The sequence below is a fragment of the Chiloscyllium punctatum genome, chromosome 10 (assembly GCF_047496795.1).
Source record: "Chiloscyllium punctatum isolate Juve2018m chromosome 10, sChiPun1.3, whole genome shotgun sequence".
Taxonomy (NCBI): Eukaryota; Metazoa; Chordata; class Chondrichthyes; order Orectolobiformes; family Hemiscylliidae; genus Chiloscyllium; species Chiloscyllium punctatum.
The window spans coordinates 11,018,082-11,247,809 of NC_092748.1; the positions used below are offsets into that span (position 1 = coordinate 11,018,082).

The following is a 229,728-nucleotide window of genomic DNA, read 5'->3' on the forward strand; positions in this document are numbered from 1 at the left end:
CAAGGCCAGTACATCCTTCCTGCGATATGGGGGCCAAAACTGCGCACTACACTCTAAATGTGGTGTGACCAGAGCATTACAGAGCCTCAGAAGTACATCCCTGCTTTTATATTCAAGTCCTCTCAAAATAAATGCCATCAATGCATTTGCCTCCCTAGCTACTGATTTAACCTGCAAGTTTTCCTTGAGAGAATCTTGGACTCGAACTCCCAAGTCTCTTTGCACTCCAGACTTCTGAATTTTCTCCCTAGTTAGAAAACAGTCCATGCCCTCTTCAATGCCTCAATTGAAAGTGTTTCCATCTAATTTCCAAGCAGTGCATTCTATACCCTAACAACAAAAGTTTTTTCTCACATCCCCCTTAATTTGTTCGTATATCACGTTTAATCGATGGTCTTGTTTCTTTTATAAGTGGAAACAACTTCACTCTATCTGCTCTGTCTTATTTGCTCATAATTTTGAAAACTTCGATCAGATCTCTTCTCAGCTTTCTTTTTGCCAGAGACAATAGTGCCAAACTCTCCAATCTATCCTCACAGCCGAAGTTTCGCATTCCTAGAACCATTCTAGTAAATCATACCATCGGAGGCTTTCAGAATTTGACTGAAACACTATTAAATTTTCTCTTAGCTTTCTGCACTCTGGAGGAGCCCCAGTATTTCCTCATAAATACAGGATAGTGTTCCACCTCTGATACCTTCTGCATTTTCTCTCTGTTTAGAAACAGCTTATAATTGGGCAGTGAGCTTTACAGAGCTTTCAAAAGTAAGGCAGTTATGATGAGTCTCTTAAAAACAGTCTGGTTTGGGTCTCAGATGGAGAATTGTGTCTGATTCAGGAAAGAAATGGAGGCCTTACAAAGCATGGAGCCATGATTCAGGAGAATGGTTCCAGGGCGATAGACCTCTGTTGCGCGGATAAATGGGAGAAGTTGGACGAGTTCTCCTTAGAGAAGTGAAGGATGAGAGAGGATTTGATTCAAGTGTTTAAGTGGATGGAGAGAATCTATTACCATTGGTGGATGGATCAAGAAGCAGAAGGCATAAATTTAAGGTGAATGACAAAAGGACCAAACTAAAATGAAGAAGCCATTTTCATGCAGCAAATGGTCTGGATCCAGAATGTACATTCCTGAGAATGTGGTGGGAGCATATTGCATTGTGGTTTTCATAAGGAAATTGAATCTGAAGAGGAAAATAACGCAGTGCTACAGGGAAAACACAGGGAAGTGACATTAGGTAAGTTGCTCTTGCAGAGAGCCAGCAATGGACAGCACTTAGCCAGTGATGTGACTATCTATCATTATGCAATCACGTATCCGAAACCTGAGTCCAGTCTCCAGCCATTATCTTAAATCAATGCGTTCGCTTGTTAGTTTTGACCTGCAGAAGAGTGATTTATATTTAAACAGCACATTTGATGACTTCAGAGCATCCCAAATGCTTTACACCTATTGAAATCTAGTCATCATTGTCGTAAAAGAAAGTTAAAAATCACACAACACCAGGTTATAGTCCAACAGGTTTAATTGGAAGCACACTAGCTTTCAGAGCAACGCTCCTTCATCAGGTGGTTGTAGAGCAGCACTCAGAAAGCCAGTGTTTCCAATTAAACCTGTTGGACTATAACCTGGTGTTGTGTGATTTTTAACTTTGTACACCCCAGTTCAACACCAGTGTCTCCAAATCATAAAAGAAAGTGGCAGCTAATTTGCACAGAGTAAGTTCCAGTACTAAGTGACAGTATTGGTATCTTGGTATGATCATTCCTGGTTGGGCTTTGAGTGGGAAAGTGGGAAGACGTGGAGATATACCCTGCAGTTGAGTTTGGAGTAATTAGCTCTGTAACTATTAGCACTGTTATGTTTATTATCCCCAGGGTTCAAAACACCTTCTGACTCCCAGCTGAGTACTGCACACTTGATCTCAATCTTAAATAGCAAACAGGATGTGTTTCCATCTGGCTGGATTTGTCACATTACTAGTGATCATTGGTTAGTTAGCTGAATCTCGACCAATCCTAGAATCCAGATGATCCTTTGCCACCTCAAAGAAGAGAAGGGGAGTTCTTCCCAGTATCCTGTCCAATGTTTGGTTGTTAGGTCATCACCACTAGTAAGTGGCCCTCTAAGCCACTTGGCTACTGTGTTTCCTACAACAGAGATGACACTTCCAAATGTACAATCAATAAAGGTTCAATGGCAGCAGTTGAATGCACAGTTAATTTGAGAGCTGCCTGGATCATAAAGATCTACATGTACCTGTGACTAACTGTAATGGATGTATAAAAAGGACATCAGTTTTATTACTTTTTGTTTATTTTAACAATGTACTTTATTTACTTACAAAGTCATTAAAGCAGTTCAATTCTACACAGTAGCATATGAAGAAAATAAACATTGGAGTTTGACTCATTCCAACAAAACAAACCAATGCACCCTCTCACTCATGTACGATGACATTTATGAGGCACAGGAGGGCCTGATAACCGAATGGACTCCCATTTACCTTCAGCAGAAAGACCTCAGACAGTGGTCTTTCCCCCTGTGCCTTGGCAGCAGCTGCCCCAAGCTTTAGTGTGTCCCTCAGCATGTAGTCCTTGGAGCGTCCCAGTCTGCAACACTTGGTTGGGGTCAGCTCCTTGTTCCAGAAGACCAATATGTTTCAGGCAGACCAAAGGGCACCTTTCACCGAGTTGGTGCTCCTCCAGGCACAGTCGATGTTTGTCTCAGTGTATGTCCCAGGGAACAGACTGTGGAAGAGTACAGAGTTCTGTATTACAGAACTGCTCGGGACAAACCGCGACAAAAACCATTGTATCTTTCTCCAGGCTTCCTTCTTGTTAGTGCAAAGATATATGGAATGCTCTGCCCCAGAAGGCAGTGGAGGCCAAATCTCTGGATACTTTCAAGAAAGAGATGGATAGAGCTCTTAAAGATAGTGGAATCAAGGGTAATTGGATAAGGCAGGAACAGGATACTGATTGTGGATGATCAGCCATGATCATAATGAATGATGATGCTGGCTCAAAGGGCTGAATGGCCTACTCCTGCACCTATTGTCTATTGTCTAAAGCCCACTCCATTTTTCCCAATCCCCAAGACCCTCAGAGGTTTTTATTGTCAAATCAGTGCTCCTGCACTTTCCTATCAATGTCACTGCTGGAGACCCTCTTCCCATGATGTCTAATGATTTCCTTGAGTTTGGAATAGGATGCTGCTCTGCAGCTCTTTGACTGCATCAATGCTGAGTGCTTTTAAACAATATTCAGTTGCATTGATGCACACCTTTACTTTTCCTTGGATTTTCTCGCATATTTGAATATTCACAACTGTTATATTCACAGTTCCTCAGATATTGAGCCACTTTGTGCCTGACACAGGAAGGCTCTGGACAACACTCAAGTTTTGACTCAAGACTGCTCAGTGACAGTACATAGCACATCTATACTAGGCAATGACCATTTCCAACAAGAGAGAGCCTAATGATCTCCCCTCAATGTGTGAAGTTTTATTTATGCCTTTTTCATAGGTTTCCTTAATAGCACAGGTATCTCAGTGGAGGCTACAAAGAGGAGAAAGTGAAGACTGCAGATGTTGGAGATCAGAGTCAAAAAGAATGATGCTGGAAAAGCACAGTCAGTCAGGCAGCATCTGAGGAGCCAGAGAGTTGATGTTTCGAGCATAAGCATAATCAGGAACATTCTTAATGAAGGGCTTATGCTCAAAACATCAACTCTCCTGCTCCTCGGATGTTACCTGAGAGACTACAAAGAGCTTATAAGATGGTTTATTCCATTTTACATGGACTGATTACTCTCTTTTATGACTTCAGTGAATCACCAAGTCTAAAACAAATAGTACTTTTATATTCTCTCACTTTTCCCACTCTTAGTGAAACAAGGTAACATTTTAACCAATCTGTTCTACATGGGGAGTCCACTTTGATGGTATCCAGCCCTATTAAAGGAGTCCATGATTAATGCATTCAGCACAGGAGTTAAACTCTTTGTGATCAAATACAATTTATTCAGATTCATCAATGTCTTCATCCACTTTATCAGAGTTTTCTTCACCCTGTGTCGTTTGATGATCCTGATGTTGTGTTGGGCATTTCGGCCACACAATGGGACTTCAGATTAGGCTTGAATCACTATAAACTGCTCTAGCATTTAAATGCTGGTCTTATTTTGTCACTTGCTGCGACAGCCAGATCTGCAAAAGGTGCTTACCTGCTCACTCTGTCTGTTTCTCAATGTCCCATTGTAGTGACAACTGCAATGATCCGAATGATCTGAAACAGTTGCATCCATTGATGCTTCTGACAATGTCAGCTCTAGCTCAGTTAGTAGTATCTGAATTTTGAATATCCCGATTGAACTTCTATACCTGTGTGCACAGATTTAGGAGAAAGTGTGGACTGCAGATGCTGAAGATCAGAGTTGAGAGTGTGGTGCTGGAAAAGCACAGCAGGTCAGGCAGCATCTGAGGAGTAGGATTCCTGATGAAGGGATTACACCCGAAATGTTGACTTTCCTGCTCCTCGGATGCTGCCTGGCCTGCTGTGCTTTTCCAGCACCACAATCTTGTGCACAGATCAAGACCAATAAACCATCACAGCACTGATGCAGTGGTACACTCTCCAGGTACTGCACTTTGGATGTGCTAACCTAAGCTCTTATCTGTCTGTTTGTATTACTAAAGATTTCATGGCACTCTTTCATAGAGCAAAACAGTTATCTTTGGGTGTCTTGATTAATGTTTATCCCTTGTTCAACATCACAGGGAAAAAACAGAAACTATTGTGCTGTTGTTTATGGGAGCTTGCTGTGTGTAAATTGGCTTTCGTGTTTCCTACATTATAAAGCAATGACACATCAACAGTACTTCACTTTGAGACATCTGATGCTATAGGAGCTACAGAAATACAAGTCTTTTTTCTTTTAATTTGACATTCTATGACCATTGCAGAACCAACCACTGACAGCATTCTGGGAGTTACCACTGCCTAGCATCTTAATTGGACCAGCCACATGAACATTGTGGCTACAAGAGCAGGTCAGAGACTGGAAATCCTGGAACAAAATCAGAAATCACTGGAAAAACTCAGCAGATCTGGCAGAACCTGTGGAGAGAAAGCAGAGGTAACATTTTGGGTCCAGTCACTCTTATTCAGGACAGAAGAAAAGTAACCCACTTCCTGACTCCCCAAAACCTGTCTTAAACATTCACTTCCTTCACTACTGATGCAGCAGTACGTACCTCTACAAGATGTACTGCAGCACCTCAGCAAATAGCACCTATCAAATGAAACACATAGAACAACAAGAGTTATGGTGACTAGATTTTTAAACATAAATATGATAACACATGGAAAAGCCTTGGGAATGCAGGATGAATCCTATCATAGGAACAGGAATTGGACTGCTGTGCTATTCAGTTGGATTATGGCTGATCATCTCCATTTGTCTTGATGTCATTTGTCTCCAGAAATCCATTGATTTCTGTCTTGAATATATGATTAAATTTCCATGAGCTTCTGGAGTAGAGAATTCCGAAGATTCAAGGCTCTCTGAGTCAAGGAATTCCTCCTCGTCTCAGGTCTAAATGGCTTACTCCTCCTTCTGAGAATATGGCCCCTACGTCTGGAGTCGTTAGCCAATGGAACCATCCCATCTTCACAAACCTTTTCACATCGTGGAATAACTTGAGTCGTTTCAATGAGATCGCCTCTCATTCTTCCAGACTTGAGTGAATACAAGCCCAACTTCCTCACACTCTCCTCATGACTGAATCCCAGCATCCCAGGGATTAATTTGATGAACCTCTATTAGGCAAGTATATCTTTCTTTTCGTAAGGAGTCAAAAACTATACATAATCCTCTAAGCAAGATCTCACCAAGGTTCTATATCATTGTAGTAAGACATCTTTAATCATGTCGTCTTATCCCTTACAACAAAGGCCAACATACTTCTTACTTTCCCTACTGATTGTTGTATCTGCATACTAATTTTTAGTAACTCTTTAACAATCCTTTTGAGTATCTGTCACCATTGAAAAAATATTTTGTCCATCTATTTTTTCTCTATCAAACACAATACCTTCACATTTATTGACATTATACTCCATCTGTTATGTTCTTGGCTATTGGTTTCACCTGTTCTGTTGTATCGTCCTTACAAATTACAGATCCACATGGCTTCACTGGAGAAGGTATAGAAAATCTCCCAGAATTCCATGCTGTAGATCACTATGACACTAAATATTCAGCCACCAAAGGACATGTGAAACCGAGGAGCTGAAGGAAATTGATAACAGTGAAAGGTATTTGAAAACTGGGTGGAAAGTTGATGAAACTCCTGGACCAAAGAGCTATATAAACAGTGGATACATTGGTGATTGTGTTTCAAAATCTTTTAGATTCTGAAAATGTCCCTGCAGACTAGGAAATAACAATGTAATTTCACTTTTTAAGAAGGGAGAGAGTAGACAACAGTAGTTCTGTTAGTTTGATATCAGTAATGCAATCTATTGGAAAAGATATGGTAACTGGACACTTTGAAACCAGTGGTAAAATTGGCAGAGTCAACATGGATTTATGACGGGTAACTTATGTTTGACAAATATATTGGAGATTCATGTTACTTGTAGCATAAATAAAGAGGGACCAGTGGATGTAATCCTAGCAAGTGCACATCTTCTAACATCTATTGCTGTTTAGGCACTAAGCCACACATCTTATCCATCCTTAGACTCATGCCATCTTACAGCTCTGTCTAAGGGAGTGCTTGCCAGTCCTTCCCCAACATCCAGTGTGGCCCAGCATCTTCTCATTGTTCAATGTGGGGCCATTACAATACTGGAAAGCCTTCAAGTGGTTCAAAACATTCACTTTTATTCACCTATAGCAAAAGCAAACAAGAAAAAGCCTGAAGTTGCAATTGCCTCTGGGACAGAGAGGGACTGATTACTTTTCAAACACCAACATATTTGTGGACAATGAATGATCACTGGAACCGAATGCCAGTAAAGTCCAGTCTGCCTTGTTGTGCTTCGAGATGTACAGAAGGTGATGATCCCCTTGCTCAATATCCTTGTCTTCCTTTTTGGAAGACGGCTGCAAATCTCCCAGCTCTTCAGAGCCCATGATATCCCCTCAACATCTGCTCCATTTGTAAAGTGTACAGCTTGCTAGGATTATGTGGCATACTCTGTCTGCAAGGCCCACCCCACAGACTAGTTTAAGCATCAGAACCTCATCTTCAGCAGACCTAATGTCTCCATGATGATTCTGGTTGAAGAATGGGCTGCATTGTATCAATAGGCAAAAGTGAGGACTACAGATCCTGGAGATTAGAGTCGAGAGTATGGTGTTGGAAAAGCACAGCAGGTCGGGCAGCATCCGAGGAGCAGGAGAATTGATGTTTTGGGCAAAAGCTCTTCATCAGGAATCAGCCTGATGAAGGGCTTTTGCCTGAAACGTCAATTTTCCTGCTCCTCAGATGCTGCCTGACCTGCTGTGCTTTTCCAGCACCACACTCTCTACTGCATTGTCTCAATACTTAGCCTAAGTCAGGAGGTTATGTAACAAAGCCATCAGCTATGGTCACACAGGGCAGCCCTTGTCTTCCAATAACCATGACTGTAAGGCATCCAGACCTTGAAATGAAGAAGGAACTTGAGAGTTCTCAAGAATCGAGGCCTTATGGCAGCTCCCAGGGTACCTGCTGCAGATTTCTGAGATGTTGCTGATTACAGATGACTGGTACATTGATGGAATGGAATCCTTTTCTGTTCATGAAGTCAGCCACATTGCGATCTGGTCCTCTCAACACCATGTGTGTACTGTACAGTGCCCTACATCCAGGCAAAGCCAGCTATGTTGACAAAGCCTCCTGCCCAGACCGCAGCACTGCTCTTGTCATAGGGCGTCAAGAAGGAATGTGATCTGGCAGAAATTCCATCTCTGACAGACTTGATCCATAGCAGATCCATTGATCCATTTCTCTGATCCCTCACAGATCTTCAGTGGATCCTTGGAAGGAGCTTGTTGTGTACAGTCTGAGTACAACTGTCACCTTGACAACCACGGAGGTGGACTGGTCATCTGACCCTTCATGTCTCAGATCCCACTCCAGTAGTTGGTATATTTCTTTGACAGTGTCCTGGGACATCCTCAATTTGTGGCAACACTGTGCCTGATCCGGAGGATATGGCACTGAGGACAATAGATCCTGGACCTCCTGAACCTCCCACACATCCTGAGGGGACCTTCATGTAGAACTGGTTTGGCAGCTGCTGGAGGCTGCTGTAACAGTGAGGATACCCCCTGCTGTGGTTTGATCAATTGGTCACTATCCCAATGAACCTGTGGGGAATATCAGAAACAGAACAAATCCTTAGGAATGTGAGTGGTCAGTACTTATATCACGCACAAATGATGGTTTGGCATAATCCTCCTGACAGAGCGAAATGGAGGATTCCGACAGAGAGGGTCTTGGAAAGTCATTCCATGGCTCTTTGGCACAGGGACCTTATTCTAATGAATGCAGCAAAAGGCCAGGAGAGTAGGAGATTGTAAGGGTTCCATGAATGCTGAGACTTTATCCTTCTGCCATACCCTCCATGTTACCCAGGAAAAGCAGCATTGCATAGAGAATGTTCGAGAGCATGTTAGAAAATATTTACTGTTAAAGACAAGACAAAATCAGTCCTGTGTCCCTGTGTAGCCCATAAGAATTTGCATTACCTTTGTGAATTGTAACTTATGGGGGGCCTGTTTTAAAGTCTGTTTCACAGAGATGATAAGCGTCTGCCATCTGCTAGGGCCGAGATTGTGCTTGTGACCAGGACCAGGATTTCTTTCCCACGCAGTTGGACACTGCATACATTTCACATGCAGAGAGCTGTGATTAGAGGTGCCTGGGCTCAGCTGCTCCTGGGCACCATGGAGATGGCACCGTGAGTGGAGCCAGCTGTATCCACACGCTCTCACTGTAATGGCTTCACTGTCTTTCCTCTGTTTTCCACTACTTCAGTGAGCCTTGGGTGCAGGCTCCAGTTTGGACATGTTGTGGACAGGCCCTGCATGGCCCCAAGCCCCAGGGCTGGCTTCAGCTTGAACATGGCGGCAATGGCACCAAAAGATCTGTAACTGAGACTCTTAAACCCATAACCGAGACCCCAGGGTCCATAACCAAGATCCCAGGGTCTGTAACCGAGACACTAGTTGATTTCAGGCAGCATCTGGAGGAGCAACAGAGGAGGAACAAGAAGAGAGAAAGATGAACTCTATTGTATTCTATTCAAACTTTCAAGATGGCGCTGGAATGTGGAGACACTTTGCATATCACACGTGAAAAACACTTTTCAATGTTTTTATATACATGTGATAATAAATCTAAATGGATGTAGGTTTGCTCGCTGAGCTGGAAGGTTCATTTTCAGATGTTTCGTCACCATATTAGGTAACATCTTCAGTGAGCTTCCGAACAAAGCACTGCTGATGATTCCTGCTTTTTATTTATATGTTTGGTCACATCACCACAGGAAATGACATCACCAACCCAAAGAAACCCATACCATAGCCACATACCACATACCACAAGGGATGAACTCAGATTTCTCCAGGTTCCTCATTTCCCCTCCCCCCACCTTGTCTCAGTCAAATCCCTCGAATTCAGCACCGCCTTCCTAACCTGCAATCTTCTTCCTGACCTCTCCGCCCCCACCCCACTCCGGCCTATCACCCTCACCTTGACCTCCTTCCACCTAACGCATTTCCGACACCCCTCCCCCAAGTCCCTCCTCCCTACCTTTTATCTTAGCCTGCTGGACACACTTTCCTCATTCCTGAAGAAGGGCTTATGCCCAAAATGTCGATTCTCCTGTTCCTTGGAGGCTGCCTGACCTGCTGCGCTTTTCCAGCAACACATTATCAGCTCTGATCTCCAGCATCTGCAGTCCTCACTTTCTCCTCCACAGAGTGTCACAGGTTCAGTCTGGTAATCAAGGCACCCTCACCCCCTGAGCCTCCAAATTCCTTCCTTTCTGGCACTCCCTGTCAATTCTATTAACACTGAGCTTCCACACCTTCCTATGCACCACTTTCAATTACAACATCATCTTCTAACATCACTCCCTCAGCTCCAACTCTACAGCTTAGTCACACCCACAGTTGTGCTCCCCTAACCCCTCTTGAGGTCATGAGCATTGAGAGCTCTTTTGAGCAAATTGTTGAGCTACCAGGACATTTAATGAGAAACCAGCCTGCCCTGGCCAGGTCAGGATGTCAAGTCACCATGGACGAGGACTGGAAATGCATGGAAACACACACCCTGCAAGTTGCTTCCAAGCCACACACCATCCTGATGAAACCAAATTGCTGTTTCTTCCCTAAAGTTGGATCAGGTTCCTGGAATTCCTCCCTAACAGGACTGTGGGTATCCCTACACCACATGGGCTGTAGCGATTCATGAGGACAATTCTGAAGGGAAATTAGCAACAGTTCATAAACGCTGGCCTTGAAAGCAATGCCTACACTCCAGAAATGAAATCACATCCTGTTGGGGAAAGTTCAAACCAGGTTTCCTGCATGTGCAAACCAAGTGATTTTTCACTTTTCTTACAATCCTCCACTCAGAGCGAACATGAGTTAAAATAAAGTTGATAATGTCCAATTATTTAAGAACAGATAATAGAATTAAGCATTCAAAAGGCACAAGCAGTAATGATGAATTATGAGCTGTTTGTTTGTATTCAAAAATTTGCTCGTATTAATTTGTTCTTTCTATCTGCTCGCTGGGCTTATAACTACCATTGGTTCTGCATCAATGTTGTCCTTAATTCAGGAGGATGGGATAGTTAGGCTTGTGTATCTGGTATTCCAGTGCTGCAGAACGAGTGTGGACAGTCATCAAAATAAATCAGCGTTGTTTGGTTTCTAATTGGTATTCACAATAAAAACAATATTGTTGAAGTGGAGGAAACCAAGCAACATGTACACAGCAAGTTCTCACAAACACCAATTTAGTAATGACCAGGTAATCAGTTCCGAAGAAGAGCCTCAGTCATAGAGATGTACAGCATGGAAACAGACCCTTCGGTCCAATTCGTCTATGCCATACAATCCTGGGGTTGACACAGGTGCTGTATAAATGCACATTCTTTCCTTCAAAGCAGCCTTTGCAAAGAAAGGGTGTCATGGTGGCTCAGCGGGTAGCATCGCTGCTTCCCAGCCCTAGAGACTCTGGTTCGCCTCCAGCCTGGAGTAGCTGTCTGTGTGGAGTTTGCACGTTCTCCTTAAGTCTGCTTGGGTTCCCTCCCACAGTCCAAAGATGTGCAGGTTAGGTGGCCATGCTAAATTGCCCATAGTCTCCAGGGATGTGTATGGTGGATGGGTTATCCATGGGAAATGCAGGATTATAGAAAAGGCGATTGGGTAGGATGCTCTTCAGAGGGTCTGTTTGGTTTTGATGGGCTGAGTGGCCTGCTTTCACATTGTTGGGATTCTACGGATGAAAGAATTCGTACTTCACATTTTGCTCTGAGTGTCTTTGAAAAATTACATTTACAAGTCGTTTTCGTTTCCCCATTAAATGCTGTAACTGTTGTGATTTAACTGAAATTAGTCACAGCTACAGGTGAGGGCTTGATATTCTTTCAGAGAAGTTAAGGTCTATCATCTAAGTAAATCATTTCCACTGTTGCCTGGGGCACCAGCTACAAACAGTTAACAATGACAAGTGTTTGATCTTTGGACAGATACCATCTCTCATAGATAATTAATTAGGAAATGGAGAAGGTTGGTTTGTGACAGGCTGGCAGGAACTATGTCTGAAACCACTCTTTGTGTCTGCTGTGTGAGGACGTAGCGTTGCTAAGGATGTTGTTTACTGGACAACATTGCTTTGCAAATTGTTTTGATCATTACCTTATTTATGAATCCATGCTTTTTAAAAATTAGTTTCACAAAAGTACTAGATGAATATTCAGCTTTAAATGGTTTTACATATATATGAGGAAATTTATTTTAGCAAGACTGCCTATTTCCACTTACAATGTTATTTATCTCTCCTCAGCTACTCTGCTGTTTTATCCCTCATCCATGTGTCTTGTTACCTCCTGACTTCACTGTTCTAAGACTCTCCTGACCTGCTTTGCAGCCTTGCACTCATTGTGAAATCACCCACACCATCTGCTGCCTGTACTGGGTACACTAGACAATGTACCAGACAACATTCCAAGTAGTGTTCAACCATCACCTCTGTGCTTGATGACCTGCACTGACTCCCATTCCAGCAATGCCTGAAAAAGGCAAACTTCTTGTCCTTGTGGTTCAAAACTCCCCAGAGTTTTGCCCTTCCCTTTCTCTGTGACCTCCTGCAGCCCTACAGACACCTCTGCCTTTAGCCTCCAAGATACAAACATTTGAAATCTGCAGTCTAGCCCTCCCTGCCTCTGTCTCATCCTTTAAGACGTTCCTTAAAACCTATTTCTTTGACCAAGGTTAAGTCCCTCTCCTCAACACTTATGTCCCATTGTATCAACTTTCATCTGATTACAACCCAGTGAATTACTTTGGGATATTTAGAGTGTTATGGGAATAGAAGATGATATTGTTGTAAAGTTACTGCCAATCTTCTCTCTCATTACTATTGGTGTCAGGAAACATTTTTTTGCCAAAGCGCAGCACCCTTAGAATGTCATAGAAAATTCATCATTGTCCCTTGACAATTCTGAAACTGATGTCATAGAATCCCTACAGTGTGGAAGCAGGTCTTTTGGCCCATCAAGTCACAGCCAGCCCACCCACTACCTACCCTATAATCCTGCACATCCCTGGACACTACGGACAATTTAGTATGGCCAATCCATCTAACCTGCATATTTTTGGACTGTGGGAGGAAACCCAAGCCGAACGTGGGGAGAATGTGCAAACTCCACACAGTTGCCCAAGGGTGGAATTGAACCGGGGTGCCTGGTGCTATGAGGCAGCAGTGCTAGCCATCCTGCCCCGAGGGTGAGTCCACATTCTGAATGTAACTGGATCATTTTAAAATCCTACCAGTTGTTGTCTTCTGGGGGCCATTAAGTGATTGTATCAAATATCACTGACCAACGTTGTCATTGTAAAATAAGAATGGAAATTATGGCAGGTGGCCAATAACTCCAAAGAGCCGTATTGAAGTAACTGAGAGAAACATTTGTAGCAGAGTCATAGAGTCATAGGGATGTACAGCATGGAACCAGACCCTTCAGTCCAACTCGTCCATGCCGACCGATATCGCAACCCAACCTAGTCCCACCTGCCAGCACCCAGCCCATATCCCTCCAAACCCTTCCTATTCATATACCCATCCAGATGCCTTTTAAATGTTGCAATTGTACCAGCCTCCACCACTTCCTCTGGCAGCTCATTCCATACACGTATCACCCCCTGAGTGAAAAGGTTGTCCCTTAGGTCTCTTTAATATCTTTCCCCTCTCACCCTGAACCTATGCCCTCTACTTCTGGACTCCCCAACCCTAGGGAAAAGACTTTGTCTATTTATCCTATCCATGCCCCTCATGATTTTATAAATCTCTATTAAGGTCAAACCTCAACCTCCGATGCTCCAAGGAAAACAGCTCCAGCCGATTCAACCACTCACGATAGCTCAAATCCTCCAACCCTGGCAATGTTCTTATAAATCTTTTCTGAACCCTTTCAAGTTTTACAACATCTTTCTGATAGGAAGGAGACCAGAATTGCATGCAATATTCCAACAGTGGCCTAACCAATGTCCTGTACAGCCACAACATGACCTCCAACACCTGTACTCAGTACTCTGACCAATAAAGGAAAGCATACCAAATGCCTTCTTCACTATCCTATCTACCTGTGACTCCACTTTCAAGGAGCTATGAACCTGCACTCCAAGGTCTCTTTGTTCAGCCACACTCCCTAGGACCTTACCATTAAGCATATAAGTCCTGCTAAGATTTGCTTTCCCAAAATGCAGTACCGCACATTGATCTGAATTAAACTTCATCTGCCACTTCTCAGCCCATTGGCCCATCTGATCAAGATCCCGTTGTGCCAAGCTCATGGTCAACCCTCTTAATATTTCCTTCATGTGCTTGACATCATAACGTACTCTGGATCACTGTTATCGTCATCAAAGGTGCTATGTAAAGTTGAGTTTTGTGCGATGAGCTGTCTTTCTTTGTACATTTATATATTGCCCATTTTCAGGAATCAATTTTTCTGTTACAGTGATTTCTCTTTGCAAGACAAAGGGTTATTTTATTTCCCCATTATTGTGATTCAGGATATTGTTTTCTGATATGTCCAATAAAGATTAGTCTCTGACTCAGCATATACTTTGTAGGATTCTTTGCCTTGTAGGATAACATGGGATATAAAACCTGGAAATGGTCCAAATCCACCATTCAGTGCATGTTGATGTTTATGCTTCATTTCAGGCACCTTACACCTTTTTTTCACCTAAATCTATCATTGTAACCCTCTTGTCCCTTCTCCTTCACATACTTGTCTAACTTTCCCTAAGGTACCCTTCATTTCAACCATGTGTTATGGCAGTGAGTTCCACATCCTCACCAGCCCACAGTTGGATAAGTTTCTTTTGAATTTCTAAGTGGATTTCTTATGACAATGTTCTGTTGTTGGCCTCTAGTTAAGCCTTTCCCCACAAGAGGAAACATTATCTCTGCATTCACTCTAATGAAACCTTGCATAATTAAAAAAGACTATATTAGGTCACATCTCAGCGTTGTGATTCCTTTCCAAAAATGTATACTTGAGCATTTGTGATAACATCCTTATAAATCTTCTCTGTAGCATCTCTAGTGCTTCAAATTCTTTTGCTTTAACTGTACGCTGTACTCATAAGTGTCGATCTGATCAATGTCCAATACAGTTTGACAAAACCTCAATACTTTATAACTCTATCCCTCCAGAAATAAAGCTTCATGTTTGCTTTATTTATTATGGTCTTGCTAACCTGTGACACAACGTTTGTTGATTTTGCCTTTTGTGTATTTGTTCATGGGGGTCCATTGGGGCAGGATGTTTCCGGGCTGTGAGGCAGAGGGGTTACAAAATCTTGACTAGGAATTCCATTGGTTTGGATTATTATTCTTGAAGTGACGGGCTCTATTCAATTCTTGTGTTAGGGTGATCCTCTGATTTTGAGCATGCAATCAATACAAGTGCTGTTGGGAGTTAGCTTCTTGAACAGTTTTCAGAGCTTCAAAAAAATGTGATTGCTAGTCTTTGGATTGAATCTCCAGTGCGCAAGGTTTGAAATAAATGCCAAGTTTTTCTTCCTTATTGATTACAAAGGCTTTGGAACACAACAAAGCTGCAGTTGAGGCAAGGACATGTACCATGATGTAGAGCTCAGAAATGGTCTCATGGCTGCATGCTATTTACTGCAGTATAAGGAGCCTCTTAGTCTAATGTTAATGTTGTATTTTGTATCAACTCCCGATTCATTGTGAGCTGTTGTTCATGATGAAGATTGCTACCATCTTCCTGTTGAAGTGTAGAGCTCGACAGAGCCTTCTTGTTCTGGCGCATTTCCTGGTCTCACTGGAAGAGTCTTTGTAGTTGACATGATATAGTTTATTATGTTAGCAACTAGTTATAGGTTACATTGATATTGGCACAGAGATTTGGATGAGGACCAGATGTTAAGCTTCCCTTTGAGATCCTAAGTTGTTCTCTCTGCCAAGTCCATGTGACGTTGGAGTTGTGGGTAGTGATGATGGCACTACTTTGTGTTAATCCTTTCAAACCTTTTCAGACCCATGTATAATAGGTATATGCTCATATTAACCCGCATGTCCCTTTTATCCCTTTTATCCAGGCCTATACCTCCTCACACTGCAAGGTGTGTGCATCGTGCTGGTCAAATAATGTCCATGGTGCTTAGGTTCCATGCTTAGTGAGGGCACTTCACCTCTTGAGTTAAAAAGCAACATTCCAGAGATTTGAATACAAACTCTAAGCTGACAATCCCATGCAGAAGTGAAGGGGTGCTGAAGAGCTGGAAGTGTATTATTTCAAATGAAATATTAAACTGAAAACCTGTCTGCCCTTTCAGTTGGACATAAAAATCCTGCAGTATTATTACCAAGAAGAGCAGTTGAGTTATACCTATCCTTCAATCAATGCGGTCAGTATCTCATTGCTGGTTTTGGTAATATGTTGTTTGCAAATTGGACTGCATTAGTGATTTTGTACTTTAGCTTCTCCAGAAAATATGTAATGTATTCTATAATTGCACTTTTTTTTATAGTATTAGCTATCTGTGTGTGTGATGTTTAGGTTGAATCATAATCAAAGTGTTTGGGCAACTCACATATAAACTAATAGATATTGATGGAGTGATTTCGTTCTGTTCTCTTGCATGTCAGTGCCTATCAACATACTTCTTGCTTTTGGGGGATGTTGATATTGGAGTGTTAACATATTATCACCACCGTAAGATCATTACAACTGCACAGGACAGTGGTGAGACTGCACCCAGAGGACTATGAACAGTCTTGGTGTCCTTGGCTAAGGGATTTATTTGTTTTTGAGGCAGTTCAGAGAAGATAGGCTGTGCTGGTTCCTGATCGATATGGTTGGGCCTACAAGCATTGGAACTTAGAAAAGTGAGACACGATCTTATTGAAACATGTCAGATTCTGAGGAGGCTCGACAGGATAGATGCTGGGAGGATACTTCCTCTCGTGAGAAACCTACTGAGGGGCACAGTTTCCGAACGCAAGGATCGCACATGCAAGATGGAGATGGAAAGGAGTTCTTTCTCTCAGAGGGCTGTTAACGTTTGGAATTCTCATGCGCGGAGATCAGTGGAGGTGAGGTCATAGAATAAATTCAAGCATGAATTGGACAGATTCCTGAACAATAGGGGAGTTGAGGGTTATGGGGTAAGGAAGTGTGAGAAGATGGACAGGTAGGAAAATGGAGTTAAGGCCAAATCAGATCAGACTCAACCTTATTAAATGGGGCAGCAACTTGCTGGGCCAAGAGGCCTACTCCTGCATGTACACTCTTACTGAGAATTGAGTCACAGTTGATTCCTCCCCTAGTGATGCACCATAATAATCATTCTACAAATTGTTCATCAGTACCTGAAATGCTTTAAGCCAGGTGCCTGCCTTCATTTCCTTTTGTTACTTGTTATCTGGCTGGCCAGGATCACTTTACTGGGTTTTGCACAGTGACAGCTCCCATGTACACTTCTATTGCATCTTATTGTTGGAAAAACTGAGGCCGATTGTACTGTGATTACAGAGCAGGCTTGCCACCTCCCTGTGCGGTTGAATGGAGACAATTGAAAGTTTGCTTCAGTTGAAAGGAGCTTGTTGATAGGGGACAGCACGGATGGGTTTGATGGTTTAGATAGAATTTCAGTGAGAGGCATTTATTACCTGGGTGTAGCTCAGACTGATTCAGAGTTGCTCAGAGGCCCCAGTTGGGCTCACATTGTCCTGGAGACTCCAGGGAGTTGAAGATTAACCTCTAGGATGTTGCTGGAAGAAATTGGATGGAAAAATCATGTAAGGAATTATGGGTGGAATCTTACAGGGGCCTGAGCAATGTGAGTGATGGAGAGATTTGAGGCACAGTCACACAAGATATCCACCGAGGGCCATCTTGATGACGGGGCTGTACTTTTTGTGTATTTTCTGAGAGGAGAGATGAACCTCTCACCAGGCAGGAGAGAGTTGCCAATAAGGTGGGGGGCGGGGGGGGGGGGGGGGGAGCGGAAATGGTGATTGTGCTTTGTAAGATTCCTCAATATTGGCCCACCTCGTGGTGTTACTATTCAACTTCCTACATTACCAGCCACGGTGAACATTTCTGGATATGGGAGTCAAAGTGGTAACTAGCAACATCCATCTTAGAAACCGGGCACTAATATCTCAGGGCATGGTCCGTCGGCACCAGCCACATGCACTCCCTCATCCACTGACATCGGTATCCAAGATGTGCTGGCCACAAGTCATCGAGTTACGGAGATGTACAACATGGGAATGGGCCCTTCGGTCCAACTCATCCATGCCGACCAGATATCCTAAATTAATCTCGTCTCATTTGCCAGCAATTGGCTCATATCCCCCTAAACCCTTCCTATTCATCTTGAAGTCACTGACAGTAAGCTTCTGTACTTCAATGCTACAGCAGCAATTATGATTGTAATGCTGCAGTAAGAACACTATGTTGTCAGGGGCACACATGGAATAGACCAGGCTGCACAATGGACTCTTCACTCACTGTCATAGCACTCCCTCACTCTGAGTTGACCCACAGCATCCCTGCCTGCCATAGTCATACATAGTCATACAGCACAGAAACAGACCCTTCGGTCCAACCAGCCCATGCCGAACATAATCCCAAACTAAACTAGTCCCACCTGCCTGCTCCTGGCCTGCTCCAAACATTTCCTATTCATGTACTTATTTTGTAAACGTTGTAACTGTACCCATATCCACCACTTATTCAGGACGTTCGTACCACACGCAAACCACCATCTGTTTAAAAATGTTGCTTCTCATGCCTTTTTTAAAATGTCGCTCCTCTCACCTTAAAACTCTGCTCCCTTGTCTTGAAACCTTCAATCCTCGGGAAAAGGCACCTACCATTATTACTATTTATACCGCTCAGGATTTTATAAACTTCTATCAGGTCACCTCTCAAATTCTTATGCTCCCAGTGAAAAAATGTCTTAGCCGATCCAGCCTTTCTTTATAACTCAAACCTGGCAACATCCTGGTAAATCTGTTCTGAACCCTCTCCAGCTTAATGATATTCTTCCTATAACTGGACGGCCGGAACTGGACACAGTACTCCAGAACATTGCCTTTCTGAGCTTTTCCCCCTCAGCCAGAGTTACCAGGCTCACATTGCTTCTGTCTAGACTTGCCATTTGTTGTGCAGGCACAAAGGCAGGAAGCTTGTTGTGGTTATCAGCAGGTTTCGGTCAAGGCCAGGGAGATACCCTTTACTCAGGGAGTGCCAGCAAGTCATGGGGAGATCCCAGTAGCAATCCTGGGGGTTGGAAATGGTCGGTCAGTGGCTAGGGCAAGTCCGGAGTCAGGGCACTGTCCTCATTAGGGATAGGAGCTCATCGTTGAACAGCCCACACCCTGCCTTAACTCTTTCTGCCCTGGTGTGGGCTGTTTTCCTCCTGGAATGAGGGAGATGTGGGTATTAAGGGAGGTGACAGTGGCTGGCCTGGCTGTTTCCTTTGGTGCGTGTGAGTGGGCAGTGCACAGGGCATGCAGGGTTACTGATGTCAGAGCGTTGACAGGGGTCACAGCAAATGAGGGGAAGCTGGTGCAGGGAGTGGTCTCTCATGAGCCTTGATGGGGGGGGGGTGGGTACGGTAACGAGAGATAGAGTGAGTGCAAGGTTTCAGAGAGAAGATACTGAGATTTATGCTGATGACGTGGGGATAGGTGAAGACAGGTAGAGGGTACGATGCTACCTCATACCCGCTGCCTGTTTTCACCTATCCCCACATCACCACCCTGCCCCCACCACCCCCTTTATCTGCAGCTCCCCCTCACACCCATCCCCAGTCCTGAAGAAGGATTACACCCGAAACATCAACGTCTCCACCTCCTGATGCTGCCTGGCCTGCTGTGTTCACCCAGCCTCCTGCCTGTCTACCCAGGACCGACATTGCTGGTCCGGGTTCACACTGAGCTTTAGGGATGGTGAGTCAGCGGTGCCAGTCAATTCCATGATATCCAGTGAGTGGCGAGGTGTTCCGGGAATGAGGTGTGGTGAAAGGGGGCCGGAATGGGACAAGGAAGGATGTCATGAGAGTCGGGGAGGTGGTCAATGAGGTGGGTTTGGTAGGAAACAGCAAGGAATCTCACTCAGACACCTGGTGGAAATCCCTCTGCAACTCGGACTGAGCAGAAAAGTGTGAGATCAGCCTGTGTGATTATTGGTTTTCTTTGTGCCCTTTTAATTATTAGTCATAACATTTCAGAGAAGAGGAACGTAAAGGGTTAGTTGGTCAAACAAGAATCACCCAGGTGGTAGGGAGGGCAGTATGGCGTTAGAATGGACATGTTGGTTAATCAATTACCAGGCACAGGATCAACATTTTCAGGTTAAAGCTTACAGGTTCAAGACTGTAATTTTATTAAAGGGAAACAAAGAGAATTGTAATGAGAAATTTTATTACTCAAGACTGTGTGGAGAATGAGCTGAAGATTCGAAACTCTCAACAGAAATTTTTAAACAGGGATGAACAAAGACAGATATTTGTACAGAGCCATTGGTAACATCAGTTGGCCAAAGAATGAAAGAAGTAAGAAAACAAAAAGCCATTAAGTGTAGAAGTCCTGCCCTGATCTGCCTTTCCAAAATGCAGCACCACACATTTATCTAAATTAAATTCCATTGGCCACTCCTCAGCCCATTGGCCCATCTGATCAAGATCCCATTGTACTCTAAGGTAACCTTCTTCACCAATTTTGGTGTCATCTGCAAACTTACTAACTACATCTCCTACGTTCACATCCAAATCATTTGTATAAAAGATAAAAAGCAGTGGACTAAGCACCGATCCTTGTGGCACATCACTGGTCACAGGCCTCCAGCCTAAAAAGCAATCCTCCAGAACCACCCTCTGTCTTCTACCTTTGAGCCAGTTCTGTATCCAAATGGCTAGTTCTCCTTGTATTCCATGTGATCTAACCTTGCTAACTCTACCATGGGGAGCCTTGTCAAACACTTTACTGAAGTCCATATAGCTCATGCTTACCACTCTGCCCTCATCAATCCTCTTTGTTACTTTTTCAGAAAACTCATTCAATTCAAATGATTTCCCACGCACAAAGCCATGTTGACTATCCCTAATCAGTCATTGCCTTTCCAAATACATGTAAGTGCTGTCCCCCAGGATTTCCCCCCAACAACTTACTCCCCAGCGATGTCAGACTCACTAGAGTGTAGTCCCCTGGCTTTCCCTACCACTTTTCTTAAATAGTGGCACCACATTAGTCAACCTCCAGTCTTCTGGCACCTCACCTGTAACTATCAATTACCCAATATCTCAGCAAGGGGCCTAGCAATCTTTTCCCACAGAGTTCTAGGGTACACATGATCTTGTGCATTTTAAGACATCTGGCACCTCCTCCTTTCTCTCCTGCTCTGACAGATGGAATTTAAATAAAATGTGAAGTAATGCATTTTGGTAAGGCAAATCAGGGCAAGATTTATACACTTAATAGTAAGGTCCTGGGGAGTGTTGCTGAACAAAGAGATCTTGGAATGCAGGTTCATAGTTTCTTGAAAGTGGAGTTGCAGGTAGATAGGATAGTGAGGAAGGCATTTGGTATGGTTTCCTTCATTGGTCAGAGCATTGAGTGTAGGAGTTGGGAGGTCATGGTGTGGCTGTGCAGGACATCGGTTAGGGCACTTTTGGAATACTGCTTGCAATTCTGGTCTCCCTGCTATAGGAAGGATGTTGTAAAACTTGAAGGGGTTCAGAAAAGAGTTACAAGGATGTTGTCAGGGTTGGAGGGTTTCAGCAAAAGGAGAGGCTGAACAGGCTGGGGCTGTTTTCCCTGAAGCATCAGAGGTTGAGGGGTGACCTTATAGAGGTTTATAAAATCATGAGGGGCATGGATCGGGTAAGTAGATAAGGTCTTTTCCCTGGGGTGGAGGAGTTCAAAACTAGAGGGTATATAGGTTTAGGGTGAGAGTGGAAAGATTTAAAAGGGGCCTAAGGGGCAACTTTTTCACACAGAGGGTGGTGCCTGTGTGGAATGAGCTGCCAGAGGAAGTGATGGAGGCTGGTACAATGGCAACATTTAAAAAACATCTGGATGGGTATATGACTATGAAGGGTTTGGACCGATATGGGCCAGGGGCTGGTAAATGGGACTAGATTTATTTAGGATATCTGGTCAGCATGGAGAAGTTGGACCAAAGGGTCTGTTTCTGCGCTGTACATCTCAATGACTGTTCAACTCCAGGTGCTGGAAATCCAAAACAGTGACAGAAATTGCCAGAGGAAATTTGAAGAAAAAACCAGAGTTAATGTTTTGAGTCCGGTGACTTCTTCAGACCAGGATGAATCAAGTAATTTTGCGGTAGCCACTGGTGTAATGTGGTAAAGACAGCGCAGATTAAAATCCCACAAACATCAATGTGATCATGAGCAGAAAGTCCATTTTTGCACACAGCCTTTGAAGGATAAATAATGACCTGGACATGAGGGAGAATCCCCTGTTTTTCTGTGAAACAGTGCCATGGAATCTTTTTTATGATTTGTTCATGGGGATGTGCGTTGTCACTGCTTAGACCAGTGTTTAACTTCTGCTTCAAATTGCCCTGAGGCCACTCAATGACCAATTACATTGTTGCAGAGTCACCAGTATGCCAGACCAAGTAGGGATGGCAGATTTCCTTCCCTAAAGGACATTAGTGAGCCAAATGGGTTTTTACAGCAATCGATAATGATTACACAGTTAGCATTTCCTTACAGCAGATTTTTATTGCATTTGAACCATGTCCCCAGAACTTCAGCCTGAGGTTTAGAATTACTAATTCACTGATATCAGCATCCTCCAGTGAAGAGGTGCAATAGGGACCTCAGTTTAACATCTTAGGCCCTGATGTGCCCCTCTATCCTAGGCCCTGCCTCTAACAATGCAGCCCTCACTACTACAGCAGTAGTGTCAGTCCACATTATAGCTCTGGAATGGAACCAAACTTATTAGCCAGATGTAGTTAAAGGACAAATACTCAAAGATTGGCAATTAGATCCAAAATACTTGTTAAGCAAGTAAAAGGAACCCTGGAAATCTGAAATAAAATTAGAAAACGCTGAGTCTTCCTACTTCATTTAACATCTTTTAAGTAGATAAAGACTGGTTCATGGTGTCTAAAGGATCCGCATTCAAAGCATTAAACTGCTTTTCTTTTCTGATGCTACTCGTTGTGTTTTCCCAGCTCTTATTCACGAGAGATTGCAGAGTGAATGCAGGTTTCCAAAGAATGCTTGAGCTCTGAGTCAATCTAAACTAGAGGTGTTATGTTACTGTTGAACATATGTAACTTGTTTAATTGGCATTTGCAAAGGTGTAATGGCATTGGGCTCATGTTCACTCGAGTCTAATTATCCTGTCACAGCCAAGCCATTTGCAGGCCCTTCTTCGTGTCCTAAATTGCTAGGTTTAGCAGCACCAGCATTAGAGCTTTCAGTCAAAATCAGCTGCTGTGCTGATCCATTATCGACACGAAACTCCTCCAAAGTCTGTTGGGTGGCATCCTTGCCTTCCCCATTTGGAGTTCCTCCGCTCATCCTCTCCATTTCTACATTGACAGAACTGAAATTTATTAGGCTCTGATACCAAAGAGTATTGAAGACTTATTCAGAATCACACCCACTAGCAGTGCACAGGACTCATAGAATCCTAAGCTGCAGTCGGGAGATGTTTTTCCCCAAGCAACCTGTTCAGAGATGTTATAATACACCTCTGAAGCAAGTAGGACTTGATCTCAGGTCTCCCTGTGCCAGAGAATCCTTAAATCATAGTGGGGAATTCCTGATTTGTTATGGTATGGTATCTGCTCCGCAGAATGCTGATGTGACAGAATATCATGTTCCAGGACAAGGTTTCATAAGTTGTGATATGAGTCTTAAAAACACTCAGTGACAACTCTGGGCTGTTTTAGATTAGGTTGCTGTATATCTCTCATTTCATGTTGCGAGCCCTTTGAATATACGTGGCACTATGGAAAACGAAATAAGTTGCACTAATACACCTTGTATAGGACGTAGAGCTGTACAGCACAGGAACAGGCCCCTTTGCTCAGTGCTGTGCCAAACATTGCGCCAAATTAAGCTAATCCCTTCTGCCTGCCCTTGGTCTATACCCCTCCAAACCTTGCGTATTCATGTGCTTATCTAAAAGCCCTTTAAATGCATCTATTGCATTTGCCTCTCCCATTCCCCCTGACAGCACGTTCCAGACTCCTTCCATTCTCTGAGTAAAAAAAATGCCCCTCACATCACCTTTGAACTTTCCCCCTCTCACCTTAAATGCATTACCCCTAGGACAGGGCAACCTCGATTATCCGAACGACACGGGCGGGGAGTACAGTATTTTGGTTGGAAAATCGAATGTTTGGATTACACAGTTTACCCAAACATCAGGACCTTGAGATCTTCTTTGGATAATCCGAAATTTGGACAATTGATATTTGGATAATTGAGGTTGTACTGTATTAGACATTCCAACTAGAGGAAAAAAATTCTGACCGTCAACCCTATCAATGCATCTCATAATTTTATAGGCTTCTATCAAGTCTCCCCTCAGCCTCTGCTTCTCCAGAGAAAACAATCTGGGTTTTTCTAGTCTCTCCTTATCGAATATACCCTCTAATCCAGACAGCATTCTGGTAAACCTCTTCTACACCGTCTCCAAAGTCTCCACATCCTGCCTATCATGTGGCGACCAGAATTAAATGCAATACTCTAAGAGTGGCCTCACCAAAGTCTTATAAAACTACAACATGACATCTTGACTCTTGTACTCAATTCCCCGACCAATAAAGACAAGTATGCCATGCACCTTCTTTACCACCTTATCTACTTGCGTGGGCACTTTTAGGGAGCTATGAACCTGAACTCCATGATCCCTCTGTGCATCAAAACTGTTCAGGGTCCCGTCATTAACATTATATTTTTCCTTAACATTTGATCTCCCAAGTGCAGCACCTCACACTTACCCAGATTAAACTCCATCTGCCATTTCTCCGCCCATATGTGCATCTGATCTACATCTTATCACAGTTTAGAAATATATGAAACCACACCATGTGCACTGCATTACTTTGAAATGAAGTGAGCACTATCATATAGCCAGATGCAGCGGCCAACTTGCAGACATCAAAAATTACCAGCCAATTTACCACCAGCCAAGAAGTTGCGCTGCCTAGACCTGAAAGTGAGACCCAACCCCATGCCAATGAGTCATGCGACCCTGGTCATCATTTTATCAGTGGTGGCTAATTGTGAAGATGGTTATGAAATTAGAAAAGTTGGATTGAATGACCATTGTGAAGCATTAATTTGCAGTTCCTGTGAAACAGCCTTAGACTTTAATAGTGGAATAGGTACACATAATGAAAGGTTGGGGGATTAGCTTGATACTGAATGTAAAATATTACGGCAGGACAGCACAACTGGAAACACAATAAAGTAATGGTGAACTTAAGAGTTAAGACGTGCCCAGGTTTGTTGGAAATGCAACCTGAGATGATGATCTGAATAGCACTGGAAAGGCTATGTTTGCAGTTTAAGAAAGGCTTGGATGAGCTGGTTTAGAGATACTGGTGTTGGACTGGGGTGTACAAAATGAAAAATCACACAATACCAGGTTATAGTCCAACAGGTTTATTTGGAAGCACTAGCTTTCAGACCGCTGCTCCTTCATCAGGTGGTTGTTGAGAATAAGATTGTAAGACACAGAATTTATCGCAAAATTTACAGTGTGATGTAACTGAAATTATATATTGAAAAAGACCTGGATTGTTTGTTAAGTCTCTTATCTTTTAGAATGACCGTGCTGGTTTTAGTTCTTTCATATGTAAATCGCAAAACCTTTTTTAAAAGTTACATTCTCAAGTGAACTTTAACAATTGGTGTCATGTCGGCCCAGATAATGTATTGAAGGTGTGGGGTGCCCTGTGTGAGACTGTCTGTGCCACAATGGTCAGACTGATTCTAATCTAAAAAACAGGTTTACAGAAGCTTACATGGATCCATGCAGTTTTTGAGCAAAGTAAAATGTAATTCTGCAAGTACAAACTCCCCCCACAAACGTGTATGTGTATGTGAGCATGTGGGTGGTTAGGTGGGGGGGGTGGGGGCTGATGTTTATGAGTGTCTATGAGAGGGTGTGTGTATGTGTGTGAGGATGAGTGTATGGGAGAGGGTCTGCCTGAGTGTGTGTATGTGTGTGTGTCTATGTGTGTGTGTATGTGTGTGTCTGTCTGTCTGTGTGTATAGTGCAATGGGTTCACCAGTGGTGTGACATGAACCCAAGGCCCTGGTTGAGACCATCCCCATGGGTACCAAACTTGGCTAGCAGCCTCCACTCGACCACTGTTCGTTGTTGCCTGTCCCCAAGTCCACCTTGGAGGACAGTCACCCGAAGGTCCGAGGTTGAATGTCCTGGACTGCTGAAGTGTTCTCCAACTAAGGAGGGAACACACCTGCCTGTTGGTTGCTGTGTGGTGTCCAATTATCCATTGCCGTAGCATTGATGAGGATCTCGATAACATGTGAGTTCGGGCAAATATTGATGGCAATCCAACATACTGCATATTTGCTGGTTTCTTAGAATAAGAAAGAAGAAATATCTCCCAAAATGTGCTAAACCATACCGTAAATCATTTTCTGACAAATGTGGCTCTTTTTCCTTTGCTTGCCAATTCTGGGAATTCCGTGATTTAACTAACTCTCTGGAAGTCTCACAGCGATCATCTAGAAACACACCTGAGATTTCAAAAAGATCAATTGATAAAACCTTCAGAAAGGTTCTTTCTACCTGGCACTAAGTAAATAATTGAACAGAGACCAGATAATGCTTGCATTTGAATTGAGTTTCTTTGTACATGTTAAACTAGCCATAAATAAAATTGAATTGCATGAATATGAATACAGTGAGTGAAGTTAGATTTGACTCTTTGTATAATGTGACACTAATGAAGAAATCTTAGCAAGCTATTTATTATTTAAGAATTCTCTGTACCTTTAGAGTAGCACTATTTCAAAATATATCCACAATTTTGAAAAAGTGCATTGAAATACTTACCTTTGTTACTTGAAATGACAGGATTTACAGTACTCGTACAATTCGAGAATGCACCTGAACCACACAATGGTTTCAAAGTCTAAGAGCTTGTTTTAGTATCATTGTAAAATGTGCAGGAAATATATATTTAATGGACCTTGGAATGTCAGTTAATAGCACCCTTGAGGCCTCAATCTTCCTCTAGCTATTTTCATGTCTTTTTAGCAAAAATATAATGTATTGTTGTAAAGTATAATAGATGGCAATTTAACCTGCTGCATACAGTAGGGGGTATTTTATAGGTCTTAGGTCTTACTGACTGGCTACAGAATCAGTGAGAACCCTGCTTGCCTCCTTTAAGGAAGCCTGGCTGCGTTAAGTGCCAGTCTGTTATTGGTACTGAGGTGGACATTGATTACTGGACTCCTTCCCCTCCCATTTAATTGACTCTCCATCCTTAAGAAGTTATCTTTGACTCTGGCACTGGGCAGACAGCACAGCCTTTGGGACTCATACTTTCTGCTGTAGAAAACAGCATCCAATCCCCTTCCTACACTGCCCCCTACTATAGTGACCTTCCTTTTACTCTCCCTACTCGAATGGGGCGCTGCACCATTGTTCAATTCTCCCTTCACTCATTCCCAGTGCAGACTGTTCATTCACCCATGAAGGTTGCAAGAACCTCCAACCTGTCCGACTGTTACAAGGGTTGAGGCTCCTTCATTGCTACCTGTCTCACCTATCCCTGAACTACCTAGCTACAGGGAGTAACTCCTGGACAAAGTATGGAGGCAACTTTCTCCCTTCCTGATACCTATCCAAACCTTGACCTCAAACTAATCATTTTGAGCTGAGCTTCCCCAAGCTGTTTGTTTGAATAATATTGATCACAGGATGTTGGTGTTACTGGTTTGGCCAGCATTGATTGCTGATCCATAATACCCAGACAGAAGTTAGGAGGCAACCACATTTCTTTGTGTCTGTAGTCACCTGTGGGCCAGGCCATGTAAGGATGGCAGATTTCTTTCCCAAAAAGACCGTAACGAAGCAGATGGACAGTTACATGGCTGTTATTAGTTGATCAGATTTCACCGTCTGCCATGGTAGGATTTGAACCCATGCCTCAAGAACATTGGCCTGGAGTTTTGGATTGCTAGTTCAATGACATTACCACTTGACCACCATCTTCTCATCAGCCAGTCACTTAGATTAGATTACTTACAGTGTGGAAACAGGCCCTTCGGCCCAACAAGTCCACACCGCCCCGCCGAAGCGTAACCCACCCAAACCCCGACATCTACATCGACATCGACCCCTTACCTAACACTACGGGCAATTTAGCATGGCCAATTCACCTGCCCTGCCCATCTTTGGACTGTGGGAGGAAACCGGAGCACCCGGAGGAAACCCACGCAGACACAGGGAGAACGTGCAAACTCCACAGTCAGTCGCCTGAGGCGGGAATTGAACCCGGGTCTCCGGCATTGTGAGGCAGCAGTGCTAACCACTGTGCCACCGTGCCGCCCACTTATTGCAGCTGTAGTTGTAAGAGATCACACCATATCCACCAGCCTCTTTGTGCTACCTGACCTGCCATCTTTATTATATTTTTTTCCTTAATTCAGTTTGTAAGTACCATTCAAGGATTATTTGCCGTTAGATTAAGTGGTTTCGCTCTACAATATAACTTTTGTACAATACCTAAAGCTCCCTGGTACTTGTTTAAACAACTTTAGAGAAATAAAATCCTTAAAAATCACCAACTAATTGCTTTATTGTATTCCTACAGTGGTTAGCACTGCTGCCTCACAGCACCAGAGTCCCAGGTTCGATTCCAGCCTTGGGTGACTCTCTGTGTGCAGTTTGCACATTCTCCCTGTGTCTGCATGGGTTTCCTCTGGGTGCTCTGGTTTCCTCCCACAGTCCAAAGAAGTGAATTGGCCACGCTAAATTGCCCATAGTGTTAGGTGCATTAGTCAGAGGGAAATGGGTCTGGGTGGGTTACTCTTCGGCGGGTCGGTGTGGAGTTTTTGGGCTGAAGGGCCTGTTTCCACACTGTAGAGAATCTAATCTAATCTACTCTACTAGTTAATACCTTTGGACCACAGTTCTCAGGTCTCACTGTCATGTGCCTTCTTATCTTAAACCATTCCTTGAAAGACTGTACCTTTTCCCTCAGTGCACCAAATTCCCTCACTCACCAAATTTCCCAAATTAAGTGAGCAAGATTCCATAGAGATGAACTTCGTACGGTCATGCAGAATATCATGGCAAGGGAACAAGCAGGCTACACACAACAAAGGCAAGTTAGTGGGAACTTTGGTCAGACATTGTGTTGTCAAGTCCTACTCCAGAGGCTTGAGATGACAGAATTCCAGGTTAATGCTCCCTGTGCAGTGCGGAAGCATTGCTGCACTTGAAGGTGCCATTTTTGTCAAGGACAGTTTAGACTGAGAGCCCATCCACCCGGTCAGATGGAAATAAACGATCTGACAGCACTACTTGAAGAGGAACAAGGGAGTTATCTCAGGGTCCTGTGTGCTAATTGACAGCTGCATTTATTGTATTATAACAGTGACAGCATTTGTAAAGCACTTAATTGAGTAAAAACGCTTTGGGTTGTTCTGAGGCTGTGAAAGGACTTCTTAAAAATGCAAATCTTTCTGTCTTTACAATCTTTGGATCAAGCTATCACACATTGCTTTGTAGGAAGAGATATATTTCAGTATTGACATACACTTATGATCAAACTTTATTGTTTTAATTTAGAAGATACAGAGACAAAATTCAGAATAAATGTTAACAATCCTGCTACACATGAAAATATGTGGAAAAGAGCAAGGTTTCCAATTTAATGATGTTTGTCCAAAACTAATTGTGACATTTTACACAGAATTTAATTGGCTCAGTAGTTTGAAATCACTTGGAGCCTCTCAGAATCTATGTAGCTCCAGGGACATGGGATGCAAAATTCTTGAATTTGGCAGGGAAATGGTAGTGAACACAGTAAATGAGAAATCGCACAGGCATTCTGACACAACAAATCTTGGCTACTCATACTGCTCCAGAATTGGAAACCAATGTTTTCAAAAGTATCAAGGCCACACTCAGCATTGAAAGAGTTAATGAGTTAAGCTCATAACAATCAGTGCCAGTAGTTGAATTGCTGTTGTCCTTAACAACCTGTCTCAAAATATAACATCAATCTCCTCTTGGAGCAGTTCCTAGCCTGTGGAGCCACTTTTTAACTAAATGGGTTCCGTACAGTATTTAGCGACAAACTCTGTTGACAGCTAAATTCATGCTAATGGCTTAGAATGGGACCAATCTGCTCCTAATAGCATCATGTTGGTTTATAAGTCTGTCTTCAAATGTAAAGTTAAGTAACTTACTTAGCCCAAGGCAAGCTCAAAGGCCCTGCACAACCACAAAGTATTTTAATAGCCAGCATATTGGCACCTCTCCCAGTGAAGCTCTGCCACTGTGGTGCTTTCTTTAGGCTAAGACAAACGTGAATCCTTATGTTTTTATTTTTTATTTTGATCATTATCACACTTTAAAGGCAGCATGTGGGCGATGTGCAGAGTTTAATTCCTGCTTTATTTCTCTTGACTGCATTTCAAAGTTGCTGTTATAAATAGTCTTGGTACTTGATATCCCCTGCAGATACGGAGCTCTTTATACTCGTCTAATGTGCGTTCCTTCCCCACCTCGAAAAGGCACTGCAGGAGTTTCCGTGCCCTTTAATAGAAAGATGAACTTGCGTTTACACAGATTTCCTGACCACAAGATGTTCCAAAGTGCTTTACAGCCAGCCTCGTTCTCTTTGAAGTTTAGTCACAGTTGTAATGTAGGAAACTTGATGACCAACTTGTGCACAGCAAGCTCCTACAGATCGCAATGAGCTTGTCTTCCAGTGATACTGCACGGATAAATCATTTGGCCCACTATACAATTGCCAGCTTTCTAAAATAAAGAGGGATCAAATCATTCCTTTTCCCCTCCTGAATTTGAGTTTGAATTACTCAATCGTTGGCTTAGGATGTAATGCTGTATCCATTTGACCACTGATGTAGTGATCACTGAACCATCTGATTTTAAGAGATAAGCAAAAGCAAACATAGGTAGAAAAGCTCAGCAGGTCTGGCAATGTCTGTGGAGAGAAATCAGACTCAACGTTTCTGGTCAAGTGACCCTTCCTCAGAACTGACTTATACCATCTGTAGTTCTTCCTGTTTTGATTTTTAGTGATGGAGGGATGAGTATTGGCCTTGGAAATATTTTCTTTTAAGAAAAGCGCCAAGGGATCTCTTGCATTCACCTGAGGGGTCAGACAGGGCCTTTAACCTCTCAACTGATAGAAGGCACCTCCGGCAGTGCAACCTTCCCTCGGAGGAGTGTGCCATCAGTTAAACTGTGACGGATCATGCAAGTTGCAATTAATAGTCACCCAATCCGTGAGGCAAGTCAAAGAAATAAGCTGTCAATCTGGGGCCAAGTTCACTGTTTAATGCAGTTGTCAACCTAGAGTTTCAAAATGAAACAAAATGATGCTGAAAAAGCTCAGCATGTGAGGGCTTTCCAGTTGGCTCTTCCAGACTCTTCACCTTCTTTAACTTTGTAATTTCCTCCTCATTTTAACTCTCCAGTTCGTTTCCACGCTGACCTTTTAGCCCAGTGTTTTAGTGAGGCTCAACATAAGCTTGAGTGACAGCCCCTTGTCTTAACTGCTTCTCTCCACAGATGTTGTCAAACTCATAGAGTCCCGACAGTGCAGATAGAGGCATTCAGCCCAGTGAGTTTGCACCAACCCTCCAAAAACCCACCCCATTGTCATAGACCTGCATTTCCCACAGCCAATCCACCTGACCTGTACATCTTCAGACTGTGGTAGGGAACCAGAGCACCTGGCAGAAACTCACACAGACATAGGGGAGAACACACAAACTCCAAACAGGCAGTCACTCAAGGCTGGAATCAAACCCATGTCCCTGGCTGTGTAAGGCAGCAGTGCTAACAACCGTGCCAACATGCCATTCACAGTGAGCAGTTACAGTCCTGGGATATGGTTAAATGGGAAAGTGCTCCACCTCTGTGGATTTGGAGCCTCGTTAACTGATGTAGAGCTTAGTTTATGTGTTAGAGAGCTGTACGTAATAATAAAGCCACAGAGTCATAGAGTCCTACAGCACAGAGACAAGCCCTTTGACCCAAACTGGTCCATGCCGACCAAAATGTCCTTTCACCCTAATCCCATTTCCCTGCACTTGGGCCCATATCCTTCTAAACCTTTCCTATCCATGTATTTGTCTAAATGCCTTTTAAATGTTGTTAATGTCCCTGCCCCAACCACTCTTGCTGGCAGCTTATTCCATTCGTGTACCACCCTTTGTGTAAAAACGTTGCTCCTCAGGTTCCCTTTTATTCTTTCCCCTCTAAACTTAAACTGATGCCCAACGGTCCTCGATTCCCCAACTCTGGGAAAAGGATTCGGTCCATCCAATCCATGCCTCTCGTGATCTTATACACCTCAATAAGAACTCTCCTCAGTCTCCTAGGCTCTAAAGAAAGAAGTCCCAGCTTGTCCAATCTCTCCCTATAACTCAGACCGTTTAGTCTAGGCAACATCCTTGTAAATTTCTTCAGTACTCTTTTCCAGTTTAATAACATCCTTCCTATGGCAAGGTGACCAAAACTGAACACAATACTCCAAGTGCAGCCTCACTAACGTCCTGTATAACTGTAATATAACTTCCTAACTTCTATACTCAATGCCCTGATTGATGAAGGCCAGTGTGCCAAAAGCCTTCTTCACTGCCCTGTCTACCTGTGACTCCACTTTCAGAGAACTGTGAACCTGACCTCCAAGGTCCCTCTGTTCCACTACACTCCTTAAGGCCCTACCATTCACCATGAAACTCCTACCTTGATTTGACTTTCCAAGACCTCGCACGTATCTGTGTTAAACTCCATTTGCTACTTCTTGGCCCACTTCCTCAGCTGATTAACATACTGCTGCAATTTCTGATAACCTTCTTCACTGTCCACGTTACCACCTAATTTACTGTCATCTGCAAACTTAGGAATCATGCCTTGGACATTCTCATCCAAATCATTGATATTGGTAACAGACACTAATGGGCCCAGCACTGACCCCTGAGGCACTCCACTAGTCACAGGCCTCCAGTCAGACACTATTACCCTCTGCTTTCTACCATGACAAGCTTGATGCTGGAATCTATTTGAGATATTCTTGAAATCTAAGATTCTGAGGGTACTTGTTAGAGTAGTTGCTGAAAGGGTATTTCCATCCAGGGGGGAGTGGAGAACTAGGGGCATAGTTTCAAAATAACCTGCTTTGTTCTGGATGGTGTTCAGATTCTAAAGTGTTGTTAGAGCTGCGGCCCTCCAGGCAAATGGGAAATATTCCATCACACTTGTGACTTGTGTCTTGTGGATCGTGAATAGGCTTTGGGGACCCAAGGGGTGAATCGCCAAGAATATTGATCCAATGACCTATTCCTGTAGCCACAGTATTTATATGGCTAGTCCAATCCAATTTCTGGTCATTGGCAATCCCCAGGATGTTGATAGTGAGGGAGTTCATTGATGGTTAGTTGGGGATTCATTGATGGTTAGATTCTCTCTTGTGAGAGATGGTCATTACTTAGCACTTGGATGGCATGAGTGTCATGTGCCACTTGTCAACTCAAACTTGGATGCTGTGCGGATCTTGCTGCTTTTGGACTCAGGCCGCTTTAGTATTTGAGGAATGGTACATTGCAGCGAGCATAACGTTGAGCATTCATCAGCAAACATCCTCCTTTCTGACTTGAAGGTGACTGCATGGTTTTAGCTGCTGCGCATATTGCATGGCAACAGTCTACTGCTGGGTTAATCTCAGCAATGGCTGGGATGGTGAGGGGGGTGGGGGGGGAGGTGGGAGCATCAAGGCCCTTACTCGGTTATGGATTGGCCTGCTTAAGGGCCTCAATTAGAAGTGGGGTGGGGAGGTCAAGCAAGGGCTTTCATAATCTGAACTTCATTCTGGTGGAGGGAGGAAGGCGGCAAGCTATACTTACGCCACCACATCACCGATCTAATTAAACAGCTTCCCAGCAGCGAGAGTAGAACATTCACATTGCCCCTGTGCCGGCTCTGTTGACGAACAAATAATTCAGTTAGTCCCACTCCTCATGTTTACCCATTTCCCTGCAATTTTGTCTTTTCTCCTTCAAGGTTGAAGGTTACTATTTTGAAGGTTACTATTGAGTCTGTGCGCGTCAGCTCATTGGGCCATGAATTCCAAACCCCAATAACGTTTCCTCATACTACCTCTGCTTTTCATGCCAATCACCTTAAATCTGTGTCTTCTGGAGATTGGCCCTTCATTCACAGGAGAGAGTTCCTCTTTATTCACTCTTTCAAAACCCGTCATGGTTCTTAATAACCCCATCAGATCCTCTCTTAGTCTTCACTGCTCTGAGGGAAACCCAACTTCACTAGTCCATCCATGCCACTGTCATCCCTTCTAATGAGAACCATTCCAGTAAATCTTTTCTCTACCCTCTCTGAAGTCTTCACCTCCTCTCCAAAATGTCTAGGATTGAATACAGTACTCCAATCCTGACTGATGAACTACTTAGCAATACGTCCTTGCTTATGTCCTCACTGCCTCTATTTATACAGCCCAGGTTTCCATATGCTTTACAAGCTGCTTAGCTAACCTAGCCTGCAAACATCAAAAAGGTTTGCCTAAACACCACCTCCCCAGGTCTCTCTGTTCTTGCAGCCATTTTGAAATTGTACCATTTTAGTAGGGATTGTCTCTCCCTATGCCTCCTGCAGAAATGTGTTACCTCACACTTCTCTGCATTGAATTTTGCCTGTCATCTGTCTACCCTTTCAATCGACCGATATCCTCTTAATGTCAATTACGAGCTTTCTCAATGCTTAGTGCGCTCTCAATTTTCGTGCCATCTGCAAGTTTCAAAATTTTACTGAGAGTTGTGAAGGTTTTATTTACAAAGCCCCAGGGTGGGCCAAAGGATTGTGATAAGCTCCTACGACAAAGCAATAAAGAAAAATCCCACCTGGTTTTAATCCCTTGTATTACACGATCCAGACATTTTGTGAAAACGTGACAACGTGAGAAGGATAAAGCAGCATATGGCCATGGAAGGGAACAATGTCCTGTCAAACATCTCTACAGTGAATGGTAAAGAACACTGTAACACATTGTGCAGAAGATGACATAGATTGGGAGCACTTCAAACTGTGGCAATGATGCAAAGATTTTGTCTGGAGAATCGTTTTGTCTCTTGCCAGGTTTCCTTTCTGTTGGGATCACGCGATTCACAGTAAGATGGGGTTTCACAGGTGCTGGCACCTCGCCAGTTTCTGATCCAATTGACACCTATCATAAAGGTTCAATGATCATAGACTCACACAGCGTGCAGGGAGGCCATTGAGCCCATAGTTCCTGCGCTGGTTCATTGCAAGAACTATTCAATTAGCCTCACCTCCACACACCTTTGACCCTTAGTCTTTTCAAATATATATGCAATATCTTTTGAAAGTTATGATTGAATCTGCTTCCACCATGCTTTTGGGCAGTGCAGTCCTACCTGTCATAACTCTCCCCTCTGGTCTTTTTGCCAATTATCTATCATCTTTGTTCTCTAGTTACTGGCCCACCTGCCAATTTCTACCAAACAGTCATAGTTTTGAATACCTCTATTTAATTTCCCCCTAACCTCCTTTTCTCTAAGCAAGAACATTACAGCTTCTCCGAGCTCTTCATCTGAGCAATGTCCTTCTCATCCCTGGTGCTATTTAAGTAAATGAGAAATTGGGTCGACTGGGCCTGAATTCACTGGAGTTTGGAGGAATGGGAGGGACCTTCATTAAAACATAAAAATTCGGGACAACTGGTTGAGGAATGATATTTCTCTGACACACAGAGGTCCAGAATAAGGGCTTACGGTGATATGACATGGGATAGGCCATTTCAGACTGAAATGAGGGGAAACGTCTTTGCTCAGAGGTTGGTGAACCTGTGGAATTCTCTACTGCAGCAGGCACTGGCGGTAAAGTCACTGAATATATTTATGAAAGAAAGAAATAGGTTTCCAGAGACGAGAGGTGTCATGAGGTCTGGGAAGAGAGTAGAAGTATGGCATTGAGACAGAGGGTGAACCAAGTTCATGTTGAATGGCAGTATAGGCTTGGTGGGTCAAATGGTCTACTCCTGCTCTGATCTTCTATGCTCCTTCATGTTTCTAAATCTCCTCTGTACTCTGTGTAAGGCCCTGCCGTCCTCCGTAAAACATGGGATCCTAAACAGAACCAAGGAACAAACGGTGATTGAAAAGATTTTGCATGACCTTCCCTGCTTGAACAGAAATGTTCAACGCCTTAGAGTGAATTGGATTTCACTGATTTCACATAAAATTAGAAACAGATTGAGGTAGGAATAACCTGCTCCTGGTTTGCCCTTAATAGCTGTTCTTGTGCGAATGGAGACAGGAGCTGATGTGGTTCTGGACTGATGTGGTCTGACTACAAAATTGGCCCGTTACTACTCCAGATTTCTCTCCTCCTTCCTGCTCTGAAATATTGATTCAGCACTTTACATTTCTCATGGTTTTCATAATCTCACTGTTGAATCCCAGCATTTCCATCACTCACTAGTGTTTGAATCCAGACAATGGTGGCGGTGAGTGGGGTGGGGGTTGGGGGGAGGATGGGGGAATGACTGCCATCCACAGTGTGAGGATTTGAGGCAGCAAGTACACCACTTTCACTGAGACCCAACTCAAACATAACTGCCAGCAAATTCAATTTCACAATCTGCTCTAAGTTGAATGCAAATGTTTTTTGGAATTTATTTAACAAACCAACAGATAACCAGTGATAGTAGCTGGCTATGTAAAATTTTGTATGCTATATTTCATTTGGTGTAGTCACAGGTCTGGTCTTATGTTGCAATGGGTGATCCCTACCTCCCAATTGGAACCTATAGGTTCGAGTCCCACCTCAGGACCTGTTGACTATGTGTGTTTGTAATGTGGTCAAACAGCTTGATTATTGGTTTATCTATAAATTGTTCCAACACACTGGAAGGCAGGTAGTAAGTGTGGGAGAGTTCTGGCAAGCTTTGTCACATAAGTCATTATAAATTTTAAAGTCACAACATCCACCAATTGGTCACAGCCTTTATTAAGTGTTCATTTTTTTTTCAAGCTGAAACCAATATTTTTACCGAAACTCAGGTTGCAACTTTTCTTCGGTAAGTTTCATGATGCCAACAGAGGCAGAACTTAAAAAAAATCTTTACAATCTTTGTCTTCACTTGTCACAATCTTTGGAACCTTCAAAACAAAAACTGAAATATCTTGCGTGTGTTAAAAAGGCACGTTTGAATTGACATTTTCCGAAGCAGTACAATGTTGAACGAGCGATAAAGGGAGGAGGTGAGAAAGAGAATACGCAGAGAATAGCAATGACCTGGAACTCACTGCATACAAGGGTGGCACGAGAGGCAGCAATAATGATTGCAGAAATAAATTAACCAGGCTCTCGAATAAGGTGGACAAGGAGGATCAGGCTGCCGGGATTGCTCTGCAGTGAGCCTGCATGAATTCAGTACATCAAATGGCCAAATTTTATGCCTGGATGTTATGAGACGTTGTGGCTCCTGCCCTCCTGGACGGCATCCGGTATGGTGACTTGGTGGTTAGTACAACTACCTCACAGTGCCAGGGAACCAGGTTCGATTCCACCCTTGGATGACTGTCTGTTTGGAGTCTGCACATTCTTCCCGTGTCTATGTGGGTTTCCTCCCACAGTACATGGATGTACAGGTTAGGTGGATTGGCTATGGGAAATGCAGGGTTGTAGGGTGGGGCGGAGGTGTAGGGTGGGTCTGGGTGGGATGCTGTTCAGAAGGTTGGCATGGACCCAATGTGCTGATTGGCCTGCTTCCACACTGTAGGGACTCTCTGATTCATATGATATGTTCATGTGATTCCAATGCTTATCTGAGCCAACTTAATGCTGGGAACTGTGTTAGTTGCTTTAAGGTGAGATTTCTAATCCCTTTCTTATGAGGACATTCCACCTTAGAGTGTCTTGGGCCAATCTGATCTCCTTCCAAATGGCCTGGGAAGGGAATGCCTCCTAGAGGAGTCACATAGGACATTCGCCCACTCTTGCCCCACTGCAGATAAACTGCCTGGCTTTCTGGCTGCCGTAGATTGACCCTGCCACAGGTAGCATACCAGGAAAAAAGCTAGTAATTGGTCTCCTGAAGAGGGCACCACCCCTTCCCTGCCCAAAAAAGCTTCAGAGGTGGGTGAGGAGATGGTCTCTACACCCTCAACTCCACCTTAAATCCACTAAAATCCAATGGTATGGCTGTAAGCTCATGGGCAATCAGTGAAATGCCAAAAAAAACTGTTAAGGTGACTGTAAATTTACATTGAAGGGTGATGATGTCTGCACCAACAATCCAGAGGCCCAGACTAATGCTGTAGGGATATGGGTTTGAATCCCATGATACCAGCGGTTGAACTGAGTTCATAAATCCAGGGTTGATAGCTATTCTCAATAATGGTAACCATGGCAACCACCATCAAACCCCGTCTGATTCACTAATGCCACTTCAGGAGAGGAGATTTGCCATCCTTACCCAGTAAGGCCTACACTTAACTCCAGGCCTACCGCAGTATGGATGACCGCCCTCTGAAATGGTTGCACGAGCCGCAAGAGGAATGAGCGCTGATGGCGAAGGAAATAGTTTTTGTTTTGTAATCGTCATTTTTGATCTGCCACCCAATTTGATTTTTCCCACTCTAAGCATTTACATTCCCGGTGATAAATGGTCAGGTTTTAAAACAGGTGTTTGCCATCAGATATTGATTTTGTGGAAGCCATTAGCTCCCACATGACTGTCTGACTGGAAGTTTATCTGACTATGGCCCACCAACTCAGTAGAGATGTTGGCAAGGTTTTCTGCTGAGAGGCGTACAAGGGATATAATGAACAAACATTAGGTAGGCTGGGGTGAGATTCGGTGAGGGGGAAGATCAGTGACATTGGATGACTAACAGCAGCAGCACTGGAGAGGTGAGAAGGATTCACCAGAATGGTAGAAGAACTGAGAGAGTAGAACTTTCTGGAAAGATTGAACAGGCTGGGGCTCTTTTCTTGACCTGACTGAGCTCTTTGAAATTCTGAAAGGATTCAATAGCATAGACCTGGAGACAATGCTTTCACATTGTAGAGAAGTCGAAACCAAGGGGTAATAAACTTAATATCCAAAATAACTAATAGATGCGATATGGAATTCAGGAGCAACCTCTTTATTCAGCAAGTAGTGGGAATATGAAAATACTACCACATAATGTGGTTGAGATAAATAGCATAAATGCATTTACAAATGAAACTGATAAACACGAGAGAGAAAGCTATATTGACAGGGTGAGATGAAGTAAAATAGGAGGAGAATCATATGGAGCAGAGACTAATTACAATGAATGGCGTATTCAATGTTGTGAATTCAAAGAAATTCTATATGTTATTAATTTTAGATAATTAAGTTTCTACCTAGATCCCTGAGGTGTGAGCAATTACACACAAATTGAACACGTCATAGATCTTGTTAAACATTTTAATTTGAAGGAATGGAAAATTAGTAAAAGATTGACTGATAATTACAGTTATTATTAACTTTGACATAGCAGAATTAAAATAATTGGTAATTTTAAGTGTTCTGCTAATCCAGTATACTTGAAATAATATTCATAGTTGGATTTTGTAGGTGGGTTCCTTCCCATAACCTTACTTTTTGACAAATTACTGCACATTGATTTTGGGACATGTCAAGCTGATTTGCAACATTTTCGCTTATTATGCTGGAATGAAATCAATATTTAATTGAAGGCAGATTATTGCAGATGCTGCAAACCTGAAATAAGAACATTAAATGCTACTCTTAAATCGTCAGTGAAGTGATGGGCGGGATCATCAATAGTGCTATCAAGCAGCACCTGCTCAATGACGCCCCATTTGTCTTCCGTTAGGACCAATCATCTCCTGAGCTCATTGCAGCCTTGGTTCAAACAGAGACTAAAGAGCTGAATTCCAGAGATGAGGTGAGAGTGACGGCCCTGATATCATGGCTGCATTTGATCAAGTCTGGTATCGAGGAGCCCCAGCAAAACTGGAATCAATGGGAATCGGGGGGGAAAACTCTCTGCTGGTCAGAGTCACATGGAGTCAAAGATGGTTGTGGTTGTTGGAGATCAGTCATATCAGCTCCAGGACAACTCTACTGGAGTTCCCCAGGACGTGTCCCAGGCCTTACCATCTTCAACTGCTTCATCAGTGATCTTCCCTCCAACATAAGCTGAGAAATGAAGATGTTCGCTGGTGATTGCACAATGTTCAGCATTGTTCACATCTCCTCAGATACTGAAGCAGTCCATGTCCAACTGCAACAAGATCTGGACGATATCTAGGCTTGGTCTGACAAGTGGCAAACAACACTTGTGCTGCAAAAGTGTCAGAAAATGGCCATCAGCAACGAGAGAGAATCTATCACTATTTGACATTCAATGGTAACACAATCACTGAATATTCCACTTGGGGGTCACCATTGACCAGAAACTGAACTGGGCTATACATATAGATGCTGTGTCTATGAGAGCAGGTCAGATGCTAGGAATACAGCAGTGAATAACTCAATTCCTGACTCCCCAGATCCAGTTCACCATCTCCAAGACACACGTCAGGAGTGTGATGGAATACTCCCCATTTGCCTGGATAGGTGCAGCCCTAACAACACTCAAGCAGCTTGGCACCATCCAGGAAACACAACTGACTTGACTGGCACCACGTTCACAAGCATCCACTTCCTCCATCACCAGCGGTGTGCACTATCTACAAGATGCACTATACAAATTCACCAAAGCTGCTTAGACAGTACCTCCAAACCCACAATTACTTTCCCCTAGAAGGACAAGGGCAGTAGGTATATGGAAACACCACCACCTTAAAATTCCCCTCCAAGCTACTCACCATCCTGACTTGGAAATATATATTGCCGTTCCTTCACTGCTGTTGGATCAAAATCCTGGAATTCTCTCCCTATTGGCATTGACTGCAACAGGTCAAGAAGAAAACTCATCACCACCTTCTCCATGGCAACTGGGGATGGGCAATAAATGCTGACCAGCCAGTAATGTCCATATTCCATGAATGAATAAAAACAAAACTCTCAACAGGTCTGGCACAATCTATGAGGAGAGTTTACGGGGTTAACGTTTTTGAGTCAAATTAAGAATTCACTTATGTTGCTGATGATTAAATGTTATGAAATTCTTGCTTTCACAATAAACATGTTTTGTTTTCTTCATGTCATAACTAGTTACGTTGCAACGTGTTGATGGTATTTCTGGTTGACACTGTTTATGGCTCTTCATTCTTCACAGAATATGATTTGATTTGTAAGACTGGGCCAATCGCTTTTATTGAAGAATTCTGTAAATTGAAAATGCGCTCAAAATCTTTTTAATGACTTGGGCACAATTTGTATCTGATTTTGGAAAAGGACTCAGCAGGAGTAACCAGTTGGAAACTCTGCTGTCTGCAGTCTCACCCAACCACGGCTCTCCTTCCAGACCACAATCCTCCCTCTGACCACAATCTCTCTCTCTCTACTCCCAAGTTACGGCCATGCACTGCATGCTAGCCGACCCAACCAGTAGGGATCCTGTCAATGAGCCTGTCAGTCACCTTGTTAATTAGTCTGTCAATTAGCCTGTCAGTCAGCCATTTGATCAGCCTTTCAGACAACTGGTCAGTCAGCCTCGCAATCAGACTGTCATTTGTCTGTCAATCAGACTCTCAGTCAGCCAATCAATCTGTCAGCTAGCCTATCAATTAACCTATTATACCACCTATCAAATCAGCCTGTCTGGTGGGCATGAGACCCAGTGAGAAATGTAACAGGCAGCCTGATAATTTTCACAGGACATCAGGAAATTCATACTTACAGGTTCTCAGCCTAGAACCCTTTCCCATTAACCTCCTACCTCCATCAATACCAGGAATGGTGACCCAGTGTGTTGATAGCCTTACCTGGATTTAGGTTCTTAATAACAGAAGAATCGTGACGAAAGCGAAGAACTAATGACCTCTGTGATTATTAAAAATCTTATCAGTTCTTTTCCCCTTTCTCTTCTGACTTAGTAATGTAAGGCATTGAACCTAAGTTTATTTGGTCTTTAAAGTCCCACTTCAGGTAATTTGGTGCAGAAGAAGCTAACATGGTATCACTGTAAAATAGACGGTCTCAGACTGTGGCTTAATATCAAATGTGTAAGTCCTGTAGATGGTTTCACTGATGTGGATGGCATGATGAAAATGTCACAGAGGGATGGCGGTATAGAAACCTTGCTCTAAGCCTTGATAACTATATATTTAGAAAGTGATGTCAAATAGAAGAGAATATTTACTAACAGTCTTCCCTCACACAATCTCTATTTGTCCTAACCAAGCATACAACCCATTCTAAAACCCACAACAATGGTTAAAGATAAACCACACAGAGAGAAAATAAATGAACCTGGAACTAAATCAGGATTGAGAGTAATGGCAAAGAGAAAGGAAAGTTAGATGACTTTAGCTGGGATTGTGATTCTAATCACACAATTTGTGCTGCCGTTGGTGGGATAATGGTTGCAACAGAGGTGAAGGATCATGGAGGTTTTGGAGAGTTGTAGGGCTGGCGGACGTTACAGAGATGGAGAATACAGTGAAGCCATGGATTTGAAAACAAAGGTAAGAATTCAAAATTTGAGGTGTGTTCAGACTGAGTCAATGAACCTGGCCATATGCCTTGGAATTTAATTCCTTAATCTTTCAGTATCTCCACTTCTGCTGTTTTAGATCCTCCTTATGGAGAGACTGGAAAAGCTGGGATTGTTCTCCTCAGAACAGAGAAGATTAACAAACAACTTAACAGGCACAGTTCAAGACTATGAGGGCTTTTGATACAGTAACCAGTTAGGGAGAATCTATTTCTGCAAGCAGGCAAGTGGATAACCAAAGATGGTTGGCAAAGGTGATTGACAAAAACATTGTGGGGGGCATGCAGATAAAATAATTCTTATGGGCGGCACAGTGGCTCAGTGGTTAGCACTGCTGCCTTATAGTGTCAGGGACCCGGGTTTGATTCCCACCTCGGGCGACTGTCTGTGTGGAGTTTGCACATTCTCCCCGTGTCTGCGTGGTTTCCTCTGAGTGCTCGAGTTTCCTCCCACAGTCCAACAATGTGCAGGTCGAGTGGACCGGCCATGCTAAATTGCCCATAGTGTTGGGTGCATTAGTCAGGGTAAGTGTAGAGTAGGGGAAGAGGTCTGGGTGGGTTACTCTTCAGAGGGTTGGTGTGGCCCTGTTGGGCCTGTTTCCATACTGTAGGTAATCTAATCTGCTGTGAGCTTTGAGAACCTGGAACTCAGTGTTTGAAAAGGTGTTTCGAAGAGACTTAATAATTACTTTCAATGGGGGAATTGAGCTGGGGAGTGGGGATGAACTTGATAGCTCTTGCAATGAATAAGCACAAGCTCAATGGGCTGAATGGTCGCCACCTGCGCTGGTGGTCCAGTGAAATAATTCACTTTGATCTTCCCACTTACTTTAATGTGTTGTCTTAACCCCTTGGACCAAGATTGTGATGGAGAATTGCTTCTTGTTAAAAATGTCTCGGGAAGCATGAATTGTTTGCATTTCTGAAGCTCTTTAGCAGATCACACACACACACACACACACACACCAGCATAAAGGAAACTCTCCGATGTTGGTCAGCAAAGCAGCCCCAGCTGATAGATGTGAGTTGCCTAGATGTGGGTATGTCTGAGTAGAGGAGCTGAGCACTTTAAGTTTACTCTGTACTCCTTATGGGTTTCAGATCAAAGGGAATATTAATATAATTGGAACTATGGGACTGTAAAATAGCTGCTTTCTTCCTAAAGACTGCTAGATAAATAGAGAGGCTCATTTAATGAGGCTCCTTGATCACACCCAATGCAGAGGTTTCAGGCTCAGGGTTTAATTATAGGTCTTTGTGTTCCTGTTGAATTCGGCACTTTGAAAGAGCACACTTCAAACATTACAATCAGTTTACCTTCTGTGGTACTGTTCAGACCTGCGCTTTTAATTGTAGTTTGTCCTTTTCTGCATCTCAGGATATTGCTTCTGCTCTCTGACTTTGATTGTAATTGGGGTCTCTCATTCCACTGGTCCCCTTGTGTGAACCGAGGCCCTGAAAAGTAATGGCTCAAAAGCCAAGCATAAAGACAACGTTTGGAGGCGGTAACTTCCATTGTCAGTTCTCCTAATGTTGTAGGTTGGGTTTCAAGACTGACCTCTTCATGTTCAATGCAATATGAGCACCTGGCAACAGTACACACATTACAGTGGAAACCTTCAGGAAAAGGGGTGGATCGTGAATCACAGTTTCATTTTATTAATATAAGCTTTTTAATTAGTCATAATGAGTCTCTTTGATATGTACAGTGATTACAAAATTATTTACATTGCATTACATCTCCTCCGCCCATGTTGTGTGGATTATCTCTCCCGCAGAGCCAAGTTTCCTTTTGCCTCTCCCCCCAGTGTTAAACACTGTTGCCCAGATTTTGTATAAGAAGTAACAGCAAGTTTTATGTGCACACTTTTTAAAATTTCACTTTGGGGAACAACTGGAGGCAAGGAAGATCGACCCCCCCCCCCCCCCCCCCCCGAGCTCCAAGTTGTTAGAGAGTTCATGCTGCTTTACCTTTAGCTTTGCAGGAACTCCCCCATGGCTTTCGGAAAATTAGTGCAATTGCAGGTTAATTGGCAATTAAACTCACCACAGAACATTAGGGCGAGTACTTAGCAAACGGAGTTTTGATAGGCATTTGGTACACTCACCTTTACTGGTCGGTTCATTGAGTATAGGAGTTGGAAGGTCATGTTGTGGCTGCACAGGACTTGGGTGAGGCCACTTTAGGAATACTATGTTCAATTTGCATCTCCCTGCTTTAGAAAAGTTGTTGTGAAATGTGAAAGGGTGCAGAAAAAAATTACTATTGCGGGGATTGGAGGATTTGAGCTATAGGGAGAGGCTGAACAGGCTAGGGCTGTTTTCCCTGGAGAGTTGGAGCATGTGGGGTGACCTTATAGAGGTTCATAAAATCAGGAGGGGCATGGATAGAGTAAGTAGCCAAGGTCTTTTTTCCAGGGTAAGGGAGTCCAGAACTAGAGAGCATAGGTTTTCAGTGAGACATGACCTAAGGGGCAACTTTTTCCTGCAGAGGGTGGTGCGTGTATGGAAGAGCTGCCAGAGGAAGTGATGGAGGCTGGTACAATGACAACATTTAAAAGGCATCTGATTAGGTACATAAATAGGAAGGGTTTAGAGGGCTATGGGCAAATGCTGGCAAATGGGGCAAGCTGGACTGAACAGTCTGTTACTGCAATGTATACCTCTATGTTTCTTTTCAAGAAAAGATTCATGATCCCGCAACGTCATTTAATCACTCCAGTCCAGAGGTGGAACAATTCAAAGCCATGGAGCCTCATTTCCACCAGTAGTCAATAGTGAACAACTCATTGAGTGCAAAATTTGGTTTGAAATGGAAGCTTGAGATTTCCTTCTGGAATGAAGGTGCATAAAGCATGGGCTCTAATGTAGGTGTCAGCTCCTTCCAATGCCACCTGGCATAATGAACCATCTCATGCAGCTAAATTGATGGCACCATGGTGTTAAACTGTCCTACCAGCTAAAGCAATGCCCACTTTCCAAGTTTTGATTGTGCAGCTCCATTTGACGGATTTGCAAGGGTCAGGTGTTCAACCGCAAGGAGGCCTTGCACCCGTACTGTTTAAAGTGGCAGGCTCTCAGAAAGTCTAAAAGATGTCTGCTTCGGACAAGTGTCCGGGAGGTACCCTGGAGTGTTTCTGCAGAGGGGGGAGTTTGGCGATAAGCATCGCCACATCCTTGCAGAGACAGGACCTGTCTGTACAAAGGATGCAACAAGTAAGGAGACAGCAGAGCAATGTCTCTAGGTCTAGAGGATGATGGAACAGAGGCTGCAGAGAGGGGAAAGTTCGATCTGATGATCTCTGTCAAGTTGGAATAGGACTCCTCCATGATCCTTGAGAGTGACTGCACAGAGTGCCGCGGTAGCTCAGTGGTTAACAGTGCTGCCTCACAGCACCAGGGACCTGGGTTCAACTCCAGCCTTGGTTGTCTGTCTGTGTGAAGTTTGCACATTCTCCCCTTTTCTGATGGGTTTCCTCTGGGTGCTCTGGTTTCCTCCCACGGTCCAAAGATGTGCAGCTTAGTTGGAGTGTGGGGTTACAGAAATAAGTTGGGGAGCTTGGTTTGGATGGAATGCTCTTCAGCGGATCAGTGCAGATGGGCCAAACAGCCTCATTCCATACTGTAGGGATTCTATGGCTGAAAGTTGTCTGGCTGACCAGCTAATCCTCTCAATGTTTCAGGTACTTTGCCTTCAGCATTATCCCATTGAGACCCAGTGCTTCTTTGTGTGGTCGCTAGGTATACGGGTGCATTCCAGGATATCTGGCTGTTCTGGGAATGGCCCATGGTACAACGGGGCCAGAGTTGGATGAGAGGGAAGCCCTGGTCCTGGATGTAGCTCATGAGGCAAGCTTAGTAAGACACAACAACAAATCTCTTCAGGCCTTGCAGTGAAAAAACCCTGCCACAAAAAGTGAACACATTTAGCCAAAAAGGATTAAGACAAACCAAAGATGTGCAGGTTAGGTGGATTGGCCCTGCCAAATTGCCCATAGTGTCCAGGGATGTGCAGGCTGTGTGAATTAGATATGGGCAATGCAGGGTTACAGTAGGGGCTCAGAAAGCATTCCCTCAATTTCCATGGAGGTGCCAGGCTTCTCTTCTTAAAATCGGCCCATCTCTCTTAAAAGGCAACAATGGGAGGCTAAAAACAATTGCTGCAAGACTAACCAAAGATGTTGGGACTCCAGGACAGAGTGAGGGCTCCCACTGTCACAAATGCAGTGCTGAAGGCCTTAATGGTGGACAGAAGGCAGATGCTATGGTGTTGCAGGGACTAGGAGCACTCAGAAGGGATTGTCAGCTGCTGGCCAGGGAGCTCAAATCTCCAATTCTGGACTCAAGGAGCAGGGCAGCAAGGCCAGAAGAATTTGAATAACATCCCACGTGTTGTCACATTCGATGAATTCATCTTGTCTTCCTGCCCATTGCACCACCAACATCTCCTAATGTACCACTTTCCCAGCACAGATTCCAGACCATCCTCCTCTTTGCATCTTCCCCAAGGATTAACACACAGACACTCCACTCCAGGACTGTACTTGCTTTTCACTCCTCTCAATGACTGTGATGCACAGCTCCCAGACATGACTGACCAGAGTCAACAGTGTGGTGCTGGAAAAGCACAGCAGGTCAGGCAACATCCGAGGAGCAGGGGAGTCGACGTTTTGGGCATGAGCCCGAGCAGATCCCTGACAAGTGTCTTTCCAATTCCCTGACTGACAATATGCAATTCCTCAAACTGGAATGGGACTGACCATTGACTCGACTGTATTTGGACATAAGAGCAAAAGTGAGGACTGCAGATGCTGGAGACCAGAGTTTAGATCAGAGTGGTGCTGGAAAAGCACAGCAGGTCAGGCAGCATCCGAGGAGCAGGACAATCGACGTTTCGGGCAAAAGCCCTTCATCAGGATTTGGACATAACCCTTGACTCTGGGGAACCCGAGTAGATGATTGGCCATTGTCAAACCCAGAGACTGTGCAGACTGTGCCTGTGAGTGATGGTACCAGGACCCCCTCACTGACAGTGCCCCTTCCCCCATCCCCTTACGTGGGCTGAAGATTAGTTGACCCTGCCAGCTTCTGACATGACATTTGGTTGAATGAACATGCAGTGTACTTGCACATACTGTAGGTGTTACATTGATGGCTTTGGGTGTTGTAAAGCAAGATAGATCCCCCCCAGCCCAGAGGTATCCATATTGATGAACATAACAAAGCACTGTCCGTGTGTCTGTGCAAAACGGACTGCTAGCCTTTTGACTCTAGCCAACATACCAATGCCACAAGCACACAGTAGACACTGAATAAACAAGTAAGACAGCAAGTGAGCAATCCTGTGATGCATCCAGGTCCTGCCAGTGAACTGGGAACCTGTCATAGAATCAAGGAATCTCGCCAAAGCAGACAGTAACTATTGGTCCATTGGGCCTGCTCTGCTCTGGCAAAGAGCATCCCACTGGGACCCAAACCTGTACCTCCCAGTCCCACGTGAGATTTTAACTCTGGCTAATCCACCCAGCCCGCACATCCCTGGACACAATGGGGCAATTTTCTACCATGGCCAATCCATCTAACCTGCACATCTTTGGACTGTGGGGAGAAACCACAGCACCTAGAGGAAACCCACGCAGACACAGGGAGAATGTGCGAACCCCACACAGACAGTCACCCGAGGGTGGATTCGAACCCAGGTCCCTGGCACTGTGAGGCAACAGTGCTAACCACTGATCCACCATGCCGCCCCGTGTCCCTGTGCACAAAGTGTCCTAACTGCAGCCTTTTTATACTGCTGTGCCCTTCCATACAGCTCTCTGCTTCCTAGAGTCCAGCAAATGAATAGTGAGGTGCCATGACAATAGTGAGGAGATGGTGGATGTCAACTGCCAATGTCCATGGATGAAGGGTGCCCTGCAGCTGGTGCCTGTGGGTCATGGCTTGACATGCTATTTGGCATTGACCAACATGGAGGCTTCTCATAATGGTGAGCTGAAATAACGGGCTCTGAGTTCCATGTGGAGAATTCCCAATGTCAAGTTTGTTCAGTGCGTTGGGCAGGAGAGGAAGCTGAATTTTAATGGAGTGAGTTGTGCTGTCAATAAGATGTTTAACAAATAATAATGCTCCCCATTCCTTAAATGGCAACTCACCGCTGCTAGTGAGAAACCCACCTTGCCAAAAAAAGATGAGATAGGCCTCACTGGATTTCTTGGCACGATTCTGTCACAAATCTCACCACGGATCATGTCATTCATGCCCTTATAAAATTCCATCCTTCATTCCTTATGACTACAGGTTATTCTGATTAGATTTGCTAGAATCGGCTAAGTGTTGTAAGGCTGCTGGATGGAGATGTTTTTACCTGAAGATTTTTTTTTTCACAGCCTGACATCATTGATAAGTGACTGCTTGGCTCTCTGTCTGTGCCCTTGAGCTACAGTATTTGACAATCAGAACTTGTGACTCTCTGGGCTCACCGTCAGAACCGCACCCATTTGAGGTAAGGTGCTACCTGTGCCTGGATTCGCTCAGAGTTTGATGTCTGTCAGGTGTCAGGTGTTTACTGAAGATTTGAGAATGGGCTACGTCTGATTCATGCTGAAATTGTGCTGGCTCATCAAGTATCTGGGGCTGGATTTCAGCTGCTGTAAGTCCTGTTTGATGTTGACTTCCATCTGAGTGTTTTTGGCCTCAGCCCCACGACCAGCACCGCCCCCCCCCCTTCCCTCTGAGTAATCCCATCACCCTCTGCTATCCCACAATTCTCTCACATGTTGTTTTGAACATTTTATCTGAGGTTTATCCTTCCTCCACTGAATGCTGTGCAGGGTTTCTATTGTACTGAGCACACGGGGACCCCCAACCTAGCCCCCCTCAATTGACCAATCAGGCACTCCCTTTAGACTGAGAGCTGACTTGAGATTTCACTTTAACTCTTTGCACTCCTGAAGGAGGAAGGATGCCAAGGGATGTGCCCCCATTGCCAGTGTCAAATTTGTTGATGACACCAGAAAGAAAGCCTTAAATCAACATAGTGCCCTTTGTGGACTCAGAAAGCCATAAAATACTATAAAATTTAGTATTTTACAGCATACTAAATTAGTTTTGAAGTTTATTCACTGTTGCGTTGTAGGAGGTGCTACTTACAACTTGTACACAGCAACCGCCTACAAATATTATGACTTGGTAATGACTCATTTGATGAAATTAAAGCAAGATACTGCAGATGCTTGAGATCTGAAATAAAAGCAGAACGTGCTGGAGGAACTCGACAGACCTGTCAGTTCTCATGGAGAGAGAAACAAAGTTAACATTTCCAGGGTGTAGGTTTGCTCGCTGAGCTGTAGATTTGATATCCAGATGTTTCATTACCTGGTTCGGTAACATCATCAGTGGCGACCTCCAAGTGAAGTGAAGCTGTTGTCTCCTGCTTTGTATTTATATCTTTCATAGAAAGCAGGAGATAACAGCTTCACTTCACTTGGAGGTTGCCACTGATGATGTTACCTAGCCAGGTAATGAAACGTCTGGATATCAAACCTACAGCTCAGCGAGCAAGCCTACACCCTAAACCTCAACCTGAGCTACAAACCTTCACAAACCTTGCGTTAACATTTCCAGTCTGACCTGACTCTTCTTTGAATCTTCATTATCAGGTTTGAAAATTGCACTCTCAGCAGCCAGATCTGCTGATTTCTTTCCAACACTTTCTCTCTCTTTTCTTACAGATCTCCACAGCCCCAGAATTTCACTTTGACTGGAGTGTTTATTTCCCCGCCATTTGCCTTGCAGGTTAGGGGTTGCAACTTTGAGGAGGTTCTGCTCTTTGACCTGACTTCACTTTGAACCTTCCAGCTTGTTCACCCTCATTGCTTTCTATTTCTTTCTGAACATTGGGTAAGGTGTTTACTAAAAGTCGCTTTTCTGGTCCCAAGTCCTTCCTTAGTGACTGCCTCTGGCTCCAACTTATCCCAAGCACTTACTCCTTCGTATTGCAAATCCCCCCGGGTTTACAGGTATCATTGTGACAAAACAATGCTCCTTAGTTAGCTGTACCTGCTCTATTCTGAGTTCCTATGGATTGCCATTTGTACACTCTCAGTTTCCCTCTCCATTAGCACCATCTCCCATTTTCTTAAAGCTGTCCTGGACCCCAGTTCCATTTCATTCTTTGTTTAACTCAATGCCTTAACAAGAAACATTTTCCCTTCCATTCAGTGATATTGCTTGAGTGACTAATTTTGGCCAGGTTATTTGGCAGAACTCCCCTGTCCTTCTTCAGTAGCACCTGAGAAGGCAGGTTAATTCAGGACTGCAGCTCTCGGTTTCCTGTTACAAATTAACACTTAGATTAGATTACTTACAGCGTGGAAACAGGCCCTTCAGTCCAACAAGTCCACACCGACCCACCGAAGCGCAACCCACCCAGACACATTCCCCTACGTTTATCCCTTCACCGAACACTATGGGCAATTTAGCATGGTCAATTCACCTGACCTGCACATTTTTGGACTGTGGGAGGAAACCGGAGCACCCGGAGGAAACTCATGCAAACTCCACACAGTCAGTCGCCTGAGGCGGGAATTGAACCCGGGTCTCTGGCGCTGTGAGGCAGCAGTGCTAACCACTGTGCCACCAGGCCGCCCACTCTCAGCATGTGGACATGATAGGGAAGGTTTACATCGAGTGTCCACTTCTGTCCAAGGGGAGGTGTTCCATGGTTTTGTTCTTGTACCAATGCATTTCTGATTCAACTGCAGAATTTCCTAGGCCATGTGAAAGAGCAGCCAGGCTGGTGAGGCCTGAAGCCACACAAAGGCCAGACCACATAAGGATGACAGATTTCCTCCCCTCAATGACATTGGTGAACACGGTGAGTTTTTACAACTAACCAGCAGCCCCCGAGTTGCCCTTACTACCATAGAATCCCTACAGTGTGAGGGCAGGCCATTTGGCCCAACAAGTCCACACCAAGTTGCCGAAGATCATCCCACTCAGACTCAACCCCCTACCCTTATCTCTGTTACCCTGCATTTCCCATGGTTAATCCATCTGACCTACACATTTCTGGACACTGTGGGATTTGAGCCCAGGACTCTAGCACTGTGAGGCAGCATTGCTAACTACTGAGCCACTGTACCACCCTAACACTAACTTCTGAATCCAATGGTATATAGGATTTTGATTAGGTTACATTTGTAGACTGTTTAATAAAAGGTTAGAGAAGCACAGCAGCAAGTGTAAGCAAGATTTACAAAGACGATACCAGAACAGATAGGTTATAACTATTGGGAAAGATTGAACACACTGAAAAGGAGATGACTAAAGGGTAATCTAATACAGCAGCCCTTTGATTACAAAGGGGTTTGATCAGATGGATATGTGTTGGGAGGTCAAAATATAAGAGATTCACTAATAAATCCAATAAAGAATTCAGGAGAAACTTTTTTATCCAGACAGTGGTATGAATATTGAGCTCACAACTACATGAAGCAGTTGGGGAAAATAGCATAGATCAATTAAGAGGAAGCCAAATAAGTATATAATGTAAAAGCAAGGCTTTTGTGGTACAGTGGCAGTGCCCTTACCTCTGAGCCAGGAGGCTCAGTTCTAATCCCAGGTGCTTCAGAGGTTATAGAGCCATAGAGATGTACAGCATGAAAACAAACCCTTTGGTCCAACTTGTCCATGTGTCATAACATATCTGAACAGGGGCTATTTTTCCTGGAGCATCTGTGGCTGAGGAATGACTTTATAGAGGTTTATAAAATGATGAGAGGCTTGGAGTGGATGACCCAGTGCAGAGTGGGGGTAGTGACTCAGTGTGGAGTGGGGGTAGTGACCCAGTGTGGAGAGGGGTAGTGACCCAGTGTGGAGTAGGGGTAGTGGCCCAGTGCGGAGCGGAGGTAGTGACCCAGTGCGGAGGTGGGTTAGTGACCCAGTGTGGAGCGGGATTAGTGACCCAGTGCGGAGTGGGTTAGTGACCCAGTGTGGAGCGGGATTAGTGACCCAGTGCGGAGTGGGTTAGTGACCCAGTGTGGAGCGGGATTAGTGACCCAGTGCGGAGTGGGTTAGTGACCCAGTGTGGAGCGGGATTTGGGACCCTGTGCGGAGCGGAGGTAGTGACCCAGTGTGGAACGGGGTAGTGACCCAGTGTGGAGTGGGGTAGTGACCCAGTGTGGAGTGGGGTAGTGACCCAGTGTGGAGTGGGGTAGTGACCCTGTGTGGAACGGGGTAGTGACCCAGTGTGGAGTGGGGTAGTGACCCAGTGTGGAGTGGGGTAGTGACCCAGTGTGGAGTGGGGTAGTGACCCTGTGCGGAGGTGGGTTAGTGACCCAGTGTGGAGCGGGATTTGGGACCCTGTGCGGAGCGGAGTAGTGACCCAGTGTGGAGCGGGGTAGTGCCCATTGTGGAGCGGGATTAGTGACCCAATGCACAGTGGGATTAGTGACCCAGTGTGGAGTGGAGGGTAGTGACCCAATGCGGAGCGGGATTAGTGACCCAGTGTGGAGCGGGGGCGGGGGTGGGGGGGTGGGGGGAAATAGTGACCCAGTGTGACGCAGGATTAGTGACCCAGTGCAGAGTGGGATTAGTGACCCAGTGCGGAGTGGGATTAGTGACCCAGTGCAGAGCGTGGGTTAGTGACCCAGTGTGGAGCGGGTATAGTGACCCAGTGTAGTGTGGGGGTAGTTGCCCAGTGCAGAGCGGGGTTAGTGGACCAGTGCGGTGCAGGATAGTGACCCAGTGTGGAGCGGGGTAGTGACCCAGTGTGGAGCAGGGTAGTGACCCAGTGTGGAGCAGGGTAGTGATCCAGTGCGGAGCGGAGTAGTGACCCAGTGTGGTGTGGGGTAGTGACCCAGTGCAGAATGGGCTAGTGACCCAGTGTGGAGCGGGGTAGTGATCCAGTGTGGGTCAGGATTAGTGACCCAGTGCGGAGCGGGATTAGTGACCTAGTGCAGAGCGGGGTAGTGGCCCAGTGCGGAGTGGGGGTCGTGACCCAGTGCAGAGCGGGATTAGTGAGCCAGTGCGGAGCAGGATTAGTGACCCAGTACGGGGCGGGGTAGTGACCCAGTGCGGAGCGAGATTAGTGACCCAGTGCGGAGTGGGGTAGTGACCCAGTGTGGAGTGGGGTAGTGACCCAGTGCGGAGCGGGATTAGTGGCCCAGTGCGGAGTGGGGTAGTGACCCAGTGTGGAGTGGGGTAGTGGCCCAGTGCAGAGCGGGGGTAGTGGACCAGTGCCGTGCAGGATAGTGACCCAGTGTGGAGCGGGAGTAATGACCCAGTACAGAGTGGGGTAGTGACCCAGTGCGGAGTGGGGTAGTGACCCAGTGTGGAGTGGGGTAGTGACCCAGTGCGGAGCGGGATTAGTGGCCCAGTGCGGAGTGGGGTAGTGACCCAGTGTGGAGTGGGGTAGTGGCCCAGTGCAGAGCGGGGGTAGTGGACCAGTGCCGTGCAGGATAGTGACCCAGTGTGGAGCGGGAGTAATGACCCAGTACAGAGTGGGGTAGTGACCCATTGCGGAGCGGGGTAGTGACCAGTGCGGAGCGGGGTAGTGACCTAGTGCAGAGCGGGGTAGTGACCAGTGCAGAGCGGGGTAGTGACCAGTGCAGAGCGGGGTAGTGACCCAGTGCAGAGCGGGACTAATGACCCAGTGCGGAGCAGGGGTAGGTAGTGACCCAGTGCGGAGAGCAATTAGTGGCACAGTGCGGACTGGGACTAGTGACCCAGTGTGTAGCAAGGTAGTGACCCAGTGCAGAGCGGGACTAATGACCCAGTGCGGAGCAGGGGTAGGTAGTGACCCAGTGCGGAGAGCAATTAGTGGCACAGTGCGGACTGGGACTAGTGACCCAGTGTGTAGCGAGGTAGTGACCCAGTGCAGAGCGGGGTAGTGACCCAGTGAGGGGCGGGGTAGTGGCCCAGTGCAGAGCGGGATTAGTGACCAGTGCAGAGCAGGACTAGTGACCCAGTGTGGAGCAGGGTAGTGGCCCAGTGTGGAGCCGGGTAGTGACCCAGTGCAGAGCGGGATTAGTGACCCAGTGTGGAGCAGGGTAGTGACCCAGTGCAGAGTGGGATTAATGACCCAGTGCGGACCGGGGTAGTGACCCAGTGCAGAGCGGAATTAGTGACCCAGTGTGGAGCGGGGTAGTGACCTAGTGCGGAGCAGGGTAGTGGCCCAGTGCGGAGCCAGGTAGTGACCCAGTGCAGAGCGGGATTAGTGACCCAGTGTGGAGCAGGGTAGTGACCCAGTGCAGAGCGGGATTAGTGACCCAGTGCAGTGCGGGATTAGTGACCCAGTACTGAGCGGGATTAGTGACCCAGTGCAGGCGGGATTAGTGACCCAGTGTGGAGTGGGATAAGTGACCCAGTGCAGAGCGGGATTAGTGACCCAGTGCAGGCGGGATTTGTGACCCAGTGCAGTGCGGGATTAGTGACCCAGTGCAGAGTGGGATAAGTGAGCCAGTGTGGAACGGGATTAGTGGCCCATTGTAGTGCGGGTTTAGGGACCCAGTGCGGTGTGGGGGAGTGACCCAGTGCAGTGTGGGGTAGTGACCAATTGTGGAGCGGGATTAGTGACCCAGTGTGGAGCGGGACTAGTGACCCAGTGTGGAGCGGAGGGTAGTGACCCAGTGCGGAGCGGGGTAGTGGCCCAGTGCAAAGTTGGGGTAGTGACCCAGTGCGGAGCAGGATTAGTGACCCAGTACAGTGCGGGGTAGTGACCCAGTGCGCACCGGGTTTGGAGACCCAATGCTGTGTGGGGATGTGACCCAGTGTAGAACGGGATTAGTGACCCAGTGCCGGCGGGATTAGTGACCCAGTGTGGAGCGGAGGGTAGTGACCCAGTGCGGAGTGGGGGTAGTGACCCAGTGCGGAGCGGGGTAGTGGCCCAGTGTGGAGCGGAGGGTAGTGACCCAGTGCGGAGTGGGGGTAGTGACCCAGTGCGGAGCGGGGTAGTGGCCCAGTGCGAAGTGGGGTAGTGCCCCAGTGCGGAGTGGGGGTAGTGACTCAATGTGGAGTGGGGTAGTGACCCAGTGTGGAGTGGGGGGTTAATGACCCAGTGCGGAGCGAGGGGGTTGTGACCCAGTGCGGAGCGGAGGGTAGTGACCCAGTGCGGAACGGGGTAGTGACCCAATGCAGAGCGGGGTGGTGACCCAGTGCAGAGCGGGGTAGTGGCCCAGTGCAGAGCGGGGTAGTGGCCCAATGCGGAGCGGGGTAGTGGCCCAATGCGGAGCGGGAGAGTGACCCAGTGTGGAGCGGGATTAGTGACCCAGTGCGGAACGGGGTAGTGACCCAGTGCAGAGCGGGGTGGTGACCCAGTGCGGAACGGGGTAGTGACCCAGTGCAGAGCGGGGTGGTGACCCAGTGCGGAACGGGGTAGTGGCCCAGTGCAGAGCGGGGTAGTGGCCCAGTGCAGAGCAGGATTAGTGACCCAGTGCGGAGCGGGGTAGTGACCCAGTGTGGAGCGGGATTAGTGACCCAGTGCGGACCGGGGTAGTGACCCAGTGTGGAGCAGGGTAGTGGCCCAGTGTGGAGCAGGGTAGTGACCCAGTGTGGAGTGGGGTAGTGACCCAGTGCGGACCGGGGTAGTGACCCAGTGTGGAGCAGGGTAGTGACCCAGTGCAGTGTGGAGTAGTGACCGATTGCAGTGTGGGATTAGTCGCCGAGAGAAGAACGGGATTAGTGACCCAGTGCAGTGCGGGATTAGTGACCCAGTGCAGTGCGGGATTAGTGACTCAGTGCAGTGCGGGATTAGTGACCCAGTGCAGTGCGGGATTAGTGACTCAGTGCAGTGCGGGATTAGTGACTCAGTGCGGAATGGGGTAGTGACCCAGTGCAGAGCGGGGAGGTGACCCAGTGTGGAGCGGGCAAGTGGCCAAGTACAGAGCGGGATTAGTGATCCAGTGCAGAACGGGATTAGTGATCCAGTGCAGTGCGGGATTAGTAACTCAGTGCAGTGTGGGATTAGTGACCCAGTGCAGTGTGGGATTAGTGACCCAGTGCAGTGCAGGATTAGTGACCCCGTGCGGAGTGGGGGGTAGTGGCTCTGTGCGGAGTGGGATTAGTGACCTAGTGCAGAGCGGGGTAGTGACCCAGTGCAGTACGGGATTAGTGGCCCAGTGCGGACCGGGATAGTGGCCCAGTGTGGAGCGGGGTTAGTGACCCAGTGTGGAGCGGGATAGTGGCCCAGTGCGGACCGGGATAGTGGCCCAGTGTGGAGCGGGGGTAGTGACCCAGTGTGGAGTGGGGTAGTCACCCAGTGCAGAGTGGGGTTTGTGATCCAGTGCGGAGCAGGATTAGTGACATAGCGCAGAGTGGAATTAGTGACCCAGTGCGGAGCGGGGTAGTGACCCAGTGCGGACTGGGTTAGCAACCCAGTGCGGAGCGGGGGTAGTGACCCAGTGCAGTGCGGGATAGTGGCCCAGTGCAGACTGGGATAGTGACCCAGTGCGAACCAGGATTAGTGACCCAGTGTGGAGTGGAGGGTAGTGACCCAGTTCGGAACCGGATTAGTGACCTAGTGCAGAGCGGGGTTAGTGACCCAGTGCGGAGCGGGGTTAGTGACCTAGTGCGGAGCGGGATTTGGGACCTAGTGCGGAGCTGGATTAGTGACCTAGTGCGGAGCAGGGGGTAGTGACCCAGTGTGGAACGGGATTAGCGACCCAGTGCGGAGCGGGATTAGGGACCCAGTGCAGAGTGGGATTCGTGACCCAGTGCACAGCGGGATTATTGACCCCGTGCACAGCGGGTTTAGTGACCTTGTGGAGGGGCAGAGTGTAGTGACCCAGTGCGAACCAGGATTAGTGACCCAGTGTGGAGTGGAGGGTAGTGACCCAGTTCGGAGCCAGATTAGTGACCCAGTGCGGAGCGGGATTAGTGGCCCAGAGCGGAGCGGGATTAGTGATCCAGTGTGGAGTGGGGTAGTGACCCAGTGTGCAGTGGGGTAGTGACCCAGTGCGGAGTGGGGTAGTGACCCAGTGCGGAGCGGGATTAGTGACCCAGTGCGGAGTGGGGTAGTGACCCAGTGCGGAGTGGTGTAGTGACCCAGTGCGGAGTGGTGTAGTGACCCAGTGCGGAGTGGGGTAGTGACCCAGTGCGGAGTGTTGTAGTGACCCGGTGCAGAGTGGGGTAGCGACCCAGTGCGGAGTGGGGTAGTGACCCAGTGCAGAGTGGGGTAGTGACCCAATGCAGAGCGGGATTAGTGACCCAGTGCAGAGCGGGACTAAGTGACCCATTGCGGAGCGGGATTACTGACCCAGTGCGGAGCGGGGGGGTAGTGGCCCAGTGCAGAGCGGGGTAATGACCCAGTGCGGAGTGGGGTAGTGATCCAGTGTGGAGTGAGGTTAGTGACCCAGTGTGGGGCGGGGATAGTGACCCAGTGCGGAGCGGGATTAGGGACCCAGTGCAGAGCGGGATTAGTGACCCAGTGTAGAGCGGGACTAGTGACCCATTGCGGAGCGGGATTACTGACCCAGAGTGGAGTGGGGCTAGTGACCCAATGCGGAGCGGAGTGGTAGCCCAGTGCGAGCCGGGTAGTGACCCAGTGCAGAGCGGGATTAGTGACCCAGTGCGGAGTGGGGATAGTGACCCAGTGTGGAGTGGGGATAGTGACCCAGAGTGGAGTGGGGATAGTGACCCAGTGTGGGGCGGGGGGGGGGGGTTAGTGACCCAGTGTGGGGCGGGGATAGTGACCCAGTGTGGGGCGGGGGGGTTAGTGACCCAGTGTGGAGTGGGGTTAGTGACCCAGTGTGGAGCGGGGGGTGTTAGTGACCCAGTGTGGGGCGGGGTTAGTGACCCAGTGTGGAGCGGGGGGGGGGTTAGTGACCCAGAGTGGAGTGGGGATAGTGACCCAGTGTGGAGCGGGGGGGGGGTTAGTGACCCAGTGTGGGGCGGGGGGGGGGGGTTAGTGACCCAGTGTGGAGCGGGGGGTTAGTGACCCAGAGTGGAGTGGGGATAGTGACCCAGTGTGGGGCGCGGGGGGGTTAGTGACCCAGTGTGGGGCGGGGTTAGTGACCCAGTGTGGAGCGGGGTTAGTGACCCAGTGTGGAGCGGGGTTAGTGACCCAGTGTGGAGCGGGGGGTTAGTGACCCAGTGTGGAGTGGGGTTAGTGACCCAGTGTGGAGTGGGGATAGTGACCCAGTGTGGAGCGGGGGGGGGGTTAGTGACCCAGTGTGGGGCGGGGGGGGGGGGTTAGTGACCCAGTGTGGAGCGGGGGGTTAGTGACCCAGAGTGGAGTGGGGATAGTGACCCAGTGTGGGGCGCGGGGGGGTTAGTGACCCAGTGTGGGGCGGGGTTAGTGACCCAGTGTGGAGCGGGGTTAGTGACCCAGTGTGGAGCGGGGTTAGTGACCCAGTGTGGAGCGGGGGGTTAGTGACCCAGTGTGGACTGGGGTTAGTGACCCAGTGTGGAGTGGGGTTAGTGACCCAGTGTGGAGCGGGGTTAGTGACCCAGTGTGGAGTGGGGATAGTGACCCAGTGTGTGGCGGGGGGGGTTAGTGACCCAGAGTGGAGTGGGGATAGTGACCCAGTGTGGAGCGGGGGGTTAGTGACCCACTGTGGAGCGGGGTTAGTGACCCAGTGTGGAGCGGGGGGTTAGTGACCCAGTGTGGAGCGGGGTTAGAGACCCAGTGTGGAGCGGGGGGTTAGTGACCCAGTGTGGAGCGGGGGGTTAGTGACCCAGTGTGGAGTGGGGTTAGTGACCCAGTGTGGAGTGGGGTAGTGACCCAGTGCAGAGTGGGGTAGTGACCCAATGCAGAGCGGGATTAGTGACCCAGTGCAGAGCGGGACTAAGTGACCATTGCGGAGCGGGATTACTGACCCAGTGCGGAGCGGGGGGGTAGTGGCCCAGTGCAGGGCGGGGTAATGACCCAGTGCGGAGTGGGGTAGTGATCCAGTGTGGAGTGAGGTTAGTGACCCAGTGTGGGGCGGGGATAGTGACCCAGTGCGGAGCGGGATTAGGGACCCAGTGCAGAGCGAGATTAGTGACCCAGTGTAGAGCGGGACTAGTGACCCATTGCGGAGCGGGATTACTGACCCAGAGTGGAGTGGGGCTAGTGACCCAATGCGGAGCGGAGTGGTAGCCCAGTGCGAGCCGGGTAGTGACCCAGTGCAGAGCGGGATTAGTGACCCAGTGCGGAGTGGGGATAGTGATCCAGTGTGGAGCGGGGGGTTAGTGACCCAGTGTGGAGCGGGGTTAGTGACCCAGAGTGGAGTGGGGATAGTGACCCAGTGTGGAGCGGGGGGTTAGTGACCCAGTGTGGAGCTGGGTTAGTGACCCAGTGTGGAGCGGGGGGTTAGTGACCCAGTGTGGAGCGGGGTTAGAGACCCAGTGTGGAGCGGGGGGTTAGTGACCCAGTATGGAGCGGGGGGTTAGTGACCCAGTGTGGAGTGGTGTTAGTGACCCAGTGTGGAGTGGGGGGTTAGTGACCCAGTGTGGAGCGGGGTTAGTGACCCAGTGTGGAGTGGGGTTAGTGACCCAGTGTGGAGCGGGGTTAGTGACCCAGTGTGGAGCGGGGTTAGTGACCCAGTGTGGAGCGGGGGGTTAGTGACCCAGTGTGGAGTGGGGTTAGTGACCCAGTGTGGAGTGGGGTTAGTGACCCAGTGTGGAGCGGGGGGTTAGTGACCCAGTGTGGAGTGGGGTTAGTGACCCAGTGTGGAGCGGGGGATTAGTGACCCAGTGTGGAGCGGGGTTAGTGACCCAGTGTGGGGCGGGGATAGTGACCCAGTGTGGAGTGGGGTTAGTGACCCAGTGTGGAGTGGGGTTAGTGACCCAGTGTGGAGTGGGGATAGTGACCCAGTGTGGGGCGGGGATAGTGACCCAGTGTGGAGCGGGGTAGTGACCCAGTGCGGAGCGGGAGTAGTGATCCAGTGTGGAGTGGGGAGTTAGTGACCCAGTGCGGAGCGGGATTAGTAACCCAGTGCGGAGTGGGATTAGTGACCCAGTGTGGAGTGGGATTAATGGCCCAGTGCGGAGGGGGAGTAGTGACCCAGTGCGGAGTGGGGGTAGTGATCCAGTGTGGAGTGGGATTAGTGACCCAGTGTGGAGTGGGATTAGTGACCCAGTGCGGAGTGGGGGTAGTGACCCAGTGCGGAGTGGGGGTAGTATCCCAGTGCGGAGTGGGGGTAGTGACCCAGTGCAGAGCGGGACTAAGTGACCCATTGCGGAGCGGGATTACTGACCCAGTGCGGAGCGGGGGGGTAGTGGCCCAGTGCAGAGCGGGACTAGTGACCCATTGCGGAGCGGGATTACTGACCCAGAGTGGAGTGGGGGTAGTGACCCAGTGCGGAGTGGGATTAGTGACCCAGTGCGGAGTGGGGGTAGTGACCCAGTGCGGAGTGGGATTAGTGACCCAGTGCGGAGTGGGATTAGTGACCCAGTGCGGAGTGGGGGTAGTGACCCAGTGCGGAGTGGGGGTAGTGACCCAGTGCGGAGTGGGATTAGTGACCCAGTGCGGAGTGGGATTAGTGACCCAGTGCGGAGTGGGGGTAGTGACCCAGTGCGGAGTGGGGGTAGTGACCCAGTGCGGATTGGGCTAGTGACCCAGTGCGGAGTGGGATTAGTGACCCAGTGTGGAGCAGAGGTAGTGACCCAGTGTGGAGCGGGGTAGTGACCCAGTGTGGAGCGGGGTAGTGACCCAGTGCAGAGCGGGGTAGTGACCCAGTGTGGAGCGGGCAAGTGGCCAAGTACAGAGCGGGATTAGTGATCCAGTGCAGAACGGGATTAGTGATCCAGTGCAGTGCGGGATTAGTAACTTAGTGCAGTGTGGGATTAGTGACCCAGTGCAGTGTGGGATTAGTGACCCAGTGCAGTGCAGGATTAGTGACCCCGTGCGGAGTGGGGGGTAGTGGCTCTGTGCGGAGTGGGATTAGTGACCTAGTGCAGAGCGGGGTAGTGACCCAGTGCAGTACGGGATTAGTGGCCCAGTGCGGACCGGGATAGTGGCCCAGTGTGGAGCGGGGTTAGTGACCCAGTGTGGAGCGGGATAGTGGCCCAGTGCGGACCGGGATAGTGGCCCAGTGTGGAGCGGGGGTAGTGACCCAGTGTGGAGTGGGGTAGTCACCCAGTGCAGAGTGGGGTTTGTGATCCAGTGCGGAGCAGGATTAGTGACATAGCGCAGAGTGGAATTAGTGACCCAGTGCGGAGCGGGGTAGTGACCCAGTGCGGACTGGGTTAGCAACCCAGTGCGGAGCGGGGGTAGTGACCCAGTGCAGTGCGGGATAGTGGCCCAGTGCAGACTGGGATAGTGACCCAGTGCGAACCAGGATTAGTGACCCAGTGTGGAGTGGAGGGTAGTGACCCAGTTCGGAACCGGATTAGTGACCTAGTGCAGAGCGGGGTTCGTGACCTAGTGCGGAGCGGGATTTGGGACCTAGTGCGGAGCTGGATTAGTGACCTAGTGCGGAGCAGGGGGTAGTGACCCAGTGTGGAACGGGATTAGCGACCCAGTGCGGAGCGGGATTAGGGACCCAGTGCAGAGTGGGATTCGTGACCCAGTGCGGAGCGGGATTATTGACCCCGTGCACAGCGGGTTTAGTGACCTTGTGGAGGGGCAGAGTGTAGTGACCCAGTGCGAACCAGGATTAGTGACCCAGTGTGGAGTGGAGGGTAGTGACCCAGTGCGGAGCGGGATTATTGACCCCGTGCACAGCGGGTTTAGTGACCTTGTGGAGGGGCAGAGTGTAGTGACCCAGTGCGAACCAGGATTAGTGACCCAGTGTGGAGTGGAGGGTAGTGACCCAGTGCGAACCAGGATTAGTGACCCAGTGTGGAGTGGAGGGTAGTGACCCAGTGCGAACCAGGATTAGTGACCCAGTGCGGAGCGGGATTAGTGGCCCAGAGCGGAGCGGGATTAGTGATCCAGTGTGGAGTGGGGTAGTGACCCAGTGTGCAGTGGGGTAGTGACCCAGTGCGGAGCGGGATTAGTGACCCAGTGCGGAGTGGGGTAGTGACCCAGTGCGGAGTGGTGTAGTGACCCAGTGCGGAGTGGTGTAGTGACCCAGTGCGGAGTGGGGTAGTGACCCGGTGCAGAGTGGGGTGGCGACCCAGTGCGGAGTGGGGTAGTGACCCAGTGCAGAGTGGGGTAGTGACCCAATGCAGAGCGGGATTAGTGACCCAGTGCAGAGCGGGACTAAGTGACCCATTGCGGAGCGGGATTACTGACCCAGTGCGGAGCGGGGGGGTAGTGGCCCAGTGCAGAGCGGGGTAATGACCCAGTGCGGAGTGGGGTAGTGATCCAGTGTGGAGTGAGGTTAGTGACCCAGTGTGGGGCGGGGATAGTGACCCAGTGCGGAGCGGGATTAGGGACCCAGTGCAGAGCGGGATTAGTGACCCAGTGTAGAGCGGGACTAGTGACCCATTGCGGAGCGGGATTACTGACCCAGAGTGGAGTGGGGATAGTGACCCAGTGTGGAGCGGGGGGTTAGTGACCCAGTGTGGGGCGGGGATAGTGACCCAGTGCGGAGCGGGATTAGGGACCCAGTGCAGAGCGGGATTAGTGACCCAGTGTAGAGCGGGACTAGTGACCCATTGCGGAGCGGGATTACTGACCCAGAGTGGAGTGGGGATAGTGACCCAGTGTGGAGTGGGGGGTTAGTGACCCAGTGTGGAGCGGGGTTAGTGACCCAGTGTGGAGTGGGGTTAGTGACCCAGTGTGGAGTGGGGTTAGTGACCCAGTGTGGAGCGGGGTTAGTGACCCAGTGTGGAGCGGGGGGTTAGTGACCCAGTGTGGAGTGGGGTTAGTGACCCAGTGTGGAGTGGGGTTAGTGACCCAGTGTGGAGCGGGGGGTTAGTGACCCAGTGTGGAGTGGGGTTAGTGACCCAGTGTGGAGCGGGGTTAGTGACCCAGTGTGGAGTGTGGTTAGTGACCCAGTGTGGAGTGGGGATAGTGACCCAGTGTGGGGCGGGGATAGTGACCCAGTGTGGAGCGGGGTTAGTGACCCAGTGTGGGGCGGGGTTAGTGACCCAGTGTGGGGCGGGGATAGTGACCCAGTGTGGAGTGGGGTTAGTGACCCAGTGTGGAGTGGGGCTAGTGACCCAGTGTGGAGCGCGGGGTTAGTGACCCAGTGTGGAGTGGGGTGTAGAGACCCAGTGCGGAGTGGGGTGGTGACCCAGTGCGGAGTGGGGTAGTGACCCAGTGTGGAGTGGGGCTAGTGACCCAATGCGGAGCGGGGGGTTAGTGACCCAGTGTGGAGTGGGGCTAGTGACCCAATGTGGAGCGGGGGGTTAGTGACCCAGTGTGGAGTGGGGTGTAGAGTCCCAGTGCGGAGTGGGGTAGTGACCCAATGCGGAGCGGGGGGTTAGTGACCCAGTGTGGAGTGGGGTGTAGAGACCCATTGTGGAGCGGGGCTAGTGACTCAGTGTGGAGTGGGGTGTAGAGACCCAGTGCGGAGTGGGGTAGTGACCCAGTGCGGAGTCGATCTAGTGACCCAGTGCAGAGCGGGATTAGTGACGCAGTGCGGAGAGCAATTAGTGGCACAGTCCGGAGTGGGACTAGTGACTCAGTGCGGGGTGGTGTAGTGACCCATTGTGGAGCGGGGGTAGTGACCCAGTGTGGAGGGGGATTAGTGACCCAGTGCAGAGCGGGGTGGTGGCCCAGTGCGGAGCCGAGTAGTGACCCAGTGCGGAGCAGGATTAGTGACCCAGTGTGGAGCGGGGTAGTGACCCAGTGCGGAGTGGATCTAGTGACTCAGCGCAGAGCGGGATTAGTGACCCAGTGTGGAGCGGTGTAGTGACCCAGTGCGGAGCGGGAGTAGTGACCCAGTGTGGAGTGTGGAGTTAGTGACCCAGTGCGGAGCGGGATTAGTAACCCAGTGCGGAGTGGGAGTAGTGACCCAGTGCGGAGTGGGGGTAGTGACCCAGTGCGGAGTGGGGGTAGTATCCCAGTGCGGAGTGGGGGTAGTGACCCAGTGCGGAGTGGGATTAGTGACTCAGTGCGGAGTGGGGGTAGTGACCCAGTGCGGAGTGGGGGTAGTGACCCAGTGCGGAGTGGGGGTAGTATCCCAGTGCGGAGTGGGGGTAGTGACCCAGTGCGGAGTGGGATTAGTGACTCAGTGCGGAGTGGGGGTAGTGACCCAGTGCGGAGTGGGAGTAGTGACCCAGTGCGGAGTGGGGGTAGTGACCCAGTGCGGAGTGGGATTAGTGACTCAGTGCGGAGTGGGGGTAGTGACCCAGTGCGGAGTGGGGGTAGTGACCCAGTGCGGAGTGGGATTAGTGACTCAGTGCGGAGTGGGGGTAGTGACCCAGTGCGGAGTGGGGGTAGTGACCCAGTGTGGAGCAGAGGTAGTGACCCAGTGTGGAGCGGGGTAGTGACCCAGTGTGGAGTGGGGTAGTGACCCAGTGTGGAGCGGGCAAGTGGCCAAGTACAGAGCGGGATTAGTGATCCAGTGCAGAACGGGATTAGTGATCCAGTGCAGTGCGGGATTAGTAACTCAGTGCAGTGTGGGATTAGTGACCCAGTGCAGTGTGGGATTAGTGACCCAGTGCAGTGCAGGATTAGTGACCCCGTGCGGAGTGGGGGGTAGTGGCTCTGTGCGGAGTGGGATTAGTGACCTAGTGCAGAGCGGGGTAGTGACCCAGTGCAGTACGGGATTAGTGGCCCAGTGCGGACCGGGATAGTGGCCCAGTGTGGAGCGGGGGTAGTGACCCAGTGTGGAGGGGGATTAGTGACCCAGTGCAGAGCGGGGTGGTGGCCCAGTGCCGAGCCGAGTAGTGACCCAGTGCGGAGCAGGATTAGTGACCCAGTGTGGAGCGGGGTAGTGACCCAGTGCGGAGTGGATCTAGTGACTCAGCGCAGAGCGGGATTAGTGACCCAGTGTGGAGCGGTGTAGTGACCCAGTGTGGAGCGGGGAGTTAGTGACCCAGTGCGGAGCGGGATTAGTAACCCAGTGCGGAGCGGGATTAGTAACCCAGTGTGGAGTGGGATTAATGGCCCAGTGCGGAGCGGGAGTAGTGACCCAGTGCGGAGTGGGGTAGTGACCCAGTGCGGAGTGGGGGTAGTGACCCAGTGCGGAGTGGGGGTAGTGACCCAGTGCGGAGTGGGATTAGTGACCCAGTGCGGAGTGGGGGTAGTGACCCAGTGCGGAGTGGGATTAGTGACCCAGTGCGGAGTGGGATTAGTGACCCAGTGCGGAGTGGGGGTAGTGACCCAGTGCGGAGTGGGGGTAGTGACCCAGTGCGGAGTGGGATTAGTGACCCAGTGCGGAGTGGGATTAGTGACCCAGTGCGGAGTGGGGGTAGTGACCCAGTGCGGAGTGGGGGTAGTGACCCAGTGCGGATTGGGCTAGTGACCCAGTGCGGAGTGGGATTAGTGACTCAGTGCGGAGTGGGGGTAGTAACCCAGTGCGGAGTGGGGGTAGTGACCCAGTGCGGAGTGGGATTAGTGACCCAGTGTGGAGCAGAGGTAGTGACCCAGTGTGGAGCGGGGTAGTGACCCAGTGTGGAGCGGGGTAGTGACCCAGTGCAGAGCGGGGTAGTGACCCAGTGTGGAGCGGGCAAGTGGCCAAGTACAGAGCGGGATTAGTGATCCAGTGCAGAACGGGATTAGTGATCCAGTGCAGTGCGGGATTAGTAACTCAGTGCAGTGTGGGATTAGTGACCCAGTGCAGTGTGGGATTAGTGACCCAGTGCAGTGCAGGATTAGTGACCCCGTGCGGAGTGGGGGGTAGTGGCTCTGTGCGGAGTGGGATTAGTGACCTAGTGCAGAGCGGGGTAGTGACCCAGTGCAGTACGGGATTAGTGGCCCAGTGCGGACCGGGATAGTGGCCCAGTGTGGAGCGGGGTTAGTGACCCAGTGTGGAGCGGGATAGTGGCCCAGTGCGGACCGGGATAGTGGCCCAGTGTGGAGCGGGGGTAGTGACCCAGTGTGGAGTGGGGTAGTCACCCAGTGCAGAGTGGGGTTTGTGATCCAGTGCGGAGCAGGATTAGTGACATAGCGCAGAGTGGAATTAGTGACCCAGTGCGGAGCGGGGTAGTGACCCAGTGCGGACTGGGTTAGCAACCCAGTGCAGAGCGGGGGTAGTGACCCAGTGCAGTGCGGGATAGTGGCCCAGTGCAGACTGGGATAGTGACCCAGTGCGAACCAGGATTAGTGACCCAGTGTGGAGTGGAGGGTAGTGACCCAGTTCGGAACCGGATTAGTGACCTAGTGCAGAGCGGGGTTAGTGACCTAGTGCGGAGCGGGATTTGGGACCTAGTGCGGAGCTGGATTAGTGACCTAGTGCGGAGCAGGGGGTAGTGACCCAGTGTGGAACGGGATTAGCGACCCAGTGCGGAGCGAGATTAGGGACCCAGTGCAGAGTGGGATTCGTGACCCAGTGCGGAGCGGGATTATTGACCCCGTGCACAGCGGGTTTAGTGACCTTGTGGAGGGGCAGAGTGTAGTGACCCAGTGCGAACCAGGATTAGTGACCCAGTGTGGAGTGGAGGGTAGTGACCCAGTGCGAACCAGGATTAGTGACCCAGTGTGGAGTGGAGGGTAGTGACCCAGTGCGAACCAGGATTAGTGACCCAGTGCGGAGCGGGATTAGTGGCCCAGAGCGGAGCGGGATTAGTGATCCAGTGTGGAGTGGGGTAGTGACCCAGTGTGCAGTGGGGTAGTGACCCAGTGCGGAGCGGGATTAGTGACCCAGTGCGGAGTGGGGTAGTGACCCAGTGCGGAGTGGTGTAGTGACCCAGTGCGGAGTGGTGTAGTGACCCAGTGCGGAGTGGGGTAGTGACCCGGTGCAGAGTGGGGTAGCGACCCAGTGCGGAGTGGGGTAGTGACCCAGTGCAGAGTGGGGTAGTGACCCAATGCAGAGCGGGATTAGTGACCCAGTGCAGAGCGGGACTAAGTGACCCATTGCGGAGCGGGATTACTGACCCAGTGCGGAGCGGGGGGGTAGTGGCCCAGTGCAGAGCGGGGTAATGACCCAGTGCGGAGTGGGGTAGTGATCCAGTGTGGAGTGAGGTTAGTGACCCAGTGTGGGGCGGGGATAGTGACCCAGTGCGGAGCGGGATTAGGGACCCAGTGCAGAGCGGGATTAGTGACCCAGTGTAGAGCGGGACTAGTGACCCATTGCGGAGCGGGATTACTGACCCAGAGTGGAGTGGGGATAGTGACCCAGTGTGGAGCGGGGGGTTAGTGACCCAGTGTGGGGCGGGGATAGTGACCCAGTGCGGAGCGGGATTAGGGACCCAGTGCAGAGCGGGATTAGTGACCCAGTGTAGAGCGGGACTAGTGACCCATTGCGGAGCGGGATTACTGACCCAGAGTGGAGTGGGGATAGTGACCCAGTGTGGAGTGGGGGGTTAGTGACCCAGTGTGGAGCGGGGTTAGTGACCCAGTGTGGAGTGGGGTTAGTGACCCAGTGTGGAGTGGGGTTAGTGACCCAGTGTGGAGCGGGGTTAGTGACCCAGTGTGGAGCGGGGGGTTAGTGACCCAGTGTGGAGTGGGGTTAGTGACCCAGTGTGGAGTGGGGTTAGTGACCCAGTGTGGAGCGGGGGGTTAGTGACCCAGTGTGGAGTGGGGTTAGTGACCCAGTGTGGAGCGGGGTTAGTGACCCAGTGTGGAGTGTGGTTAGTGACCCAGTGTGGAGTGGGGATAGTGACCCAGTGTGGGGCGGGGATAGTGACCCAGTGTGGAGCGGGGATAGTGACCCAGTGTGGAGTGTGGTTAGTGACCCAGTGTGGAGTGGGGATAGTGACCCAGTGTGGGGCGGGGTTAGTGACCCAGTGTGGGGCGGGGATAGTGACCCAGTGTGGAGTGGGGTTAGTGACCCAGTGTGGAGCGGGGGGTTAGTGACCCAGTGTGGAGTGGGGTGTAGAGACCCAGTGCGGAGTGGGGTGGTGACCCAGTGCGGAGTGGGGTAGTGACCCAGTGTGGAGTGGGGCTAGTGACCCAATGCGGAGCGGGGGGTTAGTGACCCAGTGTGGAGTGGGGCTAGTGACCCAATGTGGAGCGGGGGGTTAGTGACCCAGTGTGGAGTGGGGTGTAGAGACCCAGTGCGGAGTGGGGTAGTGACCCAATGCGGAGCGGGGGGTTAGTGACCCAGTGTGGAGTGGGGTGTAGAGACCCAGTGTGGAGCGGGGCTAGTGACTCAGTGTGGAGTGGGGTGTAGAGACCCAGTGCGGAGTGGGGTAGTGACCCAGTGCGGAGTCGATCTAGTGACCCAGTGCAGAGCGGGATTAGTGACGCAGTGCGGAGAGCAATTAGTGGCACAGTCCGGAGTGGGACTAGTGACTCAGTGCGGGGTGGTGTAGTGACCCATTGTGGAGCGGGGGTAGTGACCCAGTGTGGAGGGGGATTAGTGACCCAGTGCAGAGCGGGGTGGTGGCCCAGTGCGGAGCCGAGTAGTGACCCAGTGCGGAGCAGGATTAGTGACCCAGTGTGGAGCGGGGTAGTGACCCAGTGCGGAGTGGATCTAGTGACTCAGCGCAGAGCGGGATTAGTGACCCAGTGTGGAGCGGTGTAGTGACCCAGTGCGGAGCGGGAGTAGTGACCCAGTGTGGAGTGTGGAGTTAGTGACCCAGTGCGGAGCGGGATTAGTAACCCAGTGCGGAGTGGGAGTAGTGACCCAGTGCGGAGTGGGGATAGTGACCCAGTGTGGGGCGGGGATAGTGACCCAGTGTGGAGCGGGATTTGGGACCTAGTGCGGAGCTGGATTAGTGACCTAGTGCGGAGCGGGAGTAGTGACCCAGTGTGGAGTGTGGAGTTAGTGACCCAGTGCGGAGCGGGATTAGTAACCCAGTGCGGAGTGGGAGTAGTGACCCAGTGCGGAGTGGGGGTAGTGACCCAGTGCGGAGTGGGGGTAGTATCCCAGTGCGGAGTGGGGGTAGTGACCCAGTGCGGAGTGGGATTAGTGACTCAGTGCGGAGTGGGGGTAGTGACCCAGTGCGGAGTGGGAGTAGTGACCCAGTGCGGAGTGGGGGTAGTGACCCAGTGCGGAGTGGGATTAGTGACTCAGTGCGGAGTGGGGGTAGTGACCCAGTGCGGAGTGGGGGTAGTGACCCAGTGCGGAGTGGGATTAGTGACTCAGTGTGGAGTGGGGGTAGTGACCCAGTGCGGAGTGGGGGTAGTGACCCAGTGTGGAGCAGAGGTAGTGACCCAGTGTGGAGCGGGGTAGTGACCCAGTGTGGAGTGGGGTAGTGACCCAGTGTGGAGCGGGCAAGTGGCCAAGTACAGAGCGGGATTAGTGATCCAGTGCAGAACGGGATTAGTGATCCAGTGCAGTGCGGGATTAGTAACTCAGTGCAGTGTGGGATTAGTGACCCAGTGCAGTGTGGGATTAGTGACCCAGTGCAGTGCAGGATTAGTGACCCCGTGCGGAGTGGGGGGTAGTGGCTCTGTGCGGAGTGGGATTAGTGACCTAGTGCAGAGCGGGGTAGTGACCCAGTGCAGTACGGGATTAGTGGCCCAGTGCGGACCGGGATAGTGGCCCAGTGTGGAGCGGGGGTAGTGACCCAGTGTGGAGGGGGATTAGTGACCCAGTGCAGAGCGGGGTGGTGGCCCAGTGCCGAGCCGAGTAGTGACCCAGTGCGGAGCAGGATTAGTGACCCAGTGTGGAGCGGGGTAGTGACCCAGTGCGGAGTGGATCTAGTGACTCAGTGCGGAGTGGGGGTAGTAACCCAGTGCGGAGTGGGGGTAGTGACCCAGTGCGGAGTGGGATTAGTGACCCAGTGTGGAGCAGAGGTAGTGACCCAGTGTGGAGCGGGGTAGTGACCCAGTGTGGAGCCGGGTAGTGACCCAGTGCAGAGCGGGGTAGTGACCCAGTGTGGAGCGGGCAAGTGGCCAAGTACAGAGCGGGATTAGTGATCCAGTGCAGAACGGGATTAGTGATCCAGTGCAGTGCGGGATTAGTAACTCAGTGCAGTGTGGGATTAGTGACCCAGTGCAGTGTGGGATTAGTGACCCAGTGCAGTGCAGGATTAGTGACCCCGTGCGGAGTGGGGGGTAGTGGCTCTGTGCGGAGTGGGATTAGTGACCTAGTGCAGAGCGGGGTAGTGACCCAGTGCAGTACGGGATTAGTGGCCCAGTGCGGACCGGGATAGTGGCCCAGTGTGGAGCGGGGGTAGTGACCCAGTGTGGAGCGGGATAGTGGCCCAGTGCGGACCGGGATAGTGGCCCAGTGTGGAGCGGGGGTAGTGACCCAGTGTGGAGTGGGGTAGTCACCCAGTGCAGAGTGGGGTTTGTGATCCAGTGCGGAGCAGGATTAGTGACATAGCGCAGAGTGGAATTAGTGACCCAGTGCGGAGCGGGGTAGTGACCCAGTGCGGACTGGGTTAGCAACCCAGTGCGGAGCGGGGGTAGTGACCCAGTGCAGTGCGGGATAGTGGCCCAGTGCAGACTGGGATAGTGACCCAGTGCGAACCAGGATTAGTGACCCAGTGTGGAGTGGAGGGTAGTGACCCAGTTCGGAACCGGATTAGTGACCTAGTGCAGAGCGGGGTTAGTGACCTAGTGCGGAGCGGGATTTGGGACCTAGTGCGGAGCTGGATTAGTGACCTAGTGCGGAGCAGGGGGTAGTGACCCAGTGTGGAGTGTGGAGTTAGTGACCCAGTGCGGAGCGGGATTAGTAACCCAGTGCGGAGTGGGAGTAGTGACCCAGTGCGGAGTGGGGATAGTGACCCAGTGTGGGGCGGGGATAGTGACCCAGTGTGGAGCGGGATTTGGGACCTAGTGCGGAGCTGGATTAGTGACCTAGTGCGGAGCGGGAGTAGTGACCCAGTGTGGAGTGTGGAGTTAGTGACCCAGTGCGGAGCGGGATTAGTAACCCAGTGCGGAGTGGGAGTAGTGACCCAGTGCGGAGTGGGGGTAGTGACCCAGTGCGGAGTGGGGGTAGTATCCCAGTGCGGAGTGGGGGTAGTGACCCAGTGCGGAGTGGGATTAGTGACTCAGTGCGGAGTGGGGGTAGTGACCCAGTGCGGAGTGGGAGTAGTGACCCAGTGCGGAGTGGGGGTAGTGACCCAGTGCGGAGTGGGATTAGTGACTCAGTGCGGAGTGGGGGTAGTGACCCAGTGCGGAGTGGGGGTAGTGACCCAGTGCGGAGTGGGATTAGTGACTCAGTGTGGAGTGGGGGTAGTGACCCAGTGCGGAGTGGGGGTAGTGACCCAGTGTGGAGCAGAGGTAGTGACCCAGTGTGGAGCGGGGTAGTGACCCAGTGTGGAGTGGGGTAGTGACCCAGTGTGGAGCGGGCAAGTGGCCAAGTACAGAGCGGGATTAGTGATCCAGTGCAGAACGGGATTAGTGATCCAGTGCAGTGCGGGATTAGTAACTCAGTGCAGTGTGGGATTAGTGACCCAGTGCAGTGTGGGATTAGTGACCCAGTGCAGTGCAGGATTAGTGACCCCGTGCGGAGTGGGGGGTAGTGGCTCTGTGCGGAGTGGGATTAGTGACCTAGTGCAGAGCGGGGTAGTGACCCAGTGCAGTACGGGATTAGTGGCCCAGTGCGGACCGGGATAGTGGCCCAGTGTGGAGCGGGGGTAGTGACCCAGTGTGGAGGGGGATTAGTGACCCAGTGCAGAGCGGGGTGGTGGCCCAGTGCCGAGCCGAGTAGTGACCCAGTGCGGAGCAGGATTAGTGACCCAGTGTGGAGCGGGGTAGTGACCCAGTGCGGAGTGGATCTAGTGACTCAGTGCGGAGTGGGGGTAGTAACCCAGTGCGGAGTGGGGGTAGTGACCCAGTGCGGAGTGGGATTAGTGACCCAGTGTGGAGCAGAGGTAGTGACCCAGTGTGGAGCGGGGTAGTGACCCAGTGTGGAGCGGGGTAGTGACCCAGTGCAGAGCGGGGTAGTGACCCAGTGTGGAGCGGGCAAGTGGCCAAGTACAGAGCGGGATTAGTGATCCAGTGCAGAACGGGATTAGTGATCCAGTGCAGTGCGGGATTAGTAACTCAGTGCAGTGTGGGATTAGTGACCCAGTGCAGTGTGGGATTAGTGACCCAGTGCAGTGCAGGATTAGTGACCCCGTGCGGAGTGGGGGGTAGTGGCTCTGTGCGGAGTGGGATTAGTGACCTAGTGCAGAGCGGGGTAGTGACCCAGTGCAGTACGGGATTAGTGGCCCAGTGCGGACCGGGATAGTGGCCCAGTGTGGAGCGGGGGTAGTGACCCAGTGTGGAGCGGGATAGTGGCCCAGTGCGGACCGGGATAGTGGCCCAGTGTGGAGCGGGGGTAGTGACCCAGTGTGGAGTGGGGTAGTCACCCAGTGCAGAGTGGGGTTTGTGATCCAGTGCGGAGCAGGATTAGTGACATAGCGCAGAGTGGAATTAGTGACCCAGTGCGGAGCGGGGTAGTGACCCAGTGCGGACTGGGTTAGCAACCCAGTGCGGAGCGGGGGTAGTGACCCAGTGCAGTGCGGGATAGTGGCCCAGTGCAGACTGGGATAGTGACCCAGTGCGAACCAGGATTAGTGACCCAGTGTGGAGTGGAGGGTAGTGACCCAGTTCGGAACCGGATTAGTGACCTAGTGCAGAGCGGGGTTAGTGACCTAGTGCGGAGCGGGATTTGGGACCTAGTGCGGAGCTGGATTAGTGACCTAGTGCGGAGCAGGGGGTAGTGACCCAGTGTGGAACGGGATTAGCGACCCAGTGCGGAGCGGGATTAGGGACCCAGTGCAGAGTGGGATTCGTGACCCAGTGCGGAGCGGGATTATTGACCCCGTGCACAGCGGGTTTAGTGACCTTGTGGAGGGGCAGAGTGTAGTGACCCAGTGCGAACCAGGATTAGTGACCCAGTGTGGAGTGGAGGGTAGTGACCCAGTGCGAACCAGGATTAGTGACCCAGTGCGGAGCGGGATTAGTGGCCCAGAGCGGAGCGGGATTAGTGATCCAGTGTGGAGTGGGGTAGTGACCCAGTGTGCAGTGGGGTAGTGACCCAGTGCGGAGTGGGGTAGTGACCCAGTGCGGAGCGGGATTAGTGACCCAGTGCGGAGTGGGGTAGTGACCCAGTGCGGAGTGGTGTAGTGACCCAGTGCGGAGTGGGGTAGTGACCCGGTGCAGAGTGGGGTAGCGACCCAGTGCGGAGTGGGGTAGTGACCCAGTGCAGAGTGGGGTAGTGACCCAATGCAGAGCGGGATTAGTGACCCAGTGCAGAGCGGGACTAAGTGACCCATTGCGGAGCGGGATTACTGACCCAGTGCGGAGCGGGGGGGTAGTGGCCCAGTGCAGAGAGGGGTAATGACCCAGTGCGGAGTGGGGTAGTGATCCAGTGTGGAGTGAGGTTAGTGACCCAGTGTGGGGCGGGGTTTGTGACCCAGTGCGGAGCGGGATTAGGGACCCAGTGCAGAGCGGGATTAGTGACCCAGTGTAGAGCGGGACTAGTGACCCATTGCGGAGGGGGATTACTGACCCAGAGTGGAGTGGGGCTAGTGACCCAATGCGGAGCGGAGTGGTAGCCCAGTGCGAGCCGGGTAGTGACCCAGTGCAGAGCGGGATTAGTGACCCAGTGCGGAGTGGGGATAGTGACCCAGTGTGGAGCGGGGGGTTAGTGACCCAGAGTGGAGTGGGGATAGTGACCCAGTGTGGGGCGGGGGGGGGGTTAATGACCCAGTGTGGGGCGGGGATAGTGACCCAGTGTGGGGCGGGGGGGTTAGTGACCCAGTGTGGGGCGGGGATAGTGACCCAGTGTGGAGCGGGGGGTTAGTGACCCAGTGTGGACCGGGGGTTAGTGACCCAGAGTGGAGTGGGGATAGTGACCCAGTGTGGGGCGGGGGGGGTTAGTGACCCAGTGTGGGGCGGGGATAGTGACCCAGTGTGGGGCGGGGGGGGGTTAGTGACCCAGTGTGGGGCGGGGATAGTGACCCAGTGTGGGGCGGGGGGGGTTAGTGACCCAGTGTGGGGCGGGGATAGTGACCCAGTGTGGGGCGGGGGGGGTTAGTGACCCAGTGTGGGGCGGGGATAGTGACCCAGTGTGGGGCGGGGATAGTGACCCAGTGCAGAGCGGATCTAGTGACCCAGTGCGCAGCTGGGGGTTAGTGACCCAGTGTGGAGTGGGGATAGTGACCCTGTGTGGAGTGGGGTTAGTGACCCAGTGTGGAGTGGGGTTAGTGACCCAGTGTGGAGCGGGGTTAGTGACCCAGTGCGGAGCGGGGGGTTAGTGACCCAGAGTGGAGTGGGGTTAGTGACCCAATGCGGAGTGGAGTGGTGGCCCAGTGCGGAGCGGGATTAGTGACCCAGTGTGGAGTGGGGTTAGTGACCCAGTGTGGAGCGGGGTTAGTGACCCAGTGTGGAGTGGGGTTAGTGACCCAGTGTGGAGCGGGGGGTTAGTGACCCAGTGTGGAGTGGGGTTAGTGACCCAGTGTGGAGTGGGGTTAGTGACCCAGTGTGGAGTGGGGATAGTGACCCAGTATGGAGCGGGGGGTTAGTGACCCAGTGTGGAGTGGGGCTAGTGACCGAATGCGGAGCGGGGGGTTAGTGACCCAGTGTGGAGTGGGGTGTAGAGACCCAGGGCGGAGTGGGGTAGTGACCCAGTGCGGAGTCGATCTAGTGACCCAGTGCAGAGCGGGATTAGTGACGCAGGGCGGAGAGCAATTAGTGGCACAGTCCGGAGTGGGACTAGTGACTCAGTGCCGGGTGGTGTAGAGACCCATTGTGGAGCGGGGGTAGTGACCCAGTGTGGAGGGGGATTAGTGACCCAGTGCAGAGCGGGGTGGTGGCCCAGTGCGGAGCCGAGTAGTGACCCAGTGCGGAGCAGGATTAGTGACCCAGTGTGGAGCGGGGTAGTGACCCAGTGCGGAGTGGATCTAGTGACTCAGCGCAGAGCGGGATTAGTGACCCAGTGTGGAGCGGTGTAGTGACCCAGTGTGGAGCGGGGGTTGTGACGCAGTGTGGAGTGGGGAGTTAGTGACCCAGTGCGGAGCGGGGTAGTGACCCAGTGCGGAGTGGGGTAGTGACCCAGTGCAGCGCGGGATTAGTGACCCAGTGCAGAGCGGGATTAGTGACCCAGTGTGGAACGGGGGTTGTGACCCAGTGTGGAGTGGGGGTTGTGACCCAGTGTGGAGTGGGGAGTTAGTGACCCAGTGTGGAGTGGGATAGAGACCAAGTATGGAGCGGGTGTAGTGACCCAGTGCGGAGTGGGGTAGTGACCCAGTGTGGAGTTTGATTAGTGACCCAGTGTGGAGCGGGGTAGGGACCCAGTGCAGAGTGGGATAAATGACCCAGTGCAGACCGGGGTAGTAACCTAGTGCAGAGTGGGGTAGTGATCCAGTGCGGAGTGGATCTAGTGACCCAGTGTAGAATGGGATTAGTGACCCAGTGTGGAACGGGATTAGTGACCCAGTGCAGAGCGGGACTAATGACCCAGTGTGGAGTGGTGTAGTGACCCAGTGTGGAGTGGTGTAGTGACCCAGTGTGGAGTGGGGTAGAGACCCAGTATGGAATGGGGATAGTGACCCAGTGTGGAGTGGTGTAGTGACCCAGTGCGGAGTGGGGTAGAGACCCAGTATGGAATGGGGGTAGTGACCCAGTGCGGAGCAGGATTAGTGACCCGGTGCGGAGCGTGATTTGTGACCCAGTGCGGAGTGAGATTAGTGACCTAGTGTGGAGCAGGGGTAGTGGCCCAGTCCAGAGCGGGACTAGTGACCCAGTGTGGAGCGAGGTAGTGACCCAGTGTGGAGTGGGGTAGTGACCCAGGGCCGTGTGGGGTAGTGACCCAGTGTGGAGTGGGGTAGTGACCCAGGGCCGTGTGGTGTAGTGACCCAGTGCGGAGTGGGGTAGTCACCCAGTGTGGAGCGAGGTAGTGACCCAGTGTGGAGCAGGGGTAGTGACCCAGTGCGGAGAGCAATTAGTGGCACAGTGCGGAGCAGGACTAGTGACCCAGTGTGGAGCGGGGTTTGTGACCCAGTGTGGGGCGGGGATAGTGACCCAGTGCAGAGTGGTTGTAGTGTCCCAGTGTGGAGTGGGGCTAGTGACCCAGTGCGGAGCGGGATTAGTGGCTCAATGTGGAGCGGGGGGGGGGGTGGGTTAGTGACCCAATGTGGGGCGGGGATAGTGAGCAAGTGCGGAGTGATTGTAGTGTCCCAGTGTGGAGTGGGTGTAGTGTCCCAGTGTGGAGTGGGTGTATTGTCCCAGTGTGGAGTGGAAGGTAGTGACCCAGTGCGGAGCTGGGGGTTAGTGACCCAGTGGGGAGTGGGGATAGTGACCCAGTGTGGAGTGGGGATAGTGACCCAGTCTGGAGCGAGGGGTAATGGCCCAGTGTGGAGTGAGGGGTTAGTGACCCAGTGCGGAGCGGGATTAGTGATCCAGTGCAGAGTGGGATTAGTGACCCAGTGCAGAGCAGGACTAGTGACGCAGTGCGGAGCAGGGGTAGTGACCCAGTGTGGAGTGAGGGGTTAGTGACCCAGTGCGGAGCGGGATTAGTGATCCAGTGCAGAGTGGGATTAGTGACCCAGTGCAGAGCAGGACTAGTGACGCAGTGCGGAGCAGGGGTAGTGACCCAGTGCGGAGAGCAATTAGTGGCACAGTACGGAGCGGAACTAGTGACCCAGTGTGGAGCATTGTAGTGACCCAGTGTGGAGTGGGGGTAGTGGCCCAGTGCGGAGCGAGGGGGTAGTGACCCTGTGTGGAGCGGAGGGTAGTGACCCAGTGCGGAGTGGGGTAGTGGCCCAGTGCGGAGCGAGGTAGTGACCCAGTGCAGAGCGAGGTAGTGACCCAGTGTGGAGCGGGACTTGTCACCCAGTGTGGAGCAGGGGTAGTGACTCAGTGCGGAGTGGGATAGTGATCCAGTGCGGAGTGGTTGTAGTGTCCCAGTGTGGAGTGGGGGTAGTGTCCCAGTGTGGGGCGGGGATAGTGACCCAGTGCGGAGTGGTTGTAGTGTCCCAGTGTGGAGTGGGTGTAGTGTCCCAGTGTGGAGTGAGGGGGTAGTGACCCAGTGTGGAGTGGGGATAGTAACCCAGTGTGGAGTAGGATTAGTGACCCAGTGCGAAACGGGATTTGTGACCCAGTGTGGAGTGGGATTAGTGACCTAGTGCAGAGCAGGGGTAGTGACCCAGTGTGGAGTGGGGATAGTGACCCAGTGTGGAGCGGGGGGGTTAGTGACCCAGTGTGGAGTGGGGCTAGTGACCCAGTGTGGAGTGGGGATAGTGACCCAGTGTGGAGCGGGGGGGTTAGTGACCCAGTGTGGAGTGGGGCTAGTGACCCAGTATGGAGTGGGGATAGTGACCCAGTGTGGAGCGGGGGGGTTAGTGACCCAGTGTGGAGTGGGGCTAGTGACCCAGTGTGGAGCGGGGGGTTAGTGACCCAGTGTGGAGTGGGGCTAGTGACCCAGTGTGGAGCTGGGTAGAGGCCCAGTGTGGAGCGGGGGTTAGTGGAGCGGGACGAGTGACCCAGTGTGGAGCGGGGTAGTGACCCAGTGCAGAGTGGGATTAGTGACCCAGTGTGGAGCAGAGGTAGTGGCCCAGTGTGGAGCAGGGTAGTGACCCAGTGTGGAGTGGGTTAGTGACCCAGTGTGGAGCGGGGTAGTGACCCAGTGTGGAGCAGAGGTAGTGGCCCAGTGTGGAGCGGGGTAGTGACCCAGTGTGGATCAGGGGTTGTGACGCAGTGTGGAGTGGGGAGTTAGTGACCCAGTGTGGAGTGGGATTAATGACCCAGTGCGGAGCAGAATTAGGAACCCAGTGTGGAGTGGGATTAATGACCCAGTGCGGAGTGGGGTAGTGACCCAATGAGGAGTGGATCTAGTGACCCAGAGTGGAGTGGGGTAGTGACCCAGAGTGGAGTGGGGTAGTGACCCAGAGTGGAGTGGGGTAGTGACCCAGTGCGGAGTGGGGTAGTGACCCAGTGCAGCGCGGGATTAGTGACCCAGTGCAGAGCGGGATTAGTGACCCAGTGTGGAACGGGGGTTGTGACCCAGTGTGGAGTGGGGGTTGTGACCCAGTGTGGAGTGGGGAGTTAGTGACCCAGTGTGGAGTGGGATAGAGACCAAGTATGGAGCGGGTGTAGTGACCCAGTGCGGAGTGGGGTAGTGACCCAGTGTGGAGTTTGATTAGTGACCCAGTGTGGAGCGGGTTAGGGACCCAGTGCAGAGTGGGATAAATGACCCAGTGCAGACCGGGGTAGTAACCTAGTGCAGAGTGGGGTAGTGATCCAGTGCGGAGTGGATCTAGTGACCCAGTGTAGAATGGGATTAGTGACCCAGTGTGGAACGGGATTAGTGACCCAGTGCAGAGCGGGACTAATGACCCAGTGTGGAGTGGTGTAGTGACCCAGTGTAGTGGTGTAGTGACCCAGTGTGGAGTGGGGTAGAGACCCAGTATGGAATGGGGATAGTGACCCAGTGTGGAGTGGTGTAGTGACCCAGTGCGGAGTGGGGTAGAGACCCAGTATGGAATGGGGGTAGTGACCCAGTGCGGAGCAGGATTAGTGACCCGGTGCGGAGCGTGATTTGTGACCCAGTGCGGAGTGAGATTAGTGACCTAGTGTGGAGCAGGGGTAGTGGCCCAGTCCAGAGCGGGACTAGTGACCCAGTGTGGAGCGAGGTAGTGACCCAGTGTGGAGTGGGGTAGTGACCCAGGGCCGTGTGGGGTAGTGACCCAGTGTGGAGTGGGGTAGTGACCCAGGGCCGTGTGGTGTAGTGACCCAGTGCGGAGTGGGGTAGTCACCCAGTGTGGAGCGAGGTAGTGACCCAGTGTGGAGCAGGGGTAGTGACCCAGTGCGGAGAGCAATTAGTGGCACAGTGCGGAGCAGGACTAGTGACCCAGTGTGGAGCGGGGTTTGTGACCCAGTGTGGGGCGGGGATAGTGACCCAGTGCAGAGTGGTTGTAGTGTCCCAGTGTGGAGTGGGGCTAGTGACCCAGTGCGGAGCGGGATTAGTGGCTCAATGTGGAGCGGGGGGGGGGGGGGTGGGTTAGTGACCCAATGTGGGGCGGGGATAGTGAGCAAGTGCGGAGTGATTGTAGTGTCCCAGTGTGGAGTGGGTGTAGTGTCCCAGTGTGGAGTGGGTGTAGTGTCCCAGTGTGGAGTGGAAGGTAGTGACCCAGTGCGGAGCTGGGGGTTAGTGACCCAGTGGGGAGTGGGGATAGTGACCCAGTGTGGAGTGGGGATAGTGACCCAGTCTGGAGCGAGGGGTAATGGCCCAGTGTGGAGTGAGGGGTTAGTGACCCAGTGCGGAGCGGGATTAGTGATCCAGTGCAGAGTGGGATTAGTGACCCAGTGCAGAGCAGGACTAGTGACGCAGTGCGGAGCAGGGGTAGTGACCCAGTGTGGAGTGAGGGGTTAGTGACCCAGTGCGGAGCGGGATTAGTGATCCAGTGCAGAGTGGGATTAGTGACCCAGTGCAGAGCAGGACTAGTGACGCAGTGCGGAGCAGGGGTAGTGACCCAGTGCGGAGAGCAATTAGTGGCACAGTACGGAGCGGAACTAGTGACCCAGTGTGGAGCATTGTAGTGACCCAGTGTGGAGTGGGGGTAGTGGCCCAGTGCGGAGCGAGGGGGTAGTGACCCTGTGTGGAGCGGAGGGTAGTGACCCAGTGCGGAGTGGGGTAGTGGCCCAGTGCGGAGCGAGGTAGTGACCCAGTGCAGAGCGAGGTAGTGACCCAGTGTGGAGCGGGACTTGTCACCCAGTGTGGAGCAGGGGTAGTGACTCAGTGCGGAGTGGGATAGTGATCCAGTGCGGAGTGGTTGTAGTGTCCCAGTGTGGAGTGGGGGTAGTGTCCCAGTGTGGGGCGGGGATAGTGACCCAGTGCGGAGTGGTTGTAGTGTCCCAGTGTGGAGTGGGTGTAGTGTCCCAGTGTGGAGTGAGGGGGTAGTGACCCAGTGTGGAGTGGGGATAGTAACCCAGTGTGGAGTAGGATTAGTGACCCAGTGCGAAACGGGATTTGTGACCCAGTGTGGAGTGGGATTAGTGACCTAGTGCAGAGCAGGGGTAGTGACCCAGTGTGGAGTGGGGATAGTGACCCAGTGTGGAGCGGGGGGGTTAGTGACCCAGTGTGGAGTGGGGCTAGTGACCCAGTGTGGAGTGGGGATAGTGACCCAGTGTGGAGCGGGGGGGTTAGTGACCCAGTGTGGAGTGGGGCTAGTGACCCAGTGTGGAGTGGGGATAGTGACCCAGTGTGGAGCGGGGGGGTTAGTGACCCAGTGTGGAGTGGGGCTAGTGACCCAGTGTGGAGCGGGGGGTTAGTGACCCAGTGTGGAGTGGGGCTAGTGACCCAGTGTGGAGCTGGGTAGAGGCCCAGTGTGGAGCGGGGGTTAGTGGAGCGGGACGAGTGACCCAGTGTGGAGCGGGGTAGTGACCCAGTGCAGAGTGGATCTAGTGACCCAGTGCGGAGCGGGGTAGAGGCCCAGTGTGGAGCGGGGGGGTAGTGGAGCGGGACTAGTGTCCCAGTGTGGAGCGGGGTAGTGACCCAGTGCGGAGTGGGGGTTAGTGACCCAGTACAGAGTGGATCTAGTGACCCAGTGCGGAGCGGGATTAGTGGCTCAATGTGGAGCGGGGGGGGGGGGGGTTAGTGACCCAGTGTGGGGCGGGGATAGTGAGCAAGTGCGGAGTGGGTGTAGTGTCCCAGTGTGGAGTGGGGCTAGTGACCCGGTGTGGAGCGGGGTAGTGACCTAGTGCAGAGCGGGAGTTAGTGACCCAGTGTGGACTGGGGATAGTGACCCAGTGGGAGTGGGATAGTGACCCAGTGTGGAGCGGGGGGTAGTGGAGCGGGACTAGTGACCCAGTGTGGAGCGGGGTAGTGACCTAGTGCAGAGCGGGAGTTAGTGACCCAGTGTGGACTGGGGATAGTGACCCAGTGGGAGCGGGATAGTGACCCAGTGTGGAGCGGGGGGTAGTGGAGCGGGACTAGTGACCTAGTGCAGAGCGGGAGTTAGTGACCCAGTGTGGACTGGGGATAGTGACCCAGTGGGAGCGGGATAGTGACCCAGTGTGGAGCGGGGGGTAGTGGAGCGGGACTAGTGACCTAGTGCAGAGCGGGAGTTAGTGACCCAGTGTGGACTGGGGATAGTGACCCAGTGGGAGCGGGATAGTGACCCAGTGTGGAGCGGGGTAGTGACCTAGTGCAGAGCGGGAGTTAGTGACCCAGTGTGGACTGGGGATAGTGACCCAGTGTGGACTGGGGATAGTGACCCAGTGGGAGCGGGATAGTGACCCAGTGTGGAGCGGGGTAGTGACCTAGTGCAGAGCGGGAGTTAGTGACCCAGTGTGGACTGGGGATAGTGACCCAGTGTGGACTGGGGATAGTGACCCAGTGGGAGCGGGATAGTGACCCAGTGTGGAGCGGGGGGTAGTGGAGCGGGACTAGTGACCTAGTGCAGAGCGGGAGTTAGTGACCCAGTGTGGACTGGGGATAGTGACCCAGTGGGAGCGGGATAGTGACCCAGTGTGGAGCGGGGGGTAGTGGAGCGGGACTAGTGACCTAGTGCAGAGCGGGAGTTAGTGACCCAGTGTGGACTGGGGATAGTGACCCAGTGGGAGCGGGATAGTGACCCAGTGTGGAGCGGGGTAGTGACCTAGTGCAGAGCGGGAGTTAGTGACCCAGTGTGGACTGGGGATAGTGACCCAGTGTGGACTGGGGATAGTGACCCAGTGGGAGCGGGATAGTGACCCAGTGTGGAGCGGGGTAGTGACCTAGTGCAGAGCGGGAGTTAGTGACCCAGTGTGGACTGGGGATAGTGACCCAGTGTGGACTGGGGATAGTGACCCAGTGGGAGCGGGATAGTGACCCAGTGTGGAGCGGGGGGTAGTGGAGCGGGACTAGTGACCCAGTGTGGAGCGGGGTAGTGACCTAGTGCAGAGCGGGAGTTAGTGACCCAGTGTGGACTGGGGATAGTGACCCAGTGGGAGCGGGATAGTGACCCAGTGTGGAGCGGGGGTTAGTGACCCAGTGTGGAGCAGGGGTTAGTGAGCCAGTGTGGACTGGGGATAGTGACCCAGTGTGGAGTGGAGGTAGTGACCCAGTGCGGAGCGGGATTAGTGACCCAGTGCAGAGCAGGACCAGTGACCCAGTGTGGAGCGGGAGTAGTGACCCAGTGCGGAGTGGGATTAGTGACCCAGTGTGGAGTGGGATTAGTGACCCAGTGCAGAGCAGGACTAGTGGCCCAGTGTGGAGCGGGGGGTAGTGACCCAGTGCAGAGCGGGGTAGTGACCCAGTGTGGAGTGGGGTAGTGACCCAGTGTGGAGTGGGGGGGTTAGTGACCCAGTGTGGAGTGGGGCTAGTGACCCAATGCGGAGTGGGGTAGAGGCCCAGTGTGGAGCGGGGGGTAGTGGAGCGGGACTAGTGACCCAGTGTGGGGCAGGGATAGTGAGCAAGTGCGGAGTGATTGTAGTGTCCCAGTGTGGAGTGGGTGTAGTGTCCCAGTGTGGAGTGGGTGTAGTGTCCCAGTGTGGAGTGGGTGTAGTGTCCCAGTGTGGAGTGGAAGGTAGTGACCCAGTGTGGACTGGGGATAGTAACCCAGTGTGGAGTGGTGTAGTGACCAAGTGCGGAGTGGTGTAGTGACCCAGTGTGGAGTGGGGTAGTGACCCAGTGTGGAGTTTGATTAGTGACCCAGTGTGGAGTGGGTTAGTGACCCAGTGTGGAGTGGGGTAGTGACCCAGTGTGGAGTTTGATTAGTGACCCAGTGTGGAGTGGAGTAGTGACCCAGTGTGGAGTTTGATTAGTGACCCAGTGCGGAGTGGTGTAGTGACCCAGTGTGGAGTTTGATTAGTGACCCAGTGCGGAGTGGTGTAGTGACCCAGTGCGGAGTGGTGTAGTGACCCAGTGTGGAGTGGGGTAGTGACCCTGTGTGGAGTTTGATTAGTGACCCAGTGTGGAGTTTGATTAGTGACCCAGTGCGGAGTGGTGTAGTGACCCAGTGTGGAGTGGGGTAGTGACCCAGTGTGGAGTGGGGTAGTGACCCAGTGTGGAGTTTGATTAGTGACCCAGTGCGGAGTGGGGTAGTGACCCAGTGTGGAGTTTGATTAGTGACCCAGTGTGGAGTGGAGTAGTGACCCAGTGTGGAGTGGTGTAGTGACCCAGTGTGGAGTGGAGTAGTGACCCAGTGTGGAGCGAGGGGGTAGTGACCCAGTGCGGAATGAGGGGGTAGTGACCCAGAGCAGAGCGGGGGTAGTGACCCAGTGTGGAACAAGGGGGTAGTGACCCAGTGCGGAATGAGGGGGTAGTGACACAGTGCAGAGCAGGGGTAGTGACCCAGTGTGGAACAAGGGGGTAGTGACCCAGTGCGGAATGAGGGGGTAGTGACCCAGTGCAGAGCGGGGGTAGTGACCCAGTGTGGAGTGAGGGGTTAGTGACCCAGTGCGGAGTGAGGTAGTGACACAGTGCGGAGCGGGGTAGTGACCCAGTGTGGAGTGAGGGGTTAGTGACCCAGTGTGGAGCGGGGGTAGTGACCCAGTGCGGAGTGGGGTAGTGACACAGTGTGGAGCGAGGGAGTAGTGACCCAGTGTGGAGTGAGGGGGTAGTGACCCAGTGTGGAGTGAGGGGTTAGTGACCCAGTGTGGAGCGAGGGACTAGTGACCCAGTGTGGAGTGAGGGGGTAGTGAGCCAGTGCAGAGCGGGGGTAGTGACCCAGTGTGGAGCGAGGGACTAGTGACCCAGTGTGGAGTGAGGGGGTAGTGAGCCAGTGCAGAGCGGGGGTAGTGACCCAGTGTGGAGCGAGGGGGTAGTGACCCAGTGCGGAATGAGGGGGTAGTGACCCAGAGCAGAGCGGGGGTAGTGACCCAGTGTGGAACAAGGGGGTAGTGACCCAGTGCGGAATGAGGGGGTAGTGACACAGTGCAGAGCAGGGGTAGTGACCCAGTGTGGAACAAGGGGGTAGTGACCCAGTGCGGAATGAGGGGGTAGTGACCCAGTGCAGAGCGGGGGTAGTGACCCAGTGTGGAGTGAGGGGTTAGTGACCCAGTGCGGAGTGAGGTAGTGACACAGTGCGGAGCGGGGTAGTGACCCAGTGTGGAGTGAGGGGTTAGTGACCCAGTGTGGAGCGGGGGTAGTGACCCAGTGCGGAGTGGGGTAGTGACACAGTGTGGAGCGAGGGAGTAGTGACCCAGTGTGGAGTGAGGGGGTAGTGACCCAGTGTGGAGTGAGGGGTTAGTGACCCAGTGTGGAGCGAGGGACTAGTGACCCAGTGTGGAGTGAGGGGGTAGTGAGCCAGTGCAGAGCGGGGGTAGTGACCCAGTGTGGAGCGAGGGACTAGTGACCCAGTGTGGAGTGAGGGGGTAGTGAGCCAGTGCAGAGCGGGGGTAGTGACCCAGTGTGGAGCGAGTGGGTAGTGACCCAGTGCAGAGCGGGGGTAGTGACCCAGTGTGGAGTGAGGGGGTAGTGACCCAGTGTGGAGCGAGTGGGTAGTGACCCAGTGCAGAGCGGGGGTAGTGACCCAGTGTGGAGTGAGGGGGTAGTGACCCAGTGTGGAGTGAGGGAGTAGTGACCCAGTGCGGAGCGGGGGTAGTGACCCAGTGTGGAGTGAGGGGGTAGTGACCCAGTGTGGAGTGAGGGAGTAGTGACCCAGTGGGAGCGGGGGTAGTGACCCAGTGTGGAGTGAGGGGGTAGTGACCCAGTGCGGAGCGGGGGAGTAGTGACCCAGTGGGAGCGGGGGTAGTGACCCAGTGTGGAGTGAGGGGGTAGTGACCCAGTGCGGAGCGGGGGTAGTGACCCAGTGGGAGCGGGGGTAGTGACCCAGTGCGGAGCGGGGGTAGTGACCCAGTGTGGAGTGAGGGGGTAGTGACCCAGTGCGGAGCGGGGGAGTAGTGACCCAGTGGGAGCGGGGGTAGTGACCCAGTGTGGAGTGAGGGGGTAGTGACCCAGTGCGGAGCGGGGGTAGTGACCCAGTGTGGAGTGAGGGGGTAGTGACCCAGTGCAGAGGCGGGGGTTAGTGATCCAGTGTGGAGTGGGGCAGCAGCCAGTGGTCAGACCACATGGAGGCCCCCTGTGTTAGTCTGCTGTGGAGAGCCTTTGGAGAGACACTGTAATGTTTGTCTTTTTAACTTTGCTTCTTGTTTTTTTCTGACCAATGGTCACACTGTGTATAGCTGTACTGTAAGTGTTTTTCTTCATTTCTCTATTCTGTAGCTAAGGTTTGCACCAATGCACATTTGTACCTAAAATAGCATTGTAAATGGTGACTTATTAACCTTTCACTCTATTCTTTAGAGTACATGAGTCAATAAAGCTAATTCAATTCAATTCGAGGATTCAATGAAAAAATTTACTATCAAAGCCAGGCAAGGAAAGAATTACTGACGCAGGTAATTTTTTTTGGGGGGGGGGAGGTTTGTGCATTTTGATCAAGGGTTCCCCAGTGGTTTGCCTCTTCTGTCAAAACAGGCCCAACTCCATCAAAATAATTGGTGGTGCAGGGGTGGTTTTGAAACGCTCAGCTCTGCAAATTGTCTCAACCAGTGTTGCATTGCTGAGTGTGGGTTCGCCATAGCTCCCCCTTGGCCTGGGGAAATATGAACATTGTACATAACAGGAATAAGGGTGGGAATCCCAAAATCAGGCCCTGCCCACCATTTTGAAATGCCCCTTGGCACTGTTTCAACATGGACAGAGGCATCAAAAATCCATGGCCTAAAACCTGAGCAAATGTTATACTTCTGATTACCCTCAAATCAGAATGACGAGATTTGGTGAGAAAGAGAATTTTGTTCCCAATGACAATTTTAAGTAAGTAGACAAGTGAAACACATTTATCTGTTTTGTGCACAAGACTTTTTTGTTGTTACAGGATGTGGTAAATGTGGCCAAAATAGTTTAGTTAAAGCCACCAGTCCAGTGTGTGCTATTAGCGAAAAACACAGTGGAGGTGGTTCAAAAGACACTATGTCCATTTTCAGAAAAACAAATCTGCTGACAGATCCATCTCCAGCTCTGAGGCCAGCTAGCAAATTCAGGAATTCAGAGTTGCTCATGTGACCACACAAGAAGATTTAATCTAATCCACCCAATGACCTAAAACAAGCACCAACAAAATACTGAAGGAACTCAGTGGGTCAGGTAGCATCTGTGGTGAGAGAAACAGAGCATGTTTCTCTTCTGGAACCTGACGGCGTACTCCCTCGGGCTCAAGGCAAACCACTTCCTGATGAAACCTTGCATCTTCACTGACAACATCACCTTCTCAATATATAAGCAATATATAAATCTAAATTGCTGTGGCTGATAACTACTATCTCCACTCAAGCTCCAACCAACTCTTGCACACCCTACCTACTTCTTAACTAACTATGGAATCCACACTGATACCTACACCTCTTCTCAGGGAAAGAAATCCAGGCTGGCATTCCGGTATAGTAGTAGGAGAAAGTGAGGGCTGCAGATGCTGGAGATCAGAGCTGAAAATGTGTTGCTGGAAAAGTGCAGCAGGTCAGGCAGCATCCAAGGAGCAGGAGAATCGACATTTCGGGCATGAGCCCTTCTTCAGGAATGCATTCCAGTATAGTACTAATCGAGTGCTGGACATTAGGAGGTGCCATCTTTTGTGTGAAATGTCTAACTGAGGCCTTAGCTGGCCTTTTAAGGTAGATGTAAAAGCTCTCACAACGTCGCTTCTGAGAAGAACAGGGCAGTTCTCGTCCACATTCTGGACCGATATTCATCCTCAACCAAGTTCACTACACCAGATTATTTTCTCATTATCAGACTCCCTTGTAGGGGGAGCTTGCTTTGCAGAACTCTTCCTGCGTGACAAACTACTTTTCAAAAATATATCATTGGCTTTAGGGTAGTTTGTGATATCCCAAAGTTGGGGGTAGGTGGTGTATACTTGCAGTCTTTCTTTTTACTTTGAATTAATGAACGCGACACGAACTGGCCACTTTAATGAATCATTGTATGGGCAATAGAATATAACATTCTTTTAACAGAAAGCTTGGCTCCATGGGCAGAGAACCATATGACCATGTGACGTTTGAGCAGAAATTAGGCCATTTGACCAATAGGGTCTGCTCCAACATTCAATCATGGCTGATAAGATTCTCAACCCCAGTCTCCTGCTTTGTCCTCATAACCTTTGATCCCCTAATAATCAAGAACCGATCTCAATAACCTGGCCTCCACACTCTTCTGTGGCAATGAATTCCATAGATTCCCCACCCTCTGGCTGAAGATGTTTCTCCTCTTCTTTGTTCTAAAGGGTCTTCATTTTACTCGAAGTCTATACCCTCAGGTCCTAGTCTGTCCTACCAATGGAACCATCTTCCCAACATCCACTCTGTCCGGGTCATTCAGTATTCTGGAAGTTTCAATTAGAGCCGTCCTCATCCTTGTGAACTCCATCAAGAATAGTCCCAGAGTCCTCAAACCTCCCTCATGTGTTAAGCCTTTCATTCCTGGGATCATTCCCGTGAACATCCTCTGGACCCACTATGGGGCCAACCTTCCTGTGGCCCAAAATACTCACAATATTCCAAATGTGGTCTGACCAGTGCTTTATAAAGCCTTAGAAATACATCCTTGCTTTTATATTCTAGTCCTCTCGAAATAAATGCCAACATTACATTTGCCTTCCTGACTACTGACTGAACCTGCAAGTTAGCCTCAAGGGAATCCTGGACTAAAACTCCCAAGTAGCTTATCACTTTAGATTTCTGAATTTTTTTCCCCATTTAGAAAATAGTCATGTCCCTATTTTTCCTCCCAAAGTGCATGACCTCCCACTTTCCCACACTGTACTCCATCTGTCAGCTCTTTGCCCATTCTCTTAAACCATCCAAATCCTTCTGCAGCCTCCCCACTTCCTCAATGCTACCTGTGCCTTTACCTACCTTTGTATCATCTGCAAACTTAGCCAGAATGCCCTCAGTTCCTTCATCTAGGTCATTAATGTATAAAGTGAAATGTTGCGGTCGCAACACTGAAGCTTGTGGAACTCCACTCGTCACCAGCTGCCATCCTGAGAAGGACCCTTTTATCACCACTCTCTGCTTCCTGCCAGACAGCCAATCCTCCCTCCATGCTAGTACCTTGCCTCGAACACCATGGGCCCTTATCGCACTCAGCAGCTTCCTGTGTGACACCTTGTGAAAAGCCTTCTGGAGGTCCAAATATATAACATCTGGTAGCTCTCCTTTGTCTAACTTCCTCAAAGAATTCTAATGACCTCCCCTTGATGAAACCATGCTGACTTTGCTCTGTTTTACCATCCATTTCTAAGTCATCAGAAATCTCATCCTTCACAATGGACTCCAAAATCTTTCCAACAACAGAGGTCAGGCTAATCGACCTGCAATTGCCTGTCTTTTGCCTCCTTCCCTTCTTAAACAGGGAGGGTTACGTTAGTGATTTTCCAGTCCTCTGGGATTGTCCCTGACTCCAGTGATTCCTGAAAGATCACCACTAACGACTCCACTATCTCTTCAGCTGTCTCCCTCAGACTTTCTTCGGAAGCCGAGGATAGAGATCATTTACAAACCATGAAACATTTGGGAGCGATGTATGAGGAGTGTTGCTAGTTAAAGTAGACCATATGGATGTTGCACGTTCACCCCGTGTCTGCGTGGGTTTCCTGCGGGTGCTCTGGTTTCCTGCCACAGTCCAAAGATATGCAGCTTAGGTAGATTGGCTGTGCTAATTTGCCCATAGCGTCCAGAGATGTGCAGGCTGGGTGGATTAGACATGGGAAATGTGGGGGTACAGGGATCGGGTAGCGGGGCGTGGGTCTGGATGGGATGTTCTTTGGAGGGTTGGCATGGATTCGATGGGCTGCATGGCCTGCTTCCACACTGTAAGGATTCTCTGATTCCTTATGATCTGGAACGCACAACCTGGAAGGTGCAAAAGGAGACTGACTAACCAATTGTTGTGAGGAAAGAGCAAGGATATGTCACCACTCTGCAGGTGACCCTTGTCTGAGATATAGCCATTCCCCAGGAGCAGAGGGCAACTTGCTTTGAAATCTTAAATCAAACGCAGAACTTGATGGAGAAACTCAGCAGGTCTGGCAGCCTCTGGGGGGAGAGAGAGAGAGAAATTAACAGTCAGTTCACCTCTCTACACAATGTCTGCGTTTGTTTCAGACTCCCAGCAGGGCTCCGATTTGATTTTCAGTCAAGTTTCCCACAAGAGTTCACCCCTCTCCACAAGAGATACTCTCTGGATTTATTTCCAGAACTCTTTCGCTTTGATTGTTCACTTGGGAGTGAAAATCGGTGACTCCAGAGCGAACAGGAGCACACAGTCTGTTTGTTTTGGGGTTTGACCGTGTGCTGCTGTTGTTGCTGTACAACCCCACCGTTTAGCACGCATTCCTGGAGCGCCCCTGGTCGTGAGAGGCGGTACAGCGAGAGCAGTCTGTCAAAGGGAGGAATGAGAGTACAGCAGAGTGCTGCTCGGACAGGAAATGTTCCCACACACTCTGCCGGGCTACGGGAGGGAAATCCCTCTGCCTTTCTAGTCGCACACTTGGCAATTAGGTGAAAAGCTGCAGAGAACGGGTAATCTCTCTCTCTCTCTCTCTCACTCACACACCAGCTGGTGCCTGGTGATCCAAGAGGAGTCTCAGCCCGTTTTTGGGTTGAAGGTCTTGCCCTTCAAGGCAAGGTGCAGGGGGATCCAAATAGACCCGAGGGACTTCCCGAGGACCAGTTACTGACAAGGTTACAGGACCGCTCATTTCGCTAGGACCAGACCGGGACACTGGAGCCTGCCTGACCTGCCCCCTGGCCCTGTCCCCCAGGGGGTGGTGCTGGGGGGGGGGTAGGTGACAGGGGCTTCCTGAGATGAAGGAGAGCCGCTCCAGCTCAGGAACCGCTCAGGGCGGTGGTGGCAGGACGCGGGGCGATCAGGAGGAGGCTTCCTGCTTAGGGAAGTGACTGCGGCGTCTCCAATGTCTACGTTCCTGCTGCTGTGTGCACTCCTGCACCTGGGATCCCACTGCAGTTCGGCCACATCGCACAGTCCGTGCACAGGTAAGGGCCCCGGGTCAGAGGGCGTCGAGGGACAGCTCCAATGCGCAGGGGCGACCAGTGGAGAATGGGACAAGGGGGAGACTGAGGAACGCAGAGAGTGACAGCTGAGAATGGAGAGTATACACAGAGTGCTAAAGGGGAAAGAGAAAATAGTGTGACAAGAGAGACTGAGAAGTGTATAGAGTGACAAAGGAACTGAGAAATTGCTGAGAGTGGAAAATATACACAAAGTGACAAAGGGGAAAGAGAAAATAGGAAAACTGAGAAATGTATAGATCAACAAGAGAGATTGAGATAATATACAGTGTGTCAGGTAGAAAGTAGTAACGTACATTACAAGTGAGAATGGGAAAATATAAAGTGTAACAGCCGTTAATAGGATAATATTAAACGCCAAAACAGAAGTAGACACAGAAACTGCTGAAAAAGCTCAACAGGTCTGACAGCATCTGTGGAGAGAGGGCAGAGTTTTGGGTCCAGTGACCCTTCGTCAGAACAGATGATGCACAGTGCAGCAAGTGAGGAGGGCTCAGTGTGGAGCACTGTGACAGGTGAGCAAGGGAAAATGTGCAGTGCAACAAGTTCAAATCTGACAGCTTCAGTGAGAACCAGGAGCGGGACAATAAACAGTGAGACAGCAAAGAATGTGATAATAAACAGTGTGAGTGCTGCAAATGGGACAATCTGTCAGCCAAGTGCTCCCCGAAGCAACCTGTCAGTTTATTTCTGCATTGAATGGGTTCTAATTGTAAACCGTTGTTGGAAATGTGAGGAAGGGTTAGTGGAGATTAAGGTGCTGTCCGACAGCAGAAGAATGAAAAATATAGGGAAAACAAAGGCAGAGTTTGTAGGCTTGAGGATACATTAGATTAATCAGGTGAAGGTAAGAGTTAGACTTTGACATACTCTCAGAGTAAAGAACACATTTAAAGGAGTAATTGTGTGTGAATAAATATCAATTGATTGAGGATTATACAGAGTGCAATGAAGGAATGAAGTGAAAAACAAGTGCATTTTAGAGACAGAATAATAAAATAGGAAAATAATCTAGTATAACAATAGGGGAATGAAGAAGGTTAAAACTTAGGGTAAGTTGAGTTACACCAAGAGGTTTGTTTTTTACACTGTTCTTAACCTAAACACGATTACTGCTAACTCAAAGAATTATTTTAAAACTATTAAAAGGATTATTTTAAAATTATAAAAGCAAATCACTTGTACTGGCTGAAGGTCTATGGTTATTGTCTGCTCCATTTTAGCAGCCTTTAGGCAAACTGCTTTATCTCCTGTAAAACCATAGATAAAGGATGTTACAAGTAAAAATGCAAGAATAGCAACAACTTACAGAGCATATGAGACAGTTTAGTCAGATTTGCAGGAGCATTAGAAGGTAAAATTTGGCACTGAAATGTTTGTTCTTTTCTGAAGAAGGGTCGCTGGACCCAAAACATTAACTCTGCTTTCTTTTCACAGGTGTTGCCAGACCTGCTATGTTTTTCCATCAATTTCTGATGTTGTCACTGAAATATTGGAATGGATAGCCATAAGCTTTATCAGAGAGATAATTTTTAAAACAAGTATCTTTGAGAGAAGCAAAAATGCAGAATGGTTTAGAAAAGGAATTGCAAAACATAGGCCCTGGACAACTGAAGGAACATCTGCAAATAGTGGAGTTACTAATGTGATAATAAACAGTGTGAGTGGTGCAAATGGGACAATCGGTCAGCCAAGTGCTCCCCGAAGCAACCTGTCAGTTTATTTCTGCATTGAATGGGTTCTAATTGTAAACCATTGTTGGAAATGTGAGAAAGGGTTAGTGGAGATTAAGGTGCTCTCCGACAGCAGAAGAATGAAAAATATAGGGAAAACAAAGGCATAGTTTGTAGGCCTGGGGATGTTCAAGAGATCTCGGAGGGCTGCAGATGCTGGGGGAAGTTAAAGAAAGAGGCTACTGAGACATTTGAGCACAAGGGTGAGAGTTTTACAATGGAGTCAATGAAAGTCAACAACAACTTGATGGGTGAGCAGGAGTTGGTACAAGTTCGGGGCATCAAAGGTTTGGATTAACCCAAGTTTACAGATGGTACAAGGGTGGACAATAGTCAGAAGACCTTTTTGATCAGTCAAGTTCAAAGGAACAAAGGCGGATGAGGGTTTCAGCTGTAGATGATTTGCATCCGGGTGAAGATGGGCAACCTACAGAAATAGATGTGAGTGGTCTGGGGTCAGAAATGCGGCTCAGCATCAGATAGAATGTCTATGGTCTGAATGGTTTTGTCGTAAAGCCACATACAACAGAAGGGGAATATTAACTTGATACGTAAAATATCCTCTCACTCCTTAGGGATTGTGTAAATTTTCTATTGACACTTCTGCAGGTTTCCAATGGATTATTATTCATCACAGACTTTTGGTCAAATTGACCACAAACCTTTAAGGATCAAGCCAATTGAAGTGAATTAATGAGTATTTACACTGAAAAACCAAAATAGTAATGTGTCTTATGGAAGATCTTGTGGTGAAGTGGCAGTGCACTTACCTCTGAACCAGAAGTTCCATGTTCTAGTTGAGATATTCTGGTCATAAAAATGGTCAAACAGTTGAAGTGTGTTCTAAACCTGAAAATCAGTCCGACTGAAAACAGGTATAAAAGTGGGATTCTCTCCTGATCAGCCAGAAGGCAACAGCAAATCAAACTTTGTCAAACATAACCATGTACCAACATATGAAGTCTACAATTACCATAGCCCTCATAGGCCCTAGTATCTGTAGCGAGAGATTGTGTCCTGTAATTGCATTATCGATGAGGAAAGGACACCAATACAGACCACAGTCTAAAGCAGGGTTTCAGCTGGTTAATCACTTGGGTAATATCTAAAGTAAAGTGATAGAGCTGTAACTGCGATGAGCATCAATTCAGTGGAATAAAAGGTGATATTTTGCATTTAAAATATGCTACAGGAAGCTTCCAACTGCGTGAATGTCAAGTGGTAATACCGGAAAGCACATGACAATGACAGGTTAGATGTGTAGGAATGCCCTAACCCTATTTGAAGGGGAAGAGACATCAATCTACTGTCTGGTTCAAGAAATACTGAAGTATTTCTGAGCACCTCCTTTTTTGCTTTGAGCTGTGGTGATGACCAGTCCACTTCAACAGAGAAGTCTGGGAAAGCTGGTTATGTAAATCTTCTCATTATTCTTTTCCAAAGTGTCTTTTTGTTGCTTCTTACAAGAAGAGGAACTTTGTTGAGAGCCAGAGAAATGGAGAAAAGGCAATTAATTGTACCTCTTTATCACATGAGCAAAATTATCTTCAGCTGCTGGTAAATGCAGAATGCTGCAAAAAAATGTGAACATGATTTTTGAATATTTTAACTTCTGTGCTTTAACAGAGGAGAGGAAAATAAATACCATTGAGTCAGACTTAATAGCTGAATATTGCTGATTGTTGGCTGTGGGATAATCAAGTGTTGTAATTATCCCCAAGCCCTTGCTTGGGTTTTACAAATGATCAATGAGGATTTTAAACACAGTTAAATATAGTTGGTCAATAGGTTTTGATGTTTTTTATGGGTAGAACACAGTTTATTGTTGGGTTGTTATGGTGCAGTGGTAGTATCTGTCCCTCTGAGTCAGGAGTCCTGAGTTCAAGTTCCTACACAGAGTCACAGAGATGTACAACATAGAAACAGACCCTTCAGTCCAACCCATCTATCCCAACCCAATCTAGTCCCACTTGCCAGCACCTGGCCCATATCCCTCCAAACCCTTCCTATTCATATACCCATCCAAGTGCCTTTTAAATGTTGCAATTGTACCAGCCTCCACCACTTCCTCTGGTAGCTCATTCCATACCCGTACCACCCTCTGCGTGAAAAAGTTGCTCCTTAGGTCTCTTTAGTACCTTTCCCCTCTCATCCTAAACCTATGCCCTCTAGTTCCGAACTCCCCTGCTCCAGAGGTGCATCATGACACATCAGAATCGGTTGATTGGAAACTATCTCTAATTTATTGTGTGTCAGAGTGGTGTGTTTATGATGGTAGTGTGTGATGGATGTATATAGTCATCAGAATGTTCTGGTTACCGTTTTTAATACTAATGCCTTGTTTCAGATTTGCAACCACAGGATCTCCTGTCTGAAGTTATTAAAGCCCCTTGGCCACAGATGAACGGGTTCAGGATGGTCCAGGAACGTGGAGCCCGTGGACTGCGACTCAGTCAGAATGTGAAAGCAGCCAGCTTCCCAGCCGCTCACATCTTCAAAATCTGTAGCTACTTCCCAGCTGAATTCTCCATTGTCATCACACTGAAAGTGAACTACCTGCCACCGAAGGTACTGTCAAAATTGGCCATAATTGATGAGGTATTAATGAGTTACTTTGGTGTGACACTTCTGTGGTTCTTGTTAGTCTTCTATTAAAAGAGATGATAATGACCATTGTCTAAGGATGCGGCATTGATGACATTAAGGAGACATTTGGGAGCATCATTTCATAGCTCAGTGATAGCCCTCACCTCTGAGTCAGAAGATCAAGTCCCATTTTGTGAACTGTGGTTGATGCTGCACAGTCAGGTGGAGCTGCCTTTTGGTTCACACATCAAATAAAAGTTCTATCTGCCCTTTCTGGTGACAGCTGGGCACAACACGAAAGAAGAATTGGAGAGTTCTCTCTGGCTTCCTTGCCAAAATCTCTCTGCCAAGCGCCATAACTAACAAAAGATTTTCTGGTCATTATCACCTTGCTGTGGGAGCTTGCTGTCCATAATGTGGTTTGTGAATGTGCTTCAAAACACATAATTAGCTGCAAGATGCTTGTGGTGTGATAGAAATGCCACACTCTTTTGTTTACCAAAGATTCCTCTCAATATGTTTGGTGGACAGTGGAGCTACAATTTCTAAAATCATTTCAAAATGGAATATCTGGTGGATGATTCACCTTTAAGCTCGGAGGACCTGGGTTTGGGAGGGGTAGGTCTGACCCTTTTAGTTCCCTTGTTGAGCAGTCGCTAAGTGTCACTCCTATATCTTCCATTTCCACATTTTCTTTTGTTCTCTCAGGGAATGTGGTGATCACTGGCTTGGTCAACATTTATTGCCCCTCCCTAATTGTCGTGAAGAATTGGGTTGAGAACTGCCTTCTTAAATTGCTACAGTCAATTGGGTGAACTTATGGTTTCGAGTCTTGCCTTTAGTGACCGAGTGGCAGGAGGCATTTATGAATGCCAGGCTACATCAAGCAAAGGAGAAGAATTGGTACAAGGTTCCAAGTTGAGAAAACCTTGTGTCACTAAAATAAAATTCCATCTCAAGTATTGAGTAACATTCTGATTGTGGGAAGAATTTAACTGCCCTTGAAAGAAGTGTATAACACCGGTAAAACTTAGTCACCTAAAAGATCAACTGATTGTGATGGAGACCGGTGAGTACAGTCAGTGTGAATGGACTCTTCAAACGTTGAGTGTTTGGATACAATGGGAGTTAATAGCAGAAGGTGGATTTGCATTTGTATACCGCCGTTCATGACATTAGAGGACCCCCATGAAGTGTAGGAACATTTTGGAAATGGGGCACCCAAACTAAGTTTAGGTGTGCAAGGTAAGCTTTTAATAGATACACATGGCATAAACTTGTAAGGATTGTGAACTACGTAAAGAAAAGTGATAGATATTTTTTATAGTGTCACAGGAAGTAAGAGGGAAATAATGTAAAGCAAAGGATACAAATTTAAAGAGTGCAGATGAAGAGAGACCCTGGGATATGTTAGTCACAAATTGTTCAAGTTTGCAGGTTCAATCTGAGAAAGACTTCATAAATGCAGGCAGACACAGAGGCAAGGAGATTATGGTTGACATTTATAAAACCCTGGTTTGGCATCAACTGAAGTGCTGTGTGCAATTTTGGATACCACAAATTAGGAAGGATGTGAAGGCTTTAAAGTGGGCTACAGAGAGAAAAAAAAAAGTGAATTTATTCAAGAATGGAGTCTGTGGGTTATGTGGATAGATTGGAAAAACTGATAGTGCTCTCCTCATCGAAGTGAAGGTTGAGAGGAGATTCGAGTATTCGAAGGCTCGTGTATTCAATATTGTGAGGAAACTGGGCAGAGTAGTAACAGAGAAACTGTTCTAGTTAGCAAGAAGCAAAAGATAATGATTTATAGTGATTGCCTTTGGTTCCTTTGTCAATGTGAGGACAATCTTGTTTATATGATTTAGTGGTTATGCATGGCTTGACAATATGATGAAGGCACATTTAATTATAGTTTTCAAAAGGAATTGTCTAATTATGTGAAATGATAGGAATTGCAGGGTTATTATGAACAGGCAATGGAGAGGACGAAGTGAGTTGCTCTTGTAGTGAGCTGCTGGGACAAATAATCAATTTTAGGAATGGTCATTTAACCTTGTTGTAGTGATATTGGTTGAGAGCTAAATATTGGCCTGGACACGAGGGAAAACACCTATGAATTGTAGAATTTCTACAGTGCAGAAAGAGCTGAAAAATGTGTTGCTGGAAAAGCGCAGCAGGTCAGGCTGCATCCAAGGAGCAGGAGATGCTGCCTGACCTGCTGCGCTTTTCCAGCAATACATTTTTCAGCTCTGATCTCCAGCATCTGCAGTCCTCACTTTCTCACAGTGCAGAAAGAGGCCATTTAGCCCATCGAGTCTTCACTAAGCCCTCAAAGAGCATCCCACCCAGACCCAGGTTCCCACCCTAACCCCATATTGCCCATGGCTAACCCACCTAGCCTGCACATCCCTGGACATTATGGGCAATTTAGCATAGCCATTCCACCTAACATACACATCTTTGTACTGTGGGAGGAAACTGGAGCAGACCCACACAGATAGGGGGAGAATGTGCGAACTCCACACAGACAGTGACCCAAGACTGGGATCAAAATCAGGTCCCTGGTGCTGTGAGGAAGCAGTGCTAACCACTGAGCCACCATGTCACATGTCATTCTTCAAAATTCCAAGGATCTTTTATAAACACTGGAAAAGCCAGATGAGGGCATCCTTCAATGATTCATCCAAAAGCCAGCAGCTCAGACCTTCTCAAGAACTGTACTGGAGGAGTAGAGTTTCAAAATTTGCTGATGGCACAAAATAGGAGGATATCGTTAATGCAAAAGAGGCCTCCAGCAAAATGCAGGAATAAATTAATAAATTGTAAAATGGGTATGGGATTTATAAAGTATAGAGTGAGTAAAGTGAGAGAATATCATTGGAATGAATGCTTCCCCTGGCTCTGGGCTCCAGAACAAATGGCCACAGTCTCAGGGTCCAGGGTGGGCCATTTCAGACTGCGATGAGGAGCAATTTCTTCACTCAGTGGGTAAGAAGCCTGTGGAATTCTCTACCACATAAAGCGAAGGAGGCCAAATCACTGCGTGTGTTTAAGACTGAAATAGATTCTTGAGGGTAAATGTGTTGAGGGGTTTGGGGAGAGAGTGGGAATATGGCAGGGGATCAACCATGATCGTGTGGTTGGGCTCAATTGATCCAATGGTCTACTCATGCTCCAATTTTTCTCTGCTTCTCTGTTTTAATCAATGACTGGCAGATTAATTTGTATAGTTAAATGTGAAATAGTATATGAACACAAGTTGTGGTGTTATAATTTGATGGAAGAATAGATACTGCCTGGGATTTAAGTGTATGAATGAAGATGAAGGTCTCTGTGTAGGGGAACGCAAATTGATTAAAAATAGAGACAGTGATTAAATTTTTAAAAATCAGGAAGCACTTTGGTTTAGTTTTGAGTGGGGTAGAAGTGAAAGCAGAGATACTTATAAAAAAGGTTGAGTTAGCTAAATTCTTGACTAACAAGGGTGTCAGTTCAGCGGAGGCAGGAATATGGGGGTTAGGAACGCAGTCAGATCAACCATGATCTTATTGGATGGAAAAGCAGACTCTAGGGGCCAAATAGCCAACTCCTAATCCTAATTTGCATGCTCTGTAGACTTTGGTTAGTTCTTGGATCCACACTTTGGATTACTGTGCACATCTCCAGGCCCATCTTGATATTATGGAAAAAAATTAAGAAAGGTGCAAAATACCAGGAAAGTCATACCTATCAGGGAAAATTGAATAGACTGGAGTTGTTCTCTCTCTTGAGAAGAGAAAACTGAGGGGCTATATGTTTTTCAGGTCAAGAAAGGGTTAGCAAGTCTCTTCACCTACACTTTCCACTTTGGAGAATAGCAGAAAAATGTAAGAATTGCTATCAACTGATTGATGGATACTCTTTCCATGGTCAACAGGTTCGAGAGTGAGAGTTGAACCAAGAGTTCTGGCTCAGAGGCACATACACATCTATCAAGCTACAAAACCCTTTCTTTGACAATATAGATGTAGAGCAGATGTTTTCACTTGTGAGAGAGTATAGAACTAAAGATCATAAATATAAGCTAGTCACTAATAAATCAGGTAGGGAATTCAGGGGATACCTTGTCACTCAGACAGTGGTGATACTGTAGCTCATTACCACAAGGAGCAATTAGGACAAACAGAACTGATTAACTTAAAGGGAAGCTCGCCCAATATGAGGGTGGAAAGGAGTTGATGAATATGTTGATGAGGTTGGATGAAGTGAGGATGGAAGAGGCTCGTGTAGAGCAGGATCACTAACACGGCTCTTTTGGGCTGAATGGCCTGTTTCTGTGGTATCCATATTCTTTGGAGTGAGTTTTGAACTTAGAGCGAGGGAGTGAGAATGATCTCTGTGCTACAGCGAGGGCAGTGGTGCGATGGTCAGTAGGCAGCTGGGATTGACTGATCATAATGGCCACACGGGCTAACTTTGCTCTTCCCTTCTCATCGAGCGAACTCCATTTCCGTTCCAGAAAAACGAGTACATCTTCACATTGCTCCAGGAGAGTTCAAGCCACATGCTGCTGGGGCTGAGGCTCTCGTCTGACAAGCTCCACCTTGAGTTCTCCCAGAGCGACCATCTTTACAGCCACAGGAAGAGGGCCACCTTCCGAGACCTCCATCTAGCTGATCGACACTGGCACACTCTGGTGCTGGCTGTAACAGCCAACATTGTGTCTCTCACCATCGACTGTTGCCCACCTATAGACATGTGAGTACTTTTGCAACATCTCTTCTTCCCACAGAGGTACAGTTGGCACTGGGGCTAGTTGGGAGCGTGTTGCTGGAAAAGCACAGCAGGTCAGGCAGCATCTTAGGAGCAGAAGAGTCGATATTTCGGGCAAAAGCCCTTCATCTGGGGCTAGTTGGGTGTTCTATCAATCACCAGCCAAAGTCATAGAAGAGTTTTTGTTGTTAAAGGGTCTAAATTGCTTTGACTGAAGCTGCGGTGACTCCCCTTGATGCTGAGGATGAGGGTGGGCTTATTTAAAAGCATGAAAGGTTTTGTTACAGTGCATAAAGAACGATCATATCCAGTGTTGGATGGGTTGGTAACCAGCGGGCACAGATTTAAGAAGAAATCAGAGTTTCAATGAGCAGTGATGTTCTGAATGTGCTGCCTGAGAGCCTGGTGGAATTCGATAATTATTTTCAAATGGAATTTGGACAAGTGCTTGTAATAGGAAAAGTATTTTGGGGCTATACGATAAAAGGCAAGAGTCTGGCAGTGAAGGGACAGCTCTTCCAAAGATCTGGCATGGGTATGGTGGACAAAATAGCATCCTCCTCTGCATGTCTTTTACTTGAAGACACGCTGTAGACAGATTCCTTGATTATGGAGGATTGCTCTTCATTGACTTTGTGTCATTGTCGATGATTCACATCCAGAATCTTCAGGCAGACAGTGTTGTCTAATTGAAGAGAAGCACTGCCGGCTACGTCGGGGTCATTGGAAGGCCATGGTTCGCTGATACAGGAATTACTGCTGTGTGCTCCTTCCTGCCATGGCTCTTTTCTTTGGCATTGCAAAGATATATTTCTTCAAATTTCTGTGCTTAGTATGGAGACTTCAGCGTCAAGTTCTTTGCTCATGTGCAAACTGTTCCTCGTCAATCTGGTATGAAAAGATGTGTCGCTTGCTTCCTAATCTTGGCTAAGCCCCCGGCACTATCAGGCTCTACATACAATGCACCTTTTGGTAAGCTACCACCACTCATTCTGATAGCACGGTCTAGCCATCATAGTCAGATTCACTTTAGCGTGGCCAGCACACCTTCTGAGTTAGAGAGCTGCAGAACATCTGTGTCTGGGCCGACCCTTGGATCCGAAACATCTTTCTCAAATTACACATTCGAACTTATTTCAACCTGCTTCCCTAATTCTGATTTGTGATCAAAACTGAGCCAACAGATTTTTTTGTTTGGTTGCTGAAGTGTAGGAGGTTGAGAGGTGACTGTACAGAAGTTTATAAATGTGTATAGATAAGGTGAATGACAGGTGTCATTTCCTTAGGGCAGGGGATTTCAAAGCTGGAGGGGGGCATGTTTTTAAGGTGGGAAGAGAATGATTTAAAAAAGACATGAGGGGCAACTTTTTTTACAGAGAATGGTTTGTGCATAGAAGGAACCTTCAGAAAGAGTGGTGGATACGGGTACACTTACAACATTTAAAAGATGTTTGGATAAATACGCGAATAAGAAATATTTGGAGGCCAAGCGCAGGAAGGTGGGACTAGTTTAGTTTGGGATTATGGTCGGCATGGACTGGTTGGACCGAAGGGTCTGTTTCCATCCTGTATGACTCTATGAGTTAGTTCCACTATAGAGTGCATTTCTTCAACACGAATTGGCTATGGTGCAATTAAAGAATTTAGACCATTATTTGTAGAACACAAACTTTCCTGACCTGTATTGGCTATGAGGCAATCCCGATCCCATTGGTTTAAATGGTGCTGCTATGACACGATATTCTTATAACACGGGATTGAACGGGAATGGAACTATCTCTTTATACCAGAACAGACTGTATGTCTCTGACATGTCACTTCAGTTTGCCTGTCTGCTGCTCTGTGAAATATTGCTACCTTTGTACGTCTGCAGTCTCTATCTATCTCTCGCTCCTTCTCTAAGCCTCTCTTGTTTCATCTCTTCCTCTCTATTCCTCCCTCATCCTTCCTCACCCTTTCCTTTCTACTCCTCCTTGCTCTCTCTCCTTTCCTCTCTCCCTTCCTCATGTCTCTCCTTCTCTAATTCTCTCTCCCTCCTCTCTCTCTTTCTCATCCTTCCTCTCAAGTTCCTCTCTTGCCCTTCCTCTCTCCATTCCTCTCTTGTTTTCTCTGTCCCTCTCTCTCTCTCTCTCCCTTTGCCCCCCCCCCCCCCCCACCAACTCGTCTCTCTTTGTCTTTCCTCTTTCTCTCTCTTTTTCTTGCTATTCTCCCAAGATATTGCTCAGATTTTGCCATGTGTCTAAAACAGAACTATACTTTCCACAGGTTCCTGGACGTTTTATTCCCTGAACAGTTGAACACTGCCAATTCTCGATTCTACGTCGGGAGCAGGAGGAGGCGGAAAGGATTGTTTTCAGTAAGTGCATGGGGCCTTTGTACTGATCAAAGTCAAAGTGCAGAAACCTTTCTGACTGTGAATTGCAAAAATCAAACGAGAGAAATATTGAAAATTAGGTGTAAAAACAAATGCTATACTGATGGAGAGAATAGAGAGTCCTGTTTGAGGTTACAAAGTCCACCTTCATTCAATCATTACATTACAAAGATGTTGAATAATGTTGTGCATTTCAAACAGTTTCTGTCTTTCAGTCTGACTATGATTTGGATAAGATATCTCAATCTCCTCTCAAATAAGACACCTCCCTTTGCAAACTGCCAGGAGGAGAAATCTTTCTCTCAAACGATCATCCTTTCAGAGCAGCTACCCAGAAGGAAAATCCAGTAAAACTTGTGAATGAGGCAAATTGATGTGGCTCATCTTTTATTGGTCAGAGGATTGAGTACAGGAATTGGGAGGTCATGTTGCAGCTGTACAGGACATTGGTTAGGCCACTGTTGGAATATTGCGTGCAATTCTGGTCTCCTTCCTATCGGAAAGATGCTGTGAAACTTGAAAGGGTTCAGAAAAGATTTACAAGGATGTTGCCAGGGTTGGAGGATTTGAGCTATAGGGAGAGGCTGAACAGGCTGGGGCTGTTTTCCCTGGAGCATCAGAGGCTGAGGGGTGACCTTATAGAGGTTAATAAAATTATGAGGGGCATGGATAGGATAAATAGGCAAAGTCTTTTCCCTGGGGTCAGGAGTCCAGAACTAGAGGGCATAGGTTTAGGGTGAGAGGGGAAAGATATAAAAGAGACCTAAGGGGCAACTTTTTCACACAGAGGAATGGAATGAGCTGCCAGAGGAAGTGGTGGAGGCTGATACAATTGCAACATTTAAGAGGCATTTGGATGGGTATATGAATAGGAAGGGTTTGGAGGGACATGGGCAGGGTGCTGGCAGGTGGGACTAGATTGGGTTGGGATATCTGGTCGGCATGGACGGGTTGGACCGAAGGGTCTGTTTCCATGCTGTACGTGTCTATGATTCTATGACTCCACCTTGTATACCTCAGAATGGAATTCCAGTGCAACCAACTTCATTTCTAAGCATTACTGGCTTTTTAAACAAAAACATGGTTTTGTCCTCCGAGTGTTGATGGCCAGTTCTTTAAATTTACTCAAGGCAGATTTGAAATAGAATTTTGATAAGCAAAGTCACCAAGGGCAGAGTCTGACAGGGGAGTGGAGCTTTAGCCACAGTCATGATCTTATCGGACGGCAGAGCATGTTCCAAGGGCTGAGTGGCCTACTCCTGTTCCCATGTTCCTTGGCCCTCCCTCCCTGCTTGGGGGGGCAACAGCTCCTTGTAGAGAGGTCCTCCTGCCTACCATCTCCCCAACAGCACCCAAAAACAGTGGTCTCACTGGAAGAAACACTTCTTCCTTAAAGTTTTGAAAAGACAATTGGTAAGACAAGCCCTCCATGTTGAAGTGCATCTCTGTTACTCTGTGTCGGTCCACGCCATACAGCTCTCACATCAAACCATTCTCTGTGTTGTCTGTGTATTTTCCCACTAAAATTCAGGCTGAGTTCCATTATGAACAGGGTCAAAGGTGATTTTGTCCACTTTGTGTGATGGCAGAAACTTTTCCACCTAGGCTGAGTTTGAACTGGTACCCCAGAGAAAACTGGACACAACTTTACAAGATAAAACCTTACACGCCAAATAACTCTACGGAGCAATGCTTCCTGCAAACAAGATTTTCTGTGAAAACCCGTCTCCCAAATGAAAACATAATTAATCAAAAAGAAAATTACGGATGTCACAGCAAAGCTGAAAAGTTGTAATGCTCCCTTTTTCTATGAAGTCTGCGCATTCAAGAATTTCCTGCAATCTGATGTCTTGCCAATTACCGAACCAGACTTGCTGGTGCCAGTCCTGGCCTAGTGTTTAGAGTTTTAAAATATCTTCGAGATGTATGCACTATTTCCCTGTGGTGAATTGATCCTGAGAGGACGGTGGTGAGGCACTTTCTTGAACCGCAACAGTCCCCGAAGTGTATGCATCCTCCTTGCAGTGAGGGAAGGAGTTCTAAGATTTTAACCCGACGACAGGGAAGGAACAGCAACATTGGGCAGAATTTTCATCTGCGTGGCATGAGTAACGGAGAAGGTGGGAAAATATGGTATGATTAAAAAAATCTGATTCTTGGTGTCGAGAAACACTTTCCCAGTCTCCCCTGCAAGCCATAAACATCAAATTCAGAATCCCATCATTGAGCAGTGGCCACCTTGTGTCCATGCATTTGCATCTCATTTAAACCCCAATTTGTGTTGTTTATTTATCACTTCCAAGACTCCTCTCCCTCACCAAGGTAATTACAGCAGAGTAGCTGCAATTTGCAGAATGCCTGTCCCAGCCAAAGAGTAGTGCTTCTTCTGCGCAAAGTCCTTGCGCGCTCCGAGGTCACTATCCTCCCTGACCCCTTCATCCACCAAGTTGTTATCGGCAAACCATCAACCTCACTGCACCATCGTTCATGCTCTCTGACTGACTTAGACACCAGCTCAGGCCTTCAGCACTTTCAAACATCTCTAACCTGCAGGCTTCTGCCAGATTGCTTTGTGTTTAGGAACACCTACGCCTGCACAGCATGCATCCTGTGAATCTTAAGCTGGCTTTTTGTCATGTTCACCGACCTCATTGCAAACTTGGAGGCTTCTTGCCTCTGCACATCTCACACTGCTTTCTTAGCACACAGTCACTGAGCTCAGCACTGACTTGCAGAGACAGCCCATCCCTGTGTGCATCACATTGCTTGCTTGGTTGCACAGGGACTTTGATGATCTGTAACAAGCTGCCAGCCTCTGTGGCTTGCATTGCATTTTAGTACCAAAGGAGAAGCAGGCAACACGTCATTGTTCAGATCACTTAACAGTCAAAGGGCTGGACACATCGTTGTAAGGCACCATGCTATGTCAATGTCTCACCTTCAATATGTGTCAGCAGCTTACATCACAACACAAGTTGATCAGCCAAATGGCCATGTCATAGAGTCATAGAGAAGTACAGCATGGAAACAGACCCTTCGGTCCAACCTGTCCATGCCGACCAGATATCCCAACCCAATCTAGTCCCACCTGCCAGCACCTGGCCCATATCCCTCCAAACCCTTCCAATTCATAGACCCATCCAAATGCCTCTTAAATGTTGCAATTGTATCAGCCTCCACCACATCCTCTGGCAGCTCATTCCATACACGTACCACCCTCTGAGTGAAAACGTTGCCCCTTAGGTCTCTTTTATATCTTTCCCCTCTCACCCTAAACCTATGCCCCTCTAGTTCTGGACTCCCCGACCCCAGGGAAAAGACTTTGTCTATTTATCCTATCCATGCCCCTCATAATTTTGTAAACCTCTATAAGGACACCCCTCAGCCTCCGACGCTCCAGGGAAAACAACCCCAGCCCCTCAGCCTCTCCCTGTAGCTCAGATCCTCCAATCCTGGCAACATCCTTGTAAATCTTTTCTGAACCCTTTCAACTTTCACAACATCTTTCTGATAGGAAGGAGACCAGAATTGCACGCAATATTCCAACAGTGGCCTAACCAATGTTTTATACAGCTACAACATTGACTCCTGTACTCAATCCTCTGACCAATAAAGGAAAGCATACCAAACACCTTCTTCACTATCCTATCTACCTGTGATTCCACTTTCTGAATGTTAAAGGGGCACAGTCTTGAGTCAGTTGAAGTGAGACTCCCAGTAGTTGGGTGCACCATCACAGTCGGTCAAGGACCTCGCCTAATCTCACAACAGGAGGTTGGCTGCAGTCAGTCAGACACTTGGCCTTTGCAGAGTCCAGGAATCCATGCTCTTGCAGTCTAGTGAGCAGGCGCTGGTCAGAGCTCCAGGTCATGCACACTGTCCACAGATAACAGGTAGGACTGGTGAGATGTTGTTGAGACATGGGTCTGAGAGGTGAGCCACATTTCCCTGCAATAAGGCAATGGGAGGGATTGAGTCTGATGCAAGTGGATGGAAGAGTAGTTTGTGGTCATGCACCAGAGGTGGTGAGGTGTCCCCAGTGTATGAGTGGGAAGTGCAGAGGTCAGGAAGAGTAAATAGTTTGAAGTGGTTGACAACCATTGAATGGACGTGCTGCTGAAATAGTGAGAATTACATTCCATGAAACCTGAAAAAGGTGTTTGCAGTGCCAGAGTGAGTGCTAGCCTTTAAATGTGAGGTCGCAGAGAAAAGATCATAGAATCCCTACTGTGTGGAAGCAGACAATTTAGCCCATTGCGTCCACACCAACCTTCTGAAGGGCAACCCACCCAGACCTAGTCCCTTACCCTGTCCCTGTAACCCTGCATTTCCCACAGGTAACCCACCTAGCCTGCACATCCCTGGACACTATAGACACTTCAGAATGGCCAATCCACCTAACCTGCCCATCTTTGGACTGTGGGAGGAAACCAGAGCAACCCAGAGGAAACCCAGACAGGCACGGGGAGAATGTGCAAATTCCAGTTGCCCGAAGCTGGAATCAAACACAGGTCCCTGGTGCTGTGAGGTGGCAGTACTAACCACTGAGCTCCAGTGCCACCCTCATGAAGACAGTAGCAGTTACCTTGCACGGCACCGAAAATGATTGACTTCCGAAAGTGGACTGGTCACCACTCCACCAAGACTTACAGGTCCCTGTCATGAAGTGGGGAGTGACCTTTTCCTTTCCTCTCCACCAAATGTTGAGTAATCATGAAGAGCACCATGGAGTAAGGGCCAATTCCTGGTTTGCAGCTGGGTTTTAAACATGGCACCAGCGGTGAGCGAGTGGAGGCAAATGCTTCTGCTTCTCTGGGCCCTGCAATTCCCCAAGAAATGTGCCCAATAGCCTGGTTTCATAATTCATGATGTAAGGAGCAGGAGACTGCATGAGAAAAGGCACTGCAAAATATGACAGACTGTGCGCCATGACCTGTTGCAACCAAACACTTTAACCATAATCAGAAAATGCTACCCATGCCTCCACATCAGGATAGTGTATGGATTGGTGGCGAACATACAGGTGGTGACATTTCTGCACGTCCCCTCCCCTTGTCCTCACACGTGGTAGAGGTCACGTGTTTGGAAGATAACTCCGTGAATTGCTGTAATGGGTGGCACATTGGGGGTGGAGGGAGGGGGTGGAGGGGTGGACTGCCGATACAGGTCGTTTTGCCATAACGCGGCAGTTACGTTCCTCTGCAACCTCGCGCTATAGAAAATCACGTTACGTAAAGCCCATATAGAAAAACACACTGTGGAAGGTCACTGTAGAAAATTGCTATACCTGTTCAGTACAAGGTTTGAATTGTCCAAACATCGCCCACAGCTTGTCAATCATGTCATAGTCAGTCCACACTGACGAATCGCGCATTATGCCAGAACAACCTGCAATCCAGAAATATTCAACATCAATGATAAGTATGCAGGCACATGCTGGAAGAGCTTTGATGCTTTTGATCCATGGGAATTTAGTTCAGACTTGAAGACGTAAATGTTTTGTCTTTCTTGCATGATTGATATTCCTTTATAGAACTTGCCCAGTTTTACTCCTTTGAGGACAACTAGGGAGTTTTCACTGGGTTATCTGTTTCTCCATATCATCACATGTTGACAGAGGTGAAAATAGGTGACCATACAATTTTGTGGCTTTGAAACAGGTAGTTTGGCCAAAATGCTGCTGCCAGTGTCTATGCACCGCACAAGCCCCATCCATGGTAGAATCCCTACAGTGTGGAAGCAGCCCAGTGGGTTCATGTCCAAAGAGCATCCGCCTAGACCCACCCCACTACCCCATCCCTGTAACCCTGCATTTGCCATGGCTAGTCCACCTAGCCTGCAGACTATGGAAAACTTTGCATGCCACTCCACCTAACCTGTACATCTTTGCATTGCGGGAAGAAACCCACACAGACACAGGGAGAATATGTACACTCCACACAGACTGTTGCCTAAGGGTGGAATTGAACCCAGGTCCCTGGTGCTGTGAGGCAGCAGTGCTGAGACACTGAGCCACCCCACATAGAAAACTGGTCAATGTGTTCTGTTCACCTCGGTCTATCAGACAGATGAATTGGGGATTTTGCATCATGTCCTATCAACATTACCTTCTATTCCTTTCTCCTTCATGCACACATCTAGCTCCCTTTTCAGTGGCAATACCATCGTCTCTCCTATCTTTTCCCACCCACCCCCCACTTGGTTAGCTGTCCATGACAGCTCTGATCAGGGAGCAGTTCCCAATTCTTTTTCATATATCCATCCTGTCTATAAATGAACATAGAACATAGAACATAGAAAAATACAGTGCAGTCCAGGCCCTTCGGCCCTCGATGTTGCGCCGACCAAAGCCTGCCTAACCTACACTAGCCCAATAACCTCCATATGCTTGTCCAATGCCCGCTTAAATGACCATAAAGAGGGAGAGTCCACCACTGCTACTGGCAGGGCATTCCATGAACTCACAACCCGCTGAGTAAAAAATCTACCCCTAACATCTGTCCTATACCTACCACCCCTTAATTTAAAGCTGTGTCCCCTAGTAACAGCTGACTTCATTAGCGGAAAAAGGTTCTCACTGTCAACCCTATCTAAACCCCTAATCATCTTGTACACCTCTATCAAATCTCCCCTAAACCTTCTTTTCTCCAATGAGAAAAGCCCCAAGTGCCTCAGCCTTTCCTCATACAATCTTCCTACCATACCAGGCAACATCCTGGTAAACCTCCTCTGCACTCGTTCCAATGCCTCCACATCCTTCCTATAATATGGCGACCAAAACTGCACACAATACTCCAGATGAGGCCGCACCAGAGTCTTATGCAACTGCAACATGACCTCAGGACTCCGGAACTCAATTCCTCTACCAATAAAGCCCAGTACACCATATGCCTTCTTCACAGCACTATTTACCTGGGTGGCAACTTTCAAAGATCTGTGTACATGGACACCAAGATCCCTCTGCTCATCCACACTACCAAGTAGTCTACCATTAGCCCAGTAATCCATCTTCTTGTTACTCCTACCAAAGTGAATGACTTCACACTTAGCTACATTGAATTCCATTTGCTACCTTACTGCCCAGCTCTGCAACTTATCTATATCCCGCTGTAACCTGCCACATCCTTCTTCGCTGTCCACAACTCCACCGACTTTCGTGTCATCCGCAAACTTGCTCACCCAGCCTTGAAGCCCCTCCTCCAGGTCATTTATAAAAATGACAAACAGCAATGGTCCCAAAACAGATCCTTGTGGAACACCGCTAGTAACTGCGCTCCAAGATGAACCTATACCATCAACTACTACCCTCTGTGTCCTTCCAGCCAGCCAATTCCTAATCCAAATCTCGAATGCACCCTCAATGCCATACCTCCGTAGTTTTTGCATTAGCCTGCCATGGGGTACCTTATCGAATGCCTTGCTAAAATCCATATATACCACATCTACTGCTTTACCCTCGTCCACTTCCTTGGTCACCTTCTCAAGGAATTCAATAAGGTTTGTGAGGCACGACCTGCCCTTCACAAAACCATGCTGACTATCCTTGATCACATTATTCCTATCCAGATGTTCATAAATCCTATCCCTTACAATTCTCTCTCAGACTTTACCCACAACAGAAGTGAGACTCACTGGCCTATAGTTACTTGGGCTATCCCTGCTCCCCTTCTTGAACAAGGGGACCACATTCGCTATCCTCCAGTCTTCTGGCACTATTCCTGTAGACAACGACGACATAAAAATCAAGGCCAATGGCTCCGCTATCTCCTCCCTAGCTTCCCAGAGGATCCTAGGATAAATGCCATCAGGCCCAGGGGGACTTATCTATTTTCATCCTTTCCAGAATTTCCAACACCTCTTCCCTACATACCTCAAAGCCGTCCATTCTAATTAATTGTGACTCAGTATTCACATCGGCAACAATGTCCTGTTCCTGAGTGAATACTGATGAAAAGTATTGAGTTAGTGTCTCACCAATCTCCTCCGCCTCCACGCACAACTTCCCACTACTATCCTTGACTGGACCTATTCCTACCCTAGTCATCCTTTTCTTCCTGACATACCTAGAGAAAGCCTTTGGGTTTTCCCTAATCCTACCAACTAAGGACTTCTCATGTCCCCTTCTCGCTGCTCTTAGCTCTCTCTTTAGATCCTTCCTGGCTACCTTATAACTCTCAATCACCCCAACTGAACCTTCACGCCTCATCTTTACATAGGCCGCTCTCTTCCCTTTCACAAGGGATTCCAATTCCTTGTTAAACCACGGCTCCCTCACAAGACCCTTTACTCCCTGCCTGACTGGTACATACTTATCAAGGACACCCATTAGCTGTTCCTTGAACAATCTCCACATATCATTTGTGTTCTTCCCTTGAAGCCTATTTTTCCAATCCACGCATCCTAAGTCATGCCTCACCGCATCATAATTTCCCTGCCCCCAGCTATAACTGTTGCCCTGCAGTGCACACTTATCCCTCTCCATCACTAGAATAAAAGTCACCGAGTTGTGGTCACTGCCCCGGAAGTGCTCACCTACCTCCAAGTCTAACACCTGGCCTGGTTCATTACCTCGAACCAAATCCAGTATAGCCTCACCTCTTGTTGGCCTGTCTACATAAATGGTAGCAAGTGCCGCACTGCAGGGACAAAGACATTTTATTCTTGGATTATTGGTGACATTCCTCTGTTAATTGCTCCCAGTTTTTCACTTCCCATACAAGTGGACATCCATCTCATAATTTTAAAGGTCACAGTGAGGCCAGCTCTGAACTTTCTCTTTTCTGCAGAGAGGCACCCGGCTCTTTTTTTTTGCTGTATTTTTATTGGAATATTGAAAAGAATTTTTTTTGGATATTACAACAAATTTAGAACAAAACAATGCAAAGAAACACACTAATTACATAAATAAATAAATAATAACTAAAAGATAACGACTAACTAATAAATCACGACAATAACAATGATAATGTTGATAATACAGCTCAATGAAACAAAATAATAGCCCTTGACCATCGAGAGCATAAGTTTGTACATATTCAATGTGTTCATAGCGCCTCCTCTCTGGATACCGGATTCATTAAGCAGAATCGTCATAGACAGGCCCTCATTAGTATGGCAGACCAGTAGCCCAGAAAGGGTCGCTACAGCTTATCAAGTTTCTCAGTTTTATGGTGCACCATGTTTGTAAGAAAGTCCAAAGAGATGTGTTCCGTGACTAGCTTATGCCAGCCCATCAGCCCCGGGGTGGGGGGGTTTCAGAATGTCCATTCTTGCACAAAACGTGAGGATATTGAAACGTTTTTTTTTGTCTGCATCTAACGGAAGTGGATTAACAAGGCTAAGAAGAAGAGATACTGAGTCCATCTCCACCTCTGACCCCAAGACCCTCTCTATTTCACCTACCACAGCGCCCCAGTTTGCCCGCAGCCTGTGACAGGACCAAGGACAATGAGTGAGCATGCCCATACTCATTATGCGTTTAGGACACATTGGAGATGCTCCCACTTTAAAGTTTGAAAGACAGTCTGGAGCCAAATGGATTCTGTGGAGAATCTTCAATGGCAAGACATAGCTCCTGTTGCAAATTGAGTCTGTCCTTGCATTTTCCCAGGTAGCCTCCCATACTTCAGGAGAAATCTCAATGTCGAGCTTCCTCTCCCATACCTTACAGGACAGTTTGAACTCGCCTGAGGGAACTTCTCCCAATAGGTGATAGACATTGCTGACAGAAAGTATGTTCTCAGCACTCAGCACCCTCTTCTCCGTGTCAGATCTGTAAGAATCAGTTACAAGTGTGGTCTCTTTTCGTATGAAATTTCTAACTTGAAAGAAAAATAAAAGAGGTCGCTACTGGGCAACTCGTATTTCTGAGCCAACTGGTCAAAAAACATCAGTATGTCCCCCTTGAATAAGTCACCCAGGCAAGACACGCCCCTAGCTGCCCATAGTTTAAGCCCCAAGTCCATCATCCCTGGCATACCAACTATGGGTGTCAAAAGTGATGTTTTGGCAATATTGCCTTCACTCTGATACATTGCCCTCCATGCTTTAACAGTATTAATAACTATTGGGCTATGGCAATATTCCTTAACTGCCCAAGAACAACAAGCTATTAAGGGGGTATCTTTCCTAAGATGCTTTGATGTCCAACCATAGTGAGTGAGGGTCTCCCCGGGTCCAGTCATTCACAGAAAATAGCAATGAGCTTAGTTGATAGTTTTTGATAACTGGGAGGCCCACTCCTCCCAGTCTGTGGGGTAGCTGCAGTTTAATCGACGTTTCAGGCATAAGCCCTTCATCAGGAATGAAGAGGAGAACTCCAAGGTGGGCATCCTTGGAAGAGGCTTTGCAGTAAGGTTAAATCATCTCGAAGAAAGTGAGGACTGAAGATACTGGAGATCAGAGTCGAGAGTGTGGTGTTGGAAAAGCACAGCAGGTCAGGCAGCATCCAAGGAGCAGGAGAATTTACGAAATTCCTGATGAAGGGCTTATGCCTGAAATGTTGACTCTCCTGCTCCTCGGAAGCTGCCTGACCTGCTGGGCATTTCCAGCACCACACTCTCGACTCTGATCGCCAGCATCTGCGCTCCTTGCTTTCTGTAGCTTCAGTTTCGTCAGTTTAACAAGGAGTCGCTTGCAATACCAGGTAAAGGCACTAAACCAGCTGTTCAGCCTTCTAAATGTTTGCTTAGTAAAAAGCAGAGGTAGCGTTTGCACAGGATACGGCAAACAGGGGAGAAGATTCTTTTTAACAAGGGCTATCCAACCTAACCAAGAGATCAGATGCACCTCCCATCTTCAAGGGTCTTATTTAAGTCTGTTGAATAAAGGGCAGCATTGGTTTTAAATAGCTGATCAAAGGCAGGAGTAACAAATATACCTAAGAAGAGAATGCCCTCCTGTGACCATCTAAAAGGAAATCAAGATTCGTCTTCAGGACCAGGCATTTTTGGGAGACCACCCGTGAGCATGATCTCTGATTTTGCAAAGTTGATCTTGTAACCTGAAAAGCCACCAAACGAGTTAATGCATTGTATCAGATGAGGCACTGAAACTGTTGGGTTTGATAAAATGCAATCTTATGTGACTTTGTCCCCACCTTTGGAGCGGCTACATTGGGATCCCTATGTATTGCCTCCACCAGTGGTTCAATCACCAATGTGAAAAGCAACAGTGAGAAGGGACAGCTCCGTCGACTGCCTCTCAGAATATTGAAATTGCTTGACCGCACACCATTAGTGAGGACCGCAGCAAGAGGGTTACTATGCAAAACCTTTGCCCATCTGATAAAGGCTTCCCCCAAGCCAAACCGCTTTAAAGTATAAAAAGATATGGCCACTTGACCCAGTCAAATGCCTTCTCCGCATCTAAAGAGCTCATTAATCTCTGTACTGATCGCTGTTGACATACTTGGATCATATTAAGTAACCTCCTGACATTAGATGATCTGTGACCTCTTATAAAACCCGTCTGATCCTCCTTAGTGATAGAGGACAGCACAGTTTCTAGTCTTAGGTAGGATTTTGTAATCGACATTCAGGAGTGAGATAGGCTTATAGGAAGCACAGTCCTCTGGGGCCTTCCCTTTTTTAAGGATAAAAGAGATGTTTGCCTCTCTTAAAGATGGTGGGAGGAGTCCATGACTATATGAATTGTTAAACATACTAAGCATCAGTCGGACAGTATACTTATAAATTCCTTATAGAACTCACTGAGGACCAGGCACCATTCCATTCTGGAGCAGCCTCACAGTCTCCTGCACCTCTTGCACTGACAACAGGGCATTGAGGAGGGACTCTTGCTCAGGGGTCACTCCCAGGAGGGCCAACTTCTTAAAAAAAGACTCCATCCTAACCTGCCCATTCTCCCCGTGTCTGCATGGGTTTCCTCCAGGTGCTCCGGTTCCCTCCCACAGTCCAAAGATGTGAAGGTTAGGTGAACTGGCCATGCTAAATTGCCCATAGTGTTAAGTGCTTTAGTCAGAGGGAAATGGGTCTGGGTGGGTTACTCTTCAGAGGATCAGTGTGGACTTGTTGGACCGAAGGGCCTGTTTCCACATTGTAGGGAATCTAAAAGCCCTGGTTTCAGTAGAAAAGAATTCAGTAAACTTCCTATCCTTAAGAATGAAGGGGTCCGGTCACCAGTGCTTCGAACCTACCATAGTGTCCCTACTCTTGACCATTGGATACACTGGAGCATGATCAGAAATAGTGATATTGCCAATTGTACATGACACCAAATATACTGTAGGAGTCAAAAAGAGATCAGTCCTGATATGGCAGATATCAGGAGGGGATTCAAGAAAAACATAAATTCCCTCCAGTAGGGTGAAGGTGCCTCCAGACAGCTACCAATCCTAGTTCAACACACAGATCCCTTAATTGCTTAGATCATGAAGAAGATATCGGGATCCTTTGGGCAATTTGTCCACCATCGGATCTATTAGACGATTAAAATCCCCCCCCTTGACAGGATCTGCTGAGATGCGAGGTTAACCCGTTTAGAAAGTGCGTCTATCAAGAACTTAAGGAGGTGGCCAGGGGACAATAAACATTTTAGATCCCATATTCTTCCCCCATTTATCAAAGCTTTAAGGATTACAAATCTCCCAAGTGTGTCTTTAATGCACTCTAACAACTTAAATGGGAGATTCTCCCTAACAAGTTTGGCCACCCCCTACTCCTAATATTGAAAGATGAGAAATAAACCCGGTCATACCCATTCTGTTGCAGGTCCAGATGCTCTGTATCATTCAGGTGTGTTTCTCGTAATAAGGCAACATCTACCTTCTCCCTTTTAAGACTGGAAAGTACCTTCTTCCTCTTGATGGGCAAGTGACCTCCCCTTGATGTTCCAGGTGCACCACTTGAACACATTCGTAGTCATAACATTCCACAGCATCTTTTAGACTCCAGTGAGGGAGAACTCGAGCTATGTATTGCTGAGCTTCTGTACAAGAAAGTCCACAAAACACAAAAGCTGCAACCAACAAACCTGCAAAACTTGCAAAAACTACGTACGGGCACACCAAAACTGGGGGAAAACAATAAAAATGCCAAAGGCACTGATTAGAGGAATTTAATCCCCCATTCAAAGGGGGCACCTACACATCCCAAAATCCTACCAACCATCCCCACCACCCTCTGAACTCCAACTAACCAGGGTCGCACCACAAGCACAGGAAACCCGGTAGGAAAAAACAAGATTAGTAATATACACAAGTTAAAAGTAGACACATCATCCATCCCTCGGTATAACCTAACTTCAAAATTAAAGGTAAATACTTTATCGATCCTGAGCAAAATTTAACACAACTTATTTCCAACAAAAGAAGACTCCACCAAGTCCTCTTTAAGGGAGGACAAACCCCTTTTGTGCCTTTTCAATCGTCCAGCTTAAGTCAGCACGTCCACAAAGTTCCTCGCTTTCTTTGGTGAGTCATGTAAACGTACAGATCCATTATAATTAACCCAAAGCACCGCTGGATAGCTTAGAGAGTACTAGTTCCCAAGCTATCTCAGTATCTTCTTGATGCTGTCGTAAGACTTCCTTTTGCAAATCAGTGCAGCTGAAAAGTCATGGAAAGACATGACCCTGGACCCCTCGCACACCAACGCTCCCGGATCCTTCCCTTGGGCTCTGGAAGCTTCCATGACTCTGTTTGTTTTCATAATGATGGAACCATACCAGGTCAGGGCGAGGGCGCTGGTCCATTCCTGGCCTTCATGCCGTGACCTGGTGGGCTTTCTCAATCTCCATCCTTCCCTTTTCAGCCTTCAACCTTAGGAATTCTGGGAACCACTTTTCAAAGAATTCCATTGGCCACTCACCGTCCGTGTCCTCCAGCATGCCAACAACATGGAGGTTCTTTCTTTTGCCCCTGTTCTCAAGATCATCCAACAGATCCAGCAAACTACGGAGCTGGGGTTCCAGGGCTTCAATCCAACTCTTGGATGGATCAGACTCTGCCTCCACCCCTGTGGCCCAAGGCTTGAGCTCATCAGTCCTTTTCCCTCGGTTTTGCAGTGTAGCAGGGGCTAGCTTTTCCTCGATTTTTTTTTCTTCAATCTGCTTCCTGAGGACCTTGTGAGATTGAGCAAGCTCCGGAAGCAGGGCCTGGTGAGTAAGCAAGCCCACCGCCTGGGTGAGTTGAGCCACAGCCCTGGCCCCAAGTGAACTTCCTCCTTTCTCTGGCACGCTCTCTCGGCAAAAACAATGGTAAGTAAAATTTTCAGGTTCTGTAGCTCTTTTACTGTTTTTTTTTACTCACAGTAACATGGATGGGATGGGTTCTAGCTTTGTCCCGCTGATGTTGTGGTGCGGAGCCCAGCAAACGCGATCCTCCCAGGTTGCTGCCATCTTGGATTCCCCCGGCTCTTTTTTCTAAACCGGATCAACATCCCAAAGTGCTCTTCCCTCAGTGACAGCCAGTTAGTGTTGGACATTAATTACCACTGCTCCACTCTCCTTGGAATGTCCAAGGACTTTAAGCAAATGACAATTGGGATGAATCGGATGCTGGGAATTCTGCAGCGAGGAACTCACTTCTTTGACTCCCAAAGCCTTTCCAAAGCAAAAGTGTGTTTGAGCAGGAATGTGATGGATTAGCCTAGGTGAGTGCAATTCCAACCACACTCAAGCTGCTCAACAATATCCAGGATAAAGCAGTCTGGTTGATTGGCATCCCATCCACCATCTTCAACATCCATTCCCTTCACTACAGATGCACAGATGCAGTGCAGTAGCACACCAAGGATTATTTGAACCTTGCAACTCCTTGACATTTATGCTTTAGAAGGACAAGCGCAGAAGCTGCATGGAAACATCAACCCCGGCAAGTTTCCCTCCAAGACATACAGCATCCTGACTTGGAAGAATACTGCCAGAACCCTCAGTGTTGCTGGGTCATACTCCTGGTTCTTCCTCTATAAAGACCACTGTCCTTACACTCCAAATACTGAAGTGGTTCAAAAAGGCAGCGTACCATCACCTTCTTAAGGGTGAATAGGAATCGACAATAAATGCTGGCTTTAGCAGTGACATTCAGAGGTCTACAATGAATTTTTAAAAAGACTATCCTTGTTATCTGTGCAATGTAAGTTTGGGGAGGTCAGCACGGATTGGGAGCTGCACCCTAATCACACCTTGTAATGTAAACCTAACCAAATGGAGGGTGGGTGGGAAAAGATAGGGGAGGTGTGGTATTATCACTGGACTGTTAATCCAGAGACTCAGGTAATGTTCTGGCAACAAAAACAGAAATTGCAGGAAGGACTCAGTATGTCTAGCAGCATCTGTGGAGAGAGATCAGAGTTAACGTTTCAGGATCCAGTGATCTTTCCTCAGAACTAATGTTAGCTAGGAAAATGTTGGTTTTCATACAGAAGGCAGGGTTGGGGGAGGGGTTAAGGAGTAAACAATAGGTGGAGATAGAGCCCAAAGAGTGAGAAGAACAATTGGACAGACAGAGGAGGGGTGTTGGCTCAGTGGTTAGCACTGCTGCCTCACAGCGCCTGGGACCTGGATTCGATTCCAGCCTCGGGTTACTGTCTGTCTGGAGTTTACACATTCTCCCCATGTCTGCTTGGGTTTGCTCCGGGTGCTCGTGTTTCCTCCCACAGTCCAAAGAGGTGCTAAGTTGCCCATAGGGATGTGTATTAAGAGTCTAATGATGACCATGAATTCAGTGTCAGTTGTTGGAAAAATCCATCTGCTTCGCTAATGTCCTTTAGGGAAGGAAACTGCTATCCCTACCTGGTCTGGCCCACATGTGACTCCAGAACCACAGCAACGTGGTTGACTCTTAGGCATGGGCAATTAATGCTGGTTTAGCCAGTGACACCCTCATCCCATGAATGAATTAAAAATAAGAGGGTGAGTAGGAGAGGGAAAAGGGAACAGGTAAAATAAAGAATCGTAATCTTCTTCTTCTGTTGTAATGCAGGGTTTACTGAGACAGCTGGTGCTGCTACCAGGATCTGACGCTACTCAAAGAATCTGCCCGAATCCCAGTCCCAGATTCGCTGCTCTCTCAGTCCCAAAGATCCTGACGGAGCTCCCCTTCAAGCCATTGGATCCTGACATCGGGAAGTATCCTTATGGTAAGTCAGCCGGTCCATCTCAAATTCTTTGTGCATGTGGAGTGCGATGCGTTTGGTTTGATGATGAACGTTTGCTCTGCCTCTTAAAAACAACTACTTTTACTGTGCTACATTTTCAAGGGGTGTCCAGCCTGTGGTCCATGTTGGGAGAAAGCATCAGTACAAAGCTGCAGTCCCAACACCCTGACCCCACATGTGCTCGAATCCCATATATCTGTCAGCAGTTATACAAGCGATGAGAGTTTGCATTTACATCGGTCTTCAATACAGCAAAATGGTGAAAGGTGCAAGGAAGCAACATCAAGCAAAAAAAATTGACCTGGAGCCTGCTCCCCTTCCCATCGGACAGGAGCTGGGAGGTCATGTTGCGGCTGTACAGGACATTGGTTAGGCCACTGTTGGAATATTGCGTGCAATTCTGGTCTCCTTCCCATCGGAAAGATGTTGTAAAACTTGAAAGGGTTCAGAAAAGATTTACAAGGATGTTGCCAGGGTTGGAGGATCTGAGCTACAGGGAGAGGCTGAACAGGCTGGGACTGTTTTCCCTGGAGCGTCGGAGGCTGAGGGGTGACCTTATAGAGGTTTACAAAATTATGAGGGGCATGGATAGGATAAATAGGCAAAGTCTTTTCCCTGGGGTCGGGGAGTCCAGAACTAGAGGGGCATAGGTTTAGGGTGAGAGGGGAAAGATATAAAAGAGACCTAAGGAGCAACGTTTTCACGCAGAGTGTGGTACGGGTATGGAATGAGCTGCCAGAAGATGTGGTGGAGGCTGCTACAATTGCAACATTTAAAAGGCATTTGGATGGGTATATGAATAGGAAGGATTTGGAGGGATATGGGCCAGGTGCTGGCAGGTGGGACTAGATTGGGTTGGGATATCTGGTCGGCATGGACGGGTTGGACCGAAGGGTCTGTTTCCATGCTGTACATCTCTGTGACTCTATGACTCTATGACCAAAACCTGGACAAAGGGATGGGTTTTAAGGAGCAGCTCAAAGGAGGAAAAAGAAGTCGGGAGGGAATTTAAGAGCCGAAGGAGTTGGGAAGCTGAAGGTACAGCCACCAATACTGGAGCACTAAAACCCAAGGATGTGCAAAGGGCTGGAGAATGGTTAGGGTTAGGGTTAGGGATAGGGATAAGGTTAGGGTTGGGGTTAGCATTAGGGTTGGGGTTAAGATTAGCGCTAGGGTTAGGTTTAGGGTTAGAGTTGGGTTAGTGTTAAGTTTATATTTAGAGTTGGTGTTAGGGTTATGGTTGGCGTTAAGGTTAAGGTTGGAATTAGGGTTGTGGTTAGGGTTAGGGTTAGAGTGGGGTTAGGCTTCGGGTTGGGATTAAGGTCAGGGCTGGGGCTAGCGTTAGCGTTAGGTTTGGCGATTGTGTTGGGGTTGGGGTTAGGGTTAGGGTTGGGGTTAGCGTTAGGGTTGGGGTTAAGATTAGCGTTAGGGTTGGGGTTAAGATTAGGATTAGGGTTAGTGTTAAGTTTATGTTTAGAGTTGGAGTTAGGGTTAGGGTTGGCGTTAAGGTTAAGGTTGGAGTCAGGGTTAGGGTTAGGGATACGGTTAAGGTTGGGGTTAGGCTTTGGGTTGGGGTTAAGGTTGTGGTTGGGATTAGCATTAGGTTTAGGGTTGGGGTTAGGGTTGTGGTTTGGGTTAGGGTTCAGTTTAGAGTTGGTGTTGGGGTTATGGTTGGGGTTCGGGTTAAGGTTGGAGTTAGGGTTGGAGTTAGGGATAGGGTTAGGGTTGGGGTAAGGGTTAGGGTTGAGGTTTGGGAGTTGTCTAGGGTTAGAGTTAGCGTTAGGGTTGGGTTAGTGTTCAGGTTAGGATTAGCGTTAGGGTTGGGGTTGGGTTTAGGGTTTGTGTTAGGGCTAGGGTTGTATTCAGGGTTAGGGTTGAGTTTAGGAAACTGGAAGACAAGGTTAGGGTTAGGGTTGAGGTTGGGCTGGAGGTTAGTGTTACCGTATGTGTTTAGGGTTAGCGTTTGGGTTAGGAATAGCGTTGGGGTTCAGGTTGAGGTTAGTGAGCTGGAGCATTGGAGTCAGGGCTAGGGTTAGAGTTAAGGTTTGGGTTGTGGTTTGGGTTGAGGTTAGGGTTAGTGTTAGCGTAGAGAGTTGGGGTTAGGGTGAGGGTTTGGGTTGGGGTTAGGATTAGGGTTGTGGTTAGTTTTAGGATTGAGGTTAGGGTTAATATTTGGGTTAGGATTAGGGTTGGAATTATAGTTAGTGTTAAGGTACAGGGTTGGGGTTAGTGTTAGGGTTAGGTTTAGGAATGTGGTTAGGTTTCGGGTTAGGGTTAGGGTTAGGGTTACATTTGTGTAAGGGTGTGTGTTTTGGTTAGGGTTAGGGATGGGGTTGTGGTTAGAGTTGGGGTTCAGATTATGGCTAGGATTAGGGTGAGGGTTTGGTTTGGGATTGCGTTACAGTTAGGGTTGCGTTAGAGTTAGGCTTGAGATCAGGGAGCTGGAAACCTAAGGTTAGGGTTAGCATTATGGTTGTGGGTCAGGGTTAGGGTTAGGGTTAAGGTTAGGGCTGGGCTAGAGTCAGTCTTGGGTTAGGATTAGTGTTAGGGTACAGGGTTGGGGTTTGGGTTAGGGTTAGGACTGGGGATAGGGTAAGGCTAGGCCTTGTGTGGGTTTGGGGTTAGGTTAGGGTTAGGGTTAGGTTTGGGGTTAGGGTTGAGTTTAGAGAACTGGCTCGGGTTAGAGTTAGTGTCAGGGATGGAGATAGAGTTGGGGTTAGGCTTGGGGTAAGGGTTAGGGTCAGGGTTTGTGTTAGGGGTGGGATTGGGTTAGGGTTTTGGTTGGGGTTAGATTTAGGGTTAGGGTTGGGGTAAGGGCTGGGGTTTGAGTTTGGGTTAAGGTTAAGGTTAAGGTTAGGGTTAGGGTTTGGTTTGAGGTTAGAGTTAGGGTTGGGGAAGGGTTATGTTTAGGGTTAGGGCTGAGGCTAGGAAGCTGAAGGACTTGGGTTAGGTTTAGGGTTAGGGTTGGTTTTAGGGTTGCGGTTGGAGTTAAGGTTAGGGTTAGGATTAGGGTTGGGGTTGGAGTTCGGGTTTGGGTTTGGGTTAGATTTATGGTTAGTGTTGGTGTTAGTGTTGGATTACGTTATTGTTAGGGTTGCGTTAGGGTTATGCTTGAGATCAGGGAGATGGAGCATTATGGGTTAGCATTATGGTTGGGGATCAGGGTTAGGGTTAGGGTTAAGGTTCGGGTTGAGCTAGGGTCAGCGTTGGGGTTAGGATGAGTGTTTGGGTGCAAGGTTGGGGTTTGGGTTAGGGTTAGGAATGGCGTTAGGGTAAGGCTAGGGTTCGTGTGAGAGTTGGGGTTCGGGTGAGGTTTGGTGTTAGGGTTGGAGTTTGAGTTAGGTCTAAGGTTAAGGTTAGGTGTAGGGTTTGGTTTGAGATTAGAATTAGGGTTAGGGTTAGGGTAAGGGTTATGGTTAGGTTTGTGTTTAGTGTTAGCATTAGGGGTAGGTTTAGGGTGAGGGTTAGGGTTCAGGCTAGCAAGCTGGAGGACTAGGGTTAGGGTTGAGGTTAGGGTTAGTTTAGGGTTGTGCTTGGAGTTAAGGTTTGGGTTAGGGTTAGGATTAGGGTTGGGTTTGGGGTTAGGGTTTGGATTTGGGTTAGATTTAGGGTTAGTGTTGGTGTAAGGTTTGGGGTTGGAGTTAGGTCTCAGGCAAGGGTTAGGATGAAGGTTAGGGTTATGGTTGGGTTTTGTGTATGGATTAGGGTTAGGGTTAGGATTCTGTTTGGTGTTAGGGTTGGGATTGCGTTGCAGTGAGGGTTGAGTTAGGGTTAAGCTTGAGATTGGGGTCTCGAGCCCTAGGGTTAGGGTTAGTGATATGGTTGGGGATCAGGGTTAGGGTTGCGGTTTTGGTTAGTGGTGGATTAGGGTTTGGGTTAGGTGTATGGTTATGGTTTAGGGTTGAGGTTCGCGAACTGGAACACTAGGGCTAGGGCTAGGGTTCGGGTTAGGTTTTGGGCTGTGGATAGGGTTAATGTTTGGGTACTGAGTTGGGGTTGTGGTTAGGGTTAGGGTTGTGGTTAAGTTTGGGTTGAGGTTTGGGTTAGGATTTGGGTTAGGGTTATGGTTGGTGTTGGGTTAGGTTTAGGATTAAGTTTAGGGTTGAGGTTAGGCTTGGGGTTAGGATTAGGGTTGGTTTAGGATTGAGGTTAGGGTTAGGGTTGGGGTTGGGGTTGGGGTTAGGGTTAGGGTTGTATTTAGGGTTAGGGTTATGGCTGCGGTTAGTGTGGTGTTAGCGGTTGGGTTAGGGTTGAGTTTGGGGTTGGAGTTGGAGTTAGGGTTTGGGTTAGTTTTGAGGTTAGGGTTAGGGATATGTTTTGGGTTGGGTTTAGTGTTAGGATTAAGGTTAGGGTTGAGGTTAGAAAGATGGAGGACCAAGGTCAGAGTTAGGGTTGAGGTTAGGGTTAGAGTTTGAGTTGGTGCTAGGGCTGGGGTTGCAATTAGGGCTAAGGTTAGGGTTAGGGTTGGGTTTAGTGTTAGGGTTAGGGTTAGGTTTAGAGTTGTATTTTGGGTTTGTGTTGAGTTTAGGAAGTTGCAGGAATAGGGTTAGTGTTGGGCTAGGGTTTGGGTTAGGTTTAGAGTTAGAGTTAGGGTTATGGTTGGGGTTGGACTTAGTGTTAGGGTTAGGGTTGGGCTGTTGCTAGAGTTAGTGTTAGGGTTAGATTTAGAGTTAGGGTTGCTGTTAGGTTTGGTTTGGGGTTAGAGTTAGAGATACGTTTAGGTTCGGGTTAGGGTTGGGGTTAGGGTTAAAGTTGTGGTTTGGGAGCTGGCTAGGGTTAGAGTTATGCTTAGGGTTAAGGTTAGGTTCAGGGTTAAGGTTCGGGTTGGGGTTAGCATTAGGGTTGGTGTTGGGGTTAGTGTTTGGGTACGGCTTAGATTTAGGGTTTGCGTTGGGGTTAGAGTTAGAGTTAGCGTTAGGGTTTGGGTTGAGATTAGGAAGCTGGAGGCCTAGGGTTAGGGTTAGCAATAGTTGAGGTTAGGATTAGGATTAGGATTGGTGTTAGGGTTGGGGTTAGAGTTAAGGTTATGGTTAGGGATAGGGTTAGGGTTGAGGTTAGGGTTTGGGTTAGTATAAGGTTAGGATTAGTGTAAGGGTTAGGATTGGGTTTATTGTTAGGGTTAGGGTTCGAGTTGTGTTGACGGTTAGGTTGGGTTTATGAAGCTGAGGACTAGGGTTAGGGTTAGCGTTACGGTTTCGGTTAGTGTTGGGTTAGGGTTAGGGTTAGGGTTTGGGTTGCGGTTAGGGTTGATGTTTGGGTTAGTTTTAGGGTACAGAGTTGGGGTTAGAGTTAGGGCTGTAGTTTGATTTAGGGTTGAGGTTAGGTTTAGTGTAAGGGTTAGGGTTAGGTTTGGGGTTAGGGTTAAGGTTGAGGTTAGAGTTTGGGTTAGGTTTAGGGTTGGGGTTAGGGTTAGAGTTAGGGTTAAGATTGGGGTTAGAGTTAGGGTTAGGATTGGTATTAGCGTTGCGGTTGGGGTTAGGGTTTGGGGTCGGGCTAGGTTTGGTGTTAGGGTTAGGGTTGGTGTAAGGGCTAGGGTTAGAGTTAGGGTTAGGGTTAGGGGTATGGTTAGGGTTGGGTTCAGTGTTAGGACTAGGGTCGGAGTTGTGTTTAGGGTTAGGGTTGTGGTTAGGAAGCTGCTGGACCAATGTTAAGGTTAGAGTTAGAGTTGAGGTTAGGGTTAGGGTTGGTTTCAGGGTTGGGGTTGGAGTAAGGGTTAGGATTAGGGTTAGGTTTGAGGTTAAGGTTAGGGTTAAGGTTACGGTTGCGGTAAGTGTGAGGTTAGGATTTTGGTTAGGTTTAGGGTTAGGGTTAGTGTAAGAGTTTGGGTTAGCTTAGGGGTTAGGGTTAGCATTGAGGTTATGTTCATTGTAAGGGTTGGGGTTATGGTTTGGGTTTAGTGTTAGGATTAGGGTTAGGGTTGTGTTTAGGGTTAGGGTTGAGGTTAGGATGCTGGAGGCCTAGGGTTAGCTTAGGGTTAGGGTTAGGGTTAGTCTTAGGGTTGGTGTTGGAGTTAAGGTTTGGGTTAAAGTTTAGGTTAGTGTTGGGTTAGAGTTGAGGCTAGGGTTTGTGTTAGTGTTACGGTTAGGGTTGAATTTAATTTTAGGATTCGGGTTAGGGTTAGAGTTGTGTTCAGGGCTAGGGTTGAGTTTAGGATACTGGAGGACTAGGGTTACAGTTTTGGTTAGTGTAGGGATAGAGTTTAGGTAAGGTTTGGTGTTAGGGTGAGGATTGAGTTTAGAAAGCTGGAGAACTAGGGTTTGATTTAGGGGTACGGTTGCGGTTAATGTGGGGTTAGGGTTTGGGTTATGTTTAGGGTTAGGGTTAGAGTTGCATTCAGGTTTGATGTTGGAGTTAAGGTTAGTGTTAGGGGTATGGTTAGATTTAGGGATAGGGTTGGTGTTAGGGTTGGGTCTGGGTTAGTTAGAGATAAAATTAGGTTTGGGTGAGGATAGGGTTAAAGTTAGGGTTGAGGTTAGGGAACTGGCTAGGCTTAGAGTTAGGGTTAGGGTTGGGGTTAAAGTTAGGGTTAGGGTTAGGGTTAGAGTTTGGGTTAGGGTTAGGGTTGGTGTTAGGGTTAGGTTTGAGGTTAGGAAGCTGAAGGCCTAGGGTTAGGGTTTGGGTTAGAGTTGAGGTTAGGATTAGGATTAGGGTTGGTGTTAGAGTTGTGGGTTGGAGTTAAAGTTAGGGCTTGGGTTACGGTTAGTGTTAGGGTTGAGGTTAGGGTTCGTGTTAGTGTTAGGATTAGGGTTAGGGTTAGAGTTTTATTTACGGTTAGGGTTGTGTTTAGGAAGATGGAGGACTAGGGTTAGGGTTAGGGTTACGATTTTGGTTTGTGTGGGGTTAGAGTTTGGGCTAGATGTATGGTTAGGGTTAGGGTTGAGTTTAGTAAGATGGAGGACTAGGTTTAGGGTTAGGGTTAGGGTTACGGTTTCGGTTTGTGTGGGGTTAGAGTTTGGGCTAGACGTATGGTTAGGGTTAGGGTTGAGTTTAGTAAGCTGGAGGACTAGGTTTAGGGTTAGGGTTAGGGTTATGGTTGCGGTTAGTGTGGGGTTAGAGTTTGGGTTAGGGTTAGAGTTGCATTTAAGGTTGGGGTTGGGGTTAGGGTTAGGTTTAGATTTAGCGATAGAGTTGGTGTTATGGTTGAGTCGGAATTAGAATTAGAGATACGGTTAGGTTTGGGTGAGAGTAGGGTTAGGGTTGGGTTGAGGTTAGGGTTGGAGTTAGCTTTAGGGTTGGGCTGGAGCTAGGGTTAGTGTTCAGGTTAGATTTAGGGTTAGGGTTGGTGTTATGGTTTGGTTGGGGTTTGAGTTAGAGATAGCATTAGGTTCGGGTGAGGGTAGGGGTTAGGGTTAGGCTTGTATTTAGGGTTAGGGTTGAAGTTAGAAAGCTGGAGGCCTAGGGTTAGGGTTGGGGTTTGTTTGAGGTGAGGGTTGGGGTTAGGGTTGGGGTTGGAGTTAAGATTATGGTTAGGGTTAGGGTTGAAGTTAGGGTTAGCATTAGTATAAGGGTTAAGGTTAGTGTAAGGGCTAGCATTGGGTTCATTGTTAAGATTAGGGTTAGAGTTAGAATTGGGTTGAGGATTAGGGTTGAGTTTAGGAAGCTGGAGGACTAGTCTTAAGATTAGGGTTACGGTTTCGGTTAGTGTTGGGTTAGGGTTTGGGTTAGGTCTATGATTAGGGTTAAAGTTGAGGTTCGGGAGCTGGAGCACTAGGGTTAGGGCTAGGTTTAGGGTTAGGATTTGGGCTGTGGATAGGGTTGATGTTAGGGTACAGATTTGCGGTTAGGTTTAGGGTTAGGGTTGTGGTTAAGTTTGGGTTTGTGGTTTAGGTTAGGATTTGGTTTAGGGTTATGGTTGGTATTAGGGTCAGATTAAGGGTTAAAGTTAGGGTTGAGGTTAGAGTTAGGGTTGACTTTAGGCTTGCGGTTAGTATTAGAGTTGGGTTAGGGTTAAGGTTAGGGTTGGGGTTCGTGTTAGGGTTAGGGTTGTATTTTGGGTTAGGGTTACAGCTGCGGATAGTGGTGTCAGGGGTTGGGTTAGGTTTAGGTTTAGGGTTTGGTTTAGGGTTGAGTTTAGGGTTGGGGTTGGAGTGAGGGTTTGGGTTAGGCTTGAGGTTAGTGTTAGGTTTTGGGTTGGGTTTAGTGTTAGGATTAACGTTAGGGTTAGGGTTGTGTTGAGGATTAGGGTTGAGGTTAGAAAGATGGAGGACCAAGGTCAGGATTGGGTTAGGGTTGAGGTTAGGGTTAGGTTTTGGGTTGGTGTTTGGGCTGGAGTTGTAGTTAGGGTGAGGGTTAGGGTTAGGTTTTGGTTTACTGTTAGGATTAGGGTTAGGTTTAGGGTTGGTGTTAGGGCTGGAGTTGTAGTTAGGGTGAGGGTTAGGGTTAGGTTTTGGTTTACTGTTAGGATTAGGGTTAGGTGTTTAGGGTTTGGGTTGAGTTTAGGAAGCTGCAGGACTAGGGTGAGGGTTGAGTTTAGGGTTGGGGTTGGAGTTAGTGTTAAGGTTGGGTTGGTGCTAGGGTTAGTGTTAGGGTTAGATTTAGGGTTAGGGTTGATGTTAGGGTTGGGTCAGGGTTAGAGTTAGAGATGGGGTTAGAGTTAGAGATAGGGTTAGGTTCAGGTTAGGATTAGGGTTAGGATTAGGGTTGGGATTAGGGTTAAGGTTGTGGTTTGGGAGCTGGCTAGGTTTAGAGTTAGTTTTAGGATTAAGGTTAGTGTTAGGGTTCGGGTTATGTTTGGTTTAGGGTTAAGGTTGGGGGTTCGGGTTAGGATTAGCATTCGGCTTCGGGTTGGGGTTGTGCTCAGTGTCGGGGATAGGTTTAAGATTGAGGTTAGGGTTTGGGTTAAGTTTATGGTTAGGGTTAGGGTTAGATTTAGGGTTAAAGTTGGTGTAAGTGTTCGGGTCGGGATTAGAGTTAGGGATACGGTTAGTTTCGGGTTAGCATTGGGTTTAGGGTTAGATTTGAGGTTAGGGAGTTGGTCAGGATTAGAGTTAGGATTAGGGTTGGGGTTGGCGTTGGTGTTGGGGTTAGGATTGGTGTTCGGTAACTGGATAAGTTTAGGATTAGGGTTAGGGTTGAGGTGATGGTTATTTTTAGAATTAGAGTTAGGGATAGTATTAGTGTTGGATTTAGGGTGAGGTTTGAGGCTAGGGAGCTGGTTAGGATTAGGGTTAGGTTTGGGGTTGTGGTTGGGGTTTGGTTTGGGGTTATGGTTATGGTTGAGGTTTGGGTTGGGGTTGGGGTTAGGGTTAGGGTTAGGTTTTGGGTTATGGTTCGGTTTGGGGTTAGGTTTGGCGTTATCGTAAGGGTTGGGGTTAGGGTTGTGGTTATGGTTAGGGTAGGGGTTAAAGTTAAGGTTGGGGTTAGACGTTGGGGTTCAGGTTGGGTTTATGGTTAGAGTTAGGGTTAGGTATGGGGTTACAGTTCCGTTTGGGGTTATGATTAGGGTTGGGGTTCGGGTTGGGATTAAGTTTAGGGTTAGGTTTGGGTTTATGGTTTGGGTTGGGTTAGGGTTATCATTAGGGTTGGGTTTGGGGTTATGGTTGGGGTTGATGTTAGGGAGCTAGATTTCTAAACCCAAGGATGTGCTAGTGGCCTGAATTGGAGGATCAGTGAAATGTCAGAGGGCTGTGAGGCTCGAGGAGTTTACGTACATTGGGATTGGCAAAACATTTGAGTGTTTCAACAGGAAAGATGAGACTCATACAAGTAAATAGTTTCCCTTTTTCTTAATCATTAAATTCTCAGCACATCCCTGAAGCTATTTGTGCCACTGCACCATTTGCCACTTGGCTGTTTTGTTGCTCTATAAACGAACAGGGGTGGGCAGTTTGACCTTGTTCCACCATTCAGTTCGATCCTGGCAAATCTCCATTTGCCCACTGTGGTTCCGTTACCCTCATTTAACTTCCTGAACAAAAAAATGAACCATCCTCTATTTTGAAAATCTTAATCACTGTTCAGCCTCAATAGCTGCTTGGAGAGTGGGGGGAGGGGGATCTGGATTTCCAATTTGCTGAAGTAGTGCTTTCCAATGTTACCCCCACTGGCTTGAACCTCGCTTTAAGGTTATACCCAGTGTTCTGGATGCCTCCCACCTATTTTGTGCTGTCTACTCAATCAAGTCCTTTAAACTTTTGTGAAGACCTCAATTTGATCACTACTAAATCTCCCATAAGGAGTGCAAGTCATATTTGCACAACCCGTCCTCACAATATTGAGCTCTCCATGGAGTAGATGAAACCCTTGTGGGGAGTGCGAGCCCAGCATGGTTAAGCATTCAAGAAGGACTGCAATGTTGAACTCTTAGTTATGTTCCTAATTTTTCTACTTTGTGCCTAAGTACCTTTGTACCTAAGATGATGATGTGAATGTCGACATTGTGAATTTTTCACTGTACTCCTTATATCCCTGTACTTGAGTACATGTGACAATAAATTCTATTGCTAATTCTAGTACAACCCTTTTAGCCCTAGGATCGTTCTGGTGGGTTTGGTGCACCCCTGAAGGGTCAAAATCCCCTTGCTGAGATGTGGCGGTCAGACTTAATACATTGCTACAGAATGGGGATCTAACCAGTGCTCCGTGTGCCTGAAACATAACTTAGATCTCTTTGAATTCAGAACTCTTGAGATATACCACGATAGTTTCTGCTCATACCTGTCCGTTAGCTTTCAGTGATTTGGGAGCCCGAAATTTCCTATTTATCCCCAATTCCTAACTTCCTTACTCTGATGCTTACATGACTCCACATTTCCCCCACTGAACTCCATCTATCACAATTTTGCCCACAATCTCTTTTGCACCGTTCTGCTCCCATCAACTGTGGCATGCCAGTTAATGTTGTTGGCAGACTTGAAGATGCACATAGCACTGGACCTAAATACACTATTCAGCGACAAAACCAGAACTGAATCTTCATACTGAGGATTCTCATGGAAACAAACTGTATTAAGAACAGGTATTGCTGGAAATATTCAGCAGGTCAAGCAGCATCAATGGAGAGAGAAATGAAATTAATGTTTCGAGTTGACGTGACCCTTCAGACTTTCCAATTCTGAAAAGCTATGCAGGGTGGAATCAATAACTCTGTTTTTCTCCCCACAGATGCTGACAGAGCTGCTGAGAATTTCTGGAGTTTCCAGTAGTAATTTCAGCTTGCCAGCATCCACAATATTTTGCTTTTATTTTGCTATAATGATGTTGGGTGGAGCTGCCTCAAGTATTTGGGTGAGGCAGTTTCGGGTGTGCATATGCTATCTTAATGGTGTTTGACTCCCTTTCACGGCCTCTCCCAAACACACCTCCCTTGGCCAGCGAAGAACAGGATATTCCTGGCTTTCCAGGTCAATCCGCAAATCTGTCGAGACCTATGCAAACCAGTGGCAGGGGCCAGGTCTCCCAAAAGGAGGCTCCAGGCAGCAAGGGATTTACTGAAGACTTTTTTGTCTCCAGTTCTGAACATCAGGTTACTCAGGTCCGTGTGAGATTTTGATTGATAATGCTTTTGTGAAGTGACTTGGAATATTTTATATTTTGCAGATGTTGCTGAGATTGGAGGGTTTGAGCTATAGGGACACGCTGAGTAGGCTGATGATGTTTTCCCTGGCTGAGGTTTATAAAATCATGAGAGGCATGGATTGGGTGGATATCCAAGGTCTTTTTTCTCGGGTCGGGGAAACCAGAGCATAGGTTAAGGTGAGAGGGGAAAAGTACCTAATGGGCAACTTTCTCCTGCAGAGGGTGGGGTGTGTGTTTGGAATGAGCTGCCGGAGGAAGTGATAGAGGCTGGTACAGTTACATCATATAAAAGGCACCAGGGTGGGTACACGAATAGGAAGGGCTTCGAGGGATATGGACCAAATGCTAGCATATGAGACTTGATTAATTTAGGATATCTGGTCAGCATGGACGGGTTGGACCAAAGGGTCTTTTCCATGCTGTACATCTCTATGACTCTATGGCTATGACTTCACGTAAGACCAAACCGTTTGTTTATTATGTAAGTATATTGCCATAGACTACAGACAGATATGAGAATAACATGATTAATACCTACATGAGCTCATTGTTGTTCAATACTAGAATTATGAGCAATGAAGGAGATCATTTACCTTTTCATGGGCCACCAGATATTTGAAAGAGCTCTCCAAGTGGTCCCATTCCCTTGCCTTTTGCCCAGAGTCATGAACATTTTCCTCTTCAATTATCTACTCAATTCCTTATGGGAACTCACTATTGAACCTGCCCTTTCAGGTAACACCTTCCAGATCACAACAACGCACTGCATAAAAATATTCTCATCCCCTTCAAGATTCTTTCACCATGCTTTTAAAGTTTTATTTTCTTTTAAATGTGTCTTCTGGTTACTGATCCTCTTGTGAGTGGGAACACTCCCTCCCCCCCACCGCCCCGCTTCTCTATTAGAATCAGTCATAATTTTGAACACTTCCATTAATTCTCCTCTTCACTTCTCTTAGGGACTTCATTTGAGACTTATGCTCAACCTGCCTGGGTTGAGTTTTAACTGGTGGTTGAGTATAGCTGACATCAGAAGATTACTGCCAGTGTGCTGCAGGTTATAACCTGACTCATTTTACAGAGTAATTCATTAACTTTGAGAGAAATGGAACACATAAGGTTGCCAATTAGTTACTGGTATTCTTCGATGTTTCTAGGACCTCCCACCACCTTCCTCCAATTGATCACCCAACATGTCCATTGTCCAGGTATGCCACCTTTCCACCCAACTGGAAAATAAAAAAGACTTCATTGCTGCCATCATTTTATTTCTAATGGTTAGTCAATCAGCATCCCCCTCCCCCAACCCACACCTCCCTCGTTGTATAACTAGTAATCAACAATGATCAAATTCAATGAAGAAAAATACTTCAGCTTTTATTAATGCTTCCCAAATCTTCCATAAACTAATCTTCAATTCATGGAATCTCCAGAACAAGCCTGAGGGTTTTACACCACCTATTGTTGGGACCCAGTCAATGTAACCTTCCTTTCTGGTTTCAGTTCATCTGACAGGGAGAGACCATAAGACCATAAGACATAGGAGTGGAAGTAAGGCCATTCGGCCCATCGAGTCCACTCCGCCATTCAATCATGGCTGATGCGCATTTCAGCTCCACTTGCCAGCGTTCTCCCCGTAGCCCTTAATTCCTCTAGACAACAAGAACCTATCAATCTCGGCCTTGAAGACATTTAGCGTCCCGGCTTCCACTGCACTCCGTGGCAACGAATTCCACAGGCCCACCACTCTCTGGCTGAAGAAATGTCTCCGCATTTCCGTTCTGAAATGACCCCCTCTAATTCTAAGGCTGTGTCCACGGGTCCTAGTCTCCTCGCCTAACAGAAACAATTTTCTAGCATCCACCTTTTCAAAGCCATGTATTATTTTGTACGTCTCTATTAGATCTCCCCTTAATCTTCTAAACTCCAACGAATACAACCCCAGTATCCTCAGCCGTTCCTCATATGCTAGACCTGTCATTCCAGGGATCATCCGTGTGAATCTCCGCTGGACACGTTCCAGTGCCAGTATGTCCTTCCTGAGGTGTGGGGACCAAAACTGGACACAGTACTCCAAATGGGGCCTAACCAGAGCTTTATAAAGTCTTAGTAGTACATCTCTGCTTTTATATTCCAACCCTCTTGAGATAAGAGACAACATTGCATTCGCTTTCTTAATCACAGACTCAACCTGCATGTTTACCTTTAGAGAATCCTCGACTAGCACTCCCAGGTCCCTTTGTGCTTTGGCTTTATTAAGTTTCTCACCATTTAGAAAGTAGTCCATTCCTATATTCTTTTTGCCAAAGTGCAAGACCTCACACTTGCTCACGTTAAATTCCATCAGCCATTTCCTGGACCACTCTCCCAACCTGTCTAGATCCTTCTGTAGCCTCCCCACTTCCTCAGTACTACCTGCCTGTCTACCTAACTTTGTATCATCGGCAAACTTCGCTAGAATGCCCCCGGTTCCCTCATCCAAATCATTAATATATAATGCGAACAGCTGTGGCCCCAGCACCGAACCCTGCGGGACACCGCTCGTCACCGGCTGCCATTCTGAAAAAGAACCTTTTATCCCAACTCTCTGCCTTCTGTTAGATAGCCAATCCTCAATCCATCCCAGCAGCTCACCTCGAACACCATGGGCCCTCACCTTGCTCAGCAGTCTCCCGTGTGGCACCTTATCAAAGGCCTTTTGAAAGTCCAGATAGACCACATCCACTGGGTTCCCCTGGTCTAACCTACTTGTTACCTCTTCAAAAAATTCCAACAGGTTTGTCAGGCATGACCTCCCTTTACTAAATCCATGTTGACTTGTTCTAATCAGACTCTGCTCTTCCAAGAATTTAGAAACCTCATCCTTAATGATGGATTCTAGAATTTTACCAACAACCGAGGTTAAGCTGATTGGCCTATAATTTTCCATCTTTTGCCTTGATCCTTTCTTGAACAAGGGGGTTACTACAGCCATCTTCCAATCGTCCGGGACCTTTCCTGACTCCAGTGACTCTTGAAAGATCTCAACCAATGCCTCTGCTATTTCCTCAGCAACCTCTCTCAGAACTCTAGGGTGTATCCCATCGGGGCCAGGAGATTTATCAATTTTAAGACTTTTTAACTTTTCTAGCACTATCTCTTTCGTAATGGCAACCATACTCAACTCAGCCCCGTGACACCCTTTAATTTTTGGGATATTACTCCTGTCTTCCACTGTGAAAACTGACGCAAAGTACTTGTTAAGTTCTCCTGCTATTTCCTTATCTCCCATCACTAGGCTCCCTGCATCAGTTTGAAGTGGCCCAATGTCTACTTTTGCCTGTCGTTTGTTTCTTATGTACTGAAAGAAACTTTTACTATTATTTCTAATATTACTGGCTAGCCTACCTTCATATTTGATCCTCTCATTTCTTATTACACTCTTTGTTATCCTCTGTTTGCTTTTGTATCCTTCCCAATCTTCTGATTTCCCACTGTTCTTAGCCACTTTATAGGATCTCTCTTTTTCTTTAATACATTTCCTGACTTCCTTTGTCAGCCAAGGTTGTCTAATCCCTCCCCGGTTAATCTTTCTTTTCTTGGGAATGAACCTCTGTACAGTGTCCTCAATTATACCTACAAACTCCTGCCATTTTTGCTCTAGTGTCTTCCCGGTTAGCCTCTGCTTCCAGTCTATTTTAGTCAGTTCCTCTCTCATGCCCTCATAATTACCTTTATTCAACTGTAACACCATTACATCAGATTTCGCCTTCTCCCTTTCAAACTCCAGACTGAACTCTACCATATTATGGTCGCTACTTCCTAAGGGTTCCCTTACTTTAAGATCTTTTATAGAGTCTGGTTCATTGCAAAGCACTAGGTCCAGAATAGCCTGCTCTCTTGTGGGCTCCATGACTAGCTGTTCCAAAAAGCCATCCTGTAAGCATTCCATGAATTCCCTTTCTTTAGATCCACTAGCAACATTATTTACCCAGTCCACCTGCATATTGAAGTCACCCATGATCAATGTAACCTTGCCTTTCTGACATGCCTTCTCTATTTCCCGGTACATGTTGCGTCCCTGGTCCTGACCACTGTTAGGAGGTCTGTACACAACTCCAATTATGGTTTTTTTGCCTTTGTGGTTCCTCAATTCCACCCACACAGACTCCACATCATCTGACGCTATGTCATTCAATACCATAGATTTAATTTTGTTCTTAACTAACAAGGCAACTCCACCCCCTCTGCCCACCTCTCTGTCTTTTCGATAAGTCGAAAAACCATGGAGGTTTAACTGCCAGTCCTGACCCCCCTGTAACCAAGTCTCTGTGATGCCTACTACATCATAATCATTCACTATTATCTGTGCCATTAATTCATCGGCTTTGTTATGAATGCTACGAGCATTCAGGTAAAGTGCCTTAATGCTAACTTCCTTATTAGAGATGTTGTAAGTCATATGTCCTAAGTTATCCTTGCTTTTTTCTGCATTCTCAGTCTGCCTCAATTTTAAATCCGCCTGGAAACATGCTATCCTGCTGCTTATCTTTCCATTTACCTCCATACTCCCTGTTGCTTTCACTTTCCCTTCCCCCCAACTCAGAAGTTTAAAGTCCTACTGACCACCCTATTTATCCTCTTCGCCAGAACATTGGTACCTGATCGGTTCAGGTGGAGACCGTCCCAACGGTACAGATCCCCCCTGTTCCAAAACTGATGCCAGTGCCCCATGAAGTGGAATCCCTCTTTCCCACACCAATCCCTTAGCCACGTGTTTAATTGCCTAATTTTCTTGTCCCTATGCCAATTGGCACGTGGCTCGGGCAGTAATCCGGAGATTATGACCCTTGAGGACCTGTGCTTCAATTTCCTGCCTAGTGCTTCGTAATGCCCAAACAGGTCCTCCACCCTAGTCTTGCCTATGTTGTTGGTACCAACGTGGACCACAACAACTGGATCCTCCCCCTCCCGCTCCAATATCCTTTCAAGCCGGTCAGAGATGTCTCGCACCCTGGCACCGGGCAGGCAACACACCATGCGAGACTCCCGATCCGGCTTGCAAAGGATACTATCTGTCCCCCTAATTATAGAATCCCCTATAACCACTACCTGTCTATTAGCTCCCCCCTCTTGAATGGCCTTCTGCACCATGGTGCCTTGGCCAGTTGGCTCATCCTGTCCAGAGCCCTTTTCCTCATCCGAACAGGGAGCAAGAATCTCGTACCTGTTGGACAAGGTCAAGGGCTGAGGCTCCTCCACTCCTGAACTCTGGGTCCCCCTACCTGCCTCACTTACAGTCACACTCTTTTGTGCCTGATCACTAGCTGAGTGGGAATTAATTAATCTCCCAGGTGTGACTGCCTCCTGAAACAAAGCGTCCAGGTAACTCTCCCCCTCCCGGATATGCCGCAGTGTTTGAAGCTCAGATTCCAGATCATCAACTCTGATCCGGAGTTCTTCCAGCAACCAACACTTGCTGCAGATGTGGTCACTGCCGTTCACAATGGGATCAGCCAGCTCCCACATCATACAGCAACAGCACATCACCTGCCCAGCCATCTCTGCTTAGTTAGAGAAAGGAAGATTTCTCTAGCGCCTTACAATCAATTGGGTTACTTCTATTGAAGTGTTGTCACTGTACTGATGTAGGAAGTGTTGTCGTATCACATTTGGACTGATGTCTCTTTAAGAGTAGAAAATGCATATAAGCCAAGTACTGGAATGCTATCACATGACCACGGGCAACAGGCTGTCTGCACTGTAACACTCAAGGTGCAAGCTGTGTCTGGAGATTAGCTCCGCTCTGTATATATTAGTGTAGCTTCAAATAAATACACCAGCAATCTTCAAATAAACAGAATAAATGTATTTAATTTGTGTTACATTTAGCTAACACAGTAAATATGCCAGCCAGTTTGCTCCCACTAACAGTACGGTGGTCATGACCATGAAGTCTGCGTTATATTGATGTTAAATGTTGTATCAAACATTGGCCAGGATTCTGAAGATATCTCCTGTGCTGTTCTTCAAAACAGTCCCATAGAATCTGTTATATCCATCTGAGAGGGCAAAAGGTGTCTTGGTTTTACCATCTCATCTGAAGGATGGCACTTTTGACACTGTAGCACTTGCTTCACGGTCTGGTATGGATATATACACACAGGCAGGGAAGATCCCATGTTTGGTCCTGGCTCTGGTCTGAGTTTAATTAAGATTGCTTGTGGACAAACTAAGGGGCCTGAGTGAAGAAATGAGAAAGTTCAGCTCAGGCTCCTGCTCAGTATAACTTTAGCCACCCTCCTCGCAGGAAGGCCTCGCTTTGAGAATGAGACTGTGTAGACCTGTTCAGAGTTGCATGTCACCATAACATAGAATTCAGAACTCCTGTGCTCACTTACAAGCTCTTTCCACACCTGATCTGACCCTGCATATGCAAACCTCACATTCTGCCTCTTAATACCTCTCACCCTCTGTCGCTGAACTGCAGTGACACTTCACTCCATTTTTCCGGTGGGAACTTGAGGTTTTCCCTCAGGAACTGTCTTCCTAAACTCCTTTAACTGTTTAATTTCCAACAGCCTTTAAACAGCTTCTCAAAAATGTCTCTTTGACCAAGCTTTCTGTCATTTCTTACAAGCCTCCTGTGAAGGTTGAGTTGCTGTTGGCCTTTCTCCATTCCTGACAAAGGGCTTATGCCCGAAACAGCGACTCTCCTGCTACTTGGAGCTCCCTGATCTGTCAAGCTTTTCCAGTGCCGCACTTTTTGATTCCGTGCTGCTTAGCATTTTATGTCCGTGTTACTCTGGTTAAGGTGCTCTATCAATATAAATTGCTACCTAGACATTCCAGGCGGACAGAAGTCATTATGGGTGTGGAATTGGAAGAATGGGGACACCCACAGTATATGAATCACTGCCTTCAGGATAACTCAGGTTGAAGTGTGAATCATCACAATTTCTGTCCCTGTGGATATATCTAGTTGGCTCCCGGCCTGACAACGCCTCGATTTAAAAATTCCGAACCTTGTTTGCAACTTCCTCAGGACCGTGGCTCTCCCCGTCATTGGCAACCTGTCCAGTCATTGGCGATCTCTGTTGACTTTTACTTCTGGTCTCTTGCGCATTCCATGCCTTCCACTCACTAAGCCCCTAAACTTTGAAGTCCCCCATATGAATAGGTGGCACAGAGCTCATGTGAATGGCCCAATAATCCAGAGATGTGAATGCATGGCTATTTGTTGTGGCTGAATTCACTTAGTTAAGCAATCCCAGAATTTAAAAGCCGGTGTCCAAGATCATGACCATGAAGCTATTGGATAGTCCTAAAATCTCAACTGGCCCAATGTGGTCCTAGGCCCACAGCAATGTGGTTGACTCTGAACTGTCCTAGCAGGCCACTCTCTTACAAAGAAAGCATAAGGATATTTCAACCAGTTGGAGCTCCTGGCCTTGACCTAGGTCCTGGATGCAACAAAAGTACATCCTGTCTTATTAATCCTGCAAAATTCTCCTCGCCCACATCTGGGGACTTCTGCCAAAATTGGGAGAGCTGTTTCACAGACTAGTCAAACAATAGCCCAATGTTAAATTATTAAATTATACTTTCTGGCCAGTCCTAATATTTCCTCATGAAGACTCGTGAAATTATAGGCAAAGAATTCTTCTGTTGATTACCATCCTTCCTCAGTTGACGGACTAGTACTCCATGGAACACTGCCTGGGAGAAGCACCAAGGGGAACAAGGGAACAGAATGTAGTTTAAGTGGGGCATTTCATTGTCCATTACCAAGAGTAGCACTACTATTGAGGAAGCTGGCTGAGTCCCAAAGCTGCCAAACTGGCTCTATAACATGTGATGAGATAATCAACATGAAGGAAAAAAAACTTTTCTTACTAATGTACTTGTTCCAAATGATCTTTTCAGTCTGTATTGGTAACATTACCCTGTGGACAGTCCTGGTAAAGGTGAGTCCAATCTTTGTACTGCAGTGATTTGCTCTAATTTAGTGGTGTACTTATGACACTATCACCCCTTTTCTTGCCATCAAAACAGTGTTAATGTATTTAAGTGTGAGTTTTAATGGATAGTCCTATTGATGCAAGTATTGGTAACATCACCAACTGCAAGTTCTCCTCCAAGCCACTCACCATCCTGACTTGGAAATATATTGCCATTCTTTCAGTGTCCCTGGGTGTAAATCCTTGAACCACCTCCATAACTGCCCTGCAAGTGCCTATACGCCATGAGGACTGCAGTGCATCACCATTACCTAACAAGTACAATTAGAGATGGATAGTAAATACTGGCCTTGTCAATGACATCCATATCCCAAGATTGAATACATTTAAAAGCATCTCTGCTTCTCTATCTCTTTCACCTCCAATATGCTGCTTAAAATGTTGTCCCTGACTAAGCCTGCGTTCTAATATTTCTCTATGTGACCAACGTATGCAAACTTAGTCAGAACTCTCTTCGGAAACATTTTGGGACAATTTACTATGTTAAAGGCACCATTGAATGGAAGCTGTTGTTACTGATGGAGAAATATGAAAATGGATCAAAATAGTATGTAAAGTACACTTTGCAGTCTTTTTTCTTTATTCATTTGTGGGATGGGGGCATTGTGGGATGGTCAGTATTTATTACCCATCCCTAGTTGCCCTTGAGAAGGTGGTGGTGAGCTGCCTTCTTGAACTACTGCAGTTCAACTGCTGTGGGTTAACCCACAATGCCGTTAGGGAGAGAATTCCGGGATTTTGACCCAGCCATGGTGAAGCCACAGTGTCTAACTCAATGACTCGTCTCTGGTAAATATGAACGTTGCTGATCTCCTCTTGTGTTGAAATCAGAAACAGACATGAAGGTGACAATTGGAAGCCACCCACCCTGCACTGAGACTGAAGCCAGCCGTCTCTGGTTTGATGTTTTCAAGAAAGACCTTTATATCTGCGATGGGAAGACTTGGGTGTCAATCTTACAAGGTAATGCAATAATATCATTAAGGTAGAGATGGATTGTTTGTAGTGCCACCCCTCAGTGAAGTTGTTAATGAATAAATAGAATACATAAAGAAAGAAAGTCACATTTGTATGAACCTCAGCATGGCTCATTACGGTCAATGAGATTTTTTTTACTCAGTCATTGAAACAGGGCACAATAAGCTCCCACAAACAGTAATATGATAATTGCCAAGTGACCTGCTTTTGCAATGTTGATTGGTCAGGACTCCAGTGTTAACTCCCTTGCTATTCTTTAAAATTGTGCTATGGGATCTTCTCCCTCCACTTGAGAGGATAGAATCATAGATTCCTTACAGTGTGGAAACAATCTCTTCAGCTCAACAAGTCCACACCAACCTTCCGAAGAGTAACCCATGCAGACCCATTCCCCTACCCTATTATCCTGTACTTACCCCTGACTAATGCACCTAACCTACACATCCCTGAACATTATGGCAATTTAGCATGGCCAGTTCACCTACCCTGCATGTCTTTGGATTGTGGGAGGAAACCTGAGCACCCCAGAGGAAACCCAACAGACACGGGGAGAATGTACCGTCACCCAACGGTAGAATCAAGTGCAATACCCTGGTGCTGTGAGACAGCAGTGCTAACCACTGAGCTACCATGCCAGATAGATGGGACCTTTTTTCTTAACAATTCATCTCTGACTGTACACCCCTGCCTCAGGACTACACTGGAGTGTCAACCCAGATTAGAACCTTCTGGAGAGGCACTTTGACCCACAATATTGTAACTCAGCGTTCAGGGTTCAAGTAGTGAGTCACGCTAATTCAGAGTGCATCAGTGCTGAACGGTTCTGTCTTCCATGTGCACCAATAATCAGATAAAGGTCTCTGAGTGTTGAATAAATTATCCCCTCCCCACACAACACATCCACACACACCCACTCTCTTTCTGTATCACACACACACACACACCAACTCTCTCTAACGCACACAAACACATGCACACATATGCACCCACTCTATCTCTCTCTCACACACATACACACACACCCTCTCTCTCACACACACTCACACACATTTACACATATACTCACACACATACTTTTTGCTGAATCTTTTTCTCAAATTTGATTTGAGGAAGAGGGAATCAAAAACTGGTTCCCTTCTAAGTCACTTACCATGCTGATTTAGAAGTATTTCCTTTCACTATCTCTGAGTCAAAATCCAAAAAGTTCCTGTCTAACAGGACTGTGGATTTATGTACAAAACCAAGGACTGCAATGGTCTCAAGGAAAACAGCTCTGAGAACGATTGTGGATCAGCAATAAATTTGGGCCTCACCAACACCATCCATAAACAGTGAACAAGTTTTTAATAAAGATCACAATAGCTTTTGCTATCAAAGTGTTTTTTTTTGTCAGGTGTAGTTCAGTTCAAAGCATTTGTGCCTCAAGAACATGGGCTTCAAGGTTCCAGTTAAGTGTATGAGTAAAAAAATTCAAGACTGACACCCCAGTGCAGTATTGCAATGTCAGAGGTGCTGTCTTTCCAATGAGATATTAAACCAGTGCTCTGTCTGCCTGGTTGAGTCAATGTAAAAGATCGCATGGCACTATTTCACAAGAGGAGCAGGAGATCATCCTCCATATCCAAATCAATATTTATCCCTCAGTCAACATCAGGAAAGACAGATGATCTGCCCATGATCATATTGCTGTTTGTGGGAGCTAGTTGCATGTAATTTACATTTCCTATATCACGGTCGATGGAAGATGGAGCTGGAAAAAGCACAGCAGGTCAAGCAGCATCAGAAGAGCAGGAGAATTGATGTTTCAGGCAGGACCCTTCATTGAGACTGATACGTCATCAGCATCTGCAGTCCTCACTATTTTCAATTTCCTATTTCACAACATTAAATATACTTCAAAAGTACTTAATTGGATGGAAAGTGCTATATTAATGCAATTATTATTTGTTATCTAAAAAAAAGACCATTTGTGATCTTACCATAAACAAAATTTCAAAAGTACACAAATGTCTTTGATTCATGGGGTCTTTGTTAAACTGAAATTTAACAAATTTCCAATTGAATTCACTAAATATCTGGAATTAAGAGTCTAATGATGACCATAAAACCATTGTTGATTATTGGAAAAAAAAACCCATCTGGCTCATTAATGTCCTTTAGGGAAGGAAGCTGCCATCCTTACCCGGTGTGGCCTACATGTGACTTCAGACCCACAGCAGTGTGGCTGACTCTTAACTGCCCCCTGGGATGGGCAATAAATGCTGTCCCAGACAGTGAGGCCCTCATCCTGTGAATTAATTTGGAAAAAAATTTGAAATAAGGTGGAACAAGGGAAAGGCTATTCAAGCCAAGAGGCACAGTTCCATCGTGAGTTCAAACATATCCATCTACTCTCCCAAGGAGATCAATCAAACCATCATCCAATCTTCAGACTCAGATTATTCAATTCCCTTGTGTCCATGACTCAACTTTAGTTTGTTTCAATTGATCTTTCTTCATTCCAAGTCAGGAAGCAAGCTATTCCATAGATTGCTCATTTATTTATATTTGTTTATGTTTATTGTTTATTCGTCTCTGTTTCCCTATAACCTCTTTGGACTTGTCCCTACCTCTGGGTCAGAAGGCCCAGGTTCACTCCCATTTGCTCCAGAGGTATGTCGTAATGCATTTGAACAGGTTAGTTAAAAATATATGCTCCAGAAGCCATCAGTCATATTCCCCTCCAATATTCAAGCCAATTGCCATTTTAATGAACCAATTGGTGCCACATTGGCTATTTTTGCTAAGACCTTTTCCTTGCACCACTCTCATTTAAAAAAAAAAGCATCTTCACTTCCCAAAACTTGATTGAAGCCCGACAAATGTTACATTTATGGACTGAAGTTTGATGATCATATTATATGTAGTCTGGCACTTACTTAAAAAGCAACCCCACCTTTCATGGCTTTGCATCTTCTGTAATATCATAAAATATCCCAAGGTGTTTCTCTGGAGTGTTATCACAAAAAAAACCTTCAGGAGATCTTGGGACAAGTGACCAAAGGCTTGATTAATGAAAAGGAATGAAAGAGAGGACCAGCATGTGGAAAGGCAAAAGCTTTTCGGGATAACACTCCAGACAGCTAGAGGTACGGACAGCCATGTTGGATCATGGCAATTAAAGAAAGTGTAAGGGGTCAGAATTATGGGAAATGCAGAATCTCTGAACCTCGGACGTTAACAGGGATAGGCCAGTCTGAAGCTGAGAAGCAATTTGAAGACAGCAGCCAGGATTTTAGCGGCGAGACATTCCTCTCCCAGAAACTGGATTAAGTCAATCAGCACAGAGATGATGGGTGAACTGTCTTAAGACAGTTCGTGGTTTCAGGGAAAGTCTTACAAAACAGTGACACAGACTCCATGCCTATCACTCAGAAAAATACAACTACAAATTGCACTTCAAACCAAATCGTGCTTGGCATGTATACAGTCAGCAGGAACCTCAATGCACATCTCTCCACAGTCTCTATTAAGAGGCAGTAGACATGCTTACAAAACTAGTAACATGGTTAACAGCATGTCAAGACCCATCTATGTCAATGCAGATTACTAACAATGAGCGAAGAGATTGACACAAATTGGGCAGTCCGCCAAATCCTAAGAATGATTACTTTTGGATTGTTAAATGATTTCAGAAATCAGCCTGAGGAACTTAAGACGTTACCATTGGCCTTAACGTTTTGAAATAGCCATACAAATAGAAGCTTCCAGCTGCACCACACACGCAGAAACAGCAGCAACTTATTAGTGTGGCTTAGAAACCCGGGTTCAAAAGCAGATGATTTCATTTGTGGATAGAATGGGGATCTTTTGGTGACAGAGTAACGTCTGTCTGCTTCAGGAGCAGTCTGGGTCATTACAGACATAGAAATAAATAAAATATAAATAAATAAATAAAACACATATCAGTCTCCTGCTCGAAAGGTCAATTTTTAACCTTTCACGGACAGAATAAAGAGCCACTCAAAGCTTGACATTTTTGCAAATGCTTTGTTCATCCTTAAAGGTGCCAGTTTTAGCTCAAAGGGTCAGAATAATAAAGTGCCCACCTCAACCAGGCTGGCAGGTGGGAAAGGGTTGGTGCAAAATGGAATGGGATGGCATTGCCCATTGCCTTCCCACCTCCTTTGGTACAATAAATGCTGTGGGTTAGGTGTCAAGTTGAACTCCTGGCTTTTTAAATTAGCCGCTGCTAATTTAAACCATTTCCCCCTTCCCCAGCTTCCTGAATATACGCATACCTCCCCTCTCTACCAGCTTGCAGGGAACTTCCTGACTGGCCCTCCTGAGGCAGCTTCAGTTACCTCATAATCTGGGATGCCTGCAATCCCAGCAGTGTCCACAGCCAGTGGTGGCACCAGTAGAATCAGAAACATAGAACCCTTACAGTGTGGAAACAGGCCATTTGGCCCAACACACATCCACACCTACCATCCAAAGAGTAACCCACCCCATTCCCCTACCCTATTACTCTACATTTACCCCTGACTAATGCACCTAACCCACATTATCCCTTAACGCTTTGGGCAATTTAGCATGGCCATTTCACCTAACCTGCATATTTTTTGGATTGTGGGAGGAAACCAGAGCACCCAGAGGAAACCCATGCAGACACAGGGAGAATGTGCAAACTCCACACAGATAGTCGAACCCAGCAGTTTAACCACTGAGCCACTATAGGACTGGAGGATCATTAGTTAGCTGGCACCTTTTGGAGGTGGGACATATTCTCTCCACAACCTCAAGAATCTAATTGGCTGAACGTGAGCCACACATTATTGAGTCATAGCTTCCCAGGCCAGAGGTGGCAGGCTAACCCCCTGAGTCACCAACTGAGGACCCAGAGCCATCAATTCTGCTTAAAATTCAGCCCCCTGAGCCCTCAGGTTGTGGGATCAAACCTTATTCTGGAGGTTGTAGAATGTTAATCCAGGCTGACACTCCGCTGTTGCAACTCAGAGTATGCTGAATGATTCGGGATGCCGGCTTTCAGATGAAACTCCATGTCTCCTCCCAAGCTGCCAATTTTCTGGAAACAAGGTGAGTTTTCACCAGTATTCCAACATTCATCCCTCTGCCAACTTCCTGAAGGTTAGATTTTCTGGCCACTAACATGTTAGTCTTTGTGGGGTCTTGTTGTGTGCAATATGGCTGCCATGTTTCCGCAATGCAACAAATTAAAAAGTGCTTTATTGGCTGTAAAACGCTGTTAGGGGTCCCGAGGTCATGACAAGTTGCACAAACACAAAACGTTCTTTCATACTTTGGACTCTCCTAGAAATAGTGGCTAATGTTGGTCAAGAGCACCATCACGTTTCCTGCTTTCCCATCATCGCTGCATTCAACACCCTGAATTAGTTGAACGACACAGGACAGTTGGTACTGGACTCATTGATGATCTGACATCCCCGCCTCCTCACCGCCCCCACCCCACACCCCCCACCCACCCCTCCCCCACACCCCCCATGTTTTCTTCTTTCATTCCCCAGCTAAGGAGAGACTCGACTATGTGGAGAACTATCAAAATCTGGTGACCAACTCCGAAACACTAGATGTGGAGATCTTTGAAATCCCAAACATTGGACTCTTTGCCGCCACAGCCAATAGGAAGCCCCAGCCAGGTTCAACGATCTTCAAGTGGTTGAATGGGAGGTTTGAGCCATATCAGAACATCACAACTTATGAAGCCCAAGCCTGGAAACACTTCTCCATTGGCCCTGAGGTAGGCTGGGAAAAGGATAAATGGTATGTTTTCAGATTTCAGAAAGTATGGGCACGGTGAAGAAATGAAATTGCCTTCATTGACAAACTTCAACTGTCGGTGCTTAATGTGCTTGTGCACATGAGCATTAACTGACTTGGTTTCATTACTTTAACCTGGCCACAATGTTAGGACAGGTCTCGGCACAATCATAGAATAGTTACAAATCAACAGGCGGCCATTCAGTCCTTTCTGTCCGTGCCAGCTCTCTACAAGACCAACTCCTACTTCATAAAATCCCTACAGTGTGGAAACAGGCCCTTCGGCCCAACAAGGGCACACCCACCCTCTGAAAAGTATCCTATCCAAAGCTATTTCCCTAACCTATTACTCTATATTTACCCTGACTAATGCAACTAACCTATACATCTATGAACACTATAGGCAATTTAGCATGGGCAATTCACCTAACCTGCACATCTTTGGATTGTGGGAGCAAACCCATGCATACATGGGGAGAATGTGCAAACGCCACATAGACAGTCGCCCGAGGCTGGAATTGAACCCAGGTCCTTGGCGCTGTGAGGCAGCTGTGCTAACCACTGAGCCTCCATACTTGCCACAAACTCTTCCTCTACATTCTATTTCGAAGCTCAGTACTTTGAGTATAGGAGTTGGGAAATCATGTTGTTGTACAGGATATTGGTGAGGCCTATTCTAGAATACTGTGTCCAATTCTGGTCACCCAGTTATGGGAAGGATATGATTAAGCTGGAGAGGGTTCAGAAGAGATTTCCCAGGATGTTGCCGTGTATGGAAGGTTGAGTTATAAAGTAAGGCTGGATAGTCTGAGACTTTGTCCACTGGAACCCAAGAGGTTAAGAGGCAAATTGATAGAAGTTTGTAAAATAATCAGAGGTATAGATAAGAGTTAATGGGAGTTGTCTTTTCCCTAGGATGGGGGATTTCAAGACTAGGGGTCGCATTTTTTAAGATGAGAGGAGAGAGATTTAAAAAGACGTAAGAGACAACACATTTACACAGAGGGTGGTTTGCGTGTGGAATGAGCTTCCTGAGGAAATGGTGGATGTGGGTACAGTTACAGTGTTTAAAAGACATTTGGCTGGGTACATGAATAGGAAAAGCTTGGTGGGATATGGGCCAGGAGCAGGCAGGTGGAATGAGTTTAGTTAGTGTTCCTGTTCAGCGTAGGTTGGTTGGACCGAAGGGCCCTTTGCCATATGACTCTGACTCCATGAAAGACATGGTTCAATCTGCCTCCACCACGTTCTCGGTCATAGATTGGGTTAGCTCTGAGCTGTGTCAAATCATTAGGTTGGAGTTTATTTTTTATTTGCTCACTTAGATGTTGGTTTTGCTGGCCATTGCCCAACCCTAACTGTCCCTGATCAAAGCATTGTTGTTCCAGTGAGTACACACTTAGATTCGCTCTATCACTGTATACATGGGATAAAAGAAGGGCAAGAGTTCTGCAGGGCTAAATCTCTGATTAACATGGAAACTTTCTAATAAAGGCTTTTCCAAGATGTACATTTTGACTGTGGGAATGGAAGTGAGCCCGAGAATCTCACAGGGACCCATTCCCCTATCTTGCACACTATTGATCCTCTGTGTCCTCTTAGGTTTTCCTGGCCGTGGCCAATTTTGAAAAGAATGAACGGAACCAGGAGTATTCAGTCATCTACAGATGGAGCAAGAGGAGGCTGCGGTTTGTTCTGTACCAGAGACTACCAACTCACAGTGCCCGTGACTGGGAGGCCTTCCAGATCAATGGGGAGACTTACCTCGCTGTGGCCAATCATCGTGAAGGTACACTCTTCAGAATCATGTGTTGCTAGCTGCCAGCTCCTCTCTCCCTCGATTGAGACAGTCAGTAGACGAATACGATTGTGTTGCAGTTGTCTAAATCTAGAATGAAACCCCATCTTGACTGCTCTCTGTCCAGTTTTGGACTCCACACTACAGGAGTGAGAGGACTGACCTTGGATGGGCAAGTGAAAATTCTCCAGAATGATGTTGAAAGGCTAAATTATGTATACAGGTTACACAGGCTAGGCTTGTATTCCCTCGAGTATGGAAACGTTTTCTAATCTCCGAGATGTTAATACACACCTCTGAAGTATGGGCAGCATGGTGGCTCAGTGCTGAGCACAGTTCCACAGTCCAAATATGTGCAGGTTAGGTGGATTGGCCATGGGAAATACAGGGTTACAGGAATGGGGATGGGTCTGGTTGGCATGCTCTTTGGAGGGTCGGTGTGGACTCGATGGGCTGAATGGCTTGCATCCATACTGTAGGGATTCTATGATTCATAAGGAGGATTTGAACCCAGAGCTGCTGGCTCAGGGGTAGGGACACTACCACTGCACCAGAAGAGTCCTCACGAAGTATGGAAGATTAAAGAGTGCTCCGATTAAGAAGTTGTTCATGTTAATTTTAAATCTGAGACACGTAGATTTTTGATAAGCAAAGGTGGTTAGTGAAATGGGCCAAAGGCAGGTGTATGGAGTTGGGCCACAGATTGGACATAATCTCATTGAATGGTGGAACAGGCTTGAGGGGCTGAATTCCCTACTCCTGTTCCTAAGCTGATTAAAGGATTTGATGGAGTAAATAAGGAGAAACTGTTTTCTCTTGTGATTGATGCATCCACAACAAGGAAGAATACCCTTAACACTAGAGCCAGGTCATTCAGGGGTGATGTCAGGAAGAACGCCTACATTAAAGGTGGTTGAAGTCTGGAGTGCTCTCCCCTAAAAACGCTCATGAGGCTTCGAGCGGGGGGACAAAGTGAGTTGAAATTTTCAAAACTGAGATCAATGGATTTTTGTTTGACCAGCATGCTGAGGGATGTCGGACCAAGCGAAGTGAATAAGGCTAAGATGCAGGTCAGTCTCAGTGTAAACTGAGTGAAAGTCTGACTGGTCTCCTCCTACAATGTACTGGATGTACAGAATACATTCGAAGAAGCTGTCTCCTCACAGAGAGAGAGAGAGAGAGAGACTGATGTCAGAGGGAGGCCAATTCTTCTTGCACTCACCTTTCAATAAAAGCAATGGATCCACATCTGCACTCAGAATCTCAGGCTGTGCAATGCAGGGAACAGGGTTGAACCTGACTGATATATTGATGCAGCAGAGGTAGACACCTGCAAGATCTGGCATGGGTCCAGGGTGGTCAGGGCCTGTTCAGACTGCACATGCATTTATTTAGAGACCTGTTGGAGCCGTAAGCCAGCTTACTTAACTCTTTTTACACGGTGTTCAAGCTAAAAGTTCCGAAATGCCCACGACTGGTTCAAGTTCTCTCCCACCGACCGAAAAGATCGTGAAGGTTGTAAACAGAGGAAAGTCGCCCCGTGAGGTTTTCCTACTGGGAGCATGTCAATTCATCTTTCAGTTTGGCATGTGTGCGTGTGTAATAATTGGAGTGCATCTGTCAGGACAGGCATTCTCAAAGTGATCTTCCCCAGTGAGACCACCCATAAGAGCCCAATGTCAGCAATTTGTTGACAGGATTCAGGTTGGGATTTGAACATTGCGTGCTGTCTTCCCCCCTCCCCCATAAGGCGATCTCCGAGAGATCCCTTCAGCACGTGTGCCCTCGCGTCTATTTAGTGCTGGCTGGTGATCAAATTACCTGAAAGGCAGGAAAGCAACCTGGAGTGCTTTCGATGGTTGTGGATCCCAGTTTACTCTGTCTGTTGAAAGTGCCAGATGGAATGTGTGGGCTCTCCTCGGGTCTTTCAGGAGATCACCCCCATCTCTCAGGAAGCGACCTGTGCAGCAGGAAGCCCTGTGTCAGTTGGCTTGTCAGCCAGTTTGCAATGCAGAGTAACACCAACAGCGTGGGTTCAATCCCCACACCAGCTGAGGTTACCATATAGGACTTTTCTTCTCAACTCTTCCCCTGCCTGAGGTGTGGTGACCCCCTCTCTCAGGAGAGAGCAGCCCTCTGGTGTGGTAGGGCTACTGCATCTGCCATGCATTTGCCCATTCACTTAACTTGCCCAAATCGCCCCAAAACCTCTTTACATCCTCCTGACCAATCACAATTTCACCTAGTTTGCGGTGGCAGTTGCTCAGTGGTTAGCACTGCTGCCTCCCAGCGCCGGGTTCGATTCCAGCCTCGGGCAACTGTTTGTGTGGACTTTGCATGTTCTCCTTGTGTCCGCCTGGGTTTCCTCCGGGTGCTCCAGTTTCCTGCCGCATTCCAAAGATGTGCAGGTTAGATGGATTAGCCATGGGAAATGCGGGGTTACAGAGACAGGGTGGGGGTCTGGATCTGGGTGGGACACTCTTCAGAGTGTCAGTGCAGACTCGATAGGCCAAATGGCCTCTTTCCGCACTGTGGTGCTTATGTGATTCTGTAGTCGCAGGTTCAAACCCTAGTTTGGTCCCATTGAAGTTGGTTCTTGCCCTACTTCGGAATAATCAGGAAAGAAAATGTCAGATTATACATTCATGAGGCAGAGAAAGGAAGACTTTGACATATGACCTTTACGGTGTCCCAAAGTGTGCAGGAGTTACACCCAATTCTTGAGTTTAATCTACCCGAATACTACGATTTCCAAGTAAGGGGTGAAAGGGAGGCTCACTAAATCCCTTTGGAAACGTGGATGTTGTCTATGATTTGTCCTTTCCATTTGGCATCTTTATTCATACAGATAAATGAATTGGGAGCAAGAGTTGACTATTACCCTTGAGTGTGCTCTTTGTTGGTGGTTTGATGTTTTGAAAAGGCAGTGCCTCAGAGTGTCCAGTTCAAGCCATGTCTGCGGGGCTCCATTTTTTTCCCAGAATATTATGTATATTTTTGGTGGACTCACCAACGGGTACTGGGTACAAAAGGGATGTGCATAATAATTTGTGTTGATGTAGTGTCTTTAATGTAATTAAATGTCCCAAGGTAAACTGTTCAGTGATCTTCCGTATTAGACTTTTCTGAAAGGACATCATTAATATTTCATTCAGAAAGACCAGGGGCCATCTATTGCAATTGTTGATTCATTATAGAATTTGCTGGTGTCCTATTGGATGACGACTTAGACATTGTTCTTCAGAACCATGCAGACAAAAGGCAAAAGACAATTTAGTATGGCTGCTGTTTGTTGATGCTACCCCTTGGCAACACCAAGCTAAAAGATACTGACAGGAGCAACATGCATGCAATGGCACCCACTGCTACCTCACCACCACCAGCTGTCTCAACCACGCCACTACCTTTGTGGGAAATGCAGGTTTACCATAATTGAGTGTTGGGGATGGTCTGGATGGGATGGCTTTGGAGGGCTGGTGTGGTCTTGATGGGCCAAATGGCTGGCTTCCACACTGCAGGGATTTTACAAGCTTGAGCTAGACCTTTGACATGATAACCTACCCGTCACCAAAACCACCTAATTTCATCACTTTAGCATCGACCATTTTCAAACCTGGCTTGCAATCGAGGAAATTGGTTAAGTGATTTGGGAAAGAGATGTTCTGTTACGTTTTCCTTGTAAAAATAAAAATCTAGCCACAGGAATTTAGGAACTCAGCCTCAGGAACGCTGTTGCAGGAATGGAGTACAGGCAGTCCTCTTCTTAAGTCTGTTTGTGAGTTGATTTGGACACATGTTGGAACACAGTGCATGACAATATAACATAGCTGTTCATAAGTATAGGAAATGGTAATGTGGTGGATCTTTAAAATTACACCCTGTGTGGATCACCTTCTTAAGTACAACTGTTCGTAAGTCAGACATTTGTGAATAGAGGACATCCTGTATAATGTGGGAAAATGTGAACTTGCCTATTTTGGCAGGAAGAATAAAGAAAAAGGGTATTTTCTAAATAGTGAGAGATTGCATAGTACTGACATAGAGAGGGATCTGGGTGTCCTAATGTATGAGTCACTAAAAGGTGTTGGTACAGCCAGAATTAGGAAAGCTAAATAAAATGTTATCATTTATCATGAAGCCAGCTAAATCCAGAAATAGGGACATTATGCTTCAGTCAGAAAAGGCATTGGTGAGACCTCATCTGGACTACTGTGTACAGTGTTTGTCGTCATACTTAAAGAAGAATGTAAATGTGTTGGATGCAGTTCAGAGAAATGAGGTTGTCTTTGGCTTGTGTTTGCTGGAGCTTACAAAAGTAAAAGGCAACTCAATTGAAACATATAACTCCTTGAGTGGTCTTGACAGAGTGGATGCAGATCATATGTTTCTCTGTAGGAGAATCCAGAACTCGGCCGTCACTGTTTGATAAATCAGTGGCGGTCCATTTTAAATACAGATGAGACAATTTCTTTTTCCAAATGTCGTGAGTCTTTTGAATGCTCCTCCTGAAAAGGTAGAAGCACAGTCCTTGAATATTTTTAAGGCAAAGGTGGATAGATACTTAATAGGCAAGGTGAGGGGGGAGGTAATGAAAGGTTAGCAGGGGCAAGTAGGAATGCAATTTTGAGGATACAATCTTATTGAATGTGGAGCAGCAGTGAGAGGCTGAATGATCTACCACTGCTCTTAATTCAGGTGTCTTGAGGCTTCCGTATGTAACGTTGATTTCTCAGATCACACCATGGGCTGTGGGCTAATAGGTTTTTAGTTCAAAACCAGACAGTCGTGTAGTTATGAGTGACGTAACATTCCAGATATTTGCACACTGGATATGGTAATATTTGCACCTTCATATTATTGAATTTATGGCTTAAATAGTTTCTTTAAAACGACAAAATAGGTACAGAATTCCATTCTATTTCATTTATTCATTCATGTGGTGCAAGTGTCACTAGTAAGGCAAGCATGTGTTGCCTACTCCAATTGCACATGGGCTGAGTGGGCAGTTAAGAGTCAGTCACATTGCTGTGTGTCTGGAGTTATATATAGGCCAATTCGGGTAAGGACAGCAAACTTCCTTTGCTAAATGACGTTTGTGAATCAAGTGGATCTTTACAACAAGTGGGGCGGCACGGTGGCTCAGTGGTTAGCACTGCTGCCTCACAGCGCCAGGGACCCGGGTTCAATTCCCGACTGGGGCAACTGTGCGGAGTTTGCATATTCTCCCCGCGTCTGCATGGGTTTCCCCCGGGTGCTCCGGTTTCCTCCCACAGTCCAAAGATATGCAGGTTATTGCATATATTTAGCAGGATATGCTAAATTGCCCGTAGTGTTAGGTGAAGGGATAAATATAGGAGAATGGGTCTAGGTGGGTTGCTCTTCGGAGGGTCGGTGTGGACTTGTTGGGCCGATTGGCCTGTTTCCACACTGTAGGGAATCTAACCTAACAATTAATGATAGTTTCAATGTCACCCCCATGAATGACACTAGCTTTCAGTTCCAGATTTATTAAGTTTGTTTAAATTCCTTGAAATTTGAACCCATGTCCACCAGAGCATTAACTTGGAGCTCTGGCTTAAAGAATAGTATAAGAATAGAATAGAATATCCTTTGTTGTCACCTATACTCAAGTACAGAAGTACAGGAGTACAGTGAAAAGTTTTACAATGTTATGGTGCCATCTTAGGTACAAGTACCTAGGTATGAATTTTACATATAGAAAGAGGAATAAAAAAAAGTAGTTGCATTACTTTACAGAAATGAGACATAGTTAGAAGGATAGTCATTACAGTCAAATACAGAGGAACTAGCTGGCATTCAATTATCTGAATTTTGGATTATCTGAACAAGATCACAAAGTCCCAATGCATGGCTAAACTATGTTATCCAGCATTCGATTATCTGGCATTCAATTAACTGAACGAAGGCCCATGGCCTTTAGATAATCGAGGTTCCCCTGTAAACAGATTACACGCAAACATTACACTGCAGTAGCTGAGCTCAGGGACTTCCACACACAGTCTGACCATCCACACCAGACCCCAGTCCAACAACTGTCCAGTAACATCACCACTGGATCATGTTTTCCCACAGAAGGACAGGGGAATTCTTTCTGATCTCCCCAGTCAATAATTATCCCTCTATCAACATCCAGAAAACAGATCATCCAGTCACTATCACAATGCTGTTGTGTGGCATCTTGCTGTGTGAAAATTGGCTGCTACATTTCCCACATCATAACAAATGACTACAGTTGCAAACAAGCACCACCGTGTCCATTCCTGGCTGCCCAGTTATAGGAAGGATATTATTAAAGGTGGAGAAGGTTCAGGAGAGGTTTAATAAGATACTGCCTGGTATGGAAGTTATGAAGAAAGGCTGGGATGTTTTTCACTGGAAGGTTGAGAGGTGACCTTATGGAAGTTTATAAAATAATGAAGGGTATAGATAGGGTTGATGGTAGTTGCCTTTTCCCCAAGGATGAGATATTTCATGGCTGGGGGCACATTTTTAAGGGGAGAGTAGAGAGATTTAAAAAAGACATGAGAAGCAATTTTTTACACAGATGTGGTTCACATATGGAATGAACTTCCTGAGGAAGTAGCGGATATGGGTACGATTACAATATTTGATAAAGTTAAAAATCACACAACACCAGGTTATAGTCCAACAGGTTTAATTGGAAGCACACTAGCTTTTGGAGCGACGCTCCTTTGTCGGGTGGTTGTGTGGACACAATCACCTGATGAAGGAGAGGCGCTCCAAAAGCTAGTGCTTCCAATTAAACCTGTTGAACTATAACCTGGTGTTGTGTGATTTTTAACTTTGTACACCCCAGTCCAACACCGGCATCTCCAAATCATAACATTTGGTAAGTACATGAATAAGAAATGTTTGGAGGGATATGGGCCAAGCGCAGGCAGGTGGGACTAGTTTAATTTGGGATAATGGTCAGTATGGACTGGTAGGACCGAAAGGTCTGTTTCTGTGCTGTATGACTCGATGACTATGGATCGATGACTTCATTGCGTCATGCTTTGTGACGTGTTAAAGTTAGATTAAGCTGCTGCAGGTATAAAAGCTTCCCTTTCTTGAGATAAATGGTCAAAACTGTCAGACTCTGACAACAATTGAATTCATGTGGATTTTGTAAAGACAGAGTGAGGATTAAAAGCTTTGAATCAGGCCCTTGAATCCAGGCTGCCTGGGTCTATCAAAGAAATACTCGTGTTTAGATGACATGACACAATGATGCAGAACTTCTAAAATAATTGCTAACCTTTCAGGGAAATACTTGCATAGCGTTGCACACTAGACAATGTATTGCAGAACAGCAAGTCAGAACAAAAGCTGGAAAAAGTCTTTGAATGCTTTGCTTATGCCAACCCTCAGTGTTCTTTCTGTTGCTTTTTTTTGAGACTGTTGGAGAGGCAATGAGGTGGTCTGTGGAGGCAGTGGGGGATCAGCCTTCGTTGGTATTCTGTTGAAATAAATATTGAAACTGTTGACAGGACGAGTTGACAGGGTAGATTCAGAGACGCACATGCAAGCAAATCACAAATCACAATCGTTCTCAATTTCAGCTTCAGGCTGAGGGGCTTAAATAATTAAATCAATACCACTGCAGAGAAAGACATGCCTTTTGTCTTGCGTTCATCAAGACAAATGCATCAGTGCCAAAATTCAAAAGACAATAGTTTATTTGGTGTTCGTGTGTCTTTCCCGATGAGTGCAAGTTGAAAACTCCCAGCAACGTTTCTCTGTTCAGCAAGATTTAGGTTTTGTACTACCAAGCGACTATAATTAAATCAGTCTCAAGCAGGGGAGGAATCAAGTCAAACTGAATATTACCTTTTTGTTTTTATATTAAAAGTTAGATGAACAATGCCATAACAGACGACAACAATTTGTTAGCTAGACATTGAGACTGCATAATAAAATATCCACTTGAACAGCTGATTCCGAATTGTGTCATTGCTAACATTTTCAAATCAATTTTTAAATATGTTGCTTCGTGTGTTTTTGCCCTTCTTCTGCAAACTGATTTTCTTGTTTTATTTCCTCTAAATCTCCAATTTCCATTAAGTTTATAGAGACAGGGTGGTTAAAAAGGCACTTGGCATGCTTGCCTTCATTGCTCAGTCCCTTCGGTATTGGAGTTGGGATGACATGTTGAGGTTGTACAGGACATTGATGAGGCCTCTTCTGGATTACTGTGTCCAGTTCTGGTCACTCTGTTATAGGAAGGATGCTATTAAGCTGGAGAGGGTTCAGAACAGATTTACCAGGATGTTGCCGGGTATGGAAGGTTTGAGTTAGAAAGAAAGGCTGGATAGCCTGGGATATTTTTCACTGGAGCACAGGAGGTTGTGAGGCGACCTTGTAGAAGTTTGTTAAATAACAAGGGGTATGGATAGAGTTAGTGGTAGTTGTCTATTCCCTAGGATAGGGATTTCTAGACCGGGGGATCTATTTATAAGGTGAGAGGAGAGAGATTTAAAAAAGAAATGAGGGGTGGTTCGCATGTGGAATGAGGAAGTAGCAGATTTGGGTACAATTACAATGTTTAAAAGACATTTGCATAAGTACATGAATAGGAAAGGTTTGGAGGGATATGGACCAGGAGCAGGCAGGTGGAACTAGGTTAGTTTGGGATTATGTTCAGTATGGACTGGTTGGACCAAATGGTCTGTTTCTATGCTGCATGACTCTATAAGGCATTCCTCTTCATCTCGATTCTCACATGGAATGAGACATGTAATCACAGGCTGCAGCCACATATATTCACAGCCATAGTTGTACTTGGGGCCATATATGCACTTGCATACGCATATTCAGCAACCACCAGCTTCGGTTGTGTACTATCAGTTACAGCTCCTCATTCTTGTGTCTGACTCAGAAGGCCATGGATTCAAAGTTCCACTCCAAGACTTGTGCACAGAATCCAGGCTTCTGCTCCTGTGTGGTACTGGGGGAGCACTGCACTGCCTAGAAAAGCAGTCTTCTGGAGAAGACATTAAACTGAGACCCTGCTTCCCCTCTGAGGTGGATGTAAAAGATCCCATGGTCCTCATTGAAACTGAGCAAGGCAATTATCATTGGCAACCTGCCAATGTTTATCCCTTAAACCAATATGTATGAAAGATTAATTGGGTTGCCATTTATTTCATTGCCCTGTGTGGAATCCTGCTGCTCTCAAATTGTCTCCTATAGTTTCCACATTATATAACAGTGACGGCACTTCTAAAGTACTTTGCTGCCTGTAAAGTGTGCTGTGATTGTCAGAGGTAAGACACAAGCTCATTTCTTTCTCCTTGGCCACAGGCTGTTGGTCTGCTGGGGGAATGTAGTCACTGTGTATTGCTCTGCTGTAGGTGTCTGTGGACACGACCCCGTTAGTTTGCTTAGTGAGGAACGGGGTTATGTTCTGGTATCTGACTGGGTTTATTTCTACCTTTTAAGGAAACAATCACAACATTGACAGCATCATTTACAAGTGGAACCCCAACGCCCGTATGTTTGAAAGGAACCAGACCATCCCAACCTCGGGAGCCTATGATTGGGAATTCTTTACGATCGGACCCTATTCCTTTTTGGTGGTGGCGAACACCTTCAATGGGACATCAACCCGGATCTACTCTCGGATTTACATCCAGCTGGGAGGAATGTTCCGACTTTTCCAGTCAATCCCAGTAAGTATCCAAGAAGAAGCTGCTGGGAGTCTGCAAGCAAGCACAGAGAATCTTAGCAGCCTCTGCGGAGAGAGGAACAGAGTTAACATTTCAAATCTCTTCAGAATGGAAAAGGGCTGGAACATTGTGGTTTTATGCCGTTGACAACTTTAATGCTGCTCCGCTCCCCCTTCCCCCTCTGTTAACAGCATAAATTCCATCATTTTCCATCCCCTTTCAGTTCTGAAGAGTCGTATCTGTTTTGAAACATTAATGCTGTTTCTCTCTCCAAAGATACTGTCAGACCTGCTGAGTTTCTTTAGCATTTTCTCTTTATGTTTCTCCTCCATTCATTTAAGTTGTCACAAGACCTCACAAGATGAGGAAATAAGAGCAGACATTTGCATTTATAAAGCATCCTAACCCGTCATGGGAAATAGCAATGGGAAGAGACCATACAGTCCCTCAAATCTGTTCCATTATTTAATGAGATTATAGATGATCTGTGTCTAAAGTCCATTTAATCTGTTACTCGGGAACACATCAGAAACCATCACAGGGAATGCTTTACTTTGAAATGGGGTCTTCATTCTCACGAGTGAAAATAAAACACACCTGTCTAATACACAAGATTTCACAGGTATCACTGTAACCACTGCACTGTGCACAAACCAGGATAGTATATGGATGTTTTTTTTTCTGCAGTGGTTGTTTCAGAGAGTAGATAAGGGTCAACCTTATTGGTGTGGACCTGGACATCTCTTTCAGGCCCGACCCTGCAAGGTTGGCAAATTTCCTCCCACAGAGAGAATGGAATGGGTTAAATACAATTCAGTAGTTTTGTGATTATTAATGAGATTGGCATTCTGTTTCAGATTTGGTGGCTCATTGAATCTAAACCCCACCCCTCAATGAGTACCCATATGTGATGTCAATGAACTCTGTGTAGTCTCATTGTGAACCCTCACATAATTGACTAACAAAAGAATGCCGTGCAATTACACAGTGACTAATCCTCACCAATATCAGGTTTGGGTAGAATCCAACCTCAGTGCAGATGAATTATGAAAATGTGGCTTATGTGTGTATCTTTGTAAACATTAAATCAACGTGAAATTGATTTCTCCACCTTCTTCCTCTCCATCTATCTATCAGCGTTAACTTACTTCCAATTCACTTGATTCCCTTTCCTTCACTGCTACATATTTATTCTGCATAATATTTACATGCTGCCCTCTCACCTTAGTCTTTCTCCTGACTTTTCTGCAATTTTTTTCCCTCTTTCTCTAATCAATTATTTTTATTCACTCTGGGATGTCTAATGGAAAGCCTCACCAGGTTTTTTCATTAATATGCTCAAGCTGATGATTAACAATCTCAGTGCTTCTGCACATGTCAGTCGCTTTGTTAAGTGTAAGTTTCTCCTTTCTCTGCAGATGTGCTTTCACAGCAGGATCCCTCATGCCTAAGACTATCCTATTTCTAATGAGTGCCCCTTTCACTTGCCCAAACTCACAGATATGATCACATCTGGGCCAATCATCCTCTTTTTCCTTCAGCAAACCGTTCGTACATTACGTTAGTAGAGGTTAAAAAGTGCATTTTCAAATTTCTCCTTTCTGGCTCCTCCACCTCTATATTAAATCTAGGCTGCAAAAAGTTATATTGCATACGTTCACCAACTTTCACTGATACCACAACTATTCATCTTATTTACTCATCTTTTTAAAACGATAATTCTGTACCTATTCATATTTTTCTACTAATAGTAGGGAAAAACATCTAATTCTGTTGTATTCTGGGTAATCCAAGATGGAGGATGGGAAAAGTTTCTGGCTGTAACAGGCTGCTTCTTTTTTGAGGTATTTTAGTTGTTGGAGGTGATTTCCTTGAATTCCAGGAGCAGCAGTTACTGTTTTATATGTTGCATTGTTTTGGAACCTTGGAGAAAGAAAAAGTCAAAACAACTGCACTTTTAAAAGGGAGAGGAATAGACAAAGGGAGCACATGGTGAGGTCAGTGCAGGAGAGAGAGAAAGAGAGACAGAGAAAGAAACCCGCACTGCTAACTGACACAGCAATGAACCCACACCATTACTATCTTTGCTGTTTGAATTCATGTATCTCTGGACATCGGAGTATGTCTAAATGGTGGAGGCTGGTACAACTGCAACATTTGAAAGGCATCTGGATGGAGATAACAATAAGAAGGGTTTGGAGGGATATGGGCTGGGTGCTAGCAGGTGGGACTAGACTGGGTTGGGATAACTGGCCGGCATGGACGAGTTGGACCGAAGGGTCTGTTTCCGTGCTGCACATCTCTATGACTCTAAGTTTCCTTTTATTTCCATTACAGTGGGGACTGGAAAACGCAGGGCCATTTTGACCTGGCTAATACCTGCAGTGGCAGACTGCTGCATTTATTTTGTTTCCTTGCTGTTTCTTTCAGTAGCAGCCTTCCTTAACAGCTGTAGAAATTCACACATTTTTCAGCTGCACCATTCCTGACATCACTTTTTTTAACAAGTGTTTAATGTCTGCACCCAAATGAGTGCATCCCAAGGCACTTACAACAGAGGTAACGGTCTCATGTCTGTGGATACTCCAACTAAGATCTGTACATGATCTTACCAGCCTGTGCCAACACTGTATTCACCCTGTAGCCTTTTTCAGATATCTGTATTCTTGCAATTCCTATCAGTGCTGCCCATGTCTTCAACCATCTCGATGTTAAACTCTGGAATTCTCTCTCCAAATCTCCGCCCATGTATTCCTTTTGACCTCCTTATGAGTCTCAACATCAAGTTTTCTGTGGCTGTGCTCCAGTAGAGAAGCTTAGGATCTTTTTCTGTGTTCAAGGCTATATATGAATGCAGGTTCTGATCTGTGGTGGGTTTTGGGAGGAATGAATTTCCAGTGCTGGGTGTCGGTTAGTTCAGTTGGCTAGACAGTTGTTTTACAACGTAGAGTGATGCCAGCAACGTGGGCTCAATCCCCCTGCTGGCTGAGGTTGTCATGATGGTCTTGTGTTCTCAACCTCTCCCTTCACCTGAGGCATGGTGACTTTCAGGTTAAAACACCACCAATCATCTCTCTCTTTCTCTCTCTCTCTCTCTCTCTCTCTCTCACACACACGCACACACGCACAGGAGAAAGCTATAGGGTAGGGAAAATTTCAAGATGTAAATAAAGTTGATCGCTAAATAAGCGTCATCTTGAGGCCACTGTTTACAAATGACTGACAATTCAGCACAATCTTGAAGATGCTGTGTGTACAAAATATTTACATTACTTAAACCCTCAGGACTTGCAGGATTAGTTACACCTTGTTACAAGCAAATCAGATTTCATTTTCTGAGCCAAATGGTTTCACAATCTAAGCAGAAGGAGACATAAAGATTGCTCACGCTTTGTATCGATTTCAAGGGCAGACAGGATTGTCACCATGTGGCAGTATCAGAGAGCAGAGTTGACAGGCAGCCTTCACATCATAGAGCTTTCCTTCTTTTCAACTGCTCATTGCTATCGATTCATTGCTGTGTCTCCTGGAACAACATCACTTGGCAAGTGCCTTCTCTGCTGTTCAGAACTAACCAATGTTTTCTGTCCCGCCTTGGAAACAGTGGGGATATCATTAGCGATAACAGATAATTGGTCAATCTTGCCTGAATGCCTGATTGAGGAGGGTATTAATCAGTTCAGTGTGTAGCAGCTTCCTGAGGGAAAGACTGACAGATGTCAATTAATGTACAGCCACCTCTTTGAGAAACACCAGTCAGTGTATTGATATCTCCCAGAAAAATCTCAGTGTACATTTTGTTATTGACCAGACCAGATCCCCTCAAAATATTTTCAGAAGATAGCCTAGACCCTAATTTTTTTCCTTATTTTAAAAGTAGAAATAAAATGCATGTTCCAGATGTGATGTGACTGGTCAAACTACTCGATGTTAAGCGAAACACAATTTATTTAAGCACTATCGTTAAAATATAAACAAAAGGAAGAGGAATTTAGAATAACTTAACTATCGGAAAACTGAACAGAATGGTAAATACGATAACTATTACGAATTAACTGCTCCAATATAGTAACATCCATAAACACGCCGTTGGCAAAAAGGCAAATTCAGGCTCAGATTCTCAAATGCAAATCTCCACTCTGGGAGGAAGGAACATCAGGGGGATTTTCCGAAGAAGTAGCAGCTAGGAATTATTTGCTGAGGCTTCCAACTCTTCTAAGACTGCAAACGGCTTCTGGTGCTACTGAGAAAATCAAATCCCGGAAATCCTGATCAACGAGAGCTGGCCACACCCATTCAGGCTGTTAAAAAAAATCTCACAGCCTCCTAAGCTGTTTACTTAAGTCATCTTCAAATAGTCGGTTCTTCACCTCTGCCTTACAACCTCTCTTCAAAAACACCTGGGATAAAATAACTTCTACAGTGACGATGAGGAGGCGCCAGTTTTGGACTTGGGTGGACAAATTTAAAAATCTCACAACACCAAGTTATAGTCCAAGGTTTCTTTGGAAGTACTAGCTACCTGATAAAGGAGCAGTGCTCTGAAAGCTGGTACTTCCATATAAATGAGTTAGACTATAACCTGGTGTTGTGTGATTTTTAACTTTGTCCTTCTAAAGTGACAGCATTGTCACAAGATATCCATCAGAAATACCTCAAGCAATGTATTGATATCTCCCAGAGAAATCTCAGTCAGTGTACATATATCTCACTAAGAAATGCCAGTCAATGTATAAAATGTTTTCTGGATAAATCCCAGTCAGTATATAGGTATCTCCCAAAGAACTCTCAGTCAGTGTACAGATATTCCCCGGAAAAATCCCAGTCCTCAAGACTCAAGCCGAGGTTAATTTGATATAAAGTGAAGTTTTGCCTATGTACATTACAAGAGCTCACCCAATAGTTTTAATAGTTATTAATACTAAAACTAACATAAGAAAATATATCTGGATTTGGAAATGACAAGTTAAATTGTTGACATCATCTTGTCTGGAGAAAAGAATTCTTTTGGAATAGCTTCACTCTGTGTCGACAACCCATCTGAGGACACCGAAATATCCCTGGGCAATAGACTGAGAGATACAAGCAGCTGACACAAGTAAACGATGATACCTAACAGGAATTGTCTTGTCATATTCCCTTTTTGTCATGCTTCTTTCTGGTTGGAAAGTCCCAGTCCCCGTTCTCTATGAAAATGTGAGAACGTCGTTCAGTCCCTCAGGCCTGCTCCAGTATTCACTCAATCATGTCTCTATCTACCTGCCTCAATTACATATTCCATTAATGACTTCACCTAATAGAAAACAATCAATCTCAGTCTTAGAAATTCCAATTGGTTTTCACCCACCCTAACAGCCGGTCAGGGACAGGGGGTTAGGGGAAATTCCACATTTCCACAGTTCTTTTTGCAAAGAGAAAAATGTTCGAATTCCACAACCGTGTGGTCTGGTGCAAATATAAAATGTAGATATGCATTTGTTCTGGACTCTGCCTCCAGGCAGAATAGTTTTTCTCTACCTATCAATTTCTGAATCAATTTAAACATCTTGATCAGATTACCCCCTCCAGATTTCTGAACTCAAGGGATTACAAACCCAATCCAATCAACCTACCCTTATGATTTAAATATTTAAGCCCCTCTGGATCAGTCAGCTGTATCTGTGCTGTGTCCCAATTAAGATCCAAATTTTGTTCCTTAGGTGTAGAGTCCCTACAATGTGGAAGCAGGCCATTCAGCCCATCGAGTCTAAACCAATGTTTCAAAGAGCATCCCACCCTGACCCACCCTCTTCCTGTAACCCTGCATTTCCCATGGCTAGTCCACCGAGTCTGCCTATCCCTGGACACTACGGGAAGTTCAGCATGGCCAGTCCACCTACCCTGCACATCTTTGGATTGTGGGAGGAAACCAGGACACCCAAAGGAAACCCACGCAGACATGGGGAGAATGTGCAAATCCACACAGACAGTCGTCTGAGGTGGGAATTGAACCTGGGCCCCTGGCGCTGTGAGGCAGCAGTATGAACCACTGCGTCATCGTGCTGCCCTATATGTAGTGTTCAAAATTGAATGCAATGACTCCAGGTCAGGTTTGACCAATGTTTTATACAACAAAACATTATTTTCTCACTTTTGAATTCGAACTTTATGAAGATAGCTGCCAGGGACTGTGTCCTGGCGGATGTTTTGCCAATGGATTCCCTATTTCTGACTAATTGTGAGCATTATTTTAATGAATTTGGTTGTCTCTCCATACCAGCACCACACAACCCACCACTCTAGGTTTACTGGGTGGTCTGTCTTTTTCTTTGTAGACAGGTCTGACCCACAGTGCCATAACTTCCACCAAATCCAGCCCAGCCAGAATGGGGATCAAACTCTTTGCATTGGCGCCAATCCGATCAGATATCCAGTCATTTGGCCCCCAAAGGGTCTGAGTTACTTTGACAACATACACTTTGATATGTGTGTGCAGTCCAGAGCTATGGATAGCAATGTGGGAGGTTCCAAATCCTTTCCATCATCATCATCACAGCAGCTGACTCAATATCTCTCCTATTCTTACTGACTGACACATCAATGAGTGGAAGGATTTGCAAGTATTCCCCCTGTTTGGTTGGTTTGTCAACACACCTTCTGTGGTTGTTAAGTCCTGAAGTGGGTCTTGGAATCAGAGGCACAGACATTACCCTGTGTGCCACTGAGACCTCCCCTAAGCAGCTACGTGGTCACTTCATGTTGCTGTACCCGTCATTCAGACTGGGATAGTTATCCAGCACAAAACAACAGAAGGCAAGCTCTATTTCCATTGTGATAGTGGGCGATGGATGATACAACACTGTCTGTGTGGAGTTTGCACATTCTCCCCATGTCTGCGTGGGTTTCCTCCAGGTGCTCCGGTTTCCTCCCACAGTCCAAAAAGATGTGCAGCTTAGGTGAATTGGCCGTGCTAAATGGCCCGTAGTGTTAGGTGTAGGGGAATGGGTCTGGGTGGGATGCTCTTTGGTGGATCGGTGTGGACTTGTTGGGCCGAAGGGCCTGTTTCCACACTGTAAGTAATCTAAAAAAAATCTAAAAAGAAAAGGTTACTGAAATAAATCCACAGAGGGTGGTATCCCATTGTCAAGTCACCCTTTATTTACTCATGGAGAGTCCTTGACACTGATCCAGCTCCCTCAGAGCCAGCTCTCAGAGTCAACAGAACCTCTGACACTCCTTTTTTTTTCTTTTCTTTTGTTTTTCCCCCACACTATTGCCTAACAGTGGGAGACACGCCTATTTATATCTGTCAACCAAGGCTCTCCAATTGGACCAGATTAACAGCTGTACCCAGGGAACTCATATTCTATGATGTCCAGCTGGCTGGCCTCATTATAATGACTACAGTTGCATTTCTGTAGTGCCTTTCGTGATCTCAGGATGTCCCAAAGCGTATTCGAACTAACAACTTTCATTTGAAGTGATACTACTGTCAGATAGCAGCAGCCATTTTGTGCACAGAAAAATCCCTCAAACCATAATGTAACGATAAATAAACATTCTCGGCATGGATATTGGCCAGTTTTTTTTTTGTAAAAGCACCAGGAGATCTTTCTGAGAGGGTAGAAATGGCATCACATGTGAGTCTGCATCTCCAACAGTGCAGCATTGGTAAGTCAGCCTTGGTTATGTAGGTGACTGTCTGCAGTGGGAGAACTCACAGCCAGTTGAATTTACAGGCAGGTGAGCTATTGGTCTTGCTTGTATCCAAATTTTTTGGATCAGCTAGATTCTGCATTCCTGTAGCTAAGCACAGTCTGATTTTAACTTCAACCTCCAAAGATATGTAGCTTGTATCTCGTATTAGAGCATTCCAGGGTGTGAAACAGGGGCATTATCAGAAATGCTTCCCAAACCTCTTCCCTCTATGACCCCATTCTGAAGCTTGGAAATTGTCATGGCAACTCAGTGAGAGTGGAGATGGGAGCGGGGTGCATGTTGGCAGATAGAAATCTATGAGAATGCGGTCTGTTCGGGGGGCACAGTGGTGAAAACTTGGTCAGGGCTCCATCGTAGCTATTGCAACCTTCTGTGGGCGGCACGGTGGCACAGTGGTTAGCACTGCTGCCTCACAGCGCCAGAGACCCGGGTTCAATTCCTGCCTCAGGCGACTCTCTGTGTGGAGTTTGCACATTCTCCCCATGTCTGCGTGGGTTTCCTCCGGGTGCTCCGGTTTCCTCCCACACTCCAAAGATGTGCTGGTCAGGTGAATTGGCCATGCTAAATTGCCCGTACTGTTAGGTAAGGGGTAGATGTAGGGGTATGGGTGGGTTGCGCTTCAGCGGGTGCGGTGTGGACTTATTGGGCCGAAGGGCCTGTTTCCACACTGTAAGTAATCTAATCTAATCTAATCTAATCAAACTTGCAACTGACAACACTTAATGAGGTCCAAAGCCCCACTTTGGGAAGTCCTGAAGCAGAATGTAGCAGACAGGTAGCGGTAATAATATTCCTAGGTAACCTAAATCTAATTCAAATGGATTACAGAGTCACAGAGTCATAGAGGTAAATAGCATGGACACAGACCCTTCGGTCCAATTTGTCCATGCCGACCAGATATCCTTAACCTAATCTAGTCCCATTTGCCAGCACTTGTCCCATATTCCTCTAAAACCTCCTTATCCATATACCCATCCAGATGCCTTTTCAATGTTGTAATTGTACCAGCCTCCATCACTTCCTCTGGCAGATAGAGTTTAAGCAGCGCCCAAACAGTGGCGTGTGGATTCTCTTTATTTAAATTTCCCTACTGGATTTATTTACAGTTCAACTAATATATACAAGTAGTGATCAATCTCCAGATGCAGTTTGTGCCTTGTGTGCTTTAGGGTAGACAGCTTATGGCCTGTGGTCCTGTGACAATGTCTGGACATTTGGCTTAATTACATGTTGAGCTCTTAAAAGGACATCACTGTAAATATGAGAGCACATCCTCCTTTTCGTCCAAAGTTTCTCTTGTACGCGACAAGTGAAAACAGATAAAAATTGGTTAAACCAAAATGAGTTATTAAGTGATAAGGACTGTAAAACATACAAGTACAGAGGTCAAAGAGTCCGTATAGCATATCAACGGTTTGACAGGATTTCCAGATCTTATTATGGTGTAATCTCCTGGAAGTGTGGATGTTCATCTTTGGCTGTTCTTGGTCTGTCAATAGTGAGTTTATTGCTGTCTCTGTGTTCCATCATGTTGCGGTTGTCTGGATGTGTTCTTTTCTCTTCACTGTCGGTGCGTTATGCACTTCCCTCACTGTCTTCGGTTACTTCTCACGTTTCACCAGGAGGTGATCTTCTTGACTTGTGAGGGATTCTATTCCATGAGTTGCCCGACTGTTTCAATTGATGCTCACAATCTCTGTTCACATCTCTATGAGGTCCCTCGCCAGTTTGGCCACTCTTTCCTATGTCTGTGATATTTCTCACAATATTGGTGCTATGCCATAGATTTTCACCATTCCTTTTCATACTTGGATTCAGTGGCACAGAGCCTCTGCACCATTTCCCCTCTCAATATTGCAACTTGAGCTCAGCTGGATGTCCCTGAGTGGTGGGGCATCATGACCAGGTTCTCCATCTCTACAGCCTTTACCTCCTGAAACAGCAGCACAGGCCCTCACCAACTGTTAACCTTCCCCATTCTGCCTTCAGCTCCCTCATGGTTGCTTTGCCAACTGCAAATAGAATCATAGAATCCCTACGGTGTGGAAGCAGGCCTCTCGGCCCATCAAGTTCATGCTGCCTATCTGAAGAGCATCCCACCCAGGCTCATCCCACCTTCCCTATCTCTGCAACCCTGCATTTCCCATGGCCAACCCACCTATCCTGCACATCCAAGGGCACTGTGAACACTTTAGTATTGCCAATCCATCAAACCTGAACACCATTGGACTGTGGGAAGAAACCGGAACACCCTGAGAAAACCCACACATACACAGGAAGAATGGACAAACTCCACAGACAAACCTGGGTGTCTGGGGCTGTGAGGCAGCAGTGCTAACCACTGAGCCACCATGCTGCCCTTGGCATTAACTTGGCTCAGGGAGTGGCAAGTTCTGAAACATGAGTCTTCAGTACTGTTGCCAGAATGTTGTCAAGGCCCAAGGCCTTTGCAGTATCCAGTGTCTCCAACTGTTTCTTGATATCGTGTGGAGTGCATCGAATTGGCTGAAGACTGGTATCTGTGATGCTGGGGACCACTAGAGTAGGCCGAGATGGATCATTCACCTGGCACCTCTGGTGAAGATCGCTGCAAATTCTTCAGCCTTATCTTTTACGCTGTTGCATTGGTCTCTGATTATTGAGGATGGGGATATTTGTCGAGCTTCCTCCTCCAGTGAGTTGTTTATGTTTCTCCTCCCTCTGCTTCTCTTCATTCAGAACTTTGTTACCCTGACTGAACTCCTCTGAACAGTTTTCCAATCCTTCCACTATCCTCTCCACTATCCTCTCCACATTAGTTATCTCGTTCCTCCAATGCTTTCAATAACCGTTCCCACCCCCAACTTAAAGATGCTCCTTTAAAAGCTTACTCTTTGACTAAGTCTTTGATTACAGTTTAGGGTGAATTCCCATTAACAGCTCAATATGCAAATAAGCCAACCATCCAGATCACGGGCTTTCTGCTCTAAAGCACTCAGAGTACAGACTATCTGGGAAATTACAGTATTGTATGTTTCATTTCGATGGCAGGGGGATTTGTGGGAGCTGCTCGGGAGGATTTAAACTAGTAAGGTGGGGGGGTGGGTGCTGGTGGGGAGGGTGGGACCCAGGGAGATAGTGAGGAAAGAGATCAGTCTCAGACTGGTACAGTTGAGAACACAAGCAAGTCAACCAGTCAGGGCAGGCAGGGACAAGGTAGGACTGATAAATTAAACTGCATTTATTTCAATGCAAGGGGCCTAACACGGAAGGCACATGAACTCACGGCATGGTTAGGGACATGGGACTGGGATATCATAGCAATTACAGAAACATGGCTTAGGGATGGGCAGGACTGGCAGCTTAATGTTCCAGGATACAAGTGCTACAGGAAGGAGAGAAAGGGAGGAAAGAGAGGAGGGGGAGTGGCATTTTTGATGAGGGATAGCATTACAGCTGTGCTGAGGGAGGATATTCCTGGAAATACATCCAGGGAAGTTATTTGGGTGGAACTGAGAAATAAGAAAGGAATGATCACCTTATTGGGATTGTATTATACACCCCCTAATAGTCGGAGGGAAATTGAGAAACAAACTTGTAAGGAGATCTCAGCTATCTGTAAGAATAATAGGGTAGTTATGGTAGGGGATTTTAACTTTCCAAACATCGACTGGGGCTATCATAGTGTTAAGGATTTAGATGGAGAGGAGTTTGTTAATTGTGTACAAGACAATTTTCTGATTCAGTATGTGGATGTACCTACTAGAGAAGGTACAAAACTTGACCTACTCTTGGGAAATAAGGCAGGGCAGGTGACTGAGGTATCAGTGGGGGAGCACTATGGGGCCAGCGACCATAATTCTATTAGATTTAAAATAATGATGGAAAAGGATAGACCAGATCTAAAAGGTTGAAGTTCTAAATTGGAGAAAGGCCAATTTTGACGGTATTAGGCAAGAACTTTCGAAAGCTGATTGGAGGTGGATGTTCGCAGGTAAAGAGATGCCTTCAGAAATGAGATAACGAGAATCCAGAGGAAGTACATTCCTGTCGGGGTGAAAGGAAAGGCTGGTAGGATAGGGAATTCTGGATGACTAAAGAAATTGAGGGTTTGGTTAAGAAAAAGAAGGAAGCATATGTCATGTATGGACAGGATAGATCGAGTGAATCCTTAGAAGAGTACAAAGGCAGTAGGAATATACTTAAGAGGGAAATCAGGAAGGCAAAAAGGGGACATGAGATAGCTTTGGCAAACAGAATTAAGGAGAATCCAAAGATATTTTACAAATATATAAAGGACAAAAGGGTAACTAGGGAGAGAATAGGGCCCCTCAAAGATCAGCAAGGTGGCCTTTGTTTGGAGCCGCAGAAAATGGGGGAGATACTAAATGAATATTTTGCATCAGTATTTACTGTGGAAAAGGATATGGAAGATATAGACTGTAGGGAAATAGATGGTGACATCTTGCAAAATGTCCATATTACAGAGGAGGAAGTGCTGGATGTCTTGGAACAGTTAAAGGTGGATAAATACCCAGGACCTGATCATGTGTACCCTAGAACTCTGTGGGAAGCTAGAGAAGTGATTGCTGGGCCTCTTGCTGAGATATTTGTATCATCGATAGTCATAGGTGAGGTGTCGGAAGACTGGAGTTTGGCTAACGTGGTGCTACTGTTTAAGAAGGGTAATAAGGACAAGCCAGGGAACTATAGACCGGTGAGCCTGACATCAGTGGTAGGTAATCCTGAGGGATAGGATGTACATGTATTTGGAAAGGCAAGGACTGATTAGGGATAGTCAACATGGTTTTGTGCATGGGAAACTTGGTTGAGTTTTTTGAAGAAGTAACAAAGAGGATTGATGAGGTCAGAGCGGTAGGTGTAATCTATATGGACTTCAGTAAGGTGTTCGACAAGGCTCCCCATGGGAGTGATTAGCAAGGTTAGATCTCATGGAATACAGGGAGAACTAGCCATTTGGATACAGAACTGGCTCAAAGGTAGAAGACAGAGGGTGGTGGTGGAGGATTGTTTTTCAGACTGGAGGCCTGTGACCAGTGGAGTGCCACAAGGATCGGTGCTGGGTCCTCTACTTTTTGTCATTTACATAAATGATTTGGATGTGAGCATAAGAGGTACAGTTAGTAAGTTTGCAGGTGAAACCAAAATTGGAGGTGTAGTGAAGAGGGTTACCTCAGATTACAACAGGATCTGGATCAGATGGGCCAATGGACTGAGAACTGGCAGATGGAGTTTAATTCAGATAAGTGCGAGTTGCTGCATTTTGAGAAAGCAAATCTTAGCAGGACTTATACACTTAATGGTATGGTCCAAGGGAGTGTTGCTGAACAGAGATACCTTGGAGTGCAGGTTCATAGCTCCTTAAAAGTGGAGTCGCAGGTAGATAGGATAGTGAAGAAGGCGTTTGGTATGCTTTCCTTTATTGGTCAGAGTATTGAATACAGGAGTTGGGAGGTCATGGTGCGGCTGTACAGGACATTGGTTAGGCCACTGTTGGAATATTGCGCGCAATTCTGGTCTCCTTCCTATCGGAAAAATGTTGTGAAACTTGAAAGGATTCAGAAAAGATTTACAAGGATGTTGCCAGGGTTGGAGGATTTCAGCTATAGGGAGAGGATGAACAGGCTGGGACTGTTTTCCCTGGAGTGTCGGAGGCTGAGGTTTACAAAATTATGAGAGGCATGGATAGGGTAAATAGGCGAAGTCTTTTCCCTGGGGTGGGAGAGTCCAGAACTAGTGGGCAAAGGTTTAGCGTGAGAGGGGAAAGATATAAAAGAGACCTAAGGGCAACTTTTTCATGCAGAGGGTGGTACGTGTATGGAATGAGCTGCGAGAGGATGTGGTGGAGGCTAGTACAATTGCAACATTTAAGAGGCATTTGGATAGGTATATGAACAGGAAGGGTTTGGAGGGATATGGGCCGGGTGCTGGCAGGTGGGACTAGATTGGGTTGGGATGTCTGGTCGGCATGGACAGGTTGGACCGAAGGGTCTGTTTCCATGCTGTACATCTCTATGACTCTATGACTCTAATTGCAAATAAACCCACCAGAGATCTTCACGCAAATGGAATCCATGTACCTATTTTGTGTTCCATTTAGATAACATGAAGATATTATTAGATATGTCAAGCTAGGATATTTTTATTCCAAAGAAACAAAACAAAGATGACACCAGCCTTAGAACTTTGGAGGGTGAACAGCAGCTAACCATATATATTGTCAATCTTGATGTTGGCTCTGGATAGAAAACAAAATAAGATTTCTTCACAAACGAAGGGGTATCCCCAAGTTGGCCAGGTTTGTACAGGCAGCCAGCTGACTTGAACCCACCCCAGTGAAAGATCATTTCAAACTTGACAGCTGTCTGCAGTCAGCCCCGTGCTCAACTAGAGATGAATGTACGTACGTTTATACAATACCGAAAACAAAATGGGCTGCATTCAGGGACAGCACAGTGCCCGAAATAACAATCCCTGAAACAAGACTCAAGCCAAAAAATAGAAAAGGTACATGAGGCACAGTGATGCACTTAGTGCTGTACCACAGAAAGATGGATATCAAATTCTTCACTGTGAATTGGAAAGCCATGGATCTGTTAGCAAAGTTCCAACTTTTTTAACAAAGAATGCTGTTCTACCTCCTTGACCAAGTAGTTGCAGAATTGGTTAGGTGAACTGTGAAAATACTACTAGCAGTTAGTAATGAGCGAGTACATGGACTCAGAATCAGGCTGAACAGAAGAGGACCAAAATGATGTTTTAAAGACGTACAAAGTGCTCAAAGATCAGCAAGATGTGAGGGTAAACTTTGCAATTCTTTGCTTAGAATTGATGTCCTAGAAGGAAAAGCTGCAGGATAATGGATCCATGGCTTTCCAATTCATAGTGAAGAATTTGATATCCGTCTTTCTGTAGTACAGCACTAAGTGCATCACTGTGTCTCATGTACCTTTTCTGTTTTTAGGCCTGAACCCTGTTTCAGGGATTGTTATTTAGGGCACCGTGCTGTCCCGGAATGCAGCTCATTTTGTTAGTTGATGCCATAACAAGGGTAACAAATGTGCCTTTTCAGATACTAAACTGACAGAGCAGATACTAGAGTTGGCGATTGTCTCAGTACCTTTGAAGCATTCTAAAAAACCTCCTGGCACAAAAAGGAAGCTCGCAACATCGAATTACTACTGGTAGGTGGTAGAAAATGTGGAGCCATTGTAGCTGGAAGCTTCTTGAGTGTTGTTGGAGCTACACTGAGCCAGACAAGTTTGATCACACTCCTGACTTGTGAACTGTAGATAGTCATAGAGATGTACAGCACAGAAACAGTCCCTTTGGTCCAACTTGTCCATGCTGATCAAATATCCTAAATTAAGCTAGTCCCATTTGTCAGCACTTGGCCCATAATCCTCTAAACCCTTCCTATTCATATACCCATCCAAAAGCCTTTTTAATGCTGTAATTGTACCAGCCTCCACCACTTCCTCTGGCAACTCATTCCAGACACGTACCACCCTCTGCTTGAAAAAGTTGCCCCTTAGGTCTCTTTTATATCTTTCCCCTCTCACCCTAAACCTATGCCCTCTAGTTCTGGATTCCCCGACCCCAGGGAAAAGACCTTGTCTATTTACCCTATCCATGCCCCTCATGATTTTATAAACCTTTATAACGTCACCCCCTCAGCCTCTGACATTCCAGGGAAAACAGCCCCAGCCTATTCAGCCTCTCCCTATAGCTCTGCCAACATCCTTGTAAATCTCTTATGAACGATGGATAGGGTCTGTGGAGAGAAGAGGTGAGCTACTTATCTCAGAGTTCCTATTTTCTGAGCTGCTTTTGTACTCATTATATTTGTATGGCTGGTCCAGTTCAGGTTCTGGTCAATGGAAATCCTAAGGATTTTGATAGCAGGGGATTCAGTGATGGGAATCCCATTGAATGTGAAGGGATGAATCTCTCTGCAGATTGTCATAGCCTGGTACTTGTGTGACATCAATGTTATCATATGACCATAAGGCCATAAGACAAAGGAGCAGAAATTAGGCCATTCAGCCCATCGAATCTGCTACACCATTTAGTCATGGCTGATAAGTTTCTCAACCCCATTCTCCCGCTTTTTCCCTGTAACCCTTTATCCCTTTGATACTCAAGAAACTTATCTATGTCCATCCTAAACATACTCAATGACCTGGCCTCTACAGCCTTCTGTGGCAATTTAACTCCATAGATTCAGCACTCTCTGGCGAAATAAGTTTCTCCTTATCTCTATTCGAAAAGGTCTTCTCTTTATGCTAAGGCTGTGCCATCAGGTCCTAGTCTCTCCCACCAATGGAAACAACTCCACTCTGTCCAGGCCATTCAGTATTCTGTATGTTTCAATTAGATCACTCCTCATCGTTCTAAACTCCATCGAGTACAGATCCAGAATCCTTAAACCTTCCTCATATGTTAAGCTTTTCGTTCCTGGGACCATCCTCGTGAACCTCCTCTGGAAGTGCTCCTTCCTAGGATATGGGGCCCAAACTTGCGCACAATACTCCAAATGTGTTCTGACCAGAGCCTTATAGAACTTTAGAATTACTTTCCTGCTTTTATAACCAAGCCCTTTCAAAATAAATGCATGTCACTTATCGGGCCAGGTCGGAATGTTGTTTGGGTCTTGCTACTTTGGTAGCAGGGAAGTGTGGAATTGTGGAATTATCAGCAAATATCCCAAATTCTGATCTTATGGAGGGAATGTCATTGATGAAGTAACTGAAGAAGGTTGAATGTAGGACATCTCCCTGAGGAACTCCTGCAGAGATGCCCTTGCATTGAGATGGCCAACCTCCAACAACCACAATTATCTTCCTTTTGTGCAAGGTATGACTCGACCCAATGAGGAGCTCCCACCCCACGCCCACTCCTCAATTCCTTTTGACTCCTGCTTTGATGTCAAAGACAGTCACCATTTTGACTCTTTATAAGTCCATGTTTAGACAAAGGTTGGGATGGGGTCATGAACTGAGTGACCCTGGAGGTACCAAACTCAGCATCAGTGAGCAGGTTATGACTGAGTGGGTACTGCTGATTACACTGTCAATGATGCCTTGCCTATTGTATGCTTCTATGTCATCAGAATTGTTCATAGTCAGCGGAACACTAACTCTACCTTTCTTCCCCAGACATATGGTGCTACTGACTGGGAGGTTTTCCGCGTTCAAGAAAGAGTGTTTCTGGCAGTTGCAAACAGCCAGAGCTATGAGACAGGGGCAGTGAATAGAGTCAACGCCTTCAATATTAACTCTACCATCTACGAACTCAACATCACTGCCCAGATGTTTGTCAAGTTTCAGGACATTCCAACAAACAGGTAGCTCTTTAATGTGGTTGAGTGGGGCTCTTACTAAATAGAACCTTCTTTTTGTCTATTCTGATCCTTTATTTCAACAATCAGACACGACAAGGAAGTTTAGCAGCACAGAATGGCTGCGCTGGACACAGGCAGGTCCTCCGGGAAGGGAGCTTGATATTCAATACTTTGGAATATGAAAGGGTGCAAATTATTGGCTCAACCCCACTGCACATGCTGATCCATTGCTGAAGGCAGAGACATCTTGCTGAGGATCTCTGTCTTGCAACTGTCCTGGCAATCACAAGAAAGCCAAATTTTAAATGATCACAACAATTTATACTGCACAGTAAAAAAGACACTGATTGAATAACCAGTTAACTATTGATTAATCTTGACTGTGATTGGCCATGGCATTGTCATGGAGAAAGCAACAAGGTACTATTAACTTCCCAAACCCCCAGTAGTAAGATCACCTGAGATTATTTATTAGCTTGGACACAGAATTGGCTAACCAATGCTGAAAATACGAAAGCAGGAGGCTGGAAGAACACGGCAAGCCAGGCAGCATCGGGAGGTGGAGAAGTCGCGTTTCAGGTGTAACCTTTCTTCAGGACTGGGAGTGGGTGTGGAGGGAGCTGCAGATAAAGGGGGAGGTGGGGCAGGATGGCGAAGTGAGGATAGGTGAAGGCAGGTAGAGGGGTACAACCTGGTTGGTCAGTGGGAGGAATGAATCCGGGTGGTGGCAGGGAGCAGTGGAAGGCTTGGGGTGGGGTTGGGAATGGAGTCAGGGGATGGGGAGAGAGGTTATTTGAAATTGGAGAGCTCAGTGTTGAGTCCTCTGGGCTGTAGGCTGCCCAGATGGAAGATTCTTCCAATTTGCGGTGTGGTTTGTTATGGCAATGGGGGAGGCCAAGGATGATCATGTCGGAAAGGGAGTGGGAAGGGGAATTAAAATAAGCAGTGATTGGGAGGTCCGGTCATCCCCTGTGGGCCCGGTTGAGATGCTCAGTGAACTGTTCCCTAAGTTTACATTGGTCTCCCCAATGTAGAGAAGACCACATCAGGAGCACCTGATACAGTAAACTAGATTGGAAGAGAGGCAGGTGAACCTCTGTCTCACCTGGGAGGACTGTTTGGGGCCCTGGTTGGATGTGAGGGAGGTGGTGTACCAGCAGGTTGTGCATGTTTTCCAGTTGTAGGGGAATACACCTGGGGGATTGGAGGGTGGGGGGGGGGTGCAGTGAGCGTTGATGGGGAGAGTGGTGCAAACCAAGGACTGTCAAAGTGAGTGGTCCTTGCAGAAGGCAAGAGAGGGCTGGGGAGGGGAAGATGTTCTTGCTGGTGGGGTCTGGTTGGAGTTGGCGGAAGTGTTTAAGGATGATGCGTTGGATGTGGGTAGTAGGTGAGGAGAAGGGGGACTCTGTCTTTATTGCGTTGGGGGGGGGTTTTAAAGCAGTGGAACAGGGAATGGAGGTTGTGCGGTGGAGGGCTGTCTGGATGACAGAGGGAGGAAAGGCATGTTGTTCAAAATAGGTGGACATCTGGGATGCTTAGGAGTAGAATGTTTCCTCATCCAGGCAGCTGCGGTGGAGGTGGAGGAATTGGGAGAATGGGATGAAGTTCTTGCAGGATATTGGGTGGGAGGAGGTGTAGTCCAGGTAGTTGTAGGAGTCTGTGGGTTTGTAGTAAATGTCTGGTTGGAAAGGGGAGGGAGGTGCCCGAGATGGTCCAAGTGATTTTGAGGGCAGAGTGAACGTTGTGGGCGAAGTTGATAAACTGCCCCAGTTCGGCCTGGGTTCAGGATGCTGCACTGATGCAGTCATCGAGATAACGACGGAAGAGTTGGGGGCACAGCACCTGTGTAAGCACTGAAGAGGGACCGTTCGATAGAGCCGACAAAGAGGCAGGCGTAGCTAGGGCCCATCCAGGTGCCCACAGCCAATCCTTGATTTGGAGAAGATGGGAGGGGTTAAAGAGAAAGTAATTAAATGTGAGGACCAGTTCAGCAAGGCGGAGGAGGGAATTGGTGGAAGGGGGACTGGGTGGGTCTGTTGAGTCATCTTCAGTATACCCATCCAGTCCCCCTCCACCAATACCCTCCTCCACCTCACCAAACTGGTTCTCACCCTCAACAACCTTTCCTTTAACTCCTCCCATTTCCTCCAAATGCAGAGGTTGGCCGTTGGCACCCAGATGGGCCCCAGGGACGCCTGCCTCTTTGTCACCTACATCGAACAGTCCCTTTTCAGTACCTACACAGGGAGAGATTTCACAGACTGGGCTTGGGTTCATTCACATATAAAAGTGTAAGGCATAATTTAGTTGAGGTGCTTAAATTGTTTAAAGGATATGAGGGATAAGTCAAGAGAAACTATTTCTTCTGGTCGGGGAGTCCAGAACAAGGAACAAAATTAGAGGCAGGACGCTTTGGAACAATGTCAGGAAAGACTCCGCAGGAACATAGCCTCATGAGCTGTCATTCAGCTCCTCTCACTCAATAAGGCTGTGGAATCCTGGAAAACTATCCCCAAAAAGCTGTTGAAGCCAGGAATCAATTAGAAACTTCAAAATAGGTCTTTGTTGGCTCTGGTCACGAAGGATTCCACAACCAAGGCGGGAGGTAGAATTCAGAGACAGATCAGCTCAAAGGGCTGAACGGCCTGCTTTTGATCCTGTCGTCCCCACACTTTTCGAAACCTGCCTTTCACTGAATTCAGGAAGTGTCTTTAAAGTATTTCAACTAGTTACGTTTCGCTAGGGTAGGGTAGGGTAACTTTGTTTGGGAGTGGGTATGCAGAGGAGCCAAGAACCAGCTGTCTTGGAAAAGTGGTGTGAAAAGAAAGTGTGTCCTACATTTCTATAGCACCTTGCATGAACTGGCTTGCCCCAGAAGTCCCTTCTCGCCGATAAAGTGCTTTCAAGGTGTAGTCACTGCTGCAATGGAGGCTGTACACCAACCAGGAAATTCCTACAAATATCCATGAGGTGACCACTTGGATCCCACCCTGCTCCTCTTGGAGAAATGTTATGTCCAGCTGAGGAGGGCTTGGTTTAACAGCTTTCATCCAGAAGGTGGCCCCCCTCACAGCCTGTCATGTCCTCAGCACTGCATTAGTTCACGTCAGATTCCTGATGAAGGGGTTTTGCCCGAAACGTCGATTTTCCTACTCCTTGGATGCTGCCTGACCTGCTGTGCTTTTCCAGCACCACCCTAATCTTGACTGCACTGGTTCATGTCAGTCTAGATCAGTGGTTCTCAAACTGGGGAGGGGGGGGTGGGCGGGATTTGATGCCTGGTGGAGTGGTCGTGACAAGATTTTGGGGTCGGGAGGTTCAAAACAGCAATGGAGCTCTGACTGGGTTTCTCTGCAGGCGGCACGCCCCTAAATGGGTGGCATGGTGGCACAGTAGTGTCTCTCAGCACCAGGGTCCCAGGTTCAATTCCAGCCTCGGATAACTGTCTCTGTGGAGTTTGCACATTCCCATGCCTGCGTGGGTTTGCTCCGGTTTCCTCCCACAATCACAAAGGTGTGCATGCCAGGTGAATTGGCCATGCTAAATTTCCCATAATGCTTGGTGCATTAGTCGGTGGGTCTGGGTGGGCTGCTCTTCAGAGGTTGGCGTAGACTTTTGTTGGGCTGAAGGGCTGTTTCCACACTGGAGGGAATCTTTTCGATGATTGCAGGTCTTTACCTCCCCCTGCTGATGGGTGAGCTTCCACCATCTGTTCTTGGAGATTCAGTTACTGCTCTTATCGCAGTAAAGAGACGGCTCCTTTGTCGTTGTACTGGCGAATGCATCACTTTTGGGAAGCTGAGCTTCTGTGCCTAAATCTCTGCGAGTGCTGTTGGTGTGTCTCATGCATGAAAAGGCCTCCAGGGCAAATTGCCGGTGTACACCCTGAAACTAATGACAGCACGTAAAGATGTGAGACTTGCGATTAAATGCCAAATGAAACAAGGTTTGGCTTTTTCGAACAAAGGATTTTAATGGTGCTGCCTTAACACACAATTTAATATAAAAGTAACAATGCACATTGAACTGTACACAAATTATTTAGGCCCACCTGTTCCAAATATGTTTTGATTTACTTTAGATTACCATAAGCAATAGTTTTATTTTATTTTAATTAAAAAGCCTACCCTGTGTGCGCTGATTTATATTAACATTCAATCAAATCTCAGAGGCATTTATGAGAAATCTATGTGCAAACAGTGCCATTGTCTATATACACTAGTGGTCATGTTACAGCAGCATCCAGGGTGAGCAATTTAAGGAAATAAAATAAGGGAGATTTGACCATGGGACTGGGGAAGGCAAGAGGGGTGTGGGAGAATGCAGGATTTAACCAAACTGAAACTCTCAACTTGGAAGTCAACTGCTACAAGAGCAGAAAAGGCCAGGGAAACCTGTCAGGTCATGGTTGAGAGAAAGAAAAGCAGAGTTCAGATCTCAACTCTGTGAGCATCCCTTAGAAACTGGGAGAAAGTTAGAGATCTTCTGGAATACTGCGTCCAGTTCTGGTCACCCTGTTTTGGAAGGATATTATTAAGCTGGAGAGGGTTCAGAAGAGATTTACCAGGATATTACCAGGTATGGAAAGTTTGCGTTAGAAAGAAAGGCTGGATAGGCTGGGACTTTACTCACTGAAGTGTTGGAGGTTGATGGGTGACCTGATAGAGGTTTATAAAATCACGAGGGCTATGGACAAGGTGAATGGCTGCTGTCCTCTCCCAGGGGTGGGGGATTTCAAGACTAGGGGCATATTTTTAAGGTGAGAGGAGAGAGATTTAAAAAAGACATGAGGGCAATTTTTTGTTTTACACAGAGGGCAGTTCATTTGTGGAATGAACTTCCTGAGGAAGTGGTGGATGCGGACACAATTACAACATTTAAAAGACACTTGGATGAGGACATGAATAGGAAAGGTTTGGAGGGATATGGGCCAGGATAGGCAGTTGGGCTTAGTGTTGGGCTAATGTTCAGCATGGGACTGTTTATGTACCTAGGTTTTGAGTCAGGAGCAGGTGGGAGACACGAGCAAAAGGAAGCTCAGTGCAAGGGTGGAATACAGGAGAAATAGAATGACAGAGTTGGACCTCCAGGATCAAATAGAATGGTGACAGGGCAAACAAATAAACAAAGGAATGAAAGAAGAAGACACTAAAGAACTGTGGATGCAATAATCAGAAACAAAAGCAGAAATTGCTGGAGAAACTCAGCAGGACTGGCAGCATCTATGGAGACAAAGCACAATTAACGCTTTGGCTCAAGTGACCCTTCTTCAGAAGGTCTGAAGCTGAAATGTTAACTGTGCTTTAATTCCGCAAATGCTGACAGACCTGCTGAGTTTTCGAAAGGTGTGCCCAGCTGCTGCTGACTGAAAATGAAACCTAAACAAGCAAAGGGAAAGGAAGGAAAGTTAGAGAGGGAACAGAGGCAATGGTCTGAAATTGGGATCCATTCAGTGCTGAGTCCGGAAGGTTGTAAAGTGTCTGATTGAATATTGGGTTGCTGATCCTGCAGCCTCTGAGGAACTTCACTGGAACCACTGAGAGTTTGCCTGTCAACAGCACCACCTAGCGGCTGTGCCCTGCTATTCTTTTTCCATCTCGATTTTATCACACTTGATGGAATTGTAGAAATTTGATTTATTGTTGTCACATGCACCGAGATACAGTGAAAAGTGTTGTTTGGCATGCTTTGCAGGGAGATCATACCATACAACGTGCATCAGGGTAGCAGAAGAGAGTGCAGAATTACAGAGAGTTACAGCCACAGAGAAGGTGCAGAGAGAGAAAGAGAGAGAGAGAGAGAGATCAGAATTAACGTTGGAGAAGTCCGTTTAAAAATCTGATAACAGTGGGGAAGAAGCTGTTCTTGAATCTATTTGTACATGTATTCAAATTTTATGGCTCAGAAAGAGGCGACTGGGCCTATCCTCCCTGTAATATCCAAAAAAGTACTATCCAGGTTCAGTTCAACTTGCCAGCAGTTCATAGCCTTGTGGGTTCCAGTACTTCAAGTGACTATCAATAGCTTACAAAATTTTTCAAAGATTACAGCGCTGACCACATTTTCAAACAGTGAGTTCCAGAACCTGACCATACTCTAAGTGAAAATGTTTCCCACTGAACTCTTACCCTGAATCCAAGCAACCCTTCTCCACACACTTTACAATGGATCCTTTAACTGAGAGGAATGCGGTTTTCTTATTCTATCTAAACCCTTGCAATGTTATCCACCACAAGTAGATATTCACTTGGTGCGTCAGTTCCAAAGCAAACACATAGGAACAGAAATCGGCTATTTCTGCCCACTTTAGCAGCTTTTTGTTGGAGAATGTTCCAAATCTCCACTCCCCTTTGCAGGAAGGAGTGCTTCCTGACATCACTCTGAATGGCCTAATCCTAGTTTTAGGGTTCTGTCCCCTTTGCTTTTGGATTCCGCCACCAGTGAGTCACAGAGTCATACAGCATGGAAACAGACCTATCGGTCCAACCCATCCATGCCGAGCATAATCCTGAACTAAACTAGTCCCACCTGCCTGTGCTTGGCTCATATCCCTCCAAACATTTCTTATTCATGTACCTGTCTAAGTGTCTTTTAAATGTTGTAATTGTACCCACATTTACCACTTCCTTTGGAGGTTCATTCCACATGCAAACCACCATTTGTGTAAAGAAATTGTCCCTCATGTCTTTTTTTAAATCTTTCTGCTCTCACATTAAAAATATGCCCCTTAGTCTCTAAATTCCCCCACCCTAGGGAAAGGATATCTACCATTCACTTTATCCATAGTTCCTCATGAATTTATAAACCTCTATAAGATCCCCCATAAATCTCTGATGCTCAGGTGAAATACTTTCCTCTCAATCCTTTCACTGTTTTTCATTCTCTCACCAAAAGGGGGCAGTGTTGGTTAGTGCAGCATTTATTACCCATTCTTAACTGCCCTTAAGAAGGAGATGGTGAGGTGTTGTCTTGAACTGCTGCAGTCCTGGGGGTGTAGGGACACTCACTGTGTACTTGGGGAGAGAGTTCCAGGATAGTGAAGGAACAGTGAGATTGTTCCAAGCCAGGATGTTGCGTGGCTTGGAGGCAAACTTGGAGCGGCGATCCTGTTGGAATGTCTCGAATAGCTCAGTTATCCCTTATTCATCTACATGACAACAAGCTTTAGAAGAAGGAATTCTGTAAGAACCAGGAACTTATATTGTATGATATCTTCGAATAGAGATTAGGGATTTTATTGTGGTCTCATTGGCTCTAATCTCCTTTCTGTTACAGTGCAGTTGACTGGGAGTTCTTCACTGTGGGTGATGACAGTTTTCTGGTTGTGGCCAACTCTTTTGATGGCTCCAAGTTTTTTTTAAACAGTGTTATATACAGGTGAGTGTACTATCTCACACAGGAGAGAATGTCAGGACTGAATGTAACCCATGCAAAGTCCTGTTCAGTTGTTCTCACCGTGCTTACTGAGACTGCCAGCCTGCCTCTACCTCAATTTTTAAATTTTCGTCCTTACATTTAAATCCCTCCACAGCTTTGGCTCCTCCCTCTCTCTTTAATTCCTGGGACCAGCTCCAATTTTGATCTCTTGAGCATCAACACTTTTGGTCGCTCCACCATTGGCAGCTGTTCCTTCAACTCTCTCAATCCAGAGTTCTGGAAAATTCCCAACTTAAAGAATCCTACCTCACTGCCTCGGTGTTCCTTTAATTCCATCTTATTTTCACTTGTCCTAACATCTCACTTGGGTTGGTGTCAAATTTTATCTGATAATGTTCTGGAGGTGCCCCATGGTATGCTTTATTTTGATAAAATTGCTACATAAATGCACATTGTTGTCTTTGAGGACTGGATGTGAGCACATTCTGAAACATAAAAGATAAAGTTTGACCGAACAGTCGCTGAGAGACCTTTTGTTTTTCTCTTGTAGGTGGCAGGGTTATGAAAGTTTTGTTCCAGTCCATCAGCTCCCAACATATGGATGCACAGACTGGGAAAAATTCCACACAGCAGATGGCTCATACCTCATCTATTCCAGTGCAAAGGAACGCATTTCCAAGGTGCTCAAACTGAAGACTTATTGACAAAGGGGACAAGTCAGTCAACACTTTGCTGAAAAAGCATTGAATTCAAGTTCAAGATCCTTAAGCTCACTCAAGTGACCAGTCACCCCAAAAGGTCTTTCTCACGGAGCAGTTTCCCTTGCTAACCAGGTTTTGTATTAGCAGGATGGGCAATCCTTACTTTGTTTGAAGAGTTCCTTTTCATTCCTGGGATTAGGATATTACATTGAGCACTGAAAAGAAGGCACCATTGGATTTTTTTCTTTAGTAATCTTTATGAATTTGTTGCTCAGTTATTTTCCCTGTACTACCATGAACATGTGACTGGAAGAGCTGACTGAGTGCAAATGCTCTATTGAGGTGAAGAGACGTGAAGATGAATATGCCATGATATGTGGCATTCTTGGATGGACGGAGAATTTGACCTATAAACGATTTTTATTTATTTATATAAATCTATATATAGGATAAATATATAATAACTGTGTATACTTACACACACGGTACTCCCAGCAGTGTCCATACTGCTGCATGGATTGACGTTTCCATTTGGACAAATTTCTTGGCTATAAGGCAGGGAGCAGGCCTCCCTCCCCACGGTTACTGCCTCCCTCCCCACGGTTACTGCCTCCCTCCCCACGGTTACTGCTTTGAACTCATTCCCATGGCTCGCCTTACTCTGCGCTAAATAGAACCATTCTCATCTCGTCGCCGAGCTGAGCTGAATGAAAGCAATTGAAAACTTCACACAGAAGAACCAAGGGGAAATAAGTTTGTTGAGGAACCATTATGAAAGGTAACAATGTCTAATGGTTTTGCAGGATCTGTCATCAACTTCCCTTGGAGGCGGAGCCAGGGCAAAATATAGGAGAACCTCTTAAAAGCAAACAATTAGCTCATCTTCACTTAGGGTGCAGGTACACCTCAAAGTGTTATACTGCAAGTTCTGGGCAAATTGGCAGCCTGTGGTTTGATACCCACTGGTTAGAGCCTCAATCTGATTGGGAATGCTGCAGCAAGGAAGGGCTAGGAGATGAGCAGCATTCCTAATTCCTTTGACTTTTATGAGTTATTTCATCCAATCCATGTTTTGAATTTATTTGAAACTGCTGCTCTGTACTAGGAAGAACAGGAAATGTAATTGTCCCCTCGTGTCTGCCTGGGCCGGGAAACTAAACTGGACCTGGGAAGAGGAAACTGAATTGTGGTTTGAATGGGAGTACCGAGCTGCACAGGACAGGCCAGACAACAGGAAACTACATAAAGCCACGGCATCAAAATGTAACTGGCCTGGAACTTCTAACCAAACGTGGATTTGGTACATAAAACACTACCTAAGCTGGAACTTTGAGATCAGGTTCCCAATTCAGTCAGACCAGGAGAACATTTGTCTTCCTCACAAGGAACCTTCCGGAAACATCTTTGCGCAGGGTATCTGGAATTGTATCAGAAAACAATAGGTTTACTCTGGTATCTTAAGGATGAAAATAATATTATTTTTAAAAATTCAAATGAAGGATGGTTTATATGTGTATTTTCTGTTTTAATTACATCTGGATTTATTTTTTTTTCTAGAGTATGAATATATTATGGTCTGAAATCTTGATCATCCATACTATGAGAACATTATTCCATATTCTGGTTACCTCTTTATCTGCAAATACAAAGAATTCATTTCTGATTTATTTATTTAAAGAGGATTTGATCCTCATACAAAATAATAATCAAATGTTTGAGCCAACAATCCAAATTATGTGCAGATACTTTCCTTTTTGAGGTTGCCAATGTGCGTGAGGTAATTCTGAGCCAGTGTACAGGACAAAATATCCCAGAAAAACAAACGAGGACATGCCTTTGTAACTGTGAGCTGACCTCTGCAACAATGAGGCACAAGGCTCAGAGCATTTTCCTTACATTTCAACAGCTTACTCATAATCATTCATCAGATTAATAAGGAGTACTTCATATTGTTGTTTTCTATCTGGCCAACTGTAGTGGAAGGATTTGGTGGCAGATTAACAGTCTGCTGGTCCACAGTGTGTAGACTGCTTCCAATTTTATACAGATTTTTCAGGATGGTTAATGATGGTTAATGATAGTGACAGTAAGGTTTTCTTACAACCTAGTTATGTGCACAAAGTACCTCAAACACCTACACTCACTGATCGAAATACTTCACCTGATGAAGGAGCAGCGCTCCAAAAGCTTGTGATTTCAAATAAACCTGTTGGGCTATAACCTGGCGTTGCGCGACTGCTGACTTTGTCCACCCCAGTCCAACACCAGCACTTTCACATCATGATCCAATTGTAAACAGAAGCTCAGCTCTGACCTCCACTCAGCAGGAGCGCACTGAGCCAGGCTCGAACACGATAGCTTCTGGTTAAAAAAGAGAGGACAAAGGATGAAAATAGACTTCTGGTTAGGATCAAGTAAAAAGAAGATGCAATAAAACATTGGACATGAAGTCCAAATGTGACGCCTGTGTTAACAGTTTAATGATATGTTGATACCAGCTATCAACTCCCTACATTGATAGCTGGCAATCAAATTCATTGTTATATCACTGTATGAGGTATGTCAGCTTGCTTCTATGGGGTATTATGACTCATGTCGAACATTAGTTTCACAGTAAGAAATATTAACATAATTCAAGCACTCCGTTTAACACTTTAAGTTCAATCCTCATCCCTTTGCATGAGAGTTTATTCGTAATTTTCAAATTTATCCTAAGGCTGTTGACTATTGTTTTGTGTGATAATTCATTGATACTCCTATCACAATGACTCAAGATTATCTGAACTTCAAGAGTGGACAGTAATTCATTTATTTTATTTGGAATTATCCATGTTGTGGTACCTGGCACACATGTCAGTCTTTTTCAACAATAATCACAGGAGTGGCGTTTCGCTGGAGGTTTGGTTTTCATGTTGGCTTCATGAATGGCAATACCAGTGACTGCCAACTTCAAGCTTTGGTGAATGGAAATGTGAAATATTATGCTGGGAGCTTATTGAAATGCTGTACTGTTGTGGGGAAAAATTCATGATTTGCATTGTGTCATACAAAAGATCTTTCTCTAATTTTTATTCCAGGGATATGGCTGTCACTGGCCAGGCCAGCATTTACTTGTGAAAAGGTGGTGGTGAGCTGCCTTCTGGAACAGAGAGTTTTCAGGTTCATGTGGAGAAAGTTTGATAGTTCCTTCAAAGAACCATCAAAGGTCTGATGGCCTGAATAGACTGTATAAGATTCACTGAATATGGTACTTCGGTCAGAAAAAGCAAGATATTTATTTATATAATATATATTCTTTAAAGTTTGTAGGATTAAAACTTTAAGCTGACTTGGTTATGCACACTCTGGTCATTTGCAGAGAATGCTTATTGGGATGGTAATCACTAATTAACTTATCTGCTGTTTATCCCACTGTATTCAATAGTTTACAGAATTGACGGCGTTTCACAGGAGAACATCTGTTATGTTCTTACGGACGCCAGCATGAACAATACAAATCCATCAGGGATGTGCACATATGATTTTAGAACTATCCGCACAGTGTTGACACTAACAGTGACTCATCACTTATCCATCATAATTGAGACTTGTGTGCTGTTATTTCCATTGTATTTACGTGAGTTTGTCTATGTTTAAAAATTTGGTGGTATTAAGGGGCTCTGTGAATATGGATTAGGTGAGAAAAAATCTGATTTTAACAGACATAAATTTAAAACTTTCTTACTTTGAACTCCACACAGTTTTGTTTTGGAAATGTAATTAACTCCCATGTAATGTAGGAAGAGATCCTTTCTGAGGGCAGAAATCCTCAACTAAAATTAAAGACCCATTTGATATTCCATGGTGGTGAACATCAGACTGTAGCTGAGATTTAGCAATGGCTTGTATGATGATCCAGTAGATCAGTCATCTTGCAATCCACTGATTGCATGTCCCAACACTACCTTAAACAATTGGCCCAATCATTTGGAGTCCAGTACAATTAAGGGCCATGTTACATCAGTGTCGGTGGGTTCTGTTTGTGGCCTAAGTATTGTTCATAAATTGAAATTGACAGGCCTCTGGTGCTGAGGATCTAATGGAGTCATTAATAACACTGACACTCAGGAGAAATGAGTGTGTGTGTTATCCATCTCCCAAAGGCCTGATGCTTTCAGAATACAATGTCTGCACAATATGGGAAGTTTGAATCCCTCACAGCTTGATCAAGATGATGGCATGCCCTTTGCTACACTCCCTAGTCTGTGCATTGCAGGTGACTTGCTGCTGGAATATTGACAAACAGCTCTTTACAGTGCTATGTCAATGCCCAAAAAGCAACAGGAAGCTTCCAGTAGCCCTCATTAAACTGAAAGGTCAGCTGGTTATATCTCAGAATTGCAATCACCAAGTCTGTCCCTTGTTAAAGCACGTGCTAGCTGTTCAATCAATAATTGTCTTTCTAAGCCAATTATTCCATAAAGAAAATATTCTAACGCCGTTTTACACCCTCAGACTTTCTGATGAAAATCTGCTCTGTTATAATGGCTTCCCTATGATATGGTTCACTCAGACAACAATAGGTTGTCTTTTGGTCATTGTGTTTATGTATGGGTGGGAATATCCTTTTCCTAACCCTCAAAACCATTGTTGGGTGGGAGGGGCTTGCTAGGATCATGACTTAACAGAAAACTCCAGAGTGCCTCTGGATCAGTTAATCTTTCAGCATTTGCCTCCTACATCACATCTAACTCTTAGATCAGTCAGACATCTGAACAACTGATGCTCTCATTGGCCCCAGTTCGTATCCCTTTTCAAAGTGATACTATTCTAACAAACCCTCCCGAAATGTGAGCTTATCCAAAATACTGCTGTCTGTATTTTAATCTGCACCAAGTCCCATTCATTCACTCATCACCCCTGTGCTGTGACCTGCGTTGGTTCCTGCTCTGGCACCATTGTTAAAATATCTAGCTTTGTTTTCAAAATCCTTAATGTCCTCATTCTTCCCATCTCTTTATATTCCTCCAGTTGCACAATTCTCTTGAGACCTCCATCTCTGACTTCTCATCCACTTTTGTCTTCCTTTACACCCGTCATTCAGCTCGGGAGGTTCCGAGCTCCAAGATGACTCTCCCAAATCTCTTTACATTTCTGCCTTGCAGAAAATGTTTCAAGGTGAAGTGCCTTGAAAATGTTTAAAGAAATAGTGAAGCCTTTATGTAACACTTTGTATAATCTCAGGAATGATGTCCCAAAGCATTTTACAGCCAATGAGGTAGTTTTAAAGTGTAGTCACTGTTATAGCAGAGAAGGTCAAGAGGAGATTTAATAGGCGTGTTGAAGATTATGAAGAGTTTTGATATAGGTAGATAGAGAGGAACTATTTCCACCAGCAAGAGGATACAGATTTAAAGCAATTAGCAAAAGAACCAGAAGACAGCCTATACATTTTAGGCAGTGAAATGTTATGATTTGACACACTGCAGGTGGAAGCAGATTCAGTGGTAACTTTCAAATAGGAACTGAATATGTATAGCAACAACTTATTTTATATAGTGCCTTAATGCATCTAAAGGCACTTTACAGATACAAAGTTAGATATGATCTAAATAAAGCAATAGGCCAGGTGACCAAACACTTGGTTAAAAATGTATGTTTTAAGAAGTGTCTTTAAAGACGAAACTGAAGCAGACAGGCATAGGGAGGATATTCCTGAGCTTAGGGTTCAGAGTGCAAATAGAAGTGAAGTCTGTGGAGGAGTGATTAAAATTGACAATGTTCAAGAGACCAGAATTGGAAGGGCACAAGGTCCTGGGGTTGGAGGAGATTGCAGATATAGGGAAGGATCTGGCCATGGAAGAATTTAAAGACAAGGATGCGAATTTTTAAAATGAGGTTTTGCCTAATTAGAAGCCAATGTCAGTCAATCAGCACCAACATGAGAGGTGAACAGAACTTAGTGTAAGTTAAAACACAGACAACAGAATTTTGGATCTCTTCAAATGTTCAGAGAATCGAATGTGGAAGTCCACACCACATTGAGAAGGATTATAGGCACAAAGAGGGTTACAACAGCGGATATGAGGCTATGGGGAGCAGGAGAGTGAGGCTAATTGAAAATTTCTTACAAAGAGCAATCACAAGAAAGTGGGGCTAAATGATTTCCTTCTCTGCTATAAGCTTTTCTGATTCTACTGGGGTAACAAACAGGAAATTGTCCAGTTACACAATATCACAAAACATGCCTGTCTAAATTAAATTATCAATTTTGTCCCACCTTCCATAGCTTTGGCTTATTAGCTGAGCCATGATTCCTGTATACTCCGCAATATTGCATCCACAATGTTCCCCATTCTTCACATGTAAACCCGAACAATGGCTAGTACATTCACACAAGGATTCCCAACTGTAGTTGGACAAATTCTTACACAACCTTCTCTTGTAATTTACATTTTATTATCTCATTGGACGGTTCTTGATGGGCCATCAAATAGTCTTTTGTCCATGTCCATTATTTTAGTAACCAGTTATATAGTATTGAATATGAATCGACACAGGGTCAAAGGTTGAACTGACAACTTTTATGAGTTGATTATGAGTGGACATAGCTGTCAGACAACCGCTCAATGCCTGTTGCCTCATCTTGTCAGTCTTTAATATTTTAATAACTAATAAACTACAACACAAAAAAGTTTAAAAATACAAACAATATACTGTTTAATGTATTTATAAATATTAGTCTGTATATGTGATTGCAATTATTTCTTTAAAAGTACATATTCTACGAAACCACTACCACAGTCATGTACAATGGGATATTGGCACATTCTTTTGTCACAAAGTTTAGATTGGTTACTTGGTAATTTTTTTAGATTTGTTAGAATGATATTATTTTTCTAAGAGATAGCCCTCACTCTCAATTAATATATGTCCAATTAAAGCATACTGTAATTTTTACTGGTGTTTTGTCTTGGTTAACAAGTGAGACATGTCAATATCTTCGGTACGTCGGCTGTTTTTGCGTGATATGGTGTCAGTTGTTGTTTTCTGGATATCTGTCTGAGTCCAAAAATTGAGGGTTTCACAGTTCCACTCCTAAGCCTTGAGCACGAGACTAAGGTTGGCCAGTCTCAGTACGAAAAGAATTGCTTTCAGGTGAAGTGTTAAACTAGGGCCCTGTCTATTCTTTCAGGAATATGTAAACTATCTCAAAGAAGAGCACAGCAGTTATCCCTCATATCATATTCAATATTCAGCCCTCAACTAACATCACAAATAAAAATTATGCAGTTTGTATCACATTGCCATAACTAAAAACAGAAAATGGAGGAAAGTTTTCAATGGAACTCTTTTCATAATCAGGCCAACGATCTGAATCATTTGAAGGGGGTGAGTAAGATGGCGAGAAAGGTAAGTAAGTGGACCAGTTGACCAAAAGAGCTACTCACCCTGTTTTCACTATCACAGAATGGGTGAGAAGGTACATTGCTCAATTAATAGCTATATAAAAAGCCTCAACTGCCACTTCACATGTAAGAAAAATGGTTGGCTTCCCAACTGGGACGAACTGCCAACTAGGTTAAAGTAACCTCAATGTGCTTCACCTTCGAGCCATTTATGGTTAAGGCTGGACACAAGTGGATGATGCTGAAGGCCATACCCTTAGATCCACTGTCCTCAAGACCCTGACCACATGATCCCTCAAAACACCTTCCTGTTTCCCATAAAGCCTGGGACTCCAGTGACCATCTCTAAGAGCTAGAGTTGTTGGTCTCTGATTTACTGACACCTTCTGGTGGCAGTGGACTTCACTGTCTGGATACAGAGTTGGCTGGCCCATAGAAGACAAGAGGATTGTAGTAGATGGAAAGTATTCAGCCTGGAGCTCGGTGATTAGTGTTATTCTGCAGGGACCTGTTCTGGGACCTCTGCTCTTTAGGATTTTTATTAATGACTTGGATGAGGAAGTGGAAGGGTAGGTTAGTACGTTTGTCAATGATACAGAGGTTGGTGTTGTGGTGGATAGTGTGGAGGGCTGTTGTAGGTTTCAACAGGACATTGACAGGATGCAGAACTGGGCTGATAAGTGGCAGATGGAGGTCAACCTGGAAAAGTGTGAAGTGATTCACTTTGGAAGGTTGAATTTGAATACAGAATACAGGGTTAAAAGCAGGATTCTTGGAAGTGTGAAGGAACAGAGGGATCCATAGACCCCTCCAAGTTGATAGGGTTGTTAAGAAGGTGTATGGACTGTTAGCTTTCATTAGCAGGGAGACTGAGTTTAAGAGCCATTAGGTTATGCTACATCTCCATACAGAGCCCTGGTTAGACATTTGGAATATTGTGTTCCGTTCTGGTTGTCTCCTTATATGAAGGATGTGGAAGCTTTACAGAGGGTGCAGGGGAGATTTACCACAATGCTGCCTGGACTGGAGGGCATGTCATATGAAGAAAGGTTGAGGGAGCTAGGACTTTCCTCATTGCAGTGAAGAGGGTGAGAGGTGACTTGATAGAAGTGTATGAAGTGATGAGAGGCATACTAAGAGTGAATAGTCAGAGACCTTTCTCCCAGGGCAGAAAAGGCTATCACAAGGGTGCATAATTTTACGGTGATCGGAGGAGGGTTCAGGAGAGATATCATAGGTCGATTCTTTACACAGAGAGTAGTGGATGCGTGGAATGCACTGCCAGCAGTGGTAGTAGAGTCAGAGACTTTAGGGACATTTAAGCAACTCTTGGATAGGTACATGAATAATAGTAAATTGAAGGGTATGTAGGTTAGTTTGATCTTAGAGTAGGATAAAGGATCGGCACAACATTGAGGGCTGAAGGTCTTGTACTGTGTTACACTGTTCTATGTTCTATCAAGGCTCATGGGAATTCCGCCCAGGCAGCTCTGAAATGATTGATTGGAAATTAATCTGGTGAATTATCTCATGGTGGGGTGGGATTTAGTTATCACATGTATCTTGTTACAAAATAGAGTGAAAAGTGTTGTATAGAGTCGTCACTCACTGGTGCCATCTTAAAACACAGAAGAATAAACCAAAACATAGCATATAAAGGCAGAAAAATGAAGAAAGTAGACCCGCAGAAACTCCGCAACCTCAGCTTTGGGAAAGATGCTCCACTGACACAAAAATAACCATTGTCCGCACGCGCCGGCAGTTCCTGAATCGTCACTTCCGCCGGTGAAACCGCTCTATCATTTCCAACGCGGCTGGAATCTCGCGATACTTCAGGATCTCTAAGATGGCGGCGCCCTGAGAGTTGGTACATGTTGAGGTAAGGCGTGGAATGAGAGAAGATCAAATCCCTGGCCTTCTCCATAGAGTTGACAGGGAGGAGGGATGATTTGGAGATGCTGGTGTTGGAGTGGGGTGGACAAAGTTAAAAATCACACAACACCAGGTTATAGTCCAAAAGGTTTAATTGGAAGCACTAGCTTTGGGAGAGAAATGAGGTAGATGCAGGGCAATGGCAGTTTCTTCAATGAATTGGTGATGAATTTCACTTTCATTTCCACCCCCTCTTGGCATTGACCTTTCCTCCCAACTTCAGTTGTGTTGCCAGATTACATTTCCAGGAATCCGATGTTCATTGATGGGACACAAAAGCCCCTCCGTCGCCAACAACATTTCGTTTCTCGACTTGACGTTAGAATCATGGAATCCCAACAGTGTGGAAGCAGGCTATTTGGCCCATTGAGTCCACACTAACCCTCCAAAGAGCACAACCCTGCACGTGGGAAGAAACCAGAGCACCCGGAGAAAACCCACGCAGACACAGGGAGAATGTATGGGGTCTGCACAGTCACCCGAGGGTGGATTAGGACCCTAGCCTCTAGTGCTGTGAGGCAGTAGTGCTAACCACGAATCCACTGTGCTGCTAATTATATTATCATATCAAATTCCCCACCATCAATACCTTAGGGTTGCCATTGACCAGCAACTGAATTAGACCAGGTATATAATTCAAAGGGCTACAGTGCAGGTCAAAGGCTGGGAATTCTGAGTTCCCTGTCCACCATCTGTAATGCACAAAGTGAGAAGAATGCTTGATGGTCTGAAGAGCCTGTACCGTTCTTTGAATGCACCTCATTTGCCTGGATGGGCATAGCCCTAACAATAGTTGGGTTCAACACCATGTCAGATAAAGCAGGTCCTGAATTATTGGCAATCTCTATCTTAAAGTTTACTCCTATACCAGCACATAGTGAAAACTGAAAATATCTCCATCCAGGTCAGCAGGAACATGGAAACCTGTAAATGTTATGAGTAGAATATTGCTGTGTGCTGTTTACAAAGTTTTTTCAACGTACAAAACTTATAAAATGTTATCTATTTTTAAAAATATTTTATTCTTGTTGCAGATTGTAATAAGATAAACTGCTGTGTTCATCCATCGTGACGACTGAAGCAAGGCAGGTACTTTGTTTCCTTACCATGACTATCCATTCAGCCGGAAATCTGCTTGTCAGGACCTTGAGATTGTGCAGCTTTCTGTCTCGTAGATGTGCATTAACCGGTGTTCGAAGCCATGCTGCTATCATCCAGGCGTACAGATTTGTGCCACTGAAGAGACAGAATGGCATTCCTTACTGTCTCGGAAATTGTTTGGATTTAAAATCAAACCGATTCCATTCATCTGGAAAGACTGAATATCAAAATCCTACAGCAGTATTAGACACTGAGCCACAGGATGGGAATATCTACAGCAGAGAGATTAGTGGTGTATCTTCTCCTTCCATTGGTAACTTATCAAAAAGGACAATCTCAGAAAACCTGGAGCCGCTTGAAGAGGAATTTATTACTGAGCAGAAAAGCCTGTCATCATCTACAAGAATAAAACCTTTGGAACAATTCTTTGGCAGGCTTCAGACATGCACCTCCCCCAGCGATGTGCTCGACCTATATAAAGAATCCACAATGACCTGGAAACAGGTTAGCAGTTGCCTGATGACTATGTGGAAGACGACCAAAAGAATGTCAGAGGATCAAAAGCGATATGAGCGGAAGCTGATGTTTGAGCATCCTGTCTTTGAGAAGATCTGCCAGCAGACTATAAGAGAAGCTCAGTTAATGAGTTGCATTGACTTGTCATATAGTCTCTTTGCTTTGGTAAAGATTGGAGTGTCCCAGAATAGCCGGCTCATTCATACCCTGCTGAGATTGACTCAGGTAGGTACAATTAATGCCTTACAATGAATGCATTGCTGGATAAATTGGCATAACAGCATATTGAGAAACTCTTTTTAGCATCCATAACGTAGTTCCTCTGGTTAGCAAACTGAAAGAGAAAGCGAGCAAGAGGTTCTAAAAAGGCTGGTGATTGGCTGAAAAATAAAGGTGGTCCATGTCCTACATTTGTATGATATTCCGTCCTGTTACCATACACAGGAGAGTTTTACCACTCAGCATGTGCTCAAAACTCTTATTTAAAAAGACATTTTAAATTCCAGGAGAAAGTGAAGACTGCAGATGCTGGAGATTTGAGTCGAGAGTGTGGTGCTGGAAACGCACAGCAGGTCAGGCAACATCCTAGGAGCAGGACAATTGACATTTTGGGCATAAGCCCTTCATGAAGAATGAGCCTCATTCCTGATGAAGGGCTTATGCCTGAAACGTCAATTCTCCTGCTCCTCGGATGCTCGCTCTCGCTCGCTCGCTCTCTCTCTCTCTCTCCCTCCCTCCCCTCCCCCGTTTTTGGAATACTGTATAGGCTTCCTAATAAATAATTATACTGTAAGACAGAGTGTACAGAAAGCAATATGTTAAAAAGGCTGCACCATAACCATGGGTAACTTCCTATTTACAGAGAAATAGGACAAATTAGATCAATGTGGATAGATTGGAAATGTATTAGTAGATTGTATTTGGGACACTTTCTTAGAACAGTACATTCTACATCCAGCCAGGGAGCAGGCTATTCTGGATAATGGTAAAGGAGTCTTTAGGTGATCTTGGTCATAATATGGTCAAATGTCATATCTCAGTTTGAAAGGAACAAGCATGGGTACAACTGTTTCAAACCCAAATAAAAATAATTATAAGAATTTGAAGGCAGAGTCGATAAAGTGAACGAGGAGATTAGGTTAAATGACAGGACAGTAGACATGCAGTGACAGCCTTTTATGGAGATAATTAATAACTCCCAGTAAAGATTTACTAAAGTGAAAAAGAATCATTCTTTGAGAAGGATGCACCATCTATGCCTGAATAAAGAGGAATATTATCAAATAAAATGAAACGTTGCACAAGTCTACAAGGATTAATGGTAGTGAGATTCTAAGAAGCAGCAAAAAAAATTGCTCATCAGGGGAACGAGAGAAAGCTAGGAAGAAATATAACCTTGTAGCATTGTATTAAAATAGGAAAAGAGCAACTAAAGTGAATGTTGGTCCTTGAGAGAGCAAGTCTGAGGAATTGATAATGAAAAAGGTGGAGGCATTGAAGAAGCATTTGTTTCAGTCCTTACTGCAGAAGACAAAGAAAACTTCCAAAAGGTAATTGAAAAGCAAGAGGTGAGCAGGAAGAAGGAACTTAAACCATCAACAAGTAGCAAGTGAGTTGGTGAAGTAAAAGGAAGCAGAGAGTAGGTGTAAGTGGGTTTTTTTGGGTTAGCAAGTTGTAGTGGAATGCTGGGCTGTCAAATATTTATATCATTTTTAATTGACTTGGAGGAAATGACTAAATCTATGCTAACTAAATTTGCAGGTGACACCAAAATTGGCAGATTGAATATAATGTGGGCAAATATGAACTTGTCTCCTGTGACAGAGAGAATAGAAAGGCAGTGCGCTATTTAAATGGAGAGAGCTTGCAGAAGTCATTGGTACAGAGCTACTTGAATCACAGAGAGTTAAAATGCAGCTTCAGCAAGTGATTAGGAAGACAAATCGAATGTTAGGATTTATTGCAACGGGACACAAATACAAGAGTAGCAAAATTTTACTTCAGCTGTGCAGGGCCTTGGTGAGACAGCATGTAGAATGCAGTGTACAGTTTAAGATTCTTTATTTGGAAAAGGACGTACTTATATTAGAACTAGTTCAGAATAGGTTCACTCAACTCCATCAGATGGTGATGTCTTATCTAATGAATAAAGGTTGAACAGGCTTAGCTTGTATCCATTGGAGTTTAGGAGAATGAGAGATGATATTGCAACAAACAAGATCTTTAGGGGACTTGTTAAGGAGGTTATTTCCTCTTTTCAGCAAGACTGAAACGAGGGAGCATAGTTGAAAGGGAAAAGGTCTCCCACTTAAGGTGGAGTTGAGTTTTGTTTTGATAATGTAGACCTTTTATTCCTGAAAGCAGTGAAGATTGAGTCATTGCATTTATTTATGGTGGAGTTCAGTGGATGTTTGATCAACAAGGAAGTGGAGATTATTGAGCTGGCAGGAAGTGGACGTGAGACCACAACCAGGTGACCCTATTGAATGGTGGAACTGGCTGAATAGCCTCCTGCTGCTGCTGCTAGGCATGCTGTAGAATTCAACCAAAACTCTCTGTATTAATTAGTGACAGGTCTAGGTTCCCTATCATCCCTGTGCTCGCTGACCTAAATCGGCTGTCATTTTAAAGCAGCATTTTGATTCCAAAATTGTGATCTTTATTTTCCAATCTCTCCATGGCTTCACCTTTCTCTATCTCTGTAATCTCCTCTAATCCTAAAACCTTCTGAATTAACATCATTCTTCTAGTCTGTGCACTCTACATCATTGTTGCTGCAGCATGGGTAGCCCTGCTTACAAATGCCTGGGCCAAAGCAATGGAATGCCACCTCCACACTACTCCAAAAATCCCACCTCTTTGACCGCTCTGTTGGTCATTTAACCCAATGATGCCTTGTGTGCCTCAGTGTCCTGTTTTATTTTATTAATGCTCCTGTGCAGCACCTTGGAATGTTACATTGTGTTAAAGGCATTATACAAGTTGTTTGTTCTAATACAGGCATTCTGCAGTGTGATTCCTAATATATTCCTACTTTTGAAGCCTCCTTGAGACCTGATTGCAAGATAACAGCAATAGGGTAGATAGAGGGAAACTGCCTTCTTTGGAGTAACAATCCAGACCTCAGGGACATGATCTTAAAATTAGAGCCCAGGCCATATTAACGGCAAGACAGGAAGCACACTATCCACACAAAGGCTAATGTAAGTGTGGAATTCTCTCCCTTGTTTTTTTTTAAGATTAGGACAGATGGATCTTTCATAGAAGGTGGGCAAGATGAGTACTTGTTGCTCATTCCTAATTGCCTTTGAGAAGGTGGTGGTGAGTCACCTTATTGAACCACTCCCACCTATTGCAGGTGCTATCACAGTATTGTTAGGAAGGGATTTTGAGGATGTAGATCCAGTGACAGTAAAGGAACAATTATATAGTTCCTAGTCAAGATAGTACGTGGTTTGGAGGGGAATATGCGAGGTGGTAGTTTCACCTGATTTAGTTCATATGGGTTTCTGCCCTAGACTGCCATTACACTGTTGAATAAAAGGACAGAAATCCTTTGAAGAAATTGTGTAGAACTTAATCAGTCGCTTTTTCGATAAGGAAATAAATCTAACTCCCCGAATATCTTTACTCCAGTCAGTTTTAAAATGTCTATACCTAACTGCTTCAGGAAGAAGCAGTACTGGAATGCTTTTTCTTCTCCTTTCAGGTGAACATTTATATCTGTTGATTTAAGGTTTGGGATGGTAGCTCAGAATGTAAAAGTAGCCACATTATTTATCGAACATTTACAGCATGTTTTGGGATCTATAGACCAGTTGGATTAACATTATTAGTACAAAAGATAACCAAATCCTTATTTAAGGAGAAAATAGGGAATCACCTGGAAACCAACAATGAATTTTAGCAAGGGCTTGCAAAATGAAAAAGCTTATTTGATCAACCACATTGAATTCTTTGAAAAGTCAACAGAGAAGGTTGATGAGAATGCAGTGGATTCCACGTATCTAGACTTTTAAAAGTTATTGGGAAAACATTATATCGTGGACTGATTAATAAGGCTAGTGCATGTGGGTTCAGTGGTAAGTTGCAGACTGGGCACTGAACTGGCAGCAAGTAGTGATAAAATGTAGGTGTTCACAGTGGCTGAAGGGGAACATTAGGTCCCATAAGGATGAGGACTGGAACCACTGTTGTTCACAATTTAAATGAATAATTTTGACTTTGGAATGAAAAACGCAATTTTAAAATTTCAGTTAACACCAAAATCGTCAGGAGGTGGTATGACAGCGTGATCGAGATGGTCAATACTGATGAGACCAGAAGTTAGGAACACAATTGGCATTTAATCTGTAAATGATGGGCTCATGTGGTGCAGTGGTGGTGTCCATACCTCTGGACAGGGAAGCCCAGGTTCAAGTCCCACCTGCTTCAGAGCTGTGAAATAACATCTCTGAACAGGTTGACTAGAAAATACAATTTGCAAACTAAATTCAACACATACTTGCATGCAGTATTTCACTTTGGTAAGAACAATAAAGAGGTCAATAGTTACTTTGAAAATAAGAATCTAAATGAGTTAGAGGAACCAAAGGATCTGGGATTCCAAATAGACAAATAACAAGAATTAGTGATACATGCCAGTAAGGCCATGAGAAAGGAAACCAAACTGTGGGGCTTTACTACTGGGGAGTATAATTGAAAAATAGAGAAGGTAAGTTCACCTTGCATTTGCAGTAACCTATCTGGTCTGTTTGTGGTCTTATAGGAGCGTCTGAACAAATTTGATGAGAGAGCCCTCTCAGTGCTTTCCAGTTGTTTGAAGAACATGGAAGACAGCAGGAATGTAAACGCATTGCGAGTAGGCCTGAGGTAAGGCAATGTCACATGAATCTACCATCTCAACCTGCTCTGCATAACTGCCCCGATTCAGTACATGTTTTAGAAATGCTGCCTTAATTCTGCAAAACCTTTACGCCACAGACACAGGGTATTCAGCCCAACTCATCCAGACAAAGGACCCTGTCAGTATTTCCTTCTAATGCTTTCTACCTTGTGTTTGTCTAATTTCTGCCTGAATGAATCAATGCTATTCACCTCAACAGCCCCCTATGATGGTGAGTTTCACATTCTCTCAACTCCCTCATAAAGGATTTTTCTCTGAATTTTCCATTGAATTTGATAAAAACTCTTGTATGTTTATAGCCCATATTTTTGAACTCCTACATAAGTGACAACATCTTCTCTTCATCTACCCAAAGAAGTAACAAAGAGGATTGATGAGAGCAGAGCAGTAGATATGATATATATAGACTTCATTAAGGTGTTTGACAAGGTTCTGCGTGGGAGACTGGTTAACAAGGTTAGATCACATGGAATACAGGGCGAACTAGTCAAGTGGATACAGAACTAGACCGAAGGTAGTAGACAGGCGATGGTGGTGGTGTAGGGTTGCTTTTCAGGCTGGAGGCCTGTGATCAGTGGTGTGCCACAAGGATTGGTGCTGGGTCCACCTCTTTTTGTTATTTATAAAAATGATTTGGATGTGAATATAGGAGGAATGGTTAATAATGTTTGTAGATGACACCAAAATTGGTGGTGTAGACAGCCCAGCAGGTTATCTCAGAGTACAACAGGATCTTGATCAGATGGGCCGGTAGGCTGAGGAGTGGCCGATGGGTTTAATTAATTAAATGTGGGATGCTGCATTTTGGAAAGGCAAGTCATGTCAAGGCTTAATGGTAAGGTCCTACTAAACAAAGAGACCTTGGAGTGCAGGTTCATAGTTCCTTGAAAGTAGAGTTGTAGGTTGACAGCATAGTGAACAAGGTATTTGGTATAGAGTCCTAGAGATGTACAGCATGGAAACAGACCCTTTGGTTCAACCCGTCCATGCCGATCAGATATTCCAACACAATCTAGTCCCACCTGCCAGCACCCGGCCCATATCCCTCCAAACCCTTCCTATTCATATACCCATCCAAATGACTCTTAAATGTTGCAATTGTACCAGCCTCCACCACTTCCTCTGGCAGCTCATTCCATACACGTACCACCCTCTGTGTGAAAATGTTGCCCCGTGGATCTCTTTTATATCTTGCCCCTCTCATCCTAAACCTATGCCCCTCTAGTTCTGGACTCCCCCACCCCAGGGAAAAGACTTTGCCTATTTACCTTATCCGTGCCCCTCATGATTTTATAAACCTCTATAAGATCACCCCTCAACCTCCAACGCTCCAGGGAAAACAGCCCCAGCCTGTTCAGCTTCTCCCTATAGCTCAAATCCTCTAACCCTGGCAACATCCTTGTAAATCTCTTCTAAACCCTTTCAAGTTTCACATCTTTCCGATAGGAAGGAGACCAGAATTGCACGCAGTATTCCAACAGTGGCCTAACCAATGTCCTGTATCGTCAGCACAGCTGCAATGCTCTCCCTTATCAAAAACACCACTCCCCCTCCTCTCTTTCCTCCCTTTCTCTCCTTCCTGTAGCACTTGTATCCTGGAACATTAAGCATCCAGTCCTGCCCATCCCTGAGCCATGTTTCCATAATTGCTATGATATCCCAGTCCCATGTTCCTAACCATGCCCTGAGTTCATCTGCCTTCCCTGTTAGGCCCCTTGCATTGAAACAAATGCAGTTTAATTTATTAGTCCTACCTTGTCCCCGCTTGCCCTGACTGTTTGACTCACTTCTGTTCTCAAGTGTATCAGCCTCAGACTGATCTCTTTCCTCACTATCTCCGTGGGTGTCCCCCCCAACAACCCCTTACTAGTTTAAATCCTCCTGAGCAGCTGTAGCAAACCTCCCTGCCAATATATTAGTCCCCTTCCAATTTAGGTGCAATCCGTCTTTGTATACAGGCCACTTCTACCCCGAAAGAGATTCCAATGATCCAAAAATGTGAATCCTTCTCCCATACACCAACTCCTCGTTGATCTGCTCTATCCTCCCATTCCTGCCCTCACTAGCTTGTAGCACTGGGAGTATTCCAGATATTACTACCCTTGAGGACCTCCTTTTTAAATTCCTGCCTAACTCTCTGTAATCACCCTTCAGAATTGTGCTTGCCTTTATTGGTGAGTGCTTTGAGTATGGGAGTTGAGAGGTCATGTTGTGGCTATACAGAACATTGGTTAGGCCCCTTTTGAAATATTGTGAGCAATTCTGGTCTCCCTCATATAGGAAGGATATTGTGAAACTTGAAAGAGTTCAGAAAAGGTTGACAAGGATGTTGCCAGAGTTGGAGGATTCAATCTATAGGGAGAGGCTGAATAGACTGGGGCTGTTTTCCCTGGAGCGTCGCAGGCTGGGTGATGACCTCACAGAAACTTATAAAATCATGAGGGGTACAGGTCACAGGTGAATAACCCAGGTCTTTGCTCCAGGGGAGCAGAGTCCAAAACTAGAGGACATAGGTTTAAGGTGAGAGGGGAAAGATTTAAAAGGGAACTAAGGAGCAACATTATCATGAAGAGGGTGGTGTGTGTATGGAATGAGCTGCTAGAGGAAGTGGTGGAGGCTAGTACAATTACAGCATTTAAAAGGCGTCTGGATGGGTATATAAATAGGAAGGGTTAGGATGGATATGGGCCAAATGCTAGCAAATGGGACTAAATTCATTTAGGATATCTGTTTAGCATAGACAAGTTGGATTGAATGGTCTTTTTCTACGTTGTACAGTTCTATGACTCTAAATCCTATTGTAATTTTGAAAGCATCTAACAGTTCAACCGGTGCTGCCTCATTTTGAAACTGAGGAAGCCCAGCCTGTTTAGCTATTTCCTGAGAGTTGCATCTCTTAGTTCTAGTCTCACCCTTGTCACTTTTTCCTCACTTTCTCCAGTGCACTTACAATTGCTTCATATAGAAAGATGTATTTTAAAACCCAAGTATAAATAAACAGTAGAAACTATCTTTCATTTTAACAGTTCTGTGCAGTTCCACCTGTAGGTGAGAATACTATCCTTGGGTTAGCTTTGTGCTCCTTTACTTGTAATACCCCGTTTATAATACAGCTTCAGCACAAGGGCATGGCATTCTTTTCTTTTGATGGGTGCGATCAGAGTTTGTGATTTGTGTTTTTTTTTCAAACAATTGCAATATAGCTGTTGAAGGAATATTTCTGTGAAGGCATTTAAAAAGTAATGAGATCAGTCTTTGCATAAACGTGATTTTAAAGCCAGTGATTTCAACAAACCCTGGAACCTCAATGGAAGTTTATTGATGTTCTGGGGGAGTGTTTACAACAGGACCGATAAAATCTTACCTCATTAGCTTTAGCAGAGTCTAACAATCAATTTTTAAAAAATAGTTCAATGGCATTTGGGTTCAGTTCAAAATGAGCCTGACTGAAGTCAGATGCAAGTATACTCTCATTTTAGAAAAAAGGGGATTGTTTACAATAGTCAAGGAAAGAGGTTACCTCGGTGAGAGAGTGTAATTTGTGAAGCTTCCAGACCAGGAGTGTACCGCTACAAATTTGCATTCGCCATTCAAAATTGAGAATGTGTAAGCTCTCTGTTGTGAGAGTATTCAAGGATAAGACTTTGCAGCTCACAAGGCAGAGTATGAGAAGAAGCAGTTAAGTCAAATCTACAGATTTGATGGGGAAGGAAAATTTATCTGGATTTTGATTAAGTGAGAGGTAATGGTGTGGGGTCATAGATGGGATTTTGGCTTCTGTTTTGAAATCTTTCAAACTGTTACATTTAACTTGGTCAGTTTGTTTAGTTTCATTTTAAAAATGTATTTTGTGTATTATGTTTGTTATACATATCCGCAACTTTGTGTGCTTATGTTTCAGTGAAAAATAACAACCACTTGAAATTAATATAAAAATCCTCCAGTCAAATTTAATTCTGGGATCTGAATTATCGCGTGGCGACATCAACTGTTATTCTTACCAAATGCAGGAGAGTTTGGGAGATTCCATGCGAGTAACTCACACTTGTAATGCATTAGTTCTATATTAATGGATGGATGTTGAGAGACGGGGAGTGTGCAGTTTCCCTGGTGCACACTGCCTACTTCCAGACATTATTCGGAGATGACGGTGTTGAACTGGGGTGTACAAAGTTAAAAACCACACAACACCAGACAACCACCTGATGAAGGAGCAGCACTCCGAAAGCGAGTGCTTCCAATTAAACCTTTGGACTATAACCTGGGGTTGTGTGATTTTTAACTTTGTACTTCCTGCAAGAATGGCTTGCAATAATTTTCATCCCAACACTATGTACAACTCATTCCGCTAAGCCAGACAGTATAAGACACCGAATGAGTGGAAGTGAAATTTCGAAGCAATGAAGTTTTGAGTCAGTTTTTATTTCCTTCCTTTCATCTCCTTACCTGAATAAGGATATAATTACCATAGATGGGATGCAGAGAACCGATACCGGGGATGACAGGATTATCCTCCAAGGAGTGATTGAGCAGACTGGGCCTGTATTCTGTAGAGTTGAGAGTAGAGAGGTGGTCTCATGCTAAAGTCTCACAGGAGTCAACAGGGCAGATGCAGGAAGTATGTTTTCCTGGCTGGGGCCTGGAACCAGCTGACGCAGTCCAAGAGTAAGGGATAGGCTGTTCGGGATGGAGATCAGGTGAAATTCTTTCACTTGAGGAGTAGTAAACCTTTAGAGATTGAATACGTTTATGACAAAGATGGCTAGATTTCCAGGTGTTAAAGACATCAAGGGATATCCAGATTCTGTGGAAAAATGGTGTTGAGGTAGAAGATCAGTCATGATCTCATTGAGTGCTGGGGCAGGTTTGAGGGGCCAACCTGCCTAATTCTCACCTTTTCCTTATGTTGCTATAAAAAGAATGCGAACCAATGTTTGGTGTTGTGTCCTGATAGGCTTCTTGTAGAACTACGCATTCCAGCGATCAGGAGAGTGATGGCCCTGCAGACCATGATGAGATGTATTGGTCAAGGTGCCCCACTGCCTCTAAAGAAAAAGCTGGAGGTAAGTTATATTTAATTCTTGGGCTGTTGGTGTCATTGCCAAGGCTAGCATTTGCTATCCATGCCTGCTTGCCTTTTGAGGAGGTGATGGTTTACCCCTCAGAGGAAACTGCATTGGTTTGAAGTCATATATAGGACCAATCTCCAACAACCCAACAGCACCATGGTCATTTTGATGGAGACTGGCTTTTTGTGGAAAGGAACAGAGCCATATCTTGGTGGAGCATGAAGTGTGGTGGTGGAAACAATTAAAACATTGAAAAGGCCTCTGGATGGGTATATGAATAGGAAGGCTTTGGAGGGACATGGACTAAATGCTGGCAAATGGGACTAGATTAATTTAGGATATCTGGTTGGCCTGGACGAGTTGAACCGAAGGGTCTGTTTCCCTGCTGTACATATCTATGAGTCTTTGTGATATGGCCTTTCTGTATGATGCCCCCTGTTATTTCACTGATGGAAGCAAGGAATTGGGAGGGCAACCTGTACCATCCATACCACTCCCTCTTTGAGGAGTGTAGAAAATGACCAAACATCTGAAGCAGAAACCACTGGGTGGGGGGGGGGGGGGGGGGGAAGAACTTGTTCGAAGCAACATCTATTCCGTTGGGTTGGCATGTACCATTTTCAACAAGAAACTGTGAGCCAGGGCAGTGGGAGCTTGCAGAATTGGAGTTGCGATTGCTTTTCATTGACAGTCATGTCCCGTTTCACAGGTTCAGGCACTGACATCTCTCATGGGCTGTGGACGTCACTAGCAAGGCCAGCATTTGTTGCCTACCCACAGGTGCTAGGCCATTTCAGAGGGCAGTTCAGAGCCAACCACACTGCTGTGAGTCTGGAGTCACATGTAGGCCAGACTGGGTAAGAATGGCAAATTCCTAAAGTGGACCAGATAATCAAACAATTCATTGATAACTAGCTTTATATCCCAGATTTCTATATTAATTTTAAATTCCACCCCCTACTACTGGTTGGAATTTGAACCTGTATCTATAGACCATCCCTGGTGAACGAATCCAGTGACATTATCACTGTGCCGTCTTGGCCCCTAGAAATATTAGTACTGCCAGAGGACGTCTGAGTCAATTGCTTTGCAAGCTAAAGGTGGGGCAAAGGAAACAAAAGCAAGCCATGAAACTGTTTCGAGTTCTAGTAAAAACCAACCTGCAACACAGTGTACAGTTTCAGGCACTGCACCGCAAGAAGAATATACGATCCTTCCAGGGATGACCAGAATCCTAACAGGATTTAAAGGGTTACTTCGTCAGGAAGATCACATGGAATAGGCTTATGTTTACTTGAATCTATAAGGTGCAGGGGTGATTTAACGGAGTTGCTTAAGATGGTGAAATTGGATCGGGAGAATCTGTCCCATCTGATGGGGGCAGAGCATGTGGTAGATCAATTTGAGCAGTTCCACTCATCAATAGATTCCCAAAGGGCAGTGGAAATCTGGAACTCTTTCCCACTGCCCTCCAACAAGCCATGAGGCTCTGGGGCTAACTGTGACCACCAAAGATTAACAACACCAGCCGGCACATAGGAAAACAATGTCATGGCACCAAGACATAACAGGAGAGGTTAGGTCAGGTGACCAAAAGCTTGGTCAGAAGTGGATTTTAAGCAACGTCTGCAATAGGAAAATTTGGTTCGAGGGAATTCCAGAACTCAGCAGCTGATGGCGGGGCCTCTAGTGGTGGAGCAGTTGTAATTAGGAGCACTCAAGGGGTTAGGATCTGAGGTCTGCAGATGTCTCCGAGTGTTATGGAGCTGAAGGAGTTTACAGACATGTAGAAGGTTGAGATCCTGATGGAATTTGAAAAAAAGGGTGAAGTTCTTGAAATCGCCATTTGCTTGTATCAATGTGAGTCAACGAGTGCAGGAGTGTTGAGTGTATGTTAAAACAGAGGCAACAAAGTGTTGAATGACCTCAAATTCACACAGGGAGACCAGCCGGATGTGCTTTGGAGTGATTAATAGTTAGTGAACTGCTGTTGGGTAAATCTACTAAAGGATACGGTACCAAGGTCGGTTAATGGCATTAAGACACAAATCAGCCACGATCTAGCTGAATGGCAGAACTACCTCGAGCAGTTGACTGGTCAAGGAGTGTTTCAGTGATGGTGACAGTTCTGTTCTGCTATGCAAGGGATGCTACAGAACACACAGTGACTACTGTGTTTGTTTCACTGTAAATACTGCTTTGGATAGCATTAATGCAATTTCGAGGCTGCAATTCAGGTATGTAGCAGTGCTTTGTTTTAAGATGCAAACTAGTTTCGGGCTGCAGAAAAGTTATTTAAAGGTTGTTGCTCTCTGTTTGACAGAACAAAGCACTCTCCTTGCTGAATGAGTTCACCCTTCCCAACTGTCAGTACATGTTCGTCACTTTGGCAGTTATGGACTACCGGTCACTCCCACTCCTAGAGGCGTGCAGTTACAGGATTATTGGTAAGTGAACCTTGCATTTATAATTCTCACCCTTGTTTCCAATGACCTCCATTGTCCCACTGTAACCACTTTCAGTCTACAACTGTTCAAGCCTTCTGCACCCTCCCAATTCTGACCTTCTGTGCCCCCCTGATTTTCATTGCTCTACACTGGCAGCCAGACCTTTAACTGCTGAGTTCGGGGACTCCGGAAAACCTTCCCTCATGCACAACTTCCCGCTTTAACTCATTTTTTGGTCACTTCCTATCTCCTCTTCTGCAGCTTAGCACTAGATTTTGTTTGCCATTCCTACAAAACATCCTGGGATATTATTGCTACATTACAGGCACCATATATTTTTAAAAATCTTTAGGTTTGAATGGCTTTCAGATAATTGGCAAGAACTCCTCCTCCAGTGTTTCCCAGCTTTGGGAATGCTCAGGCCCAACTCTGTTCCAGTTCCGACTTGTGAAGTCTTGTTGACATATAGACTGGAAAAATCAGGGGGCGAAAGTAGCTGTGAAAAGAAGTTCAGGACGGTTTCTTAAAGCAGCACATTCTGGAGCTGACCAGAGAGTAGGCCTAATATCGTGCAACAAGATAGGATTAGTTCATTAATGATCTCAAAGTGAGGGCATTCCTAGGTCACAGCAATCATTATTTAACTGAATTTCTCCTTCAATTTGAAGGAGAGAGGACAGGGTCGAAGACTAGTATTTTAAACTTAAATATGGACAATTACGAGAGCATGGAAGTAGTACTAGATAAAGTGAACTGGCAAATTAGGATCGGACATAGGTTAATAGCGATACAGTGGCAAACATTTAAGATATTTGATACTTCAGAATTAACAATCAATGCATTCTGAAAAGAAAGAGATTTTCCAAAGGTTGGACCATCATCTGTGATTAACTAAACAAAAGGTAAAGGTACTATAAAAGACAAAGAAAAAGCATTGGATTCTGCCAAGATATGTGGCAAGTCAGTATATTGGACAAAGTATAAAAGTCAGCGAAAAGTGACTAAATGCTTAATGAGGAAAGAAACATTATAATGAAAGAGAAATGCTGAAAATATTAAAAATGGTAGTTAGAGTCTTTATAGGAATTTGAAAAGGAAAAGAACAATCGAAGTCGATGCTGGTCCAGTAGACAGTGAGTTAGTAATGGAAAATACGGCGATGGCAGCTGAATTAAAAATGTATTTTGTATCAGTCTTCACAGTAGAGATCTAAGTGACATTGTGGAAATAGCTGTAGTTTGGGAAATGGCAGGGAGGGGGGTATTAAGGAAAACTATAAATCCAGGGAAATGGTTCTGACAAATTGTGGCCTAATGAGTTCCATATTTCACCATTGGGAGATAGTGTGTTGGGTCTAATTTTCCAAAATCTCCTAGATTGGGGAATGTTCCATTTGATTGGAAGGTAGCAAATGTTACTCCTTTACTCAAGAAAGGAGGCAGATAAAAAGCAGGAAATGACAGGCTAGTTTTTAACATCTATCAGAGAGAAGACCTGAAGCTACTATTAAAGATTTGTGGCACTTTAAAAAATGCAAGGTTATCAGGCAGAGTCAACATTGTGAAAGGGAAATCAGGTTTCACCAAATTGTTGGTGCTCTTTGTGCATAAACGACAATCTGTGGAGGAATACCAGAAGGTATTTGATAAGGTGTCACATTCAAGGAAGGTAAAAGCTGATGAAGGATAAAAGACAGATAGCTAACAGGAGGCTGCGAATAGGAATAAATAGTTGGCAAAAGTTGTGAGTGGTATGCCACAGAAATCCGTGCAGTTCAAAGAAGATTTACCAGATTAATACTTAGAATAGGCAGGTTGGCTGAGGAGACTTGGTTGGACAGGATCCACTGGAGTTTGGAGGTGACTTGTTTGAAGCATCTAAAATCCCTAAGGGATGTTCACAGGTGGATGTGGCGAGGATGTTTTCTGTTGCGGGAGAATCTAGAATGAGGAGTTGGTAGTTTAAAAATAAGCAATCTCCCAATTTCAGGCAGAGTTGAGGTGAAATTCTCAGCATGAGTGTTTGAAAGTCTCTTCCTCCAAAGATGGTGCAAGGAGAGCCTTTGAATATTTTGAAGACATAGATTCTTAGAAAGTGAGGAACGAGAGAGTATTGGTAGAATATGGAGTTAACCAGCCATGATCTTATTAAATGGTGGAACAGACTCGCGGGACAAATAGCTTACTTCTGCTCCTTACTTGTTAACCACCTGTATGTTCTCACAACTGTTGTGTGCCTTATTGCTTGGAGGTCAGTTTGTAGAGCTCACATTACCTTATCAGTATTCCTTTCTTTCCCTTCTCATGATTTTTCACTGTATTATGATTGTGCTAAAGCATCCAGTTCCTGAGAGGAAATCTTGCATTTATGTCCTCATTCCTGACAAAGAGCTTATGCCCGAAACATCGGTTTCTCCTGCTCCTTGGTTGCTGCCTGACCTGCTGTGCTTTTTCCAGCACCATGCTCTTCGACTTGCATTTATGTTGTGCCTTTCTTGTCTAGGACATCCCAAGTGCTTTGGAGTCAGCAAAATGCTTTTCAAGTGTAGAAATTCTTTAAATATCAGATACACGGTAACTAATTTGCACCCAGTAAGCTCCCACAAGCATTGAAGTGGTAATGACCAACAAATCTCTTTTTTCGATGTTGGTTGAGGGATAAGTGTTGACCAGGATGCTTGGGATAGCTCCCTTACTCTTCTTTGGGATTATCCCCTGAGATATTCAGGACAGAGAGCAGGCAGCCCCGATTTAACATCTGATGTGAAAGGTAGCACTCCAACAGTTCAGTGCTGTCTCATTACAGCACCAGGGGTGTCAGCCTCTTGTTTTGATTTCAGCTTGATGAGGCGGAGAGTTAAACCCTTGACTAATGGCTCAAAGGCAAGGACATTTAAAATTGGATGCATAAAATGTCTATAGTTCACTTCTGTAATTCAGTTTGGTACAAGTGACTGGGATGGTTTACTGGTTTGGGATTCTCTGCTTATTGGTCTAGAGTGGAATTCATTATTGTGGTCCTTTGTTCAGTCGATACAAAACGAGAAAGTGTTGGCAATTTAAATGTGAGGCAGCACCCACTTTTGATACTAGCCGGAGAACAACTTTTATGGAGGGATTTCTCATCCTTCACAGGCTCTGCCCTTCCTATCTCTGTAAGCCCATTTAGCCCCAAGACACTCTCAGATCTCTGGCTGCCTCCAATTCTGATCTGCTGTACATCTCTAATTTTCTTTGCCCCACCTGAACCTTGTGTTTCTCGCTGTGAGATTTTGTCAGTGGGAAGCGACTTGGGACACCTTACTGCAGTAAAGGTGTTATATTAATGCAGTGTGTTACTAGCCCCAGTGGAGATTCAGATCTCAATTGTTTTTGCCATGTGGTTGTTGTCACCAGTTGATTACCAAAATCAAAACAGGAACTGCTGCAGATACTCGTGAGGTCAGGCAAAAATCCCAGAGCAAAGTTAACCTTCCTGATCAGTGACCTCTCGACACAGATTAACCAATTTTAAACAAGTCCAGAGTGGTGGTAAGGGGGAATGTGTGTGATAAGGCAGAAGGCCAGACAGATTAAAGGAATAAGGGGATGACAGTGCCAGGCAAGAGAGGCCATTAATGGGGTCATGATTGCGCAGCACTTTCCCTATTAAATTTATGCTGTGCATTTGACATATGGCACATATCTTGTTGACACTGAAAGAAACCCTCAGTCCAAGAACACTCCTTGTCTTCCTGTTCTCACAAGTATCACTCCCCGACACATCTGATAAATGATGGGAAGTCATGAGCCAGTTCCTTGTGACAAACTCCAATCTGTCAAATGGCCAGCATTGTGTTTGGACCATGGTGAGAATGGTCATTGCTAAACAAGGTCAGGGTAGGCCAGGGCTCCCTGACCACCACAGGGCTCCAGCACTAGTCCTGTTGTGGAGAGAGACGACCAGCATTAGTGAAGAGTGTCCACTCTGTAGACTAAGTGGCAAACTGAAACTCTTACACTGAGCTGTCACTTGACTTCAGGGACTTCCATTCACAAAATAAATCAATAGATCAATAAACAAGGCAAGGAAAGAAACTAAAGAAGTGTCTCAAGGAGACCAGAAGAAGAGGGAAGCATGAAAAACAGATCATGTGCAAAAGGCTGCCAGGACTGTGATGGAGAAAAGTGAGTAATTCCAGCAGACCTGGTAGCTTGTCTGTGACTTTTTGAAAAGAGAAAAACTCAGAGTACTTCACTTTGCCAAGTTTGAACCATGTTGTTCCCTCAGAGAATATCCACAGCATCCCGTTTTGGCGCCTCGTACACATTTTGCAGTCGTGCAACGATCTCTGGTACCGCAACCCCACCCTACTCAGTGCGATAGGCAACCACGTGCTGTCCAGCCTGGCGATCTGGCAGGTTAAACAGGTGAGATGACTTCAAGAGCTGAGTCTGAGGATCCATCTTTTGTTGTCTGGACAGATTTCGAAAAGGACAAATATGTTGGGCTGCGGGGAAAGAGCAGGCGAGTATGGCTAACTGGTCAGGACTGTCAACGGTGCGGCAGGACTAGAATATAGAACAGTCCAGCGTTGGATAGGCCCTTTGGCCCACAATGTTGTGCTGTGTGATTTTGTGATGTACCTTACCTGGGCCACAGTGACTGACAACTGCAGGTCCTCCAGCAGCTAAGAAAGTAAGCGATTACAATCCTACTGATCACTGTCAAAACCACAGGTTGAAAGAAAAGATCTTGAGTAAGCAAGAGCTCTGGTGAACTCTGATCTACACGGAATATTACTGTCCTCTTCTCCTTCAGTTCCCCAGAAAAACCTGCAGACTGTTTTCAGCTCGGTTTCATAGAATCCGTACGGTGTGGAAACAGGCCCTTTGGCCAAACAAGTCCTCACTGACCCTCTGAAGAGTAACCCACCCAGACCCATTCCCCTAACCTATTAGTCTATATTTACTCCTAACTAATGCACCTAACTGTACACATCCCTGAATGCGATGTGCAATTCACCTAACCTGCACATCCTTAGATTGTGGGAGGAAGCCAGAGCACCCAGAGGAAACTCTCACAGACACTGGGAGAATGTGCCACACAGTCACCCGAGAGTGGAATCAAACCCGGGTCCCAGGCGCTGTGAGGCAGCAGTGCTAACCACTGAGCCAACACCCCTCCTCTGTCTGTCCAATTGTTCTTCTCACTCTTTGGGCTCTATCTCCACCTATTGTTTACTCCTTAACCCCTCCCCCAACCCTACCTTCTGTATGAAAACCAACATTTTCCTAGCTACCATTAGATTCACAGGAATCGAACCTGGGTCTCTGGCACTGAGAGGCAGCAGCGCTAACCACTAAGCCACCATGCACTTTGTATTTATTTTGTATTTGACCAGATATGTATGTTTTTATAATATTGCTTCTGGTCTGCAAGTTATCATGGACAACCCCCTGTGTCCTCTCACTGGCTCTTTGCCCAGTCATGGATTCTCTGATGGCACTGTCACAGTTGAAATTTATGGCACAAATAATTGGGAGAAGCTCAAATTCATTTTCAGTCATTATAATGAAATATTGTCATTCGAGCTGAATGGAAACATTGTAAGGTGCAATATTGTATGAGAAGACTGTCAATTGTAATATATTGGGATTAGCTCCTGGAGTCAATTTAAAAAGAGCAAACCCTAAGTGAAAATTAAATGTAACTGAAGTTTTCACTATTGCACAAAGGTCATTGTAGCACTGCGTTTGTAACCACTGATTGATATTTTCTTTTGATTTATTTGAATAAGTGCACAACTTGGAAAGGCTTATACAGAAGGTTTCTACGCAGCCCAGCTTGATGGGATTCTCAATCCCAGGGTCGTGCTGTTGAATCCCAAATCAAGTGATTATTTTTGATCTTTAAATATTTTAATTAAAATCCATTTCTTAAGCATGTTTCCCAATGGTGATTCTCCACAGTTAAAAACATAGCGTTTTAGATTAGATTACTTACAGTGTGGAAACAGACCCTTCGGCCCAACAAGTCCACACCGACCCGCCGAAGCGCAACCCACCCATTCCCCTACATTTACCCCTTTACCTAACACTACGGGCAATTTAGCATGGCCAATTCACCTGGTCTGCAGGTCTTTGGGAGGAAACCATAGCACCCGGAGGAAACCCACACAGACACGGGGAGAATGTGCAAACTCCACACAGTCAGTCGCCTGAGGCGGGAATTGAACCCGGGTCTCTGGCGCTGCGAGGCAGCAGTGCTAACCACTGTGCCACCATGCCGCCCACGGTTTGTTTGTAGGGAAAATAAATCTTGTTGTTATCACCCAAGGTATGGCCTGTATACAGAAGATCCTGACACTTAAAATGTTTGCTGCCTGAGTAGTAGCAGACTTTTCCATTGTCTGACCTTGTTTTAAAAGGAGACATTTATAAGACACCAGCTTGTGCATAATTCAACGACAGAAAGTAGACCTCCATTCAAAGGCAGCTCTTACTTCCAGCTGCCTGACACTGAAACTATGCAGGAAGTGCTCCCTCTAGTGCTTGGGGTGCAAATAACCACAGTCTTTTTTTGTGTGTTTAAAATTTTGCCTCAATCTCCTGACTCTAATAATTCTCACATTACAAAACAAGATCAATTAATAAACAAGAGCAGTTGCAGTTTCATAGTGAATTCTGACTTTATCTTTCTCTCCCTGCACCTCTCTGAGATTGGACCTCATCAGGAATTGATTCTTCTGTGACTATCTCTCAGTCTCTCCAATGTCTCGGACTAAGACAGCCACCCTTCAATAGCTGTGATCCCCTTTTCTTTCCCATGCTCTGCCTTCTCCTTGCCCTCTTTGGGAAAGCAGATGCCTGTTAGAAAGTGAGTAGTGTAATACAGATGAGATGTGGACAGAATAAGCTGATATCTATTAAATCAATTTTCTTGGTCCATCTTCAGATGGACAGTGGTGTACAAAAGACTCCGTGCATCATCCAACCTGTACTCACGTGACTGCGACGTCTTATGCATTACAATAATGACAATCCACGCCTCATCGGAAATGATTCAATGTTCAGAGAGGAATGAAACCAGATAAAGTTAAGCCAATGACAGGCTGAGGGTTGAGTTGAAGGAATTTCCCTCCCATGCCATTATAGAATCAAAACTAATCCAGGAGCTCACTGTGGACCAGATTAATGTTACCCAGTATCTCAAACAAGACCACTGTCACCGTACAGGTCTAACTGTTGCTTGGAGGAATTCAGTGGCAGTGCATACCCACCAAGTCAACAGCCTGTTGGAAAGATTTGCTCTTACCCAGGACTAGCACCTTATGTTGCGTCAAGATTTGATTTTGTATACCTTTAGATTGTGACCTCCTAATCCATAGTCTTATCCCTTCATCATTTGAGAAACTACACATTCAAGTAATGTTTGAGCTGCAGTCAAACAGCCATTAAAGCTCTTGGAGTCTCGTGTGCTTCACTGAAACACCCTTCATGTGGTGGAGGCCTTTTCTGAAACACTTCATGATTGTGCAAAGCCAGGCCATAAAGGATTAATTTATGAAAAAAATAGTTTTGTGTAATGTGCATGCATTCTCTTGAGTATAAACTCATGGAATCCCTACAGTGTGGAAGCAGACCAATCGTCCCATCGAGTTGACACCAACCCTCTGAAGAGCATCCCACCCAGACGCACCCCTCTACAAGTTTGGCAGGGGGTCCAATTTGGTGAGAAAAGGATTTGGTGGGTTAGATGGAGAGAAACCATTTAGTCTGGTGCAAAGTCCAGAACACGGGCAAAACCTTAAATTTAGAGTTCGGCCAGTCAGGAGTCATATCAAGAAATACTTTTTCATACAAAAGGTAATGAAATCAAGAACCTGCCAATAATAACTGGCTTACACTGAAAGTGGGAAGACGCTGTGCTGCTCCAGAATGTAATTCATACCTTGATGAGCACAGAAAACATCTAGCGTTATTTCACTGTTCTCTGTTCTAGCTAATTCTCTTCCTAGTGCTATTTTCGGAGCTCAACTTTCGCCATATCGAGTTGATGAATGCGTTTGCACAGACTATGCTGGCAAATTCCGAGTCCTTGACTTTGAAGGATGTGCTGTCAGTTCTTCGCGTGTATTCCCTGCTGAACCATCGACCAGATGAGGGATTGATGGAGCAGTAAGTTTATGTAGCGCCTGTTCGAGTTTTCCTTGCACTAATACCACAGCAACTCGCATTCCGAAATCATCTCTAATGTAACCGAGCATCCCAAAGTGCATCATGGGTGTGTTATCACCGTGGTGCCATAAGCACAGGTGAGCAAAAATATAGTCAGAGCATGGGTTGTGAGGCATATCTCAAAAGGAGAGAGAGGTGAAGGGACAAAGAGGTTTGCAGAGAAAATTCCAGGCTTTATAGCTGAAACAACAGCCACCTCACATATTTTCTTTTTGTTATATCTGTTGTAGACTAATTCGTTTTTTTAAATTGTTGATAGCATGTGGATGTCACTGGCAAGGCCAGCACTTATTGTCCATTCCTAATTGCCCTTGAACAAGGCAGGCAAGATAACTTAAGGTGATAATTTTAAATATTTAGCATCTTCATATCCCTGAGGTTTGCAGTAAGCATTTTGGCTAACATGGTCAAGAATCATGAGGTGAAAACTCCGCTGATTCCATACCTGGCATGTGGAAGGTGGTCTCAGCTCCAGGACATTTCTGCAGGAGTTCCTCAGAGTAGTGTCCTAGGCCCAACCATCATCAATGACCTCCCCTCCATTGTAAGCTCAGAAGTGGGCACTGTCGCTGATGATTGTACAATGTTCAGCACCATTTACCACTGTTCAGGTACTGAAGCACTCCATGTCCAAATACAGCAAGACCTGGACAATAACCAGGCTGGCATTGACAAGCAGCAAATAAATTTGCACTGCACAAGTACTAGGCAATGATCATCTTCAACATGAGACAATTTGACTAGTACCCCTTTACATTCATTATACAAACTCAGTATTGTTGAAATAAATTTTGATGTCTAGTTAATACTCAAGTAAACCTATTTTATGAACTATTTAAGGTCGTATCTGCTTCCTACCTCATTCATATTTGGTCCTGGATTGTTTAAAAGCCTTTTCATTTTTTGACATTTTCATTCGACTGATGCTGATCCTTGAACCAAATGGCTTGCTATGCCATTTCAGAGGCCTGTTCAGGTTCAACCACATTGCTGTTGGTGTGGAGTCACACGTTGGCCAGGAGGATAGAGTGCATTAGTGAACCAAGTGGTCTTTATAACAGTTGTTGTTAGTTTCATGGTCACAATGGACTAGTTCCCAATTACAGTTATTATGAAGTAATTTAAATCCCCATAGTTGGATGTAAACCCAGAGAATCCAGTTGGGTTACTAGTCCACTGAAGTTAGCACTAGACCATCATTTCCAGTTTCATTTTGGTTGTTAGTAGCTGGTTAAGGACAGGTTAGAGGATGAGGAAGCTTAGAGGTCAAGGTGTCACAAAAGCAAGATGAGTGTTGATGGATTTGGGCAGTAAGAGAGGTCCGGGCTTGGTGTTAATAATGGATCATGATTTGGAGGTGCTGTTGTTGGACTGGGGTGGACAAAGTTAAAAATCACACAATACTAGGTTATAGTCCAACAGGTTTATTTGGAAGCACTAGCTTTCAGAGTGCTGCTCCTTCATCTGGTGGTTGTGAAGTATAAGATCACAGAACACAGATAACCTTTGCTATCCATTCTGTGTCTTACAACCTTGTACTCCAAAACCATCTGATGAAGCAGCAATGCTCTGAAAGGTGTATTTCCAAATAAACCTCATGTTGTGTGCTGATATCAGAAAGCAAAATCAAGAAAGCCACACCCCAGGGGGTTATCACTTGGGCTGTGAAACAAAACTGAGACCAGAGTTTATGGTCTGAAGTTGTTAAACTCATTGTTGAGCCCTGAAAGACTGTGAGGTGCCTAAACAGAAGATGAGGTGTTGTTCCTCCTGCTTGCTTTGAGCTTCACTGAGTACTGCAGCAGGCCATGAACAGAAACCTGAATGTGAGAGCAAGGTTAGTGTATTAAAGTCACAGGTGACCAGAAAGTCAGGGGTCATGCTTGCAGACTGAACAGTGATGTTTCACAAAGTGATCACCAAGTCTGTCTTTAGCTTCCTCGGTGTAGCAGAGACCACATTGTGAACAGCGAATACCAAAAGATTAGTTTGAAAGAAATACAACGAAATAACTGTTTCGCCATGAAGGAGCGTTCGGGCCATGGTTAGTGAGGAAGGAGGGGTTAAAAGGACAAATGTTACGCCATTTGTGATTGCACAGGAAGGTGCCATGATAGGGGGATGAAGGGTCAGGGGTGAGGGAGAAGTGAACCAGGGTGTCACAGAGGAGACTCCCTGATCCTGTACCCATGCCTTTTAGTTTGTATTACATCTTCTCACTCTTGCTGCTCAAATGGACCACTTTATGTTTGCGTGCCTTCAATTGCATCTGCTGTCTATTGCCCAATTTTGTCAGTCCATTTCCTTCTGAACTCTGCTCCTGCATTTCAGTTCTGTGTCATCCAAATTCCTGGAAATTTACCCAATTCTAAGTTATTAATATATATACTAATCAATGAAAGCACTGTTCCCAAGGCAAACCCCTGGCAGAATACCTCTGCACACATCTGTCCAGCTTAAAAGACAACCACTCACAACTACTTCCTGCTTTGTGTCTCTGAGCTCATAAGAATCCATGTTGCCTGCTCCTTTAATCCCGGGGAGAAGACTATTTGGGCGGAATGACCTGTTTCCTACAAATGTTTGTGGGTGATATGTAGGGAAACCGCAAAAATAAAATGTGGAGAGCAAATTAACTTTGAACTTGTATGAGGGTGTGTAGACGTACTGTAGAAATCTGTTTTGCAAGTTGATGTTCAATGTCAGCCTTGACCCTGGCATTTTGACTGGTTTTGGAAGAAGAATTTAGTATTTTTTTGTGTCCTTACCCCCCCCCCCACAGATTCCTACAGACTTTGAGTGATGTGTTTGAATTGTATTTGTCGAAGTGCTCTTCGCTGGAGCTTCTCCGAGGTGTTTATTCTTTGTGTCTGATGGGCCACTATCCCCAGGCTGCTCTAAACCAACTGTTCCAGGATGACATTCTGAATGAACTTTGTTCTTCAGGTGAGTGATCGATAGCTGAGTTGGCTGGTCGGCTGGTTTGCGATGCAGGATGACGCCAGCAGCATGGGTTCAATTCCCGTGGCATCCAGGCTACCATCTTCTCAACTTTACCTGAGGTGACCCTCAAGTTAAACTGACCATCCATTGTGGGTGTGTGTGTCTTTCTCTCTCTCTCTCTCTCTCTCTCTCATGAGAGAGCAGCCCCATGGTCCTCTGGGACTATAGCGACTTTGCTCTTTCTAAACCTTTTGAACTGTTCGGAGCAAGCCGAATGCATTCAGACCCTTGAATCTGCGCTACCATTAAATTAGATCATGGTTGATCTTAAGCATAACCCCTTAATGTTGCCTTTCTGCCCTTACCCAACAAAAATCTATTAATCCCCAATTTGACATTTTCAGTTGCCCCCATCTCCACCCCCAACATATACTTCCTGAAGTATGATGTCAAATCCATTCTATCATACATGAAATATGATGTGTAGACCGACACATAACACGCTGACCATGGTCTAATAAGGACTTCCTATAAATTGAGATAAGGGCAGTGTTGCGTTGTATCTGTCCACTAATCTTTTATTGTAATCTCCTTTGTAACAAAGTTGATGATCTCAGACATTTCCCCACATTGAACTCCATCTTCCACCACCTTGCCCATTCTGTGTCCCTTTACAATGTTCTGCTTTCAACCAGATTTCTTACTATACCACAGTGCTTTGTGCAAATAGCAAATCTGGATCTGCAACTCTGTTTCCTTGTCCAAGTCATTTGTAAAACTGGTGAAAAGCTGCAGCCCCAGTGCTTGGAGATGAGACTGGTCATATCCTGCCCATTGGAGAACAAACCCACTGTCTCTGCTTTACTACCTCTCCACACCTCCCCACCCCCAAATCACTTCCATGCTCAATTTGCTGGAATTAACACAGCCTTAATACATTTGTAGCAGCAAATATTTACAGTTGAGAATTGTTTTTGCGAAAGAAAACGGTCACCTGTATTAATTGAAAGTCACGCTGGACATTTAATTGCAAATTCACTTGAAATTGAAACTGTGCTGGTTAGGTTAGGAGATACGTGTTTGAAACATGTACCTCTTTCTGTGTGTAACGATTAGATCCGGTTCTGTCATCCAAACAAGGAACAGATGTAGGCCGTTCAACCCATTGACCCAGCTCTGCCATTCTATAGAATCATGCTTGATCTGGTTGTATCACAGAACCCTTACAGTGCGGAACTACCCAATCCCTTTAACCCTGCATTTTCATTGGCTCATCCTCTAAGCCTATACACCCTGGACACCGTGGACAATTTTGCATGGCCAGTCCACCTAATCTGTACATCTTTGGACTGTGGTAGGAAACTGGAGCACTGCAGGTAATCCAAGCACTCGCGGGGACTATGTGCGAATTCCACACAGATAGTTGCCCGAGGGTAGAGTTGAACCTGGGTCCACTGCACCACTGTGCCACCCGTGGTTGTAATTTCAGATCCACATTCTCACTTATCCCTGATAACTTATTGCCCCTCACTTAAAAGAAACCTCTCTTCCTCTGCCGTCAAAATATTCGTGGACTCTGCATCTCCCACCTTTTTTGGGAAGACACTTCCAAAGGTACGTGATCCTCTGAGAGAAAATATTTTCACCGCTTGGCTTTCTGGACTATTCCAACCTGGATCGTTTCAGTCAAAGTGCAACTAAACCACAATAAACATTATTTGTCATTGCTTTGAGACTCTCTCTAATTTGATCTGTTCCAGGCAATGCCTACCATGAGGCGAATGAGCAGATGCTTCAGGGCATTAACCTGTGCCTGGAGTTAGAAAATCCATCCTTCCTCAGGCACTCGGATAATCGCAATGCTGCCAGTCCCTCATTGTCCAGTCATCCGGTGAATGCAGAGTTACAGAAAACAGTGGACGCCATCTTGGGCGACAGCAGCCTCTATCAGCAGGGCGTGGTGTTGAAAAACTTACATTTTATCGGTGCGTGAGCATTTTGTTTTAAAGTGAGCAGTTACCTGAAAACTTTTTTTTTAGTGGCTCAGAAAGTGTCCATCACTAAGAGGATATTAGGACTTGTAGAGGGAGGAGAGCTAGTTTGTCAGAATGAGACAAGGACATGGAACTTCATTCAAGTGGAGAGACAGAAGAACTTGAGATCTTTCTTCTGAAAAGATAGACTTTACAGACCCTGTCGAAATGAGAGTTTGATAGAGCAAATAAGTAGAAAATGCTTCAATTGGGTAGGACTCAAACACTTAATGGTGACGCCTAGGGACAAAGGGACCTTGGAGTGCAGGCACATAGTTCCTTGAAATTGGAGTCACTGCTATCCAGGGTGGTGAAGACGGTGTTTGGTATACTTGCTTTTATTGGTCAGTGCATTGAGTAAAGCAACTGGAATATCACACTGCAGCTATACAGGACACTTCTGGAATACCGTGTTTAGTTCTGGTCTCGTTGCTATAGGACAGATGTTGTGAAACTTGGAGAGAGTTCAAAAAAAGAATTACAAGGATGTTGCCAGGGTCGGAGGGTTTGAGCTACAGGGAGAGGCTGAATAGGCTGGGGCTGTTTTCCCTGAAGCTGTGGAGGCTGAGGGGTGACCTTATTGAGGTTTATAAAATAATGAGCAGGGAGGGGAATTGAAAACTAGAGGGCAGAGGTTTAGGGTGAAAGGGGAAAGATTTAAAAAGAACTTTAAGGGCAACTTTTTCACGCTGAGGGTGGTGCGTGTATGGAATGAGCTGCCAGAGGAAGTGATGGAGGCTGGTACAATTGTAACATTTAAAAGGCATCTGAATGGGTATATGAATAGAAAGGGTTTAGAGGGATATGAGCCAAATACTGGGAAATGGGACTACAGTAATTTAGGATATCTGGTCAGCATGGTTGAGTTGGACTGAACGGGTCTGTTTCCATGCTTTATTACTCTGTGGTGACAGAATCAGTAATAAAGGACACAGATTTAGATTAATGGCAAAAAGAATCAAAGGGGAGATGAGGTTTCTTTAACACAGTAAATTACAACTTGGAATCCACTGCCTGAAAGTGAGTCAGAGGCAGGTTCAAAAATGCTTTGCAAAAGGAATTTGAATATGTAGTTGTGAGGGTAAGATTTGTTCAGCTCTTACAAAGACCAGGGGAATAGGACTAAGCTGCTAACTCTTTCAAAGAGTTGGCACGAGCATGGTCCAGAAGTATGACCCTGGAAGAAATTTTCACTGCTGGTCACGGCAACCATCGAGAAACCATGCAGAAGTCAGCAGGAATCATGTCACTTGGAAGAGTCAGTTCTGGGTGGAGCAGAAGCTTGCATGAGGGTTTTGGCAGCAGAGAGCCTGAGACAGGAGCAGAGATGAGCAATATTATGGATTCGCAAGTGGACGGTTTTGACGATGGAGAACATCACTAGAGTTTTCAAATCTCAGTGGAAATGAATGGACTAGGTGTAGAAATGCAAGTAATATTTTTTTGTCTGCATGGAAACTTTTCCAATCTGCTTTCCACAACAATAATCTCTGTTTCTGTGCTCCCATCAAGATTACACAATTGCTTTTGACCAAAAGAGTAAGAATGTGGTTCCCATTCCTCAGGATGATGAGATTGCCAATGAGAGTAACGTACAGCGGTAAGGATTACTGTAAATCTATTGATTGATGCAATTGTGTTGGTGTCCTTGGTCACGCAGAGTTATGATTAAAATGCCTTTTCAAAGGATTGATACAAATTTCTTCACGAGCCCTATATACAACATTTTCTACACCATTGTCATTATATGAGGCCTGTGATTCACAGTTTCCAAACAATTGGTTCAAATCTTGGTTAATGGTGCAGTCCATTATTGTGGCTTCCTCGTGTGTTATCTGTGTAATTTTCACCTGTCTAGACACTATCTGAAAGACTGGGGAGAGCAACCGGTTTCACTCTTATTCTTTCATTCAGAAAGACAGGTTACAAAGCAAACCAGCAATTGATAGGGCGGGGAGTGTCTTGGGGAAAGAGAAATGAAAGATATTAGTTTAAGCAACGAGGTAATTATTTCAAATGAAGTCCGACTGTAATAGCATCAACCTGTCATGTCATTGTAATGTTCCCCCCCCCCTCCACCCCCACCCCTGGTAATAACCATCATTTTGTATTCTGCAGAGTGGCTGTGCTTCATGCTCCAGTATCTGCCTTTTGCTTTGGCACAGCGCACCCCAAGGACAAGTTGGCAATGAGGATTCGCCATCTCAAATTGCTGGGGTACCATGTGGTATTGGTGAGTATTTCTAATGGTCTCCTTGGGATGTGACCTGCCTAATCTGCTAGAAAGGTTGGATTTGTGCAAAACTAAAAATTCTACTTTTGGACACTCCGACTGTAATGATAATTCTGCAAATGAATGAAGTTTTCGAATTGTATTGGACTGTTGCCTTAAATATCATCTGTCAATAGCATAGTATCTCAGATTTGTAGTTAAAAGACCTCTTTTATCTGTAGCCAACATTCACTCTGAGCTGTGTAGCTGTACAACTGCTCCAAGAGGACATGTATGCTGATCAATGTCCCCACGTATTCACTTCCCATTTCTCTAGCTGCTGCTGAGCACAGATCCCTGAGGGAATTAGGAAATGGAGCCTGTAACCCTTTTCCCAATTTATTTAATTTGCAAAACTATGGGAGGCTAATCAATCTTTGTCATTTTATATAAATGATTTGGATGTGAACGTAGGAGTCAGAGTCAGAGTCATACAGATGTACAGCACGGAAACAGACCCTGCGGTCCAACTTGTCCATGCCGACCAGCTATCCCAACCAAATCTAGGCCCATTCAGATGCCTTTTAAATGTTGCAATTGTACCAGCCTCCACCACATCCTCTGGCATCTCGTTCTATTCATGTACCATCCTCTGCGTGAAAAAGCTGCCCCTTAGGTCTCTTTTATATATTTCCTTTCTCTCCCTAAATCTATGCCCTCTAGTTCTGGACTCCCAAACCCCAGGGAAAAGACTTTGTCTATTTACCCTATCCATGCCCCTCACGGTTTTATGAACCTCTATAAGGTCACCCCTCAGCCTCCGACGCTCCAGAGAAAATAGCCCCAGCCTGTTCAGCCTCTCCCTGTAGCTCAGATCCTCCAACCCTGGCAACCTCCTTGTAAATCTTTTCTGAACCCTTTCATGTTTCACAACATCCTTTCGATAGGAAGGAGACCAGAACTGCACGCAATATTCCAACAGTGGCCTAACCAATGTCCTGTACAGCTGCAACATGACCTCCCAACTCCTGTACTCAATACCCTGACCCAATAAGTTTGTAAATGACACGAAAATTGGAGGTGTGGTGGACAGCAAAGAAGGTTACCTCAGAGTACAATGGGATCTTGATCAGATGGGCCAATGGGCTGAGGAGTGGCAGATGGAGTTTAATTTAGATAAATGTGAGGTACATTTTGGAAAGGCAAATTAGGACTTATGCACTTAATGGTAAGGCCCTGAGGAGTGTCACTGAACAGAGACCTTGGAGTGCAGGTTCATTGTCCCTTGAAAGGGGGGCTCATAGATAGGATAGTGAAGAAGGCATTTAATATGCTTTCCTTTATTGGTCAGAGCGTTGAGTATAGGAGTTGGGAGGCCATGTTGCATCTGTACAGGGCATTGGTTAGGCCATTTTTGGAGTATTACATGCAGTTCTGGTCTCCATCCTATCGGAAGGATGTTGTGAAACATGAAAGGGTTCAGAGAAGGATGTTGCCAGGGTTGAACGATTTTAGCTATAGGGAGAGACTGAATAGGGTGGAGCTATTTTCCCTGGAGCGTCGGAGGTTGAGAGGTGACCTTATACACATTATAAGATCATGAGGGTAGACAAGGTCTTTTCCCCAGGGTGGGGAGTCCAGAACTAGAGGGCATAGGTTTAGGGTGAGAGGGGAATGATTTCAAAGGGACCTAAGGAGCAATGTTTTCAAGCAGAGGGTGTGTGTGTGTATGGAATGAACTGATAGAGGAAGTGGTGGAGGTTGGTACAATTACAACATTTAAAAGGCATCTGGATGGGTATATGAATAGGAAAGATTTAGAAGGATATGGGCCACATGCTGGAAAATGGGCCTAGATTAATTTAAGATTTCTGATTGACAGGGACGAGTTGGACCGAAGGGTCTGTTTCTCTGCTGTACATCTCTATGGCTCTATAACTATATCTGACTCCTATTCTTCATGTAAGCATCTTGCTCAGATGGGCAGCCGGTGTTGGTATCCAATAGGGGAGCTCCCCTTGGTTTAATATTTCTGACAAAAAAAGCAATTGGTTGAACAGCAATCTCAGCAGGGTCACGAATGCAAAGTGTTAAAACATTCTATCGAGAAAGTGATGGTGAAGCGCTGCCTTTGAAATGTTGTGAGACAACTGCGTGGCTCACTAGGGCCACTTCAGAGACTGGATCTGGGCCACCTCAGGAGGGCGGGTGGCTTTCCTCCTTTAAAGAACGTTAGTGAACCTGGTGGGGTTTCCTTACTACCAGCAAACAGCTTTGTGTTCATATTTACTTAGGTTGTTCTTTTATTTCCACGCTTCTTTGTTTTAGCTGAATTCAAATTCTCTCTCATTCCAGCAAGTTCAGCAGAAAATCCAGGTTGACACCGCGGTGCAGTACTGAGGGAATACTGCACTGTCGCGATACCACCTTGTGGTTGAGCCTTTCAGATGAGGCAAGCTGACATAAAATATGTTGTGGCGCTCTTTTTTTTCAAGAACAGCTGGGAAATTATCTACCATGTTGTGACCATCAACTAAAATACACATTATCTGGTCATTTATCTCATTGCTGTTGTGGGAGCTTGCTGTGTACAAAGTGACACCATGTTCCTACATCAGTGATTACACTTCAAAGGTCTTTGCTTTTTCATACTAATCCAGTGACTTGATGACTAAACCACTGTACTTTTAAACTAAGGAAGAAGGGTACATCAGTGAATGCTGGGAAGGCTGCCTTAGGAAATCAGGAGAATCTATTTCTAGATCCCTCAAAGTAACCAAAGACGACTTAAGGTGAATAGCAAAAGAACCAGACGTGTCGTGAGAAAAAGTTTTGACACAAGTGGTTAAGATTTCAAATGCACAGCTTAGATAGGGTGGAGCGTACAAATTCAGCTGTCGCTGTCAAAGAGAGTTGGATAAATAATTGCTGGATAAAAATTGCAGGGACATGGGAACAGAGTGGGACTAATTAGTCAGCTCTTCGAAACAGCCAGTGCAGACCCATTGCACTGAAATGCCTTCAACTGTGCAAGCTGTCTTCCTTCGATATTTTGACTTGGATTTTCTGTCACCGATTTCTCTTTGTTTATTCCAGGTCTCAGAACATGAGTTCGGGAAGCTCTCTGAAGATGAACGAGTTGGCTTCCTGAAGAGTGCCATCTTCACTGAATGATTGGGTCGTGAGAGTCAGTGCCACTTGTGCTGAGGGAACAAAACAAAGGAATTGATTGCTCCTGGTGGCTTCAAACTCTTCGACTGGTCTCTGCTGCCATTGCCCCCTGCGAGAACTGATATCCCCAACTTGAACTGATTCATTGTTTATCCTGAAACTGTCGATTCAAATTGATCTCCTGTTCAGACTGAAATGTAGTGGGATGCACCCTACTTCCTGTCTTAATTATGTGCGGGGCAGGTTTAATGAATCAGTTGGCCTTCTTTTTGGTGAGATAGTAAATTTCATCTGGAAGCATAGCATCGCCCAGTCTGTAGAGCACTGCATCTTTTATGTTGCTCTTCAGGGTAATGATAAAGTCTAGTCTGATGCCAGTGTTCAGATTGTGTGTGCATTCAAATGTCCTTGTACTTGGCCTGCTGTAAAGATGATGTTAGTGATTGACATCTTCATGTGACTGCAAAAACCTGGGAGAAGTGTGTTGCGATGCTGTTGCATTTCGCTACATCTCAAATCCCGAAACACCATCGCACGTCCAAGAGACAGCTCCTATGTATGTGCTGAAGTCCCCCAACACAATGAGCTTGTCCTCCTTTGTAATGTGTCCAGTCCCTTCAAGAATTTGTCTCTAATTCTCTCAGGACTAGTTGCTTTTAGACCATATACATTGATGATTGTATTATGATCTTGTGGTCCCTGTTATCGGGTAATACCATGTTGATGTTAGCACCAGACCTATCAGAACAGGAACCTGGTTGGATAGATTGTAATTTTTCTTTAGATTAGATTAGATTACTTACAGTGTGGAAACAGGCCCTTCGGCCCAACAAGTCCACACTGATCCGCCGAAGCGTAACCCACCCATTCCCATACATTTACTCCTTTACCTAACACTATGGGCTATTTAGCATGGCCCATTCACCTGACCTGCACATCTTTGGACTGTGGGAGGAAACCCACGCAGACACAGGGAGAATGTACAAACTCCACACAGTCAGTCGCCTGAGGCGGGAATTGAACCCGGGTCTCTGGCGCTGTGAGGCAGCAGTGCTAACCACTGTGCCACCAGGCCGCCCACTTTTGTGACCAAACTGGTCTTTTACTATAACAAAAGCATGCAATATTGCAGTTTTTGTTTTATCAATAAAGCCAAACAAAAGTTTGTTAACGACAGGAATTAAGAGACTTCTCAGCACAGATTGCCCATGAAAGGCAGAATTTGCAAAGTTCTCCCCATAAGCCCTCTGGGTAGTTCCCAAGGAACTCTGGATAATTTTCTCTTGCTTCAGATTATGAATATTATAGTTTTTAAAGGGGAATTGTCGACTCCAAATGCACAGACAAATACATATGTTTAACTTAGAATTGCAAGAAATCAAAGTTGCAATAAACCATATTAAAATACATTAGTTTAAATCTCTTAGTTTCATCACAGTTGTCCCAAATGTGTTGTTTACAAGAGGTAGTCATATAGCCATGAAGCAATTGCGTTTGCTCCAACAGAGTGTATCTGATCTGTTTACAATGCCCTCTATCGCCTGACACGTTGGCTTCCCTAATTGGAATCGTGCTGATAGCTCTGTGAGCTAATGCTCCTTTGCTAGCTCAGTTTCTGCCAAAGCCTCAATATTGACTATTGTATTGCCTTAAGACCCTGATAACCAAAGTCACTCTGCACTGGGGTGGTTCCAGAGCTGCTGTCTTATCTCGTGGAGCTCATATGTTCCAAGAAGCTGTCCCTATCTCCTCCTTTTGTGGCTGAGTATTGAAGAGTGCATTTTTTTGAATGTTGAGATTTGGTGGAACGTGTGTGAAAGAGTTATTGAGGTGTGCCCACAAAGAAAGCCACCCGTGTCCCATTTGATTACAATGGAGATAGAATGCACTTGTCCAGCCCCACTCTCTCAGTCACTGTTTCTAGCTGTCTTCCCTAGCAAAGCCATGTTCCTTTACTCCTGATTTAAGGAGGATATGGATAAGATTACGATTAGATTAGATTACTTACAGTGTGGAAACAGGCCCTTCGGCCCAACAAGTCCACACCGCCCCGCCGAAGCGCAACCCACCCATACCCTTACATCTACCCCTTACCTAACACTACGGGCAATTTAGCATGGCCAATTCACCTGACCTGCACATCTTTGGACTGTGGGAGGAAACCGGAGCACCCGGAGGAAACCCACGCAGACACGGGGAGAATGTGCAAACTCCACACAGACAGTCACCTGAGGCAGGAATCGAACCCGGGTCTCTGGCGCTGTGAGGCAGCAGTGCTAACCACTGAGCCACCGTGCCACCCACAGAAGCTTACCTGTTTTACATAAAATGAACTTTTGATAAACAAACAGTAATACATGCAGATTGTGTAAATACTATTCACTGCAAATAAATGGAAGTATAAACATTATAGTATAACTTTTGAAATGCAGACAGTGTTATACTGTAGAAAATGTGGGAGCCAGTTTGCCAGGTCATTGAGAATGACCAAACTAACCTGTGATTTAGCAATATTGGTTGAGGAATATATATTGACTAGGAGACCTACTTTGAGATGAGGTCATGATGTTGATTTGGCTGTACCCGAACAGCAGAAGGCCACTTGGGATTTAATGTTTCATGCCAGAGGTGGAACCACCAACAGTGCAGTACTCCATCACTACTGGCACTTAATGTCAACCTCGATTCTGTGCTCTAGCCTTTGGACTTGAACCCACAATCTTCTGGCTTGGAGGTGCAAGTGTTACCAAATAAGGCACAGCTACTTTAAGGGAAGAATCTGGACCTGAGGAGAATCGAAAGATATGACCATGGGTGGCACGGTGACACAGTGGTTAGCACTGCTGCCTCACAGCACCAGAGACCCGGGTTCAATTCCCGCCTCAGGCGACTGACTGACTGTGTGGAGTTTGCATATCCTCTACGTGTCTGCTTGGGTTTCCTCTGGGTGCTCTGGTTTCCTCCCACAGTCCAAAAATGTGCAGCTTAGGTGAATTGGCCATGTTAGGTGAAGGGGTAAATGTAGGGGGGTGGGTTGCGCTTCAGCGGGTCAGTGTGAAGGGTCTGTTTCCACACTGTAAGTAATCTAATTTCTTCATGAACAAGGTATGAGAGCCAATTGCTAACAGCCTGTGCACATCACTGAAGCAGGGATCTGAAGTTCGCTGGAATCTAGACATTTGGTAAATGGGCAGAAAAACTCTTGTCCCTGCTTTGCCAATCAGTCGGATCATGGCTGATCTGATTCCTGTCTTCCCTGATAACCTTTCACCCTCTTGCATATCAATCTAACTATCTTAAAAATATTCAAAGACTCTGCTCCCACTGTATTTTGAGGTAGGATTCATGACCTTTGAGAAACAAATTCTCCAAATTTCTATCTAAATGGGCGACCCTTATTTTTAAACAGTGACCCTTAGGTCTAGATTGACACCCAGGAGGAAAAAAACAATGACTGCAGATGCTGGAAATGTTCACTATGTCAAGACCCCTCAGAATCTCCCCACATTTCAATCACGTTGCCTTTTGTCACCCTGTTATGTCCTATCCATAACTCACTGCAAGATCAGCATTATTTGAAGTTAGAGAGGTCCATTCAGCAGTCTCATACCTGCAGGGAGGAAGCTGTCATAGGATCAGCTGGCACATGTGTTCAAGCTTCTGTATCTTCTGACTGATGGAAGAGGTTGTAGGAGAGCATTGCCAGGGTGCCACAGGGTCTTTGATGTTGCCAGCCTTTCCGAGGCAACAAACTGTGTAAATGGAGTCCATGGATGGGAGGTTGGCGTCCACGATGGTCTGAACTGTGCACACAACGTTCTGTAGTTGCTTACAGTCCTGGGCAGAACATTTGCTGTACCAGGCCATTATGCATCTGGACAGTGTGTTTTCACTGGTGTATCTGTAATCGTTGTTGAGGGTCCTTATAGACATGCTGAATTTCCTAAGCAAGGAAGGGCATTGTTGCGCCTTCTTACAAGTGGTTGGTTTCTGTCATTTATATAAATTGTAAAATGGTGAGATCCCAGTACTGGTCACTTTGGTGCATCAGTCACTACATCTTGCCAAACAAAAATGTCGAATCTTTGTTTCTTGTTAGCTATCAATTTCCAATCCATGTCAATACAGTACCTTCTACATCATGACCTCTTAGCTTCCTATCAATAACCTTTGAAGTGGCACCTTATCGAGTGCATTTTGAAATCTAAGTACAGTGCATCCATTGGTTTCCCTTTATCCATAGAACTTCCTTAAAGAAGTCCAATAAATTGGTTGAACATGGTTTCCCTTCCACAAAACCATGTTGGCAGTCTGATTAGATTCCTTACAGTGTGGAAACAGGCCCAACTAGTCCACATCAACCCTCCGAAAAGTAACCCACCCAGACCCATTCCCCCTAATTAGCTCTGCGGGCAATTTAGCATGACCAATTCACCTGACCTGCACGTCTTTGAACTGTGGGAGGAAACCAGAGCACCCAGAGGAAACCCACACAGACACAGGGAGAATGTACAAACTCCACACAGACAGTCACCCAAAGCTGGAATTGAACCCAGGTCCCTGGTGCTGTGAGGCAGCGATGCTAGCTACTGTGCCACCCCTAAATTGAAGATCCTTGCTATAACATATGTGATAATTGTTTCAAGTATTTTTCCTGTAACGGCTGATTAGACAAGTGGCCTGTAGTACCTTCCCAAACTCGAGGGAAGTTTGGAAAACTAAAACTGATGCATTAACCATCTCACTGGCCACTACTTTTCTGACCATAGGGTGGTCCTGACATCTATCAGGACCCAGGTGCTTGTCATCCACAGCTCCAACAATTCGTTCATAACCATTTGCCTTAGAATTGCAATTTTCTTGAGTTCCTCCCTTCCTCCTACTTCCTAACTAATACCTATTGTTTGGGATGTGACCCTGCAGTAAAGACAATTCCATATTTCTTTTTTAAATTCACCTACCATCCGATTATTTCTCATTATTAGTATCCCCAATTCACTGTCTTTAGATTGCCATTTACTTTGTTAACTATCTTCTTTTCAAATTGTGCTGAGAAAAATGAGAGGCAACCTTATTGAAACAGGCAAGATTCTTAGGCCATTTGACAGGGTAGATATGGCAAGATTGATTTCCCTTTATGGGAGAGCCTTGAACCAGAGGATTTAATCTCAGAATAAGGGGGTGCTAAAACAGTTGTTTAATCAGCAGTCACGAGGAAAATGCTTGAAACTATCCTCACATATATTATAGCAGAGATCTCAGAGAAATTCCATGTAATCAGGCTGTCAACAGAGATGAAAAGGAATTTCTTCTCTCAGAGGCTGTGAATCTCTTTGGCTGAGAGGACTGTTGAAGTTGGATCATTAAAGTATACTCAAGACTAAGAGAGATTTTTAGTCAGGGAATCAAAGGTTCATGATGAAAACAAAGGAAAATGGAGTTGAAGGTTATTAAATAAACCAAGATCTCATTGGATGACAGAGCAGGCTTGATGCTCTCGATGGTCTACTGCTTGTACATCCCATGGACTTATGGCCGTCAGTGTCTGCCTCAGTGTAACTGATTTATCCCTTTGCCTAAGTTGGTAGTTCACTTTAACTACCTCTGCTTTTTGCCCTCATTATTCCATTTATTTGATCTTGACTAATATTCATTTTCAGGAAGATAAAAGTAAGATTCAATCAGATTATGAGTGCTGCAACTTAGAGGTGCTTTCACTATTCAGTCATCAGCTAATTGCACATTACGGGGTCTAAGTATAGCCTGCTCTCTGGTCAGCTGCAGAACACACTGTTCGAAGAAAATATCTTGGAAACATTCTATAAAATCCTTCTGTCAGCTACTTTTGCCCATGTGATTTTTCACACGTAGATTAAAATTGCCCAACAATGATAACTGCACCTAGTGAGTTTTGCGAAGGTTTGTAGCTCAGGTTGAGGTTCTGGAAGTAGGTTTGCTCGCTCAGCTAGAAGTTTCATTTTCAGATGTTTCATCACCATACTAGGTAACATCTTCAGTGAGCCTCTGAACGTCTGAAAATGAACCTTCTAGCTCAGCGAGCAAACCTACATCGCCAGATAACTGCACCTTGCTGACATGCTCCTATTATTTCTCTGTTTGTACTCCACCCTTCTCTTTCATTACTCTACCCCCTTCAGGGGATGGACTCCACTCCCAGGATTAATTTACTTCCTTTATTATTTAGCCAGGATCAGTGAGAAGCTGAACATCTTCTTTAGAGTCATAGAGATGTACAACATGGAAACAGACCCTTCAGTCCAACCCGTCCATGCCGACCAGATATCCCAACCCAATCTAGTCCCAGCTGCCAGCACCCGGTCCATATCCCTCTAAACCCTTCCTATTCATATACCCATCCAGATGCCTTTTCAATGTTGTAATTGTGCCAGCCTCCACCACTTCCTCTGGCAGCTCATTCCATAAATGCGCCCTCTGCGTGAAAATGCTGCCCTTAAGGTCCTTTTTAGATCTTTCCCCTCACCCTAAATCTATGCCCTCTAGTTTTCGACTCCCCTCCCTGGGGGAAAAGACTTGTGTAATTACCCTATCCATGCCCCTCATGATTTTATAAACCTCCTCAGTCTCCTTTCACCAAGGCAAGGAGCTCAGCAAGATGGAGTGACTGGAAATTCAGACAGTGCTAGGGGGATGACTGGGGATAGAGGGGCTGTTGTGGCAGTACATGCAGCAGCTCTCACAATAGCATCAGTTTGAAAGGATGTAGACTTGGATGGACAGGTGCCTGATGGAATTTAGTGCATGTATGAAGTGATTCATTTTTG

At 46.3% G+C, this 229,728-nt stretch overlaps 2 protein-coding genes across 4 annotated transcripts; both read left to right on the top strand.

Moving 5' to 3' along the window:
• Nucleotides 1–89,927: 89,927 nt before the first annotated feature.
• Nucleotides 89,928–182,482, top strand: LOC140481888 (thrombospondin-type laminin G domain and EAR repeat-containing protein-like). 2 transcript variants are annotated; one of them, XM_072578516.1, is made up of 12 exons: nt 89,928–90,033; nt 94,624–94,844; nt 99,361–99,599; nt 101,880–101,970; nt 117,932–118,088; nt 138,455–138,586; nt 144,130–144,362; nt 145,985–146,171; nt 155,643–155,872; nt 172,726–172,913; nt 180,186–180,287; nt 180,838–182,482. In XM_072578516.1, exons 2-12 carry the CDS (start codon nt 94,677–94,679, stop codon nt 180,989–180,991), a joined length of 1,881 nt encoding a protein of 626 aa, XP_072434617.1. In that variant the 5' UTR covers nt 89,928–90,033; nt 94,624–94,676; the 3' UTR covers nt 180,992–182,482. The 2 variants fall into 2 exon arrangements, with proteins under 2 accessions (XP_072434617.1, XP_072434616.1); XM_072578515.1 differs by having other exon boundaries at nt 89,934–90,507.
• A 7,727-nt stretch (nt 182,483–190,209) lies between these two features.
• Nucleotides 190,210–224,337, top strand: fastkd2 (FAST kinase domains 2). 2 transcript variants are annotated; one of them, XM_072578517.1, is made up of 12 exons: nt 190,210–190,255; nt 191,343–192,150; nt 196,694–196,797; nt 201,786–201,894; nt 204,224–204,347; nt 208,617–208,756; nt 212,331–212,506; nt 215,349–215,512; nt 217,270–217,494; nt 219,055–219,142; nt 219,661–219,775; nt 222,851–224,337. In XM_072578517.1, the coding sequence occupies exons 2-12, from the start codon at nt 191,416–191,418 to the stop codon at nt 222,926–222,928; spliced, it is 2,058 nt and encodes a 685-aa protein (XP_072434618.1). In that variant the 5' UTR covers nt 190,210–190,255; nt 191,343–191,415; the 3' UTR covers nt 222,929–224,337. The 2 variants fall into 2 exon arrangements, with proteins under 2 accessions (XP_072434618.1, XP_072434619.1); XM_072578518.1 differs by lacking the exon at nt 190,210–190,255 and adding an exon at nt 191,095–191,212.
• The last annotated feature ends 5,391 nt before the right edge of the window (nt 224,338–229,728 follow it).

What these genes read in the sequence shown, in the direction of transcription:
- LOC140481888 (XM_072578515.1), top strand. Translation starts at nt 90,426, where the DNA reads ATGTCTACGTTCCTGCTGCTGTGTGCACTCCTGCACCTGGGATCCCAC. An exon ending in GACTTTTCCAGTCAATCCCA is followed by an intron (nt 155,873 to 172,725) that starts GTAAGTATCCAA and finishes TTTCTTCCCCAG; the next exon opens with ACATATGGTGCTACTGACTG. An exon ending in TTAAACAGTGTTATATACAG is followed by an intron (nt 180,288 to 180,837) that starts GTGAGTGTACTA and finishes TTTCTCTTGTAG; the next exon opens with GTGGCAGGGTTATGAAAGTT.
- fastkd2 (XM_072578517.1), top strand. Translation starts at nt 191,416, where the DNA reads ATGACTATCCATTCAGCCGGAAATCTGCTTGTCAGGACCTTGAGATTG. An exon ending in GAAAAACTTACATTTTATCG is followed by an intron (nt 217,495 to 219,054) that starts GTGCGTGAGCAT and finishes GCTCCCATCAAG; the next exon opens with ATTACACAATTGCTTTTGAC. An exon ending in TGGGGTACCATGTGGTATTG is followed by an intron (nt 219,776 to 222,850) that starts GTGAGTATTTCT and finishes TGTTTATTCCAG; the next exon opens with GTCTCAGAACATGAGTTCGG.